General features: G+C 47.2%; 74 protein-coding genes and 1 non-coding gene across 75 annotated transcripts; 34 read left to right on the forward strand and 41 right to left on the reverse strand.

The window, feature by feature from the left end:
• Positions 1 to 329: 329 nt before the first annotated feature.
• F4812DRAFT_266627 (nagb/rpia/CoA transferase-like protein) lies at positions 330 to 2028 on the forward strand. Its single transcript, XM_047930852.1, has 4 exons — positions 330 to 377; positions 438 to 608; positions 718 to 1594; positions 1680 to 2028. The coding sequence occupies exons 2-4, from the start codon at positions 538 to 540 to the stop codon at positions 1767 to 1769; spliced, it is 1038 nt and encodes a 345-aa protein (XP_047792761.1). The 5' UTR covers positions 330 to 377; positions 438 to 537; the 3' UTR covers positions 1770 to 2028.
• A 662-nt stretch (positions 2029 to 2690) lies between these two features.
• On the reverse strand, positions 2691 to 6307 carry F4812DRAFT_456457 (C-type lectin protein; the record flags this gene model as incomplete). Its single annotated transcript, XM_047936993.1, has 13 exons — positions 2691 to 2757; positions 2877 to 2958; positions 3031 to 3296; positions 3357 to 3751; positions 3798 to 3873; positions 3926 to 4619; positions 4896 to 5185; positions 5248 to 5269; positions 5328 to 5341; positions 5411 to 5525; positions 5598 to 5836; positions 5896 to 6014; positions 6065 to 6307. The coding sequence occupies 13 exons, from the start codon at positions 6305 to 6307 to the stop codon at positions 2691 to 2693; spliced, it is 2622 nt and encodes an 873-aa protein (XP_047792762.1).
• Positions 6308 to 10836: 4529 nt separating this feature from the next.
• Positions 10837 to 12359, reverse strand: F4812DRAFT_469069 (aromatic compound dioxygenase). The gene is made up of 4 exons (XM_047938840.1): positions 12062 to 12359; positions 11483 to 12005; positions 11132 to 11400; positions 10837 to 11042 (listed from the first exon to the last, which is right to left on the reverse strand). The coding sequence occupies exons 1-4, from the start codon at positions 12306 to 12308 to the stop codon at positions 10891 to 10893; spliced, it is 1191 nt and encodes a 396-aa protein (XP_047792763.1). The 5' UTR covers positions 12309 to 12359; the 3' UTR covers positions 10837 to 10890.
• Positions 12360 to 13291: 932 nt separating this feature from the next.
• F4812DRAFT_417639 (taurine catabolism dioxygenase TauD, TfdA family protein) lies at positions 13292 to 15153 on the reverse strand. The gene is made up of 4 exons (XM_047933182.1): positions 14643 to 15153; positions 14480 to 14586; positions 13920 to 14398; positions 13292 to 13807 (listed from the first exon to the last, which is right to left on the reverse strand). Exons 1-4 carry the CDS (start codon positions 15008 to 15010, stop codon positions 13685 to 13687), a joined length of 1077 nt encoding a protein of 358 aa, XP_047792764.1. The 5' UTR covers positions 15011 to 15153; the 3' UTR covers positions 13292 to 13684.
• A 47-nt stretch (positions 15154 to 15200) lies between these two features.
• F4812DRAFT_417643 (general substrate transporter) lies at positions 15201 to 17753 on the forward strand. Its single transcript, XM_047933183.1, has 7 exons — positions 15201 to 15297; positions 15399 to 15931; positions 15990 to 16472; positions 16533 to 16543; positions 16597 to 16876; positions 16935 to 17097; positions 17156 to 17753. Exons 2-7 carry the CDS (start codon positions 15412 to 15414, stop codon positions 17364 to 17366), a joined length of 1668 nt encoding a protein of 555 aa, XP_047792765.1. The 5' UTR covers positions 15201 to 15297; positions 15399 to 15411; the 3' UTR covers positions 17367 to 17753.
• Positions 17754 to 20233: 2480 nt separating this feature from the next.
• F4812DRAFT_266835 (glutathione S-transferase) lies at positions 20234 to 22309 on the reverse strand. Its single transcript, XM_047930853.1, has 5 exons — positions 21962 to 22309; positions 21713 to 21874; positions 21550 to 21637; positions 20929 to 21412; positions 20234 to 20759 (listed from the first exon to the last, which is right to left on the reverse strand). The coding sequence occupies exons 1-5, from the start codon at positions 22166 to 22168 to the stop codon at positions 20474 to 20476; spliced, it is 1227 nt and encodes a 408-aa protein (XP_047792766.1). The 5' UTR covers positions 22169 to 22309; the 3' UTR covers positions 20234 to 20473.
• A 343-nt stretch (positions 22310 to 22652) lies between these two features.
• Positions 22653 to 26819, reverse strand: F4812DRAFT_417652 (uncharacterized protein). The gene is made up of 4 exons (XM_047933184.1): positions 26560 to 26819; positions 25846 to 26234; positions 23803 to 25789; positions 22653 to 23736 (listed from the first exon to the last, which is right to left on the reverse strand). Exons 2-4 carry the CDS (start codon positions 26223 to 26225, stop codon positions 22999 to 23001), a joined length of 3105 nt encoding a protein of 1034 aa, XP_047792767.1. The 5' UTR covers positions 26226 to 26234; positions 26560 to 26819; the 3' UTR covers positions 22653 to 22998.
• Positions 26820 to 27992: 1173 nt separating this feature from the next.
• On the reverse strand, positions 27993 to 30733 carry F4812DRAFT_267026 (uncharacterized protein). Its single transcript, XM_047930854.1, has 2 exons — positions 30329 to 30733; positions 27993 to 30271 (listed from the first exon to the last, which is right to left on the reverse strand). The coding sequence occupies exons 1-2, from the start codon at positions 30508 to 30510 to the stop codon at positions 28141 to 28143; spliced, it is 2313 nt and encodes a 770-aa protein (XP_047792768.1). The 5' UTR covers positions 30511 to 30733; the 3' UTR covers positions 27993 to 28140.
• A 3481-nt stretch (positions 30734 to 34214) lies between these two features.
• On the forward strand, positions 34215 to 38201 carry F4812DRAFT_267096 (uncharacterized protein). The gene is made up of 5 exons (XM_047930855.1): positions 34215 to 34849; positions 34924 to 35019; positions 35090 to 35754; positions 35808 to 36810; positions 36871 to 38201. Exons 1-5 carry the CDS (start codon positions 34720 to 34722, stop codon positions 37560 to 37562), a joined length of 2586 nt encoding a protein of 861 aa, XP_047792769.1. The 5' UTR covers positions 34215 to 34719; the 3' UTR covers positions 37563 to 38201.
• A 324-nt stretch (positions 38202 to 38525) lies between these two features.
• F4812DRAFT_267100 (CT20-domain-containing protein) lies at positions 38526 to 40212 on the reverse strand. Its single transcript, XM_047930856.1, has 2 exons — positions 39765 to 40212; positions 38526 to 39680 (listed from the first exon to the last, which is right to left on the reverse strand). Exons 1-2 carry the CDS (start codon positions 40015 to 40017, stop codon positions 38929 to 38931), a joined length of 1005 nt encoding a protein of 334 aa, XP_047792770.1. The 5' UTR covers positions 40018 to 40212; the 3' UTR covers positions 38526 to 38928.
• A 197-nt stretch (positions 40213 to 40409) lies between these two features.
• Positions 40410 to 43690, forward strand: F4812DRAFT_417674 (Spc98 family-domain-containing protein). The gene has a single exon (XM_047933185.1). The coding sequence runs from the start codon at positions 40582 to 40584 to the stop codon at positions 43459 to 43461; it is 2880 nt and encodes a 959-aa protein (XP_047792771.1). The 5' UTR covers positions 40410 to 40581; the 3' UTR covers positions 43462 to 43690.
• Positions 43691 to 43759: 69 nt separating this feature from the next.
• F4812DRAFT_267147 (DASH complex subunit Ask1-domain-containing protein) lies at positions 43760 to 45498 on the forward strand. The gene is made up of 3 exons (XM_047930857.1): positions 43760 to 44025; positions 44124 to 45126; positions 45205 to 45498. The coding sequence occupies exons 1-3, from the start codon at positions 43828 to 43830 to the stop codon at positions 45330 to 45332; spliced, it is 1329 nt and encodes a 442-aa protein (XP_047792772.1). The 5' UTR covers positions 43760 to 43827; the 3' UTR covers positions 45333 to 45498.
• Positions 45499 to 45631: 133 nt separating this feature from the next.
• F4812DRAFT_456468 (uncharacterized protein) lies at positions 45632 to 45937 on the reverse strand (the record flags this gene model as incomplete). The annotated part of the gene is made up of 2 exons (XM_047936994.1): positions 45632 to 45687; positions 45760 to 45937. 2 exons carry the CDS (start codon positions 45935 to 45937, stop codon positions 45632 to 45634), a joined length of 234 nt encoding a protein of 77 aa, XP_047792773.1.
• A 4064-nt stretch (positions 45938 to 50001) lies between these two features.
• On the forward strand, positions 50002 to 51789 carry F4812DRAFT_449945 (cytochrome P450 61; the record flags this gene model as incomplete). The annotated part of the gene is made up of 4 exons (XM_047936034.1): positions 50002 to 50158; positions 50231 to 50381; positions 50445 to 51696; positions 51751 to 51789. The coding sequence occupies 4 exons, from the start codon at positions 50002 to 50004 to the stop codon at positions 51787 to 51789; spliced, it is 1599 nt and encodes a 532-aa protein (XP_047792774.1).
• Positions 51790 to 52395: 606 nt separating this feature from the next.
• On the forward strand, positions 52396 to 53673 carry F4812DRAFT_417682 (Rhodanese-like protein). The gene is made up of 2 exons (XM_047933186.1): positions 52396 to 52949; positions 53034 to 53673. Exons 1-2 carry the CDS (start codon positions 52644 to 52646, stop codon positions 53382 to 53384), a joined length of 657 nt encoding a protein of 218 aa, XP_047792775.1. The 5' UTR covers positions 52396 to 52643; the 3' UTR covers positions 53385 to 53673.
• Positions 53674 to 55505, reverse strand: F4812DRAFT_417684 (Yip1-domain-containing protein). Its single transcript, XM_047933187.1, has 3 exons — positions 55152 to 55505; positions 54584 to 55019; positions 53674 to 54402 (listed from the first exon to the last, which is right to left on the reverse strand). Exons 1-3 carry the CDS (start codon positions 55194 to 55196, stop codon positions 53954 to 53956), a joined length of 930 nt encoding a protein of 309 aa, XP_047792776.1. The 5' UTR covers positions 55197 to 55505; the 3' UTR covers positions 53674 to 53953.
• A 313-nt stretch (positions 55506 to 55818) lies between these two features.
• Positions 55819 to 56901, reverse strand: F4812DRAFT_417689 (uncharacterized protein). The gene is made up of 4 exons (XM_047933188.1): positions 56841 to 56901; positions 56770 to 56776; positions 56345 to 56636; positions 55819 to 56265 (listed from the first exon to the last, which is right to left on the reverse strand). Coding segments are annotated over exons 1-4 (387 nt in total). The 5' UTR covers positions 56842 to 56901; the 3' UTR covers positions 55819 to 56178.
• Positions 56902 to 57124: 223 nt separating this feature from the next.
• On the reverse strand, positions 57125 to 59221 carry F4812DRAFT_417691 (uncharacterized protein). Its single transcript, XM_047933189.1, has 4 exons — positions 58508 to 59221; positions 58217 to 58424; positions 57781 to 58161; positions 57125 to 57707 (listed from the first exon to the last, which is right to left on the reverse strand). Exons 1-4 carry the CDS (start codon positions 59180 to 59182, stop codon positions 57286 to 57288), a joined length of 1686 nt encoding a protein of 561 aa, XP_047792778.1. The 5' UTR covers positions 59183 to 59221; the 3' UTR covers positions 57125 to 57285.
• Positions 59222 to 59657: 436 nt separating this feature from the next.
• On the reverse strand, positions 59658 to 61214 carry F4812DRAFT_417700 (translation initiation factor eIF5A). Its single transcript, XM_047933190.1, has 3 exons — positions 60418 to 61214; positions 60215 to 60344; positions 59658 to 60156 (listed from the first exon to the last, which is right to left on the reverse strand). The coding sequence occupies exons 1-3, from the start codon at positions 60631 to 60633 to the stop codon at positions 60086 to 60088; spliced, it is 417 nt and encodes a 138-aa protein (XP_047792779.1). The 5' UTR covers positions 60634 to 61214; the 3' UTR covers positions 59658 to 60085.
• A 1162-nt stretch (positions 61215 to 62376) lies between these two features.
• F4812DRAFT_449947 (Vps52-domain-containing protein) lies at positions 62377 to 64467 on the forward strand (the record flags this gene model as incomplete). The annotated part of the gene is made up of 2 exons (XM_047936035.1): positions 62377 to 62851; positions 62921 to 64467. 2 exons carry the CDS (start codon positions 62377 to 62379, stop codon positions 64465 to 64467), a joined length of 2022 nt encoding a protein of 673 aa, XP_047792780.1.
• A 290-nt stretch (positions 64468 to 64757) lies between these two features.
• Positions 64758 to 66524, reverse strand: F4812DRAFT_267372 (rab-GTPase-TBC domain-containing protein). Its single transcript, XM_047930858.1, has 3 exons — positions 66198 to 66524; positions 65975 to 66115; positions 64758 to 65895 (listed from the first exon to the last, which is right to left on the reverse strand). The coding sequence occupies exons 1-3, from the start codon at positions 66385 to 66387 to the stop codon at positions 65048 to 65050; spliced, it is 1179 nt and encodes a 392-aa protein (XP_047792781.1). The 5' UTR covers positions 66388 to 66524; the 3' UTR covers positions 64758 to 65047.
• Positions 66525 to 69555: 3031 nt separating this feature from the next.
• F4812DRAFT_267414 (mono-functional DNA-alkylating methyl methanesulfonate N-term-domain-containing protein) lies at positions 69556 to 74143 on the forward strand. Its single transcript, XM_047930859.1, has 4 exons — positions 69556 to 70702; positions 70764 to 71278; positions 71344 to 71669; positions 71723 to 74143. The coding sequence occupies exons 1-4, from the start codon at positions 69671 to 69673 to the stop codon at positions 73549 to 73551; spliced, it is 3702 nt and encodes a 1233-aa protein (XP_047792782.1). The 5' UTR covers positions 69556 to 69670; the 3' UTR covers positions 73552 to 74143.
• Positions 74144 to 74238: 95 nt separating this feature from the next.
• On the forward strand, positions 74239 to 78785 carry F4812DRAFT_417707 (uncharacterized protein). The gene is made up of 4 exons (XM_047933191.1): positions 74239 to 75257; positions 75317 to 75823; positions 75893 to 77886; positions 77943 to 78785. Exons 1-4 carry the CDS (start codon positions 74766 to 74768, stop codon positions 78187 to 78189), a joined length of 3240 nt encoding a protein of 1079 aa, XP_047792783.1. The 5' UTR covers positions 74239 to 74765; the 3' UTR covers positions 78190 to 78785.
• A 315-nt stretch (positions 78786 to 79100) lies between these two features.
• Positions 79101 to 80249, reverse strand: F4812DRAFT_417709 (uncharacterized protein). Its single transcript, XM_047933192.1, has 3 exons — positions 79782 to 80249; positions 79595 to 79692; positions 79101 to 79514 (listed from the first exon to the last, which is right to left on the reverse strand). The coding sequence occupies exons 1-3, from the start codon at positions 79974 to 79976 to the stop codon at positions 79346 to 79348; spliced, it is 462 nt and encodes a 153-aa protein (XP_047792784.1). The 5' UTR covers positions 79977 to 80249; the 3' UTR covers positions 79101 to 79345.
• A 3358-nt stretch (positions 80250 to 83607) lies between these two features.
• F4812DRAFT_417711 (NAD(P)-binding protein) lies at positions 83608 to 85036 on the forward strand. Its single transcript, XM_047933193.1, has one exon. It carries the CDS (start codon positions 83837 to 83839, stop codon positions 84926 to 84928), a length of 1092 nt encoding a protein of 363 aa, XP_047792785.1. The 5' UTR covers positions 83608 to 83836; the 3' UTR covers positions 84929 to 85036.
• Positions 85037 to 86557, reverse strand: F4812DRAFT_417712 (uncharacterized protein). The gene has a single exon (XM_047933194.1). It carries the CDS (start codon positions 86002 to 86004, stop codon positions 85114 to 85116), a length of 891 nt encoding a protein of 296 aa, XP_047792786.1. The 5' UTR covers positions 86005 to 86557; the 3' UTR covers positions 85037 to 85113.
• A 1077-nt stretch (positions 86558 to 87634) lies between these two features.
• On the forward strand, positions 87635 to 89568 carry F4812DRAFT_417715 (indoleamine 2,3-dioxygenase family protein). Its single transcript, XM_047933195.1, has 3 exons — positions 87635 to 88255; positions 88310 to 88824; positions 88933 to 89568. Exons 1-3 carry the CDS (start codon positions 87813 to 87815, stop codon positions 89451 to 89453), a joined length of 1479 nt encoding a protein of 492 aa, XP_047792787.1. The 5' UTR covers positions 87635 to 87812; the 3' UTR covers positions 89454 to 89568.
• On the reverse strand, positions 89389 to 90821 carry F4812DRAFT_267471 (putative glutathione S-transferase). Its single transcript, XM_047930860.1, has 4 exons — positions 90244 to 90821; positions 89963 to 90164; positions 89736 to 89862; positions 89389 to 89673 (listed from the first exon to the last, which is right to left on the reverse strand). Exons 1-4 carry the CDS (start codon positions 90637 to 90639, stop codon positions 89568 to 89570), a joined length of 831 nt encoding a protein of 276 aa, XP_047792788.1. The 5' UTR covers positions 90640 to 90821; the 3' UTR covers positions 89389 to 89567.
• Positions 90822 to 91245: 424 nt separating this feature from the next.
• Positions 91246 to 94149, forward strand: F4812DRAFT_267491 (uncharacterized protein). The gene is made up of 2 exons (XM_047930861.1): positions 91246 to 92073; positions 92129 to 94149. Exons 1-2 carry the CDS (start codon positions 91444 to 91446, stop codon positions 93773 to 93775), a joined length of 2277 nt encoding a protein of 758 aa, XP_047792789.1. The 5' UTR covers positions 91246 to 91443; the 3' UTR covers positions 93776 to 94149.
• Positions 94150 to 94519: 370 nt separating this feature from the next.
• Positions 94520 to 95813, reverse strand: F4812DRAFT_456484 (acid protease; the record flags this gene model as incomplete). Its single annotated transcript, XM_047936995.1, has 2 exons — positions 94520 to 95016; positions 95078 to 95813. The coding sequence occupies 2 exons, from the start codon at positions 95811 to 95813 to the stop codon at positions 94520 to 94522; spliced, it is 1233 nt and encodes a 410-aa protein (XP_047792790.1).
• Positions 95814 to 96488: 675 nt separating this feature from the next.
• On the reverse strand, positions 96489 to 97981 carry F4812DRAFT_267494 (uncharacterized protein). Its single transcript, XM_047930862.1, has 4 exons — positions 97909 to 97981; positions 97337 to 97855; positions 96914 to 97274; positions 96489 to 96835 (listed from the first exon to the last, which is right to left on the reverse strand). Exons 2-4 carry the CDS (start codon positions 97451 to 97453, stop codon positions 96726 to 96728), a joined length of 588 nt encoding a protein of 195 aa, XP_047792791.1. The 5' UTR covers positions 97454 to 97855; positions 97909 to 97981; the 3' UTR covers positions 96489 to 96725.
• A 1133-nt stretch (positions 97982 to 99114) lies between these two features.
• F4812DRAFT_469071 (uncharacterized protein) lies at positions 99115 to 101537 on the forward strand (the record flags this gene model as incomplete). The annotated part of the gene is made up of 5 exons (XM_047938841.1): positions 99115 to 99315; positions 99382 to 99596; positions 99667 to 99752; positions 99809 to 100207; positions 100341 to 101537. The coding sequence occupies exons 1-5, from the start codon at positions 99161 to 99163 to the stop codon at positions 101535 to 101537; spliced, it is 2052 nt and encodes a 683-aa protein (XP_047792792.1). The 5' UTR covers positions 99115 to 99160.
• A 2336-nt stretch (positions 101538 to 103873) lies between these two features.
• Positions 103874 to 106921, reverse strand: F4812DRAFT_267541 (heat shock protein Hsp88). The gene is made up of 6 exons (XM_047930863.1): positions 106582 to 106921; positions 106442 to 106503; positions 106312 to 106343; positions 104786 to 106241; positions 104380 to 104688; positions 103874 to 104320 (listed from the first exon to the last, which is right to left on the reverse strand). The coding sequence occupies exons 1-6, from the start codon at positions 106592 to 106594 to the stop codon at positions 104042 to 104044; spliced, it is 2151 nt and encodes a 716-aa protein (XP_047792793.1). The 5' UTR covers positions 106595 to 106921; the 3' UTR covers positions 103874 to 104041.
• A 1017-nt stretch (positions 106922 to 107938) lies between these two features.
• F4812DRAFT_267573 (N-acetylglutamate synthase) lies at positions 107939 to 110655 on the reverse strand. The gene is made up of 3 exons (XM_047930864.1): positions 110349 to 110655; positions 110016 to 110177; positions 107939 to 109962 (listed from the first exon to the last, which is right to left on the reverse strand). Exons 1-3 carry the CDS (start codon positions 110388 to 110390, stop codon positions 108163 to 108165), a joined length of 2004 nt encoding a protein of 667 aa, XP_047792794.1. The 5' UTR covers positions 110391 to 110655; the 3' UTR covers positions 107939 to 108162.
• A 1463-nt stretch (positions 110656 to 112118) lies between these two features.
• F4812DRAFT_469075 (putative GMC oxidoreductase) lies at positions 112119 to 114876 on the forward strand (the record flags this gene model as incomplete). Its single annotated transcript, XM_047938842.1, has 10 exons — positions 112119 to 112299; positions 112361 to 112391; positions 112476 to 112737; positions 112814 to 112949; positions 112999 to 113282; positions 113361 to 113574; positions 113627 to 113713; positions 113767 to 114253; positions 114341 to 114440; positions 114502 to 114876. 10 exons carry the CDS (start codon positions 112119 to 112121, stop codon positions 114682 to 114684), a joined length of 1965 nt encoding a protein of 654 aa, XP_047792795.1. The 3' UTR covers positions 114685 to 114876.
• A 4413-nt stretch (positions 114877 to 119289) lies between these two features.
• Positions 119290 to 122583, forward strand: F4812DRAFT_267761 (uncharacterized protein). Its single transcript, XM_047930866.1, has one exon. The coding sequence runs from the start codon at positions 119682 to 119684 to the stop codon at positions 122481 to 122483; it is 2802 nt and encodes a 933-aa protein (XP_047792796.1). The 5' UTR covers positions 119290 to 119681; the 3' UTR covers positions 122484 to 122583.
• Positions 122584 to 123843: 1260 nt separating this feature from the next.
• F4812DRAFT_417732 (glycosyl transferase family 4-domain-containing protein) lies at positions 123844 to 125939 on the reverse strand. Its single transcript, XM_047933196.1, has 2 exons — positions 125418 to 125939; positions 123844 to 125342 (listed from the first exon to the last, which is right to left on the reverse strand). Exons 1-2 carry the CDS (start codon positions 125847 to 125849, stop codon positions 124359 to 124361), a joined length of 1416 nt encoding a protein of 471 aa, XP_047792797.1. The 5' UTR covers positions 125850 to 125939; the 3' UTR covers positions 123844 to 124358.
• A 1986-nt stretch (positions 125940 to 127925) lies between these two features.
• Positions 127926 to 129365, forward strand: F4812DRAFT_449955 (MFS general substrate transporter; the record flags this gene model as incomplete). Its single annotated transcript, XM_047936036.1, has 1 exon — positions 127926 to 129365. One exon carries the CDS (start codon positions 127926 to 127928, stop codon positions 129363 to 129365), a length of 1440 nt encoding a protein of 479 aa, XP_047792798.1.
• Positions 129366 to 129709: 344 nt separating this feature from the next.
• On the reverse strand, positions 129710 to 131611 carry F4812DRAFT_469077 (putative MFS transporter; the record flags this gene model as incomplete). Its single annotated transcript, XM_047938843.1, has 2 exons — positions 129710 to 131265; positions 131392 to 131611. The coding sequence occupies 2 exons, from the start codon at positions 131609 to 131611 to the stop codon at positions 129710 to 129712; spliced, it is 1776 nt and encodes a 591-aa protein (XP_047792799.1).
• Positions 131612 to 133288: 1677 nt separating this feature from the next.
• Positions 133289 to 134612, forward strand: F4812DRAFT_456495 (uncharacterized protein; the record flags this gene model as incomplete). Its single annotated transcript, XM_047936996.1, has 5 exons — positions 133289 to 133456; positions 133529 to 133895; positions 134001 to 134118; positions 134186 to 134250; positions 134326 to 134612. The coding sequence occupies 5 exons, from the start codon at positions 133289 to 133291 to the stop codon at positions 134610 to 134612; spliced, it is 1005 nt and encodes a 334-aa protein (XP_047792800.1).
• A 416-nt stretch (positions 134613 to 135028) lies between these two features.
• Positions 135029 to 136420, reverse strand: F4812DRAFT_456496 (WD40 repeat-like protein; the record flags this gene model as incomplete). The annotated part of the gene is made up of 2 exons (XM_047936997.1): positions 135029 to 136084; positions 136190 to 136420. The coding sequence occupies 2 exons, from the start codon at positions 136418 to 136420 to the stop codon at positions 135029 to 135031; spliced, it is 1287 nt and encodes a 428-aa protein (XP_047792801.1).
• A 239-nt stretch (positions 136421 to 136659) lies between these two features.
• F4812DRAFT_417750 (lytic polysaccharide monooxygenase) lies at positions 136660 to 138053 on the reverse strand. The gene has a single exon (XM_047933197.1). It carries the CDS (start codon positions 137907 to 137909, stop codon positions 136899 to 136901), a length of 1011 nt encoding a protein of 336 aa, XP_047792802.1. The 5' UTR covers positions 137910 to 138053; the 3' UTR covers positions 136660 to 136898.
• A 795-nt stretch (positions 138054 to 138848) lies between these two features.
• Positions 138849 to 139933, reverse strand: F4812DRAFT_417793 (uncharacterized protein). The gene is made up of 2 exons (XM_047933198.1): positions 139318 to 139933; positions 138849 to 139250 (listed from the first exon to the last, which is right to left on the reverse strand). Exons 1-2 carry the CDS (start codon positions 139481 to 139483, stop codon positions 139138 to 139140), a joined length of 279 nt encoding a protein of 92 aa, XP_047792803.1. The 5' UTR covers positions 139484 to 139933; the 3' UTR covers positions 138849 to 139137.
• Positions 139934 to 141721: 1788 nt separating this feature from the next.
• On the forward strand, positions 141722 to 143471 carry F4812DRAFT_417796 (alpha/beta-hydrolase). Its single transcript, XM_047933199.1, has 3 exons — positions 141722 to 142348; positions 142420 to 143061; positions 143121 to 143471. The coding sequence occupies exons 1-2, from the start codon at positions 141935 to 141937 to the stop codon at positions 142762 to 142764; spliced, it is 759 nt and encodes a 252-aa protein (XP_047792804.1). The 5' UTR covers positions 141722 to 141934; the 3' UTR covers positions 142765 to 143061; positions 143121 to 143471.
• A 77-nt stretch (positions 143472 to 143548) lies between these two features.
• F4812DRAFT_469078 (uncharacterized protein) lies at positions 143549 to 144517 on the reverse strand (the record flags this gene model as incomplete). Its single annotated transcript, XM_047938844.1, has 1 exon — positions 143549 to 144517. The coding sequence occupies one exon, from the start codon at positions 144515 to 144517 to the stop codon at positions 143561 to 143563; it is 957 nt and encodes a 318-aa protein (XP_047792805.1). The 3' UTR covers positions 143549 to 143560.
• Positions 144518 to 144718: 201 nt separating this feature from the next.
• On the reverse strand, positions 144719 to 147535 carry F4812DRAFT_417805 (uncharacterized protein; the record flags this gene model as incomplete). Its single annotated transcript, XM_047933200.1, has 7 exons — positions 146742 to 147535; positions 146631 to 146690; positions 146515 to 146570; positions 146204 to 146448; positions 145532 to 146139; positions 145319 to 145471; positions 144719 to 145247 (listed from the first exon to the last, which is right to left on the reverse strand). Coding segments are annotated over exons 1-7 (1393 nt in total), but the record flags the coding sequence as incomplete, so codon positions are not given.
• Positions 147536 to 147692: 157 nt separating this feature from the next.
• F4812DRAFT_417807 (L domain-like protein) lies at positions 147693 to 149020 on the forward strand. Its single transcript, XM_047933201.1, has 4 exons — positions 147693 to 147953; positions 148040 to 148080; positions 148157 to 148417; positions 148496 to 149020. Exons 1-4 carry the CDS (start codon positions 147875 to 147877, stop codon positions 148868 to 148870), a joined length of 756 nt encoding a protein of 251 aa, XP_047792807.1. The 5' UTR covers positions 147693 to 147874; the 3' UTR covers positions 148871 to 149020.
• F4812DRAFT_417811 (histone-fold-containing protein) lies at positions 149021 to 150529 on the reverse strand. Its single transcript, XM_047933202.1, has 4 exons — positions 150234 to 150529; positions 149941 to 150083; positions 149782 to 149867; positions 149021 to 149699 (listed from the first exon to the last, which is right to left on the reverse strand). The coding sequence occupies exons 2-4, from the start codon at positions 150002 to 150004 to the stop codon at positions 149208 to 149210; spliced, it is 642 nt and encodes a 213-aa protein (XP_047792808.1). The 5' UTR covers positions 150005 to 150083; positions 150234 to 150529; the 3' UTR covers positions 149021 to 149207.
• Positions 150530 to 150795: 266 nt separating this feature from the next.
• F4812DRAFT_267951 (chloride channel protein) lies at positions 150796 to 153835 on the forward strand. Its single transcript, XM_047930868.1, has 4 exons — positions 150796 to 151157; positions 151238 to 151253; positions 151319 to 151659; positions 151712 to 153835. The coding sequence occupies exons 1-4, from the start codon at positions 150981 to 150983 to the stop codon at positions 153671 to 153673; spliced, it is 2496 nt and encodes an 831-aa protein (XP_047792809.1). The 5' UTR covers positions 150796 to 150980; the 3' UTR covers positions 153674 to 153835.
• Positions 153764 to 155898, forward strand: F4812DRAFT_417823 (uncharacterized protein). The gene is made up of 4 exons (XM_047933203.1): positions 153764 to 154755; positions 154982 to 155078; positions 155164 to 155199; positions 155295 to 155898. The coding sequence occupies exons 1-4, from the start codon at positions 154379 to 154381 to the stop codon at positions 155730 to 155732; spliced, it is 948 nt and encodes a 315-aa protein (XP_047792810.1). The 5' UTR covers positions 153764 to 154378; the 3' UTR covers positions 155733 to 155898.
• F4812DRAFT_417827 (transcription initiation factor IIA gamma chain) lies at positions 155886 to 157036 on the reverse strand. Its single transcript, XM_047933204.1, has 3 exons — positions 156837 to 157036; positions 156611 to 156758; positions 155886 to 156531 (listed from the first exon to the last, which is right to left on the reverse strand). The coding sequence occupies exons 1-3, from the start codon at positions 156881 to 156883 to the stop codon at positions 156379 to 156381; spliced, it is 348 nt and encodes a 115-aa protein (XP_047792811.1). The 5' UTR covers positions 156884 to 157036; the 3' UTR covers positions 155886 to 156378.
• A 501-nt stretch (positions 157037 to 157537) lies between these two features.
• On the forward strand, positions 157538 to 160914 carry F4812DRAFT_417833 (SNF2 family N-terminal domain-containing protein). The gene is made up of 6 exons (XM_047933205.1): positions 157538 to 158218; positions 158276 to 158592; positions 158646 to 159564; positions 159618 to 160044; positions 160102 to 160422; positions 160492 to 160914. The coding sequence occupies exons 1-6, from the start codon at positions 157699 to 157701 to the stop codon at positions 160595 to 160597; spliced, it is 2610 nt and encodes an 869-aa protein (XP_047792812.1). The 5' UTR covers positions 157538 to 157698; the 3' UTR covers positions 160598 to 160914.
• Positions 160915 to 161295: 381 nt separating this feature from the next.
• F4812DRAFT_417834 (uncharacterized protein) lies at positions 161296 to 162876 on the forward strand. Its single transcript, XM_047933206.1, has 3 exons — positions 161296 to 161838; positions 161916 to 162053; positions 162125 to 162876. Exons 1-3 carry the CDS (start codon positions 161465 to 161467, stop codon positions 162723 to 162725), a joined length of 1113 nt encoding a protein of 370 aa, XP_047792813.1. The 5' UTR covers positions 161296 to 161464; the 3' UTR covers positions 162726 to 162876.
• Positions 162877 to 163945: 1069 nt separating this feature from the next.
• On the forward strand, positions 163946 to 166361 carry F4812DRAFT_469087 (putative MFS transporter; the record flags this gene model as incomplete). The annotated part of the gene is made up of 7 exons (XM_047938845.1): positions 163946 to 164077; positions 164187 to 164602; positions 164674 to 164752; positions 164822 to 164848; positions 164932 to 165696; positions 165816 to 165875; positions 165949 to 166361. 7 exons carry the CDS (start codon positions 163946 to 163948, stop codon positions 166120 to 166122), a joined length of 1653 nt encoding a protein of 550 aa, XP_047792814.1. The 3' UTR covers positions 166123 to 166361.
• F4812DRAFT_268079 (glycoside hydrolase family 43 protein) lies at positions 166362 to 168064 on the reverse strand. Its single transcript, XM_047930869.1, has 2 exons — positions 167344 to 168064; positions 166362 to 167275 (listed from the first exon to the last, which is right to left on the reverse strand). The coding sequence occupies exons 1-2, from the start codon at positions 167719 to 167721 to the stop codon at positions 166601 to 166603; spliced, it is 1053 nt and encodes a 350-aa protein (XP_047792815.1). The 5' UTR covers positions 167722 to 168064; the 3' UTR covers positions 166362 to 166600.
• Positions 168065 to 168821: 757 nt separating this feature from the next.
• On the reverse strand, positions 168822 to 171578 carry F4812DRAFT_417839 (glycosyltransferase family 22 protein). The gene is made up of 4 exons (XM_047933207.1): positions 171348 to 171578; positions 171033 to 171291; positions 170555 to 170974; positions 168822 to 170507 (listed from the first exon to the last, which is right to left on the reverse strand). The coding sequence occupies exons 1-4, from the start codon at positions 171425 to 171427 to the stop codon at positions 169419 to 169421; spliced, it is 1848 nt and encodes a 615-aa protein (XP_047792816.1). The 5' UTR covers positions 171428 to 171578; the 3' UTR covers positions 168822 to 169418.
• Positions 171579 to 171777: 199 nt separating this feature from the next.
• Positions 171778 to 174127, forward strand: F4812DRAFT_268098 (NAF1-domain-containing protein). The gene is made up of 2 exons (XM_047930870.1): positions 171778 to 172000; positions 172092 to 174127. The coding sequence occupies exon 2, from the start codon at positions 172101 to 172103 to the stop codon at positions 173811 to 173813; it is 1713 nt and encodes a 570-aa protein (XP_047792817.1). The 5' UTR covers positions 171778 to 172000; positions 172092 to 172100; the 3' UTR covers positions 173814 to 174127.
• Positions 173838 to 174117, forward strand: F4812DRAFT_456514 (uncharacterized protein; the record flags this gene model as incomplete). Its single annotated transcript, XM_047936998.1, has 2 exons — positions 173838 to 173912; positions 173968 to 174117. 2 exons carry the CDS (start codon positions 173838 to 173840, stop codon positions 174115 to 174117), a joined length of 225 nt encoding a protein of 74 aa, XP_047792818.1.
• A 3964-nt stretch (positions 174128 to 178091) lies between the features above and the next one.
• Positions 178092 to 180684, forward strand: F4812DRAFT_268128 (uncharacterized protein). Its single transcript, XM_047930871.1, has 2 exons — positions 178092 to 179670; positions 179722 to 180684. The coding sequence occupies exons 1-2, from the start codon at positions 178225 to 178227 to the stop codon at positions 180163 to 180165; spliced, it is 1890 nt and encodes a 629-aa protein (XP_047792819.1). The 5' UTR covers positions 178092 to 178224; the 3' UTR covers positions 180166 to 180684.
• A 792-nt stretch (positions 180685 to 181476) lies between these two features.
• F4812DRAFT_456516 (uncharacterized protein) lies at positions 181477 to 182573 on the reverse strand (the record flags this gene model as incomplete). Its single annotated transcript, XM_047936999.1, has 3 exons — positions 181477 to 181987; positions 182042 to 182085; positions 182142 to 182573. 3 exons carry the CDS (start codon positions 182571 to 182573, stop codon positions 181477 to 181479), a joined length of 987 nt encoding a protein of 328 aa, XP_047792820.1.
• Positions 182574 to 185736: 3163 nt separating this feature from the next.
• F4812DRAFT_456517 (glutathione S-transferase GstA) lies at positions 185737 to 186797 on the forward strand (the record flags this gene model as incomplete). The annotated part of the gene is made up of 3 exons (XM_047937000.1): positions 185737 to 185840; positions 185911 to 186187; positions 186468 to 186797. 3 exons carry the CDS (start codon positions 185737 to 185739, stop codon positions 186795 to 186797), a joined length of 711 nt encoding a protein of 236 aa, XP_047792821.1.
• A 70-nt stretch (positions 186798 to 186867) lies between these two features.
• F4812DRAFT_268271 (uncharacterized protein) lies at positions 186868 to 188764 on the reverse strand. The gene is made up of 5 exons (XM_047930872.1): positions 188440 to 188764; positions 188282 to 188377; positions 188190 to 188233; positions 187749 to 188131; positions 186868 to 187534 (listed from the first exon to the last, which is right to left on the reverse strand). The coding sequence occupies exons 1-5, from the start codon at positions 188585 to 188587 to the stop codon at positions 187246 to 187248; spliced, it is 960 nt and encodes a 319-aa protein (XP_047792822.1). The 5' UTR covers positions 188588 to 188764; the 3' UTR covers positions 186868 to 187245.
• Positions 188765 to 189118: 354 nt separating this feature from the next.
• On the reverse strand, positions 189119 to 191457 carry F4812DRAFT_268343 (HET-domain-containing protein). The gene has a single exon (XM_047930873.1). The coding sequence runs from the start codon at positions 191229 to 191231 to the stop codon at positions 189150 to 189152; it is 2082 nt and encodes a 693-aa protein (XP_047792823.1). The 5' UTR covers positions 191232 to 191457; the 3' UTR covers positions 189119 to 189149.
• A 253-nt stretch (positions 191458 to 191710) lies between these two features.
• Positions 191711 to 193309, reverse strand: F4812DRAFT_417888 (enoyl-CoA hydratase/carnithine racemase). The gene has a single exon (XM_047933208.1). It carries the CDS (start codon positions 192814 to 192816, stop codon positions 191869 to 191871), a length of 948 nt encoding a protein of 315 aa, XP_047792824.1. The 5' UTR covers positions 192817 to 193309; the 3' UTR covers positions 191711 to 191868.
• F4812DRAFT_417892 (uncharacterized protein) lies at positions 193112 to 196344 on the reverse strand. Its single transcript, XM_047933209.1, has 4 exons — positions 196114 to 196344; positions 195894 to 195977; positions 193735 to 195824; positions 193112 to 193676 (listed from the first exon to the last, which is right to left on the reverse strand). Exons 1-4 carry the CDS (start codon positions 196136 to 196138, stop codon positions 193584 to 193586), a joined length of 2292 nt encoding a protein of 763 aa, XP_047792825.1. The 5' UTR covers positions 196139 to 196344; the 3' UTR covers positions 193112 to 193583.
• Positions 196345 to 196568: 224 nt separating this feature from the next.
• Positions 196569 to 197821, forward strand: F4812DRAFT_417894 (uncharacterized protein). Its single transcript, XM_047933210.1, has 2 exons — positions 196569 to 196687; positions 196763 to 197821. Coding segments are annotated over exons 1-2 (621 nt in total). The 5' UTR covers positions 196569 to 196685; the 3' UTR covers positions 197382 to 197821.
• A 770-nt stretch (positions 197822 to 198591) lies between these two features.
• F4812DRAFT_456523 (P-loop containing nucleoside triphosphate hydrolase protein) lies at positions 198592 to 199976 on the forward strand (the record flags this gene model as incomplete). Its single annotated transcript, XM_047937001.1, has 2 exons — positions 198592 to 199797; positions 199890 to 199976. The coding sequence occupies 2 exons, from the start codon at positions 198592 to 198594 to the stop codon at positions 199974 to 199976; spliced, it is 1293 nt and encodes a 430-aa protein (XP_047792827.1).
• Positions 199977 to 203911: 3935 nt separating this feature from the next.
• On the reverse strand, positions 203912 to 204901 carry F4812DRAFT_456524 (lipase; the record flags this gene model as incomplete). Its single annotated transcript, XM_047937002.1, has 1 exon — positions 203912 to 204901. One exon carries the CDS (start codon positions 204899 to 204901, stop codon positions 203912 to 203914), a length of 990 nt encoding a protein of 329 aa, XP_047792828.1.
• Positions 204902 to 205980: 1079 nt separating this feature from the next.
• On the forward strand, positions 205981 to 206904 carry F4812DRAFT_268449 (uncharacterized protein). The gene has a single exon (XM_047930875.1). It carries the CDS (start codon positions 206088 to 206090, stop codon positions 206703 to 206705), a length of 618 nt encoding a protein of 205 aa, XP_047792829.1. The 5' UTR covers positions 205981 to 206087; the 3' UTR covers positions 206706 to 206904.
• F4812DRAFT_268446 (FAD/NAD(P)-binding domain-containing protein) lies at positions 206842 to 208751 on the forward strand. Its single transcript, XM_047930874.1, has 2 exons — positions 206842 to 207593; positions 207648 to 208751. The coding sequence occupies exons 1-2, from the start codon at positions 207103 to 207105 to the stop codon at positions 208573 to 208575; spliced, it is 1419 nt and encodes a 472-aa protein (XP_047792830.1). The 5' UTR covers positions 206842 to 207102; the 3' UTR covers positions 208576 to 208751.
• A 534-nt stretch (positions 208752 to 209285) lies between these two features.
• F4812DRAFT_t50 lies at positions 209286 to 209393 on the reverse strand. The gene has a single exon. It is a non-coding gene; the product is annotated as a tRNA-Thr (tRNA).
• Positions 209394 to 212392: 2999 nt separating this feature from the next.
• On the forward strand, positions 212393 to 213332 carry F4812DRAFT_417923 (uncharacterized protein). The gene is made up of 2 exons (XM_047933211.1): positions 212393 to 212977; positions 213047 to 213332. The coding sequence occupies exons 1-2, from the start codon at positions 212795 to 212797 to the stop codon at positions 213110 to 213112; spliced, it is 249 nt and encodes an 82-aa protein (XP_047792831.1). The 5' UTR covers positions 212393 to 212794; the 3' UTR covers positions 213113 to 213332.
• Positions 213333 to 214537: 1205 nt separating this feature from the next.
• F4812DRAFT_268536 (uncharacterized protein) lies at positions 214538 to 215550 on the reverse strand. The gene is made up of 2 exons (XM_047930877.1): positions 214679 to 215550; positions 214538 to 214586 (listed from the first exon to the last, which is right to left on the reverse strand). The coding sequence occupies exon 1, from the start codon at positions 215348 to 215350 to the stop codon at positions 214712 to 214714; it is 639 nt and encodes a 212-aa protein (XP_047792832.1). The 5' UTR covers positions 215351 to 215550; the 3' UTR covers positions 214538 to 214586; positions 214679 to 214711.
• Position 215551: 1 nt separating this feature from the next.
• On the reverse strand, positions 215552 to 218190 carry F4812DRAFT_268517 (MFS general substrate transporter). Its single transcript, XM_047930876.1, has 2 exons — positions 216925 to 218190; positions 215552 to 216855 (listed from the first exon to the last, which is right to left on the reverse strand). Exons 1-2 carry the CDS (start codon positions 217765 to 217767, stop codon positions 215728 to 215730), a joined length of 1971 nt encoding a protein of 656 aa, XP_047792833.1. The 5' UTR covers positions 217768 to 218190; the 3' UTR covers positions 215552 to 215727.
• Positions 218191 to 219619: 1429 nt separating this feature from the next.
• F4812DRAFT_417934 (uncharacterized protein) lies at positions 219620 to 222060 on the reverse strand. Its single transcript, XM_047933212.1, has 4 exons — positions 221390 to 222060; positions 220648 to 221317; positions 220508 to 220579; positions 219620 to 220105 (listed from the first exon to the last, which is right to left on the reverse strand). Exons 1-4 carry the CDS (start codon positions 221429 to 221431, stop codon positions 219990 to 219992), a joined length of 900 nt encoding a protein of 299 aa, XP_047792834.1. The 5' UTR covers positions 221432 to 222060; the 3' UTR covers positions 219620 to 219989.
• Positions 222061 to 224220: the final 2160 nt, after the last annotated feature.

The following is a 224220-nucleotide window of genomic DNA, read 5'->3' on the forward strand; positions in this document are numbered from 1 at the left end:
TGATCTACGTTATAATATAATAATTTGATTTTATCACTTTTGTGTTTTTAAAAACACTTTGGTACTTTTTATAAAAAACTGTACTCGAGTGTCGAAAGCCCCCCCCCCCCCCCCCTGAATAGATGTATAGACTGCAGTACCTAGTACGTACAATAGGTACAATATGTACTATGGACCTGCCATCGGGGTAAATGTGGGGCAGTAACCATGCAATTAGCCGCACTTGCAGATAGAGTTTCGTGGAGGGTGAAGATAGCTTGCGATATGCCCCGCGATTTGACTCACACTTTGAACTTTAAGCAAAAAAAAAAAAAAAAAAAGTTGAAGATCGTAACTTATTACTACCGTTTAGCTACCAGGTACCTTAGATACCTTAGGTAAGGTAGGTACCTACTCTTACATAACAACATCCATCATTTAACTTTCAACATTGCTAGACAACAAACATTCCATCTTCTTTAGATTCTTCCTTTTTCCTTTTTCTTTGTCTTGGTGTAAATATTCGCACTATTCGTAGTGCGCCCGAATATTGCGACAATGGCAACAGCTATTAGCCAAAATGAGCGCGAGATACCCATTCGCGACAATCCAGATCTCGAGTCCTTCGAGTAAGCTATATACTTGCTCTCTTCCACCCCCACGCGTATACCGCGTATATCCCCAGTCCATGCAGCGTAAGTCTGACAATACTCTAAACTAACCCCTCACCGTCACCAGTATAGTTAGCACCTACGAGAAGCTCCTCGCCGATGACCCGGAACTCACGATGCCCGTGGCGGCCATCGAGGCCTTGATCGAGGCCCTCAGCCAGTCGTCGGCCAAGACGGTCTTTGAGACTATGGATCTCATCAAGACCCAGTCGGCGAAGCTCCGCGGCGCCGTGCGCAACCCCGTCGCCCTCACCCACGGCACCGACCTCTTCCAGCAGTACCTCGTCCTATCGCTTAAGCAGCCGGGCCCGGACGGCAAGGAGACTAGCAGTCACGAGAACTTCGAGGTCGTGCGCCAGCACCTCATGAAGAACGGCCGCCTTTTCGCCCAGCGCGCCAAGCAGGCCCGCGAGCAGATCGCTACCGTCGGCCGCCCGTACGTCCGCGACGGCTACACCATATTGACGCACGGTGGATCCCGCGTCGTCGGCACGCTGTTGGGGCGCGCGGCGGAGCGCATCGCGGGAGACGCAAGAAGGAGATTCAAAGTTATCCACGTGGTGAACGAGGCCCGTCGGACCGAGAGTCTGAGGGTGGTAGCTGCCCTCAGAGCGAAGGGCGTCCAGGTTGCGACGATACCCGAGTCGGCGGCCGCGTACACGATGGGCAAGGTCAATATGATCATAGTCGGCGCCGAGGCGGTGACGGCCAACGGCGGGGTTATCTCGCGTATGGGAACGTACCAGCTCGCCTTAATAGCCAAGGCTCGCAAGAAGGACTTCTACGTCGCGGCCGAACAGCACAAGTTTGGCAGGACCTTCCCCCTGGACCAGTTCGACCTCGGCTTTGAGCAGGGAATACTAGACTTCGACGCAAGAGAAGACCAGGATAATGGTGGCGATGGGAAACATCCGCAGACGAACCCCGACCCCGTAGATTATACCGTACGCTGAGTAATCTCTCTCTTTTATCTTAGGTACTTCCGTCTAGAGAAGTGCGTCCACTTGCTAACATCCGACTACTACGCAGCCACCGGAATTCATCACATCGTTCCTTTCGGATTACGGCGTCCTCACACCAACAGCTGTAGCCAAGCAGATTATAGATCTGTTGTATTGAGGTTCAGCCAAAGTCGCGGTATAAACGATATTATACGGACCTGGTTTTGTAACACTTGGCTTCAGAGGCATGTGCAATTATATAGGGACTATTACGGCGTTGGCATTTGGCAGTTAGTTACCTAGGTACCTAGTATATGGAGGACGATGGACTATTATTATTGACGTTGGACGAGAGGGTAGATATCATGCCATTGCCGTGCACCAAGAGCTTAGGTTAGGTATAGGTACCTTTAGATGATGTGCCCGCGCATACCAAAGCTATGATGGGAAAGCCATCATGTCACGATGTATGAATAGCATTAACAATGCTTATGGCCGTATATGAATGAGAAAGAAAAAAATCACATACGTTTATGACAGCTAAGGAACGGGACGGATAATTATGTAATTGCAACTGAAGTGTGTATTGATAAGTGAGTGAGTAGATTTATTGCCACTTTAGATACACCGATCAAATGCAAGGCCTTTTTCTTTTTTTTTCGGGAGACACACTGGAAATTGCCCATGTACGACTTATCACCACCTCTTTTCCTTCGCGAAAGCAGTTTTCCTTTTCTTAACCCTATCGTGATTCCGAAGGAAGTGTGTGTATTGGGGGTGGGTGGTAGGAGGGGATGTTGTTATTACTATTGATAGATATTGTCTTGTCCTGTCCTGTCCTGTACCGTACTGTACTGTACTACCAAGATAGGTAGTGAGCAGGCAGACGGATGTTGAATCCGTCCTGGTCTCTGTGGGAGATAGGTCAACCATGAGTAGATGCACCAAAATGGTGCACGACTGAGTGGACTGTGGTTGGCTTCGCTAGTTGTTGGAACTGAGCTTGTGTCCTGGCTCACTGCCGGGGCTAAGCTGTAGAAAGGCTTGCCTCGTGATAGCTCCGCGGATTGGTAGTACAGGTGGGTGTGGTATTGTTAGCTCATAGGTCGCGGACAAGCCTCGCGCCGACCCAGGCGTAGAGGTAGTTGCGCTGGTACCAGTTTACACTACGTGCACGATGTTAGTTTATCAGTTCCGTTTCGGAAATTTGAAGGTATTATGTATGTGCGAAGACAAGTCTACACAGCGATAGGAACGGAGAAGAGTTAAGGGGGAGTAGGCATACAATGTCTTCCTTCCTGCAATGCGAGGGTGCGTAGCCCACGAGCCGCCGAGCACGATATTGTGCTTCTCATCGAAGAAGTCGGCTAAGTGTCTAGGATTAGTATACGTATTCATAAAATAAGGAAGAAGTGTATATCTAAGGGAACTTATCATACCGGTATACCCCGGATAGAGGGCTAGCGGCTTGAAGCCTTCATGTGGCCTAAGTGGGGAGCTGGTCCATTCCCATACGCCACCCATCTGAGCCTGGCCCGCTAGACGGTTGCCGTGGGGAGTCACGGCTACTGGATGCCAATGGCGGAAGCCAACATTGGCATCACTGAGGTCGATAAACGGCTCATCATTTGTGGAGGAGCTGCCACCGACTTCTTGGACAGTACTTGACGGTGGCGTTTCCTCGACGCCATCGTTGACTAAGTGACTATGTACACCGTAGTTAGTTGGTGAACACCATCCGTTTGGTATGGGGGATAAAACTTACGCATTAACTGCTGGGACTGTCCTGCCTAACTGGCGCTCGGCTTCCTTCCTCTTCATGCTGTCAACATGAGAATAGATGCTTCGAGCTTCCTCAAACGTAGGAATTCGACCTCCCAACCAGGCCGCACACGCTGAAAGCTCATCATACGATGCGAATACCGGCCAGTCGAGCGCATATTTAAGCGGTACTGGCCCGTAGACAGTACGCACACTCTTGCCGTCCAAGAAAGATAGAGGAAGAGCTTGTTGGCCATTAGCCCCATTGGTGTGGCCGTTTGTATTACCATTTGTTTCCTTGGCTTGGTGACCATTAGTGTCTTCGTTGCGGCTTGAGCCTTCGTCAATCCAAGAGGCGGGGGCCTTTTCTTTCTTGGTATTGTACATGTATAGCGCGTACTGGATGAGTTAGAACCGTATCTTCTTCGATCTCAACTAAGCTCACCTCTTCATTGGTAATGGGCCTCCCCTTAGCTTGAAAGCTATGCACTTTTACACGCCTGGGAGGTTTCTCATTATCCCTACGAACTAGTCAGCATATTAATGTGCTTAAGCAATGCTGTCGTCACTAACCATCCAAAATGATTCGTCGAGTTTTGCACATCGTCGGGGTCATCGAGTCCTATTGTGAGCTCCTGCTCAGGTATGTCAAACCAATCGTTGCTGACCCTTGCAGCATATGCATCTTGAGCTAGAGCCTCGAAATTAGGTCGCTTTACGTGGGGTGGAGGTAGAGTCTTGCCACTCTGCAGCATCATATAGAGCAACGTTTCCAAGTGCATGATCTCATGCTCGAAGCCCACCCATATGGCCCTTCCGACGTGTCTGGGAATGTTCTCCAGACCAACGGAGTATATGCTCTTCAACCTGTCCCGTACTCGCCCCTGGTACTCTATAATATCTTCGACAGGCGGCCATTCGTCTGGAATTTCTGAGTGCTGATGACATATTTCGGGGTTGTCCACATCTGGGTCTATTCCTCTTTCGAAGATTGACGAATAGAAAGCCGGCTCTGTAAGAGGATTCTTGGTGGTCTTGGTCAATTGGATATCAAGGAATGTTGGGATGTGACCAAGGTAAAAAATGCAGGCATTCCGAAGTTTGATGGGTTTGTCTAACAACTCCTCATTAGGTAACATACGCCTAGTGACGATGTCCCATGTAGCCCATAGACCCTCGAAGTCCCTCAAAGATGGGACAGGGGAGCGTGCATATTCTGAAGGGTTAGGACTGAGAGTCATGTTTGGCTTGGTTAGAAGGTGAAGACCTAGCAGACTATCAGTTAAACCTGGTTCGACATCTACTCAAGAACTCACGGGGGCCAGGGCCGCCCCGCGTTTAAAAGCCACGATTGATGTACGCAGGGACCTTTTAGGCATGCCTCGAAGACGGCAAGGTCTCCTGACTGGTCTCACGTGGACTACGTGCTGCATGGTATTCCAAAACGTGGAGCAGACCCTGTTTATTCGTGGGATAGGATGTGATAGAAGTAGGACGAACCCGTTACTCCCGGGGTTGGACAAGGAATTCGTGGTCCACTCACCATAGTCTTCATCTTCGGTCATCCAACGATCAGCCTCGATCATACCGGCTGACCGCCATAGATTACTGCAGCCCTCTTCCGAGTACTTTAGACTCTGCTCGACTTGAATACGCTCCTGGGCCTTGATCGTTTCTCCCAAGACCACTGTATCGTGCAGTGGCGAATAGAATGCTCGATGGCGTCCTCCCTCGATGTCATAGACGTATTCACCAATGGCTTGCCAGTCATTAAGGTCAAATGCCTCATGCCCAAGCACTTTGTTTGCATGAGAGAGCCCATTCAAGAGGAATCTTGGCTAGTTAGCACAAGGGGAAGCCGGAAGGATGTGTGCATTGCGTCACTCTTAACTGACCTATGCGTGATGCCGTGTCTGTCTTCAGAGTAGCATATAGGGTTCAGCATAGTTCAATGCGGATTTTCAATAATACTAACCGTTGTATGCGTGACTATTGTTGGGCGTCAGAAGCCTGATAGTCCTTCAAGGGAGGATTGGTATGGGACGTTCCGGGACTTACTAGACCTTGGAAGGATCTGTGCAGGAATCCAATCCAATCAAAAAGCTATCCGCCGGCTGGAGAACATCGGCGAAACCTCTCAGGAACGAGGCTGCTTCGTCGCGGTGGAAGTTACCTAATTAGGCTGGTCAATTGCAAGGGATTTTGATGGTGTCTATATGTATACGGAGTATACTTGAGTTCGTACCAATGCTAGATCCGAGAGATAAAATACACTTTCGCTTGGAGGCGATCTGCGGCCTCTTTAACCATTCACGGCCGTCATCGTACGTTCCCAACAGTCCGTGACACCGTACGTGACGAAAATTTGGGACTTGAGCCAGAGTCCTTGACAACTCATCCTCTGACAAATCAAGAGCATAGTAGTCGATCTTCTTGCCGGCGTCCTCAAGAGCTCGAAGCAAAAGAGTCACCTTCCTCAAGTTGCTAGTCAAGGAGGTCAATCAACTGCTATTGTGTTACGGGGACGGCTATATAACACTCACCCGCTGCCTAACTCAAGCAATAGAGATCCAGACGGAATTGACCTAGCAATTGCAGCAGCCGAACGCCGCAGGACTTGGATCTCATAATTCGTTAAATAGTACTCTTCTAAATACGTGATCTGAAGTCTTGGTTAGAGTCGGATGATAAGTATAAGCATGTTTGGCTAACCTGTTCAAACAGCTGTAGACCTTTCTCATCATAGAGGAGTAAGGTGGGTAATTTTCGGGGTCCCTCTTGAGGACGTAGTAAGTTATGGATCTCCTCTTTTAGGTTAATTTCAACGGCGGCTTGCCGTATGTCGGTGATATCAATATTGGGACGTCGTCCCGGGGTTAGACTAGCACCCTTTTCTAACATGTGCTGCTGGTTGGGCAGCTGAGGCTTATAGGGGGACTCGACAACAGATGGCATAGCTGCTGATGATTGATCGAAATGCCTATCACACAAAAGAGATGGTGGTTGCTAAGCTTAGAGTGTAATTATTTTCACGATTCTGCAGGGGTGAGGATATCGCAGGTAATATATAAGGTATATATAAACTTCAAAAGGAACGGTTGCAAAGTCTGAAAGGTGTAACAGGAGAGTTACAATACGGAAATGTGTACCAACTTAGACCTAGTGCAAAGCATATTGTAGATGATGAGAAGCCGGACAAACCTTAGCTGCGAGGCCATATTCTCTGCCGCTAACAATGGGAGTACCTACCTAAAGGAAGCAAGGGTGATTGATAATGGTGATGTCAGTTGGGGACCAATCTCTTAGTCCCCAGCCCCAGTTAGATGTGTGGTTGGTTCAGCGAATAATTTATCGGGGACGTCAGCCCTAAGGCGTTCAAACAAGATGCATTCCATGCTGGCCATCGTGGATATACACTGTCATTTGGCTATCATAACACATACACAGTACATAGTAGGGTAATAAGTGCTTGATGTATTTAGAATCCGAAGTAAACCGTGGAAACGCGGACGGGGCACGTACATAGTATCTATCGACGCCTCTGCTTACGGCACAATGGTACGGTAGTTCGGATTGCCAAGAAGGGTTTGGCGAGGTACGCAAAGTAAAGTGTCCCGGAACTTGGATAGCTTAGACTTGTTGAGAATTGAGGAGTCAGAATTAATTCTGTCATAAATTGCTGCAAGTTAAACCAGGCTATGACTTGGAGAGTGGGATGTTGTAGAAGAATAAACAAATCACGGGGCAGAACAGGGTCAGCAAGTAAGGGCCACGGCTGTTCCGGCCCCGCAGGAAGAAGTGGCCGGGTGCATGTACCCACGTATCGTATGGTATTGTACAATACACCTGCCGTGTCCCATCGTTAGCGCACTTGACTAAGCTTAGGGTCTAAAGTACCTACATACCGTATCCTGCTGTGTGACAAAGAACGCTGCAGGTTCCTTCTCGCCGTCCCTTACCTACCCTAACCTAGAGGTAAGCGACCACGGGTGTACCTTGACTTGGTTCCGGTTCCCGGTAAAGACGCTTTCGAACGGTGGGAACCCTTATTTTTACGAAGTAGGTACCTATTTACCTGTCATATTATTAGTCAGATACATGTACCGAATGTTCGATTCCGGGAATATCAATGCATTAGTTAGTATATTGGGCATCGGGCCTTTATTTTTTTTATTTCTTATTTTTTTACAGTATCTTTTAAAGGCGTTTATATTTGTGGCCCTTGTGTCTACTTAATATTAATATTTTTCTATACATGAATTATGTAAAAAGGTAAAGTGATGACGCGCATTTAATCATTATTGCATTGGAAAAACGCAAACCAAAGCCTTGCCGTCCCAATAGTATTATGCTGTATCACCTAAGAGAAGCTCGCTATAGGAGACTGGACGTGACTTACCTAATGTATACCTACCTAATTCTTATACCTCATCGTTTTCAAAAAGGTCCGTTTCCGTCTGTAGCATTAGGTACTTACATAGTATGGGAGGTACCTAACTAAGGTAATTTGGTACTTGAATGAATTATAGAAGATTTAGGGCTAGGGTAAGTACTGTCGATAACTACCTAAGGTACTACCTATGTACCTAGAAACACGCCGAGAGTTTCCTCTCTCTACGTCACTTGTATGTGATCATGGCCTGACGATCTTTACCGAAACCCCCCCTCCCTTCCCCCCCCAACTTTACCCCTCAACAACCGAAAGAGCCTCCCGCACACGTGTAAGTCTATATTTGGCGATAAGCGAAAGATGATTCAAACGGCGTCATTTTACAGCACCGTCTGAAGCAGATGCGGTGACGCACGAATAAAAATGAAAATATAAATATAAAAAATCAAAAAATCATAATGCAGTATTATATATTAGGGAGGTAGTATTGATAGACGGCCGGACAGCTGATCATGGGGTACGGGCTACAGGCTCACATGATTTCTAAATTGGCCATTACCTAGTTTTTGCCTAACCCAGCGCCCTGCATCTTTTGTGTCGAGCTTTCCGAACTTTCTATTGCATCTTCTTTCTTACTTAACGGTGGGACAGTGCCTGGATGTTACCCCCGACTGCACGTCAATTGTGGGGAAGTCTCTTCCCCCGTGACACCCCCAGAGTACCCTGGAACTACCCTGAGACTACCTGAGTTTAGGTACCTAACTTACCTGTTACCTACCTCCTAGTCTACCACCTTACACAGCTACAGAGCTACAGTAACCTCAATATCCGAGTTGGGCACATCTATTTATTTATTTTATTTCTTTTACTCGGCAGTACCTAAAGTAACTTGACGACTGAAAAGAAAAGTGAATGAACAAACCCCCCCTCCCCCAAATTTATGCTCTGATGGAGCGTCTCATTCCTATCTATTCCAATACCACTTCATCATATTTGACAGGCTTCAGCTTTTCCGCGGCATTCTCGGCCACCAACTCGAAATTTACCGGAACAGCAGAGGTGAACCGTCCAGTCGATTTCCAAACCTTCGGTCTAAATTTTGTCTCTTGTTGGACCACATGAGCGACTTTTACCAGTGGCAACTACCTATATGTGAAGATATATTAAGAGGGGTTGACTTATATGTTAGTGGACGACCCATCAACGCTGAAAAAACATAACCTCGGTCTCAAGACAGCATCAGCTAGCCCAAGATTATACATCGTAGGGACCGTTGGACATTTATCATGGGGTGTCATTGTACGACTTGTAATTCTGAATGCCCACTACCCGCTCATCCAGCAGAGCTGGATGGTTACCTAGCATGCAATTTAATCTAACCTTGTCTCCTTTTAGGTTATCAAATATTACCCTTGGGTTGGGTTAATTAAAAACCTCAGCTTGGACTGATTATGGTGGGATGACTTGGTAGTCTATGAGCTGCTGAAAAGCCTATTATATCGTATTAGGTACCCATAGCCTATTCACCCAGGCGCTGAAGAGACTGTAGATTGGACAAAGAGTAAAATGCTTAGGCATCATAGGTGTCATGTGAGCTAATTAGGAACTACTTAAACTGTTCAAAGATATAGGTACAAGATACCTGTTAGTCCCGTATATCAAAGGGATGATAATAGAAGATCATGAAAATATGCCGTCATCATAAAAGGTTGCCTGTTAGAAATATAATCTAGGTAGCTGTGTAAATCCCATGTGAGATAATACCTAAGAGCAGTTGTGCCTACGATAGAAACTCTTTTCTAGGTAGATGCCTGCCTCTGTTTGAGCTTTGCAAGTTCGGAGGAGCTAAACAGTTGTTAGGGGAAACTAGTGCTTGAATTGTATATTTCTTAAAAGGCATCAATATAAATACGATAAGTAGATTAGTTAGGAACACTTTAAAATCACCTTAAACTGAAGATGTATCTATCTTCACCCGGTAGTATAGCGTCCTCTTACCTACCGTATCATTTGAATAGATGCTTATATCTCACGGAGGCAATGAACACTTATTTAAAAATAAGATTAACCGAGTCTTGATGTGGATTAATGATAACTTGATAGTTAAAGAGTATTCTAAGAGGAGAGTCCTAGAAGTTAACTGTTCTCGGAAAGGTTGCCCGTACGTTAGGTGCCTCTCATATAGGATCTATCCTTGAAATGAGTGGCAACCCAATGTGCCGTGTTAGGTATTTGTCCGTATAGAGATGATATGACTTTTAACATGATTTGATTTGATCTGTAACAATTCCTAGCAGGATCTTACATCAACAAATACAATTGTGCGGTTACTCAACAGCGATATTGTGACACGCGAGGTTGTTGCAATACAGTTGGTGGTACCCCAGCCACACCATCGCCTTGAGCAGGTTTACCTACCAGGTTTACGTGAAAGACCTAGTTATCGGATCTATGGTAAGTTTCATTTTCATCTTAGTGATAGATTGTGACTAGTTGGGATTTGAACACACACCGGTATCTGGTAATATCTACAGATAAATGAGAATAAGTTGAAAATATTGATAGGAGACGTGAGGATCATGCAAATTAAACACATGGCTTGTCAGATGTACGGTAAGAACGAAGATATTATATCCGTCGTTTAGCCTAACACTATAATAAACTGACCATAATTTTCCATTAACTGTATAATTATCCCTTGGATGTAGATCTGCTCCTATGGAAATGATTCTAGGTTTACGGAGAACCGTCTCTCCTAAGCCTTGGAGGGAACCCCTATTATAGGATCCATATAAGAGGTACCTGCCTACCTAGGTAAGCTCCGGTCCATAATTATTTAACCTCCTAACTGTGCCACAAGCCTAGCCGTTTAGTGAGCGCTGAGGTGGCCATGAGGCAAGACCGCTAACAACCAACGAACTCACTTCGGTTTAGCATATAGATTGATAGAATATCACCTGGGACGGTCTACTGGTTTTAGAACTGTTCATTTCACAAATCTTAGGTACCTTATATTAGGTAGGACAATTGACTGTCTAAAGATCTGAATTCTAATCTCCAACTTTGCTATCTAAACGGGAACTTGTAAAGAACGTGGTAACTATGGTGGCTTCGTATGATTAACTGAACGGAATCTTAGCCTGTCTCTTTAAGCACCGGTCTCCGCAGGGGGAGCACCGCTCGGGAATCCACTAGGCATAGTTCCGTTTCCACCGGGGCCGGTTCCGTTACCGCCACCCGGAGCACCGCCTCCGACGCTGTAACCAGTCGAGTGGCCGCCCTCGGCGTCGAGATACGCAGCTGCAATGAATGTATGAATTAGCTTTCCAATATTCTCGTTTTCCTCATATTCTTCATTTAATTTTTCGTGGATCGCGGGACAGACTTACCAACTCCGTAATACTCGTTCTCGGTGTAATCGGCGGAGCCGTTGATGCCGATCTGGATCCAGGCGAACAGGCCGTCCTCGATCGAGTCGCCGAGGTAGACGTACTGCGGGAAGGGGTCGTACGCCTCGTCGGCCTGGAGGACGGACCACATGTCCTCGTCGTTGGTCGTGACTTCCACCGTGTTGGTATTGTACGGGTACGTCTTCTCGACCTCCTGGCGTAAGTCCTCAGGCCAGAAAAGCTGTCCGATGTGGCTGACTGGTGCGTTCCTACGACTGGAGTTAGTTACGGCATATCGATGAAATTGGACTGTTGAGTAAATAGATTGAGCTTCTTCTACCGGAAACTTACCAGACGGAGATAGTACCGTTGGGCATGACCTTAGCATTGGTGTGTGCCAACAAATGTGTGTGGACAGCACGTCCACTATAGTGGCCGGGGAAAATCGTCTCGAAGCTGGCGACACCGTCGGAATCTGTCAACTGGATACCTCGGAGGTAAGTAGAGTTGTATCCGCCGTCGGCGTAGTTTCCGTTGGTAGAGATACCGCTGTAGACACCGGTAGCGTTACAGTTCCAGATGTCGACCGCAACAGAGGGGATGGGGTCGCAGGTGTTTACGTCAATGTACTGGACTTCGAGGAACAAGTCGATACCGTCGCACCACTTGGCCTCCTTAACATTCGACCGCATCTTCTCCCCAACAATATAGTAGGGCCCGTCGGTAATCTCAGGGGCTAGGATACAGCTTGTGTTTCCGCTGAACACCTCCTTGAGCGAGGTGAACATGTTGTAGTCGTAAGTTCCCGTCATGTTGTGGTTGACATTCTCCCAGGCCTGGAGATCTGCGAGTTCTCGCTTGTTCTTTCTCGCAGCTGTGGAGGTTCCCTTTTAGTTGAATACACCTTAGAAATTGATGATCGTTACTTACCGGCCTGGATGCCACGCTTCTGTCGGATTTTGCTGACGGTTTCGGCACGACGCGCGATTGAGCGCGCCTTCAGGGCTTGAGCGGAAGCCGAGTTTGAGCACGAAGCTAGGGATCGAGCGCCAACTTGAGCCGCATAGTCACGGGCTACGAGCTCACGCTTCATCTTCTGCGCGTCGTGTTTCTCGCCGGGGTGGGCGGTGGTGTGGCTAATTAGAGCCGCGAGGACCAACTTGGAGAAAGCAACCATGGTGATGAGGGAATAGGGAATGACTTCGTGAACGACTGACTGTTACAGAACGACTGGATAGAGGGCAAACTGTCTAAGGTTGGATATGAGAGAAGATGTAAAGAAATACAGCGGTACAATGGTCTTCTATTTAATCCTTTTCGCAAAGATTTCACCCAGTTGCGTGGCTCTTCTCTAGTCCCACCAGACAACCATTAAGGAGATCTCTATTCGTAATGCTTGTCGTGTATCCTGGCATTGTAATGTCCTCGGTGAGTTCATTGCATAGTCAAGACCTGTTGGGTTCTCCATCACGATAGATACCATCGATTTCTCTAGTATGCTCTAGTCTTAGCTTCTAAAGATGCCATTACGCGTCCCCTACGCAGAGGCGAATATCGAGATACGGTGAGAAAAAGCTGAGCCTCGTCCGCAAGAGTTATGTTCGCAAGGAATAGGGAAATCCTGGCTATCGAACCAGCCAATGAGAATTACAGTGTTTTTAAATCCATCGGACGATTCGACAATTCAAGCGTCGTCAGATCACTTAAAGCTGAAAAGGCTTGAAACTGGATGTGGATGGTTGACGAATCCGACCCACATAGAGTGATACCCATGTCCTCAATTCGGTAGTTGTAATGCGTAATAGTCTTCTTTAATTGGTTTGAATTAAGTCCGTCTAATAAGATCCATTTCGATGCCTCAATGTTTCGTGATGTAGCTATTTTTACTAAGTCCTGATTTGATTGTGTCAACGACCAACGTGACGATAGGGGGTAGGCAATTTTTTAAGAGTTTTCAAGGTCGTAGGTTTGGGAAACCGGGCATCTAAACAATTCCAACGCTAAGGTTAAGCTGTCGCAAAATTGAAGCAGGTCTGGTCTGTATGTGATCCATCAGGGGTACGGGTGCATTTAACCAATGAATCTCGTCTACTCTACGAAGATGACGAATGAAGACATACGCATTTAATTAACTCATCTAGAGATATTATAGTATTTAGACTATTTTCAATTATATTATATGATTAGTATTATCAAACTTGGAGTTAAAAGCTCTTAATAAAATGTGTTTATCAGATGCTGATACATAGTAACTTGTGGTTAGTTAAGACTTCATAAAAAGGGGCTTTTAAATCCAATTGGTCGAAACAACTGGCATGGTTCCGCAAAGGGTATGCGTAAGGTCCTAATCGAAGTCTGATTGGCCACTTCTTGCGAATCCTGGTTTGGGTTTTTTTTTCTTTACAAGTCAAATTTGGTACAAGAACTTGACCAAGTAAAAAAACCATCAGATACCCGAGTTAATTCCAAAGAAGTATTGATGCTCTCTTAGGAAAATTCTACAGTATTCGAGAACACCTGATATAATCTCTCCCTTCTCCGTTTATAAGATACTCAAAACCGTGGCAATCCCAGCGCCTCTCTCCGTCCCGTACTCGCCGAATCGAGGTACGGCACTTCACCCGTCCCCGAAGCTCTGATTCCTATTCTCACACCTTCTACAAGGTGGGTATCGGGCTGCCATAGCTACATTAGCACCGGAAAGAAACAAGCACATTACTTGCCTAGTACCTAAAGTAGGTACTTGGAGATAAACAGAGATAACTCTAGATAGGTTAAGCAAACTCACAGTAGCAGCATGCAAAGTGCACGCATTGCTCCAGATCGCGCAAGCCCCCCTCGTCCAGTGCATCCTCGCGACGCAGTCGTGGTTGCGCGTGACGAGCCTCAGCACGTAGTCGCGAATGATCTGGTCCTCGTACGCGTGCACCCCGTCGATGCGGCTGACGTGCAGGCCCACGCCCGCGAACAGCGACTTCCACCCCGTCACCGGATGCGTCCGGACCACGGGGTGCGAGGGCGAGAACTCGAACCCTTGGTTCAGGGGCGACCCGCGGGGCGACGTCACGTCGTACCCGCCCGCCCGGCACGCCGACTCGAACACCGGCTGCGCGCACGTCGCCGTCAGCGTCTCGAGGAGCTTCTGGAACGGCGGCGAGAGCCGGTCGTAGAGCTCGTAGCCGGATACCCAGAGGGTGTCGCCGCCGGAGGGAGGGGTGTCTTGCATACGGAGGAAGGAGAAGTCCGATGGACAGTTTTCGAAGAGACCTAGAGGGATATTTATTTGGGTTAGTTAAGGGAATCTCATGGAGATTGAATAGGTTACATAAGGGGTTATTGGTAACGCACTATCGCTGTGCCATTCCCGACCTAGATCTCGGGGCTCGTTGCCTGAGCCGGGCTGGTTCTTCATTGTGGCATATAACTTCTTGGCTGCCTCGGAGTTGATGACATAACTTAACTCCCGTCAGCGTCGGTATATGGAATACCATATTGCTCCAACCTAACCTACATGTGCTTATCGGTGGTTCCGTCCGCCATGGGGAGATTGTTGGGGTCGTTATTTAGGGGGTGCACATGCAACCCATTCGCAGGAGGTCGTCCCGTCAGCTTACCAAGCATATCCGTGATGTGTTTTTGTTCCTCGACGGAAAGATCATCCTGAGGGGCCCTGAAGAAGACAACTCCGCGCTGGCAGATGGTGATTGCAAGGTCGCGCAACTGCTCTTCAGCATTGGGAGCTCTAAGTATATCTTTAAGTTTTGCGGTAGGGTATTCCCGACCGATGATAGGGGTGGTGTCAACATATTCGAGATAATCAATAGACGACCCCTTTTTCAACGGCTCTCGTTTGAGCTTGGTTGTAGACAAAGAACCCATATTTTGGGGCACGTACTATAAAATCTATTTTCGCCTTTTGAAGCTGATAATGACTCTTTGAAATTATTGAGTGACTACTGGGAACGTAGGTAGATTCCGGTAAGCGAAGGAGGAACCGACCACTTATATTAACAAGATTACAGCTTACCGCCCGATGAAACTTGAGACTTCTTAAGCTACTCCAATCTTAGGCCCCCGTAAATCTCTTAACCGTCTGCCGTCTGCCGTCTGGGGTATGCGGGGGTAGCCAGGGGGTTATGTCAATTCTGGATGTCGGCAATGTGAATCTGAGGAAGTTTGGGGTTAGGATGCGGAGATCACGTATCAATAGTTCACCAAAGGAGAACATCAGGTGAAGTTCAGAGAGCCGGGATATAGAGTAGCGCACCTGTTTCGTTGGAATGCGAATTGGCTTTCTGTGTGCTAAGGAATTCTTCAAGAGACAGCCTGTCCGCTGTCTGGAACCTCGTCATTCTCTTTCTCTGCGTCACTGCGTTAGCGAGACATATACCTCCGCAATTATGGTTGCCGCAGCTATCTCAGCAAACCCGCTGCAGCTAGATATCCGCAGCCATACAAAATGTCTTGCAATCTGTTTTATTGTCACAGTTTCAAGTTTTCAATATGGCCTTGACTATGCTCTCGTCGGTGGCTTCATGGCCATGCCTGGTTTCCTAAAGGTCTTTGGCTATTACGATGAATCGGCTGACAAGTGGGCAATCGACCCGACTGTCCAACAGCTTATATCCTCTTTAATGACGATTGGAACGTTCGTGGGTTCGCTTTCGGTTGGCCCGTTCAGCTCCAAGTTCGGGCGACGACAAGGATTATGGACGGCATCTGTTTTGAACTATATCGCTACGGCTATAATGATCGGAACGACAAATCTTGGCGCACTTTATCTTGCCCGTTTCGTTCTCGGTAAGCGTAACCATACACCAAGTTTGGCTGAGGGATCAATATGTCTAATGCCCGATAGGAATCTCGGTAGGCTGGTTCCTCACGTTCGCACAAGTTTACATCAATGAAGCTGCTCCCGCCCATCTCCGAGGTATCGCTTTCGCCGTGTATCAGAGCCAGCTCTCCATAGGATCCATCGTGGGAGCAGCCATAGATTATGGCACGCACACTATGCTCGACAAGGAGGCCTATAGAATACCACTTGCCATTTTCTTCGTTGCTCCGACCATCCAGTCGATCGCCATGCTTTTCTTCCCCGAAAGCCCACGTTGGCTCATGACGCAAGGAAAAGAAGTCGAAGCTGAATCAGCGCTTCGAAGACTTCGAAACAAGAATATTAAAGAGAAGGAATTCCAAGCCGAGTTCGAAGAAATCCGAATCTCCACAGCAGCGCAATCAGGCCAGTTTCAGGGGAAGCACCTGTGGGTCGAGATGTGGAAGGGTACTAATCGGCGTCGATCCCTCCTTTCTATCGCTGTTATTTGCTTTCACTGTGCTAATGGTGAGTGAAATGACACTCTTTCAAGAAATGGAATATCTATGGTTCTAACACTCCGTGTAGGCTCTTCTTGGGTAAGGAAACCTATAACTGTACCAACATCAGATTGCTTTACTAACTCCTCCAGCTAAATATTTATACGACTTACTTTCTCACTGTTGCTGGTGTACAAGAAGCATTTTCATACTCCACCATGATAACATGTATGGGACTTGTCGGCGTCCTGGCTAGCCTCTTTGTTGTCCGTCATATTGACCGTCGTGTCATCCTTCTCATCGGAGTAGCAGCGTGCGGCTTTTGCCAACTTGCATTTGCGGTCGCCTGGACTGTAGCCCCACGGACTGTGGTAACTGCAAAGGCAGTTGTCGCTTTTATCGCACTATTTATATTCTTTTATGTTGCCTACGGTAAGTGTCCCCTTTATGTCCAAGTCGCGGCAAGAATTGAACTTGCTAAGTGGAGAAGCTCCGTATGCTTGGCTCCTAGGAGGTGAATTGCCTAGCAACCACCTCCGAGCCCATACGTACGGCGTAGCTACTGCGCTCAACTTCCTTGGTAACTGGCTTGGTGTCTTTACGGCGCCATATTTCATTAACCCGGCCAGTCTTGGATGGAGTGCCAAATACGGGTTAGTAAGGATAAGTTCGTTGAATTACCTACTCTTTGCTGATAATCTGATATAATAGATATATCTGGTTCGGATCTAACGTTGTGGTGTTTCTTTTTACTTGGGCCTTTATGCCAGAGACACGTGACCGAACCTTGGAAGAAATAAACGAGATATTTGAAGCTAAGGTCCCAGCCCGAAAGTTCAAGAGATATATATGCACAGGCACAGAAGCTGTGAGAACAGCTGTCATCGAGGAGAAGAACAGAAGCACATCTCATGTGGAGTAAGTAACTCGGGAAGTTGTATGGAGTTGATGAGGTTGATTTAGAGAGAATTTACGATATTTGCAATAGTTTGCTTTCTTTGGGGGAAAACGAATAGGGGCTCTATTGGGGCAGCCCGCCTTGGCTTTCAATGACTATCGTATCAAAGCCAAGAGCAAGGAGTTCCGACCACGGTAGCAAACTAGATTCTTTCAAAATTAGCAATGAAGAAGTAAGTACCTGCCCAGGGTAAACATTTTTTGATTCTGATTCTTGTAGGTGCTTTGGGGTTGGCGTTCTGCGTACTGGTTCAAAATCACTTGTGTCATACCTCTTTTGTTCTTCCGGCCCACCAGGTGTAATACTGATTGTAATTTACGGCTTCTATGTCTAAATAGACTCATCACTGAGGGTTTGTAGCTGTTGGTGAGGATATGCGTAAAACCTCTACGACTGTTAAACAAAACATAGACGCTTCTTGATAATAAGACCACTCACCCGTTACTCATAGGACAAAACCTGTAGAGATAACTAAAACCCCAATTACCTATATTGGATTTTTGCCTCTGCTTATCGTAATACGGCATTTACAACAGGTACTAGTTGTTTACCTACCTCTAGTAGGTACCTAACATTAGGTAGAATTTAATTTATTATAAGGTAGTCATGTTGAAGAAAGAAAAGGTACGTACTTAAGTCATGTAGCTTTGCACTTTCCAACGGTGCTTTTAGGTAAGGATACAACTTGCAAGTAACCTGGCAAAAACAGCAGCAGCGGAGATAGCAAAGGCAGTAGCAACGGCAGGAGGGGCTAAGTAGCAGTAACAAAGGTAGCAACGACCTTAGCAACGGGCAGGTGCAGGGTGACTACCTGCCTTTACGTTGCTTCCTTTTTCTACGCGACTTCCTTCCTCTGGGTGAGTTCCTGCTTTTTACAAGCGGCAGAACGACTGTAAGAGTGTCTTAAAAATTCTTTACCGCCCGGCAGACCGCCGACTGAATTATTATTTAAACATGGCGTCCCCCCGCGAAAGTTCATACTTTTTTTTCTTTACTTTCGTCACTCAAACGCACTCAACACAGAACACGCAACCTATTAACCAACGAAGTGTCCATTAACAACAATAACTTGCGGCAAACCTTCATCCACTATTCATTACATATTACACTCAAGTCCTATTAATTTCTCTATTACTTATTGTCATGTACACACTCAAGTCCTTGGATTTCCCTATTTCATATCCAAGCCACCACTCCCCGTCATGGGCAATAATGATACCGTTGCAACTGGACGTCCCATCCCATCTTATCGGGAGGCCGTCTTTCTAAGTCATTTTACGTCGCTATATAGCTTGTTGAGACACAAAACAGCTGTGTTTACCATCATACCTACCATGGTGTGTTGTGATGTGCTATAGATGTGTGTATCACCACACACGTCGTGTGGCTGGGAAAGCATCAAGACAAAGGACGACTGGGTGCTTGCTGCCTCACAATTCACAACACTTTCCGCCAACCTGACGCTCCTCTCATGACGCTCCTCATGACCACTGACAACCACAACAACTCAAGGCAACGAATTCAAGTGCCACTAGACATTCATTAGCTGCACAACCAACTCTGAAAGTTGTGAGATATAACACTTGAACCCCTAGAATATTCTATTGATTCATTGCCCCTAATTATTACTATCGGTCATGTTCGTTGCTCCATATTCACCACCACTGTTATTACTCATATCACCACAGCCCCAACTTTCACCAGCTTCACTCCCCCATTATGGACTTAATCTCACTGCAACAAAACCACCATCAAACTTAAGCTTTGAGCGTTGGGTCCACCCATGACGGACAACGGATCCAGACGTCGCCCAACCATATAAGGCGTGCTGATCGTTCCCTGCTCCGGACAGAGGGCCGAGAAGCAGGTCCGGAAGAGAGAGATCGTAATGATGCCCGAGTATTCCTACCCGGAGTGATGCCTCTCCACACGGAGCCGTGCCGTTGGCAGGGCTGCACTGTCTTCGTGATCGATCAGGCTCATCCGCCATCTTGTTTCCTTGTCCTGGGACGATGATATGGAGTCTCGATAGCTTGTCTGAGTCCTGTCACTCCGGCAATATGACAAACAGATGTACAGCGAATTTACAACAACCTGAAAACCCCAGATGATGTGATGAAGGGGAACATGCATGCCTCTTGTTTCTTATTAGCCAGATTCACTGATTGTCACCTACCTATCTTTGACACCCTGTACGGGCGGATGCCTGAAACCAGTTCAACCCTATGATCGTATCCTTAGCCTCCCGTCTCAACAACGTCAATCTCGGTAATTTCTTGGTGGTGGGCTGGGGCTTGTTCTTATTATTATTGTCTTGCAAACTCACTCGGAAGTCTAAAGGAAATACTTATTTTTGGACCTTTTTGGATTAGCAATACCATTTGGAAGAGTCTCAACGAGTGCTGAAGGATCGTTCTGCTCTATTTTGGATAGTTCCATACCTCCGAAGCATTCCTCAGGCTTATTTGATATGGTGGCCAACCAATGATCCAGTTTGGGAATTGGGCTTGTGTAACTGCTTGTAGTGCGGATATTGGCAACGAGCATACTACATCTGCGCAGCAAACTCGGCCGCCTCTCTTCATGTACGATACCCGTCCTTCCACAGAGCAAAAACAGAGTAACCATGAGGGCATCGCCGATAATATTAGTTTCACGGGAGGATTGAATCCGAGGGTTGAATCAAGGAGCTGAATAACTTGGTCCAGGATCCGGAGGTAGTTAGATGATAGGTACCACCTGATGTTTTTTTTTGGATAACTTCTTAACAATCATAATACTTAATGGTGACACACCTCACACACACATAAGCACATATCACATACAAAACAGAGAGATAGTAATGTAGCATGTCGTCTAACTCATCGAACACTTTATGTATTTAGTTATTTACCAATCAACCTGAGCACAGACCAAAGAGTCACAGGCACATGCCAGTAGCATACAATACAAACCAACCAATCCTATCACATCCCCTATTCCATTCTCTTCCACCCTGTCCCACCCAGTTATAAATTTCTCTCTTCTCTCTTCTCTTCGCTTCTTTTTCATTTTCATCCTTCATCATCCCTCTATTTCTTCCCCAACTTATCCTTCACAGCGTTAACCTCCTCGTCCAGCGGCAGTATATTCGGGACCGGGCCCAGCGGGGTGATGGAGTGCGGGTTGATCTGGGTGTGGCTGCGGGTGTAGTGGTTCTTGATGTGCAAGAAGTTGGTGGTGTCTTTGAACGCGGCGTGATTCCAGTACAGGTTGCGCGTGTAATCGTGCAGCCGCGGGTACCCCGACCGGATGTCCCGCAGGTTGCACTTGAAGTGCTGCACGTAGACCGGGTCGAATCGGATCAGGGTAGGGAAGCTGGACGGGGCCAGTTAGGTTAGAGAATGGATCTTTGATTTAACTCTTTACACCCTCCTTGTACCTAGTAGATGTATGGAATATGTTGACGAGAATGATAGAAAAAAGGGGGGGGGGAGAAAGGGTGGGGGTTAATATTCAGGGGTAACAAGGAGAAAAAAAAACTTACAGTCTAACATCCACCTCCGTCAACTTATCCCCAAAGAAATACGGACCTCCCGTCTCCTCCAAATGCCTCTCCGCCCTATCCAGGGCCTCGAACAGGGCCTTCACATTCCTCTCGTACGCGTCCTGGGTGGTAGCGAACCCGCTCTTGTACACGCCGTTATTAATGCGGTCGTAGGTCCACTCGTGCGCCTCGTCGATGCGGGGGCGCAGCGCCTCGGGGTACAGATCGACGCGTGCGAACTCGGGCGGGAGCTGGTCGTTGAAGACGGTCCCGAACATGCGCAGGATCTCGCTGCTCTCGTTGTTGACGATCGTGTCGGCCTTCTTGTCGAACAGCACGGGCACCGTGAACCGCCCCGAGTACCCCGGGTCCACCGCGAGGTACACGTCCCGCAGGTGCGTGTACTTCTCGTGGCCCGGGACCGGGTCTGGGATCACGTTTTCGCCCTCTGCGTCCTTGTCTTCCGGGGTCGGGAATCGCCATCCTGTGGGGTTTATTGGGTTAGCCGTGTAGTTCGCACACATACAACCCTACTTTAACCTAGAGGTGGGTGGTATGGGGGTTTCAAGGCATCTCCGGAAGAGATAGAATAAGTGAGAGGTAGTGAGAGGTAAAACATACCCTTCTCTCCCATATGCCAATGCACGCTCGAGAAGGAGACGAATTCTTCCAATCCCTTGAGCTTCCTAGCGATCAGGGTCCGTGTAGCCTAACGATAAAGTAGTTAGCCAGTTGATTTATCGTCCTTCGACACACAAGATGATAACCAACAACTTTCACATACCCAAGGACAGGCATAGCTGACGTAGAGGTGATACCGGCCCTTCTCGGGCGGGAACTGCGCGCCGGGCTCCGTGGAGATCCAGTTGCGGAACGTGCTGCTCTGACGCTTGAACTCGCCGCTGGTGTCGCCCGGTTTGACCCATTCGGTAATCTTAGAAGAAGCCTGTTTTTTTTTTCCTCGTGTGTTAGATGAAAAGTATTCAAATTCAAAACCCACCCGGGGCCAAACTTCATAAGTCTCTCATCTTACCATTCTAATTTGTTGTTGTTGCTGCTGCTGCTGTATCTTTCCCCAAGTCGAAACAGTTCTTCTCGCAGTTCTTATATCCGAAGTTGAGTATTTCCCTCCTAATTGATGTATTATCCCAGATCCTTTTGGGACCGAGTACGATCGCGATAGAGACGATAGGTTCGCGACACGAGGAACCGCGAATGCAGGAATACCTCTTATATTCATAGAGATGTGGGGGAATTCCCTCTCTCTACACAACTAACTCACTCCAAAATCTTAGCCACCCTTTATTTGTAACTTCTTAGTATTGAAGTTCTCTCTACCTAGGTAGTTCTCTCTATGTTAGCTAGGTTGCCAATAGTTAATTAGTTGAAATGCAAGGGGTTTCTTAATCAAATGTTGCAGAAATGACGTGCGCTATAATATATGAGGTAAGTACCTATCCTAAGGTACCTAAGCTTTAGGTAGGTACCCAATTGCGAAGCTTTACAATGTATTTTGGCTTTGTCAGAACTCCTCTTTTAAGTCCTCGTGGATTATCCTACGATTACGGATCGTGACGTAAACTGAGTAATCAGCCCTAAGAGGTATGGAAGTGGAGAACTTCCAATGTGTATAACCCGAACCCATGCTAGGTAAGCATGTATTCATTCTAGGTACACCCACAATTGTACAACTTACATGGAAATAGAGTAACGACCTTGTGCAGTAACAAGTAACAGGTATTTGATTAATAAGTCAACCTTGGTATTAGACCGACCAACATGTAAGGTAAGGTATCTAGAGTTAAGTAACTTGGGTAAAAACTAAAGTCTACCTAGGTACCTATAGTTGCAACTAGAATTCCTCTGAGCACTTGCAACAGGAATTGGCAATTAAGCTCGGAAAGCGGAAAGCAGAAAGCAGATGCTGCACTAACCGTGCATGCTAATCCCTACCATACAAGACATCTATCCTCATAATCCCTACCTAAGGTAGAACTGAATAAAATGCAACGCGTAGAGGATACTACACAATGCCTGGTATACACGAGGCAACTAATAAATCAGCCCCGTTCAACGGATCTTCACCTTGATGTACGGCACCTCCACGTCTTCCTCATCCAAGTCCTCCGCTACAATCTCGAAGATAAGCTCCTTCTGGTGTTCCGGGATTGGCTTTCTCGAAACAGTCTCCACCAGCTGACTCAGCTTGAGCGGGTATCGCTCCTTTAACTTTGGAGGCGGGAAGAAGCTGGCGTAAAGCAGGCTTACTCCTGAGCTCAGCATGCTAATGTTCAGACCACGCTTCTCGAAGTCGGCTAGCAGTTCCTTCAAAGTTATATCCTCAATCTCAAATCTGTCCCAAATCTTGTCTAGCGTGACCTTGCCATCCGGTCCCTTGTACACCACCTTGGGGCTGGCGATAGGTTCGCTAAAGCCGAAGAATGGTAACGCAAGGTTGACGAATCCGTTCTTGTACTGTTCGATGTCTTTCTTTCCGTCAATGATCTTGTACAACTCTAGGACGACAAGACCCGTGACCAACGCGGTCGTGGTGGCGATGGCCGGGATGATCTTTCCGGCGATAAACTTTGTTTTATGCCTGTCGGCCTTCTCGATCTTATAGTTGTCAGCTCGCAAGTTGCTTGCTGCCGTGATGAAATCGATGTGATGATTGGTGTCATCATCCTTCTCGAATTCAACAGGTGTCAACTTGAATCCAGCCAATTTGCTGGGTGCCGGGAGGCTGTCAACTAGCTTCTCTATCTCGGTGTTATCGTCAAAAGAAGAACCGTTGTTGGAGTTGGGATCCTGTTAAAATGGTCAACCTAGGGTCCTCGCAGGATAAGAGTTAATATAATAGGAATTTACACTTACAGGGTCGTTATCGTTGGCCTGGATCTTGACGCCCGGATCAGGCGAGAAGTCGGGAACGATCATGTTATCCAGCACCTTTAAGTAGAGATCCTTATCAACACCCTTAGTCTTGATGCCATAGTTGAATGCGTGCAGGTTGGCAGCTGCGACGATAAATTCAAAATGAGTAGGATTCTTCGGGTCAAACTTCAATGGGTCCGGAGCACGTTTGGGACCAGACCAGAAGGGGGTACCGGTAGAGGACACGGCGTCTTTCGGGAAGTTAAAAAGAAGCTGTTGGATTGCGTGGTTGTACTGCTTCTCGAACAACGTTCGCGCCCAGATGATACAGTCTTCAAAGCTAAGAGGCTTATCTGTTACAAGATAGTCACGGATCGTCTCTAGAGTAGGCTTCTCGTTGCCCCCTTGTTTAAGGGTTGTCTCAAGATAGTTGGGCTGGGATAGATATAGGTTGACTGTTTCCGCAGACTTCACGAACGATGTCTCGAAAAGCTCACGAGCCCACGCGATCGTGTGCTCAATCCGGTTCGGGAAACTTCTCAAAGTGCACATAGGGAACGACACCTCGGGCGGGTCTTGGGAAGAGGAGTAAGATTCAGTTAACATGGGGAGGACCACTTGTGTGTTTCCTTTAGTACCGAGAGTGCCGCTCTCAAGAAGCGGTTTACGGAAGAAGACACATCGTCGATCAACGTAAGTTCGCGCCTCTACGTTGTCCAGAGCATTGGTAACCCCATCCAAGGATTCCCAGAATTCTTTGTTGAAAATGTGCTCCGTCTCGGGGCTGACGCGGTCTTTCAAGCACTCGATATGACCCTCAAGCTCGGGGTTCATGGCTTGCACGGCCTTAGCAGCACAGTCACTCTTCATCTGACCAACATCCTTAGGTCGGAAGAGGAATTGACGGTTCAGATTGCTCTTCTCGATCGAGTCCATGTCGGTAACGATAATCTTGCCGTTAGGCCCTACACCCAGACCGATCATGGCCCAGTTCTTGAGCATCTCACAGCCGATCGCGCCTGCACCGACAAGGAATTGCTTAACATTTGCAACCTTGTCCTGGAATTCCTTGCCGAAGACCGCGATTTGACCATCGTATCGAGATCCGATTGGTTTGCAGAGCTCCTCGGTTCGGGCACTGCTAGTAGGAAGAGATTCTAGCGAATCAAAGTAGAACCACTGCTTGATGGGGTGAAACTTGCCAGAGACAGCCTTCAGAACCTCCTGCGCGGTGAGACCACCAAACAAAGCGGCCATAGGGTTAAGGTCTCCTTGAGCCTGGTAACTAAGTTCCTTGATAAGCTTCTCATCGATTTCGACTTCCAGCTTCTCCTTTTCAATGAAGGCCTTGACCGATGCGACGAGAACAGTAGCGTCCTCCTCGTTCATGGGCCGCGGTAGGCGACCCTGGGATTGGACAAAAGCATGGAGCGCCTCAAATCCGACGTGAAGCTGTTGGGGTCTGTCGAACTTGGCGAAGTCGGAGATGACAAACTCAGGATCGCGGATAGCCTTAGAGATTGTCTTAAACTCGAGGAACTTGGGCATCTTGACCTGCTGGAACAGACCTCCGCTCTCATACTGACCAAGTCCGGAGACATTACCAATAGAAAAGGTATACGGACCCTTAACCGTAACTTTTCTGGGCTCGCCACCGTTCAGAGCCTCCATACCCTTGATTTCGGAGAATGTGACGTAGTCACCGTCCTCTAAGCCGTGACGAGTTTCATCCAATGCGGAAACTAGACCTTCCTCATCGATACCAGCCACTATTCCGTTGACAGGATTCTCGCCGGTCGCGTCGAGACAGGTGAATTTGTCACCGAAGTCGCAGAAGATGGAACCGAACAGTCCAAAGGTATCGGCAGCTACGAAGTAAATTCCCTTGGAGTGGCAGTAATCACCGATGGCTAACTGAAGGTGGAGAGGGGTGTTGGTTAAGACGACAACTTGGTACTTATCGAATTGGGAGAAGTTCTCGCCCAGACTGTTCAAGTTATGGTCAGCCCGTAGTACTATCAACAGCATAATTATTCCACATACTTAGAGGATTCATGAATGCCAACGGGTGTGTAAGCATTTAATTCGGCAACACGAGGAGCAGTGGCAGCATCACGTGGCTTTCCAATGTCATCTGGGCGGAGGAAGAACTGAGAGGATAGATCGGCGATAGCAACAGGCGCAGGGTCATAGAGAGTTAAACTCTTTACACCAGCAAGAGCTATGTTCTTGGAGATCTCGACACCAAGGCCTTTCAAACCGACGACTAGCACGTTAGATGCGCCCATACGCTTCATAGCCTCGTGACCCAGAACATAAAGCTGTCGGCTGTAAAGGGACTCGTCGATCTCGGTTTGGCCAACGACGGAGTTGTCGACCTGGACTCGGGTGACCAGGTCGACCTCAGGAATGCCCGAAGCCATTTTTGTATCCTACAATAGCAGTTACACATTAGCACTCAGATATGACTAGGTTGTCAACGCAAACAGATATTCGAGATGGCATGTATGTGCCGGGGTGTGGTCTCTTGTTGTCTACTTACGGTCATAGTTCTCTTGGGGGAGAAAGGTAACTCTCCGTTCTCGTGCTTGCGCTTCCCCAGTTTGGCGATATTAGCTCAACTGGAGCTTGCTTCTATGGTACTTATGAATGAGATGCGACAACGCTGGATGATGGAGAGTGGGGAGAGGGGAGGAGGGAGGAAGAGGTAGGTGAGTGAAGGTTAGACGATGCGGCGACGAGAGGATCAAAATGTACCCAAATGGAAGAAGCCGACAAACCCAACCACCAATACCAACGCCAACGGCAACGGCAATGGCAAGGCCAACGACAACGACAACGACACTAGGCTCTCAGACCAAATCAGGCCAGTAAAATACGAAATGACGTAGTTCCTTAATCGGCCCAAGAAAAGGAGAGAGAAAAGGGAGGTTAGAGTTGGTGAATGATACCGTGAGGAAAAAAAATAAAAGACCAGCTTTAAATAGAAGCAGTTGATGTCTATTTTTTTTTTTTTTGGGGAGAGGGTTTGAGTTCTTGCGTTTTTATGGGAAAAGTTGCGAGGATGAAGTAGAAAGCTCTTGCAAGTTTCAAAGAGCTACTAAGTCAGTAAGTAGCAGTCTGCCCGCCGGGTGCCTGCTTCACTTGAAGCCTTGGGGCATGATTTCTCAGCAAATCATGCGGCGTCATGGCGGGGTTAAATTGTGGCTTAGCAGCTAGCACATTCAGGTACATCGGGTGTGGCGTATCAGTAACTTTCTTCACGCTTCCATTAACTTAGGTACCTCCTAAGGTAGACCGTACGGCGTAACCACGGTTCTTAGTAAGGTACCTCTTATACGTATTTTACAGCTTACATACATAGTACAATGCGTACCGTTAATGCGTCGGTGATAGACGCCTTTCAAATGATAACATATAAGTTGTCCTAAATGTTCTCTTAGGTTAAGAAAAACGAAGGTAAAATAAGAGTAAAAAAAACACACAAAATCAAAAATTGACACGTTCAAGAACTTCAAACCAGCAGAACAACTTGTAAGAATCTAAGTATGACTTCCTACAAAATATCATAACTCGATTATTACCTATCCAAACACTCTATACTACCTGTTAGGTATTCAAGTGCAAACCCAAAGTCTTACCACATTTTACGACTCAGATTGAACTGAAACTTGTTTCATTTGAATTTGCTCTATCTGCCTTAGTTAGGTTAATCAGCCAGAATGACAACTGCATCATCCTCCAGTCAACCCCAACCCCTTCCCCCCTCAGAAAATCACCTGGTATACGCAGTCGGCTCTAGACTCTCACATCATTATTATGTATCCTTAATCCGTATGTTTAAACAGGTTATTCTCCCGGCTTGGCCCCAATATGCATCCATAGAAAACCCATTAAGCCTGCCTCATAAGGCAAAAAAGTCCTCCACTCGTTCTATACTCCTGAAATCATCATTCGTGTATCGTCGTGACAGCTGTCGTGTAATGAGCGTGAAAATGTTCGGGTATCGAATAAATCCGTTTCCTGTACTATGCCAATGTTAACCAAACCCCACCTCCTTCCCCCTCTAGCACCAGATGAAATTGTTATTCCCATACTGCCGTAATGAACGTGAGAATGAGTGAATCTGTCCACGCGCCGTTCCACGAATCTACCGATGTCATACCAATGCCATCAACAGACACAATTATTAAAACAGTACAACAATACGGCTGAGAAATATATAACGGCCTTAAGGATGGATGTGAATCGAATATTTATAAGCGTTTTTTTTTTTTTTTTGTTTTTTTTTTTTTGTTTTCATACTAGAATTAAATAGTAATTACGCCCCTGAGAATATTAAAAGAACAATAGGAGTATGAGGGCGAGGATGGAGCCGGGCGTCGCTCCGTTTAAGGCCCCCGGTGCTCCAGCAGTGGAGACTGGAGTCGGCGTCGTCGTACTACCTGGTACTGTAGCAGGCGATGTTACAGTAGAAGTTTCTGTAGACGTGGCGCTAATGCTCGCTGAAGAAGTAGAGGCAGGTACTGGTGTTGAGTTAGATTCTTCACTGCTGCTGGTGACGGTCGTTCTAGCCGACGTCTCCGTAGAAGTGCTAGCCTCTGAAGACGATGAAATGGCTGTTTCTGAAGAAGTCAGAGAAGAACTGCTTCCCGAAAATCGGGAAGAGATGCTTTCCGAAATGCTAGAAGTAGAAGAAATCGAGCTACCAGAAGAGCCAGTAGCGGAAATTGTTTCTAGGGAGCTAGAAGATATGCTTCTCGATGACGAGCCTAAACTAGAAGACACGCTCCGAGAGGAGCTAGAGGTAGACGAAAACGACGAGATGTTTTCTGAAGAGCTAGAAGTAGACGTACTCTCGGAAGTATAAGACGAGCTTTCAGATGTAGAAGACGGCGTAGCTGAGAAGGTTGGCGGGCTTGAAACCACACCTGTCTCGGTATTTGGCGGCCTTCCAGTACCGGTAGATCCTCCAGGGGTGCTTGTAACCTCTCCCTCTGGAGCACTAGTGCTCGAAGTGACTCGAGTAGGGTCTTGTGAGTCGCAGTATGTGAGCCATTGCGCCCATTGGTCTTTTGCGTAGTTCTTGGTGCTCGGTTTCCATTCCGCCCCGTGCGCCACGGCGCACTCCTGGCAGAGTTGGCGGTCCTGCGAGAATACGGAATCTGGTTCACACAGTTGAGGTATCTTTCCGACTTTCTGCGCCTCCACGACAGCGTTATTACAGAGGGCGTAGCATGTTGCTGGCAGTGTCGCATCACGCTTGTTAAAGGGAAGGTACTTCCTCACTACCGCTGTCGGATAACCTGATTCTGGTGTACTAGAAGGAGGGTACGCGGTGATACTTGTCTGCGATCCGTAATTACCTGAGACCAAGGTGGTGATGGTCGCTCCCGATGCGGTAATCGTGATATTCTTAGGTACGGCAGGGGGATTGAATATATCATAACTCAAACCGAAAGCAGGCGGTGCAAGGTTAAAATATCCTTCCGTAGGAGGGTAGTATCCTGTTTCGTCATCACACCATTCCACTGGTTCATAATCCGGGGCCGGTATACAGTTAACCTGGCTCTCACAGACGTATTCTTTATCCGGAAGAGTAGGCCAGATACTACATCCATCCGGCTTTGGTGGAGAACAAATAGTCCCAGGCGGGCATCCCCAAGTCAAGTCGGATGAGGCGTTGTACGCTGGTACATTGAAGTTTGGGGAGTTGGTCGGCGTGGGGCATACAGACGAAACCGTGCTAGTTGCTGTAGTGATTATATATATTGGTTCGGTAATGGTGATAGACTGCGTCGTAAGAAAGGTTGTAGTACTTACCACCGAATCGGTAACTGAAATTTCCGAGACGGTGAGGAATGTAGTAGTAGATATGACAGTAACAAACGCTGTAGTTTCTTCAGTTGCGGTCACCTCTTCGGTTGCAGTAACTGTCGCGGTGTCTGTAGTTGGCGAAGCTGAAACCGACACAGAAACTGTCGTTAGGGTGTCTGTAAATGTAGTCAGGATGCTTGTTGTGTATGTCGAGATAGTTGTGTAGGTTGATGTGCTGTATACGGTCGTGGTCAATGTACGGTCGGAGATAACTGTGATAGGGATCTCAGTTGTGAAGGTTAGAGTAGCCGTGGTGACAGTAGGGACAAAAGATGTATAAGTCGCAGTCGTGGTCTTTATATCAGTCGTAGTCTTCAGATCAGTTGTAGTTTCTACATCAGTTGTAGTTTCTATATCGGTTGTAGTCTCTATATCGGTTGTAGTCGTTGTCTTTTCGTCGATAAGAGTAATAGTCCGGTTATTAGTATACGTAATAAAGGCGGTGACAGTCTTGACGTCGCTGATAGTCTTGGTCTTGGTCTTCGTTTCTGTCTCCGTCTCTGTTTCTGTCTCTGTCTCTGTGTCCGTATCTGTCACTGTATCCGTGACCGTATAACTATAACTGACGGTATCGAATACAGTAGTAACGTTGCTTGACCGGATGTTAGCTACATACCTCTTGGCTCCGTATGGAACATATATAACTTACTATACTGTAGTAGTTTCCGTTTCGTAGCAGGTCTCTGTAGTCGTTTCAGTGGTCGTTTCGTAACAAGTTTCCGTAACTGTTTTACAGATGGACCAATGTGCCTCGGAGAGAGAAGCTTGCACTCTTGTGAGCCAAGCTAGGGCGACAGCCGACAAGGCCCCGAAGCGGCGGATGGAAACCATCACAGCACGTATAAGAGTTCAAAAATGGGCGTTCGCTCTTCGCAATGTTAAGCGACTCCCTAGTTTTAATATGCGTCTTCGTAGCGAGCGTCCGTCCGTCTATAACGAGCGACTCTTGTGCCAAGAGCGTAACAGAAAGTTGAGGGGGGGAACGACCGATTGGGCGGGTGCTCTCTGGAGCTCTCAGCTCATATCTATAGTAAAGGGAACGCCAGCTTAGGGAGGTAAGCGAGGCGCAAAATCCCCTTCAGCTAAGGCCCAAGCAACCAACGGAGGCACTGCTCTTGTGAGCTGACTATCATGGGGTGTAGTAGCCAATCCCAGATCATTCTCTTATGGCCGAACTTCAACGAACGTCGTAAGCTCAGGAACGAGCAATTAGGGCACGCTTCTTAGCCGAAAGCGAAAGTGTCTCCTAATTACTTGTATATGGAGCTCCTATCTACGAGGGAACAGAAGGAGAATCGTGGCTCCATGAGAAGGGAGCTATCAGGTAGCTCTAAAAGAGGGACAGCAGCATGGATAAGGCTGAGAACTGGGGTGGGCGGGAGTAAGACTGTCAACACAAACCATTGGAATCAACAGGTACCAAGCATGGTTGCATATCAAATACAGAATACGGACCGGGTCTGCATGAGTCAAATCCCCACGGCAGTCGTGTACAACCTAGGATCCCTGCAAAGAAGAAAAAGCCCGTCAGCTCACCAGTTGCACCCCCCGGATGAGATAGTGCGGAGGGTAACGATGTATTGTACATTAGCGTTTGTACTACTACCCCAAGCTGTCATATTCATATTCACCTTCTCTGCTAACCTTTGCGGCGAGCAGGAAGTATCCAGAACGAGCTACTGCCGATACGAGTTATCAACCTTAGGATATTGTAAATGACAGTAGACGATAGAGAATTCAAGTTAGTAAGAAGGCAAATTGCAAGGCTACATACGACCTCGAATAATAGTAATAAAAAAAACTTGGGCAGTACAGAAAGGTGGACAAGCATAAATGTAAGTGACCGAATCCGCAATAGGCGAAGCGGATGCTAGTGCAAGGTATGAGGTATGAGAGACGAGGCTCTTCCGCAACCAACAGAGAGCAGCCGCACAATCATCTGACTAGCTGGGACCTGGGAAAGAGACGATAACGGGTCAAGATGCTGTAGAAGGCATGGGTCAGGATACGAAAGCGGGGCATGTGGTGTATACCATCGTGCATTGCGTATTGTAATTGTATACTACCTATACAACGTAGTGCCAGTACATAGTAGTGGTTTCTGCACTCTTGTTAAGGTAGTTGCCAAGCCCGAGATCGTGCGTGAGGCGGGTCTCTTAGGATATATCTGCAGGGGTCCTCGAAGGATGAGTGGACAAAGACAACGTCCACCGCATCTTGTCACGTCTTCCGTAGCCAACGGCAACGTATCCCGAGGTGAAGAGTGAGCAGAGAATGCGCAGTACCATCGTTCACGTATCTTGGGTAGCATTGCCACTTGTTGATACCTAATAAGAGGCTAACAAGAGGCTTGCTAAAGCAGTATTTGCAGGACCGAAAGAAGACCGACTATCGAATGTAGCCAATAGAGTGGCAACGCCATCATCTTTGCGAAAGCATTAACAAATTTGATAGACGTGTCGCTCGTTACACAAATCGACCATATCGAAGACTTTATGACCCAAGGCCGCTATGTAGGTCGTCGAGAGATTGGGATATTGCGTCTCTTCTCTTTCCTTTTTTTTTTTTGTTTTTTTTTGTTTTCTTGTCTTGGTTCACAAAGCGTGATTGCGATTTCTTCTGCTTGGACTGCTTGGATTGAAATAAGTAACCAGGTAACCATCACGATAAATTATGATTATATAAGCCTCGTCGACTTGCTACAATCGACGTAGGTATACCTCGGCAAAGCGAGAGGAAAGCGTAGCCGTAGTCGTATCTTGATAGAATACCGACTATCAGCAAGGTACTGAGCAGAAATCACCTCACATATACATCTCCAGAGAGGGCGAGATCTGCTCGGACACCTGGAAGGCTATTTCTGAGAGATGCCCAGTCTCGAAGAAACCGGGCGGGGTAGGTTGAAATCTCGTCACCTACATGTAGGTGCGTAGTACCCGTTGTACAGTCCCAGCCATGTGGAATGGGGTCAGACGTTGGGAGGCGCAGGTAAAAGTGTATTGTACACTATACTGCTATGATAAGCTTACCGTGGAGAATGGACTAGGTCGAAGGGAGTTTCTCTTTCGAGCAGTGTAAGTCTTTTTGTAAATGTTGATTATGGGTAAGTCTGTGGAGACAACGAAGCAGCGAAGTCAGATTATGTGAGGAGGAAAAGAATAGAGATGAAAATATGAAAATAAAATAAGAGAAAATTGACATTGTAAAAAGTTTAGCGTGGTGGTACAGAGAACGTGGACTGTCTAAGTTGCGGTAAGCAGCATTATGATTGGACAGCTAGATGAGATAATAGATCCATAGCGGGGTACTTGTAGGCACTGACCTTAGTAAAAAAAAAAAGAATACCTAAAAAAAAAAAAAAAAAAAAAAAGGAATATTTTCTCCACCATCTTCCAGGTTCTCAACAACACTATGTAACCTAGCAAAGTGGAATCTTCGCCAAGGTTACAACTTCACTTTATTTATATTGTCTCAATACAGGATTACTTTAGTCCCAGAAAGTTGGTAATAATATTTATTACCTACCTGATATAGATACTTCTACCTTGGGACAGTTAACGTCTTTCACACAGTCATACGAGTAAGAACTTGAATATTTGTTACTGGTCTTACATCTGACGTGGTTTGCGATATCCTCTTCTCTACTCTATGTAGACAGTTGAGTATAGGATATGGGAATTTGTCAACCTTAAATATGCGTGGGCGAGTGTCCAGAGATCCCCTCACTCTGATTTCAGAGTCGTATCGACAACTCATACCCCCTCGGACTAAACCAATATGGTCCTACCCACCCGGCCTGGCCTGCCACTCATCAAGCTTTCCTGTACCAAGGATAACTTCATCCAATAATAATAATACAATAAGAAAAATTCTCACGTTACTTACATACGAATTGGAAAAGGCTACTCCGTATCTTGCAGGGGTCTTTCTTACAAGTGTGTCTCTCAATTTGTGCTCAAGGCCCCATTGGAAGCCGCCCTGGTCGTCTTGTCCAGCGTTGGAACTATTTCACATACTATGTATTATTGACTCTTACGTACAGATTCTTCGCCGGGTTCGTACTATCCGTACTTGATATTCTCAGCTCCAATTCTTGCATCTTCTATTCGGCTTCGCACAATTGCCGTATTTCCATACCTAATGTACCTGAACTATCACAGCTCAGTTGTGTGCCAGTGTTACATCACATGCCAGGACAAGAAGAGGTATGCTAATATTGATACTAGGCTAGGTAGCTTCTCTCACAGCTCATTCCTGCTGAAAGATAAGTCTTATACTAAGCATTTCCTCATACTACGACGTATTCAATCAAACCAGCAGACCTGTAGCATCAGCGACCAAAGACAAGGCTGAGGACTCGAGTGAGCTGACCTTGCCCGTCTAGTCTGCTTGCCGTCTGCCTGCCCACCTCCACCCGTTAGTAGCCATGTGAATGAGGGAAAGTTGTTCTTGAGCTTCGTTGTGTGGGAGAGGCGAACTCTTAATATTCTTTCTTCTTTGGGCCGTCTATTCAGATTAATACACAACTATTAGTCCTCCAATCATTAGGTACAGACAGAACTTCTCGGAGATCGATCCTGCTTAGCATCACTTGACTCCAGCAAGATTTCAACAAGCTGCCACAAACTCAAGCGGCTTTGAAAGATCTTTTTGTTCTGGCACGTCCTGATTTATCACGTTTTTACTGCAGTGCGAGCCTCCTTTGTTGGCACTTTACACAAAGAATAGCTCTCTTCGATTTTCCCCATTCGTCTTGATCTTTATTTCGTCGACCATCATTTCACCAGACGGATACATTGGCTTTAAGCTCTCGGCAAATTAGACCTATCGTCGTCATTGATTCTCGGCTCCATATCGTACCAAGTATTTCATTGTTGTTGTTGCTTTGCCTCAAGATGGTGTGGTAGATATCCAACCCGCAAATCCAATCCCTATTACGAAATGAACCTCCGCCATATTCCCAATTCTTCCCTCAAATAAACTCTTCGTCGTATTTTTTTTTCTTGTAATAGGCATAGGCATACCGCGACAAGACACACGATGTATTGGTCTAAAATATCCTGTCTAGCATTCACCGCTGGGTGGTTCGCTGCATCTGTCCGTAGCCAATCCTCAGGATGGGCGGACAATCAGTGGAATGCTACCATGTGTCAATGGAATCTATTTCGAGGTGAGATTCTCTATGATGTGTATTATTTTTATCCTATAACGATACGCAGATCTAGATGATTAACATTTGGGTAGCTTCTACAATTGGAGACACAGTCTATTTAGACGGCGGCCAAATATACTGGATCAGAGGCTTAACCGATGGATCATACAGCACGCCGGACATAGACGGTAAGGCATATCATAACGAATCAAGATACCTTACTGAAGTACCCCTTGTATTCTGACTATTCATCCTTAGAAAATTCTCTCAGTCTAATATACACGCTTAACTTCAGCACGCCCTTCAACTCCAGCTCGAATTTCTCAGAAATACTTACCCACAACAGCATATCAAAGGGCCTCAATGGTGGCTCCGCCAATAATCTAGCTCCCAATTATCATAGCGGAGCATTACTCGGCAATGACCACGAGTTCTTTACGTACGGTGGTTTGCTACCACTATCTAGCGTAGATGCTGAGCCAGACGCCGATGATATGGTCGAATATGTGGCGTCGCTATACGGAGCCGAGAAGCCTCAATATCAGGTGGGGGTCCGCTACAGTCGGCTCCCTGAGGGCATTACTCGGTATGTCACCAACGGAGGGGCAGCCAACGCACCGTCCGAGAATAAAGCGTGGTATTTTGGGGGCTATCGTTCGGAATCTGGTGGTCCAATTTACGAAAATTCTTTTAATGACACTACGAATCCGACAACTACCTCCGATTACCTTATCACTTTAGATATGGACACTCAAACACAAGAGACATGGAAGAACGAGACTATTGGGAACATCTCGAGTCGTGCAGATCCTTCCGTTGTCTGGGTTCCTGTTGGCGAACAGGGCATTTTAGTGGTATTGGGTGGTGTCACATATCCCAGTTATCTGGGCAGGAATTTGACATCAGCGAATGAAGCACAGAGTGTAAGTAATTTCTAGTCGATGTTATAAAGATATCATGGTTAACCTTAGAGCAGAAAAAGGACAGCCCGGGCTTCATGTCAAATATTGACATCTATGATGTTGCAAGCAAAAAATGGTATCAACAGCCGGCCCAAGGTACTCCGCCTCAGTCGGCGATGGGATGCGCGGTGGTTGCTCCCGCTCAAGATTACTCAAGCTTCAATATCTACTATTATGGGGGCTACGACGGCCTCCATGACACCACAGATTTCAACAACGATGTGTGGATCCTTTCGCTACCATCATTCATGTGGATGAAAGTGCATTCCGGTAAATCTTCACATGGTCGAGCTGGTCACCATTGCGTTATGCCTTACCCAGACCAGATGATAGTTATTGGGGGTCGCCAGGCAAATAAAGGCACTAGTGTCCCATGTCTTGACGGAGACCCTCCGGGAATTCTCCAAGTCTATAATCTTACAGATAATAGTTGGATGGAGGCGTATGATCCGACCAGCTGGAATTACTACGGGGTGCCTCAGATGATATACGCTATGATAGGAGGAGACTCCTCTGGTGGCGCAACAAAGACCACCCCGGATCCATCGGGCTGGGCGACACCAGATCTTGGGAAAGTCTTCGCAACTGCGTACCCGACGTCAAAGCTAATTTCCCATTACCCATACAGCTCTGTGGGTCCAGGCAATGATACTCGGGGCATCTACGGCGGTGATGGAGGCGGTGGAGGCACTCCTTCTTGGGTAGCGCCTGTGCTGGGTGTGGTTCTCGGCCTTATATTTGTTACGGCAGTTGTTGTCGGTTTCATCTTGTATAGAAGGCGAAAGCTCTGGAAAAAGAATAGCGGCAGCGAGCCTTCGACCGATGAAAACGGCAACAGGATATTGTCCTGGATGCATGGTCAGAGCGACGGGAAGGCACCAACGGTCACCACGGACGACACTCGCACGCAATGTGATGAGTTGGAGAGCCGAGGAGTCACGCCGGCGCGTTTCACGGGCCAGCCGGAAATGGAAGTAGTCCCTGAGATGCCAGACACGCATCTTGTAGAGCTCTGGGGTAAGTTGCAACATCAAGCATAGAAAATAGCTTTCAGTCTGCTAACAGGTGCATTCACAGATACTTCACCTGCAGTCGAATTAGGAGACACGCATGCTGCCATGGGCGTGACACCTACTTCTAACACAAATAAGCAATCACCTTTTGCCTCAAACCCGCAGACCCATCAGACTTCCCATGCCATCTCTACGCCGACTAGCCAAACCGCTCTCGGCTCATCCCACGAGCACCCCTCAAGCATAAGCTCTCAACCCCCTAGTTACACCGCCCAAAGACCCGACTCTCCATCCTTAGGAAACAACGAGGCGCGCTTCGACTCTATCGCCAACGCCATCACTACCGACGTCCCCACAAACGCTACTGCGAATCCCGGCACCCCCGCGACCCGAAAAGCAGTCGTCAGCGGCGTAAGCGGCATTAGCGACCGCGAGATAGCGCACCTACGACAGATCAGCGACACGTCGACAGCCAGCCAAGTCACAGCGCTGGGAACACCGCCGCCGCCGCCGCAAGCGTCGTCGCACCATATCATCGAATCGCCTCTGGAAACGAGCCTTCCGCTGCTACCCGTCAGCCCGCCCAGCGTCACAGGCGTAGACGGGTCCCACGAAGCGTCCGACTACGTCAGCGTGCCGCAGAACCCAGGAGCGACATTGGGGACAGGAGGTAATACGGGCGGCAGCACCAGCCAGCCGCGACGAAGCGTATTCCGCGAGAACGAAGATGGTCTAGAAGAGGGTGGCCAGCGGTGATGATGATTAGCCGGTTTCACTCATAACCACGGCAGTGGCGAGTGGAGAGAAGGTAGGTAGATAACGGCTTCTACCTTCGGCCAGAGTATCATCTATCTAGGTACCTACACAAAGTAAGCGCACGATACATGATGAGGGGGGTTGAAAAGTAACGTCACAAATTAAGCATACAAGGTATCTACGAAAAAAAAACGGAGCAGAAAGAGCGATGATCACGTATTTTCATTGACATTCAAATTGCACTACTATTTGGCTATAGATATCACGACGTGGGAAACACACTCCCCTTCAATGGACGGATTGATGGATGAATGGGACGGACGACATATGTTGGACGGGCGTTTGACGGTCCTCGTATATATACCTTAGGTACCTACCTAACTGCCAGACCTGATCTAGGTACTACTGGATTATAAAAAGCGAGAAGAGGGATTTGTGCGTCGTCATCTGGGATGTGGGATGACTGAAATGCGCAGAGGGGAGAGGATGTGAGTGAGGTATGGTATTCAGGGTTTTAAGGTAAGGGGGGGGGGGGGGGGGTTGGTTCATGGGATGATGCATGATATGAAATTTTACAATAAAGTATAGTATGGTTATAGTATAGTCGCCTCTGTTATAATGGTTGACGGGTCAATCAGTCTCTCAATCGATATTTCTAATGATAAACGTTAATTCAACTGAACACTTCCACATTTCGTGCGGTTTTTTTATTATTATTATACATTATCATTACAGAAGCCAGCATCATAACGTGGACCAGAAGGTGGATGGTTCCAATTAACCTAATTCAGGTGGTTATACTACCTGCCTAACCTAAGGTGTACCTGGGCGTAGTAGAACACATTCGCAGGCTGTACGCCAGTTCCATTGAATAAAAGTTCATGCCTGGGAGGTACCAAGGTAGACTCGTTCGATCACCTTCCCTTTCCATAACGAGGCATCCAGCGGCGCCCTATCGGAAATACCCTCTCCTCCCCTCCAGACCTGTAGGACTTGCTTGCTTATTTGCTTTCAGCTCGGCTATCCATACCTAGCGCACTTGACCAAGCTGAAAAGCCATGGCACACATCTTGACTTCCCAAGCAACAAGCAAGCCAGATATCGATCGGAATAACGTTCGGGATAACGCGTAACTACGAGCCGCGGACCCTTTCCGCACGATTGGGGTCGTGTATTTTGTAACAAAGGCGTATTTGTTTTTGAATCAGACCCTTCCTGTTTCTCCGTGGAGGTTGTAATCCCCACGCCACTCCACGCCGATCTGCTATGATCCAAACATTAAAAAGCCAGGCCTAGCCTGAGCCTCTTTGTTGCGCCTTCGCTTAATATTGCGCAAAGCGGTATTAGCCAATGGGCTTTGTTTCTCTCAGCCCTTCTTTCGTCCTGGCTTCCCTCGGCCTCGTCCGTGGGCTGCCCGACCTCTGGAAGTAGTGCCTCTTCCTCGATTCGATCTAGTGGTCGGGGCAGCGTCCGCTTCTTCTTTCTCGCTTTCGTCCTCGTCTTCCTCTTCCTCACTCTCATTGTCTTCGGCTTCCTCGTCATCCTCGTCTGCTTCTTCCTCGACGTCTGGCTCCGCGCTCTCTGCCTTGGCTTTCGCGGCCGCTCGCTTCTGGCTCCTGGCACCTCTCGCGGTCGGCCGCCCCGCAGGACTACTGGGGAACGGAGTTTCCCGGTCGGTGTCGTCGATCGTGCTAGACCTACGCGTCTTCGTCGTGGTGCTACCGGCAACGCTTGCCCCGTCGGCTGCCGCATCGTGACCGCCTCTTGTGCTGGCTCGCTTGCGCTTCTTCATGTGCTTTTCGTGGCCTTCGGCTTCGACGTCCGACGGGTCGGACTCCTCACCGGGGCCCGGGGCCGCACGGGCCCATATGAGATCGTGGAACTCGTCCGCTGGTAGGTCGAAGTAGTTGTATTTCTGCTCGGGGGGCTCCTCGTCCTGGCCGTCGTTCCTAACATAGTCGAAGGCGTTGTCACGCTCGTCTATGGCGTCCATATTGTAGAAGAGCCGCAGCTTATCCCATATGCAGGGTATGCGCGTGTGCGTCTCGACGTCCGGGTCGAATCCGTGGTTGCGCAGGTGTTCCGAGATGGCGATCATGCGGAAGTGTTTATGTATTCCTACGCAGGTTTGTTAGTATTTGAAAAATAGGAATGAGATTCGGAATATTATGGTGCGTGGCACGGCGAAGTGGGAAGACGTACCCGATGGTTTCCAGCGAATAACTGCTTTAAATAGGGAAGACTCTTGATCGTCGGTCCACAGGTTGTTGAGAATTTCGGATGCCGGAGGCAAACTAGGCTTGGAAGCTGTAGGAGTGTCGGCAGCGCGGGGGGTATCTGCAGCTTGGGGTGTGTCTACGTCCATTGCGTCGTCGTCGCGCGCGGAAGTTGACGATGCTTTTGGCGTTGACACATCTGCCAAGCTGCCGGCCTTGGACTTCCTTTTCGGCGGCATGATTAGTTCTCTGAGGTAGAATTGATTGTAGAAATACTCTTTCAATGAAGTAGTATCATTGGTATATTCTCAAGCCGGGATTAAAAGATACAATGTGCCAGGGACGAAACGGGGTGGGGCGAGTGTAACTTTCTAAAAGATGGTGATTAAATTTAAAGATGCGAAATGAATTCAGAGCTTAACTTTGGAAGTACCTTAGGTTAGGTAGCTTCAATGTTCCGATAAGAAGCCTCCAAGCTGTCAGGTAGGTACTCAGACTAGTGTTGCGCTTGCCGGTGTGGCTTAGCAGATCGCGGGGCAGCGGGGCAGCGGGGCAGTCGCGATACAGAAAGTAGGTGTGGCTTGTACTGAATGACATTCAATTTGAATTTGACGCCGTTTACGCGTTTGATGTTAAGTACCTACCTACTTAACATGTACCTAACTTTACATGAATGCATGATATATTTTATTAATGCTTGACTGTCTCGTGATCCTGGCAGTTGGTATCTAGACAATCTCCACGGGGATACATCTGGGGAAGCAAAATAGCTAAATGAGTTTCATAATTCCCAAGTCGACAGGATGGCGGACGAAGACTTTGCCGACGTATTCGCTTTTCCGGATTACAGCCTATCCTCAAAGCTGTTAACTCTTTCATCAGGATCAGATAGTCAATTCTTCAATACCGACATCCTAAATTCCGATAAATCAGCTGAAGGCCCTGTTACTGTCAAGCCCGCCAACGCAGACACCGATGGATTCTTCAAGCTGCCTGATTCGCTACTCCCTGTAGATCTTAATGAGACTGATGAGATAGACCAACAGCCTGTTCCAGTTCCCGAAACACTTCATGACATAAATCTACATGATCTTGATGTGTTTGATGACACATGGATTCTAAAGAGCAAACCAGCAGAAATCGAATTCGAGTATAAAACGTGGGACGGTTTCTTAGTGCCTGATATTCCCCAGCCGGCGCCATTATTCATTACCGAAGCAGGGCCAGGAACATACGATGCTGCAATTAAGCATCCGGAAGACCCTCTTAAGATAAGGAGTGCAGAGGGCAATGTTATCCAGACCAGCCCATACCTTACGGCCTTGTTAGGCCTCGCCTTTGGGAGAGGCTCGGTCTTTTATACATGGGACGCAAACAAAAGTAGCTTCACTCCCAATCTAGATAAGATGAGACTCTCAGGCTATTCCTTGCAAGTCCTACAAGGCATCCAGCAGTGTTGTCTAGAATGCGGAAATACGACTCGTTTCCTTTCAACCTATGTACAAGCTATATATACTACACGACCAGGCGCAGTCAGAGTAGCTATTGCGAAAGAGGTGGATATGGCTTTATTAACCATTCAGAAAATCCTCGGAACTAGGGCGAGGCAAATACGATCCCTCCTACAACTGAAATCGCTTGTCCAACCTGTTCAGACAGTGCTCACCTATTTCAAAACTTTAATATTGAAAGTTTCGAAAACGAAAACTGATGAGCGTGCATTATCTCTCATCTTTGAGGAGGCTCAGTTGCAAGAACATAGCAATGCGCTTCTGAGTGAAGTTATGCGTGAGGTCTTATCCCGTGTTTCTACGCCTTGGACGCAATTTGCAGAGAAATGGATAGGGGTTCGAACCGAAGGAGGAGTTCACTTAACCAAAGAGGATCCTGGAACTAGCTTTGTTAAAGTCGAAAATATCCAGATTGTTGACGATTCAGGGGTTAAGGCTGATGAGCTTGATTACGCCCTTGACGGAGAGCGTATGCCAACGTTCATCCCAAGCGACATGGCTTTAGTTATATTCGAGACTGGCAAAACTCTGCGACTCCTCCGAGAACATCATCCAGAGCATCCAATATGCCAGACGGAGCTTATCTCTCAAAGTAATCCTCCTCCTTTCAAGTGGTATTTCAATTGGAAATCCATAGAATGTTTCCAAGAGGAAGTAAGAAAATACGAAAGAAGCCTATCTACGAGCCTACAGGGTCGGGTCACAGAGAAAAGTACCACATCTCAACAAACGAGTATGACTAACATTATACCAAATGAGGATCGCATCCTTCAGTTCTTTGGGCGTGGGGAGACCGAACTTGAAGGGCAATTACTGGCATCTATCGCAGCTTTGGATAAGGCACCAGCTACAATTTCCGAGGAAGACGATTTGGCAAGATTGCTCAACGACAACTTGTTCAAAGAAGCAGCCGTTGTCGAACAGGATACCTCTAACTTTTCACCTCATTGGTCGTTAATACCATATTATTCTTTCGGTCCGCTTATCGCAGCACAAGCACGCGTGATTAATCGGGAATATATGAAGCTGCTCTTCAGTGCACATCACCTACGAGATCATCTATCCCTACAAAAGCAATTTCACTTGCTCGGGAACGGTGTATTTTGTAGTCGTCTTTCTCATGCACTATTTGATCCTAACCTCGACACTGCCGAACGACAGACGGGTGTTGCTCTAAGTGGCGGTACAATGGGACTCCGACTAAGTGGAAGAGATACTTGGCCTCCAGCAAGTTCGGAACTTCGACTAACTCTGATGGGCGTTTTGGCAGAAAGCTACCTACCCTCGTCACCTCAAGTTATTCCTTCAAAAGATGGAAAATACGAGTTACCTGGCGACATTAGCTTTGGTGTACGAGACCTTTCAAGCGAGGAAATCGATAAATGCTTAGACCCGGGCTCTCTGGAAGCATTGGATTTCCTTCGACTCTTGTATAAACCTCCCGCTCCTCTCTCGCCGGTGTTTGGTCCGGTCATTCTACTTAAATACGACAAGATATTCAGGTTGCTGCTGAAAGTGCTTCGAATGCTTTACGTTGTAGAACAACTATACCGGGATGCTATTGCAAGAACATCTGGTTGGCACCATATTGACAATACTTCGCTGCGATTTCGCTTTGAAGCACATCATCTTGTTACAAGTATAAGCGCGTATTTCTTCGATACGGGTATTGAGATAGCATGGAAACGATTCGAGCATCGGCTTACAGATATAGAAAACGACCTTTCGAAATCTGACATCGATCCTCGGGAGACACGAATTCTTGGTCCGGACGAGTTACGGGAGGAACACGAGCGACTTCTGGATCATATAATGCATACATTATTGCTCAGAAAACGCCAACAACCAGTCATGAAGTTGTTGGAAGACATTTTCAGTCTCATTCTAAAGTTTTCTAAGATGGCTCGCTTTGAAGCATCAGGTGGCAAGGGAAGCAAAGCTCGGGAAATATCTTGCAGGACCCTTTATGATGCCTTCAAGAAGAAGGTAGATATCTTCATAACTGTATGCCGAGCTCTTCAAGAAAAGGGGGGGCTTAAAGGCAAACTGCTCGCAAGGGATATAATGACGAATGAGGGAAGACGGGATGAAGAAATGAAAGAGGAAAATACCATTGACAGACTCTTAATCAAGCTTGAGATGTCAGGTTATTACGGCCGCTTGAGGAATTGATGGAATAGAAATAACTAATAGATACCCCTAACATGAATAGGTACCTACCCATAGGTACCTCTCAATGATGCTATATAATCAATGCAGGTGTGGTTTAGCATTTATACCCTTTTCTGCCCCTAAACCGCCTTCCTACCTGAGAGGTACCTAGCATGATGTATTTATTGTATTGTACCCTATTAAGTACAAGTACAGTACCATAGCACCCAAGTAACCCCGCATCGCGCTGGAGACGCGACTATAAACCCCACTATCTTAAATCAAAAAGTACCTAGGTACATGTAAATTAGTTTCCAGCGCATAATATTTGGAACCTTCTCTTCGTCATCCAACTTTTCTTTACTCTTTCGCATCGACACAACAACCATGTCTCGACCCGGGCCGTCGTCGGCAAGGAATTTGACCTTAACAGAGGAATTGGAGAAGCTGGAACAGTCAATTACCCTCACGCTACAAGAAATTGACCACAACTTCAGCAAGGCGCATCGAATTGTTACCACCAGCATCCTACCTCTCGTAGAACAATATGGAGAGCATTCAAAAGCCGTCTGGGAGGCGTCCAAAGTATGTACACGCCTCTAAACAGGTTCACATATACCTTCATATACCTTTGGTAGGTACCTAGTATACACTTATTAACTTACCGACTTTCTATTCCTTAGTTCTGGAAGCAATTCTTCGAAGCATCCGCCAACGTGTCTCTTTCCGGTTACGAAGAATTAGCCGGCGATGGCGAAACTACTACGGCAGAAGAAACATCTCTAGAAGACACGACATCCAACTATAACAACACAGCTACCGAAGACGATACAACTGTTGAACAGTCAGCCTACGCCGACCAACAGCAGGAACAACACCACATGCCCGATGACTCTATCCTCGACCATGCCGAGATAACTGGAAGTACACCGCGGGCGCCGTCTACCAAGTCACTACCGCACATGAAGAAGCCACAGTTCGCCGACTTCGAATCGCCTTACGAGAAACTACGGCGCGAACTCAAAGGCGAGAACACTATCTTTAAGGACGATTTACTTGCCGATGACGACGACGACACCTTAGAACTGCCAGCCCATACGAGGACAAGCAACCAATCAAGACTGCCGGATATGTCTATGACACCGCGTTCTTCGTCCTTGTTGGAAGAGCCAGCACCTCAGTCTACAATCAGCAAGAACAAGGATCCGCTACTACATCGTATCCTAGATAAGAATTACCGGCTGCAAGCTACGCCGCACAAGACCGCTGCTCTACCACCACACGCGCGCGCCGTTCGCGGTAGATCCCCTGTCAAAGCCGGCGAGGGAGAAGAAGACAGAACTCGCAGGGCTCTATGGGCCGAGAGTCCGATGAGCTCGCCCGAGATAGCAATGCCGAAGCTGCGGAGCGACTTATACATGTCGCCCATCCGGTTAGCACGAGGTCGCCCGGTTGTAAGCGATACACCGAGGACACCCGGCATCAGCGTACAGACGCCAGGTACGGCAAGGAAGACGAGGGATATATTCGCGGAAGCCAGAGATAAGGGGTTGAGTAAGGGTAAAGGCAAGAGGGATCCCGATGAGATCAACTGGGACAGCGACGACGACGACGATTTTGGCGGGATGAGCCCGCCGAAGACGATTCAGTTTGCGCTGCCCCCAAGTAAACTTATGCAGACGCCCGGTAAGTTAACCTTCTGTTATTGACTCCATCTTTTTTCAGAAGTACCTACTAGCGACGAATGCTAATAATAACGAACAGCACGAGAAGCAAGCAAACGGATCGTCGACGACATTCTAATCACAGCCGGCGCCGCACTAGAAGATTCATCTGAATATAGTCCTACGATGGTCAAGATGAACCAGGATATCCTAGACGATACGTTCTAGCGATTTATGTAACAAATAATGTCCTCGGCAGCACAGCGCATGTTAACGAGATCAAGTCGGATAGAGTGGCAACAATGATACGTTGCTATTGTACCTGTTATGAGTAAATGCCTAACTAGACAAAAAACAGAAGATACCCCCTTATTTATTACTTCCCGTCCCTAGCAAATTACGCCGTCTCTCATCCATAAGCGTACCTAACTGAGATATTGCCGTCAATCATAATAATATCCATCGTACTCATCATCCATGACCCAGAAAACGCCAGATCTTCTCAACGAAACTCCTTTCCCACTAGCCTATCTTCGTCTTCCCCATTTGTCCGCGGAGGTATGAACAGTAGTCATAGCAATGGCTACCTAGAAGTTCATCCTGATTTGGTTCCGCTGCGCGATCCGGTTCAGCTCGGCTTGGGTAGGGCTCGGACTGGAGCCGGTGCCGGTGCTGGAGCTATCGGGCTTGCTGGACTTGCCCGGGATGTGCTTCTTGAGCAAGGCCTTGGCGCTGCCGAACGAACTCGTCGAGAATACCGAGGCTGTGTCGGACGAGGAAGCGGGCTGGGCCTTCTCGACGTCGAGGACGGATTTGTCTTGACTTTGGCTCATGGTATCTTGCTTTTAGGTAGATAGGGGGTAGATATACGACAGCTTTTTTACTCGGAGGAAACGGTAACAAGAGGATAATAGGTTAGGTTAGGTAGATATAGATAGTTCTGTCGATATGGTTGTGAAGGCTAGGTCGGCTGGACTTTGCGAATCCCTTGCAGGACAAGGTCGTTGACGCGATCTGATGCGATTGATTCGTTTGATGATTTGACGGCTTTGTGATATCTATGAAGACACAAAAGAGGTATGATTGCTACCTGGAATCAGGTGGCAAGGGAACGTCTTATATCTTGAATTCAAGTGCTCGGGTCAACATAGCCATCCACATACGCTTATACAAAGTCACGCTCTATATCGCGGCATACTGCCGCTTTAGGCAATGCATATCGCCGTATTGTAAGCAGGCGAAATATGTAGTTTCGGTTTCCATCGATACTTGATACAAGATCATACCGATCCATGTATGGTACATTACACTGTCCCGGATGAGTCAGAAGCTTGGCTCATTGAATAGGGCGATTCCGTGAATACGCTATAGTTTCCAGCGACTATATTCTGGGGATTCGTCACTCGAACATATTCGACAACTAACAAGTGCTGACAAGACGCGTAGGTACGCGCAGGTACGCTATGTTAGGAAGTAAGCTATTGCATGACGATTTACGTATACCCATCTCTATTGTGGATAGTATTGTTTCTTGGCGAGGCTCTCTCCATTGTCCTCATTGCATTTGGCACATCACTCACTGGTAGGTAGTTTACATCTTTCGGCTACCGACGAGCCGCTTCTAGAAACCTCGCCTATCCTATTCGAGGACATATCCGAACACCGAAACCCGATCCCGGGAACCCTTCCATGGGAAAGATAAACCAACCAACCCACCCGGCGCGCGTTGAAACATTGCTGCCTTACGGGATGCCGAAAGTCTATCTCCGAGGCGCATTGAAAAATAACAGTAATCATAAAGGCAGCCTAGATGTCGCGTTCGATGCCCCGCAAAGCATACCTGGCTGTAGTAGCAGGTAGGTACCTAGGTAGGTAGTATATCGTAAGCTGAGCCTCATTCAGACTAGATTCTTTTACCTTGGGTTAGCTAGTAACTTGTCTTCGCATGCATTAGCCTAGGCAGCACGGCCGAAGAGTCTTCCCCGGGGGGAAACGCAACGACCTTTTTTTTCGGCCTTGACTCATCCACGCTACCTAGTGTAGTATGGTATAGTATAGTATGCTGCCGTCACACACCAGGTGCCTAAGGCTAGCATCAAGAAACTGCCGATTGGTATTCCCAGTCTGGGTAGGTATTGGAGTTTAGGTCTTACTTTCTTGCTCTTTTTTTCTTCCCTTGCCAAGACATGCGGAATACGTATGGCGCTGACGACGACGTTCGAGTTTCTATTCGTGATGTCTTCGTGGAGACTGTAAGCCGCTTCTTATGTAGGTAGGTAGGCTAGCATTTTCATTATCGTTATATAATACTGGTGTTCTAATATAGAAGACTAGTTGGTCATACCTAGCCGAACTACTCTTTGCATAGGTAACCTAACGCGAGAAAGAAAGTTACCTTATAAAGAACTGTTGTCACAAGATCGGGATTAAAAGAGACTCGAAGCCGTGTCGACACTATTCTGGAATTCGACATAGCTACACGAATTCATCATTTGAATAGACGGTAGTCCTTGATCTGGGATTGTAGGACTGGATTCCGACAGTCATATACAAGGCTAGGTAGCCGATTGGCATTGTAAAAACGAAGTAGCTTTCAAAGCCGCTTGCTAGACGAGGAGTTTATTGAACTCATCTGTTATCTGATATCTGATATACAACACGATTAGGTTGAGGTTCTGATTAATATACCTAACTTTAGCATTCAGTATCGCAGAAGAGGAAAATGATGTGGTGAACGCTAATGGAATACCTACCTAAATTTACTTGTGAATCGACGAACCGTAAGCCTTGAATCATGTATGCTGAACATCTAGTAAGTTCTTTTTCTTCTACTTGGACCTATACACTACGTCTCCTGACTTATATACAATGTACTGTAGGTTACTTCGGAAGATATTCCAACTCTAGGTTTCCAACAATTCTCGAATATGGAAATGATAGGTATCTTAAGTCACGGTTATTAAAGTATTATGGGTGACGACCAATGCTGTTTCATAATATTTAAATATATATTTCCATTTAATCTAATGAGTTGCCTTGTTGGATTTGAGACTGAGATACAAACTCAACCATACCTAACGCTTGGATAAATACCTAGAGCCGTATATTCACCGATGGTCATCTAAAACAGGCAGTTCACGTCGATAGCTTGATCACATATGTAATCACTTTTCATTTATAATATAACAGGTAACTTACTTTACCTCAAGTTTGTTGCGCAACCAAGTCCACCCAGCATCGGGCTTTCGCTTTCACTATGATGCCTAGAATCCATTCTCGTCGTCGAGGATTACCGAAAGGAGAAGATAGCTAGTATGCTTAGAAGTAAGCCATTCACTGTAGCATCTGTTTCTATTTAATATCAGACCGATGATAGTAACTCCATGTTATCTCTGGGTGGAAATTGGGTTGTTAGTGTTCATTGCCTACGGGAATAATAGTTGGTGGTTTTTACATGCATGTCTTTAATATGTGCATCGGAATATTATGTAGATAACGAAAAGGATCGGCATAACAAATCGTGCATCATCAATTTAACCTTCTAACCTCCGCATTCGGTTCGGCTTCGTATTCGTATTCAAGCTCGCGAGCTTGGACCACGAATCGAGGAGCGGTGAATAGCGGAACGAGGCGTCCAGCTCGGCTGATTGGCCAATTCCAAAAGTAAATTAAACCCGACCTGCCCGAGTTGGGAGCGAGATATGTACCTAACATACCTGGTAGCTCTCTCTCTTCGTCTGAAAGGTGACTTGCATTGCATCACCTCTAGGAACAGGGGTACGGGCCGCCTTTTGTCAATACCTAAGGACTAAAAAACCCCCCAAAAGACCGGACTCGTGGAATCAACCGATATTAGATAGCGACGTATGTGAATGATTCGATTGGCAAGCCATTGCGGATGCGACTATCGTTCTTTAGATAAAATGAAGACGAGACAACGATATGAGCTCGTACGTTTTAGATGTGCGGCACTTGCGCACTGATGTGGGTTCCTAATAGTTTTTTTTATATTTTTTTTTATTTTTTTTTTTTATTGACGAAACAAATTAGTAATGTCTAATATTGAAAAAAAAAGACGTTGAAGAACACGGCGCGAAGAGAAGGGTAGCTCTCCTCATGGGGCCTAGTGTAAGCTAGCGACTAGCAGACCAAAACGGCGTTAATCTACCTAAACAGGTACCTCCTGCATGTGGTAGAGGTAGGTTAGGTAGGTACCTAACTGTCACTGCCCCTGCCTTATTACACTTGTAAGACGTTACCTATTTTTTTTTTTTATGCGGGATTGAAACGGGGAGTAACGGGGAGTAACTTCTGCAACACCTTTAACGTTGGGTAGGAACGAAGAGGTGCATATAGATAGATTCGGATAGGCCAATCAGCGAAGTGATATGGGGTACCTGACGTTATGTCATCAATGTACCGAAGGTGCGGATATCGTACTATCCGTGCATAAGATTGCGGGAGTACCTAATAATGTCAATTAGAATACCAGGTACCCAAGGTATTAGCCTTTCGGCAGGGGTGTCAGGTTGCAGGTTGTTGTGAACCCATAACCCATTCAGTAAAAGAAGGGTTCATGGTTTTTCTGTCCGATAATCAATATTCAATCCTAATCCAACAAATTTTAGTGGGGGGTTTTCCCTGTTCCTGGATTCCTGCAAATATCCACCACCACCTCACACCTCACCCTCCTTTCACCCCTTTCACTTTTTTTTCAACTTTGGTTCAACCTTCTCTCCGTATCGAAGGGGTCGTCGCTGTCCTTTATTTTGACCTCCTCTCCTTCTCTTCTTGGTGGATTTCGGGATATCCTGGGCGCTTCTTTTCCCACCACTCTCTTTCACAGAAGACCGCGGCGCAATAATAATACCCCAACACCAAAGGCAGTCTGGTCGCCATGGCTGCAAACGCGACGAGTTTTACGTCGCCATTGGCCGATTTTTCGGTCGGGGGCATGCCTCCTCAGGTCGATTATATGATCAACACCATCACTAATGCGAGTTTGATGACATGGGTGTTTACCCTCCTTGCTGTAGCTGTCGCGTATGATCAGGGTATGTCTCAGGAGTGGAATATCTGGAGCAAGGCGTAAAGCGAACCGCATTGGCTAATAAAATTCTAAATAGTCAGCTATTTCGTACAAAAAGGTTCCATCGTCGGTCCCGCGTTCAAGTTACCGTTTATGGGCCCTTTTCTCGAATCTCTCAACCCTAAATTCGAAGAATACAAAGCAAAATGGGCCAGTGGTCCCCTTAGCTGCGTCTCTGTCTTCCATAAGTATGCGCCTTTTTTTCTTCTTCAACATTCGCCTTGTTGGAAATCACTAATTTGATTTCCCAGGTTCGTCGTTATCGCTTCCTCCCGCGATTTGTCTCGCAAAGTCTTCAACTCCCCTACGTATGTGAAGCCTTGCGTTGTCGATATTGCCACGAAAATCCTTGGAGAGGACAGCTGGGTATTTTTAGATGGAAAGGCCCACGTCGACTACCGCAAAGGCCTGAACGGTCTCTTCACCCGACGAGCTCTTGAGTGCTACCTGCCCGGCCAGGAGGCTGTTTATAAGCAGTACTTCGCTAGATTCCTCCGATTGACAAAAGAGGCTGGAGGAAAGCCCATCCCTTTCATGCACGAGTTCCGCGAGTTGATGTGTACCGTATCGCTTCGAACTTTCGCCGGATACTACATGCCCGACTCTGCCTGCAAGAAGATCGCTGATGACTACTATCTGGTCACTGCTGCTCTCGACCTTGTCAACTTCCCGATCATAATTCCCTACACCCGAACCTGGTACGGAAAGCGAGCTGCGCGCATGGTCATGGACGAGCTGGCTAAATGTGCCGCTAAGTCTAAGGTCCGCATGGCTGCTGGCGGCGAAATCACCTGTATTATGGATGCTTGGATCAAGGACATACTTGCCTCCAAGAGATGGAATGAAGCTGTCGAAAAGGGTCTCTCAACCGAAGGTATGGTGAAGCCGTCACCTCTATTGCGCGATTTCAGCGACATGGAGATCGCTCGAACCCTCTTCACGTTCTTGTTCGCTTCTCAGGATGCTACTTCGAGCGCAGCCACCAACATGTTCCAGGTGTTGGCCAACCGACCTGACGTTCTAGACCGTGTCCGCGAGGAAAACTACCGCGTGCGAAATGGTGACATCCACGCCCCTGTGAACTTGGATCAACTTGAATCGATGACGTACACCCGCGCAGTCGTCAGGGAGCTTCTCCGATGGCGCCCTCCTGTCATCATGGTTCCCTACAAGGCCAAGAAGCCTTTCCCTGTCACGGAGAACTACACTGTCCCCAAGGGTGCCATGATCATTCCGACCACGTATGTTGCTCTTCGCGATCCTGAGGTATACGAGAACCCTGACGAGTTCGACCCTGAACGATACTACACTGGCGACGCTGAGGAGAAGGGGGCCAAGAACTACCTCGTTTTCGGAACTGGTCCTCACTATTGTCTTGGTCAACATTATGCTCAACTTAACTTGGCCCTCATGATTGGAAAGGCTTCAGTTGAGCTCGACTGGAAGCACCACGCAACTCCCGAGTCGGATGAGATCAAGGTGTTTGCCACCATCTTCCCCAAGGTAAGTTTTCACATGTTGGACTAGTTTAATGTATTCGATGCTAACTGATATCAGGATGACTGCCCTCTTACGTTTGAAGAGAGGAAGTGGTAGTGTCGTCAATTGGGAATGACATGGGTATGGAAAAGGATCATAATAGCCATGTAAATGGCCGTCTAACGAAAGAGATGAAAGTAGAATATAGTAATAGTAATAATGGTCTTGTATATACGCTACTGCTGGAGGATGTTTATATCAACAAGGGTTAAATGTCCATAGCGGTCGAATCAGACCTAAATTTGAACAAACGTGGTGTCCCGTTGTGAATCTACCTAGGTAATAATTGTGACGTTAAGTTGGCTTGGGAGATGGGATGAAGTGGGTTAATGTTGAGGTTGAGAAATAATTCCCTATGCCTTCTAAGAGGTATATAACAAAGTTTGGGTGGAAGAACGTAATAAGAGGTTAAAAACTCGTTATAAGTTAGGTAGGCATAGATCTTACAAAGATGGTGTGTTATTAACGTTGACTCGTGATGGGTGACCTGATCTACGGTAGATTTTAGATCTTATACGTAGGAAGTACATAGGTACCTACCTAGGTAACCCAAGGGGCAGTACCTATTGGTTGGAAATTCCAATCATGCGGTACGGAGCGTTTCTCCGACTTCTGCCGTGACATCACATGGGAGCTAGGTACCTAGTATCTAGCTGGAGCTTTGCAATCGAGTTTACCTAATCGAGAGCAGATTGCAGGCGTTGAATTACATCAATTATTTATACATACAACCTCTATCAAAATATATACAAAAGGTACATCCAAGTTCAGACGAATTGTTTGTAGTGGACGTTGTTTAAATATTGGTACTTACCTTAGGTACCTTATGTATTTACACAAGCACAACAGCTTAAAGGAAACGCATTAGCAAAAACAGAAAAAAAAAAAAAAACATTTACATACATCCCACCATGGCGACACGACGATTTGCGCTCAACGGCGCCGGTGCCGCTCTACGCGGCAGCACCTCCCGGCTAATGGGTTTGCGTTCGGGTTCGAGCTCGGCCAGTATACCCATAGCTACCTCGCATCTACTCCTACGAGATTCCTTCGGCACGACATCGCGAGCAACCAGGAGGAGGGGATGTGGTACACCACCGAGCGCCCTTGCGCCACCACAAGTCCTACCGCGCCTTGCCCCGAGAAGAAGTATCCGGTGGTCCTCCTCCGATTCAGCAGCGTTCGGGGGCCAGAGCAAGATATGGAGTTTCGAACAGGTGCGTTGACGACCTACATACCTATACCTACCCTATCTACCTACCTACTTACTTACTTTTCTCTCTCTCTTCTCCCCCCTCTAGATCCAAGCCGCCACCACCTCCTCCTCCCCCAAAGTCACCATAATCGACGTGCGGGAGCCCACGGAGCTCGTCGCGACGGGGCGTATCCCCGGCGCCCTGAACGTGCCCATCGGCAGCGCGCCAGACAGCTTCCACATCCCGGCGGCCGAGTTCGCCGCGCGCTACGGGTTCGAGCGGCCCCCGTCCGCCGACGGCGCCGCCGGCGCCGGGGAAGTCGTGTTTTATTGCAAGGCTGGCGTGCGCAGTCGCGCGGCCGCCCAGATCGCGCGCGACGCCGGCTGGAAGAACGTCGGCGAGTACCCCGGCAGCTGGCTGGATTGGGTGGCCAAGGGGGGGAAGATCGAGCGGTGATTTGGGAAGAGAGATAGATACCCACGACTGGGCTGGGATAAATAAATACCTAACCTAACCTAAGGTACATAAATAAGGGACCGATGCTCGATACGAAGAGGAGAGAAGTTGGGAATTATATGGCAATAACTAGTTGCGATGACCTAGGGTAGGTTAGGTAGTTAGTCGTTTGTGATGACCCCTACTCCCTACTCTCGCCGTGTTTGTATATAAAAGGGAGCGGGATATCACGAGAAGAGATACAAGGTATATACCTCTAAATGTACCTGACCTAGATAAGAGCTAAAAGGTTCAAAAAAATCTGAATTGGCCTCATGATACATTAGAACTGGAAAATATCAGCTATGTATTGTACATAACACTATCGTGCACCGGTCCTGCCCAACGCCCATAAAAAGCCATACAGTATCAGGTCGAATCTTCGTCACCTCGTTCTTGACCTCCTTACCGTTCGTTTCGGCTCCTTTCTTTTCTCTTTTTTTCCCTTTTTTTTTTCTTTCTCCATACAAATAGGTACCTAAGATACCTAACCTAATAAATCCCTGGTAAAAACCCTCAACTAACTATAACTAAAAGAGGAACATGGCACCTCCCTCGGGCTTATCCCCCCCTCCCGCTGCCGGGGGCGGGGACGGGGCATCCCCCGGCTTGTTTCCGGCGACGGGGCTCCCGGCAGCGAAGAACAGGACCTTGATGGCGATGGCGAGGCCGGCGTGGAGGGCGACGACGAGGATGAGCAGGATCTTGCTGGTCTGGCGGTCGGTGGCGCTGAGAACGGGGTACAGGTTGCGCAGCAGGAAGGCGACGCTGAGGCCGAAGCCCACGCCCACGAACACCCAGTTGAGGATCGTGATGGGGGACCAGCTGATCAGCGCCACGGGGATCCAGATCAGGTTCGCGTACCCGTACAGCGCCCAGCACTCGAGTAGGTTCGCCGACTCGGACCCGAAGTACCGCAGCGCGCCGAACAGGACTACCGGTAGGACGAGCGTGTATCCGTAGATAAGGCCGGCGGCACCTATATAGATATGGCGTTCGTTAGCACAAGCTTCTCCCGCTATCGTTCTCTATACCTCCATCTCCATCTCTATCTCTCACTCTATCCCCTCCCCCTTTCCTCCCCACCTCCCCCTCTCAAAAAGGGAGGAAGGAAAAGAAAAGACAAAAAAAAAAAAACAAGAAAACAAAACCAGACATACCGCTCAACAGCTTAAAATCGTACGCGAACGAGCCCTTCCCTTCGCTCGCCAGGTACGAGCTTATCGTGCCGCCCAGGAACAAGATGAGCACGACGGTGGTCGCGATCCAGAAGGGCCCGTACAGGTCCGGGTTGCCCTCGAGCACGTCGAGGAAGTTGGCGCGCGGGTACAGCGCGGCCCAGCACCGCGCCAGCACGCTCGAGGTGTCCACGTCGAAGAACTGCGCGTAGAACGACAGCGTCCACAGGTACCGCTTCGAGGAGACGGGACCACCGCCGCCCACGCCCGACCCGGCCGTCGCGGGGAGAGGCAGTCCGCTGCCGGCCACGGACGAGGGAGCGCCGCCCCCGCCTTTGCGCGTGCTGCTGCCCGGTTCGTGGAAGTTGGAGTTGTGGAATTCGAGGTCCTCTTGGAGGTCGGTGTGCCCTAGGTCGCCCTGGAGTGATTGGGGGGTTTTGTCAGTTAGTATTTTGTACGCTTGGCTTCTTCGTAGGTACGTGTGGTTGATGGCATAATAGGTACCTAATTTGGTAGGTACCTACCTAAGGTAGGTAGCTGTCAAACATACCTCATCGTCAATATCTACGACGGCGTCGTAGCCCGCGTTCGCCATCTTGATATAATCTTCTTCTTCTTCTTTTTTTTTTCTTTTTTTGCGCCCGCTTCGGAATAGTTGTTGATGTATAAAGGTGGAATGAAGCAAATCAATCTGCTGCTGCTTCGATTATTATTGCGAAGAATAACAACGACGACGATGACGACGATGACGACGATTCATTAACGTGAAGCTGCTGCTGTACGGGCGTGGAACTTGACTAGGTAGTTTGAGGACACGGAAGCACCGCCGATCTTTAGCCGCGTCTAAGTGCCTTGAGCTCTTTCTAAGTTGCAAGGTTTAAAGCTCCAAAAAAAGACGTTTGGTTGGGTGGGACAGGAGGGTTGTACCTAAGTACCATCATATCTTATCACCTATTTGATGTACCTGCATGTAATCGAACGCCTTTGTAAGATCTATGCATGTAAGTCTTCACATTGAAGAAATAATTATATATGAATTTACTCTTGTACAAGTGGTAAATATTTGGTGCTATCTTAGAATATAAATATTTAATTATAATACCGTAAGGCATATTCGAATTAGCGAAGGATATAACTTATAACTGGCTTTAGTAGTCTCTAGGTATCTAGATGCAACTGCTAAATAGTGAATTCTTTACCTATAAGTGAAGAAGTAAGGCCTTAGGATAGGTAACAACTCTGCGCTACAAAGGGCAATATGAAAGATTACGAACTTGAGAGTAATATAAGATATATACTTGGAGTACTTGAAGTAACACATCAATTACTCGCCATAAACACATTCACTGATTTCATACTAATGTTCTCGTCTTTTACTCATGTGCATCGCAACTTCATTGCCACTAAAACTAGCCTAGGCTCAGCTATCTCTTAGTTTTCGCGGAGAAAAAAAAGGAAACAAATATTCCCATCGCAGTGGTTATCGGTAAATATCTATCCACCCTGTCCGTAGCGTGCTCATGATAACACCCCAAACCAAAGACGCCGAAGAGATGGAACATGCTGTGACGAATCGTTTACTTGAGCTTCTTCTTGGGTCGAAGCTGGTTGGTGTGGCCGCACTTGCGCTTGCGGCAGTTGGTGGCACGGGGAGGGAGGCGGGCCTGAGAAGTGCAAGTGTCAGCATTGGTTAGTTATCCTTAAGCCGAATGGATCAGCTTTGGTCATCGTAGGGCGACTCACGTAGCACTTGCGGCAGATCATCTTGTCGCAGTTGAACTTGGAGGCGAGAGCCTTGAGCGAGGGCTCGATAATGCCACCACGGAGACGGAGGACCAGGTGGAGGGTGGACTCCTTCTGGATGTTGTAGTCGGAGAGGGTTCGGCCGTCCTCGAGCTGCTTACCAGCGAAGATCAGGCGCTGTTGGTCCGGGGGGATGCCCTCCTTGTCCTGGATCTTGGACTTGACATTGTCGATGGTGTCGGAAGACTCCACCTCGAGGGTGATGGTCTTGCCCGTCAGGGTCTTCACGAAGCTATATTGTTTCTCGTCAGTTGGCACGTTTTCGGATTAGATATTTTTTTCTTTCTCTTTTTTGGGTAGTGTCGATTCGGGGTCGGGGAATTTTGCGATGCGCGCATTGCGATATGATATCTAGAAAAACTTACATCTGCACTATAGACGCATTTTAATTAGCATGGAATAAATTATGAGTCTCGTAGACGGGGTGTTGACTTACTTTTTGCTGTCTGTCGTGAACGAAATGTGTTGGAGGAGAATTCCAAGATGATGTCGGCTTGGGAAATTCGGTGGGGGTTTGAAATTCCACTGCAAACGAACCCTAGTGGATTGGAAGTCACCTGATCAAATTCTTTTTAAGGTAGCATGGGGATGTCCGAGATTTTTTGACAGCCGAAGCCAGCTGTTTCTGTGGCAGCCCCACTCCTGATTGATTTACAGACTAAAAAGTTAGCGCACTGTGTTTCGAACCCAGACAGCCGGACTGTCACAGCTTTAGGTACGTACCTAATCCATATTACGTTGTATCATGAATTATTCAGTCTACCTAAGCTGATCGATATGACGAGCAAGTGTTCGATGCGCTGATTATAACAATATGGTATATCATCGAGGTTTAATCAAGTTAACTCAACTCAACATTAAATATAACTACCTGTTTTAATTCAAACAGAGTCATCCCCAGTCCAAATCGCCTTGCCTTTCCCCTTGTCCTTCCCCTTTTCTCTATCTCGTTCTTTCGCCCTCTCAATACACCACACCTCCAACCGCCTCTCAACTTGCGTAGCACCTCTAACCAGCGTATGTAGCGGTATAGCCGCAATACTCGCTGCCTTCTCGTAGAAAACTCTCGCGGCGTCCGGGAGCTCTTCCGGGGTCCGCCAAGTAGGGCAGAAATCTTGCCTGAACTGTTTCCCCGAGTCCTCGGGATCGACAGGAACTGGTTCGAGTATTTTTACCGAGTTATTTACAGCTTCGTATCTCCTTCTTATGCGTTCCACGTCCGTGTTTTCTGGTTGTTTACTCGGGTTGCTTGAATTAGAGGGGCGCGTTTGGCCCTGAAAAGGCTCTCGAATCCTCTCAGCAGCTGGGAAAAGGGGGCAGAGTTAGTTAGCTTTGCGGAAACGAACAAAATATAGAATGGAATAAATATAGCATACTCTTTGGTTCGCCGTCTCCAATCCACATCTTCTCGAACCAGTCCATGAAATCGTCCAGCTTCTCCTTGTCCATAGTCAAGGCGTCTTCAGGGGTAACTTTGTATTCTTCACCCCGTACCAAAGAAGACTCTACCGATTTGTCATCTTTCATACTCTCCCGCCACGTTCCCCAGTCAATATTCGTAGCTCGGGGGTCATAATGGCTTCGAGGAGGCCGCTCAACACCGTCTAATGGATAGAGAAGCTTCGCAGATACGACAACTAAGGCGGCCAAGAGTACTTCTGGATTATCCATCGCCCGAATCTTCTTCCCGCCGATAGGATAAGAGTAATCCGCCTTTAGAACCTCCGTAATGCATTTTACCACAAGGTAGACTTCGACTAGTTCGGATTAGTTAAGAGATATCTAAATTCTTACAAGTTCATCCGCGCTTACCTGGGAGAGCCAACTCCGTTATGAGTCTCGCGAGTATAGGTGGATAGTTCAACGGCGGGAAGATAGTGTCGAAGTTGGCCTTGAATGATATCACGAGTTCCTGCACGGCTGTCTGCAGTCGGCCTGCTGGGATATGGTCTCTGACTTGCAGAGCACGATGATACTCTGCAGGTAGGCGGTCTCGGACATTACGTGGGATGTTATTGAACTTGAGTAGATAGCTATATTAGTACTTCTCCTGCATGATAGGTATATGAGGTATAGGCGAGAACTGTTAGATAGGGATCGTACCGCCGCGAGAAATTCCAACTCCCCCCTTTGAGCCCAGCCGCAGAAATCTGCCGTCGTAGCCGGAAGTCGTCGCACCAAGCAGCCCAAGTAGCACAGAGCTAGGCTGTCCACGAGTTTCGGCAGTTTCCATCGCCTACGGGCATCTGGGGCCCAAGTAGCCGTTGTGGTATCCGAGAGATCGAAATCCGACGATTCGGCACCCGTCCCTTCGCTCTGCGAACTGAACAGCGCCGCGCTCGAAGCGTACCCATCCGATTCTTCGCTCGCGTCCCCTTTCCGCTTGCGGTTTCCTTGTCCGCTTTCTCTCAGCGGCAAGTTCCTCACCCTCAGCGCCCAGAGGGCCCTCACGATCTCCTCGAAATCTTCGGGGAAGCCCTTCTCCCGGACGAGCCACCAGACCTGCCTCAGCAATATGAGCTGCAGGACCTCGAGATACAGCTCTCTCCCCTCGTCGCCGGCGAGCTTGACGGCGATCTTTTTCTTGGGCTCCTTCTTCTTCCGCGACACTTTGCCCTGGGTCCCAAAGGCGTCCTCGTCGCCCTCGTGCTCCGCAAACCCTTCGAGACGGTGCCCGTTTCGGCAGTACCGAATCGCGTCCTGCGCGTACCACTGTCGCGCGCCGCACTCGTCGCACCGCTCGCCGCCGCGAAAGCGATGGTATTTGGTGGCCGCCATCACCCGTTATGTGGACTTCCTACTATTTGCTGAAATAGATGTTGAAGAGTGGAAAAAAGTGCTTAATAGTGGGGGTGTCCGAGGAAACGGCTTTTATGTTTTTAATATAGTTAACTATTGAAGAAGCAACCAATACTACTACGAAATACGTACGTTTTTAAACAGTAATTATACCTTTTTTTTTTTCCTATGAGAGGATATGCTCTTTGATACTACCCACCTAAGATTCTCAATTACGATATTTACCACTATTTTAAGACACTTATTTTACAGGTTTAAATAATATCTTTGTTAGCCCCTGAAGTTCTTTTGGAAAGTTTAGGTTTGCACTACCATTCACACGCTCCCTGTTATATATTTTGAACAGTTATTAGACAAACCCAACTTTTTGTGTCTGGGATTCAATGATCATCTAATAATTATAATTATTAATTCCATTTAAACTTGCAAGCACATACATAATAGAATCAAAACGTTAATTTTCATACAAGTCAATTTCGACTACATAGCTTCTAAGTCACACATGCAAGATCGCCGATATCACCAGGTACAAAAAAAAGATTATAGGGAGACCTTGTAGATTCTGTAAGACAAGTCAAGTGCTAATAAAAAACAGGAGACCTGTTTTGCTAAAAATCCTCAAAATGCACATCATTTTTGTTCCTCAAAGAGATGGAAATAGATGTCAAGTTCGAGGACTATCATACCATATGTTTGATTCCTCCACAATGGATAGCACAGTTGTACGCAAAACCCCGCGGGTCAGCGCCCAATACGAACCTAGCTACTTGTTTGCTAGTTAAACAATCCTTCCCTTCTGATGTCCAAGTTGGCCGAGGCTCATGCGTAACGCTCGATCCAGTGACATCCTCTTCCTAAGTCCCAACTACCCTAATTGGAAATTTAGTCCTTCTGGCTGGGCTCGTCGGCCTTGATGGCAGCCTCCTCGCCCATGGCGGACTGGATGGTAATGACTAGATAACGTTCGTTAGTTATTTTGCGACTAATCGAAGAGACAAGTAGTAGGCTTACTGAGGGGAGTTCCGTTCTCGTCGGCCTCCTCGATCTTCTTGCCGATCTCACCCTCGGGGACCTTGATGTCGCTGCGCTCCTCGCTGGTGTTGATGTCGTGAAGAACGATGAAACCGTCCTCAAGGTGGGACTAATGGTACATGTCTGTTAGCGTAATCCGGTCCCCAAACTCTAGTAATGCGCGTAGAACGAGTTGTACTCACGAAGTTGTATTGCTTAGTCTTAACAACGGGGACCTCCATGTTGTGGGTGGAGGGGCAAAGTTCTTCGAGCTTCTTGCCAGTGAAAATATCGATGCCGACGAGATGGACCTTGGCGTGACCGTGCTTGCCGGTCTTGGAGGTGGACATGTCCACGATCTTGCAGGGACGGCCCTTGATGACGACGGCGCCGTTCTTGCGCAGAGCAGAGCACTGCATGGGGAAGGTGGCAGACGCACCAGCATCTCCCTGGTTATCGATCTCGAACTGTAAGAAATTTTGTTAGGACTACTACCCAAGAATCGGAACCTGAAAATTGCCGCCACGAATATTGGGCAGATAAAAAAAAACAGGTGTGTTTAATGACGAAGGCAGCAGCATCTAGCATCGCATCTGATATCACGAGGTTCATTGGCGATGCGTGCCAGATGCGTGCTATGTAATTGCGTAGTGATGCGGATGCGGGGTGGTTAGGTGCCAGCCCGCCATTGCCCGCCTTTGCGATCGCCAGTGTAAAAAAAAAGAGGGACGTGTTGGATAATGTTGCTTCTTTTTCTTTTAAAAAAACGTACCTCGTCCGCCATTTTGAAGGATTGACCGAAGTGAAAGTGTTAAGAGGGTAGAGAGAAGGGAAGATGCGCAAATGGCCTAACTAAGATGTCCAAGATCGAGTATGAGTTGGTGGACTTTTTGTAGAGGGGGGAGGACTGGGAAGATATGTGAAAGATTGAGGGAGGGGGGTTGAAAAAAAATGTAGGAGTGGAGGAACCGTAAATGGCAAAAAGACGGATTTTTTTTTTCTTCCCAGAAAATTGATTTGGGCGCGCGCTTTGTACCGTTTCTGATTGGCTGTTTAGGTCCGTGTTTAGGATAGAGCCCCAGTGGTTTTTGTATTTTTATATATATATTTTTTTCTCTCTCTAGCACTTTGGCGGGGAGAGTTTTGTGGGCTTTCGTGGGTTTTTATAGGTAGCCTAGGCCAGTCTAGGCGGCTAGGTTCGCACAAAGCCGATCACTAATTTTCTCAACTCACAGGGCGTTTCTGGCCTAAGTATTTAACAGCGCTCTGTTTTAAAAACTTTAGTGAGAGTTTTAAGGTTTTTTGGGCGAATGTGCCCCTCTTCTCTCAGCTGCAAATACACTCACTACCTGTACGGTTAGGTTACTGGACTCATCTGAAGGGGCGAAAAGCTTTGGTCTTTTACATTACCTAGGTTAGGTACTTATCCTTGGGATGGAAGTTATAAGTAGGTAAATTTCTATGATAATACTTAGGTGCCTATGCTCTGCATCAGTGCAGCCACCTAAACATGTAAACATTGAAATTCATCCTGTGCCATTGTCATGCGTCACTATTCCATGAAAAGTATCGGCACCTGTACGAGGACCAAGTGTTTTTTCAATCTTTCTAGGCTGTTTCATCCCTTTGGAACACCGTCACCTAGGAGGTAGGCTTACCTTGTACATTGGCTGACCCGCTTTTGAATCTTATCAAATTTGTGGATTAGGTACGGATAAAACATGATAAACTTAGGTACCTAGGTACCTTATGCAGCATAATGCTGGTCTAAACCCGATAGGGTATTGATACTTCGCCATGACATGTGTCTGAATGTTGCTGAATGTGTCTCAAGCTTCAATCAATCATTAGCTTTCAATCCGAGACTCGGCCGGAGGCTGTTACACGGCCTCATCTGCTTTCTTTAGGAGCTCACCACCTGGGCAAGTAACTACCTAGCCTAACTTCCGACTTTGATGTATTATCGTGACTAATTTTTGTCTTTCCATTCTTCACACTCCTTTTTTAATTCGCAAATTTCTTGTTGTAATCGCAATTTATTTGTTATTTATTTTCATTTTTAGCTTGACGGCACGGTCTATACCTAACCTAACCTAATACATAGCGAGAGTCATGACGCGACTCGACTCATAGCTCATCTCATCTCCGTTCGCATTTAGAATATGTGGCTCGATCGGCTTGCCGGACAGTCATCGTCTCCCGCTCCCTCCCAGCCCGGCAGCCGCTCGTATTCTCCCGCGCCTCGTCGAACTCCGAGCGGATCAGGTCCGTATATTACATCCCAACGACTCGGTGCCACCACCCCTAGATCATCAACCCTATCCTTAGCATCGACCGAATCTTCAGCTTCTTCCCTCTTGGTATCTTCCCGAAGAGCCAATGGCTCGACATTAAAGGAGTCGAGAACGGTATACACCGGGCCCGATCCCGTAGATATTTTAAATAACCTCTTGGGCGACGACAAGCAACATGCAGCCTCCGATACAAAGACGGCGACCAGCTCGGTCAGTTCGATATCGCCCGAGGACCTCCAATTGGATTTTGATTTTTCCGGGTTGTCCCTTCGAGAGCTAGCATTGTCAGAGGAGGAAGCGCTAGACGATACCGTTGTGTATAGACCTCAGGCAGCCGAAAAGTGTACGCACTTGTTTCTTCTTTCTATGACTTTTACTCCCACCGTGTTATGCTAACTGCTCTACCTAACAGATGACCGAGATAAGGCCAAGTTCGAGGAACTACATCGATCAATACGAGCCTGTGACGAGGTACTAAGCTCGGTAGAAACCAATCTCACAAGCTTTCGAAATGACCTTGCGACTGTATCCGCAGACATCGAAACATTACAAGCGCGGTCTACGGCTCTTAATGTACGGCTAGAAAACCGAAAGGCGGTAGAGAAGGGCTTAGGACCGGTGGTTGAAGAGATCAGCGTATCACCTACAGTAGTATCCAAGATCGCCGATGGTCATATCGACGAAGGATGGGTGAAGGTTGTCGCGGAGATTGATAAGAGAGCTACGGCTCATAAGAAGAATGCCTCGACTGAGCAAGGTGCTAAGGGCCTGCAAGACCTTGGCCCTCTATTAGAGAAGCTGGTATTAAAAGCTACCGAACGAATAAGAGATTTCCTCGTCGCCCAGATTAAAGCTTTACGATCACCACATATCAACGCCCAAATCATCCAACAGCAAAATTTCCTGAAATTCAGAGATCTATACTCCTTCCTCCATAAACATCATGCCACATTGGGCGATGAAATATGCCAGGCGTATATGAACACCATGCGGTGGTACTACGCCAACCAATTTACGCGCTACGAAAATGCTCTTCGAAAAATTAAGTTACACTCTTTGGACAGGACGGATGTACTAGGTAACGAGGACACCTCTAGGAAAGGCACCGTCCTCTCTAGTTCCAAAATTGCTGGACCACCCCACGACGCCTTCAACTTAGGTCGGCGGATCGACCTTTTGCGCACTCATAACCAAAGCGCGCTCTCATCCTACCTAGCCGAAGAAGACCAATCTACCCATTACCTCGAGGTTCCCTTCCGGAATTTTAACCTCGCCTTGATCGACAACGCAACGGCCGAATATACGTTCTTAGCATCATTTTTCTCACCCGCTCTGAGCTATTCCACTATCTCACGCCACTTCACTTACATATTCGAACCCACCTTCCAGCTCGGCCAGGCTCTGACCAAGTCCCTCGTGGGCGACACGTACGACGCCATCGGCGTCCTCCTGGCCGTCCGTCTGAACCAACACTTCCAGTTCGAGCTGCAGCGCCGCAAAGTCCCCGCCGCGGACGGGTACCTCAACGGCACGGCCATGCTGCTGTGGCCGCGCCTCCAGGCCATCATGAACGCGCATTGCGAGTCCGTCCGCGCCCTCACCACGGCGCTGCCCACGCGCCCGCTCGCCTCCAAGGCCGAGCAGAGCAAGCTCTCCGCCGCCCCGCACGTCTGCACCCAGCGCTTCGGCCAGCTGCTCCACGGCATCCTGGCGCTCAGCGCCGAGGGCGGCGACGACGAACCTGTCGTCACCAGCCTCCGCAGGCTGCGCAGCGAGATCGAGGCCTTCCTGACCAAGTACAGCGCCGCCTTCGGCACCGACAAGAGGAAGAGGGAGCGCTTCCTGTATAATAATTACAGCCTCATATTGACTATCATCAGCGATACGCAGGGCAAGTTGGCGGACGAGGAGCAGGATCATTTTGAGGGGTTGAAGACGGCTTTTCAGGAGGCTGCCTAGGTACCTTACATATATAGGTACCTAAGGTATAGGTGGGACTTTTGCCGCTGTGGGATTTGGGAGTAGAGCGCTTGGGATGGTGGATTACTACTACTACCAGGTAGAGATAAACTACCTAGGTAGGTACCTTATGTACTATTGTGATAACGTCTATGGAAACTGCATTAACATGATACGATTGAATGGGACTGTATCTTGAGACGGGGCTTCCCTAGTTACTTGATAAGAGCTAGCCAGCCGTCTATTTGACCTTTTGAGAATACCTTCGGCTGTTCTTATCCCATTACTGCAGTATGTTCTTTTCGTATCACAATTACCACCCGCCCTTCCGTCTTGTCCTAAAACCCGATCGTAACAATGTCTGTCTTCAGAGTATATATGTTGTTCTATAATTGTGCCTACCAGTGTGATCCAAAACCTCGAGTTGCGCGCAAGTATATCATAAACCCAAACCCAAGCCCTTTACCCTACCTTAACCTAACCTAACCTAACCTGCTGTCATACACTTTCTCACGTACTCTCGTAAAAAGTAGAAAACATCCTGACATCCCACGAACCGTCGATCGACCATCCTGGTATCCTAGAAATAATGGTCTGGTACCGACCAAGCGAGATTCGACCAGATAGGCGCCTTCCGGAAGTACACGGCGCCGGCGCCGACAACCACGGCCAGGATCAATGCCCTGTTGGCCCATGCCGTCCGGAGCACCTTGTCCCGCCGTTGTGCCCATATGAGCTCGCGGTGATGTTTCTCGAAGAATCTATGTCCATCCTCGAGGGTTTGCGCCGCGCATGCACTCACGTCGCGAACGGTCTTCAGGGTGCTGGAACTTGATACCGAGCGCCAGCTGCGTAGGGACTCGGGCGGGAAGCGTTCAAAAAGAGCGGCTGTATTAACGATAAGGGCGTCGAGGTCTAGATCCTGGGGGAGCTTAGAGAGGGTAAAGTGCAGCATATCGGGCTCGTCCTGCAGGAAAAGTTCGTCCCGGCGACGTAGGACGATCTGGGCGAAGACGTAAAGCGTAAAAGCCTGTTCGCGGGCCAGCAGGGCGTCAAACAACCGCGCGATATCGCTGTACCGTCGCACGTTGTGAGCAAACATGGTCAGCGTGTCTGGCAGCGCGAAGAAGGGCTCCGTTCGTGATACATGGGCGTACAGCGTCGGGTCTGCAGCCCGAAGAATGTCTGGGATCAGCCTTAGTTGCGCAACAGACGGGTTCAGGCTTGGTAGCATAAAGTCCCTGATGCGCAGCGCGGATAGGCGGGCGACAGCCGCGGCACGCGTGGCTGGTGGAAGAACTAGTAAGAAGACCTGGCATATGTCGTGATAGCCTTGGAAGTAACAGAGGTATGGCTGCCGTCGGAGCACCTCGGTGATAAGGTCTGAGAGCTGCGACTTCTTCTCGTCGAGCTGCGCCTGGGTATCATCTGGCCAAACCTCGGTCAGCTTAACTAAGGGCGTGGGCGGGGGCGGGGGGTGCTTCGTGGGGGGTAATGCATCTTGTACCATTTGGGTAGTAAACGAAACTCCGATTGACGTCCAGCTTGACCTGGCCCTCGTCTCGATGCTTCTTTAGCGTTGTCCATGAATCGGAGATTCCATCCTGCTCCCCGCGCTGGTCGACGTGAACGCCCAGTAATATCGGCCCTGTTGAAGAACCTTGAGCCTCATGATCCCGATTTGATGGGCGTGAGTGGTATTGACAGGGCGCGGCGCGCGGGACACTCACATGCTTGGCAACGGATGGCGTCGGTGAGAAATCCACCCCTCGATATAGCTAAGGCTTGGAGATCGTCGATGTCTCTCCGCTTGCATGCATCTAGGATGCGGGTACGCTTGTGGTTTAATGCGGGCTCATCACGAAAACCCAGGTCGGTTTTCTCCTCGCTGCCGTCGATGACCTTATAATCCCAGGCCATAGGATCGATTACACCTCGGTCTCGCCCGTTTCCTGCTGCGCGTCAAGTTGCCTTACTTGGTGCTTTGTGCGTCTATATGGGCAAATGACATGCTGCTGCCCTATGAGGGTCACAACTTTGGCATTTGGCACCATGCAGCGAAGAAGGTCCCAAGATATACCACTTTTCAATCCCCCTCTACAACGCTGTTTAAGATAGAAAATTCGCTAGGTGCAGCCTGAGTTCCTAGGAACTGCTTTTCCACGGATTAGGCAGGCCTGCCTGGATGTCTGTTTCTAGATAGGTGTCCTCTTATACGGGCCCACGTAACGCTCGAAACCAAATACGCGCGTTGAAAAGGAACGATATAGATCACCGTAATTCTTAACAAAGTAGGAATCCGACAGGCGCAGTGCGTAATGTTTGATATTGGGCTTGAACCGAGGGAGTTGAAAAGAATAAGTAAAATAAGAGTAAATAAAGTTTAAAAAAGATTCAAAAAGATTCAACATTTCGAATGCTGGCAGCTGCTGGGAAGTCGAGTGGGTCGTACCGTCCGGTGAGCTACCCTTGCGGCGCCATGTGCAGGTGCCAGGGGGTGATCCCGGAAACTACTGCGCTAAAGCCGCTTACCTAAACTCTAAAGGACTTGGTGCAGACAAGGACCTGAAAGTACCTATTGTACACAACACAACCACAACTGGAGGTACCCACGGGGTGCACTGTTGCATTCACATGTCCCGACTTTAGGTAATAGGTAGTGGATGGGGTAGGTATAAGCAATTTTAGGGTTGTATTGCTTCATTCGGGTACATTTATATCTTAATTCCGATAATCTAACCGAAAGAGTAGAAGAGAGTTGCTGCTTAGAAACGCAATTAAACAGGTACCTGTAGCTTAGCTTGCTCTGTGCTGAAGTAGCAGGTAAAAGAAATGCCGGACAAGGCTATTGTGTTCCCACCAGCTTCTATAATTATCATCTAGATAAGGGTTTCGATATTGCGGGCGCCTCTTTGTCCCGAGACGACGTCTTATATATATTTTTTTTTTCTTGGTAGAAGAACCTTACCATATATCCGTCGATATCTTCAGGAACTGTTTACCTCCTTCATGCAACAAATCCCCATAGTTCTAACTAAAATTAAGGCGTACTGTACCGTACGATAGCCATTGGAAAAGAATACATGTAGGTATTATGTTGGTTGACCACACATGCATGCTAGGTACCTAATACTAAGGAATACCTTAAGGAAGTAGTAATACTGCAAAGTGTAAGCTGGGTTTTACATTTGATACTGCGGTACTACCTCATTGGATACATGTATTTAATGCAGGAAATATACCTTAGGTTAGGTACCTAGGTATATACCTATGTTGAAACAACCTTACCTTATTACCTGCATTTCCACCTAAATTACTTGTATCTCTCTATGTAATTAAAAGTACATAGTATATGCTTTTTTTCCTACGTCATACTTACCTATATTAAATCATGTATAAGCCAAGCTGGGTTGGGTAGTGAATTACTTGGTTCAACCTTTTTTTTTTCTATTTTATAAGCACTTTTAATCGTCCTGCATGGAAGGCGTCACGGAAATATGGAAGTTGATGGATATAATACAGGTAGCTGCCTTAGCTAAGTGCCCGGTTAGGTAGAATTGAAAGCTTTAGCCCCGCAACGCCGTCCAGATTCCACCTTCTCTCAGAGTTTAGGATAATGCTATGCAGACCGTCTTGTACGACCCAAATAAAAAAAATAACATAAAATAAAATAAAAGAGGTAAGTACTACTTGTCTACATGCGAACAGGCAAAGAACCTTAGTACTGTTACTTGGCGTGAGGAAAGACCCAAACACCATTTTAACGCACCTGCAAGGTCAAGGACACACGACCAAGCGCTTCCCCGCATCGTTTTTTTAAAAAGGGTACTGCAGCTTTCCAAGACCGCTGAGTCAAAGTTGTAGGTTTACAAAGTTCCCATATTACTGTACTAACGACACCTGGACGCCTGGACTTCTGAACAAATCCTTTAGCCCCTGGCACGCTGGCACCAAAGACTACCTACTAAACGAACTAGGTTCATGTCTAACTGTGTCTAGTGTCTAGTGTCTAGTGAACAGACACAGACACATGCAATACAGTAAATCCCAAGCACCACTTACTTGCCTTCTATCCACCATCTGAAATCGTGTCCCGCCCACCTTTTAGGGGTTTGGGGGGGGAACCAAACAAACTTCCAAACGGTTCCTATGCGAGATTAGATATATACCTGTGGTTGGTCTACATATATCTATTTTTCTTTTTTTTTCTAGGCATAACCGCCTTCTCAGATACACAGGAACCTTGGTTGAGCATAACATTACCTTTGAAGACCTTTCATATCTCAAGCCCTTACCCTATAACATCTTCTAATTCTAATTCAACGAATCCGAACTTCTATTTGTCTCAAGTCTGGGACGTTATTACTACAGATCACCTATCAACATTTCATGGTCTTCTCCGGATCTCCGATTCTAGATTTGAGAATTATCAAAGTGCTATTCGAGCCGACTGCGGATCCCTCCTGACTAGATATTAATGAACATCCTTCCGTCAACATCGCCGAAAGCTTCAGCCTGATTATACCTTGGCTCTAGCATCTGGCCATTTTGGTTCACAGTTACAGCTCGATATACAGCCTTATTGCGTTGTTTCCAGGACCAGCAGTACGTTTTAACAACTTAAAATGTCGCTACAAACTTACGTTCTGGAAAATGATGAATGGGTGGCGCGTACGATCACTGCCGACGAGCTTATGAGGGAAAATACCACACCTCATCGTAAGACGGGGAGGCAGTCATTCTCGAAGCCGCCAACTTGTGGCCTACTCACCAGAACTGTTGTTGAGAGCCCTGTTACGAGATGGGTGTTGCCTGTGCAGCTTCGTTCAGCCCGGTACAATGATGTTGCATTAATTGGTGTAAGTTCTTTTTCTCTCTAGCATTTCATTTACCTTATTTTATTGTGAAGGCATTCATTAGAGGCCCAAACAATCATTGATCTAAATGACCTCTGCCAACTTTGTTTGCAGTAGGATTAATGTCTAGATAACCTTCAGGAACAAGTGCTATACGACTTGGTTTAAGGAGTGGTTGTTATATGCTGATTTGCTTCACTATGCTATATCCTTTCTCACTTATCTAAGGTATTCTGACTTTTGATTAGGATAATTGTGTTCAAATATGTGAGCTTGGCCGCGATAGACAGCTCCATGATGTCGTCAGAAAGAATGACTTCGGCTCCAGGATACGAAATGCTGTGGTCATGGGCTCGCCTCAGTATTACCGGAAAGCCAGCGAGATTCACGAGGACAATACACACGTTAAAGTCGAGGAAGGTGATTCGGAAACGGCTGCCATGGGAACCACGTTTCGAGGATCTCGAGATGTCAACACCAGACTTCCTCCTCAAATTCTAATCTTGGTGCTTGAAAGGGGCGACTTGGTATTTCTGTTCTTGCAGCAGGGCCCAGCCGACAGCTGGGTCTTCTTTACATCCACCCATACAATTCCTGCGCAACGTCTCATTTGCCCTGGATTCCACATGGCTATCGACCCTTCTTCCAACTTTTTAGTTGTTGCATGTTCTGAGACCCTATTTATCATGTTTCAACTTCATTCGATAGAACACCTGCAAGCCCAATACGCTCTCAAGCAGCCTTTCCAGCCCATCAAGAACAAGGCAGCGCGATCGGTCAGGGGTATAATCCACAAGATTGAATTCCTACATCCAACTCACGGGAATGAAATACAAGTAATCATGATGGTTATTTTGGTCCAGCCTGAAATCTCAAGACTAGCAATATATGAATGGGATAGTAGGTTTGACATCCCAGAGACCTTTATGGATGAGCAGTTTGGTTATCGTCTTGACAACGATTACCGTATGCCTTTACTAGTTGTACCTCTGAAAGTGCGGAATGCATTCTTGGTAATCACGGAGAAGATTACAGCAACTTGTTCAAATATATTGAGTGGATCCCCGGTATTTGTCCAATTTGAACTGGTAAATCGGGAAGATACTTCATTACACCATGGCACCCGCGAACCGCTATGGACAGCATGGACTAGACCTATACGCCACCCCCCATACCACGACAGCAAGGACGTTATATACTTGGCAAGAGAAGACGGTTTCATCAATTTCCTTGAATGCGGTGATGAATTTGAAATTGAAACCAGCGTGAGCATGGGATCTGTGGACTGCAACATTGACACCGCCTTCGCCTCTCTATTCCATCCATTTGGAGATATTCTGGTCACTGGCGGGGACTCCGGCCCAGGTGCGGTTTGGAATGTAGGTTCCCCTTTCTTAATATGGGTATAATCGCCTTGGCTAATATTATTATCACGCACAGGTTCAAGCAAGGCAGTCTCCGCAGAGAATTGGCTCCATTCAGAATTGGTCTCCAATAGTAGACTTCACTTTGACTAACTCAGCAAGAGGAATTGTCGAAGAGAATAATGAGGATCCAAGCTCTTCCTCCTTGGCAAGCAATGGAAGTATAGTCCTATCACAGCAAGACAAGATATTTGCTTGCAGTGGTAGAGGCATGAGTGGTGCTATTACGGAATTTCGATATGGGTTTCAGGCCAGAATTGGCTTGGACCTCACGTATTCCTCTAACATTAGACAGTGCTGGGCTATCTCTGAATTGAGCGGCGCCGCGGAAGATGGCTTCTACCTTATTTTAGCCCTTCCTAATGAATCTGCTGTTCTGCACTTAACCCGGGATCTCGCCGAGGCATCAGAGAAAGACCACGAGGCCACACCGTACGACCTTTCTTCGACTACATTAGCTGTCTATGAAGCTGATGGCGGTGTGATACAAATCACGACGAACTATATCACAATTGCCACCCCAACAGGCTGGTAAGTCCTCCACTAACTCCTGGTACGAGGGTCGTGATAATTATTAACAAAAATCTAAATATTAGCTCCCAAAGCTTGATAAGCGATGTGATCAGAGACCACAGCAGTGTTGTTGCATATGCAACTGTAAGGTCAGACGTGATCGCCCTGGCTGTTTACTCTGGATCAAGGTTCAGTATTGTCCTGCTTGGAATTATCGGCCTTGAAGTTTCCCTACGGAAAGTATTCGATGTTGAAGGTGAAGTTACTTGCCTTGCGGCTGAAGACTTTGGAAATAGTCTTGTAGTCTTGGCAGGCCTTCAACAAAGTGGGAATCAAATCCTTGCAATATATCCCACTGAAGTAGACAGACAAGCGTCAGTAACACCCATTCTACTGAAATTGCGTTCTGGTAGGTCCTATTCAAAAAGCTCGGAGAGGTTTTATACTGATATATATCTTAAGCTACAACAAATCCGAGCCTGAATATCAGCACAGCGAATATCATAGGAAACAATGCGCTTGGGGCCTTGACAAGTATAGTCAGCCTTGGCGAACGCTCTGGCAAATCAGTTATTGTGACTGGGACAAGAAATGGAGATGTGCTTACCATTCGATTTGACCAGTCGCAACCGGAAAACTATGAGATTTATAAGGATAGACTTGGTGTGTCACCTTCTCAAATTTTTCCCGGTAGCATTGTTGGAGACCCTGACTCGGTATTGGTGTGCACTGACGCTGAGCTTACGCTCATGACAAGCTACGTAACGGGACGCCAAGGAGGTCATTTTGAGCAAATCAATCGTGTTTGGCCGACTGACGGTGATCGGCCCTCTATGCCCTCTCCGCCGATAAATTCCGTGGCATCGTTATTTGAACAGCTTCCGGAATACGGAAAGTCGACGATGGTGATGATTACTGGCCCACGGATAATGGTTACCGAATTGCAATTTCGCCCAAAATTGGTTCCACGATATTTCCCTGTCCATGGGACACCGGTCAAAGTTCTCTACTACAAAAGATTGGAGGCACTGGTTACTGTGGTTTCGAAAGACGGGCTTCTTTCGTTGCATTTTCTGGATCCCGTGACGGGGTGTGATTTGTCACGACCCCTGGAAAGAGCAAAACTGAGCGAAGGCTACACTTACTACGGCGCGGATTACATCACGGGGCTTGGGAACCCAGACACAAGAGCTATGTCTCTCACGACGTGGTCTTATAGAGCTGGAAATTTCCACGGAGACTGGATCGTCCTTGCTATGCGTAGGAGAGATAATGAGGGCCTCCTACTAATCATTTCAGCCGATCTTGAAGATATTCCGACTCGAGCTGATTCACCCCGGCGTATACGTTTCTGGACCAAATTTGACCGGAAGATACGGGACGGTCCAATATGGTCGGTTGCCACAGATGAACATGGAGTATTCCTATGCGTCGGAAATTGCGTTCAGTATCACGTAATTGAACATAACAAGTTCAAAGTTATTAGACAACACGAGCTGCCATCCCCAGCCTCATGGATGCAGGTCGTAAATGGACGGCTGCATGCACTTACTACCAAACACTCACTGGTAATCCTCGACTATCAAAGTGAACCGCTTAGCGACAGCGGTCCGATGGTCCGGCTGCATACGGATGACACCTGTAGGATCGGGCTGCACTCAATCGAAGTACGTACACCTCTGAGCGCTATAACTATGTTATCCGATCCGATGTGTGGGATTCATGGTTTGTGGGCTCCTGTTGAGAATGAGCGGCCATTGAGCTTGGTATTTCAAGCAGAGCTCCAAGGCTCTGTGAGGAGGTTTGCTCAAGGATATATAAGGGCTCCTTGGAACTCGCCTAAGAAGCGAGCGCGCTACGGTTGCCTTCAGAGCAGCCCTTCCGGATCGGATATCGTAGGACTTACTATTGATGGCTCACTTCAGCACTTTTGCCTCTTGGGAGAAGACGCTTGGCGATTCCTTAGATTCATCCAAAACCTCGCCATGGCGTCTCCTGCAATTTGTCCACATACCTCGCCGGATAGAGTTGATGATCCTGACCTTGAGCCCAAAGCTGATCCTAAGTCGAATATGCAAGTAGACGGGGACATTCTGCAGCGATGCCTTGAGAAACGTGCCTTGGAAGAGCTTGTTTCAGAGCCGCAGCACTTACGACGGTTTCAAGAGCTTCTGGAACCCCTAGACGAGGATGATTCCATATCGTCGTCACAACAAGACCTTGATAGCAACACGGCGTGCTATGAATTGGGTTACAGTATCCTGAAGTATTATCTTTCTCCCGTCCTTTGATTTCGATTTGATTGCAATTAGGTTAGGAGCTTTGAACTGACGTGAATCCGAATCCAAATACATTTCTTACGATGTTAATTGGAATTGATGCAGATCGGCATAGTTGAATGTTAGTGGTTGGCTATCGTGGAAGAAAAGAGAATGGCCCAGGTAGATTTAAAATCTCAACACTTGCGGTGTACCTCTTATTCCCAGTCAGGATCTTGTTTTGCGGCGGGCAAGGAGGGAGGAAAGACTTCTTAGAGTAGACCATACTCTCTAGAATATCAGATCAGAAACCGTTGAGAAGTTTTCAAGTGGAAGCATTTTGACTATGCTATCGCTTGAGTAAAGTTAAGTCAGACTTTCCCATGGTGGAATACGCATGAAAAAATTATTATTACTTGGTAAATTTCAAAGTGAGTGTAGTGTCACTGCTTGCTATGTTTGATATTAGAGAATCAAGTTCATACCTATGATGAGTCCTGAGAAAAGGGGTAAAACGGTTGCCGATAATGGTTATCTAATCGGCAGTTATCGATAAGCTACCTTAGCAGCTTAGGTACAGGTAGGTAGGTACTCAGGTACCCTGGCTACCAAGTTTGGAACTTGCCTGCTCGCTAAACTTTTTGTTTTTAGTAAGCTAGTTCTTTGTAATTGTGCAGCCTTAATTCACAGAAATATTTGCATTTCAGTACAGCGCTTGGCGTCATCACTGCCTCCATCTGCTTAGCCTGCTACCCCGCCATAAAGAAGGCAATAACGGCCCTAACCCTTCTTACATCTTACGTCCGACAATTGGAAATCACGTTGCAAGGAAATAAAGATTTCCTTCCATTTGACTTTTATAAAAATAAGTCAACATTGGTGAAACGGCGAAAAAGTGATTTGCTTGTTGCCGCTAGTGATTGCATTCTTCCGACTAGGTCTTGCTAGTTTGATATTGTGCCTCCGGCATCTCTATGTTAAGGCCCTGCCGACTTAAAATTTGCCCCTCGCCGTGGGTTTTGCACCGTTTTGCAGCGGCCAACTCCACCATCTTTAATTAACTTCCAGTCATATTGTGAAGCACACACACATCTTCATACCTTCATATTCATATTCTCTCGTACAACTTCGCCGATTGTAACGAGGGATTATTAGTGTCTAATAATTATCTAGGTATTAGACAATTATTTTATTAAATATTTATATTCCTCTAATATCAACAAGCCGCGACATACCCAACCGCAAACATGCCGCCTAAGAAGAAGGGAAATAAAAAAGCAGCTGATGACTGGGAAGCGGAATTGGGCGAGTCGATAGCACCTGCAAATGGAGACGGCACCGCTCCTGCTGCTGGAACCCCCGAGGAGAATAATGAGGAGGGCGATGCACCTGTTGGTGGCCTGATGGCCATGATGAAGAAGAACAGGGAAAAGAGAAAGAAGAAGGGCCTGTCGGAGGACTTCGTTGACGGCGGCGACGCTTCCACCACCGAACCCACACCTGATGTGGCAGCCAAAGCCCCCGAAGAAGCAAACATAGAAGATGAGTTCGCACTACCTGAAAAGAAAGGAAAGGGTGGAAAGCAAAATAAACAACCAGCTGCTAAGGCTGCTGCGGCTGCGGCTGCGGCTGCGGCTGCGGCAGATGGCGAAGAGACGGGAGAAGGCGGAAGGATACTAACTAAGGCCGAGAAGGAAAAGTTGAAGAAGGAAAGAGAAAAGCAGAGGAAAAAGGAACAGGTGAGCAAAATTTTCAAGAGTCTTAAGTTGACCTTATTGTCTAACTTGCGATTCCTTAGGCCGCGAAGAAGAAGACACCTACACCCGCCCCTGCCCCTAAGGCTGCTGAGGCCACGAAGCCTGTCGTGGAAGAGAAGAAAGATACCCCTGAACCAGCGCCAGCAGCCGAGCCAGCTGGAGGCAAGAAGGGGAAAAAACTCCCCCCACACCTGTTAGCTCTTCAGAAACAGCAGGAAGAGTTACGACGGCAGCGAGAGGAGGCCGAGCGTCTTGCGGTTGAAGAAAAAGCCAGATTAGAAGCTCTCGAGCGGGAAGAAGCTGAAGCGGCCAAGCGAAAAGAGGAAGAGAAAGCTCGGAAGAAGCAAAAAGAGAAGGAAAAGATTGAACAGCTAAAGAAGGAAGGAAAATTCCTTACCAAGGCACAAAAGGAAGAGAAGGCAAGAAATGAGAGAAAGCTTCAGCAGATGCTTGCTGCTGGTATTAAGGTTGGTCCTTCTGGAGACGGCGAGGAGAAAAAGAAGAAGGTCGTCTACGACAAGAAGCGTGGAAAGAAGAATGATCAAAAGGTATTTATTAGTGCCATTGCGTCCGTCCTGTGTCTGCACCTCTAGCAGTTTCTAACCTATGTTTATTAGGTCGACGAGGAAAAGGCCTTAGCCGAAGCTGCTGAACGAGCTAAACAACAGGCTGAAGCTGCAGCAAGGGAGGCTGAGAAAAAGGCCGCTGAAGAAGCTGCCAAGGCCGAGGCAGCCGCCAAAGCTGCCAAACAAAAACAAGCCGAAGAAGAAGATATTGAAGAGGATTGGGAAGCCGCCGCTGCTGCTGAGGAGACGGAGAAGGTAAAGGATAGCTGGGATGCTGAAACAGACGAGGAAGGGGAGACGCCAGCAGCACAAGCCGAACAAGGAAAGGCTATACCTTCTCGACCCAAACCTGGATCTGAAGAATCTGAATCTGAGGATGAATCCTCTGAGGACGAAGTACAGACTGCGGCACAGGCTGCAGAAGCTCAGCGAAAGAAAGAGGCTGCTGAGCGACGGGAGAAGGCCCATCAAGCCGCTTTGGCTGCAAGGTCCAAGGATAACCTCCGTTCTCCAATTTGTTGTATTCTTGGACACGTCGATACAGGAAAGACGAAGTTGCTGGACAAGATCAGACAGACCAACGTCCAAGAAGGCGAAGCTGGTGGTATTACACAACAGATTGGTGCCACATATTTCCCTGTCGATGCCATCAAGCAGAAGACAGCTGTGGTCAATCCGGATGGTAAATTCGAATTCAAGGTCCCGGGTCTATTGATTATTGATACGCCTGGTCACGAGTCCTTCTCTAACCTTCGATCCCGAGGTTCCTCGCTCTGTAACATTGCCATCTTGGTTGTTGACATCATGCACGGTCTCGAGCCTCAGACACTTGAATCTATGAAACTACTCCGGGATCGAAAGACCCCTTTCATCGTCGCACTCAACAAAATCGATCGACTCTATGGATGGAAGAAGGTTGATAACAACGGCTTCCAAGAAAGTTTGGCACTTCAGAACAAGGGTGTTCAGAATGAATTCAGAAACCGATTAGAGCAGACAAAGCTTGCTTTTGCCGAGCAGGGTTTCAATGCTGAACTCTACTACGAGAACAAGTCCATGGCCAGATATGTGTCGCTAGTACCAACCTCAGCTCACACCGGAGAGGGTATTCCCGACATGCTGAAGCTAATCATCCAACTAACTCAAGAGAGGATGGTGGGATCCCTCATGTACCTATCCGAAGTTCAGGCAACTGTTCTTGAAGTCAAGGCTATCGAAGGATTTGGTATGACTATTGATGTTATTCTATCCAACGGTATTCTTCGGGAAGGCGATCGGATAGTAGTGTGCGGTGTGGAGGGAGCCATTGTAACCAACATCCGCGCACTATTGACGCCAGCTGTCATGAAGGAATTGCGCGTCAAGTCTCAATATGTCCACAACAAAGAAGTTAAGGCAGCCATGGGTGTGAAGATCAGTGCACCCGGTCTCGAGGGTGCTATCGCCGGTTCGCGACTGCTTGTAGTTGGCCCTGACGACGACGAGGACGATCTTGCGGAGGAGGTTGAGTCCGATCTTAACAAGCTATTCAGTCGCGTTGCCACAACTGGCCGCGGTGTCAGCGTGCAAGCTTCGACACTAGGTTCTCTTGAAGCGTTACTTGATTTCTTAAAAGACTGCAAGATCCCAGTGGCAAACGTTGGAATCGGTCCTGTTTTCAAACGAGACGTTGTTCAATGTGCAACTATGCTTGAGAAGAACCCGGATTATGCCGTTATGCTTTGCTTCGATGTGAAGATCGACAAGGAAGCACAAGCGTATGCAGATGAGAACGGTATCAAGGTTTTCACTGCCGACATCATTTACCATCTCTTTGATGCTTTCACGAAGCATATGGAGGAGCAGCTGGAGAAGAAAAAGGAAGAATCCAAGATGCTTGCAGTCTTCCCTTGTGTCCTCAACACTGTGGCTGTCTTCAACAAGACAAGCCCTATTGTTATTGGTGTTGACGTGGTGGATGGGAACCTCAAGGTTAATACGCCAATTGCTACCGTGAAACAAAACCCAACAACTGGCGCCAAGGAGGTCATTAGCCTAGGCAGAGTGTGAGTGACATCACGATACAGCGAATTCTCTATTGACCCAACTAACAATTTCTTAGGACATCAATCGAGAGAGACCACAAACAGATACCGGTTTGCAAGAAAGGTCAACCCTCAGTAGCTATCAAGATCGAAATGGGCGGTCACCAACCCACATATGGCCGACAACTAGAGGAGAAAGATGTCCTCTACAGTTTAATTTCCCGAGCCAGTATCGACACACTCAAGGAGTTCTACCGCAAGGAAGTGTCGAACGAGGAATGGCAACTTATTATCAAGCTCAAGCCTCTGTTTGATATCAACTAGAGCAAGTCGAGTGTGGTGTTAATAGGAGAGATTAGGACTGAGATACGAATGTGCATTTAAGACGGCTCATGAACACATGGGAGCGTAGCATTTTTCTGCTTGTATTTTTGAAGTCGACGCCAGAGAGGGCACAAAACGGTGCGGTATATGGACTGGGTTCTCAAGCATTCTAGAATGAAGCACGATGGCTCGATCTCGACTTACCGGGATTTATCGTCTCATATGCGATGTACTTCGTAGGTACTGGGGAAAATTCAACCGAGTTTGCGGATGCTTTTACGTCTGCGTTAAGTGATAGCTATTTCGACATTGCTTTATTGCTAGCAACCTTCGCAAGGAACTCCCTACAGGGCGCCTCGTAATGTCTTATCAGCCTTTAGCGTTTGGCCTTTAACCAGTTTATAGGGGTCTTCCGTATCTCAAGCACTTAGCAAATGGGTAAGCTTCGTGTATCCTCTGGAGTTATGCTAGTTTTAAAAAAGTGGCCCTCGAACGTAGGAGCTGCCTAACCTAAGATATAATAACATGGATGTTGTACGTATCACTTAAGAAGCCGTTTCTTTTAATAATATATGTCTAAGACACGGTAGTGTTGCATCTTAACCCCATCGACTCTAGTTGTCCTATATTCGGATAACCGTAGAGCTCCCACGGCTAGGGTACGTAAGCTAGAGTTATTCGTGGGCCAAGAAAAATGTTTCTATGCTGTTTGATTTCACTCGGTAACGAATAATCCTGTTACTACCTTGTATAAGATATCAAACCGGTTCTCTGTGACAGACAAACAAAACCTGGTATTACGCTTCTGCCAATACAAGTTCAACAGAGGTCTACTACGGGCTCGGCTTCGCTTAAAAATAGACGAAGAGGAGTAACTAGGCGGACGGCACGGGAAACAAGAGAACATCTGGTATTGATATTTTTTTTATTATTAAAAAATATTCTACCACGCGTTGCACACTTTCTTATGTACTCCAAAGACGCAACGCATAAGCTTCAGCAGTCGCTTATAGGGATATCTAATTCCATCGGATCATCTCTCACCCGCTTACTCGAGAGAGCGAGAAGCTCAAACAGATAAGGGGCCAAGCGTTTCCGCCTAGTTGCCGCTATCTGGTTTGAGAGGAAGGGCATCGTCGCCTCGTCGTCAAACTTCTCAGACGCAGAGGTCGGCCTCCAGGTCGACGGGCTGGGGGCAGCCGTAGACGATCTTGTGCGCCGTGGTGCTGTAGCAGGTGGCCTGGTTCGCGGCGCAGTTGAACTGCTCGCAGCCATCGCCGGGGGTGAGGACGTTGTGGGAGTCGGCGAAGGGGTTGCCCCATTCGCTACAGGGCTTTATGTTAGTATGGGATTTTTTAAGATTAGGTACCTAACCTATCTGCTTGGCATCAAAGGCGAAACTTACGTGCTGAACTCGTAGTAGGCGCGGTCGGGGTTGCCCGAGAAGGAGTAGCCGAAGAAGAGAGGTCCATCGAGGTTCTTGTTTGTGGCGATCTTGACGGTCTGCGTGGATGGGTTAGCTCTGCAATTGGTTTCTATAGGTAGGTACCTATTATAACTGGTATCAAGGAGGTAGGTAATGTGAAACTTACGGAACCGGCGGCACGGAAGTCCTCGGAGAAAGACTCTCCCGTCTTGACGGTGGTCAAGGGGCCAGGGGCGCTACCGTCGTAGGGGTACGACTGGACGTAGACGGTCTTCTGGCAGTTGTTCTTGACGATGGCCCTGCCGGCGGAGACGCCGGAGGCGAGGAGGGCAGCACCCATGACGGCAGCGGAGAACTTCATCTTGGCGGTTTTGGGGAGGGAGAATTAGTAAAGAATTACTACTTATTAGGATAGTAAGATAGTTCTTTGAAGATTAGATATTATCGAGATAGGCGATGTGCTGATGATGATGAGACAAGAATAAGACCGACGGACGAGGAAGCTGAGTTTATATACAGATCTCATCTCTGGCGACGTGACGCCTAAATTGACCGGTTCAATGCGGCCGCTCGCCGTCACGACCGCCCGTCAGAACGTTGCTCCATATGAGGTAGCAAATACGAATGCCAATTCTCGTATTACATTGACACGAGGTCGGGGTCGTGATCTTAGATCCAATCAATAACCGGTTCTGGGTCTGGGGTCCCGTCTCCGCAAAAAAAAAAAAAAAAAAAAAAAAAAATAAGAGTTCCGAGCCGGTTCCGGCTGATATATACCGAATTCGCCTTGTTAGGTATGGGTTTGCTGCTACTACGCTACATGGCATGCAATGCTAGGTGGTACCTGCGTCTACGACGGGAAGGGTGACATGATGCGACAGTGGCAGGAGAGTACATAAATTCTTTGTTTCATGAATACCTAGATACCTACCTAGGTCAGCTATAGAGTTAGATATCTGAGACACAGTCACTAATAACCTATTGATAATAACACTTATGATGATGACATGATTATCTTACAAGAGCCTCTTTGTTTAAGGTGTCTCGGCAATCTCGGGTCAGCATTTCGCATAGACTGACCATCTCGATACGTAGAGCTAGCTCATCGAGTAGCAAGAGCCCTCCCCATCATCTCAACACCATCCACCAATCAACTCTTCGAGTAACCACAGCTGCAGCCTCACCGCTAATCACGCCGGTGCAGCTGAAAGATCTATTATGCAAAGACTTCTTGGCAGAAGGGTCAGAAGGGTAGAAAATTTGGGACACTGGGGCTTTAGTGTAGACGCTACTGCTTGACACTTCTGTCGGCATTTATGCTTAACCAGCCCTATTCCGATGGAAGGTTACATCAGTTTCGTAGGGTATGTAACTATCTAGAATGGAACTAATACGGGGAGTTACGAAGCTCTCGCAGGTGATCGAGATCAGAGGTTAGATGTCTCTTTACCTTAGGTACCTATAAGCTATGACGATAAGGAAAGGCTGCTCCGATTCTAACCAAGTCTCCTTGGAGAACGAACATATACGGCAAAAGAAGAGTCAACGAATCCGAGAGTGTTGCGGCTCGTTCAGGACCCACGCAATGAGAAGATGTAAATTTACCGACATCCGACGTTCCATTAAGACGTGAATATGGCCTGGGACTGGTGCATGTAAAGACAACAAATCGCTCGATCCACTGGAGCTCATCGTGATCCCGTTGCTTAATTGTTTGGGACTTTTCGATGTGGCATACGGTTGTCGCGTATTCGTTGTCACCGCTAATTACAACAAGTTAAAACGAGAGGTTCGGAATGCTCTGCGATACGACATTTACGCGGAAGAAATTGTTTCGCTCATGAGAGCGGCTTTACGATTTAGCAGTGGGTTAAAGCTCCACTTCTCGTATATGGATCTTGTTGAGGTCTATTGTAATCAGACAACCAAAATCAACCCACCGAAAAAGAGGTTTTATGATGGGTGTACATTCAGACATGTGTTGTAAAGACAGAACAGTTCATACCATAATTAACTAGATGTTTTTAAAAACGTACCTAGGTAGTCGTGAGACAAAGGCGGATAACTTGAACGACCTGCGAATTATTCGTTGGCAGAACCTCCGCTGAACAGCTCCATATACTACTGCGTTAGGTCCTAACAAGACTTCCGAAACTTATTAGGGTTGGGCTTGAATCTTAGAGGTTTCATGTGCCAAGACTACCTAAGGTACCTAGGTAGGCTATTAAGCACAAAGACTATGGACTCGACCAATTAGATTTAATGTCTCTCTATGGCTCCTATTGCAACATCCAGAAACTACTAGACAAATGGGTCAGGAAGAACTTAAGTTAGTAGCATAACACTTAATCGAATGTTCTAATTGAGAAGAGTTTGTTGGCAAAATATAGCTATCGAGACTTGGTAGGTAGGCAATCGTCTATTGAGACCATAGAGGAATTGATTAGAATTATTTGGAATGAAATCTCTTGAGTCCCCTAATGAGTTGGATATTCTCTATATCTTAATAGTAGGTAGCAATAATATCTCTAAAAAGTTAATCCAGCAACTTTCGATTGAAACTATCAGGTAAGAGGATTTCACGAAGCTTGTTTATACTATACCGGTGTACGGGTTTGACTTAATTGGAACCTAGCCTCTAGTAGCTAATCAAAGCTGTTACCGAGACTTGCAAAATATTGGCACTAGGTAATAGAAAGTGATACAGATACAGCAAGTGTGATGTGGCAGTCTTACCAACATATGAATATTGCCTGATACTGTGCAACGCATATCGAAGATTCAATGGTTATGTCCTCGTCGTAATGTAAGAACATAAGACATAGAAAAAACCACCTACCTTACCTAGTAGACCGTTGCATGAGAGACTGTTACCTGTACCCGTGGGAACTAAATTCATTATGTAAAACGCACTATTTTTCAGATGAGGTACCTTTATCGAAGTTTACAATATAGTTACCATCGTAGTATAATTTGCTAAGTAGATACTTATGTACCTTCATATTAGGGAACGTCAAAATGTTCCCTTAGGGTCGCCGGTATGTATCTAAGGTATTACTTACGTTAGAAGACAAACAATATGAGTTACCTATAGAGTAGCTGTAAAGCACCATGTCTATAAGGTCCGGAGAACATTCATCAACTTACCTCAGAAGGGGTGATGACCACTAGAAGTTCCTATTATTTGACTTACTAGACTTGTGTCCCCCTCTGCACTTATATTGTATCTTGACTATAAATACTAAATAGAATTATGAAGTAACATGAGACAGATATAATTCTCAGCTTAGGTAGGTAGTTAACGAGAAAACTCTGCCCTTTTATATATCACCAAGCGAGATTTGAAAGTCAGAGTATTTGTAGAGAAGTAGTATAACTTGCCAAGGGCGGGAGTGGGCTTGGGAGCGGAAAAAAGTGGATCTTAACTCCTAACTCCTCTTAAACTCCTTACAATTATTGGCATTTATTCATTCACCTTCTGGGTTAAGTAGGCAGGTATCTAAGTATCGACTAGATTTGAGAATCATATTCGATAACAGGTATGCCAAAGTAATATAAGGAGGGTACTTTCTTAAGTTCAAAAGGCTATAAAATTGGCCCGTTCGGTGTGCACTAGTAGGCGAGCTAGTTGGAAGCTAAAATAGTAAAAGAGACCGGACAGTAACCTCTAAGATGTTTTGGATAAGGGTCAAATCCTAGTAAGATGTTGAATTTTAAAGAGACAACTATAAATGGATATTTACTCGCTCCCCTACTACCTAGACAAGCAGTTTAATTTCTCTTTACTTGTGTGCTAACATGATAGGTAGATAAGCCTACGAAGACTTCTGTTTGTACTATGTAGATGAGATACAAAACAAGTCGTTTTGAAAAACCGCTTAACTCACCGGTAACTTTAATGAGAGTCGGGGTAATTTTGCGCCGCTTTTGGTTGCTTTGTAATATCTCTATCCATTTAATGAGTCCGCTATCACCGGGACCTGCGCCCGCAATATACGCAATCTTGGGTAATATGTTGTGCTAGTAGTATTACAAATATTCCTGAAACTACAAGGTGGTAATAAAGTCGTATATATAGGTACCTATATAGGAGGTAGGTAACGGTATATAAGTCTTCTTTGTGTTCCTATTGTTGATGATTCGAGAGATCATACTACCCTACCCTACCATCTTAAGCCATTAAGTCCATATTCATATTCATAATCGTTACTTATTAAAAACATGGCATCCTCTACGACTCCCCAGATTTTACTTACTGGAGCTACCGGGTTCATCGGTGGTACCATCTTAGACCACTTCATTAACTCCAAGTCTCCAGCTCTTAGCGGTGCTAGTATCTCCGTGCTATTGCGAGGTGAGGACAGGGTCGCCAAAATCACATCAGCTTACGGCTCCCGCGTGAAGCCCATTCTCTACAAGGATATCGACGATATCGACGCTATAGTTGCCTCTGCGGCGCAGCATGACGTCGTTATCAACACCACCGTGGGGTTCCATCCCGCTTCCATCCAGGCCGCAGTCCGCGGCCTTGCTCAGCGCAAGGCGGCGACGGGGCGCGACGTGTGGCTGGTTTCCACCTCCGGCACTTCCAACTTCAGCGACACCCCGATCTCGAAGAAATGGGTAGAGCCCGAGAACCAAGAGTTTGACGATGCTAAGGATGATATATACGGCTACGAGAAGGACCGCGAGGTGCGGGAGGGCCCGTACCACCAGCGTACGGCCGAGCTTGGTGCGATTGACCTGGCCATCGAGCTTGGCGTTAAATCCATAATTATCAACAGCCCAACTATCTACGGCCGCGGAACGGGCCTTTTCAACAAAACGAGTGTTCAGGTACCCGCACTCGTTCGCGCCGTGCTAGAGCTGAAGAAGGGTGTCGTACTGGGAGACGGCAAGGGCGTATGGGACCACGTGCACGTCGAGGACCTAGCGGACCTCTACCTCCTAGTGGTAGAGCGTATTATAGCCCAGGGCGGCGAGGGCGTGCCGTCGGGTAAGAAGGGCATCATCTTCAGCGGCAACGGCCGACACCAATGGCTCGATGTGGCGCAGGGGGTGGCTGATGCGGCCTTCGCCGAGGGTCTGATCCCGAGCAACAAGGTCGAGAGTATTACGCTCGCGGAGGGAAGAAAGTATATGATGGACGGCCAGGCTCCGGAGGAAATTATCGAGAAGGCTTTCATAAGCAACTCGCGGACTGTGTCGTCTGTGGCGAGGAGCTTAGGCTGGAAGCCGACGAGGGGAGAGGAGGCGTGGAAGCAAGGATTTGTCGAGGAGGTCAAGGCCGAATTGGAAAAGAACAAATCGTAGGTGTCGGTATCAAGTAATACATAATACTTAGTACCGCGGTAATTTCATACAGCTGGTATTAAATCAAAATAAGTACAGGGTGAATCAAATAACTGTATCAAAGATCTGAGCGTATTGATGCATGGGTACTTCCTAAATCAATCAATTATATTAGACAGTGATAGATGCTACAAGTAACTATCACCTCATGCGACAAGTATATAAGCAACGCTAGCAGACATAAACACTTTCAGCCAAGTCGCTGTTCCGGCTAAAAATGGCCCTCCTATGCCCCTCACGGCGCTGCTCGGCTTTTCGGGCGGGCAGCTCAATTCTGGATCGGGAAACCAAGCACACGCCGTCGCAGTGATAGCGGCTGAAATGCTGGACGCTGCCGACGCGTCTATCTCGGGACCACAAGTCCTTGTAGGAGGTGGTGCGGTGATATTGGACGGCGGCGCAAGGACGGCACACGTATCTATGTCGTCGTATTTGTACGCATCACGGGTATCCAAAACTCCCGTCACGTTGAAAGAGACGCGTGTGTCCGTAACATTTCCACAGGTGTCATCGCCAGGCCTGTTAACGGTGGCGAGATCGAACTGCGTCGAGCCGTTTTTGGTGGTAAATTCAACAACATTCACCTTGCGGTTAAAGCTGAAATTAGGGTGGTTGGTCTCAGACTGGGAGCAGTTTCCCCAGGACAATTCCCATCGTAACCACCAGGAGGTTTCGACATTGAGCTTGTAGGTGTATGCGTATACGAAGAAAGGGTCGGTCGCGTTAGGGTTAGTCGCCCATATGAGACGCTTAGTTCCATCGGACCATGGGCCGTCGCCGACGGGACGATCGTTCCTATAGATGGCCCAGTCAAGATTTAGGTCAAGAGGAGCGGCAAGCTGGGGGTTCCGGATCGTGAATACGATGGGCGTGAGTAGTGTGGGTGCGAATGTACCGTTGCGCGGATATACGATGTCTACATCCAGAGTTGCCGGAAAGTCAATCGCCCTCACCGTGGACACCCATGATATTATCGTGGCTGCGATGCACCACGACGCCAAAAGGCGACTCAGCCGAAAATGGTAAAAGTTAACCATTTTGAGGCGACAAACAAGATCTGGAGATTTTCTACCTTGTGAGGATAGAAAACGAATTACCAAAAGAGTAGAAGAGAAGACGATACGGCTTCGACTTTAGAGAAAGCTGAAAGGTTTTAAGGCGAAAAGTGTAGCAGGGTTCATCACCTGGACCAATAGAAGGTGGTTACCTCGAAATTGAAGCTTATGGAATTATACAAATACGGTTGAGCTTTAACGTGATCCCTGGAGTTGAAAAGAATCGGATTGGTCTATATACCGAGTGGAACCTGCCTTTGAAGGAAGGCCAAGCTTTTCTATAACGCACTATTATGGACTTTTGTGTTAGCGAATGGTCACATAATCCATCTATAAAGTTAGCGTAAGGGGTGTTATACTGGAGTCATAATAGTATTAGCCTGTTTAGGCACCTTATAAAGCTTGTAAGACGATGCTCACGTTGGATTATAGGTAACAAACCAGATTTTGGGATATGCGAAGTTGAGATGGTACCATATCAATGTATTACTTATCAAATCAAATGATAGACCAAGTGAAACATGTCCATGGAGAATGACTTCTAAAGTGCGGTTAATAAAGCGACATTTCTATTCCTACAACTTATCATAGCTTTACGCACTAAGTAACATTGACAGAAGAAGTGTAGCGCCGTTCCGATAATTATTGATCCATCATATATTCTGTTCAAGCGGAAATAGGAGAGAGATTGCATCGGCTAGTTGGTTGATTATCTACCTAAGATAAGTAGCATTCAAACCCGGAGCCGTAGAACGAAAAGAAAGTTAATTGAATTGACCTGAGATGACAGCTCTTATATCATGTCTTTTCGGATTACTTAAAAGCTGAGGAAATAAGTAGAGACATAAAATAGACTTGGTTCAAGCTTAGTACGAAAGCTTTGTGCAATTTAGCTGATGAAACCTGTGGGATGGACCTCCGTAGTGATTATGTCAAAGGCCGGAATCATTCCGGCCATGGCCGGTTTTCACCGGGCTTGGTGGCTCCACTTTTCCCACTACCAACCGGGGATAAGGTTAGGCTTCATCCTCCTAATAAATTTCAGTTACGTAACCCAAACAATCGGATGAGAACTATTCTTTGCTGTATGATATATATCATTATACCAAGTAATGGATGGGTTACTCCATGATCGTGATCACTAACGATTCAATGTTGACCGCTTATTGAGAAAACAAAGGCATAACTCATATAGTAATACGTTGGCTAATACTATATACTGCTCGTCATAATGTAGATGATTGGTGAGATCCTCTTATCTCGTCCTGTTGAACAACATTACCTGTTTGTAATCAACTCATCAAGGGTGGAGGGGTTGTAGAAACTGTTAGTGGGTTTAAGAGATAGATAAGTCGAAACTTTAATTTGCTCACTCACTTTGGTGAGATAGAGATAAGAAGGAATTGCACCAGCGTTACGAAATGTGTCAAGTACAAGACCCGACTTCGCTCTTAGCATTATGGCCGGAACTGTTCCGGCCATGAGGTTAAAGGGAATGAGGATCGGTGGGTTGGGTGTTGAAATCCGGTCTCGCTTGAGGCCGGAATCGTTCCGGCCACACACGTGTAAACAGGGCCCCGGAGGTCCTAGAACTTAGTCGATCGCCAACTCCGCATCCTGCTGTTGAGGCCGGAACTGTTCCGGCCACCGTCTATATTAGCACGCGAATCTGACCGCTACTCAAATCAAAGGCCTCATCTCCCATACCTCAAGCTTTCTTTGGAGTCCACAAACTTGCTTACACAACGCCTATAAATCGTTCAAGTCATATCACTTCAAAATCCCCCAACATGTTCATTCCCAAGTCATCCTTCGAAGTCCTAGAAGACACCAAACCTAATGATGTCTCTCTTCCTGCCTTCATGGTCTCAACAACTCGGGGTTTCTTGGCACGAATGGATCCTATCGTGACACTCCCTCCCGAGTTCGAGTCGATCGAGACTCTACTCCAAGCAATGCCCGTACGGACTCAGTCAGGCAATCCTGGGCTACTTGCTACTGGCCAGCTAGGTGATGCTGTACTGCAAGACCTCCCAGATCTGACTGAGCAGGTCGAGAAATACCGTGATAACCTCCCCATGATGAACGCTTTATATCGCGACTACTCTTTTCTTGCGTCGGCGTTCTTGCTGGAGCCTTGTCACATGAGGTTCGTCAAGGGTGAGCCATATGGATTAGGGAGACCCTTCCTTCCAGCCCAACTCTCGCGGCCTATTGTCCGCTGTGCCGAGCTGTAAGTATTTATAACTATGGCCGTACCACTTGGAACTTTACTAACTCCGTATAGTGCTGGCTTTAAACCCTTCATGGAGTACGCAGGCTCATATGCCCTGTTCAACTATCGTCTCCAAGATCCAGAAGCCGGTCTCGAGTACTCCAACTTGCGTCTCATTCGGGCTTTCGAGCATGGTCTAGACTCTAGCTCGTCCGAAGCTGGCTTTGTACTAGTACACATCGACATGGTGAAGAACTCGGGTCCCTTAGTTAGCGGTACAATGTCATGCCTGCGCGCTCTCGACAACGCGGAGACTGTCTCAGCCCAGCAGCAGAGAATTGCATTCAATGAGGGCCTGCGCACCATCGTAGACGCTATGAAAAAGGTCAACGGCGTCATGGAAACAATGTGGATGAAATCCAAGCCGCGATCGTATACCAGTTTTCGCACCTTCATCTTCGGCATCACATCTCAGTCCATGTTCCCCAATGGCGTCGTTTACGAGGACGTTAATGACGGTAAACCCATGAGCTTCAGGGGTGAAAGTGGGGCAAACGACACCATGATTCCGTTGATGGACAATTTTCGTACGTATCAAGAAACTTCCCACTTCTGTTAAAGACATCTTATCTTAACCAAAGATAAAAAAATAACTTCATATTTGATGGGCGACGTTTACTAACTCCTAGATATAGTTCAGGTCGAAATGCCAGACACGCCTCTCACAGAAATCCTTAAGGACTTCAGGGATTACCGACCGAGCAATCACCGCCAGTTCCTTGCTGAAGTGAAGAAGTGCGCAGAAGAGTTACATGTGAAGGATTTTGCCCTAGCTCTTGGTATCGAGCATAAACCAGAAACAGAGAAAGAGGACCTGGAACTAGTAAAGGAGTCCCGACGACTTTGGATCGACGCTCTAAACCAGGTTCGTGACTTCAGGTGGCGACACTGGTGTTTTGCTCGCGAGTACATCCTGAAACAGACTTCGCACCCCACGGCCACGGGAGGCAGTCCGATAGTAACCTGGCTTCCGAATCAGCTCCAGGCTGTCATGGAGGAGATGACGGAGATTGCTGACAATGTCGGTGGGCGAACTGGTCCTATGGAACTTGGACCTGAGCATCGGGATATTATGGACCTGGTTGACAGGCAGAAGCAAAGCCTGCAGAAGGAAGTAGAAAAGTACTGCAAAGAACGCGGTATAAGCACTTATTAATATGTGTATACCTCGCATGTATTCTTGGCCCTTGAGTGCGTATAATATTAACTGTAGCTAGCTTTTATAGTGGTGCGAAAGAAAGAAAGAATTTACATAAGTCACATATCTCCATCACTCGGCCCATTTCTCGTAGTCTGGGAAATACCGCTCGTGGATACGTCCAGCATAGTCTAGAAGCACGGGAAACTCTTTAATGTCCTGGCGAGACTTGGGTCCGCTGAAACAAAGTATCGCGGTTAGCACAGGTCATACTAAGGATAAGGGGTATTGTACACTTACGCAGTGGAGATCCAAGCAGCCACGATGAAGCCAAAGAGGCACGCGTCCGCTTCCGTCGGTTGTTCTCCCCCGAGTATCCAGAACGGCTCCTTGTCACCACCTTTACTACTAGATCGCGACGTTACGACTATACCATACCAGTCAGTTTTTGTACTAGGTACCAAGCGTCGAGAATGAAGTCTTCAATCAAAGTAGCAAGGGGTTATGTTTTTCTGAAAGTTACTCACGCTGCGCACCGATTGTCTCCCAAATCTCGTGCCTAAACTCTTCAATCTCCTTTGCGGTAAACCGGCCGGTGCCCTGGCCGTGTAACGTGGCGGCGATGGAGCGATAAAGTAAAAAGCCCACAATGATGCGCATGGGATACGGGACTGACCATAGGATAGTGTCTCTTTTGTCGTAGTAGTGCTGGATCCAATGCTCCCAATTCTATTGCACACGGTCAGTACGATATTGGAAAGTCATAGGAGCCACGCAGATAGACATGAGGGAAAAGAGGCTAACATACTTCGAAAAAGTATAACTTCTCCTCCAGCAAGGCTTTCACCGCTAGGTCTTGTAACTTTTTCGACGGGTCTAGCCCGGCGCTCAGATCCGGGAGCACACCCCACTCGGTCAGGGTCTTAGCGATGAGGGTGCTGTCGCCGAGTTGAACTTTTTGCTCCGAACTGTTCCTTTTCCCACCTTGCAAAGGCGATGCGGATAGATCACGGCATTCTATATACGGGATCTTGCCTTTGGGCCCTACCCTAGGCGAGCCAACATCTGTCTTGTAGCGCACGCCCCCGAAGCGCAATCGCGCTTCTAATTTGATAACAAACGGCGACCATATGTACTTCCCGGTTTCTTTGAATCCGCGGAAGACGGTTATATCCAGGTTTGCGTCGGTTTCCTGGGTAGCCATGATGACGAAGTGGAATAAATTTGAGATAACAGGTACCTAAGCTAGAAATAACGGTGCTGTGTTGGTCTAATGAATAATAGTAATTATTGTACCAAGGTGTCGAGAAACAATGGGACAAGCGACATTGATCTTCAAAGCCATAGGCATGTACGTGTATTTAAAGAAGTCATCCAAATTCATTTTGTAATAGTCTTTAATATTCATAGTATGGGCAAGATGGCGAAATCATACCAAAAGGATGATTTGATATGCCGGTCTGGACTCGTACATTAGTCAGAAGCGGACAAACGCACATTTCGGACAAGGCCACGATGCCGGCTGAGAAATACTGCTTATAAAATCAAGATGTTTCTACCTTTGGCGCATGGGTACAGCTTATATCCCTACTAGCGTACTACAAGAGTATTATGATATCTTGAATACACTTGACGTTTTTTCTAATGCGGCAGCGTCCATATCAGCGTCCAACTCACCAGCGCCAGGTAGGTTGTGTTATTTGTTATTAGACACATTTGGCTAACACCGAAAGAGTATGGAATAACGGAGATAAGCGGCATTTGAAACCAGATATTGGCCAATAACAAGCGATGTCTCTATTCCATCTGTGGGCCCTCGGCCGTAAGCACTTCGGCATTTTCCCCAGGTATTCGAACAGAACGGATCTAACCCAAGGCTTTACAACTTCCAGGGACAATATCTTAAAAAATCTTATACTACTTGTGTATATCTCCTTCTAGGAGTAACACGCTAGGAGGTATCTACACGGTAAATTGTATTGATACGTCCGAAATATCTTATCCCCTAATGTTATCAGACCGACAACCCCGCCGACGTCGAAGGCCGGCTTTGTCTTGCATCGAGTGCCGCCGCCGCAAGATCAAGTGCAATCGGACTGAACCATGTAGACATTGTGTATCTGCCAAGCTAAAATGCATCTACAAAGTCTATAATGATGAACCTGTTAACCAATTTCCGCTCAGACCCGGAGTTTCTCCTCTAGAGTCGTCAAGTTCTTCAAGTCATGCACCTTCGCCCTCCACAAGCCAAGCACAGGAGCTTGGTGCCACTAGGCCAACATCGGAACATGACGCAAACGCCGCGGGATTTCAGGTAGTAGAGCCATGGGCTGGCGCCGTACTTGGATGTTCCTCTAAGGGAAGCCAGAATGACGGGCCAAACACCATCATCCTCGGTCTTGACCGTAGCAGCATCCAACCACATATACCTACGCCAGAAGCGGATTCAGGTGCTGCGGATACGCCTCAGCGGGGCCAGAATGCCTCTAATAAGTCTTCGGTACCTAGTTCCATTACTGGCTTATCAGAAAATGGACGTGATATACTTGCGCGTCAGCTTGGGTTAAAGGACTCGCAGATAATTCTCAATAAAACGAGAGTCTTGGGCTGGACTTTAAGACTAGGCATAACCCAAGAGGTAGAGGCCATATTCCTATAATATTTCTTTTCTCTTTCACTAATCACATCCCAAGTTTACGCCTATAGTTTCCTGCTATGTTGCAGCTGCCAATGCCGCCAAGGGAACTATGCCCCAAGATACTGAGAAAGGGGCCCTGTATGCCCAGATATGGGCTCTGCTCCAGAAATGTAAAAACATAGGAAGAAGTATCAAACTAGGGCGACCTAGTAGGTGGCTCTCCTACCCTAATTTCGATCTTGCACCACCACCGCGGGAGGTTGCGGATGCTATGGCAACATTATACTTTCAATCATTTGAGTCCACACACAGGATAATTCATCCACCCACCTTTTGGGAAGAATATCAGAGATTTTGGGACCACCCAGAGACTGTGACGACTAGCCTACGCCTGAAAACCCTTCTTGTAATTGGCATAGGATCAAGTGTCTCTGACCATACAGAAAGCAATCCGGGATTTCGAAATACAGTTCATCAGTGGGTATATGCTGCCCAGATGTGGCTCTCTGGCCCCCTCGAAAAAGATCGTTTAAATGTCACCGGGATACAAATTTTTTGTCTAGTTATTCTGGCGCGGCAAGTCTTCTCGATCGGTGGCGATTTAGTCTGGGTGTCCTCAGGGTCACTCATGAATATGGCAATGCAAATAGGCTTGCATCGCGACCCCAAGCATCTGCCAAGAATGTCCATCTTGCAAGCCGAACTACGCAGAAGATTGTGGGCCACTATACTTGAGATAACTGTGCAGTCGTCTCTAGACTCCGCGATGCTGCCTAGAATATCGTTAGATGATTTTGACACGGAAGCGCCCTCAAACGTCAATGATGATGAACTAAAAGAGACGACTATGGCCTCGCCGCCTCATGCGAAAAGTATTTACACGTCAACGTCACTACAACTTATTCTACTCGACTTACTACCGATACGTCTTAGGATCTTACAGCTTCTGAACGGCTTGCATTCCGAACTTTCTTACGTGGACACTCTAGCTTTGAGTTCAGAGCTCACTGATAAATATCGCTCGTATAGAACATTTATACGAGATAGCGAAAAGGCTGGCGTGACACCATTTCATCGAAACCTACTGGACAACCTAGTACGGCGATTCTTAATACCCCTCCATTGCCCCTTCGCTGGGGAGGCGCGAACGAATCCCTTATTTTACTACTCGTTGAAAGTTACGGTAGATTCAGCGATGACTCTTATTTCACCCGAGCCTGACGAAGGGTTCTCCCGTCTTATGTCAACTGGCGGAGGTATGTTTAGAGAGGCATTCAGATCTGCCATGATCGTCATTACTCGTGAGCTTTTGACCCAAATAGAGGCCCAACGTAGCGAAGGGATCGGCCATCGCAATTCCCAGGATGTTGAAACCTTCAAGAAAGCAGTGAAAGAAATGACTGCTTTATCAATAGAACGGATCCGACAAGGCGAGACCAACGTCAAGGGGCCGATGTTTCTCAGCATGATCATGGCTCAGGTAGAAGCCATAGAAGAAGGAATCCCTTGCGATCTTAGAGTGGCACAAAGTGCGAAAGAGAGCCTGGAATTGTGCGTTAGCTTGCTAGAAGAACGAGCAGGCACCGTGTCCTCGCCGTGCCCTAGCAACATCGGACTAACGCCGAATAGTCTGGACCCTGGATACGGCATGGATTTAGATTTTGACTTCGAGTCTTTGATGACAGATTCGATATTTACTTGATGGTTTGACTTGCTTAGATGTATACCCAGCATATCTCTATTTTTTCATATCTAATAAAATTCATTGGTGGTTTGCCCTCTAAACCATCGTATAGCATGGTCCTGGATTAACTCTTCGCTTCCCATCTTCCACCTTCGAATGAACAAGAGGGTCTCGGTTTAGACCCCGCCCCCAGCCTTGGGTAGAAATGTCATAGGCAGATCCAAATGGAGAACTGCAGGAGAAGCGCTGTCGCTAATAACTCCTGTGATGCCCTCCGGGTGGAAAATATGAGAAATACTGAAAGAGAAACAACTACACTACCGTACCTATATCGGCACAATCCATACTTGCAGTTCTTACTTGCAGTTCTCACCTACGGCATTTTAGGCGTTTGCGCAAGTATCAGCTGTTTACAACTATGCAGCAGTGACTTTCGCCTCATGGCTCGCGTTTACGATATGTTTTAAAGATCAATCAAGAAAAAAAAGTCATTATCGGGATCACACTGGCTGTTGCGTTGGTATAATATACCATAAAGCTTTAGGCAGGCATTCATAAGCGTAGCAATTATCTACCTCTAACTAGGTAGTTCATAACGACTAATAAGCGACCGCTAAGTTGCTAGAATAGAATAGAAGGGAGTTCTGGGTACACACTGACCAGCTCGGCCTGCCTATAATTATCTGACAACTACCCTTACGAAATGACACTGACGATCTCCAATCCTCAAATTATCCGATATCCTCGGCTCCCCCCAACTATCTAATGCTTGGTTGCGAAACCAACCTTCGGAGCATGATCAGTGTCATCAAAGACAACAAAGGCGCTGTTGAGAGTAACGACGCCAAGGATAGAGAAGTCAAATGTGTCGTCCGGCTGTATGCCGCTGAGACAGTAGTTGTCTACCTTGAGAACATCGCCAAGGTTCAAATACTTGGGCGGAATAGTGAGGGTGGCATCACCAATGCCGATGACGAACGGGGGAAGCTTTGCATCGCATGCGACTAAACTTATTCCGAAGTAGACCTTGCTTCCTGAAACCATGCTGATCCACGCATCAAACAAATGCCGCTGCACCAGGTTCAGCGAAGTGCCAGTATCGACAACAGCATTCCACTTGGTCGAGTTGAATTTCCCATCGCCAATCGAGTACCCGCTCGGCGTGATCATCCAATATCCCCGGCTGGAGTCGACATCGGCGTAGATAAGATTACCGGTATACATGCTCTTGTTGACGTAGCCAAAGTTGTACACACCCTCTATCTCCAATGTTAGCTCATGACTAGGACGGTGTCTTTAGATGGAATGGAAGGGACTTACTCCCGCCTGGTTGTAGATCGGCTGTAAAAAGGGGGGCGTCAAGGGACGGCTTCATGTTTTCGAACCAGGTCTTCTGCTGTTTAGGCTCGATCGAGTTGCCATTACCAAAGCTTAAGCCTACAATTCCGTCGAGATTTAGGGTTTCCATGTCGTCCAACCAGTTCTGAAGACCAACGGCTTGTTCCTTCACCGTAAAGCCACCGATTGTGACATTGTCGGTGTAGACGGGGCCGGAACAGTGGGTTTGATCGCCATAGGTAACATTAAACGTATAACCGTCTAACTTCTTGGCGGTTTTGCTCTTCTCGGGCCGGTAGCAGTGGTGAGCCTTGCAGTTGGACCCCGTTGAGTCATTCCCAAAGAACCAGAAGTCAGAGGAGCCAGTGTCGAAAATTACGCCAATCTCTTGCACCGGGCTGCCTATTGACACGGAAACTTGGTAATCCCATGAATTACCACCCGGGTGGGAGTTGGAGTTGGCAGTGACACTGCCCTTTGCACGCTTCGTCAAAGCGGTGACTTCTCGCACACCCTCTTGCAACTCCAGAGGTAGGGGTTTGCCGTATTTCAGGTAGGTTCTGGCAACTGCAAGCACGGGATGCTCAGCCTTGATGATTTGTTCGACGGAAAAGTGGCCAGTGCTAACGTTGGCAGTAGCTGGGTCGAGGCCAGGTACAAGTGCAGCGACAGCAAAGCTGACGCCCGCTGCCAGAGCCAGAATTGCGCGACCAGACATCTTGGAAATGCGAAACGAGGCTGTTATTGGATAATAAATATCGATTTTGGGGATTCAAATGACCGAACGACCGAGAGAGAAGTCTGCGAAAGGTGGAAACGAAGTGACTTGTGCAGAACGTAGAGGTAATTATGAACGGAGAAGGTAGGTTAGGTACCTATTAAATATTTTATGCCTGGACGGTGTTCTTTCCACATAAATTTCTTTACGCCTTGTGCGTTGAAAAGATGGATGCCTGGGTGGTTGCCGGATTCCCTAACAGTGACTTGAAATTCCTAACGTTAAGCTAGGTACAAGTAGGTAGGTACCTAACGACAAACAAAGAATATGACAACCAAATCTGAGAAGGCAATAACTGGCAGCAGGCAGTGGAAGAAATGGAATGTGCTCACACATTAACGGCAGGTAGCTAAATAATTCAAGACGACCTATTTAGTAACTCCTAAAACCAGACCCCTTGAATATTAAGCCAGTTCATAGGCGAATATCAACTGCATATTCCTGCACCTGCCGTGCAAGGAGCTCTGAGGCAGGTCTAGATAAGGGAATGCACGTCGACATGCAGGCCCCTCTAAGGCAGATACAATTTTGCATTGAAGATGAGAAGCGATGCTACTATCAAGGTACTTAGGTACCAACCTTCTAGACACTTAGTAGTGCAACATCTAAACAGTCCACGAGCTTAACGTAGATAAATTAGCTTAATTACTTCTCTACATCCGTGGCCAGCTCAGGGTAACAAAAACCTTCCGATCGTAATGAGCACATTGGAAAAGGGGGGTTCACGAGGGCTCCGTACACCAGTACACCACCGGTGGGGAAAAATTGTTCGAATGAGCTGGCATAACGACATTACTCCTCAACAATCCGCCGATAACTCTGTTTAAAAGCAACTCAAGTGATTTCAGGTTATTATTCCCAGTTGTTATTAATAACATCAACGATAACCCCATGATCCTCGTGCTGCTTCAAGCCGGACACCACAACAACGCCAACAACGCCCTCAACCCCTTTAACTCGAACTGCAGCAATATGGGTCAACAACTTGATTCGCCAGGGAGCATTTAAAATCGATCGAAATTCATTAGAAGTTTGCTTACTAGGTACCCCGCCGCCATGGATTGCGTACTTTTCCGCCTGCTCGGGACTCATTCCGAACTTAAGCCTGAAAGCCTCCTCGTCGGCCGCATACTTGCAGTGTTGGAACCACGTGCTCGCACCAAATCTAAGCACGGTGTTCCGCTTCCTCTGCACCCAGATCTCATTGTCCGGCGCCGTGCCGGAGCCCACGGCGGCCTGAAACAAGACCTGCCCGCTTGCTAGCGAGATAGAGATCAACGTGGGTTTCTGGGAAGAGAACGGAAGCAGTCGTGCGTAGAGCAGATGCCCGAGTTCCCAGGCGTCTTCTGCGGTGAATGACTCCAGGACGAAAGAGTCGCAGGTGGCTTTTACTTCTTCTGCCTATGGAAATAGGTAAATTAGCAGGTTAACCAGTCTATTGCTCGTGATAGGTGTGATCTTACGTTATTAGGCGGGCTGGGAATTGGTGAAGGTGAAGCAAGGTTTTCCTGAGCAGAAAGGACTGCTCGGAGTCCACTGCCGACGGCTTGGTCACGGCGACGGAGGGCTTTTTGTGCCATGATATATACCAAGATTGGTTGCGGAGTAAATTGAGAGTTGGTAGAGGTAGGTAAGTAATAACCTATACTAAAACCTCCTGAAGTTGATGAATTTATATTGGTCTAGTTACCTACCAAGGTAGGTACTTGGTCTATATAAATCAACAAGACACTACCTTTAGCGTGAGAAGACGATCTTTTAGAATGGAGTTACTCCGCCTCTAGCTTAGCCGGAGCCGTTATTGGACGATGTTACTACGTAAAGACATAGCACGTTTTCGGTCCGATGAGCACATACTAGCCAATCAGGTCAATAATAAGCTTTTCTACATCCCAGAAAGGCAATATTAACAGTTACGGCTTATGATTGGCCTCTTATAGACGTCGTGATCTTCATCTTAAAACTCCCTATGTATTTCCTAACTTTGTGCATAATTAGGATCGTATTCCATATATAGCAGCAAAGTGATACTTACCGTGAGGTAATTCAACTTTCATCCTTGGCGTGGGGTTATGCTAGAAATCTATGACGATGGCGGCGGAGTTACCGAAATGGATCAACCCCTAGGAACCAAGAGTTTATCAAGAAGTTATTCTGTCAGAATACATTCAGTAGAGCTGGGGGAAGTTACCTAGGTACTTAAGGTACTCGACAGTAACGCAAAGGAAAAAGAAGAAAAAAATGGCGTCGTTAAGGCCGGCTTGTCACATTTCCCTCACAGTGCCGCGCCAGATTCCTATGAGTGGTAATACCACTCATGTCAGATAGACTGTAATAGCAATTGTGCTATTAAGAAATACACTTTTGGCTCAGCGATGTGTCTGTCAATTTCCGTCTCGACCCTAAACTAGGTAGCGCCGGTGCTGAACTAACCCCAGAAGAAGGACGTCAGGGCTGGCAGGGCTAGTCACGACTCAGGGTACGCCCCTGTCGATACCCACAAAAGCTTTGCTGCATGGATTTATTTACCAAGATCTTCTTTAAGCCGCAAGGAGATTTGATAGAGAGGGTATGTTGAATCTTAGATAAGTACCTAGAACCTATCTGATGTCACCCAGGAGCATTGGGCCTCACTCTCCAGAAGTTGGCGCAAACGCGCACTGATGTGTAAACTTTGATCCCGAAGCAACAAGCAATTTCTCCATTTACCTCTTACTCCTCGAGGCTGCGAGCGTTGTCAGCTGCCGGGTGCCTAACCCGCGGGTCGATGCAGTGAGGCGTTCTGCAACTAGGTAGCTTAGTCGACGCCAGAAGACAATGAAATCCAAGCACAAGCCTCCCCATGCCATGCCATGCATGTAGAATGTTAAATTAGGGTGATGGCTGATTGGATGATTACTCTTCACATTATGTTAACAGCCAATGAGGTCTGCAGTAGTCAATATGGTCCCGGCTGATTTGTTTTAACATTTTGCTATTGACCAATTCTGTGGCAGAATTTACGCCTTGTTTCAACGCATAGGGCCATGAGGGCGACTGAACTTTGAGGATGAAAATGATAAGCAAATGATTTGGCTTAGGAAGAGATGGCTATATACCTACCTAGGTATACAACTAAAACTTCCACCATCTTCAACTTATAACTTTCTTTTCTACATCATCAGCATTTATAGCTTCATCATAAATATTCAACTGAAGACCCTTACTCATGCGACACATAGCCTGCTCAACAAGCCTTCTTGATTATACTTGCTAGCCTTTCGCGTCCAGCTCCCATCTTGTAGGTCATGGAGTCCGAACATCTCATAAGTCAAAGGGAGACTCCCGTTTCTGAGCAATTATGGCTCGAATGGAAGGATTTCATATACGAGGAATATATTGTCAATGATCGTGGAATACAGGAAGTATTCGACATTCTAAAGGAACGAAACCCTCAAATAACGTGTGTATATTACTTTGCATTTAGGCGCTGTCATCTCTATTGATTCAATCCGCTAATTTATCCTAGAATGAGTCAATATCGCGCCAAACTTAAGGACTGGGCCTTTTGCAAAAACTTATGTGCTGAAGACTGGCGGTACGTTAGCCGTTCGATCCAAAACAGAGCATCCCAAGCCAAGGGCACTACTGTAATACTCTCTGGGAAACGGCTTCCTCAAAGCAAAGTGAGAAAACAAACAAACCGCCATAAGGTTGTAACCCTTCAAGGGAAATTCGGACCCCGTAAGTTATTTTCCATACATACCTACCTAAGTTATCTACCTATTATGGACATATTCTGACAAGCTACTAGCTCCGAGTCCAGAACCTCCCAATGAAGACGTCCCCCTTTTTTCCTCTGCACTCCTCGGGCTGCTTCCCCTGTTATGGCCGTGGATTGTGCATGGCCAAGGAATCTTCCGTGGTTCCAATTCTGCGAAACTATATTGCCACAGCTCATTTCTATATTGGCGACTACAGGAAATGAAACAGGAGAGGAGATTAAATCGAGGTCTCGGAAAAAAAGAGGGCGCGAAATACGTCAACTCAATAGACATATGGTTTGGGCTACCTTCGAGGTGCTCATCCGACAAAACATGAATATTGTGATAGGCTCTGATGAGCTCTTTCAAACTCTCTTACTAAACAAGAGCGTCGACCGTATCGCAGGCTATTTTGACGACCTCATTCCCCCTACTTTTCCCGACGAAAACGTGAGGCGAGCGGTCATCTTAACAAGTGGGACGCGCCACGAGATACAAAAAGTATTGAGAATTATTATGTTCTTGACATCAAACAATTTGATTCTCGACGATCTTAGGCCTACCTTTGTTCTCAAGGATGCTCAGGCGCTTGTGGATATATTTCGGATGTCTGGGCTGATTGAAAAGCACGCACTCTAATCTAGCAGACTGGAATCATTGGCATGATCTAGACAAATGGCTTGTCTCGCCCTTATTTCTCTCAATAAAAAGCGGCAATGAATAGACGATAAAAGCGCTTCTAGATCTGGGATTCAAGTCCGACGGACACTCTCTCAAGGCCGCCATCTCAAGAGGCCTATCATATAGTTTGATTACTAGGCTTGCAGAACACTGCACGGATGTCAACGCCTTAGAAGCTGTCGATATGAAACTACACGACCCACCAATCTATCTAGCTGCTGAGCGTGGAAGATTAGACTTGGTGAAATACTTATTAGATGCGGGAGCAGAATTGAATGTTGGTGGAAGCTGGGTTGTACGCGAAAGAACACTCGGGAAACTGATAGTATCCAAAAATCATGACATTCTCTATCTCTTACTTCACCATGGGATCGACATGAAAAGCACGCCAGAATTTACGGGACATGTGACCACAGCTTTGTGTTTAGCTGTTATGCAAGGCTATATTGGAATTGTTCGTCGTCTTCTCGCATGCGGTGCTGACCCCAACGTTAGGGAAGGATTCCCTACGCAAAGCTTTACTATCACCGCCATTGATACAGCTGTATTAAATGGACGTCTTGATATCATAGGGCTTCTACTTGGGTCCGGAGTTGTTACAGAAGGCCCGCGACAGTTCCTGTATATTTCAGCAGTTCATTTTTGGGGGCATCGAGGCTATTCAGCGACATTAGGCTTTATAATGTCACAAATGACACAAATAAAGTGGACTGCAGAAGACTTTTTGATATTAACGGATGTCGAAGACAGGAAATACCATACCAATAAAATTTCGAACATCTCTTCGTTTGAGTTTGATCCATTTAGAATCGAACCGTTACGTCGCAGTTACCTCCTTTTTCTTCAAGTAGCTTATCGCGAAATGTTAAGAGCAATACGAGGAATGCAAGAAATGTTATTGAATATTAGCAAGCCCATTGAGGATGGACAGCCCCCCATTCCACCTACGTCCATTAGACCTCAGGTCGCAGCCCAAGATCTTCACCTATCTCAGACACAAATCGACCCTATGGAAGAAGCAAACTTGTCTGGCATAGAGATGTTGCAAAGTGTTGAAGCGGCCGAGGACACGTCGAATACTCCTCTGCCTAGCATTGATTTTCCGGAGAGCAATTCCGCCGGTGTTCAGTTGGGACCACATGATATAGATGAAGAGGAAAGGGACAGAAATCAGCTGATTTTAGACGACATGCTAGGCGTCAGGGAAGCGCCATTCGAACCAATAGAGTGGATATGGTAGAGCTTAGGGATCAAGACATATCAGACTGGATGATAGTAAACACGATATGATGGGTTTCATTCAATGCAAAGCTTTTCCACTTACATCTCTATCTTGGGGTTCTAAGTTGTAACGTCTTTCAGTTTCCAGGTTATCTTGGAATGCCTATGTGTTTGAAGTTATTTTACACTTATTTTGACATATAATATTCACAAAAACGTTTCTTCAAGTTAGGAGCACTATGTCCGAACTCTGAACAGGCTGACAGGTCGTCGTCCGAATAGGAGGGTGATCGATACTAGCATTTGGGCATTATTATTGGATGCATCCTCAAAATATGTAGGCCCTTGGAGTTCCCCCTATTTCATGACCAACGAGGCATCCAAACCACAACCACCCCTTTTTCGTAAGCTACAGATCTATTCCACTACAAAAAGGATGATAGTAAAAACATCCCATATAAATATATTCTCACGACTCCAGCCTCTACACTTTTTCGTAAACTCTAGGATAATTAAACAAAACATAGGTACCTTAGGCACATTTTGCCGGTATGATACTTAGGTAGCCATGCCACCATTCTTTGGTAAGAAAATGAGATTGGAAACTCCCCAGAAGTGGCAAACTTCAAAGCATTATTTTATAAGGCCGACCACATCTCAGGAAATGCTATGGCAAGAGTTTATTCGACGCCGCTAATTTTCCTGGATTACGTAGCTGAGGCAATCAAGGAGGTGCGAGACTCTGAAAACCTTCCACCCTTCTACGATGCAGAGGCAAATGAATATATGGCGGTTTTGATCGACGAGGCATCAGATCAAGGCGGGGACAGTATGTAAACTGAGGGAGATGGCTTCTTCTTCTTCTTTACATACCATACTGTACAAGGGGCTATTACCAGGCAGTTTTGGCTGAAAGATGCCGTGTTACTTATCCGCAAGGTTACAGACTTCGACGAGTGCGAATGCTGCCAGGAGTGGGTTCCTTCATTGCGCAAACAACATAAACATGCCTTCTTTATCACCAGACGTGCCGATGACGAGGAATATCTCCGGTTCTACCTGTCCCATGACGTGCCATTCAAATACTGGTTCTAAGGGGAGGCGGTATACAATGGTGCTTGAGAAGTGGTTCGAGAGTTCTTATGACCTTGTGGGAGAGTCGATCCACTCGCGAGCCTGCGTCCAGTTCCAATATGGCTTGGCGCAATACTGTGCTGTTTGCCGATGAGGATGGCCAGAACCTCGTGCACCCCAATACGGGGATTAGGCCCCCCGAAACTTGAGGAACCGTTTGACGAATGGAATAGGTTACATCACAACTATGCCGGACGAAGATTAGCGAGAGATAGGTACGTGACTCTCTACTCCTATGGATCTGCTATGGCAGAACGATGGCTTTCCCAGAGCTTGCCAATCCCTTAGATCCCCCCTTGGCGACATGCGGCGGGCTCGGCTTCTGCTACCAGGGCACTAATTATTGCCTAGAAGCGGAGGCTTAATATGAGCATGGCGAGATTTATAACGAGCTAGTAGCCGTCATGTCATTTCGCCAATATACTGTGCAACTCAGCGCGACGGGTAGTACCCGTCGCGCATCTGTCGAAGAATTGCGCATGCTTGTGTCTGCGCCACAGCATCGCCGTTTCTCGTTAGAAGTCGCTAGAGAGGTTACTTTACCTATGTAATTTAACAATAAGTTAGGGGGCTTAACAGTGCAGCACCAGGACAAGGCGTGGGCTTCAGGACAAAGTATGAAAACGTATGTATATTCGGATAGGGACCTCCGTGATAGAAGACCTGCGGAATACGATAAGGGGTAGTCAAGAATGACGAGACTACGACGAAAGCCCCGAAAATGAGAAGTACGTCATCGACCACAGCCTGAATCATTGGGGCGGAGACCTCCCAGACCTTCCGAAGCACATTGAGAAGGGGGTATGAGTCATGACAATGATCGTAGTTGGTACGGAAATAGTATCATCGACGATATTGACGATGATAGCCCGCGCCGGGACAATGCCATAGTAGAGACTACGGGAAATTGACATTAAAAGTGGCAGTGTCGAGAGCGATTCTAGTAGCGATCCTAGTAGTTATAGTCGAAGAAATGGCACGCATAATCTGCCTTGCTATTAAGTAGGTACCTGTACCTGACTTGCCGTATACTTGGTATTTTACGTATCGCATTAGAGCAGAATGAAAAGGTATGTTAAGGACGCAATGCAAACCTATCAAGTAACCCTCGTTATCTGGTCTATCTAAAGTCTGCGTGCTAAAACCATCTCCCCTCCGCCCGCAAAATGAAAAATTCTATTCCTCGTGAAGCACCGCGGAGTTAACAATAGAACCCCACCCCCCTGAACGATGCCCAAGTCCAGTATCCGTCAAACCGCCCTTACCATGCAGTCATTAAAAATCTTTTCTTTTTGGTCCTCGTCATTTCCACGTCATCCGCTCATTAAGACGTCGGCTTCGTTTATTGCGCCTTCGCCTAGAGGAAAGTTTCTTGTGTCGACTCTACGACTAGGCCTCTTCAGTCTCGGCCTTAGGCGCCTCGGCATCAGTCATTTCCTCATCCTTCGGAGCCTCGCCCTTCTCTGCCTCAGCTGCTTTTCGAGCCTCCTCCTCGGCGGCCTTCTTGGCAGCAGCTTCAGCATCAAGCTTGGCCTGCAGGGCTTGACGGTCTGCTTCTACCTTATCGAAATAGCGTTGTATGATAGGACCAGCCATGGCTCGGATCTCATCCATCTTGGCGATGTAAACTGCCTTGGTGGCATCCTCACCCTCTTCGTATAACCAGTCCTAAATAGTGTTAGCTTCTACTATCAAAATTCAGAACGAATTAACCACAAGATGCTTACCTCAGTCTCCGTCAGCTTGGCTCTCAACTTGTCCTTCTCCTCTTCGCTGGCAAAGTCGGCGTACTGATCATCCAGCTTGTTCCGCAGGTCGTAGATGTACGTCTCAAGCTCGTTCTTCTTCTCTTCTGTGTCGGCAACAAGCTTGTCCTCCATCGCCATCGCGGCCTCCTTCTCTGCTAGAGAGTTCTTGGTGCTCTCATCCAGCGACGTAGTACCAGCCACAATGGGCAGATCACCCTTGCGAACCTGCTTCTTAACCTTTCGGATCTTGGGCTTTTCGTCTCCCTTCTTGTCGTCGGTTTCCATAGCCTACGATATATGTTAGTTAACAATGCTCTGTAAGGACGCCATTTATATGCGGACGGATAAAGTTGAGTCCGCTAGAGAATAATTCAATTTTACTTACGTCAGGGTCTTTCTTGTCTCCTTCGTCCTTCTCATCCTTGACCTCTTCTTCAACCTCTTGTTCCTCAACATAGTATCCATTTTCCACGTTAAGAACACCATGGATGTTGACTCTGGCCTTGAGCTTGCAAATCATGAATTCGGTCTTAGGATCCGCCTTGACACCCTTCACGGAGAATCGGCCAATGAAAGGAGACATCTTTCCGGGTAAAAGTTCAGGGTTGGCGTATCGAGCCTCCAGGTCGAATGGCTGCTTTCGGTAGAAGGTCAAGATCTTCGTAGAAGGAAGAACGTTGCCCCTGTTGAAGACGGTAAGGCTCGTGTCCTCGTCAGGAATATCAACGTCCTTCTCCCAAGAAAACTCGATGGGATAGTTTACGATATCCAGAACGGAGAAATCACGGACCTTGAAGACCGGCGAGAGAATAGCGCAGCTGAAGGCGCAGCCTCGAGCGACGGCTTCGTCCTGGTTGAGAGTGAACGAGAGCTGCTTTCCGAAGAAGGCCTGGATTCGCTCTTTGATAGCGGGGACACGCGTGCAACCGCCAACTAGCTCGATAACATCGATATCCTCCTTGGTAAGCTTAGCTTCAGCAAGGGCCTGCTCTAATGGTACTGTGGCCCTGTTTAATAGCGGCTCTACCAATGCTTCGAACTCTTGTCGTGTGATCATGGAGGTTACATCGACGTCATTCATTAGCGACTCAATGTTGATAGGTGCCTGTTGGTTGGCAGACAAGATCTTCTTTAACTTTTCGCAAGCAGCCTCGACGCGGACCATAGCCTTGGGGTTGGTCGCGATATCAATCTTGTATTTTCCCTTGAACTCCTTCTGGAAATGGTTGACCAATGCTAAGTTGAAGTCTCGTCCTCCAAAGTGACGGTCGTAGGCTGTAGACTTGACGCTCAGTTCGCCCTTTTTGAACTCGACAATAGAGCAAGAATAGTCGGCGTGACCGACATCGACGAACGCCACGCGGCGAGGCTTCTCGTCGCCTGAAGGTAAGTCTAGCTTTGTGATACCGTAGCCGAGGGCAGCAGCAGTAGTGTCGTTCATTACACGAAGTACCTTAAGGCTAGCAATTTCGGCCGCGTCGAGGAGGCTCCTTCGCTGGGCGTCCGTGAACCAGGCAGGCACACTGATGACGAGGTCAGAAACGGGTAACTTTAGTTCATTCTGTGCTGTCTGCTTGATCTTGCTTAAGAACATAGCTGTCAGCTGAGTAGCTGAGAACTTCTCCTTCTTGCCGAGGTACGTTACTTCGGCGCCAACTTGGCCGTTCACGTCGACGAGGGGAGCTGAAACATATTGCTGCTCGATCTGAACGTCGGGATCACTGATGCTTCGGCCGCACAAGCGCTTTAGAGAGCTGACGGTGTTCTTGAGGTTGGAAATCTCTTGGGTCTTTGCCGGTTCGCCAATGTATCGAGATTTAGGGCCAAATCCAACTAATGAACTAAAAGGCGAGTAATGTTAACGACTGATGTGCACACATATGTGGCGCAAGATAGTGATGCTCTACTTACGGAGTAGCTCGGTTTGAAACCTCGTTGGTGATCTAGATATATTATTAGTCTTTATGATCACTAACAGATGACGCATCCAAGTTGGCAGGTGGTATAGAAAGACAAGGTAAGGTAGGTTGTTGTTACTTACGACATCGACACCTCGATTTCTGGCGACTGCGATAACAGTGTTAAGAGTTCCAAAATCGACACCTGTGATAACCAAGGGTTAGCAATTCTTTATTTAAAAACGTCACCATGCGGTCACGCAGCACTAGGCTTATAACCTACCGACTACGCTCATCTTGCCGGGATGTGTAAAACAAGACTGAGTATAAACAAATAAAAATGATGATATTCGATTGCGGGGAGGTCAGGAAACGTCGCGAGCCGTTTACCTTGTACCGGATTAGAATTACGAGTGAATCTTCGTCAATCGAATACGATACGATACGAAATGATTTTGTCGAATTCGGTCTAAAAGTAAACAAGAAAAAATCAAGTGGATGTTTAGTTTAAAATATCGTGGTTTTGTCCCAGAGGAAAAAAAAGATTCTAGGTAGGAAAAAAAGCTGCCCGAAACTGCGATGTGGGAGGTCGCAAAAGGACTTTCCAACTTTTAGCGTATCCAATACTACCCCTCACTTATCGCACCCCGGGGGGTCAACCGAATTTGTTTATCGCGAAAGTTCTGGACATTTCGACTTCTATCTACGGATCCGTATGCTAACCCATAAATAAGGCTTTCTTCTTGCTTTTCATCCAACGCCACATCATACCAGCCTCGTTTTACTAAACACACCCAGATGAAATACCTATTGAAATCTTTTGGTGACTAAGAAATTCCAAGCATTTCTTATTTTTTATCCTTTGTGTGCGATGTTACACGTAATTCAAGTACCTAATCTGTGTAAGCATTTACTTAAAACACGTAAATTATTATTTTTCGTAAAGGTATACAAAATAGAGCCAAAGCAGCTAGGTGAGAGTTGAGAGGTATACACTTACACATTTTATTGAGCCGTGATGCTTTCATTCCACTCGACTTTACTTCTCTCTCATTACGACTTGAATCTTTTTTCGGGGAGAGGTAAACTAGCAAATCTATATTCTTACCCCGGACATCTTTTAGTTCACCCCTTTTTTTTAAACCCACCTTACTATGTAAGTCCCCTCCCCTCTCCCCCACCATGACTTGATACTATGTAATGCCAACCACGATGGTGGGGTTTCCAAGTAATTGACCGCTTTGCCGCCTTGCCGACAAGACTTCTAGGTACTTACCTAGGTAGGCCAGCCTACACTTGCTTAGATATTGAATTAATATTATTTGTATGCTACGTGTACAGAAATATTATAGCTCATTTCATATAGCGACGCCGGGTATTGATGTTAACGATCATCATCATCAGCAGCAATAAGGAGGACTTGTCGATGAGATCACTCAGGCCCAGGCCTTGATGTGCAAAGGTTGTTCTCGGGGGAAAAAAAAAACATTCTATTTACATGTAACGCAGCCACATCAAGCACGTGAGTTGATCAGGGAATCGGTAGATACCTGTACGTAAACATTGAATATTTGTCCAATACAATGTCATCAACAATAATACGTGACCAAGGCCAACATTAGAAGAATTTTTTTAATTTCTTGACAAATCAGCTGAAGCTGAAGCTACCGTCTATAACGGTTAGGTAATGATACCCATATGATCCTATGTAATAGCCCAAATAATCATAAGGCGTAAATAAATTCTTAGTATTAATACCGATATGACGGGTATACCTCTATCTCCTACGCTCCTAGGTAGACGGTAGTAATTTCTTAAATCTAACTCTTATTATGCTCTATCTATTGTTTTAATCAACAACCTTCTAATCCGCCCACGACGGCTCAATGCCCCGGCATACACTTTCGTAGTCCTTGAATCTTTGCTCATCTAAAGCCAAGTCCGGAGTCGTCCAAAACATGGTCCAATTCATGCCGCTTAAATTCAAAAAGCCCTTCGACCGCTCAAAATACCATTTATTGACAGGGTTGTCTTTCCGGCTCCTCCAACACACCCCGTTGGGAAAGCAGTCTCGAACCATGGCATTGAATATGATATCGCTCACCCCCCCTGCCCCTTGGCTCTTGCGCAGAACCGCAAACTTGTCTAGATAGGGTACGAGGCGGCTTGGATCGTTTGCTCCGGAACCTTCTATTCCTGGGGGCTTCTCCCAAGTTAGCAAAGCTCCACCTTCATACTCCCCTGCAATGATTATGCCAGCTAGATTCCCATGTATCCTCTTCAAGTAATGGTCTATGTCGAGCTTCCTGCCAAAGGAATCCTGGATCAAATTCACCAGCCTAGGCAGATCTATACACGGGTCCGTAAGATTCAGCTGTCTCTGCCCAGGCTGAGGTGGCTTCCATGGAGTAACCCGTGGATCCGGGAATATAGTTAAAGGCACGCCACGTTTAGCCAAAGTTGTCAACGAGCCGATCTGAGCCATGCCAGTTGAAGAGGTGACGGGTCTGAAGCGTTCGGGCGGTAATGATGAGGATTTGACTGGCTTGTCGGTCAGGAGACTATGTATTAGCGGGTTTTGCCCTCGTCTCGTCCCGACAAGTGCCCAGTCAATGCCACTGTCCTCTGGAGTTCGCTCATTTGCTACTTCTTGGGGAGTTGTGATGATTGCAGAGGAAGTGGATGGCAGCAAGGACAAGACGTTCTTTGCCAGCTCGGCATTTTCCAGGTGCTGTGCATTAATTGAACTTGAGATATTTGAGTTTGGAAACGCCGAAGTTGTCAGATCATTCCGAACTTCCTGGAACTCATGCTCCAGGTTTAAAAATAAGTATCTCCCAGTAGCCCGGTTCTTGGCGGGGATGCCTCCGAGAGGGTCCAAGACGATAAGTCGGTATACCTCGGCAGATCTTGATGCCTGTAATGCTTTAGAGCCCTCGACCGGCTGGCCCAGGAATTGAAGACCCGATAATTGTCTCGTCAAAGCCAGAATAGCATCGTTGGCGCTAACAGGCTTAACGGCACAGTCATCGGCTGTGTACCCGAAAGAGGAGATAACGGGGATCACCTCCTCCTGTAACGCAGCCATCAGATAGTGAGCATTACCAACAAAGAGGCCGCGCGAAGTAAACGGAGAAGAATCATCCTCCGGTAACGTTTCGATGGTAAGTGGCGAATCGATAACCCGCGCTCCAGGTGCATCGTAGTTGTCTATCGCCGTGGCGATGCGATTAGCTTGTACAGTAGCCGTTTGTCGTCGACGGGCCTCATCCTCTCCAGCAATACCGGTTTCAACCACGATGATACTGATTAATCCAAGCTTCCGCAGCTGACTTAGAGTCTTCCCTACACCATCTAAAGTAGCATCGCTGACTTCTTGAGGAGCGCGGAATTTAACCAACGCAACATGTGGAGGCACCTGAATTGGAAAGTCCGGTTCAGGTTTGGGTGCGTGAATAAAATTCGTTTGCGCAGGGATGGTCTCAATATTAGGTGCGTCTTTGATGTCTTTGATGACGTCTGGGTTATTTGCTGGCGGATTCAGAGCTGCACGTTGCCTGAAACCCGTCGCCCCTTTCTTTTCTAACAGGGGCACAAATCTATTTATATATGCTTTAGCATCGCGTTTGGTTACTGAAGTCTCGAGGACTGATACGAAGAAGTCCTATCATAGAGTCAAAATAATTTCAAAGGTTTATAAGTGGAGAGATTCAATACCCTGTCGAGGCTTTTCTTCTGTTTTTCCGATTTTGAAAATGAAGTATATGGAGAAGTAAATGTTATCGAGCGCCCACAGAAATTTGGGGGCGTGCTCAGCGTAGAGCGCAACGACAACGGATATGAGCCATTGATCCTACTAAGGACCGTGGTTGACGGCGTCTATTTTACAATTAGCCAGATATTCTTGGTATATGAAGGTGATGACTTTTTTTCTTTTTTTCTTTTTTTCTTTTTTAATTAATATAATAAGAGATTGCGATTCATTTGGTCCTTTTCGAAGCGAACAGCAGAACACACGCAGAATGGCAACATGGCGATATCATCACTCACATTCAAGTTTGAAATTGCCCTCTTCCAGGCCATGAGTCGCATTGTGATAGCGCGCAGAGCATTTTGAACCTTCGAAAATTCAACGAAGGACAAACGCTACCACCACATATCAAGTCTCTCCACTCGGGGAATCCAGAGAGGGAAGGGACATGAATTAATAATAAAAAAAGGGAAGAGACATGAACGAACTTATAATAAATTTAAATTCCAGTGACTCAAGTTAAAGTTATTCAGAGATGTGTACGGCTTACGATAACAGTCCGATAAGGCGCGTACTTAGGTACTTTACGCTAGATTTAGAAGGAAGCATTAAAATCTGTAGCTTCCGGTTACTTGACCGTTATCGGCTGACCCTAAGTAAAGTGCTTGCCCCGACCCGACTGCCCGATCACCCCTGTTACTGGGCACTTCTACCTAGGTACTCCAAACCTCCTTTCGAATCGTGCCTTGCACTAAATCTGGACCCTGCCAATTGCAACATCAAAGTGAAGTTTTTTTTTTTTTTTTTTTTTCTTGCAAGTGACATTCATCGGGTTTCCTTTCTTGTCTTGTTCTCTCGTCATTCAAAAGGTCTTTCCACCGAGTGAGAGGCCTCCCTCTGGATAGTGTCATTTTTATGCAATTACCGCTACTAAAAGAAATGGCTCAGTTCTCGCCGCCCGTAACACCGCATCCTTACCCCGGATTTAATGACAATTCGTACCTAGGTATCACCAATAATCGGATAAGATCTTGCCCGGCATTTTCTCTCTCCTCTTAAATGGATTATTCTCCATCCATTCCATACCATGGTTGAGCGGCTAAGTGAGAAGCAATACCACTCTCACAATTTAAAACCCGCTTCCGCAGTTGCATCTCTCCCAACCGAGTGCCGGTGTGTAATATCAGTACCAGATGAATAACAGCCGTGGCCATTTCATGCAATGGTTATAGGCCTCGTTTAGAGCCTAAGAGTATTTTTATATCTGTATCTGTTTCCTATGATGATAAGAGCATGGCTCGCAAAAAAAGGATAAGGATGCTGCGCCAAAGTTAGGTAGCCGATGGTATGAAAGTGTATAAACATAACCAGTTTTTAGTGACATAGGTAATAGGAAGAAATATTAGGAAAAAGTCATATGCAATAACATTATCTTCACATAGAAGTTGATATCAATATAAATTATAGCAATGCAACTAGATATTCCACTGTTGAACCTCCTACGGTGCACCTAAATCTTACAGATACTAGATGGAATAGGAATTAACAAAACAGGTATATCCTTAGTTCGAAGTACCTGCTCAGTTATCACCAAGTGCTTTAATGCTTTACCTTATTCCTGACAATACCTATGCTATACGTTATATATCCTCTGTAGAACAAAATTGCTCTTCAATGTTCGGGTTTAAATATTGTATAGAGAAGCCATGACATGCCCCTAATCTCTTCGAAAAGGGGTAAGCTTAGGGAACATGAAGAATAATTGATTGCGCATGCTTGACATCCATCTAATAGGTAAAGACAGTGTTGATAATTTCAAAGTGGTAGATAAAATAAAAATCAAGTCCATGATTCAGCCCGGTTGCCATGGTCCATGTACCCGTTCGCGTGTTTGTTTATCAAACCTCCAACACCGCCAACGAGGGTCCAATCTACCATACAGTCAGAAAACACTATTTCGCGTCCCGACGGCCAAAAAAAAAAGGGAAAGAAAACCCCATTTCGACTTCCTGTCTGATTTTACGACACCTCTTTGCTTGCAAAATTCGTTCCCCGACAAATTCTTAACAATGCTGTCGACCAACACCCTTGCTTTTGCATGCAGCTTCTTGCTTTCCTTCGGGTTCGGTGTACGCATCCTTCCAAATGAAAATGGCTCACTGCCTCTCCTAGATAGCTACGACTACATCATCGTCGGCGCAGGGATAGGTGGGCTCGTCGTTGCTAACCGTCTCTCGGAGGACGCGTCGGGTGAGTCCCTCAAACCATTCAGTCCAGGTTGCGAATAGCCATAGAACTAACGTCGCGATAGTATCTGTACTAGTAATTGAGTCTGGAGATCTGTAAGTTGCCAAGTCTCGATTGAGGCTGCTAGACGCATTCTTTAACCCTCTTTTCCTCTCCCTTGGACTAACCACTCGCTTTAGTGATGATCGCGCCGAAGATATTTCAATACCCGGGAACATTGGGCTCGAAGATCCGCGTAGGTATGAAGTGAAGTTAGAAATGGCGCCACAGGAGTTTCTTGATGGGGAGACCCGAGTCTTCACCCAGGGAAAAGCCGTGGGCGGTAGCACGATAGTCAATGGCCTCGTCTGGACAAGGGGCTCGGTAGCAGACTTCGACGCATGGGAGCATCTTGGTAATCCTGGTTGGGGATGGATGGGCCTTTTGCCATACTTTCGAAAAGTGAGTTATTATGTTCTCTAATCTGCTCACTTTCCTCCCAACTTGAACCAGGTGAATTGACGGGTGACATATGTAGTCTGAGAATTACTCTAAACCAATCAGCAATAAATCAATACAAGACGCCTCCATGACCGCCCGTTCAGTTATTAGCGAACACGGCCACCATGGACCGGTCGAAGTGGGCTATCCAAACTATTTCTATAACCAATCTCGTAGGTTATGCCGTGCTCTATCGATTCCTTGTACTAAGTGAAAAGGCAGACAACTTCCTTAACGGTATCCAAAAACTCGGGATACCCCTCAACGAAGACCCAAATAGCGGGAATGCTACGGGTGCCTGCATGGTCCCTAGTAGTATGTCGGCAAAAAACCAATCTCGTTCTGATGCTCGCACTGCGTACCTCGATTCTGCGTTGGAACGTCCAAACCTACACCTGATCACTGGCCACACCGTTACCCATATTCTATATGACAAAGGTGGCGGAAAGCCTTCGAGTTCAACTTACGTTCCTAGTGTGCCCAGCTTAAATATAACTGGTGTTGAGGTGAGTATCTTCATTAGCGCCCAAATTTATATCCATATCGATCGTAGTGTCTTTACTAATCATATGGTGATATTGCAGTTTGCTACCAACGAGACGGTCGATACAATCACGGCCACGTGTAAGAAGGAGGTAATTCTTGCTGCCGGCTCTATCTTCTCTCCAGTATTGCTGCAGATATCCGGTATTGGACCAGCAAAGCTTCTAAGAAGCCTCGGAGTCGACGTAGCCATTGATTTACCAGGGGTAGGAAGTAACTTGCAGGATCATCCTACCCTGGAGCCTGTTTACGACTGTGAGTGCTGCCGGCTTCTGGCATTTTAGGTCGTTTATTAACTATTCAGAAGACGCCTCACCCGATGTGTTTTCGGCGTGGGACATTGTAGGAAGTACACGCGATGGTGTTCGGGAGGAATACCTGGTCAACCGCACAGGTTCGTCGCTTCATCAGAAGTATCTTCGTTAGAAAAAGGCTTACACGCAATAGGACCTTGGACAGCACCTATGGTGAACGCTATTGCCCTTCCTGCTTTAAGTTGGATAACGGATCGTGTTCAAGAAGTATTAGATGACGCGGCCGACGCAAACTGCACGCTGCCCTCTTCGTACGACGCGGCCCTTCGCGAAGGATATGCCGCGCAACAAGCCGAGCTACTATCCCTCCTTGCGCGAACCGACACCCCAGCTTACGAGGTAATGTCGACATCCTGGGGCCAGTTGGCAATCAGTGCCATGCAGCCGTTCTCGCGTGGCACAGTCCTGGCGAATTCTTCATCCATGTTCGAAAATTCTCAGCCTATCATCGACCCACGGTTCTGTTCGCATCCCGTCGATTGTGAGTTATTACTCCTCGGTGTTGAATTCAACAATCGCCTCATCCAAACGCCGCCGATGGCAGCGCTGAAACCAAGGCCGCCACCAGGCTTTAGTGCCGAAGAAGCGCGAAACAAGACGGCACTCGATGAGACGGTGCGGTAGAAGATTACGACTGGATTCCACCTAAGCGGTACGACGTCTATGCTACCACTAGCATATGGCGGAGTAGTAGATCCATCGCTTAGGGTATATGGTACGAGGAACCTAAGAATCGTAGATGCCGGTGTTATACCATTGGTACCAGGCGCCCACATCCAGGCTACAATATACGCCATTGGCGAGAAGGTATTTCTCTACCCCGTTTTCGTATGTGATGTAAGATTGTATACTGATGCCGATGGAACAGGCTGCGGATATAATCAAGAACGAAAGCTGGGGAACTCTTCCCAGGGTAGAGCCATTGCCCGAAGAGTTCCAAGATCGACAACCAGCAGCATCACCTGAGGATTCTTCGAAGTCGGGATTGTTACCGCTACTTAAGCCGGGTCGTCGACACGGTACTACTCATAGCGGTCGCGAGGTTCGTTAGATACAAGAGTCTAAGAACTTCTGATTACTTGGCTTAGGATGTAGAGACTTCAAAGCTTTAATGCGCTAGGTACCTAGGTATTTAATGTTAATAAACCTACAGTTATACAGTATTGAGGTTGGAGGTTGGAGGCTCAAACGTTATGACGAAGGTCCTTCGAGGTTGCTTGTAAAGGTGTGTGTTAGGTACATGTACATATCTGAGATCGACGTAATTACCTAAGGTAGGTACTTTAGGTTAGCTTCAAGATTTGAATCAGCTTAATGAAACTAAGTAATAAAGGGTATAATAACAGTGGGTCTTGTATTCAGAATCGGGCAGTCTGGTGCCGAGGTCGCAATTACCAGCCCGTCCAAGCGGATCCACTGTCGCATACAAAAGGCTCTTCTCTCTTTCTCACCTTAATTAAAATTTTCTTCTTTTCTTCTTCATACTTACCTTGGGAGAAGAGTCCTTGCTCAAGAATAAGGACTCTTAAGGGGGGAAACCTGCATTGCACATCGCGGAGTTGACCCTCTTCTATTATCCTTCGTGGATCGTAGTTCCCGTAATTTTTGTTGTCTTGCATATGTTTTCATTATTGTCGTCGCTTTACGCGGTGCTATGAAGAAAACAGTCTAGGTCTTGACGCCTAGGCGCAAAACTGGCGACCCTGAAACTGACCCAAACCCGGAAACGAAGAACTAAAAACGATCTGTCTTGCTGATATGGTATTACTAGTTTCTAGGAAGACACTTCCATATCTGGTTTGGACAGCAACGTGGCTAAAACGTACTATGTTTTCATATCGTTTTCGATTATTTTCAGCACCAAGGAATCTCAATCATGTCCGTCCTCAACTGACAAGTTTCGGTCATCTCGCCTGTCTCGGTTTAAATAGCGCTACATTCCTAAGTGAATACTTTGACTAGGATCCATATTGTTAGAGTGTGACTTCTAATTAGGGTCCAGTCGGGACAGTAACAATGGCCTGTATTAAAATTATGGAATAGCTACGTCGACAAGATTGCATACTTATGGGAATAAGAGGAACGAGTCGCGAAAGTTCATCGAGTCCCCCGCGTTACACCAGATAGTTCTAACATGCATAGGTATGTTGAAAAAAAAAACGACAATAGATAGGTAGTCTTCGATTATATTGTATCCTAAGACTTGAAAGGTCGATTTGATATTCAGTAACCAGGTAGCTTAGATGCTGTGTTATATAGCATATTAAAGTCTTAAGCTTTCTCGTTCATTTGAGACCAGCAAGGACAGAGGGATCGTGTGTTTCTACTCTTGTGTTTGATAGAAATATGGTTGGAAAGTTGACTGGACCTGTGGATAGGAATGAGAAGAAACTTAGGTAGGACCCAGAGGCCAGTAAGGTAAGCTTCATGATTCCGAGACGTATAAGTCAGACGTATGACAAGACCATCGATACCCAGGTAATTCACGTAGTACTTGCATCAAGATACCTATCACTCCCTGCGGTGTGCGTAGGTGTGTCAAGGTTCTACCTGGCTTATATGTTTTCTGATACGCTGTATTTGCCATCGGAATTGCGAAGTCGTGCTACCACCGCCAGTCTGGATCTGAAAGGCTTGGTTGTGAAGGTGTACCTACTTCTGCCTGATTCTGCAGTCAGAAGAATGAGCATTGTCAAGTATCTGAGGGGGTTCAAATCTATTGATAAGATTTATGCACCGACTGATGATTGGGTATGCAAGATCATACTTGCAAGCATAGCCACGATGTCATGCATTTATAAACCGGGATGCAACCGATGATGGGCCATCGAGAGACCGTCTAGGCCAAGCGTCGGATCTTGGCCGAGACGCTCAACGCATGCTACCGTATCGATTAATATACCATAGTGCAGCCAAACAACTTCGTCTCTCGCACGCAAACAGATGAATGGTAAATGGGAGAGAGACGGCAATCTGGCGGTCAATAATGTACCCAAAGCAGCTATATGTATCATATGTATCATAGTATCTACAAGCAACAACGCCTCTCAAGCGAGGCTCAGCCGGCCTAACCCACGAATCACGGGAGATTTCAGAGCTTATCACACGACCATCTTACAGGAAGAATGCCGCAAGTCCGGGTCAAAACAGCGAAACGGAATGCTTAGTTCTTAGGCCTTGGGCTTTAGGGAACTCTCCTTTCCTGGCAAACAGCCCAATTAGATGCCAGTGGGATACGTATGGCAGCAAAGTAACATAGGTACCCGGAGTCTTTCCCCCGCTTTCACAAGAGCATCATTTTATCTCATGCCGGCTAGATCTCTTTTGCATGTTACAGACCTGGCGCAGTAGGTTATGCAAGTACGTGCGCAGATAAGAGATGAACCTTCGTGATATTCGTGATACTCAATTGGTGAAAGACAGGCAACATGATGCTAGTTGATGTTGATAGAGGTAAGTCGACGACATAAGGATGACGGGATATGATTTCACATGTTCGGCCTACGCGTACGTGTTCCAAGTTGAAAACTTTGTGTTCTTCTTTTTTTACGGTCGGGGCTCAACTTAGGTACCTGGAAGTAACCGTACCTATCCGTTATCTTATTTATAACCGTATCACTGAGCTTTCAACCGTTTCGTAACGCACGGTTTGGAAACCCCGCCCTTTCCTACCATAGTAGGTAGCCCATTTCCAAGTTTCGGCTAGGTTAGTACCTGTTGACCATCAAAACCGGTTACATCGTGGCTAACAATTGGCTACCAGGTACTTCGTACATATATCTTTTTTAAACCCCCTTGCTACATTCGCTACCTATCCTACCCCCTTGCTACGCACTGTGTCAGGGATAGCCTAGACCCGAATTTTCTCAAGACAAAGCTTCCTCCGCTGACTCTTTTGTCATGACATAAATTCCTTTCCCCTCTTATTGCAGGCGTTCTGGCGTTGTACCTGCGAACACATATCATCCACTGCCATGCGTGCTGTCCATCTGTGACCCTTTCCATCAATCACTCTATCTACGACCGAGGTGGATTTCCTTTTTTCCCCCCCAACTCCTTACACTTTACGTATTCTACTATCGTCATATTGATTTGTTCTAGATCATGCCGGAAATATTCTTGCTCATTTAGAATAAATCATTTCGAAAATGGGTTTGGGAATCGAATGGTCGTTTCTGATATGAAATTCAGAAATTACTTGTCGAGCATTGAACCCGACTTTGATCAACTCACTACCAAAAATGAAGGTCCCTTTCCTTTACACGCTATTTTCACCCGGGGCTGCGGTGATGGGAAGCCGGAGTCCATTTCTTTGAGGCCTCGGAGTGCCTGGCTAGAAAAGGTTGCAGTAAGTACAGGCATAAGCGGCTGTTTTGATTGGTCTTAAATTGTGCGCTGTGGTACTATGCCTCTTTCAGATTAGTCTCTGTCTCGAGGATTGCCCAATACGCAATGCAGTGCAGGCTGGCAAGGTGAGTTGCTTCCCTCTCTTCCCCCCCCAGCCCAGCTTCAGCTTCTGTTGCTCTTGTGCACTCTCTCATCTCCCTCAATCCTTTCCTTCTTCTCTAAGCTTTGCTTTTTGCAGCTAAGCGCAAATTTTTACTTGATATTAAAATAGCCCATACCTATCTCTTATCGTTATCTTTATTATTATTCTTTTCTTTAAGGACAGTTCACTCACCCAATGTACACAAGCATTGCATGTTGGTGTGTCTGTCTCAACGCTTTCTATTTGATTCTCTTCTTGCCTCCGCTCTTTAGGAGGTATTCTCCTTTTTTTCCCAATACCTCCCCGGTTTTATAGGTTACAAAGTACCGCAGTTCTCACCATTGTGATGGCTGACCCAAGTGAGTTTCAACGGGGCTTCTTTTCTGGGTAGTTCCAGCACCAAAAATTCAATCTTGCAAAAAGAGAAAAAGTGGCCCCGCATAACCCGTTCTGTGAGCAGCAGCCACACAAGAGCGCGATGGGGCACTACAGCGCTAAAGTACAAGTACATTAGTATGTACTACTCTTTTTTTACTGGCCTTTTTCAAGGCACTAATTTTCCCATTTTCGCTCCTGCGCCAATTGGTACCGGTGCACGCACCACTACTCAAAATTGTCGGTGGAAGCTGCAAGTGCCCTGCAACGCTTCGCGCTACCTCTCCAATCTTGTAGGGCAGGTCAGTCCATAGTAGGTAGCAAGTAGCAGGTAGCAGGTAATAGGCAAGTAGGGTAGGTACCTGTAGGTTAGGTAGGAGGTAGGTAGGAGGTAGGTACATCGGCCTACCAGCTAAGGTAATCACTCTCTTTGCTTGGTGCGCATTCTACTCTCTTTCCCACCCTGTCTCTGCCTATTCTGCCTTCTCCCTTCTCGTACTCCTCAATTCTCTTTCTGTCCCTCATCTTCAATCTTGTCGAACAAGTCAGACACGAGTTACATTCCCCTGGTCCCCAAACGTCGACTCTTTCAATATACTCCCAAACTTAAACTTAATTCCGAACTCGACATTCACCTCCGATCCGTTCCAATTCCACTCATTCTTGAGGCGCATTCTTTCCAAGCCAAAGACAACGGAAAAGCTCGAAATTATCATTTCCTGTCGCCACGTCTTCTTTCGCGACCACTTTCTCGAAATTCTATTCTGCACATTTTATTCAACGCACGCTGTCTAGATAGGACTCTTTCCTGAGTATCTACGATCAGACGATCCGGGTCTTCTCGTCCACCCTACGTCAATACGTCGAGTTTTCTTTTGTTTCCGGGTTTCTTCTTTGTCTGCTCATCTGCGCCTATTTTTCGAGTCTGGACTTGTCAGATCTACCACGGAACGGCAACAACAACATCAATAAATCCCCACAACGCGCCGCGCACTGATCTATATCTCTTCGACACCGGCGTATGATTTCCTTGCAAATCATCTCCGAACATTCGAGTCCCTAGAAGTCGAACACATCCACATCGGACCCGGATTCGCCGTCATGCCATCCGGGCTTCTACGATAAATCTCTAATTCCCTACGTACACTTCGCCGACAATCACCTCGTGGGGTGCATGTTAGATTATGACAGACAGGACCTCATCATTGCCTACGCAATCAGTGACCCCGAGTCAGACGGCCGTTCTTAGCCCCAAATCCACCCCTACCTTGACAAGCTATGTCTCGAACAAGGTCCAGGGAGCGATCGAAGAAGAGCCATACACGATCAAGTGTATCTGCAACTTCACTGACGATGACGGGAACACAATCTATTGCGAAACATGTGATACCTGGCAGCATATCGAATGCTACTACCCCCTTAATATCGACGAGGCCTTGCGGGAAGATTTTGCCCACTCTTGTGTTGAATGCAAACCCAGACCTCTTGACCGCCAAGGGGCCTACGAGAGACAGCGACTGCGACGGAGCAAGCCAAATACAGCGGAAGCATCGGAGCGAAAAGTCAAACGACCACCGACAAAAACTACAAAAAAGAAAACCAAACCAACAGACCCTGGGTCAAGTGGCCAAATTAATCTCGATCTCCATTCTAAATATCCTCAGGACCACCCTCCCATTCATCAACACAAAAAGTCAAAAAGCACACACAGGTCCACTCAATCAATCAGCTTGCAAAATCCGAAACGTAGCCCTTCGTACGTGCAAAAGACTGGGAATCCCCACGGTCATCCGCCTAGTCCTGTCACAACGCCTCCAGATTTTCCCCACGAACTTGAAGCACAATATTCGAACGCCTTCTTAAACCTGTATAAAGACGATCGCGACGTGCTTATTGTTCGGACAAATTCGTTTGCAAGTCTCTTGATATCGAACGTGCTATCTTCATGGCCTCGAGATCACGAAAAATTAAGGGTGGAGACAGGATGTCAATTTGACGATGTCTTCCGACCCTTACCGCCCAATATTGAATCTCTCCAAATAGCGCCCCGGGTCGAATCTAGAAAGTTGTCAGTTGGACCGGATACCGTCGTACAGTGGCAACATCTTAGGATGTCCGAAACAATCGAGAAGGATGTGCCTTTGATGGAATTGAACGGACAAATTGGGATACAAAAGGAATACTGCCAGGACCCCGAAAATAGATGGCAGGAGTTAAGCACGCCACTCCCATTTGTTTTCTTTCATCCCTTACTTCCTATTTACATTGATACTCGAAAAGAAGGCTCATTTGCACGTTACGTGCGCCGAAGTTGTAAGCCAAATGCGGTGCTTGATACTTACTTATCAGATGGCTCCGAGTATCACTTCTGGCTGGTTAGCGATCGACGGATATTGCCTGGTGAACAGGTCACAATCCCATGGGAGTTCAACCTTCAGAAGGATGTAGCAAAGAGATGGGAACAATTACTTGGTCTTGGAGATGAGGAAGCAGGTGCGCAACCAGAGTACGACGAAACAGAGATCGAGACGTACCAGAGTATTGCTTCCTGGGTTCATGCTGTACTGTCAGAATACGGTGGTTGTGCATGCGATTTAGGGGCCGATTGCGCGTTCGCTCGATTTCATCGAACATATATATTCAAGCCACAACAGCAATCAAAAGAAACCAAAGGCACGAAAAAGAAGTCCCGAAAGACCAAAACAAACGCCATTTCTCCAACAAGCACCGGTCATTCAACTAATAGCCGGGCCCCTAGTGAGGGTCACGGTGACGATGGTGTAGATAACGATTCCGGCTCTTCCCGTAGTAAACCTCCTAGCCGAGATATGACACCAGCACCACGGCAAGGTTCCTTCGATACGCTAGGTGTATTGACAGAGCTCACTGACAGAGACAAGCGAAAAGTTCAAATGGTTGAGGATTCATTCCGCCGGATGGAGCAGCAACAACAGCCTCCCCGGAAGAAGAAGCGAACTTCGGATGGTTCTGGCAATTCTAGCACGAAGCCCAAACCAAGAGGTTCGTTCAGTCATCCCGGAGGTCCTCTATATGGGGTTTCAGAACGCTGCTATGTTGATGCAGGTACTTCTAGGAGCATATCTGGCTCCCCATCCAGCGGAGTATCACCCAACACCATTAGCCATTTCAAACACGACGATTCGCGCCATCTTTCTACGCGAACCACTGCCCGGCATTCCTTGCAGGGAATCCGCCCTGAATATCGCGACGCTTCCGTACAAACAGATCCGGTTGATGGTGAATGGTTCAGTGGTGATGGCCAAACCCCCAAGCCGAAGAGAAGAGTTGTGTCCTTGTCAAAGCGTTTACTAGAATCTCGACATCGCCTACGGGCGGATGAGGAACGAAAAAGAAAGACCCAGTCTGCTTCTCCTGTTTCCGTAACGTCCGCGATTGTCAAGATGAACTTGAATTCTCCAGCAGCAGAGCACAATTTGACAACAGCTGTCCCTGAAGTACCCGAAGTAAAAAAGCTTGACAAGCCAACACCACCTCGGGTGGATTCGTCTACTGACATACCAATGGAGGATGCACCAGTATCGCCGACAGACGTGAAAAATTCCGCCGTTGTAACTGCAGCAGTACTCAAGCCGATAAAAAACAAGTCGCCTGAACTACGGGTTCAAATGCCACCTGTTCCCATGTTTAACAGTACGATAGCTCCTAATGTTACAATTCCGCTGTCAGCGTCTGGGCCCCCGACTCAGTCACCATTTTCTGGTAATAATTTACCTAGTCCATTCCCACCGGCGTCAGTTCACGGTGTTGTTGTCCACCCCAGTCCGGTTAAGAAGAAGCTTAGTTTGAGCGATTACACAAAAAGCAGGATGAACAAGGCAGCAGCAGCAAAGCCAGTTGGTGCCTCTTTAAAGCCACCAAGTACGGTGTTGGAGGAGGCTAAATCGCCAACTAGCTCAGATGTTGCTGTTCTAGAGACGCCTGTTACTGACAAGAGCGTCGAATGATCACATCAGCTAGTAGATGTATGCTGAATTGAGCATACTTGTAATATACAAAAGGACATTCCAGATGCTGGACAACACCCTCACGAGACGCATGTTGTGATTATGTTTGAACCTCAGTCTCCGTATAGGACATCGGGGATTGAAGTGGTGGACACGTCAAACGGGTAACATCATTTTCTGTGTCAGGCGTTGGGGCGGGTTTACACGGGGTTATGGTGTGGTCCACAATGGGGCATTGGCATGAAGGTCTTCCTAAAAGATATCAGTTTTGTTTTCTTTATCGTTAGATTCTCTACGAATCGAATTCTTAACGCGTTACGGCTCAAGGGGCTTCGCGGCTTGGTTTGACGGGACCTCATATGAGCAGGACTGAACGTTGATGAGTTGGCCCTCCTGGCTGTTCAAGTAGTGCTGACAGCAGGGTAATGCAGCTCCAAGGCAGCAAGTAGTCATGAGGACTGGGAAGGGTTGGAGTCCAAAAGGCGTAGAGATTCGTATGTCTACCTATATGTACTACTACTACTTAAAGTCGAGAAGTCGGTGGCAGAGAGTAGGAAGGGTGATACCTACAGCTTCACAATTAATGTGAGACTGGTCTAGCTCAGCATGTATATCCCATTTACGGGATATCACTTTGAGCTGGTTGGAATTTATGAAAGAATTGCGTTACGCTTTGTCCAACCCCTTGAACCTCCTTCGTGTTTGCATGCATTGCATTGCATTGTTCTTTTTTCGTTTCTTTTCTTTTCTTTTTTTTTCTTGGTGGGTGATCGCATCTCCTTTCATTGGTTCGTCTAGTCTCTCTTAATGTACAGTGATGGAAATATGGATTGGATGATGGTGGTATGATATGGACTGCTTCGCATATGCATTTTTATGCTGGAACGCCGTTTATACCTGGATGAATAGATGATTGATGAGAAGGCATGAAATGATCAGTAGGAGAAGACGCTTCTTGTCTTTCTAATCCATATCCATAATTGGGTCTACCAACCACATATATGTATGTATTATACATGAGATAGGGGACGTCATATTCATGTTCAACGCGTGGTAATAACGTGGCGTCGTAATTTGTATTTACCCAGTACCTAACCTAGGTACCTCGTTAGGTATATGGTACTTTACTTATTTCAATTAATATGAGCATACTTGTAAATCCGGTATGCTATTTCCCTTCCAAACCAATCGTCTTCCTCGTCTTCGATCCGCGGATGATGTAAGATATTCCTTCGAGTATATGTTGGGAGGTACGTATTGTATAGACAACAGGTACCTAATAACATGTACCTGACTATGTTTTTTCTCTCTTACGTTTGGCCAGAACTTGCCATTGCGACGTTACCTATCCGAGGTACCTAGTATATAGCTCTTGTTATTAAGGTGAGACATGTAGCTGAGACAAGACTTCGTAGGAGGTACCTAAGGCATGTCTTTCTTTGGCTTGGGGGTACAACTCGGCATTATCACGTAGCACCCAAGCATCGAATTGTAACATGGTAATCTAAAGTACCTATTTACCTACCTATATGTATAAATACATGTAGGTCGGGATGATCCTTTGGCCGGGGTCCTGCTAGGACTCTGGCTTTTAGCCTTGGTTATGACGACGTATGAGATTTCGGCCCCTTGTCTGGCTTGTATTGCAAGTCTCAACAGGGTAAAATGATATTCGAGTTTAGCTTAGTTCGGTTTCTACAGATAGGGTCATGGTTACACATTTAGGAATGTGGGATTTGCCATGGAAATCAACGATCTGATTACTACCAGATCTCGCATGAGGTTCTATATACATGGTCTACTTAGGATTCTTTTTTCTTTTGTACGACGATTTGCAATGGGTATCTATAGAAGTTAATCTGGCCAAACTACTGGCTAAACAGCACTTCTTATGTTTAGATTATCCTCTCTAAAGATGAGGAGGGCCAGTTTATGTCTGACGAAAAGGCCGAACAGACCTAGGACTGCTTGCAGGGCCGTTATTTCCTTGGCGAGCCTGTCCTCACGCATAGGGCCTCGCCAGACTAGCCAGAGATTCAGAATCGTCAGATTACTCGTCTCCTCAATTAGACCCTGTTCATCCTCCTTGAGGCGTAATAACCTGAGCTGCGATAATAATCGCAGGGCCATTGCGATGACGGGACGAGGCTGCTTGTCTTTCTCCCACTTGGTCACACTTGGTTCAAGTTGACCAGTTCGCGCATTGAAGTGAGGCAGGCGGTGACGCGGGCATGGGACTAACCCGAACAGTTGAGGCATGCTGTAGACAAAATTGAAGATTTGGGGTACCAGCAACAGAATCAGGGTCTTTGAAAAGTGGCCCAGGATGCTAACTACCACAAATACCATGCCGGCGAAGTAACAGTATGTATCTCCGCAGAAGACGCGGGCAGGATACCAATTATGGATCAGCAGCGCGAAACTCACGCCCAGAAAGGGTAAGAGGAAGTAGAGGGAGAACAAGTGTGAGTCGGTAGCTGGGTGGGGATATGGGGTGAGCAGATAGAGCGCATCATTGAATGCGAGAAGCAGCGCAATTACAATGCTCTGGCTGACCTCGATTCCATTGATTCCCGCGAGAATATTGATACTATTGGGGCTGAAGATGGAAAAGGCTGACATGTATCCGTAGTAGAGAATCCCGAGGTCGAACAACTCTCGGCCGACGTAAGGTTGGAGAAAGGTAGGGAGCACAATCGAAGTGACGCCGAAGTCAATAAAGTAGATAACGAGAAGGGGGATAGAGGCAAAGGCAGGGATGAAGAATTTATGCCGCCAGCGGATATCGAACAGGTCGTCGCCAATTCCAAGAAGAGTGATGGACTGGAGAGAGATGATGGCAGAGAGATAGGAGGCCAGCTGTGTAGTGATAGGAATTGTGTTAGATTAACCGGGTTTCTAAGCTTTCTTAACTTTCTGGAGAATAACTCGTACCTTGCTATGAGGAAACTTGTGAAGCAGTCTTCCCTTCTGGACAAACTCGACATTCATCACCACATCACGGTTTCCACCACCACTAGTAGCGACCACAATGTCCTTGTAGAATGGGAAAGGTATGAAGACAATGATGATCAATAGGTACACCACAGCGCATATGCCACCCATACATTCCGGGATATAATTGTTGTTGTTCACCTTGGAAAGATCGCGACCTTTCAAACCAGCTTTAATGAACGTAGGGCCGAGCCATCGTATCATGGCATATGAAGCAGCGAACGCAATACCGCTTAGGGCTAGAGAGGCGACAAGAGGCTCCCCATCTCCTTCGAATGCTCGTATTAGGACAGCGACGCAAACGAATGAGAGGCCAGAAAGGTATAGGGTTTCGGTGTTTGAGAGATGGGAGGATTGCGCGGTAGTCGGCATCTTTGCGACTTAGACATTACATCACGTTAGGTATACCTGTTATGCTAAGTTCAAGTTTTTCCTTTTTTTTTTTTTTTTTTTTTTCTTCTTCAGGGAATCGGCAAGAAGAGCCCCATTGTCCGACCTTTGGGTTATGGCGTTAAAAGTCGGATGGTGGTAGAAGGTGCGTCGTGGCCTCAAATGGTGGTGTGGTGTTCATGAATAATAGATAAAGCTGGACGATAAGAATAGCTTAAGCAGGCTAGCCTGATGTTAAACTTCGGCGTATTGAAATAAAAAAAGAAGCCACATTACCTTAGGTAGGTTAGGTACCTACATACAGGTATGTACACGCTAATTGCTACGGTACGTATTGTACAGTACAACAGATGTACTGAAACGCACATGGCCCATGGGTCTTGCCGATTTAAATAATTGCCAATCACGCAATTGTGCAAAGAGTTTAAGAAAGCTTCATTTGTGGGTCTTAGATCTGCCTACAGGTAGTTTGCTACCACCGCGGGGCGGATGGTTTCTAACTTTTTTTTTCTTCACACCCAATTATTGGATAAAGTTGTCAAGTAAAGATTAGGTTCACAAAATCAGACCTCATCATTGGGTTTACGCATGAGATCGACCTAAGCCTATGGAATCTTGTTTGTTCACCTTCTCCTGCATAGAACCTATCTAGTATAGCCTTAGTTTGCCCTTATACAACCTTCCCCCCTATTGTCTCTTCCTCTCTTTCAAAATGATTATGAGGATCAATTAATCAACAATTGTCGAACCTCGGAATGGTATGCATCACTACTTCTCAGCAGATGCAGTTCGTCATATCATATCAATTTGATGGCTTATAAATTCCGCTTTCTTTATCAATCGCAAAATTTTCTGCAGTGACATGTGTGAGTGAGTTTGTTTGTAAGCCAGCATCTCAAGTTATACAGCTGATCTCTAGATTCAACACTCAACAACAAACTTTATCCCAACCTTTTGGAGCCTTGGAGTACTACATTAGACCTCCCGAATTTATAATTGACTTCCTTACCGAAAAATACAGAGCATCACCCAGCCGAGCGGCTCCCATTTTCGGTTCTTGTACGTGTGCTAACTCCATTCGAACAGCTGAACTAATTCTATACCTGCCGCAAGAGCGGGTTATCAGACCTCGTGAATGGATACCACTTGAAACGCCGTCCCAATTTCTCGGTTGCGGGGAAGTTTGGGGTTCCGAGAAGCTTTCGATTTAAGCCCTAGACTCATGGTCGATAACCTAGTTTATGTCTCGTGTCGATTGGATGGCCCTCATCTTATTACCTTTGATCTCTTGTCTTAAGTCTGTCTCAAGACCAAAACTGAATTCTTAAGCAACAATGCGTCTCCTTGCTGAAAATAATGTTCTGGTTGAATTGGCTCGTTTCGCTCCCCGCCACAAATACCAGGCCAACTCTTGCTACTATGGCTCAGGATACCGAGAATGGGACAGAGGACACTGATATTCCAACTGCAAATCTTGACGATGAGAAGGAGCCCGATACAAAGGTACCAAAAGAAGAAGAAAAGGAGCCAGAACATAATAGCCCTCCTTCAAAACCTGATGACGAGCAGGAAACTCACCAACAGAACGATGAAATGCAACTAGCGTTAGAGAAGCAAGAAAACGACACAGACAAGAGCAGTCACACTTCGAAGCAAGATGAGGAACAAGCAGATTCAGAAAAGCTTGGGAATGGGGCGGACGATAGCAGTAACAACTCGAAGCCAGATGAGAAACAAGCAGATTCAGAAAAGCTTCAGAATGGGACGGACGATAGCAGTCAGACGTCAAAAACGGACGAAAAGAATATGAACATACCAGCTGACGTGGTGCGGCAGAAGAATCAAGTACGCTCATCTTTAGATGTACTCCGCTTCTCTTTTGTCCTTGATCGGGACCAAATACGATCAGTTTATTCTACAGGAAGACTTATCCTCGATAAAGATCAGATGCGACAGGTTCACGCAACCAGTGGACTAGCAAGAGAGATATCAGGTGGTTTTACACAAGCCGATGATGAAGAGGGACAAGAGAGCCCATCTACCCCAAAAGAGGATGGAATGTCAAACATTATTCTCCCACTTTCCGATTTTGAGAATTCTATCGTCGGGTGGGAGAGTCAAGATGACCCAAAGATGCCCCTGAATTTTTCAGCAACTCGAAAGTGGGTAATAGTTTGGGCGCTGGCGGCTATTACTTTCATGTCACCCTTGTCGTCGTCTGTCCTTGCTCCTGCTGTTGAATATATCAACAAAGACTTCCATAACTCCAACCCCACAAATGGTCCCTTCCCAGTCAGCATCTATCTGTTGGGCTATGCCACGGGTCCCCTATTCTTGGCCCCCCTTTCTGAGATCTTTGGTCGTGCTGGCGTGCTTACTTCAGCTAATACTTTTTTCTGCTTATGGCATATTGGATGTGCTTTATCCCCAAACCTCCGACTGCTCATAGCGTTCCGATTCGCAGCTGGTATCGGAGGTAGCGGCTGCATGACACTAGGAGGTGCCATCATCGGTGACCTATTTCCTATCGAGAAACGCGGTATGGCTCTCTCCATCTGGGCATTAGGTCCGCTCGTAGGACCAACAGTAGGTCCACTAACAGGGGCCTTTATCGCTGGATCTATTGGGTGGCGTTGGTCCTTTTGGATTGTATTGATCCCGTCTGGTATCTTTACTCTCATTTTAGCTTTTTTCCTTCCCGAGACCAATTACCAGGTCCTCCTACAACGGAAGGTCAAACGTTTAAGCAAAGACCTCAAAAAGACCGACCTTAAGACGTGTTACGATGCTGAAGAAATGGGCAAGGTATCTCAGCTGAGCATCCTAAGGACTGGTATGCTACGGCCGTTGAAAATGCTTATATTTGCACCTATGATTTTTATACAGTCACTATATGTGTCCTTCATCTACGGATCCGTCTATTTGATGTATGTCTCTCTTCCTCCGATTTTTGAGACGCGTTACGGGTGGGGTATCGGTCTCTCTGGCTTGGTTTTCATCTCTATCGGCGTTGGCTATATCGTCGGGCTATGGGCCTTTTCAATGCTGTCAGACAAAACGGTAGTGCGTCTGACCAGAGCCAACGGAGGTGTATTCAAGCCAGAGTTTCGTTTGACCATTATGATTTGGTATTCCTTCCTATGCCCGCTCTCATTCTTCTGGTATGGATGGTCAGCACAGGCAAAAACGCACTGGATTGTGCCAGTCTTAGGTCTATTTCCTCTTGGATTGGGTGTGATCAGCGTCTTCATGCCCACCCAAGCTTACATTATTGACGCTTATCCTTCGTACGCTGCGTCGGGGATCGCTGCATTCACTGTCTTGCGCAGTGTTGTTGCTGCTTTTCTTCCTCTATGTGGACCTGTGCTTTTCAATCACCTGGGGGTGGGCTGGGGGAGCTCCGTGCTCGGCTTCGTCGGCGTGGCCATGATCCCTATCCCCATCATCATCTACAAATTTGGGGCACGACTGAGAGAGAAATACCCTCTAAAGTTATAAGCGCTCTCCTTTTTACTTATGCACACGGACAATCCCTGCAAGACGAGGTTAAAATATCAGTTAAATTTTTGAAAGATACAATGCAGGAAGGAAAGTAAACCACTTAGGATACCTTCTAAGGTAATTATGTTGTATTTTGCATCTAGTTAATGCTAATTTTCAAAGACTCAAGACATGATCTAGTTCTGACATTTATATTACCCTTTGGCGTCTCGGTTATATGTATATAGGCATCTTTTATATCTAATCTTAAGTCATTCCTTTTGCCCGTATGCTGATTTCTACATATTACAACCGTAACCTTTTATTCTACCTAATGAGATGGGTCCCGATACATTAAACGATCAATAATGCATAGTGCCGTAGGTTGCTTCTTCCGCTTCCCTCTCCTCGCGAATTAGGTGCAACCGTTCCTGGACCAACCCGGCAGCTTGGGTCTGCCCTAACTTTCTCCTGAAGGCCCGGCTGTGGTAGACAATGTAAGCAGTTAAAGCCGCACCAAGAATCGTGCCGACTGCTGCCATGACGGCGTTGATGGGCGTCGGGTTTCCTTCCAGCGGGCCGTGCACCAGCGCGTCGAGTCCCCATTGTCCAAAGCTAACGAGACCCGACATGGAAGTCATGGTGCCGTAGATGCGGCCGAAAGTCGCGAAGCCGAAGATCTTGTTGGCGAAATCGCTGATCGCGCTGTAATACAGAGGTCGGAACATGACGAAGGCTACTACGGTCGCGTACCCGGCCCATAGCTGGGGAATGCAGTTCAGCACCCCGACCACCACGGTGAACAGTGTTAGTACCGCGGTCGCCGCTGCGACGCTCAGACTGTTGAGCAGCACGCCGATGAAGGGCGTGGCGAAGACGCCGCCTATAGGTAGCGCTATGTCGAAGAAGTGGTTGACGCTCTTGGCCAGCCGCTCCGATCCGAGGAGGTACCGGTACTGGTTGCGGATCGTGGCGATGAAGTAGTTCATGCGCAGCATCTGCACTATCGTGAGCAGCAGCAGCAGCACGAACCACGTCGTCGTCATCTGCCGGTGCGCCGGCAGCTCGTGCAGGGCCCCCCAGATCCCGCTGGCCATCTTCTGCCGCCTCTCCTCGGCCCCGTCGCCGCCCGTCAGCTCCTCGTTCAGCTCCAGCTTGGACAGCCGCCTCTCAGCGCGGGCGCTGCGCACCTGCTCGATCACGCTCGCCCTCGCGCCCGCCAGGTCCGCCGACTCGTGCGCGGGCGCCGCGCGGTACGCATGCGGCGGCATGAGCGCGAACTCGCCGACGAGCAGCAGTACGCCGACGACGGAGTACCCGAAGAAGAAGCGCGGGGGGGTGAAGGTGCGGCCGGAGGCCTCCCAGGCGAGGCGGTAGAAGAGGAAGATGGCGGCGGAGCCGTCGAAGGCGCCGGTGACGAGCGCGACGATCAGCCCGGAGCACCGGGGGAACGCGTTGGCGAGCTGGAAGCTGGGCACGAAGACGAAGGACCCGCCGAGGCTGAGCAGGATGTTGGCGACGAGGTACGCGTCGAACGCGGTGATGCGGAAGGCGAGCCCCATCAGCACGCACCCGGCGATCATGACCGCGCCCGAGATCACGTAGCACACGCGCCGCCCGTACCGGTCGAGGATCCAGCCCGCTGCGAGCGAGGAGACGTTGGTCGTGATGGAGGCGACGATGAAGAAGAGGTTCAGACGCACGTCCTGCTCGGCGCAGGGTACCTTGTCGCTGGTGCCGTCGGCGTCGCCGTCGCGGGTGTTGTTGCTGCTGTTGCTGTTGTTATGGCGGTCGTTAGCGTCCGGTGGGCAGAGGTCTTCGTACACACCCTCCGCGATTAGTATGGGCTTGAGCGATGCGAAGCCGTACACGATGCCGGCGGCAAACCAGCATGCTACGATGGCGAAGGCGACTTGGGCTACAGAAGTGGTTAATTGGGTACTTAAGTTTGGGAATATATATACCCAGGTATACATGTCTACTAGCTAGGAAGGGGTAGGTAATAATAGGAACTCGAGCTTGAGCTTGAGCTTGAGTTTCTTACCTGCTCTTTTTGTGGCGGGGACCTTGTATATCTCGTCGTTAGGTGATGTGCTCTTGTGGGAGACATCCGAGGAGGGATCGTCGTTAGGGCTGGAGGCGTGGTCGCTTCCGGTGCGCGATAGGCCCTCGTCTTCCCCGCCATCATCGTTTTCCGGGGGCACGCTGTCGATGTCCTCGTCCTCGTCCGCGGTGGCGTGCTGGACGAGCGACTTCGCGCTCATCACAGGGGGGTTGCCGAGCTATTTGATAGAGTTAGGTACCGGTACTGCGGAGCTGGGGGACAGGAGCTATATATAATATGGAAGTCTATAAATCTAACGCTAATACTACGTCTTAATAGTGTCTTATGTGAGGTACTGTACAATACTAATCAAGACTTTCGCGATCGAAATAGGGCGTAGGCCGTTAATACACCACACACTTCCTGCTCGGAATGATACAGATGATACATAAGACAGACAGACAGATAGACAGACGGACGGACGGACGGACGGACGAACTGACGTTCCAGTCTGCTTGCTCGTCTTATTATTCCATGGCCTAAGTAATTAGAAGAAGCTACGTATGTAGAGAGAAGTGTAGTTAATCAATTTCCGAGTCAGTGGTCACGGTCTGTTCTAGAATCACGACATATGTATGCGATTATGCTGGGTCTTGACGTCAGGGGATCCACGTGGGTTGCCGGCATTGTAAGCGTGCGAACCCCTACAACGGACAGCTAAATTTAGGTCGTAAATAACTCTTTTAGGTGGCGAGGCTTGTTGTTTCAAAGGCAGATGTTGTTGTTCGTTTTAGCTTGTCGATGAATGGCGATATTGTACAAGGTGCCTACCTACCTAGGTAGGTACGTAGCTTAAGACACCGCGGTCGTTAACAAACGCGAAACCGTGTTGAGGTTTTCGACGACCCTACTACTAATAGGTACTTCTGATATTGTTAACTATCCAGTTATGGTAACAGGTTTAATAGAGATCGACGAGGTGCCTGGGCAGATTAGCTGGTGCACCCGGAAACACGATGTAGCTGTGTAGGAAAAAAAGAAGAAAAAGGCATGTTAGTATAGACCTCCAACGGCTTAACCGATGAGGAAGGAGGGTTTATCGGTTTCTATCTTGTGAAGCCTCACGCGCCGTTTTATCCGGTCTGAACCAAATACCTTACAGGGGGGCTAATGTAGCACGGTCACGCGCAGCAGATACGGAGAATAGGTATGTTTGCGCCTGCGGAGTCCCGTTCTCTTCCAATTAACAGGCCGACATCTTCGAAAATCGTCCGAAGTCCTCCTGGGAGGGTTATACGTGATGGTGTGTGCGTGCGACGGACATCACCTGAGCGTGCGCGAGGAGCGTGGCCTGACTGGTCGGGGGTTTCTACGAGATCGTTACTTGTCTGTGTATGAGTTTTCCTTATGATGAGCGAGTTTCGATCATCATGTGGCGGTTGCGTCGCCTTCGTCCTCTTGTATTTCCCCACGAAATTATGGGCTGTTTACCTTAACCTCCCTGTCACACTTACTGTGATGGACAACCGAGCTGAAGAGGAGATCCGTTGAGGCCTACGATGTTTGTTCGCGCTGTGGTGTTGTCGTGAGCAATTTCCTCATTAGCGTTGGGTATCTACATTCAGGCTCTAGGTTCGATGGAAACGATGGTGATATCCAGCCCGGTAGGCAAGCTTGATGTTTTTACGGCCGGGATGGGTCACAACACATCTGCTATGAACGTACGTAGGTAGAATTGAGACCCCCGGTTTTCTACTCGTCGTTGGATTACGATTCCTATATATCAGATGTACGTATTTCAAAGTCCCCTTGACGATTAGAATCAAGATCCCTAGATTGATGAGAACAGAGCTGACATACTATGCTCATGATTCTCTCACATTCAAATCCCATAGCCATGGATGAATCGCTAAAGCGGGATATACAGAACAACGGGCCGCACGTCAACTACGCCATATGGATTTTCGCCGCCCTCGCAACACTCTTTCTTGGCCTTCGCGTGGCATGTAAATGCAGGTGGAACGCCTATCTCTGGTACGATGACTGGTTCCTAATCGCGTCCTGGGTGAGTCTTGTCGCCTGGTCTTTAGGACTGTGCTAGTTCTTTGCGACGCTTACACCTTAGTACTTTCCCCAGGTCCTCCTAATAGTCTCCTGTGCCATAGTAAGCGCAAACGTGGCCGTCGGATTCGGGAGACACGACAAGGACATTGATCCGGCTGAGTTGGACGGGCTCGGCATACGGAGTGTCCTCGTGGGCTCCTTGTGCACCTTGAGCGCGGCGTGGAGCAAGACCTCGTTTGCTGTGTCCTTGCTCCGCATTGCATCGCCACGCCTATGCATTCTTATATGGACTCTCACCGTCTCTATGAACATATTTATGCACTCCAGTATTGTTCTTAGTTGGGCTTCATGTCAGCCCGTTGCCAAATGGTGGGATCCGTCGCTAAAAGGAGAGTGTTGGCCCCCGGAAATTGTCATACCTATTGGCATATTTTTCTCTGGTAGGCCGTTTCCTTTACTCTGAATCTTATCCGGGCTCGTTTGGGAGTTACATTTAAATTTGGAGCAGGGCGCCTTTATTAATATATAAACTGAATTCTCTTTAGCGTATTCAGGGTTCATGGACTTTGTCCTTGCTCTCCTACCATGGGTTATCTTAAGGCGGTTACGAATGGATCTAAAAGAAAAGATTGGAGTTGCTGTGGCTATGAGTATGGGGGTGTTGTAAGTAATTGTTTGAAGCTTGAGTATAACGCAGGATAGAGTCGGAATATACGCTGACCACTTGTAGCGCCGGTGCCACTGCAATCGTCAAAAGCTACAGTCTACCTGTTATAAGAGAGGACGATTTCAATTGTAAGCATGGTCTATTAAATTCCCTAACTTAATATACATATCAGCGACGCTAACCTAACCACGGATGCTACCCAGACCTCGGTGTTAAGCTAGTAACTCGCAGCGTGGCTGAGATAGCAATCACTATAATAGCTGCATCGATCCCCGTACTCCGTACACTGGTTTGCGACCTGGCCTGCTTAAATGGTAGCACTCGTGGTCATGGAAGCAGGCGTAATAGAGAGCACCACCAACTCAGCTCCTCAGATGAGGATGGAATCATAATTAACAGGATTCCCACGACTAGAACGGGAGGTAGCAATGCCAGAGGATCCGCTGATATGACTGACCAGGTGGAACTGCGCATGGCCACTGAGGTGTGATGGTGGTGACCCTACTGTAAGCATGGAAGAGGCTAAACGGCTGAAGCAATCGGAGCGAATGAGCAAATGAGATAGAGATACTTAATATTGCCGGTAAGTCGTGGGTTCGTGTATTGGTTTATTTATAATTTAGGTGCTTGGTGCTGTAACTTGTTGTAGATTGATAAAAGGTACTTATGTTTTGAGATATCTGGAATGAGCAAATGCGAACCTATAGCTTTTTGCATCACACACCAAAGGAGTAGAGCGCCGAGGTGTTGTGTCTAACTTGTCTGTTTGGTTCCGTAAGAATTAAGGCCTCTCATAAGCACGCGACCCGACATATTCTATGTATACGGTTTAATTACATTCGCTTGTTATGAGAGGTGGGTATCATCATATTATCGAGCTTAGGCGTCTCGAAAATATTAAACCTTTCAACCCATGTGGATGGGCGGGGCAGTCATTTTGGCTTTCATCATGCCTAATTCCGAACTCTTTGCCCAGGACCCGTCGGGGAGTTGCCGGTAGCATACCAGCCTGCCCTCATCTCCAACACTCCCTAGGATCTGGCCATCATCGTCAAAGTCGACTCTCCAGACAGGGGACCGATGGGCACTGAGCTTAGACAGTAGCTTAGCAGTGTGATGAACTTGGCCAGGTAGGTCGGTCGATGGTCTTTCTCCGTGAGTCCCGGACTTGTCAATCTCGGCTCTTATACCGGAAGGAGCTTGAGAACTTCTGCGGAGATGACCGCTTGTAGCGGCAGGTTTTTCATCGGGCTTTGCGCTGCCTAGGATGTCCGCCAGAGCCCAGGATTTGCCATCGTCTTGCGAGAAAGGAGTATCGATTCGGAACACCCGGACAAAGCCATCCTGACATGCGGTAGCGATCATGTCATATCCCCTATAATTCCCGGGAGCCCAGGCGACATCTCGGACTAAGTGATTATGATCTTCGATCTCAATAGCTAGATAAAACTGCCTTTGTCTTGTCGCGGCACCGAAAGAGCTAGTGACGGTGTCGCGAGTTCTAAATATTTTTACCGTGGTCATGCCCGATACTACCAGACTCAATGCATCCGCCGGCACACCGGCTCTAAGAGCGTTATAGCAAGGTTCGGGATTCGGGTCAAAGAGGACCTTAAAGCACGTTTCCTCGCCACGATTGGGCTTTGTGCAAGCCTGGAAATCATCAAGCTTTGCATAATCCGTCAAGGTTTCCGGTTCCTCACACTCGTATACTGTGAGATGGCCGTCGGAGGCAAGAAGGGCGACATATGTAGTCCGGGTAACCTCATCATGCTTGACTGAAAAGGACCTATAGGGATACCGACCAGACCTTAACTCAGAAACATTCTTGCCGTTCCCGTCTCTAGCACTAAAACGTCTCCCCGGGGCAGCCGAGGGGTCTTCAGCCCATAGTCTGAAACGACCCTCAATGCCGAGGGATGCTAGTAAGTTGGGATATATGGTGGGCGGTAGCCATTGAAGCTGAATGGAATGTTAGAGACACATTGCTAGACTAGGTACCTAACCTAATGCCGCCGATAGGTAGGGCAGCGTAGAGAAGAGAGAGGAGAGATGAGAATAACGAACCTCTAGTATCTCGCCAGGATGAGCTTTCCAATTATCGCACAACCGCCAGATGCCATCTTGATGTCGATTGAAGACGCGAATCTTACCGTCCACGCTACCGGTGGCGCATCTGTCGCCGTATGCGTTGAAAGCAATTGCCTGAACCAGATCCTTGTGGCCGTGCTGTACGATATCGAAAGAGGTGCTATTATCAGCTGTATTATTATCTTCTCCAATTGGTGAAGGACCCATTATCACGCCTATGACGCTGTTGTCATCGCGTATATAACAGGTACCTAGTTTGTTTACAACCTGTTGTTGTTATAGTTATAGTTGTAATTGTAGCTGCAGCTTTGGTGGGGGTGAGGAATGAAGCTTAAAATGGGTCTGAGCTGATAATACCGATATATTGTTAATCCTTACGGTTTACATAGGTAACACCTACCTAGTAAGATAACCTCTTTATCTTCATACACCGTGTTTCAATTTCACAAGATATCAATTCATATATCGCAACTATTGAATAAGTAGGAGGGACTTGATCGAACAGAGTTGAGATACTATAAACGTGCGTGTACTTCTTTTAGTATATTCAATATGATCTTTTCTGCAACATGAAATTTCATCACGGCATTTTAACTCTGTAGATACCTAAGACATATATACATTGAATTGAACCTCATCATCCTCCCCCCTTTCCTAACTTATTCCTAGCACAGCTTAATTCCATTTATAGGTTCTTGACCTGGCGGGCGTGGCGTCGAGCGTTGCGCTTCTTGGAGCAAGTCTTCGTCGGCTTAGGGGTAGCGGGCGAGCTAGCAGCGGGGGAGCTGACAGCGGGCTGCTCGGCCACAGAAGTAGACGTGCTGGTCGCAGAAGTAGGTGTGCTGGCCTGAGATGCGGTTGTGGTCGTAGGGGCGGGGGCAGCAGATGAGGAGCCAGTGCTGCCGCTCGACGACGATGAAGATCCATCAAACTTCACCAGAGCAGGTCCGGGAATCTTGTAATCAGCGACGGACGAAAGCTTCTCGTCGTTGTAGATGTTGTGCAGGATTCCGGCGTCAGTAGAGGTATACAGCGATGTTCCGACAACACCCTCCGGAGACTGGGTGCCAGATCCAGAAATCTTGAGGTTGATGCACTGAGGGTACATTTGGGCCTTACCCTCGGTGCCACCCTCGTGAAGGGCGATAAGTTCGTGACGAAGAACGTAGTTTCCGGCCTTGATCGAGCTGGGAATCTTGACCTTCCAGGTAAGGCCGTTCTCGATGATCAAGTCGTCGGCCCACTTGCCGGTTTGGCCGCTACCAGCACCTAGCGCGAGCTGGCCTGCTTCGGCAATCTTGAACCACTTGAGAGTAGTCTTGTCGACAGTCGAACAGTCGCCGCCGCAGTCAGCCAGGTAATCAATAACCGGGCCCTTGTGGGAGTCGGGCCATTGGTTCCAGGTGATTTCGACGTCACCACCGGCGCTGACGGGCGCGGACAGAGCAGCATTGGTAGCGTCCAAGTGGCAGATAATGTCCGGGTCTTGGAGCGCCGATGAGAGCACAAATCCGTTGTCCTTAGCTCCGTTACTCCAAGTGATGCTGTCGGGCTGAGGTCCGTAAGGCGCGGAGGTGGGATCAAATCCCTGGTACGACTTGCCGTCAATGGTTACCTTGGTAACGTGGCCGTGGGCGGAAACAGAAACGGCACCGGCAACGGCGGCCAACAAGCTGGATTTGAGCATAGAAGGCATATTGAAACTGGGACTATTGTATATATAGATACTAGAGTATGTGCTGTGCGTGAAGGCCGGCTTGCGGTAACGAATGTGAATTGACTTCAAGTCGAGAAATGAATGTAAGTAGTTAAAAAAGAACGACTGTGCGAAGAGCGGCTTCAAGGGAATGGAAGAAGACTTGCGTTTGGTCTGACAAACCAAGAGAGGTGGGATGAAGATCGGGACGACTTGCCCTCCTTATAACAACTTTCACGAAACCTTACCCATGCTTACCAAGAGCCGCACGCGGGAAGACGAAGATCACGTCGATCCACCATAGAGTTGGGTCGGCGCTATCCATGAGCAGGGTTCAGATGCGAAGAAGCTCTAGAATTGGTGGAATATCCCTTTTTTTTCCCCTAGAGTATACGCTAGTGTTCTCGGCTAGAAATGAAGGAGTTGATGTAGAGTCTTAGTAGGCGAAATGAAAACCATGCAGATGGCTTCTTAGAAGGTTTCATATGCGGGTGCGGAGCAGGGGGGGTGTACTCCTGAAATTCTGATATCAGCCTTAGGGCGGGCACGCATAGAGGAGATGATGATCATGTATGCACAATTTTCCCCGGGGTAGCCGATCGTTTGAGGCGATCAAATTTTGGTAAAGTTGGTCTTGGCGCACGCATCACCACAGATAAGAAGGGGTTGTTGACCCCTGAAGCTGATCGTGATGCGGGGCTATTTTCAAGGGGCGCTTCTGGGAATCCACTCCACGGACATGAGATAGTCGCGCCACATGCCGAAATTCCTACACGAAAGAACTAACAGAGAAACTTCAAACATGCCAAGTCCTTTCTATGATGGCGTTTCCTCGGGAGGGGTCTTTCAAAAGTGATAAGCAATTTTGAACTATCGTGAAACTCATACGAATAAATCACTCAAAATTCGGGGCAACTAAGGTAATATCCATCTTAAAACCGCCGTCTAATGTTGATATTTGTCAAAAATTTGTAGTTACCTTAGGTAGGTAGATAAACTATAACGTTTCCGGTGTTGATGAGATAACCTATAAAACTCCTCCAAGGTATATTGCTCGTCATCCCCTATACCCCTTTATTGCTACATCTCACTGTGTATTGCACACCGACTTAGAAGATTAGTCCCCCTAAACGCCCGAGCACAATACCCCCCTCGTATAATCATTCAATCATAACTCTTCGCTCGCTTCATAGGACCGATATTCCCAGGCCTAACCCATTTCAACGCGCTAATTTCGTTTGTTTTTAATTGTCCGGCTAACTGGCGTTGTGCCTTGTCTCTGGGAATAGAGGAGGTATGCGAATACAGCGGCAGCCAGCGTTCCCAAAATGAAGAAATTGTCTGCAACAAATTAGTGCCTGATCTAAACTACAAAAAGGAAGATGAGACGAGGCACAGTTAAACTTACGGATTGCGAAGCCCAGGGCACCTTCAATAAAATTGACAAAGGCCTGGAATAGGCCAATGATTGAGTTAAGGATCCATTGGAAGAAGTTGACGACAGCTGCCAAGAGACCTTGGATTACTTCCACGATTGACTGGAAGAAGTGACCAATTCCCGCTGCGATACCCATAATACAGATTTATTAGGTTAGGTTAGGTACTTTTTGAAAGAGTTGTCCTTTTTATAATTGTACCTAAACTAGATAATTTCCTTCGTTGTTGGTTTCGATTTGTGTATTTGGTAATGTTTCGCTGTTGATATGGTGTTGCTCCTTATGGAACTCTATGCGTTTGGCCGAGCTCTTATAACTCTCTTAGAGAACCGCCACAGTCTTCACTACGTCACTAGCTAAAAGGTAAAGGCGCACAAGAACTTCGGAATCCGGACAAAGAAGTTGGAATTGATGGCGTAGTATTAGACACCTGTGACGCTCATCTTCGTCAAGGTTCACGCAGTTGGCTATAAGTCATGACGTCAGTCCACTAAATGGGCAATGGAAGATGTATATAAGCAATCTCATTGGACGGACCTCAAGGTCCAATCATATTTTGCAATTTTTCAGCGACTTCTTGTTTCATAGATACCTAGGTACGAATCAATAAGAGGGTGGCTGAAGAAAACCGATATTACGGCCTCTGACGGGGCCAGTCACGAACAATATACATTCAGGGTGTAATGTGGAAACCAATCTAGGCAACCCATGGTACTACTCCAGCAAGCTCAAAGCTTTTCGTAGCAGGCGAACGGTAAAGTGTCACTTGTACGAAAAACTCCTCGCTCTACGACGCGAGTGTGCACCGTGTTTCTTTATGTCTCGATTCCTGTTGACTAAAAAGCTCAGGAAGCAGGAAGTCGTACTAGATACCTGCTTTGGTACACTTGCTCCGAGGACCGTCGACTGTCTGGGGGGAGACAGCGGCATCAATAAATGTGGTTTCTTCTGGATATCGCGTCGCAGAGCATATGGTAGGGGAAACAACTTCGTTGTTCCAGCAAGGAAACTCTAACTACAGTGATCTACCAATCTTATGCGGACACCCACTATTTTCCCACCAAAACTTAGCAACTTCATTATACTATTACAGCCTTTAGAAAAATGGTAAAAATAAAATTCGTCTTGTCTTATAATATTCAATGATTAGATTTTATAAGAATATAATTTTTGAAGGAAAAGAGCTTGACGTTTACGTTGTATTTTAAGATATATTTGACAAAATTCGTTTTCCACCAAAAAGTGTAACTTTTTGTTAGAAGAGATATTTCTTTCCACTTCAGTACCGTTTTATCGAGTGATAAACTCAAAGAATTAAAAAATAATATAGTAAGGATGATATCTTGAAGAAATCTAATTAATATTAAATAATTTCATATTTTTACCATTTAATTTGACTTTTTTATTACTTTATAAAGTTGATATGTTTTGGTGAGGCTATAGTGGGGTGTCCGCATAAGAATGGTAGGTTATTGTAAGATAGCTCGGAAGCCGGAGCTATATACAAACATCTCCTTTGTTCCTGGCACTGGACCTGTGAATAACTAGGCTATATCTCTTCGTAATTCTTCGATGATAAGGAAATGTTGCCTCGTGCGGTATTTCCATACGTGCCGCAACTTCGTAGCACTCGCTAGTCAAGGGACGGGGAAGTGTTGTAGCCGGTGGAAGAACTTTCGATATATGACTACCTATACTCATGAACAATGAAGTCGCATGTGAGATCACCAGTAAGGAGGCAATCTTAAAGCTAGTTTTGTTATCAACTCCGAGCCGCTGCACGACGAAAAAGACGACGAAGGCTAGGAAAGAGTAGAGTGTAAAGATTGTAGGTGTTTGCATATGTCATTCACCCCCCAATGGCGATCATTAGATGAGAGAAGACTCCCAGTGTCGTGGCCCTTAGGCAAGCATAGCCAGTTGCTAGGGACGGCATTTTGATAGATCGTGACAGGCGAAGGCGTTACAGCTGATGGATGAAGGTGAGAGATGTAGGTAAGGGGGGTATCTTTGTAGAAACTCTGGCAGGTAATGTAAAAGAATGACTAAATTGTAGCTAACAGTCGGGAGGGATACTCCGGTGAATCAAACCCCTACCACTTACGGTTCTATATCGCGGTCAAGTTTCCTGTGCATCAATGACATTTTCAAACCTAGCAGCCTAATGATTTGGGCAGCGAGCCATGCCACCAACGAGCGACTTGATAAAGATCCGTAGTTATGATAGCTTGGCCTCCTATATCAATCACCATAGTAGGCGCTGCTTTTTCTTAGATGTTTCGTATAAAACGGTAAGCACAATACTGTGTTTTGATTTCGGGAATATGATAAAACGGTTGGACTAGTTACTATGTACATCGGGTATCATCTGCAGAAGGATCTAAGAGCGTATCTAATCTGAGTCTTACATATGCGGCTTATGTCGTGACAAGGGTGGGTTGGAGTCGCCATGAACATCGCTCGTTCATGTCGTGGAGTAGCAGCTCAATCATCAAATTCCTTCGCACTCTCGTTCGATACCGTGGACTAAACCAATCCTTACCCCCATAGACTCTCCATATAACCCCCGGTGTTGTTCACCCTTACAAGATGTCTAAGCCAATCTTTGTCCTTCTCCACGGTGCGTGGCACACTCCTCAATGCTGGGATATTCTGATCTATACACTCAACGAGTTAGGCTACTCAGCCGTTGCTCCGGCTCTACCCTCGTCGGGGTCTATACCACCCACGCCTGACTGGTCTAAGGATGTCGAAACGATTAGTAATACGGTCGAGGATCTAGTAAAAGAGAACGATGTAGTAGTAGTCATGCACAGCTTCAGTGGCATGACCGGAGGTATGGCTTTGGGAGGCTTGGGCAAGGAGACACGGGCCGCAAAGGGACTGAAAGGCGGCGTTATACGGTTGATTTACCTTGCGGCTTTCCTTGTGCCGGAGGGCTCCCAACACTCGGCACATGGAACACGCAGTAACATGGTTCCTGAGATGAAAACTGATCTTGATGTAAGACAAACTCGTTGTTATCTACTTTTTTTAATCTATTGATTCGATGCTCTCTAACTCATGTCTACTAGGCTGGCGTTGTTACTGTATCACCAGAAGATGCTAAGGATATGTTCTACCAAGATCTAGATGACGCTACCATCGCTGAACTAGTCAAGGACTTGCGCCCTCAGAGCGTTGGGTCGTTCTGGAGTTCCACGACGTACGCCGCGTGGCGCTATATTCCAACCACCTGTATTATCTGTCTACAGGACAACCCTTCGACCGTGCTAGCTATACGATACCTTGTTGATACGGCGAAAGTGAGTGGACAGCACAAGATCGAGAAGGTTGTCGAGGTTGACGCAGGCCACTCTCCCTTCATTAGCAAGCCGGAGTGGACTGCCGAAGCACTCATATCTGAGATCAGTATGTGAGCTTGGGTATAGGTTTAGGAGTTGCCATAGAAACTATGCCTGGGCCAATTTATACTTCTAGGCGTACGCTATAAAACTCACGTGTTCAATTCGCGAAAAAGAAAACAGTCGGGTAGCTTCTGAACTATATACTTGTAGGGCAAAGTAGCCAATCAAGTCCCGGTTCCTATCCTCATTAGGAAAGATTCATGAAGCCCCGGGTTACGTAACGAGTCGAAGTTGATCAAGTTGGGTTTATCTATCTACCTAGGTACCTGTACCTAACCTACCCTGTGGTTGGAGGGCTGTATTTTCTCTGTACGCTCTCACTCAGTTAACATTTCTATTGTTTCAAGACAAAGCTAATGATATTATAGATGTTTAAGTATACTTCAATTGTGCTGCAAGTATGCCTTAGAGCACGTAGGCTCTGGTATATTAACTATGAAATATAAAGGGGCTTGGGGTGTATTAATTGTGTATTATACGGAATGTGGAGAAGTAGGTTTCTATGTCCGTAAAAGAAAACGAGCTTTAACAAAAACAATAGCTCAAAAAAGAAAAAACTTGCGAATTGATGAAACAAGGATAAACAGTAAAAGGACGTACACGGAAGTTTTCCGTGAGAAGGTAAATAGCAGTTAGAGAGTCGATCCACAAGTACATTAGGGACCTACCGTACATATATCGAGTGCCATGGACCTATTAGAGGATATCTATTTTCCGATCTAAGGTATGAGGCAGTAGGTATCTACTTTACGTACCTACCCTAGCCACGGATTGGCGAATCCGAGCTTATAAAGCGAATGCAATTAAGCTACCAGGCGTTCTTCTCTAGATTGAGATTTTTGAGGTATCCCTGAGGAACACTTTCAAAGAGCTCCCGGGCGACTTCTTCCGCTCGACTGGCATTTCTAGGATCAGCATCCGGAGGAGCTTGCCGGCTTATTCGAACGGCATTCGTAGCAATACCCCACAGTATGTAGGTTTTCCCCCTATTTTCCCGATCCCGACACTCGCGACAGGTCTCGCCTATAGTGCCCCCTCGAGAAAGCGTCTTCGGCAGCCTGGCAATAGTATCGTGTGTTATTAAGGCCGGCTTCAGGGTATGCCCACAGCCGCTATGCTTCATTTCCTTTCTGCAGAAGGGGCAGGTTTTGTTCCTAATAACCCAAGACCATAGACAGGTATGGCAAGCCATGTGACCACACGGGAGAATACCTGGGGTATGCTCATCCGGGGTATGGGCCGAGGTCGCTATTGAAAGAGTCGTTGTTTGGCAAATCTGACACAGAAGATCTCTAGGTTGATCAACGAGGAAAGTAATCATAGGATCTGGGAAGAATGACTGCCCTTCTGCTACAGAGTTACGTCCCCAGTCAGGCGAGTCTTCTGGTATTTCGAGGCTTAGGAAACCTTTAACAAGAGACTTAATGGAGCTCCCACGAAACCAGTACCCTCTTTGCTGGGGAGAATGGTCTGTTCTATCGTGTTCTTGAGTCTCTATGGGTCTCTCGGCCTGACTAGGCTGTTGCTGAAGTGGTTGCGCCACCTCTCCCTGTTCATTATCTTCTGCCAATGCTTCTAGAGTTCGGTTTCGGGTTTCGTCATCCAAGGCTATAGGGCTTATATCACTGTCCGTCGGCCAAGGAGACCTATAGTTAGCGTTATTTCGAGCAACACGGTTGGCTTCGGGTTGGGGTTCTTCGCTCATTCTGACTGGAATTCTTCCAAGAATGCTGCCGTTATTATTGGTGATGACTTTGACGTGCATTTTGATATTGCTACTCAAGCAGGGCCGCGGTGATTTTATTAGCAGTGAACTCAGAAGAATTTCAGTGTCTGTTTCGGTGCTGATCGTGAGCGCAGTTTTTGTTGGAGCACGGAGCAGATGAATCTTGCCTTTTGCGCGGTTTTCCTACTGGATCTGACTCGTAAAAATGCACGATATAAACAATCACTTTACAATACAATGCAACAAGGAATATAAATATCATTTTACAAGACAATCTTATAGCCACGGCGACTCTGATGTTGAAAGCGAAATAATGCATTATGTTTCCCGGCTCTTTGTGAACTTCCCCTTTGTCACTCTACCAGACTGGTTCCAGTAACACAAGAAAACCAATCTACGAAGAAAGTCAAGACTGCGTATGGTACCAACTATAGTGTATGACTGAATATTGAAGTAAGTGAATGAGGCGTGGCTTGTCCTTAAGTATCTCGGTGGTAGCTATGACTTTCTTTGTCGAAGTTCTTTCATAAGATAATAAAGACTATTGTTAAACAACAGCAACCTGTAATATGGAAACACCACATAGAACTAACCAGTGCGCAGGTTACTCTAGGCCATCTTTGCGTCGGTATCGGGGTTTATCCCTCGTTAGGAAATAGAATGAGAAAACCCACAAGGTTACGACGATAAGGGTTAGGGGTATTGTAACGATCCAGTAGAGACTTTGCGAGGGATCTAAGGCCGCTATAGCAGGCGTAGTAAAATACGTCTTTCACAAACAACCGTTGTTAGCATCGTTTCATAGGTTCAGTAACTGTACTGCTAGGTAAATTAGCTTACAGCTGTAAACGTCGCCGGGAGAAATATCATTGTTAAGATCGCTATAGACTTCATAGCCAGACTATCTCGCCTAGTATCATGAGCTATGCTCGTGCTTGACTCGGCCAACCTGCGATTTGTCTCATTGTTGCGTTGAGCTAATAAATTAGCGATCTAGTTGTATACATACGTCAATATTAACACCCGAGCATTAAAATCAAAGAAGGCACCTACAGCAGTTGCTTGCACAGTCGTCCGCTGCTTTAGGTGGTCAATGCGAATAAGAGCGATCTTGAGTGTCCGATTGATAAAATCAAGCTGTTTCAGGAGAAGCGCATTTTGCTCCTGTACACGGCGCTTATCCGTAGATAGAGCCTGTTGCCATGGGAATGCTAATAGTTCGTCTTTGATGAGGTCTACAGTTAACAATTGACCTCTGACATAAGCTTCAACAGCAAGCGAATGTTGGGCAACTCCAAGGACAGTAACTGAGAGATTAGGGTTTTCACAGTTACCCCGTGAAATTGGCGTTCCGTTCTCTCCAATCATCGTGATGCCCGTTTGGCCACTTCCGAACTCTACTTGGTGCAATCGGTCGTAATTATCGTCCACAAAAGAACAAAACGCTTCGGTGAGATGCTGACATACCAAGATGGGGATGAGGAAAGGGTTGTCGGCTAAAGAAGCTAGTTGTTCCAAGTCCTGTTCTAACCAGGCGAATCCATTCTGAGGGCCGCTTCTCATTAACACCGCGTTCGTGACACCCGTAGAAGGACAGTATGACATCGAAATACCAACTTTAACGCCGATAAGCAAGCTAGTAAATGCATTCAAAGTCAAACCTATACAAGCCGGCAAATCAGTTATTATCGAAGACGAATCATGGCATTAACACTAGGTACCTACCGTATATTGAATTTTCTCCTTGACACGGAAGCTGTACCAGTTGAAAATGGCCCACTAACGCGGAGGCTTTTCGCGACGGCAACAGTGATACAATGTTTGGTACCCCAAGCCTTTCGCTTAATAGTTGACAATGTTCTTTAGAGAAAGGGAGTGCAGTCATTGACTCTCTGGTTAAATTTCCATTGGCATACTCGTTACTGGGCATCAAATATTCGTACTTTGCCCCTTGTCCCCCATACCCAAGGCTACGAGAGCGGAATGTTAAGCAAATCCGAACTCCCAGGTCATAATAATAGATGTATGGGGCTTACATGATACGAAACTTAGGTCTCTGGCGGCCGTGGGGATTCCTAATAGTTATTCGGTCCTAAAGACTGTGTTAGCATTTTCAACCCAAGTAAATTTCATCTTAACATGTCATGTTCACCAGCCAGCTTTCAAGTTCGTCTGGGCGGATTATAAACGAACGTATGATGGGCTTCTCTGCCTATAGTCAAGTCAACACACCTTAACATAGCGTTCTATAACGGCGACAGACCTCGAAATCCTCTATTTCAATAACCTTGACACTAACGGGCTTGAATTCAAAAGGTGGCATTAAATGCCTCTCCCGATATTCTTGGATAAGCCCAAGCTTGAGCTTTGCCATAATTGCCGAAATTATTTGTTCAATCGATGAGGAGACACTTTGAACTTTGAAGGAGTAGGTCGAAGAGACTACTGACTGGATATTACTTTGGGTTACAGAGGATAACCAGATATCACCTGAGCTTTTCGTCCATCTTGTGCGGCTGAGTCTGGACGAACATTCCGGAACTCAGGCTTGATCCTTTTGGAGAACGCCACCACGCATGGCGGAGTCATCTGCAGCTCAGCTCTCGTAATTCAAATTTCAAGCAAAAGGACTTCGATTCAACAGGCATCATGCTCGCCCTATGACATGCTGATAAGTTAATGGATGATGATATTGGGGAGGCTATTATTTAACGTGACCTCGTTATACCAGGCGGGGGAACTTTTCCTATGCCCTCCCCCTTTAAACCTTATTACTTGCAGTTCTACTATCAAGTGAAATAATCCAGGTCACGAAGGAAATCCTAGGAGATGATTGTGATGAATTCATTAGATCTATATTGGACAGGTAATGAATCGACTCGATCTCGGCCAGGGTTTTTGATTCTATACGGCGGAAATCCCCATCGGGAAGATAAATACGACGAATCTGATTGGGAGTGTGATATTTGTCAATAAACGAATTAGTTTATCTAGATGTCTGTATAAATAGTTGTTATTAGAGCTGTGAGCCTTTTCTGGCGTGTATTAAGTGATAAGTGTACCTCTACCTAAGGTATAAGTGTACCTCTCAGGTAGCACCGCCTAAGGTACCGGGTACTTAGGTACCGTACCTAAGCTACCTGGTACCAGGTAGGTAATATACAGAGGTACCTACCTAAGGTACCTTACAATACCTCATTCCCCACAGCTCGCATCGTAAATTTTCATTGGCAGAAACCTTCAGCCTTACCTTATTTTTTTGTTACTACGTAAACTGCTGGAAACACGCGGCAACAAATTCCATTACAACATTAAAACATTGAAATAGGTTATTGCCAAATAATATCTGACCCCTCATAATACAACGGTAAAACTTGTCGCTGAAGCTCGCCCAACATGAGGCTCACGGTCGAGCTCCTTCAGAACTCCCCCTCCTGGCTCAACGCGCTGAAAGAACGTGAGCTCGAGCTTCGAGGTACGTCGGAAAAGAACAGATACTACACTTTTATTTTGATCTAGAAGAGCAGAATTGATAGCGATGCCCTTGCCGGCTGTGAACAGGACATCGTATCCCTACCATCGAGAACTTGGGCGTTGCAGGCGTAAGCGATACATACTCCCTTGTTTACTTTTCGTTGTATATAGGAACCAAGTGCTGATAACATGACTGGTATATAGCCGCAAGATGCCATAGACTTCGTCGACAATGATATCCAGGTGCTGGGGAACTTCCCCTTATCGCCGCGAATACGCTCCCTTCTCCTACAGCGAAACCGCATCTCCTCCATACAACCTACCCTCGCGAACTCGATCCCGAACCTCACAATGCTACAGCTGGAGTCGAACAACTTGACCGAGCTGGCAGATCTAGATCCGCTGGGGTATTTCCCAAGACTGACACACTTGGTGCTACGAGATAACCCCGTCACGAAGAAGGAGGTAAGGTCTCACGATTCCCAAGTAGAACATAGAACGCCAGAAAGATTAGGCATGCTCATGCATCATACTGCGCTATAGCACTACCGCTACTGGGTCCTATGGCGTTGCCCGGCGGTCCGATTCCTCGACTTCGAAAAGGTGAAGGACGCAGAACGCAAGCAAGCGGCGACCCTGTTCGGCACCGCGGCAGAGCCCACGGAGCTGGCCTCCAAGATCATGGGCGTCAAGTCCAAGACCTTCGACGCGTCGCTCTCCGCGAACGGCGGCGCTTCTTCCTCCGGCGCCCTGCCGACGCGCATGTCGCGCATCAAGCTCACGGAGAAGGAGAAGAAGCGCCTGCAGGACATGATCAAGAAGGCTACGAGTCTGGACGAGATCACGAGGCTGGAGGCTATGCTGCGAGAGGGCAGGATTCCGGCTGGTGTACATTTGAATGACGAGATGGAGGAATAGAGAGGAAGGCGGGGAGTATATATCTGAGGGTGTGTGGAGCTTAGATTGTGGTTGGTCATTTGGTGTATAATTCATTCATGCATGGTCACAAAATAAAACGTTCGGGTATACCCATGGATATAGGCATTAATGCAATTCTTTCTGAAGATAACCGTGCTATGGGGAACCTATCATCTAGTAACAACCATCTCATCCCCTTATACAACTAGATCCAGGCTCGTAAAGTAACTAAGTAACTTAGAATCGGGTGATTATCCTTCCAGTATCTGAATTAAGCCATTATTCCCGCCAGCTTCAAACCCCAGAGACATGTACATATTATACAACGCCCTCCCATCTACCCGCTCATGTGGACATCCTCCTGCCCTCCGCGAGTCGCCTGCAGCATCTCGTGGCGCAGCTGCTCCGCGGGATCCATCTCGACGCCGCCGTCGTCGTCGCTCATGATCCGAGCACCACTAGCACCCACGAAGTTAGCCCCGTTCAAGCTGGAACGGCTGGTGTTAGGCTTATGCTTCTTAGTCGAGCTACCACCACCACCAGTAGCAGCCCCATTCGTCGTCGTTGCTGCTGCTCCCTCCTTCTGCTGCTGCTTCTCGGCGGCGCGTTCGGCCGCGGAAGTCCCGCTGGTGAGCTGGTTGCGGGTGGCGGCTGCCTGCGCCTTGATCTGCTTGTAGGGGGTCGTCTTGGGGATCACGTCTTCGAGGAACTCGAGGTTGTCGTGGTGCGAGACGGCGGCGGCGAGGTCCTTGTATTGGATGTTGCGGCGGGGCTTGCCGAGCTTGGCCATGGTGAGGCTCTCGTTGGCGAGGTGTTGGATGAACATCTCCTAGAGAGTGGGGTAGGGTGAGGTGTTAGTGGATTGAGGTTGGGAGAGGGGGTTGGAGGGAAAAGGGGGGTGTTAGACGTACTGTTGCGAGGGTGATTACGAACGCGGCGTTGTTGGAACATATGCCGATATCTTGGTCTTGTGCTACGATCTTTTTCACTCGAGATACTGTCAAGGTGGACGGTTAGAACATATTGGTGTATGGAGAATAAGATGTAGTAAGATGTAGTGGTGAACTCACAGGGAAGCTGAGTTTGGCCTGTGACCTCTTTTCGAGGCGGAATTGCCGTTGTATTGTACGGCATTGTGATGAGAGTTGCTTTCAGACAATACGAATGTAGATAACCCGGCCAAGTTCGAGACAGGACGTATAAGAACAAGTAACTGTTAACCCGAAGTGAGTGACTACCTAAGGCAATTGTCTCAGATGCAGATAAATAGAATAATATGCTTTGCGTGGTTGAAGTTTTAGATTATACATATGTGCCTAAGGTAAGGTGTATATACATGTATTCAGTCAGTAGCCAAACTTACCTCAAGTTAGTTGAGTTGAGTATGTCCAAATAGCAGTTGTTATACCAAGAATTTACGTGAAAAAAAAAGTATTATCTTGGAAGGTCGAATTTGGTAATTGTTGTAGCTCATCCAGGCTTCTTTCATGTGCTTGGTGCTTGGTAGATAAGATTATTCAAGGTAGGTACATGTAGGTTAGGTACATAGACCCGTGGACGCGTTTAAGGCTGCGGATACGCGATTCCATTAAACTTTTAAGAGAACTTTTGATAGTACCATAGTACCTACCATACCGGCAGATGGTGGGTTTGTGGAATTATTCTAAATGTGGAAGCACAAACCCACTATCTGCCGGTATGGTACATTATCATTGATAGGTACCGTGCGAAATACGTGTCTAACCACAAATTACACACTGTATTTTTTGTACTTAGGGGTCATAGTCCAGCACACCTACCTGTAGCCAAGGCTGGGAGAAGCTTGGAAGCCCGCTATTATACAGGAACCCTTGCTTCTTAGCCTCATACTAATTACGTATCTTGAACGATCGGTTGGAGCGATCACTTACACTAACATTATTCCCAACTCTACCTAGATCAGATCAGCATTTAGCATTCAACATTCAACATTTAAACATTCAGTATTCAAACATTTAGTCTTGGCCAAACAAATCGATCCAATCTTTACCCTACCTATCTTCTACGTTAGATACCATCTAGTAGTATACTACCCTGCAAATGAATAGCTGAGAATGGTCACGATTTTTCCATGTCTTCCCGTACCACCTCCCTCTCCGTGTCGCGCTCCCAGCTATCCCACCGACCCTCCGTTAGCTCCAGATTGTCCTTTGCGGTATCGAATGCCGAGCAAGGAGAGGGGCTTGGAAGCAATGCGCCGGTGGAGAATCAGATCGACGAAGAAATAGCGGAGATCAAGAGATATGAGGTGTGCTCTCTCTTTTCCGGCGCTGCTTTGAAAAGTGCTACCACTTTTTGCGCCTATAGCTAATACAATACCACTCCTAGGACTTCACTACTATAGGTATGCGCGCCATCGAGACCCGATCCATTTTCATAGCAGGCCGAATGTTAAGACAAAAAACCTAGACTGGGTCCAAGATGCCGCCCAAGAAAGATTTCGCCGGAAAGCTCGCCGTAGGAGGAATCCTGGCAATGGTAGAGTGTCGTGGAGGTACAAGTTATGGGAGTCGTATGACGCCGCGCAGGGCTGGATCGTCGTGACATTGATAGGCGCTGCCATTGGCCTGAATGCCGCCTTCTTAAACATAATAACCGAATGGCTATCCGATATTAAGATGGGCTATTGCACGACGGGCTTCTACCTCAACGAGAACTTCTGCTGCTGGGGCGAAGACAACGGATGCAATGACTGGCACCGCTGGACGGGGTTCGAACCCGTTAATTATTTTCTCTACATCATTTTCGGAGTAAGTCATTCTCCTTTTCACTCATTCGAAAGGTTGAAACTAAACCATTTAGACCGCTTTTGCCTTCACTTCGGCCATTCTTGTCAAGTCCTTTGCGCCGTATGCCGCCGGCTCTGGAATTTCCGAGATCAAATGCATTATTGCGGGATTCGTTATGAAAGGGTTCCTAGGTCTTCGAACTTTAATTATCAAATCTGTAGCCCTACCTTTGGCCATCTCTTCCGGACTTTCAGTCGGTAAGGAAGGCCCTAGCGTTCATTATGCAGTATGCACAGGCAATGTCATCTCGAGAATGTTTGATAAGTATAAGAGAAACGCATCCAAGACACGGGAGATACTTAGCGCCTGTGCAGCGGCCGGAGTCGGAGTCGCTTTTGGCAGTCCTATCGGCGGTGTTTTATTCTCTCTGGAGGAAATGTCCAACTACTTTCCCCTGAAGACTATGTGGAGGAGTTACTTCTGCGCACTTGTCGCAACAGCAGTCTTGGCGGCGATGAACCCCTTCAGGACCGGTCAGCTAGTCATGTTTCAGGTCAAATACGACCGGTCATGGCATTTCTTCGAAATCGTGCCGTATATCTTCATCGGAATATTTGGTGGTCTATACGGCGCGTTCGTAATCAAGTGGAATCTTCGCGCTCAGGCATTCCGAAAGAAGTATCTCGCGAAGTGGGCTGTCCTTGAAGCTACTCTTCTAGCTGCAGGGACCGCCATCATTTGTTATCCTAATGCATTTCTACGGATCGACATGACTGAGAGCATGGAGATTCTGTTCCTCGAGTGCGAAGGCACCGAGGACTATCACGGACTTTGTGACCATGATAAACGATGGGCCAACATCGTATCTCTGGCTATTGCGACAACTGTTCGGATTTTCCTAATAATTATATCGTATGGGTGCAAAGTACCCGCTGGTATTTTTGTGCCATCTATGGCAGTAGGGGCAACATTTGGTCGGACTGTTGGAATTATCATGCAAGCTATCTATCATTCTAACCCGGAGAGCGCTTTCTTTGCAGCTTGCCAGCCGGACGAACCTTGTATTACTCCCGGGACGTACGCCTTTCTTGGGGCGGCTGCTTCACTCAGCGGAATAATGCATATTACCGTGTCGGTTGTGGTTATTATGTTCGAACTCACCGGGGCCTTAACCTACATCTTACCTACTATGATTGTTGTCGGTGTCACGAAGATGGTATCTGACCTATTCGGCAAAGGCGGAATCGCTGACCGGATGATTTGGTTTAGCGGCTTTCCATTCCTGGATAATAAGGAGGAGCATAACTTTGGTGTTCCTGTGTCGGCAGCAATGACCAGCGATGTGATAGTCATACCAGTTCATGGCACGACGCTGCAATCCATCGAAAACATCCTGAAGCAGCCTAAGTACCAGGGATTTCCTATTGTTGAAGATTTAAACAAGAAGATTCTGGTCGGCTACATTGGTCGTACGGAACTACGTTATGCGGTTGATCGACTACGTCGTGAGCGAGCCATTCCTATCAGCCCCGAGGCCAAATGCAACTTTTCGCCTCTCGAGTTAAGTACAGTTGCGCCCATCACGCCAACTGTGACATTCAGCAGTGTGGACTATAGTGCGGCCTCCGCACCTCTTGACTTCAGCCGATACGTGGATCCGACACCTGTTACGGTGCACCCGCGACTACCGCTGGAGACGGTGATGGAGCTGTTCCGCAAGATCGGACCGCGAGTAATTCTAATAGAGTATCACGGGCGCCTGACGGGTCTGGTGACCGCGAAGGACTGTCTGAGATACCAATTCAAGGCGGAGGCGGCCGAAAATCCCCGCGACGATCACGAGATCCGAGAGCTTCACGAGAAGCTTTGGGCCTTCATGAGCAGAGCAGGTACTTGGGTCTCGGCAAAGGTCTCCGGCGCAACTGGCGGCCGAATAAGGCTCGGAGGCGCAGCGGACGAGAGAGTGGGCGGACAGATCATGGACGGCGACGAGGATGTGGCTGCGGATGATGGTGTCGAGTTAGAAAACAGATAGAGATTTGTTGAGTTCATATACCTCATGCGAATTGTCTCTCAGCCACTACCTGTTACTGGTTTATGAGATTGATTCCTTACACGTGAAAATTCATTGAGCCCCTGAAAGACGTGATCGCAACATGGTCAAACTAAAGGGCCTACCTACTTGTCTTATCCCCCCTTTTTATGGGTTTAGCTTCCAAACTACAGCTCTTATTCCCAATCGCGGGGGAATCGTAGAATCCCGTGATCACCAACTAACCATTCAAGTTTTCCCGATAGATGAATTGCGGGGATTACCTATTTTTGTTCTCCGCTGCAGGAACACGAATAAATACCGAACTAAGATCGATCTCTACCGCACGTAATCCGTATGCATGTAGGGTGTGAGTACCAGGCCCCAAGAAGACCCACGACTAGATACACCTTTTTGAATCGTGTCCACATATTATATAAATACAAATAGCCAAGATATAAGGAGGGCAAAAAAAAGCCACTCATTCAGAACAAATTCAGTGATAAGAAACACCTGAATCGGATGCATCCGGAGGACAGCACCTGAGCACTTATCAGATCCTGCAGATCATAGGCTGAGACAGAGCACCAGAACCCGTGGCCCATTCCATTGGGTCTCCAATATTCCTGTGTTTCTATATTTGTGCTACGCAGCTAAAGCCGCCCCCGTACCGACGTATCCGGGACCCCTTAGTAAACCAAACCCACAATGCCCCGACCCGGGAAAACCCAGTCAGCAACTGCGACCGCTGCAGGTGCCACTAATGAAAGTAAATATTCTTCCTCGACTACTTCCGCCTCCGTTCCTGTCCCCACTACTTCCTCCGCTACCGTCAGAGAGAGGAAACCTGCCGTTTCTGCCGCGGAGAAGAGAGGCGGCACTACTACTACTACCACCACCACCACCGCCTCTACCAAGCCCGATAATAGCAGCAGCAGCAGCAGCAGCAGCAGCAGCACCGACGGACCGGCATCTTCGGAAGAATCCACCGCTATGCCGCCTTCCTGGACCGCGAGGAATCGGTGGATCGTATTCGCGGTTGCTAGCGGCGCTTGCGCTGCTTTTAACGGCGTCTTTGCGAAATTGTGAGTTTCAACTTTCCTAGACTACCTACACATATATCCATTCTTCTTACCTTTTGTTCACTATTATCTCATTTATATTCTTTTCATTTTTCCTCCTCTAGCCGTCTCAGAAACGGGAGGTTTACGTATCAGTGGTAGTTACATCAAGTCTTAAAAGAAATTCAGTTTTTTCCCTAAAAGACTATAACCTACATTATATACACTAATAAGATTGACTCGCGAATAGAACCACAAATGAGCTTTCTACTCATATAGCCCGGAGTATCTCGGGGCTATTCGGATTGACGCATCTACAAGGCGTTGTCGAGGTCGTTGTGCGCGCTGTAAGTCCCATCGTTATTTCAACCTTTAACATCTCACATGTGAGATAAGCCAGTTACCTTAGGTACTAACACCATTTTTATACAGACTTTCTTCGGCCTTAATCTAGCCTTCAATGCAGTGGTACGTTCTTCTTCTTCTTCTTTTTCTTTTTTCCCCCGACCCCCTGAACCGAAGTGACATTCAGAAATCGTCTCCATCTAACATAAACCCCAAAGATGTGGACTCTCTTCACGCAGGCCCTCGCCAAGGGCAACTCCACAACGCAGGTCTCCATCATGAACACGTCCACCAACTTCGTCGTCACGGCCCTGCTCGGCCTCGCCATCTTCTCCGAGTCGCTGCCGCCCCTGTGGTGGGTCGGCGCCGCGCTGCTCGTCGCCGGGAACGTCGTCATCGGCCGGGGCGGCAAGCACGACGAAAGCCCCGAGACGGCGGCAGATGCCGTGGATGATGATGATGATGGCGGAGAATACCGCGACTACGACGACGATGATGATTATGGTGATGGTGGTTACAATGATAATGATTTCGACGTTGAATCAGCAGCTGAACTAGGCCGTGCGACTGGTGTGGCCCCGCAAGTCGAGGGTGTCTTGCCCGTGGAGAAGGACGACGAGGATGAAGATTTTGCCCTTCTGGGCGACTTGAGTTGAGCTGAGCTAAGATGAGCTTGGATACCTACGTTCTAGAATAGAGCGATGACTTGGATTAGAAGGGATAGAAAGAGTGTATATCTGCTCTTGGAGAAACTGATACCCAACATCACATACAGTCGACTGGATATACTAGGTAGTCTATCACAAACATCATTACCAATAATTTTGCATTTACCCTATGCGAATACTAAATCGAACTGCAATCTGAATTGCACAATTTGACATGCCTGGTTCTCCTTAAAACGCCGCGAAATCTCGCCATAAACGCAATAACGCAATAACGCCACCACATGCAAATGATCCCAGATGGCCATCTTCAAAAAAGGCATAATCTTACAAAAACTTCACGCCCTGCCGCTACCATATCCCCCCGTTGATTTCATCCCTCAGAGGCCGACTTCCGACTTGAGCTAGTCCGAAAAGTGTGGGCTTTGCATCGTTGTCGTATCGTATATGGCGATGGATGATAGAATGATTCGTTCAGGTCGTTTCAGCGCATAGGTTCAACGACATTACCTCAAAGGGCGTAGAAAGGGGGTCGCGAGCTCCAAAAACAATACGCAATATGCTTCCGGCATCCTCTTTCGTCGACTTTCCGAGGGGAGCTAGAATTCGATCGGTTCGGAAGCACATAGATTGTCACCTACGCGGAGTTGCCGGTCGGTTTCGCAGTGCAAGATACTATCTTAACTTTGTCTGCCGTTACCACTTGTCCGCCGTTTTCCATCTTGAAGGTAACATTCTTCAGCTGGAAAGTCCAGACTTCGTCGCAGAATCGGTAGGTATCTAAGCTTCCCTATATGATTACACAAAATGCGATGATCAACACCGATATCCACGATACTATCGGGTGGGAGTAGAAGATGTTTGTTTACCTTGAAGCTCAGGCGAGCCTTAACTTTCTCCTGTAGTACTTCCGTGATGGCGCGGTCGAAGTTCGCGAGGATCTTCATCGCGAGCTGGGGATCTATCCGGTGCTCGGTGATGAGATCGTCGAGGGTATCCGTCAAGGCGGTCCCGACGCTGCAACAGACCACATTGTCAATGAAGACGTAATTGGCATAGGGTTAAAAAGGCAATTAAATAAAGATGACGCTGTACCTGCTTCGACGATATAGTTCGTAGAAGTTCTGCCCGGTAGCAGCCATCTTGACGATATCTAATCGGTAGATTTAGCGTAGATAATTGTTACGATTATGGGTTATGATATCGCACTATATTATCGAAAAAATCGATCGGCGCGACAAACGTTAAGCGATGAAACCGGGAGATGCTCGTGATGGAAGATGGTTGTTGAAATCGGTAGGATTGCGACAATTGGAATGATAGGTGAGATTACCTGTCAAGGATGGTTCCAGCAAGGGCTCGAGCGGGAGAACTTGCAGCGGGGATTAGCCGGGGCGCTAAGTACCTGTACCTTAGGTACCAATGACGTGCACTGCCCAGTGCCCACCTGTGCTAGAAACAAAGCAAAGCACGATCTAGGTACTAGGAGGTACCTATTAGAGGTACCTATTATGTGGGTTCTTGCTAGAGATTCCCTTACAGTACGGTACCTCCAGTAACTTGGTAGGTAGGACCTCTCACCACAGCTGAAGCAGAGCAGCCTCAAATTCGGATCCCTGTCTTATTACGTCCCTTGCCTGGGACGTTTCCGGGCAGCTCCACAACCACTTAACGCGTGATAACGCAACCTGCTCGCGTCGCTACATCGTTTCCTTAGCGCCTTTGACGCGCTAAGACTTAGGTAACAGTTGACCGGGTTTAAAAGTAAATTGGTAGTTGTAAATTAGCAATTGTACTGTGTAATTCTGTGAATTCATCATCATTCCGCCCTTTGGTGTCTATTAATAAATTTTTACTTTTGCTTTTTGTGATGCTTAAGCCTCCAATATACTTCAATCGTAATAATCTAGCTTGTAATCGTTCACATATAATCCTTAGTTAACCTCCTTTCATCTCAATGTCAGGAATGGCGTCTGCTTCATCCTCAGACGTCGATTCTACTCGCTCTTCCTCTCGTCTCCCTACCAGTGCTCCCTCGTCACCACCCCCCGCCGAGGATCTAGAAACTCCCAAAATGGGACTCACTTCAACCTTTACTGAGCAGCAAATGCTCACCGAGGAAAAGAAAGCCAAGGCTGAAAATACTAGAGCCGAAGCAAAGCGTCTTGCTGCTCGAAGGAAACGCAAGGTCCAGTTATCTCCGCAGGAGAAAGCTCGCAAAGCCAAGGAACTCGACGAACTCCTCCGTAAAAGCAAAGTATTCAGTGATATCTTAACGCAAAAGACGAAAGCCCTTGGTCGTGTTGGTCGCGACTTCGATAACCAAGCATTGACCGATGCCGGTTTAGAATTGAAACAGCAACCGAAAATCATGAGTGGCGGTACTATGCGCGATTACCAGCTTGAAGGTCTTACGTGGATGTACGAGATATGTTTACAGGGTCTGAGTGGTATATTAGCCGATGAGATGGGTTTAGGTTAGTATCTGTTTATCACAACCTCAAATCCGCTTCAAGGTCTGACTTGACAACTAGGAAAAACAATCCAAGTCATCTCACTCGTCGCATTACTACGAGAACAAGAAAACTACTTCGGTCCGCACCTAATAATTGCTCCATTAAGTACCCTATCAAACTGGCAGGACGAGTTTCGAAAATGGACTCCGACGATACCATTCGTTTTATATCACGGTACTCCCCAAGAACGACAACAGATTTTCCGTGATAAGATCATGAGAAACTATCAGAAAGGCCGTCCAACCCAGCGATTCCCTGTAGTCTGTACTAGTTACGAAATGGTTCTCAGAGATCGCGCAAGCCTCTCTAAGATTGACTGGGCTTTCATTGTAGTCGTTAGTATATTATACGTCCATAAATCCGCTTCTAAACCATTAACAGACTGCAGGATGAAGGACATCGCATGAAGAATGCCGACGCCAAGCTGTTTAGAGAGCTACAGCAATTTAAGTCGGCGACTCGTCTTCTCATTACTGGCACACCTTTACAAAACAATCTGAAAGAGTTATGGTCGCTCTTACACTTTCTAATGCCGGAAACATTCCTGGATTGGGAAGCATTCGAAGTATGGTTTGATTTTAGTGACTTACAAGACGAAGAGGGCACTACGCAGTTTATTGAAGATAAGGAGAACCAAGACCTTGTCTCTAAGATCCATAAAGTTTTGCAACCCTTACTTCTTCGCAGGATCAAGGCGGATGTAGCCAGCTACTTGCCAAAGAAGCGAGAATACGTCTTGTTTGCGCCAATGACCAAAGAACAGACAGATCTTTACAATGCGATTAGCGATAAGAAGACAGACACGAGAACTTATTTGGAAAATAAAGTGGTCGAGCAATTGATAGAGACTCGTAACAGCTCAGTCGGTTCCGGAAGATCGAGTCGTCAGTCATCTCGTGCGAACAGCACGCGAGTAAGCCAGGCACCATCTCCGGTAGCAAACAATGCGTTTGCTATGATGATGGGTAAGAAAGGAGGAGCAGCATTGAAGGCGACCCCTAAGAATGGCTCCCCTGCTCCTCAAGCTAAAGGGGCTAGTAAGCGAAAGGTTGCGCCTACTAGCGAAGCATCATCCCCCAAGAGTAGCAAATCGAGCCGACAATCTACTCCAGCTACCAGCACTCGAGGACGACCGCGTAGAGGTCGCTTGTCGTATAAAACTCCGAATGACTCTGATGATGATATGCTAGACGATGATGCATTCGAAGCAAAACTAGCAGCTGAGCTTGCTGCTAGAGATGACGAGTCAGATGAAGACATACGAGATGAAGAGGAGATTGAGCGAGCCGCCACGCTCGACCTTGCCAGTGAGTTAAAAGAGACCCAGCTGTATAATTACCTGTGTTCTAACACAACATAGAGCTCCAGATCGCCGATAAGAAACTTGGCAATCCCTTAATGCAGTTAAGGCTTGTGTGCAATAGTCCTCACAATTTTTACAGTCCATGGACATACGGCGATAATATCCCCGTTGACGAGAGTATTGTGACAGCTTCTGGAAAGATGCTTCTTCTGGACAGATTATTACCGGAACTGTTCAAACGTGGACACAAGGTCCTCATATTTTCGCAGTTTAAAACACAGTTGGACATCCTCCACGATTATTGTGCCGAACTGCGGAAGTGGAATGTATGTCGCATCGACGGAGGTGTCTCCCAAGAAGATAGAAGACAGCAGATTAAGGAGTTCAACGAGGATCCCGAGTTCAAGATATTCTTATTATCGACCAGAGCAGGTGGTCAGGGCATCAATCTTGCGAGTGCAGATACCGTAGTACTCTTTGACAGGTAAGCGTGCATTCTTGTCCGGGTTACCCAGAGAGCTAGCTAACGCATCTAATATAGTGACTGGAACCCGCAGCAAGACTTGCAGGCGCAGGATCGCTGTCACAGAATTGGTCAAACGCGTCCGGTTATCGTGTACCGACTGGCCACGAAGGGAACGGTAGAAGAAGAGCTGCTCCTCAGCGCTGACGCAAAGCGCAGGCTAGAGAAGCTTGTAATCAAAAAAGGGGGATTTAAGACCATGGGCCAAAAGCTCGATAATGCCGAGGTATTAGACAAGGAGATCCTCCAAGCCTTGTTGTTGAAGGATGGTAAAGTATACCAACATTCGGGCGGTGACCGAATCCTAAGTGATGAGGATATCGACACTCTCTGCGATAGGTACGTCTACCCATGGCTTCGTAAACATCTTGCGTTGGAGTTTTCTGTCTTACTAACACCCCATTGTAGAAGTGATGAGGCCTTCGACCGCGCCGCTAGAGGTGCCGGCAATGCCGCCGGTTTCCAAGTCGTGGAGACTGCCACAGACGGTATTACTCAGCTGAAAGGAGAGTAAATATGTCCCGTATTCAGATTTCAACTGGACCGACAAGCATCGGTATTACCTATATCGGTTAGGCGGGTTGGATCAGGCATCTTCACGAACCCTGTACCTCTTATGTACAACGTTTTAGCATACTCGGAATATATACTTGTAGGAGTACCAACAAAGCTATAGGTATATTTGCGTACCTAACATTTGTCAATATTCGGTTAATGTCGCAGCATTCCTTCGCCTTTTAGCTTAAGATGTCAGACTAAAAATGCCTACCTAAGGTACCCATCTCGGATATCTAAAATAAGAACAGTAAATAAGAATAGTGAACATCGATAGTCGTATCAGTGTGCTTTCATGATTCCATCTACATAAAAGTTACTAGTTTTTAGTGAGCTCAGAGTCGCCTATGATGTGGGATCGCCCCTTCTTGGGCTTAATGACATTACGCCATGCTAATTGACAATCACGCTCTACCTGTACTTCAACTGATAAAGTTAAGAGCACATGCTGCGAGTGCTGCAAACTGTTATTGAAGTTGTTTTCGGCAGCCACGAGGTAGAGCTACCTAAGGTATATTAGTCAAAGCTCTCCCTCCTTGGCTGAACAGTAACATCGAGGCGAAAACTCATTGCACATCACACAACTTTTATCACACTAATATGTCGGCTCACTTTCGCTTAGTTCCCTATATATACTGGAAGGGGGTAGTATAATTAATTCAGTTGAATCAAACACTCAGCCAGGCACCTCGACTACCTACCCCTATCTTATAAGGTTGACAAGAAGTAGGAGTTTGACCAATCCCATTCATATACAGCACGACTGCTCGAGATTTGCCACACCTATACTCACACAGGGTCAAAACTCCTACAAACACTAATAGCCATGTTTACCGTCCAAGAAACCGGTGGAGATGCCACATCCCTAAGCAAGGACATTTTATTAGTTTTCTACACTCTCCCGGAGAGAAAGGAACGGATAAAGGAATGGATGGAGCACATCACCAATCGCTTCAAGGGTCTTAAAGTCCGATGGGTTAGCGCGATAAACCCCGACCACACCATCGTAAAGCCTACGGACCTAGCCTCGGATATATGGGACGGCGTGACGATGCTTTCCACATCCACGCCGCCTCCCGCCGAACTGATACCCAACGTCCGCTTCGTCCATGTAAACTCGGCCGGCGTGGATAAGTGGCTGAACCATCCCACTTACCAGAATGGGAACGTCCTGTTTTCTACTTCGAACGGCATTCACGCGTAAGCTAGCTCTTTTGGGTTTTCTCCTTTTTTCCCTTCTTTTTCTAGTAGGTATTAAGAGCTAAAATATTACCAAGCCCACAGATTGCGGAATGGGTTATCGGCGCCTGGCTCTCGCATCAGCATATATTCATGCATTACCTTTCGAATATGAAGACGGGGACCTGGGAAGCGCCCTTCGCAGCGGCCGTCAACGATTCAACAGGACAGCGAATGTGAGTCAAATGAGTTGAATACACCCTCCTAAGGTTAAGTGTGTGACATAACAGTACTAACCCTAATGTAGTGGTATCTTAGGGTACGGTGCGATTGGGAGACAATGTGCTCGCTTGGCTAGCGCCTTGGGTCTGGAGATCTATGCTTATACGCGCCGCAAGCGGGATGCCCCAGAGTCGCGCAAGGACGATAGCTACTGCGTACCGGGCACCGGAGATCCTGATGGGATCCTACCGGCAAAATGGTTCCACGGTGCGCGCAAGGAGGTAATCAACGAGTTCCTCGCGCAGAGCCTCGACCTATTGGTTATCAGCTTGCCGCTGACGCCGGAAACACGACAAATCATCTCCGAGGAGCAGTTCGAGATCCTTAGCAAGAACAAGACGTTCGTGGTGAACGTTGCGAGGGGAGGCCACATCAACCAAGATGCGCTCCAGAAGGCGCTCGAGACAGGCCAGATCCGCGGTGCTGCGATAGATGTCACGGATCCTGAGCCTCTCCCCAGCGAGCATCCTTTATGGAGGGCCCCGAACCTCCTGATCACTCCGCACGTAAGTTGGAAGGCCGACCAGGTCTTAGACAGGCATCTGGATATCCTAGAACTTAATCTTGAGAAGTTGGCCACCGGAAAGCCGCTCCTCAACGTCGTCAACCGCAAATTGCACTACTGAAACGTGATACATAGATAGGTAGGGCGAAGCATGTGCAAAGGGATGGTAAGCTCAATCCGTTGAAGCATTTCAGCTGGGAACGGGACATACCTAAGGTAGCAAGTTGGTAAATAGAAGTTAGATGTGAATAGAACCCCGACATAGTCCTACACAGCACATGTAGAGAATTCTTGCTATTGGCGCCTGGTGTGTGCCGAATTTGCATCTCGAACCTCACGGCCTCCCTTAAATACCTATCATATGACGATTGATATGGCCAAGCCTTGGCTTTCGCTGACGGCTAGACGTTGAGACGTTTCACAAAGATGATATTAGCTATATCTCACACTTTAATCCCACACTTTGATACACAGTTATTACTAGTGCAAAAATTCGTCGTACCGGGATCTGAGCAGCGAGCAAGATTGGAAAATGTTGAGTTATACCCAGGTACCTTGACACTTCTCCGTGACATGTCGCGAGCTGCGCTACAAGAGGCCAGAAGAATGCAGATTCTGTGCTATGATTCAAAGGAACTTTTTTTGGTCCCTGTTTTTTTTTTTTTTTCCTTTTTTTTTTGGCAATGCTTCGAGAAGCATTGGGGGCAACAACTTACCACCGCGTCGGGACATAGTGTTAAATGGCTTGACAGCCCGTAAGCAATCCGCAATCCATAGTCCACAATCCGGACGTCCGGTGCGGGAGGCTACTTGCCGTCCTACTCAACGCTAAATCATCGCTGCACCCAACCGAAATCGCAACGGTAGAAAGCCCAGAATACACTAGACGAGATTATCGTTGCTCTCATAGACCATCGATCCTTCGCTCCGATAGATATGGGAAAGTCCGGGTGAAGCTAAATTTTTATTTTAGGATCTAGCCCATGTCGTTCAGGGGTACAGACGGGTAGGCATCTACTAGCTAGGTAGGTACCTAGGTAAGGTAGGTTATTCTGTTGTTAAGTCTAGATGGTAAAGATGACAGAATAGACTTATTTATGAAACGAAGGCGGGTATCCGAGCACGAAACTTTAAGATATGGCGAGCTAGGCCTCTAGCAAAGGAGGAACAACAAGTATGCTGAGAATTATGGGAAATGGATAAGATGGCTTGTCCCACCCGCTTTGCTCGCAGGAGAAGGCGTCTAGCGGTCTAACGTCGCTTCAAGAAAAAGAAAAGAACGCTCCTTTTATTGCTGTGTTTGGTATGCCCCACGACCACCGGGAGGTCATTATACAAGTCATGGCGCAGAGCGAGAAGCCGGATATCATTCCCGGCACCGACATCATATTCACAGGTCAAGATGCCCGAGAAGCGAGCGCGAGCGAGATCGTTCTCATTCCTCAGCCGTCGTCGAGCCCGGACGATCCACTAGTAAGCTTGCTCTATCTAATTCCTTCTACGTATCTAGCATCTTTGCAAAAGCACCAGTGCGAAAAGCGAAGTAGGAAATGTCTACTGATACTAATGCTGTTGTTTCCAGAACTGGAGTCCAACATGGAAATCCGTCGTCATCGTCAACCAGTTCGTCTTCGTGTTCGTGAGCATCATGACGCCCATGGCCATCGCGCCCATGACGCTCATCTTCGAGGCCGAGTTCGGCAAGACCCTCCCCGAGGTCAACATGCTGTTCGGCGCGGCCGCCATCACGCTCGGCTATGCCAACTTCCTCATCGTGCCTGCTGCCAACATGTTTGGTCGACGCCCCGTTGTTCTGGTCTGTGGAATCATCTGCATCTTCGCCAACGTCTGGCAAGGACTCGTTACCAGCTACCCGAGCTTCTTGGGCGCGCGCGTTATTTCGGGTTTGGGTGCCGCGGCGAACGAGAGCATCATGCCGATGGTTGTTGCGGATATGTTGTTCCAGCATCAACGGGGACGTAGTATGGCATTATACTTGTAAGTGGAACCCATAATCATTTATAAGGTGATATGAGTGCAAGGCAATATGCTTATAATTCCGTATCTAGCTGGGCATACTTCCTAGGCCTCTTTATCGGGCCTATTATCTCGGGGGCCATCGCTTCGCAGATCTCCTGGAGGTGGTTCGTAAGTGACACGACCCCCCTATTCTCAGACCGCCAAGCTTTAATTAACTAACACATGATTTAAATCTAGTTCTGGGTCTGCACTATCTTGCAAAGTGTAAGTTACCTTCCTAACATTCAGGATAATATTGGACTATTGCGAGATTAGATACAGATACAGATATCTAACATGCATTAAAGGCAAGTCTCATGTTCCTCCTGGTCGCCCACCCGGAAACCAAGTACGACCGTCCGACACTACGTATCCCCCCAGCCACGGAAGTCAAAGTGTCAACCGCCACGCGCAAGCCCAACGACGGCATAGTATCCAGCTCCAACTCCTCCGAAGCGCAGATGCACTCCGCCTCCGCCTCCGCCCTCACCGCCGCGGACCACAACGCCACGGGGCGCCCGTCCCGCGCGCAGTTCTCGCTGCTGCCGCTGCGCAGGCGCCTGCGCTTCGGCCACGGGTACGAGCAGCACACGCGGCGCCTGGCCGCCGTGCTGGCGCGGGACGTGGCCGCGCCCGTCCGGATCCTCTTCTGCTACCCGATCGTGCTGTGGGCGTCCCTGTCCATGGGCTTCGCGGCCAACTCGCTGCTCGCGCTCAACCTCACCCAGACCCAGGTGTTCGGCGCGCCGCCGTACCTGTTCACCCCGGACCAGATCGGCTACGTCAACTTCGCGTTCGTGGTCGGCGCCGTCGTCGCCCTGGTCACGGCCGGGCCCTTGTCCGATTGGATCGCGCTGAGGCGCGCCAGGGCCAACGCCGGCGTGTTGGAGGCCGAGATGAGGCTGCCCGCGCTGGTGCCGTATATCTGCGCGAACCTCGTGGGCATGGTTATCACTGCCGTGGGGTACCAGCGCGCGTGGGCGTGGGAGGTCATTGTTGTGTTGGGATACTCGCTTGTTGGGCTGCAGGTTGTGGGGATTCCGGCCGTGGCTATCGCGTATGCGGTTGATTCGGTGAGTATACATTTTTTCTTTCTTCTTTTCAGCTCTATGTAACTACCTACCCCCTGCTTTTGGGATGTGCTTTTTGTAAGCACAGCCGGGCTGACTTTGCTGACATGTCACACAAATAGTATAAAACACTTCCTGGCGAGATTATGATCGCTGCTACGATCGTGAAGAATACCTTCGGTGTAAGTGATCGCCTTACCTGCCTAGATCCTCCCCTTGTCTGTTTTTGATCGATTCTAACGAGAGCACGCACAGTTCGGAATGATTTTCTTTTTCAACGACTGGGCAACACGGTCCGGGTTCATTCCGCCGGTATTGTTGTTAATGGCGCTCACATGTGGCTTCTCAATCCTTGGCCTGGCCGTCTTCATGCCCTGGGGGAAGCAGTTCCGCCGCTGGACTAAGGACTCCAAACTACATTCGCTATAATGGTGTGAGACGGGAGGGATTGGTGGCTTTTCTCTATTAAGTATACCCCAGGATTTTCTTGCGGTCTTGTTAAGAAATTGTTCTCTTCGTGTTGGATAATGTTTCCTATTTTGCTACATTATGCTACATTTTGCCTGCTTCATTGAGATTCCCAAGACTTATAGACACAACAGCCACATCACATCATCTACAAACCCAATGTAATAGTCAAATGTTATAAACACAACCAGTTTCTATATTATTTACATGAAATTTAACTATATACAAGTCTGATATAAAATGAAATCGATATGCATATGCAAGAGAAAATGCAAGTGAGCATGTATATATACAAAACTGCCGATGTCAATATTCACACGGCGGTTCAACTCTCCGGCAGTGAGTAAATCCGCCACTTACGTAGTTGTCACATCGTCATAAATATCTCGTCGCTAGCAAAAAGAAAATCCGACGACAACTGTTTCACGCGTCGATGCTCTTACAGGCCAATTGATCGCCCGTTAATCGTCAGCTCGGCACTATACAACTCGCGTGCAGCATTGCCCTGGTTCGGCTGCAGCCGGCCGTGGAACACGACGGTCTTGCCGTTGGGGTCGATATCCAGGCCTCCGGGGCCGTAGACGCCGCGGTTATCGACGGTGCGGATGAGGATACCGCGGTTGGTGTAGCTCCCGTCAATGGTGCTCGAGAAGGCGTACTCGACGTCGTAGTCGTCGCTCGAGTAGCAGTGGGCGCTGTAGAACAGGACGTAGTTCCCGTCGGCGATCTTGTACAGCGCAGGGGCCTCGACGACGCCGTTGTTGGAGGCGCCCTCGTTGTCGAGGATCGTCTTCGGGCTGTCGAGGAGCGTCAGCGCGTCCCGCGCCACGCGCTGGATCTTGATCGGTGTCGATCGGTAGTCGCCGGACGGCGCTCCGCCTTGGCACGTGGTCGCGCCGCCGAGGCTGTTTCCGTCGACTTTCCATAAGATCCACCGGTTCGCACCGTCGTCGTAACCCGAGGCATCAATAACACCTCCGTTGGCGCCGTCGCATATTAATGGTTGGCTTTGAGGCGTGAAGGGTCCTAATGCCGAGTTTGAGGTTGCAGCGCCGATACAGTGGTTCCCACCGTTTTGGCGAGCGGTATAATACATGACATACACGCCAGCGTCCTACAGTTATTATTATTTTGACTCTTCTGATAGTTCTACATGGTATTATGGCGACTAGGAAAGCTTACATTCTTCTGCACGTCGGGAGCCCAGATTCCCTGGTCGTTAGGGTCAACCCAGGATCCAGGGTTCGGCAGAGCGTCGTTACCAGTGAGCGTCCAGGACCAAGTATCGGATGATTTAGCGACAGGTATCTTCTTGCCGTTCGACGAAGTTCCATACGCTTTCCACGAGCCATCACCCCAGATGATACTCGGGTCGGGGAAATCGACGCCCATGAACGGGCCAGCCAGACGGCGGCCCTTAAGGCCGCCGCCGTTGGCCATGTCAATCTTGGTCACATTGGTCAGGCCAAGGGTTGGTAACTCAGCCGCAGCTCGAGGAGCAGTGCCGGATGGACGGCCGGCAACCAGACCAGCGCTGAATAGAAGGAGAAAGCTCTTCATGGATAATGTTGATCGAAGCTAAGGAGGTGAAATTGGGCTAAGAACTTGATGTGACAGACCACTCCTATACACGAACGTCGCTTGCTCAACGGCCATGATGGTCGGTATTTATAAAACCTACCTCCTTTCGGCGTTACCTATTCGGACCTTCCTAGATCATTACGAAGTAACGGAGCAGCATCTGGGAGACGAATGCGTCTCTGCGCAAAGAGCTATACATCTGAGCTAGGCTAGGGCTGCTAATAGAGAGCCCCTTTGCTTTGGGTACTTTAGGGAGTTGTCTCGGCTGTTCTCGGGGGTAAGCCTCCTAACATCCTGATGGGACAATGGAACGAATTGTCAGCGAGGGTGTTTTCCCAAGCGAGTTGAAACGCCACGAGGGAGGGCTTCTACACCAATAAACGAGAAACACGCTTTAGCCCTTTGGAGACTTAGTCGAGTAAACTGCATCACAGGGAGCGCAGTCGGATGGTGCTACAACGGGATGAAAGAAACCATCTAGAATATTCGTCCAATGGGAATTCGAAAAAAATCCTCCGTAAGCCGGGATCTTTTGCATCGTTTCGGTGGCGGAGATGCAGGTTCTCTAGCGTAAGGGGGCCCCCAAAAATAAGATCGCGATGTACCAGTGCCTGAAGCCCTACCACATAGTTGTCATATGGTGTATAGATCTCGCTAAGCCCATCTCGTAAACTCAATGCGGACCTTTGCGTTTGCAAAGCCCAGTGCCAAGAGGTATGTTTTAACCATAAGGATTAACGTTACATGGCATTAATTCCTCCCATAAAATCAGATTATTTTATACCGAGAATAAAAATAAGGCTCGCCTACCTAATCCGGCCTTACTTGGACCGTTAATCTCTCTCCTGCTATAATTAAGGATCTGATATTTCTAGGCTTCTGGAAAAGATCCCAGTATGCCATGCTTTCGTAGGGCAGCTCATAGGGCAGTTGATCGTTGGTGTAAGTTCCAGGATTCAAACGTGGTTGACATGGGTCGCAACACCAAGCTTGTTAATGATCAACAACGATCATCACTGATCATCTCTTTTTACTGAATACCTGGATAAGGGTTCTTTAAGCTTAAATTGACAACATTGGTGGCAACGATTGAAATACCATTTCACACGTAATAGGTGAAGGACCAAACGTCGAGTTCTTCATAATTTTATTTTTTGGTTTTTTTTCCCCGTACAACAATTCTTACATCAATTCTTCTCGATATAGGAGGGTTACATCTTAAGCAGGTCCGGTATTGCGTTTGACGCGTAATTGAGACTAGTCTGCTGTCACGCATTGCAGCTCAACGAATCCACGCGCAATCGGACCCGACCCGACCAAAGTCTAGACTGCATAATGTATATGCTACCGTAGATGTACCGACGATCCATAGACAACGTCCAATGGCGACGTTTAAAAATCCGGTCATGTCGGAAGGCTGACTGGACTACTACGTTGTCAGCGTCCACCTAAGTTGTATGCAGATCAGAAGTACCAACACAACAATAGCTGTCCCTTGCCGAAATCCGTAACTCGAAATAGACTATTTTCAGCCCCATCGGTATAGACCTCGCCTCTTAGCTCCATAATTTCTCCACAATTGGAGGCTTATTTACGACTAACTACCTGTCTCCGAAGAAAGATTCAAGCTGTAATAGACAACTCATTTATCGTCTTCTATGTTCTATTCAAATCATTCAAGACCCGAACCTGAGAGGGGAGTCCTCTGTGTGGTTTCTTTTCTGCAGCAAGCAGTTCTGTCCCCATTTTCTCCTGTATGTTTCCGGAATAAAGTTCAGATCTGGAATCCACAATACTCTCGCGAGGAGATGTGTATTTGCCGCATCTAGGAACGGCTCACATTTAACGATTTCCCAGTTAGCTTTGTCCGCGATGTAATTTGGCTCGTTAGGCGGCAAGGCGTGGCGATGCTCCGGGTATTGCGTGTCGACTAGGAAATCACAAGTCTTAATATCCACATATTTGGTCATATCCTCTTCGTTGCGGTCATTCATACCCTTCGGTGGTAGCCAGGTACCGCCCCACAGGCCAAATTCATGTCCTGCTTCGGAGAACTCTCCAGGTAACAACCCGCGGAACTCTGAGCGAATGAACTTTGCGTGCATATCGCGAGGTAAGAAGTATGAGCTCGGGAACCGGTACCATTCCTTACCGTAACACACATGATCCTTAGGCTTACCAAGACCTTGTTGGCCTAGTACACCAGCTCCCAATGGTTCGTAGAGTTTCAAAGGTGCGGAGTAAGCAGTGTATATGCCAATGATGCGAGCTAAACCTAGCACGAATGACAGGCTTAAGACGCCCATAACAGTGAAAAGCTTTAAGCGAGCTGGAATCTTGCCGGCCAGGGTCTTCGGATCGGGGTTGCCAAAGGCTGACAAAACAATGTGTAATCCTAAGGCGGCATTTAGAGCAAGGAATGGATACATGGGGTACATGAACCTTTCCTCTTTATGCGGTTGCATGCTAAAGATACCGAGCCACATGTAAAATGGGGAGAGGAATACAACTGTACGCATCCCTGTCTGAAAGCTACCTTGCTTGGAGGAGGTAATCTTTTGAGTGAGGAATAGAGGTAAAGAAAGTAAGGCGAGGATGAACCAAATATTGAAGTTGATGACAAGGTTCCGGAAGTAAAATGTCCATGGTTCCGTTCCGTAGAGGTTAGGGCCGCCTGTTGAAGAGAATATGTTGTACTTGACGATATTCCAAGACACAATCACAATCTTCTTGTAGAAGAAAGTATTAATCATTGTATCGCCGACCTGTCTTGAGTTAGAACTGTGTATATAACTCATGTCTGGTTACTTACAAGTAGCATTAAGGCAGCAACTACACCTCTGCCAAATCGGCGGACTGTATCGTTGAAACTCTGGGGATAGCTTACGGCTGCAAGTATAGCCTCCTCGATCAAGAAAGGGGCGCACAGAGCCGAAGCAAAAGGCCATCCTAGGATACCCCCAACGGCAAACCACCATATGCCCAAGGACGTCTTAAGTCCTCCTCTCCAGTTCATGAATGCGGTAGCCCCAAGCATGGACGTATACATAGCAAAGCTGGAGGGTAGGTAGGCCGTACTAGCATGGAAGTTCCCGGGGGAAATGACGGTCGCTATAAGAAAGAAGAGACCAATCCTAGGATTTAGAGTAAAGCTGATGACCCGGTATAGAAGCACTTGACATAAGGAGCAAACAAATGCCAAGACATAGCGAATGAAGTAAAATTCTGAAAGCTGCCTAGAGTGAGAACAAGATGGTTGGAAAAATGAGAGCACGGGAAATAAGAAATACCTTCGTAGTCTGGGGCAATATTCTCCTGATATTGCCAATTATAGCGTGCAAACCGATATAAGACCAACTTCGGATAGCGTATTCGGGTGAATACTCCCAGGTTTGGAGGCCGTAGCCGTGAGAGAGATAATGGGTCGGTTCCCAATAATTAAAGGTCTCATCGCAATCCTGAATGGGTGCAAATAGGGCAGATATGAGATTTACAATCAAGAAGATATAAAGCGCCTTTATGGGTTCTATCATGAAAGGAGATATGCTTCTATATTTCGTTTCGTTGTTAGTTGCTATTCATCGGTCCAAGGTGGGTTCGCGTACTTCTTTTTCGCATGTTGTGCCTCTGGATGAACAAACTCATGCCGCCGCTGCTGTTGCGGTTGAGCCCGTGTAGGAGGCATGATGTATCAAGTCTGCGTGGTGCAGCTCGTAAAAATTGCAGCTCATGCGGCGGGAGATGAAATTTAAGGTAGAAGGTAACAAGTATTAAAATAATAAATCTGCCCCAAATCTGTCCCAAATGTTGAAAGTTACCTCGTACCTTAACCGAAAGCTTCCCTTGAAGATGACGTTTCTTCAACACTAATGTGCAGACCCCTGCTTTCGGATAATCATTAGCGTCTTGGCGTAAAATTGTTCATGCCGATTGGCCAATGCTGAGTCGTAAGTACCTAATGCTTAGGATATTCCGGGTCCACTTTATTTTTCTAGAACTGGGGCTTGCAGAAGCTTCCCAGCCGTCAACTTGCAGATTTCATCCAAATCTTTAATCGCCTTGTTATCAATCACATTTGACTTGATTTGTTACCAAAACTTTACCAAAAAGAGCCTCGGTTCATCTTTCCGCGGAGTTGGGACTTTATGCGTTTGGATTTCTGGAAAAGAAGTCTCTAAATTATTTATAGTCATCCAACTCGTTTCACACGAATTTCTGTCTTCAGGTGTCTTCAGGCGGTTTACGCCGTCTCGACCTGGTGGGTGATTGATTTCCTAGCAATCGATTATCTAACTCAAGTTTCTATAATGCAAGGAATTTTATGACGACAAGAACTGACAATGCCACAGCCTTTAAAAATGTCTGGGAATTTTGAAATTCCAGGCCTATCCATCTCGAAGGCAATAGATGAGCCCCAATCCCAACGAAGTGCTCCTAATGAGGCCCAGCCCGTGACTTCTCAGCCTACTACTTCTCAGCCTAGTACTGAGATGGACATTGATGCTCCTGCTCCTAAAGAGAATGCGTCATTACCTGAACCTGAGAGCAGCGAGACAAAAGTTGAGGAACCTGAGAGCTCTGATGTTGCTATCAAAGATGCACCACCCAGCCCTCCCTCCTTAACTTCAGCGCTGGAAGCTCTTCTTGGTGGTTTAGATGCCCCGGTACCACAAGAGTCGAATGCGCTATCTGCTGAACCTAATGGCACTGAGCAGGATGGGCAGGCTCAAGAGCAAGATGAGCAAGGTGAACAAGGTGACCCGGAATGGGAAGAGGACTCATCTCCATACGAATCTTCATCCGATTCAAGTAGTTCAGATGATTCGGACGACGAGTCAGAAGATGGGAAAAATTACGAACTTCTCGGCCCCGAGGAGACCGCCCGCATTCTTATGGAGATGGAGGGTGGATCAGACGACGAAGGCGAGGGGAAGGCGAAGGGAAACGGCTCTGGTGCACAGGTTCGCACAAAGAATGAATTGCCTGAAGAAGTAGTTCCTAAGCCAGATGTCGTTATAACGCCCGAAATGGATATCACCGAACTTGGCGTAGTTGAGCACGTTGTCGAGAACACGGTTGTAATCAAGGCGATTACTACAGGAGAGTACCAAGTACTTGACAGCGGCTCAGTCCTCTGTACGGAAGATCGTACTGTTATCGCAGCCATTGCCGATTTAATCGGCAACGTGAGACAGCCATGCTATACCGCGAGGTTTACAAACGAAGAAGAAATCAAATCATACGGCTTAGAAAAAGGGACCAAGGTTTTCTACCCGCCTTCACATGCGATATACGTCTTCACACAACCACTTCGCGAGCAGAAAGGCACAGATGCGAGCAATTGGCATGATGAAGAGGCTGGTGATGATGAAATTGAGTTTTCGGACGACGAAAAAGAAGCCGAACATAAGAGGCAGCTAAAGGCTAAGAAAAGGGGGGGCCGCGGTGGCAAGGGCGGTGCAGGGGGGCGGGGAGGTAACGTGGAAGCCTTATCCCTTCCTCCGATGACTGGTCTAAAGTATGATGATGACGATGAGGACGGGCCTTATCGAAAACTTGCAAGGCCGACGAGCTTTGCACAGGGCCAATCTACCCCTTCAGAAGCTGGATATTCAAACCATCATGCCAACAATAACAGCTCATTCAGAGGAGGCCGAGGCCGAGGCCAGCGTGGGTACGGATATGGTCGTGGTGGGCGGGGCAACCGTGGTGATTCACGAGGAGGTCATTCTTTGCCACCTAGGCCACCACGAGGACAAGATTATCAACCTCAGACTCAGCAATATAACTATCCACCAGCTCCTCCCCCAGTCGCCAACACAACATACCCCCCGCAAACGCTGCCATTCTATGGCACGCCTAATGGCCATCAACAGGCCAATGCACAGTTCGCATTCCCTTGGCCACAGAACGTTCCACAAGGCTTCATTCCGCCTCCACCACCGCAGTTTACTGGGCAGCAACCTGGCGCGTATTATAGCCCGGAGTTCTTCGCTGCCTTACAAAGTCAGATGCAGGGACAATCCAATCAGCAAAACGGCCAGTGGCCCGGACACGGCGGTGCTGGGTAGAATCCTAACGCCATGAATGGACATATGGGCTCGAATATTCCCGGTGTCTATTCGTCTCGCGAATTGAATGCTAATGCTAATGGTTCCGTTGCCGCAGATGTCAGTAGACTTCGACAGTCTGTTGTTGGCCAGATCCATGCTAATAACTCTGTAGACACATCCTGCCCAACGAAGTTCTAGGCAATGGCCTAGCCAAAAGAATATGGCAAAAGAGAAAAATACTGGAGCAGGTGTGCAAAAGCCCCGGAGCAAGACTCGATGGAAAGGCCGCAGGGGTCAAAATGGCAAGAAGAGAAATGCTTAGAAGGCCCTAGTTCAGTGCTCATCAAGCCACTTATATATAATTGGTCTTGCTAATAAGATGCTGTTAGCAGATTAACAGCAGCTTAGTGTCTATACCAGCATGTAAAATAATATGGTAGTTGCAGAGAACGAGGGAATAATCTCTTAATTGATCGTGCTACTATAGGGATCGGAACGTGTTAATAATAGCCTGAAATGAACAAATCCAATTGTTACCTTGCCTATATGATTCTGAATGCCGCCTGCCTGTCTTTATGCTCTGTACCATTCTTTCATCATCTACCTAGGTAGGTACCTAAGGTAGGTATTCCTGCGGCAGCATAGTTATGAGTTCATTCTAATGTCAACTCCACCTAACTTCATAGTCTCCCTCTCTCGTTGTTCTATGCTTCTGGTATGCATTAAGTACCTAGACAAGTGCTTGGTAGGTTTACCTTGAAGCATCATGTATCATCTCGACACGGAGACTTACTGCTGCGTCGTCACAGCCGTGAAAGAATTCGGCATTGGACAGCCATGTTCCACAGTCACAACCGGGCCACGGGCATACACGGATATGTACCTACCTCTAGATACCTAAGCCCTTTGCGGTCTATGTCTACTTGGCAATATTTCCAACCTCACAGAACGACCTCTCGAATGTAGGGTTGTCGGTCGTGAAACCAGGAAAAGAAGAAAATGTGCGCCACCGTTTCCAGCCACCCGTGGATGCAGAAGCGCCATCGACTCTTTTCACCATTCAGCGACGCGGTCACGCTAGTACAAATAATTTTGATATGCATACGGTTTACCCTAGGTAGATTTCTTTTTTGCTCACCTACCGCAAGGAGAATCTCCCCCGATATCCACTAATGCGTGATAATATAGAGTAGAGGTACTTTAGGTATAGCTTCCTCCTCTGACTCAACGAAGTGGACCCTCATAAGCAACGTACCTAGGTAGTTGATACGCAATTCGAGACTAAAATATCTACCTAGGTTATGGGTATTGTTTGAGGTTAAAAATCCGATGTTTATTTTCTTTTCGGCTCATAGAAATAGCAAAAGTTCCGAGGAAGCAAGGAAACTACTGCGACGACTTGACCGAAGGCTGCATGTTTTAGGGCTAGTAAGGCATACCATACCGCCTTACACCGCAGATCCGGTCTGATCGAACTAGCCACGCCGACCACACAAACGATACTGTAGATCGCGGGGTAGGTAGACCTGACCTTTGGTACCGTACTGTGTCCGAGCAACGGGGTCACATTCTCATTCCCTTCTTGGCCGGGCGCGATTGGAGATAACAAATAGCGTGCACGATGTTAAGATGTGACGACAGCTGCAACAAACTATTTATACTCACACACAGGAGATGAAGATTTGGACATTTCCACGATGTGACCAAGAGAGGAACCAGGCTGTTCAACTGCCTAACTGCTTAGTGTAACGGGTCATTCTCCCACCCATACTGACACTGAGGCATATCGATTGGGAAACAAAATAGGGATCGGCCTGTAAGCCAGATAAAAAGGTGACAAGGGTGGTAGGGGCCGGAAGGGCTGATAATGTGAGGGGTGGTAAGAAAATTTGCAATGCGGACGGACGGAGTTGGAAAACAGTCAACGAGGTCGGATGTTTCACACGGCCCCAAATCGATTTAACAATCTTAAATAGGTACCTAAGATAGGTATTTGTTTATTTGTTCATTCAGTTAATACTTCGTAGGATTGAAAAGTTGGGATTCGAGAATAAAGAAGAGAAGGAAAATATAAATGAAAAAGGGGTCATCGACAGCAAGGTACTAAGAGCATCCCAGGAACAAGGTGGTGGAAAACTGGTAGACTGGCTGACCAGTAATACCCAAGTTCTTGGGAATAAATAAAAAAGATCCCTCACCACCACGCGGGAAGAAAACGTGATATCGGCGCAAACATCAAACCACAAAGTTCACCATACTGCCATAGGAAAGGACAAAGACGTCATTTCGGGTTCCACGGCAGAGAGTTATCGTAAGCTTATTGGTGACGAATCGTCTCTTTAGGTAATCATTATTGGAGTCGTTTGTGCGGGTCCACATTCTACATTCTAAATTAGGATATTGATAGACCTGATTCCCCTCAGTGGTTCTCTGCCGATGCTGATATCGGACAAAGTGATTAATAGATACGCCTCTAACATGCATGAGATAAAGGATTGAAAGTTGATGAGCAAATTCCGATCGAGGCACGGTCGGTATTCCTTTCCGTATGGATCTCTTTTTAAGAATTTCTATAACTACATCAATGAGTTGTTTTTTAGTTGCGCGCACTTCTATTACGAGCACCTCGACTTGAAAAGAACTTCTTGCTTCTTGCCAGGTAGCTTCTCAAGTTCGAGGACCAGCCCGTAAAAGTCTCTAGCCGAATTAAGGGGTTTGCGTACGTACCTCCAGCTGTTCCATGCCTGTAGTGCTTGACAGCGGCTTTTATTGCTTTCATGCTAGCCAATCCTAGCCAATGGAGGTTCGATGAAGGATCCTTGGCCCCAGGCAGATCCCTGGCTGCACAAATTTCGCCTAATACGTAGGTGCATATGGTTTACCCAATCAAATTTATCCTGTTCCTGAAAGTGGCGCTTCTGTGCCTGACTACTGCAGGGAAGCTTGGACCCTACGCACTAACGAGAAAGACCGAAAATGATCAACGTTCTCCTCTCATTGGGAGAGATGAGTTGACTGCTCGTTGATCAATCGGGGGGTTATTGCAACTTGCAAGGGTTTTAGGAACGACCCAGAGACCCCCTCCCCCCATTCAGCCGTCTCTCTCGCATGTTTGGGTGGAAGGATGATTCGGTGCTGACTGCAGCCCAACTTTTATAGCTAACTGGGTTTTTGCGCATTTGAATCGGCTACCTGGGGTAGATACGATCTCGCGCGCACAGGACAATACGAGTTGACGACGTTCGTATGTTTGGTATTTCCGTGTACCTGACGTACCTAAGATACAATACATACCAAAGGTCAAACCTTTGAAGTAAACATTACGGGCCTTAGATACCTGTAAATACCACGGGTTTACCGTAGCTTGGGTAGTTAAATAGGAAAAAAAAAAAAAAGGTAGGCTGATAAACGGCCGCCAAATGAATGGACGGATACTAAATTGATATGATGCGACCCCGTTTGCGAGTAGAATGAATGCGACTGTTATGTTCATGCAACCACCCAGGAATAGGTAGCCGACGAAGAAACGCAACAAATATTCTAATATTCTAATGCGACTTGGAGAACTACAGAAGCTCAGTACCTTGTACACTAAGGTACGATTTCAGTTGAACCAGTTGCTTCCAAGGTTACAGGTGATGAGCAACAGTGACTACCGTTTGAGGACTTGAATTACAGGGAAGCAGAGGAAACTAAGGAAACTAAAAGAGACACGGGTAATGCTTTGTCTCTGCCGGGCAGCAGGGCAGTTGCTAGGTACCTTGCTACCTTAGGTATTGTACCTCATAATTCCCTACCTGTTTTATCCGGAGTACCTACTCTCGTACCCTAAAGACAGGAAACGCGCTAGAGGTTTGGCAGCTGGCCAATCCCGGATCACTCCTCCCACTGGCGCTTCAACTCTTTCAATTCATTCTCTCCCGGCCCTCCCTCCATTCTTTTCCCTTCCCTTCCTCACCGTCCTCGCACGTCGCAACCTACGCACACGCGGTCTCCCCCCCTCTCTCTTCACGAGAATTGGGTTTCTTTCGTTGAATCCTTTCTCAATTACATTCATTTCAGCCGTCGCATCTCGATTTTTATCGAGGCTTTACACCTTCGTTGCCCCACGAATCGCGACCTCGACATCCACCTCTACGGTAAACAAAGAAAAAAAGAAATAGTGAAAATTATACCACTACCGCCGATATCGAATCGCATTTCCATTACTAGTCATAGCACTTCTTCCGTGGATTACGTTCATTCCAAAATCCGAGACTAGCACGGTTGCACGACGATTCTTTGATCGTACTGACTATCATTACTTGATTATTCAAGTTTTTGCGGCGCGACATACTTATCTCCCTGCTGCATGTGGCCAACGAAAAGACCTGCCCTTTTATAGGAGTAACATAAAGTGTCTAGTGGTCTTGCAGATTAACTATTCATCATGCCTATCCATTATCATGATCGCCTTCACAGAAGGCAAGGGAACAGCGACTTGGACGACTTCATCCATGGTGCGGAGAGCATTGCCAACGATTCTAACCGGTTCAAGCAGACGCCTACTGTTCAGGTAAGGGCTGCTGAAGCATCGACAGTTATCATGACTGTATACCAGACTTTGCCAAAAACATTTGACGGTCCAGTTGGAGGATATAGGACTCTGGGACAAGATGAGGATGCTTCCGAAACGAAACCTACCGTGACGCCAATCCCGGTTGTGCAGGCGAAGCCGACTGCCTCGCAAGAAAATGAGCAGACCACGCAATTGGCATCGATCGCTAAGGCAGAGACCACGCCCTCGGCTACGAAGGACAATACAAAGGAAGCTACAAAGGATTCTGAGAAGTCGGCTACCGAGGTCTTACCCGCGTCAATTACGCATACTTCCGTCGATATCAGTAATGAATCAGCACTAGCTCTTGCTACTAGCACTCCTACGACACTGCTGACGAAAGCCACTAAGAATGCCGAATCGTCCCAAATTGCCGGTGTGACAGACGCAGCAGCCAACGCAGCAGCAACTACCTCTCCGACATCTACGTCTACCGCGGACTCTTCTGTCCCCGACACTAGCGGCGCAGCGAAAGCGGGTATCGCGATTGGAGTACTTGGTGGTGTATTAGTCGTTGGTTTACTCATCTGGTTTTTGTTTGCCAGGCGCCGAAAGCAGCTTGACCAACAGGAAATCGAAAATGAGAAGGCCGATACCAGCAATCGTCGTGTGTCAATTCTCTCGACCCAGACCAGTGCTACCGCACCCCAGCTAAGTCTACGGCCCGTAACAACCGAAATTATGCCCACTTTTAGTGAACGACGATCAAGCAAAGGAGCCGCTCTCGCACTTGCAATGGGCGGAGCTGCCGTGAAACCTGGAAATGCCAATCAATCTCTTTGGGAACGACCTGGTTCGAGTAACACTAATAGCCCCGAGAATCCCTTTGGAAACAACGCGGAACGTGCCTACACACCTACTGAGCAGCAACCCAATCCGTTTGACAACCCGGAGAATATTGTCGGCGTCGCTAAGACCACGGATTCTCCCCCGGGATCTTCGCCGGCTGCCAGCGCTGCCACTCTAAGCGTAGTCACCGCCGCAGGTACCTCTTTGACTCGAAAGGCATCTACTAGAAAGGAGGCTCCCGCACCTCTGGACCTTACGATGTCTGCCGGACCGCCTAGTCCAGCTGAGACTGAATTCAGCATCCATTCCGTTGCTCCTGGTCAATCCCCTGGTCCTTCCCGAAGCGCAGCAGCTATCGCAGCAGCTGGTGGTCCTTCGGCCACGGCTGTTCATCGTGTTCAGCTAGATTTCAAGCCAACGTTGGAGGATGAGATGGAATTGAGAGCTGGTCAGCTCGTTAGACTTTTGCATGAATATGACGATGGCTGGGTAAGTAACAAATATTGCGTTGCGGAGGAAATAGTAACTAACATGAATTAGTCTCTTTGCATCCGACTCGACCGTTCACAGCAGGGTGTTGTCCCCAGAACCTGCTTGTCCACTCGACCCGTGAAGCCCCGCCCCGCTGGTGGGCCTCCTGGCAGTCGTTCCGGTCCACCAGTCATTCCCAGTCCACGTGGCCCACGCGGTCCTGGCCCGAACTACCCTCCTGGACGCGGACCCATGACGCCTGGCAGCCGCCCACAGTCACCTATGTATCCCATGGCAGGCCGCCCGCAATCTCCCGCCTCTGTGCGACCTCAATCCCCTGCCAATGGCCGGATGAGTCCGGGTCCTCAGTCACCGGGACCGAGACAGCAGCGACGAATGACCCCACCAGGACCTAGCCCGATGAACCCCAACGGTGGTGCTCCTCAGCAGCAATATCAGGGTCCTCCCCAGGCACCCGTGGGCAGGAAGCCCGTTCCGGGTCAAGCATATTAAGGTGTAGTGGATTTTGCACCAAATAAATGATTTAAAATAGGGACAAGTAGTCACCATGGCCTTGATTTTACTGTTCACTTGGACCATATATGGGGGTACTTCTCTCAGACCATGGTTCATCAGTTGCCTCCAACTATAGATCCTCTCGACTTTGACGAACCTTAATGAATTTGGGAATGATTTAATCTTCTCGACACTCGCTTGCGATTCTTTACTTTATACATCTCGAACCTCGGTGTTTTTTTCTGCAATTTTTCTTAGTTTCACTTCTCACTGCTCCTTGTTCCTTTCGTCGTTTTCCGTCGAAAAAAGTTACAGCACTGACCCCGATGGAGCGGTACTCCAGTTTCACCTGGACGGAGTTACTGCATATTACTCAGATCGGGTTAATCTGGTAATTTCTTGTCAATAATTTCTAGTTTTTGGGACGAAGTTCATTCTCCCAATCAGCACTGATTCTGCGAAAGGTCGTCATTTGTCGGCCTTTCGGAGTGCCTTTTGCTATTGCGGCCACAAGATAGATGATGTCACTCTTCTACTGAGTGAAATTTGATTCTTGGCGGTGGCATTTTTTTATCTCTTTCCAACCAGCCTTGGAAAGCAGATAGTTTGACAACTTTGGTACCTTCTCTTCATTTCAGCGGCACAATCCGGGATGATGAGCACCGCCTGGTATCGGCATTAGGGGGAGAGTTGGATCAAGGTTAACGAAGGGGGTTTTGTTGATGTTGAGACGCCTATGACTTAGCCATGGTCTAGCTGGAGGGTTACGAAGACGTACGGCAGAGCTTGGGGATGGGTGATGTGATGTTGATGTTTTCTATGAAGAAAACTATGCCATCACAGAATGAGCCTCTGTGGGGCTAGTTATGCTGAAGAGGCCCGGAGGTTTACGTACCTAGCTAGACTGCCTATTAAGGAAGTTGAATAAAGTGATGATGCACTGAAATGCTTTGTTTATTACTCAAGTAGACCTAGTATGCTCTACGAACGTGTTTTATGATACACGTGTCCAATGGCATTAATTAGTAAGTGCTTATGGTTATGCTGAGTGTCTCCTTTTCCGCTGTTAAGCCGTTGGGTAGCTGTTTCAATCCGCTAGCATTACACTTTGGTGGTACGTTGGGAACAATGCGTCGCTCGGCCCATGTTGAAGCGCCCAGCTGGGAATCTACAGCGGTGGAATGCAAGTTTCTTCAAGGTTCCCAGTCGTGAAGACGGGTGTAGGCTACTTGGCTAAATGAGTGTATTTAGCTGATAAAGCTTAATACTTGGGTACCCGGTATATACTATTCCTTAAAGATTCCGTTACTACTCCAAGCCATCCCCTATCGTCTCAAGCTCATGATCAGCCTCTTGTTCGGTGGGTTCACCTAGCGTGGTAGCAGCAGGGCTTTGTTCAGGAGCCCTTTCACCCTCGCCTACACCCACAATGGAAATCAGGTGCGAAACAATGGTAGTCAACTGCGTCTGGTTGGTCAGCGACCTCGCTAGAGCCTCGGTAACGCTCTTCTGGTACTCCTCCTGGGAGGCCGTCAACTTCTCAAGGGCGGTGGCCATACGCTTCGTCGCCGCCACGGAATCGTCTTCCCACTCGCGCTTTCGCTTCAGTGCAGCAGAAATGACCTTAAGCTGCGACACACTTTCCGTGCGGAGTGAAAGAAGTGACTCGGCACGCTCGTTCGCAGTGACCTTCGCGAGAGACTCAATCTTGACAGCCTTTTCCATTGCCTTCATGTCGGAGGTGCGGGCCTTGGTAAGAGCACGGCGCATTTCTAGCTGCGCCGCCTGAAGGTCAACCTGCCCACTTATTAGCAGCGACCTAGCCGCGTGTACGCACTATCATGCATTAAGAATTCCCTTACTGGCGGCCAACGCATCTTGCAACTTTAAGCCAGCAGCAAGCTGTATCCCTGTAGGCTAGCATAATAAGTCAGCAGTCAGCACGCAACCTACCAAGCATCGAGATCTCATACCGTGATACACTGCTTGCCATGCTTCTTGCATGTGGTGCACTTTGCCGAAGCGCTGTTGTCATTCCCACACCACGGTATCTCCCCCTCGGCCCACTGGCTATAATGAACCAGACACCGTTGGCAGGGTACCTCACGCCGTGAAGTAATAAGTAACTTCTGGCGAGAAGGCTTCGATTTGTTGGAAGGGGGATCGGCATTAGCAGCGGATTCGGGGGCCGGCGATGGAAAGAATAAAGGAGATAAAGGCTTCTCCGGCGGAGCAGATGGCTTAACAATATGACGATTGTTGCCAAGTGTTGCCTGTGACGCCTTTCTAGCAACACTAGATGGAGCCTTTGCAGACACTTCTGCAGCCGCAACTTCTCTCTCAGCTGGCATCTCAGCGATTCGTTCTTCGAACAAAGAGAACAGATCAGTTGGATCATCCGGCATCGCAGCGTGCTTGATACTAACTTTTGTCAATTAAGTTTATTACGGATCTCCGGAAAGAAAGGAATTTTGTTGAAGGATGTTTGGAAAACAAGATTTGTTAAGTTTGAGGACACCTAAAATATAAAAATCCCACAGCTAATAAGCTAAAAGTTTGTTGTAGAGTGAGGAATTAATTAGGTTTATGGACATTTGGAAAACAGGGTTCTAATAGCTCGGTAGTTAGCTATGAGCTTGCTGATAAGTTGTCTATAAAGAGGACGGTTTGATGAAGAAGGGGGGGTAAGCGTTATCATCATTATAATGCGAATAACCTGTACCGAACTTGCTGCGTACGCACGTTCAAAGAACCGATAACTTACTACTATTTCCTCTTCTTCTTGATATTCCTCTCAGGTAGATACTGTAACTCCGACAAATGGGTAATAAGAACACATTTGCTGCATGATACCTCAAAATAGGTAGATTTCTCAATGTCAGGGATCAAGATGCGTATCCAGGGATGAGGCTGTGAGGTGACGACTAGTGAGGCCAGGATGATCAGGAGGAGATAAAGAAGGCTAGGCGTCATCGACGACAACGCGCGGGTAGTATATCGTCATGTCAATCGAAGCTATTCGTCAGACTGGTCACATATTATTATCTTCTCTCTTCTTTGACTTCTTTGATATTGCTCTCTGACACTCAAATACAAATAGAAAGAAATTAATTAATGAGCTTATTTTAATACTATCAGGGACAACCATCTATATGTAGACCCAAGCGCCTTGACGGTCCCCCTTAGACACTGATCCTACGATGTCAACGGGGGGTTAGTTTTACGAGTAACTCGTTGCTTACGGGAATATCTCCTACCTATGTGAGGTACGTAAGCTCGGGCTGTGGTTACGATATACCAATTATCCCTCGTTAGCGAGCTATTGATAGGCTGCATTAGGCACCTACGTAAGGTACTGGGTACTTGTTAAGTTATACAGAGAGGCGATCCTTCTCACCAAGAACTGCTAAAGTATCACATTACATACCATGTTGGTAATGTAGGTAAGGTTCACCAGAGTCTCTTAAGTCGTTACAAAAGGTAAGCATAACAGTTATACGTGTCCAAGTGGGAAACTCAGGTCAAGGTTAAGAGCATGTATTTCATGAATTATGCGACTTGATTTGCATTGCCTATTAGGTAGTTGCCTTCACAAACGCCTAGGTAGGTAGCTAGGTAGGTGGCCTTCGAATATATCCACGTGCACCATTCAGGTCTTGATTGCAATATAAAATGGTATTCCAATATCGTGTCCTTCATGTCGTTGCTCCCGCCGTTTCCGTCCTGCCCATCATGCCCATCGTAAGAATCGTACCCATCGTGCCAACCTTGTCCGTCGTGTTCATCATGTCCCCCGCCTGGCCTTATAGTATAGTACTGTATATGACGTTCGTTTTGAATAGATTCTGCAGGCCCAAGCTCATATGTTGCCCAACCATCAGAAAGCGCGATGCTTCTGTGAATCAAGAGTATCGCGCCATCAACTCTATAATACCTTATCTCGGTGGACCTGCCGCCTATCTCGAGGCAATATCTGCGATGCCATTTCTGCTTGTTAGTTTCAAACTATAGTATAAAGCAAGAACAAGTGCAATTGTATAGGCTTACCTGCCCGGTAAATGCCTATGGCGTAACAATTCCCTCCTTGTCTTTCCTCGTTACCCCCTTTTCACTCGTTTGCAACCTCCTTTTCGCGAAAGGTTTTCGTCGTCGCCTTCCATCTCTTCTTGTTCGCCTCGTACGGTCGTTCGATTCGTGTGTAGACAACGCCTACCCCTGCGTCATCAATCTCGAATACCTGTTTCTTTCGTTGGATTAGTACTCCCACCCAATCCTGTTTTGCTTTTGCTTTTCCTTTTCTTCCCTAACTTCTCAACGCGATAGAAGAAGTAGCTCAAGAATTACTTCTTCTACAGAGGACCACCTTTGCTTCGGCACTCTGGGTTACTCGGTCTTGTTCCCTTGAGGATATGAGACCGTGGAAGCATCGCACAATTTTTGATGGCCACGCTTTTTTTTTCATCGATTTTCTTGCTATAAGCAAGGCTTCAAAGAAGAAAAAGTATGGAGGGGGGGAGAGGTGTATTAGTGTAGTGTCATTTCGTGTAAGTAATTGACGAGTGAAGAAGAAGGGAGGATGGTAATGTGTGTGTGTGTGAATGTGCTAGTGAAGTGAGATGAGAAGGGTTTTCTTCATCGGGCCATCGAAAGGATGACCGCGGTATGCTCTGGGTCCTTTCGAATCCATTTTACCTGCTTTAGATGAAGTATGGGGAAAAAGAAAAAGGGAATCCAGAGGTCTTTGGGGATTGGGCGCCTTTATATATCCGTAGGCAGACTACAATTGTAACGCTATGACGAATGGCCACGTCGCCAGCTGACTTGACGAAACTCCTTTAGTGTGAGTTAGCTACACATTGTCCAAGCATAGAAAATTAATTATAGCGAAGTAATGGCCTATCCTTTAGGTACATGCCTACCTACCTCCTACCTGTAATACCTGTGGCATCAAAACAGGTACTTAGTAAGGTTCATTAAGAGAAACCTAGCATAATGTAGGTTGGGTATTGGACTCTTATATCTAACATTAGGTATCCAAGGTGAGTAATATTATAACCAACTATATTACCAACATTACGTGTACAAAACTATCACCATGATACTTGGCCACTATTAGCTTATAGATGCTCCTTCAAACTTTAGAAGTGAGCCTACCACTCCTGGAGGTACCTATTACCTATAGTGTTGTTGTCGGATGAGTGTATTGTCTACCTGGTATGTAAACAGAACAAGATGTTTTTGTTTTTTTTTGTTTTTTTAGAAAAAAAAAGAACCCCTCCCCACCCCCACCCCCCCCAAAAAAAAGAAAAAAAAACCATCACTCACGTTCAAGACTGGCTCATGAGTGGCACACTCACTGTTGCTCTTCTATATACTTGACGATTCTCTTATCGATAGGGGTGTATATCACCGACCCCTACTCCGTACGTGATCCCTTGCTTTTTGCTTTCCCTACCTAATCTGACCTAACCTAATAACGCCTTTGTCGGACTTACGGCCTAACCTTTTTGTTAAGACTTACGTCCTCTATGTAATATCAGGTAATTGATCACCTGAAACTCTGGTAAAATGGTCACATTTCCGCCTGAAAAAGCCCCTAAGCCGGGCCTAAACATTTACGGCTTTGCGTCGGTAAAACCTTACAAATTGGCTATCGCCGCTGAGGAGCTTGAGTACCTATGTAAACTTTCAGTTGTCTCAATATCATAAGCTACCCAAGTATAATGGCTTATAGGTTGACAGCGTTCCGTACAACTATGTTCACGTGGACATGGGCGCAGATGAGCACCAAAGCGAATGGTACACGTCAATCAACCCGAATGGCCGCGTGCCCGCGCTTGTTCATGTCAAAGAGGATGGTACTTCTGTGAGTGTCTTCGAAAGCGGGGCCTGCTTGCTCTACATTGCTGCCGAGTTTGATAAGGAGTACAAGATCTCTTACCCCTTTGGCACGCCCGAGTATTGGAAACAAGTGTCCTGGGCAAGCACTGTTTCGAATCGTCCATGCAGACACGAAGCAGTCGGTTAATACATCTTGTGCATCCCTAGCTTTCGTGGCAGATCTCTAGTTATGGTCCTATGTTAGGCCAAGCATGCTATTTCAACCGTTATTCGTACGAGCCAGTACCGTATGGTGTTTGGCGTTACACAGCTGAGGCTCGAAGGCTCAACTTAGGTACGTACTAGATAAGGAGCTGGTCAGTCTTACGTCTTACGTTTGCTATTACCCATAAACTAGGATGTAATGGTACTTGAGGTGTAGGTAGTGGCTGCACTTGTATGACTGATTGCTCATATAGTCTATTTCTCCCTTCGTAGGAGGGGATCGCTTAACGATTGCCGATATCGCAATCTTCATCTTCGCTTATTCGGCAAGGTGGTGCGGCGTCAATATAGACGAGTTTTCCAATGTCAAGGCGTGGTGCGACAAGCTTCTTCAGAGACCCGGCTTCCAGAGAGGGCTGGAGGTTCCTAAACCTTATGCGTTCCATGATGAGGCTGTCTCCAATTCCGACGCGCAGGAATTCTATATCAGAATGCGGAAGCTCGGTAGCCGGGCGATAAAAGCAGCGACGGATAAGTGGCACGGCGATATGGTACCTGTCCCGTCTGATCACGCCAACTATTGAGTCGCGCATACTAGATGATCATAGAAGAGAAGAGCTTAGATATCATGTTTCTGCCGGGTAAGTAAAGTTTAAAGACATCTATGAATTACTCGACACGACCCATCAAAATCTTGATAACATTGAATTGTCCGTAGTTTGGGTGCTCAGGGGCAAACTAACGAGTTACCTAGTACCTAGCTAAATGGATTAATGGTGAACGTGCTGCTTGCCATAGCCTCAGGTGAGATATCTACCTAGGAGGATACATTCCGCATATCTAGCTCTAGTTCCTGGAGCTAAGTGGCTACCTAGTCAGAGTTCCTCACGAAACAGCTCCGTTGTTTCGATGTTTCTTGCTCTACCTCGCGATAATGCTCCGGATCACGGCAAGTGTTAAAGCTGTCTTAGGCCATTATCAATCTAAAGATTCTCTGTATTTTGGCGATGACAGGGGGATATTTATGGTGCATTAAACAGCCAACCAGCTTCCAGAGCTCTCAAATCTCATATCGCGAGACTTCTTAGTGGCACTCTCATCGTTGAGCCGGGCGAGGCGATGGCTGTTATTTTCTTCATTGCTGGTGTGTTCTTGAAGGTTCTCACAACTACTCATGGGAGTTTTACTTTTGCGTGCAAGTAGGTTTGATATCGCAGACCGTATTCGTAGATAAAATGTCATTTTTGAGAAATGGTTGGCCCAGAATGGCGGGATGGCGGGTACACAGCTGATCATAATTGCTACACAGCATTCCGCAATACTGAGATGATACGTCAGCTATAAACTTTCTATGTCGCTCGGGAGGCTATTCGCATACGTGCTGGTCATTATAGTATCATACGCGGGTATCAGCCTGTTCTTGAGAGCTAATGCCCTCCAATACAAAGAGACGATACCTATAGCGATTCCACTGAGACATTATATGTGTATTAGCAACTAGAGAATAAAGGAATTTTCTTCTACTCCCAACTTACACAATTCCAGCCATGAACACGATGGCCAGGTTTAGTTTTTTTCGGCGTTGAAGCTGCAGCTTGGTGATGATCGGGAATGGGAGAGCAAAGAGTATTATATCGGTGACCAGTGCGATGGCTCCGTTCCACAGCACAACGTAGAAAATCCAGGTACTACATCGATAGACGCCAAACGGACTTAAAACTTTGCTTCCAGCCGGATTGCAAAATACCCCCAATAGGGACGAACCTATTGTGAATTGCAAAAGTGTGACAGCAATCGAAAAATAGCATGTCATCCGAACCCACTTGATAGATCCAAAGAGGCGGATGTAAAGCATAAATAGGGGTATCTTGGCGAAAAAGGATAGGAAAGCCGCAATAATAGTTTGAGCCATTTCCATCTAAGATGGGCCAGCATCTTAGCAAAAGAGACGAAAGAAATAGTTCAGGGCAACTCACAATTAGGAAAAACGATGTAGATATATTTATGGTCTCTGATGCTGCTATTCAATAGATAAGATTTTGACTTCGATAGAGATATTAAAACTCACAGATTTCTTTTCGTGTTTCTTCCTCGTACGTCCTCTCTACGTATATTTCTAGCGCAAAGACAAGGATTGACAAGGCGATCGCAAGGATGCAAATATCTAACGCGTCTTGCATTATTATATGAACCTCAAGAATCAGTGTCGTCGATGAAAAATCGTACATTCTTCAATCAGGAACTTCTTTTCCTGCCTCCAGGTATTCGATAACCGGATCGCTACAAAACAGATGGAAAGGACAATGGAAGGTATCCCTACACCAATGTATTGGGCTGACGAGACAGTACCCAAAGAGGGGTTTACGCGATCCATCGCAGGAGGAGGTGGTAGAAAATCCGTCGAACGTAAGAGCGATGGAAAGTTGACAGACTCTAAATATTCCCCTCAGCGGGGGCCGGGGAGGCCTTTAACATGGTTTGAGCTGAGCCTCTATTGCTCATAAATTAAAGAGTAGTGGTGGTAGTATTCATATTTCAGGTATTGGCTCCCGTCAGCCTTCGCCTCAAAAGTACATCTGGATGTGTGACATCAATAGTTGGGGTCCTATTCTCTCCCAATTAGGTCGCCCCCTTTACTATGCAATACCACCTAGGTATCTACACAACAGTGACACATTGCGGAATGTCAAACAACGTGTTCCCTTTTACCTAGATGAGCAAACGAAATATTTAGGCAGGTAATTAACTTGTGCAGCGTCTATCGGCGTGGCGCTTCTTGGGCGTGATATATTAATTATCAGCAAGTACAATTTATCACCGAAAGTTGTTTCTGAATTCACCCGACTTATACTTGTCTTTGATTGAGTATTTAGAGTCCTTTCACCACTCATTTAAGCAATAAAAGGGGAAGTTTGAAATCTATATATATTACGTTATTAGATTATCTTCAATGTTTCCAGGTGAAATGTTCTCTTTTGCTTCTCCCACTCAATCTTGTCTCTTTCGAGTTTGAACGAGCGCGTTATATCGAACACGCCTGCTCGAACCCACATGCCTGTATTCGTGTCCTTCATGAGGGTCAATATACAAAAGCCCTTCCCTATGCTCCCCGAAAGCAGTACACATTTCCATGAATCCGTTTCGTTCAAGCCTTCTGCGAGCATCCTCTCGCCGTCACTGCCTTCGGATAGGTAGGCGTTCCCGGCCAACCCCATGAATGTCCAACGGGGTATAGACGCCAACTCAAACTTGAAAAGCTGCAATGGTACCACCACAGCTTCAACCGAGAGGATACGGAAAGCACAGAGAGATTCTTCTAGCATAGATTTGACCACATCCTGTAAGCGGATCCCCTTACCTCTGTCGTCTTCGAGATGGTTTATACGTAGGTGTACCTGCGACTGGCCTTCCCGGGAGATCCAATTCGAATGCACCTTACCCGTCCAGCCAGCCCACGTCCAGGACGGGAACCCATGGCGCCGTCTACGCTTCTCCGGGGTATTGCATGGCACGTCTGGGTCGTCATGCGGCCACGAAAGCGAACGAGCCAATTCGTCGCTAATGTTGGCGTTCCTCATGGATATAGGAAGTCCCCAGATGTGCCACACGGGATCCTGCGCGTTGACGGAGAAGGATCGGATGATACCCGCAAAACCGCGCAGCGCGTCCGAGTCGCAGCTCAGCTCCCGGGCGGAGTACTGCTCCACCGCGTAGCAGAATCCCGCCGCGCCGTTGCGTATGTACGGGTTGGAAAACAAGGCGATTTCGAACGAGGAGGGGCTGTAGCCTTCCACAGGCAAGTGCTCGCTCTCGTGGAATACGCCCTTGCTGCATTCGAAATAGACCTGCTCGTCCAGGAAGATGAGGCGGCGTCGAGATAAATAGCCTTCCTGATACGTCCAGCCCCTGGTGTTCCACTTCGATGCTATTACTTGTTGTTCGGGGCGTCTTGAGGCCCAGGTTATATTCAGCTCCCCGAATCGGACTGTCGGCTGGGCTGTGCGCTGGCGTGTACTAACGCCCGGAAGGCCGTAGTTTTCGTCGTCGCCCGTGGCGGCGATAATCGTGATTTCCGAATTAGCGTATATAGCATCCATTTGTTGGATTTGCTGGCTTCTCTTCACAGGTTCGTCCTGGTCTATGCAATATTTATCTATCCACAGATAACGGAAGCCCATGGATAAGGTCACAGTAATCGCATCGCGCACGACCTGCGGGAGCTGCTCGAGACATAGCGAAAGTCTCCTATTGTGCCACCTAACTCCCCGGATGTCGGATCCCCCCCAAACATAGCTTAACGCTATATAGGGTTGGTCCTCGCGGTGTAATCCTACGGCCAATGTGTGACAGTCTATTAAGCTGATGGCGCCCGTGAAGCTTTGGCGTTGAATGCAAACCAGGCCGTGATAATCTCTGCAGTGTTGAAGCCAGGCTGAAGCTGTTCTGGCATCGAATTGAGGATTATGCTTGGCAACGATTGAGGTGTTGTCCGAGGCTCTCGTTACCAAGCCGTAACCATTTTGAAGGATATGATAGGCCAAGCTGCTGAATGTGTATTGAGTCTTGAAATAGAGGGACTGGTGCCTGATGGCAAGTATAAGCCCGTCAAGGTTGGTATGGGACGCGCGTATTTTGCAGTCTTCGACAAAGAATGGATATGCTACCAAGACGTCGTAATCTGGTTCATCTGTAGAAGCCGAATAGGGTTCGTCGATTCTGCAAGTTGATAATATACCGCACAGGCTGCAATCAGAATCTCGACCGGATCGGAAGCGTCGTCCAACGTTCGCAACGAACTGTGCCCCCTCAATAGGACGTGAAAAGAATCTGGAAAAGCTCAATTGTGAACAGTCCTTACACAACAAGTGATGGGATGAATCGAACTCCGATACTCGAACCACATCTTCTTGTTCTGCTTGTTTGGAACTGGGGTTTGCTTTGCACACCAATCCCAAATCTGTATTGATTGCCTTCAGTATCCTATCGACAAGATGAGAATGAAATAAGTGAAATTTCATAGCTATAGGTACTTCACAGAGTATATTATGATCTCTTATATCTAAATTAAGGGTTTGGAGGTTCTTGATGGACCGGTACTGGAGACTTGTCAGGCGTTCTACAGTAGAGATAAGACTTGTTAAACTCTCAATGGCTCTTTGGTGATGCTTTCGTATAAGTAGTGGTTCATGTCTGTTCTTAGTTACCGCCTAGATCACCATGTGGGCAGGCGTCGGCTGTGTTCCGTCAGCCTACTTCATTAGTACATGTCCAGGTGAAAAACCCCTCTCAATTGGCTCGGAGGCTATATCTGACCCCCCCTTATCTACCCTGTGCTTACTTACCATGTGGGAATTTATTTGCTATTGATTATTCACTATTTTATTCAATTATTGCTATATTGGATTACATTGATCATGAAACTATTATCTTCATATGTTATTAATAGATTCAGGTAGGCACATCTGGGGAAACCCTCAAGAAATACTTATTTTGTAAGAGTTCGTCGATCATGTGGATATTATAAGAGCATAATGAACATTAGAATGGCTATATTAGCATGCCAAGCCTAGGTAATTACTAAAAAGCGAACCCAATAACTTGAGTGATTACAGTAGGTTAGGTTAGGTTAGGTAGAGGTACCTACCTGTATTTAATTTACAATTTACTATTCTTCCAAACCGGTTTCCGTCTCTCAACGAAACTCTTCACGCCCTCGACCGCATTCTCCCCCTTCTCTATCCGCGCAAACCACCCCTTCAGCAGGATAGCCGTCCCCTGCTCCGGCCCGACGCTTTCCCAGCCTAACTTGAGCCCCTCGCGCGACACGATCACCGCGTCGGGGCTGTTCCCCGCGATCCGCTGCGCCCATTCCAGCGCCTTCTCCAGCACAGCCTTGCTACCACCACCACCATCATCATCCTTATCATCCTTGCCGCCCTCCACAACCTCGTTCACCAACCCCCAAGCCAGCATTTCCCTCGCGCCGTACCTCTTCCCGCTCAGCGCCATCTCCGCCGCCCGCTGCCTGCCCACGCTGCGCACGAGCCGCGGCAGCGCGCCCGCCAGCGCGATCACCCCGATCGTCACCTCGGGGAGGCTGAAGCTCGCCGACCCCGCCGCCACCACCAGGTCGCAGTTGATCGCCATCTCCATCCCGCCCCCGAAGCAGATCCCGTTCACCGCCGCCACGATCGGCTTCAGCCCGCCGCGGTTGCTCATGCCGCCGAACCCGCCGGGCGGGAAGCGTTTCGTCTGCGGCTGCTGCTGCTGGTGACTGCTTTCCTCCTCTGCCGAAGATGCTTTTGCATTTTCGGGACTGTCAGGAGAGGAGGAGGAGGAGTTGAGAGTATCCCACTCCTTGAGGTCGGCGCCTGCGCAGAACGCCCTCCCCGAGCCGGTGATCACGGCGCAGCGCAGGGCGGGCTCGGCATCGTACCAATCCCACAGGCGTTCGAGGGCGAAGTGCTGGGGGCGCGGTATCGCGTTGAGCTGTTTTGGGCGGTTGAGCGTCACGAGCAGGACGTGAGGCTGCGGAAATGAGATTATGGTGTCTGGGACGGTGGGTGGTGGTGTTGTGATGGGAGAAGATGGTTGGGAAGACATAGTGGATTGAATGCTGAATTGAATTGTCTCGGGTTAAAAAAAAAGGGGGTGAGTTCCAAATGTCAATTCCTAGTAGAATTTGTAAATTAAATACCTAATAAGACTTTCAAGTTCAACGTCTTATTAAGCCAACTCTCTCACCTTGGAATTAATTTACTTTGACCGGTCAAGTGGGGTTTCATTATGGAGGATTGCCTCGGCATTCCGTTAGATCCACTATACTCCGCAAATCGTAAACCGGGCCCGGGGCCGCGGGTACAACTCCTAACGGTCAAGGTCAGCACGTTGCATTAGGTTAGGTACCTCCTACAGGTATCATGTATCAAAGACGTATCCAAGTTATTTCACTCCACAATAGGGGTTATCGTATAGGAACATTACAGGTAGGATTCAACCACCAAAATATAATTGGTACTACAAAAACGCGTAGCCGCATAGCTCCATTATACTCTGTATTACTAGAATAGCTCTTGTTATCTATCCATAGAGTCCCTATTTCTTTTTGTTTTTTATCACTTTCATCATGAAAGCTGAGATGCCCGTCTGAAAACTACGGCTCATTCCCACCAACCGGATATCCGAAGGGCATTCCACTCCTTCCCTTATGCTCCCTCCCCATACGTAAGATATCTGAAACTATGAGTTGAATTATTAACTATTGCAAGACCAACTTTTAAATTTTCCATTGTACAGTTACTACCGAAGTAGAGTGTATCACAGAAAACGACCAATAAATAAAAATACGAGAGATAAGAGTTACCTCTCATCTATGCAGAAAGCCCGCGTTTTTCACTCTCCGTGAAGAAAATAACCATCCTCCAAAGTTTCTTAACTAGAGCTTCGGCTTCGTCATCCAAGGCCTAGAATATTTTAGTTAGCGTATATAATTCGACGATATCATCATGATCGGTCACATACCTCTGCCAGTTCCTCTACTAGCTCTCTAGGTTTCGCGTGCTTCCGAAGATGCTCTTCCACAACTTCAATAAGAAGTTGCTCCTGGACGCCAAGATACTCCACCAATTTCTTTTCGACGAAAGGCCTGAGCTTTTCGCGAATAACACTCTCGTCCAAGTAATCCCACTTGACATCCCACTCCCAGAGTCCTTCCTTTTCGTTGGGAATTTCTTGCGCCAACGCACGAACGGCCTGGTCACGTTCTTCATCCGACATAGCCGCAGCGGCCGCGGGCTCGAACTGGATAGGTATAAGTTGCCGCCTCGAACTCGCATCCTCGTCTTCGTCCTCGAGAAGACCTTCAACCTCGGCAATGGTCTTCCTCTGTGGCGCGGCACGTTGTGCTTGTGCCTTCTGAGCAGCTGCACCAAGTGACAGCTTAAATGGTTGGGGCGCGGCAATTCCAACCCTATTGGTTTGCCGCTGCTCCATCTCCTGAGCTTGCCTTTCAAGGAACGAGTCGGCCATACCTCTAGCCTGCTCGCGCTCTGCCTCTTCCTTGACGCGTTCTTGCTCTTCAGCTTGTCGATCCGTATCGTCAGCTGCTATTTCCCTAGCCCTAAATGCAGTGCGATTCCTAATCCAAGCGCTTCGATCCTTGTAATATTCCTCAGACTTTCGAGATGCTTCCGCATCGTCATCGAAATGCTTGAGCCGTTGGAGTACTTTCTCTTTATTCTTGACAAAATCTTTTGCGTCTGACTCGTCACGCTCCTTCTCTCGTTCCAAGGCAGCTGTGCGAGATTTCTCCCTATTTAACCATCGGCGTTCAGCGTCCAGATAAAGCTTCTCAGTCTCTGCATTCTGCTTGGCGATACGACGGCGCTCTAGCTCCTCATCGCTAGCTGAGTCATCCTCATCATCCCTATTGTAAGATAAACCACCATTCGTCGTTCCGCCATTAATAAAATTTATTGACCTGTTGTAATCTTTGCCCATATCAGACTTCTGTCCCTTTGGGCCGGATGGCGCATTTGGCACACCGCGAGGTCCGAGAGGAATAGTATTCGAACTGGAAGGCGGAGGAGATGCTAATCTAGAGGGCCTAGATGCGCCGTTCCTTTGACGCTCCATCGCCTCAAGTTCCTCCTCTCTCTTTAGGCGTTCCATATCCCGCTTGATGCTGCGTTCTCTGAAAGCGGCTATTTCGGCAGCAACGGTCTCGCGCATCTCAGCAGGGATATCGGCTAATTCGTCCTCCTGTGCCAAGGGGATATTAACCACCTCAACGCTCTCGCCGTTCTGAGCTGAACTGTCACCCATGGGAACGTCCCCATCTGCGTCTGCACTAGATTGCGAAGGAGGATAAAAGAGAGTTTTTATGATCTGCTTCAACGCACCTCTAGCAGCTTCTCGTCTTGCCTCTGCTCCGGCATCATCAGGTCTACTCTCCTTATAGGCCTCGAGGTATTTCGTCGAATTCTCATCTAGCTTGATTTGAAGAACTGCTTTTTCGAAATTCGCGTAGGTGTCGTCATCGCTCGCGGGCTCGTCCGAGGGTACTTGTTTCTTCACGGGCACTTCGATATCTTTCAAGATTTCGGAGGCAAGCCAGAGGGACTCGGCGTCTTCGAACTGGGCAAAGCCAAACGTCATTTCTTTCCCGCCAGCATCGACAGCTCTATCCCAACGGCGCACTTTGCCCGCGGCACCGAGTATTTTCTCGATGCCCTCATTACCACTAATACCATCCGTAATGCCACTTACGAAGATAGTCCGCACAATTTCTTCTCTGGTAGGCGGCACTAACGCTTGCATGTTCTCACGTATAGCCTGTCGTGTTTGATCTAGACCACGTTCCATCCCTACTCCCGCTCTGGGACCAGCAGAACTAGGGGTCTCGCTATCTTTGCGACCAGGGATTCCTGGGGTAGGAGGCTTCGTCGAGGTGCCGAGACGAATGACGGGGGCGTTGAAGTTTATGTTGGGCATGTTCGGAGGAGCTTGGAAGTTTGATGGCAGACCGCTAGGTCGATTAGCTTGATTGATGTTGTGCTGCTGAACGCCAGGTGGTGGCGCCGTTCCTGGGGCAGACATGCCTGGAGGAGGTCCTATAGTAGATATAAGTATACGGTACCAAGGGGTAGGTGTCGAGAAGTCGGATTGCGACAGCTACTTACCTAGACCAGGAGCAGACGGGACACCTGGAGCACCGCCAGCTCCAGGATACGCACCGTACGTCGGAGGCGGGCCGAAGCCGGGCACTTCAGATGAGTTGTTTTGTTAGCATTGTTCTGGTCCTTATAGACTTCTTTCGAGAACCGGACCGGACACGTCCAGCAGGTCAGATATAGATAGAAATGTAGATATCTATAGATCAAGTAGCTACCTGGTACTTACCTCCTCCGTAAGGATTATATGCCATAATAGAAATGCTGAATACTATCAGATTCTACTAAACGTAGTGGAGTAGGAGTAGGGAGGAGCGCTGAGTAGATTGGCGAAACGAGGTATGCGAATCGCAAGGACTCGAATGAAAGAAAAAAAAAAAAAAAAGACTTGATAAGAGGTAACGAAAATGTTCAGCAGCGCGAAGAGGTTAATTCGCACGAGATTTAGATGTTGACAAGGTTCCGTTTTAATTGGACGAGTTTACTACTGGTGGAAAGGGACCTAGGTATGTACCTAGGTACCTAAAAAGATTAGGCACAGCCACGCGTGGGGCTTATCTTGATAGGTTAGGTACATACTACCTACATGTACCTAAAGTATGTACCTAAGGTACCTGATATGTATGTAAACCGTACGGATGCACATAAAAAAAAAAAACCCGAACCGAACGCAACGCAACGATTGGAAGATTGGAAGCTTCGCTTTTCCTCAATCGCAAAAAAACATCGGAGGAAGCCTTCTGGTTCTTCAAGTCTCTCAATTTAGAGACTTGACCCCAAGTTCCGTCAATCCTTCTTAAGATGTAAGCTCGAATACTCGAAATAGATACCTACTTAAAATACGCATTACCTTTTATACTCTCTCTAATCCTCCATAGGGCCGAGTTTTACCGGGTAGCGCAAGTCGCCGCTCGATCAACGCCACTCCTCCGAAGCTCAGCATCAATAATATCAAACATAAGGCTGATATCCACCTCTCCGATCCTTCGGTCAGTCGATAGCAGCGACACCCCTCCTAAGGACCCTGTTCTCTCTCCTAGGTCACCTCTATCCCGAGCCCGATTTCAGAACTATACTTCACCTAAATGGTCCGATCCGTTCCGAGAACAGGAAGAAGACGATGGAATAAAAAAGCCAGATATCTCTGTATACAATGACGTTCTCGCACCCGAGATCGACTTCGAAATCGGCGAGCTTCACAGAAACAAAATAGTAGAACCACGACCAGCACCTACCCGCCCCCCAGTACGTCTGGTCCCGCGAACTGGCCGTACTGTTCACGTCACCAAAAATTCCGATGTAGCGCGGACGTTCCAGATTTTAAACATCCAAGTATCAGGAAACAGGGTCCGTTATGACGCACAGAAACAGAGGTTTCACGAGCGGCCGGGTCTGAAGCGAAAGAGGCTCAAGAGTGAAAGGTGGCAGAAGAGGTTCCAAAGGGGATTCAAGGCTTGCGTAAAAAGGGTGAGCGAGTTGGTGAAACAGGGTTGGTAGAGTCCAGATCTCGTGTATAATTACCCAGGTCGGCTTGAATCACATCATCCACGTCGCCGATTACATATATGGATATGGATGTCTTAATTTGTATATTATGCGACGGTACCCTCAAGTTTTTGAGCGTATCACTAGGACGTGTGGTGCAGCATCTAACATCAGTGACGAAGTGACGAAGCTGCCACAGAATCAGCACCGACCTTGGTTCCGATCCTAGATCTAAGTAAACAACTAGGTAAAAGGTTAACAGACTACTTACTACCAACATCTGAACAAATATACGCCATCAAGTTAGCAGCATAAACTATAATAAAAGGTATTTCTCCGCCAGGATAAGAGAAGCGTGAAATAGGTACCTCTATGTATTTAACGCATTCCTGGGTTTCTCTGTATTTGACATGATGGTTAGGTAAATAACAAGCCAGGGGATCTACTATAGAAACAACGTTGATAGTCAAATCCGACTTTTCAATAGTTATGTTATAGGATGAATCGTAGCAATGACTTATGCCAAAGCATATAATAGGTACAATGCAGCTTGGGGTGCCGACATAAGTTAGGTGCTTAAGAAGTAGATAGGATTCTAGAGTAGACGTGTAAGACAAAGAACATATTTAGCACATATAGCCATAGAGTCCCGTAGTGGTAGGTTAGGGATGCTTACTGAACAACGGTGTTGTTTCTGCTCTTTAGTTACACCCTGTAGCATTTTCTGCTGGATCCAGATGATGCGCAAAGGTTCATCGTGTACTAAATAGTTGACATCGCTATCTCGAGGAAATTGATGCCAAGCCTAAATAAAAGGTACTAGGTAGATCATTCTATACAGAAAAGGAAAAGAGAAGAGACCAACTATATCAAGATGGCAACACACGGACGCGGCGTAGAAACTACAAGAAGAATATCATCAGATGGGACACAACTAAAACCCAAAGATAAAAGGGCCGAGTCTCTTTTGTTGGGTTATTAAGCCCGTAGAGTTGACATAATTAGTGCAGCCAGGGAGAACTGTCGAAGAAACAATCCTTACGAGCAAAAAGCCCAAATATACGACACCGAAATGTATTCACTGTTAGAGACCATCATCGCTTCGCTCCAATGGAAGAACACTGGGAGTAATTCGCGACATAGCAGCATACAACCCGAATGTACAACGAAAATTCAGGAACTCAATACTAAAGTTGGAAAACTTAAAAACCAGGTCAAAAAAATGCAGGCAATACTCCTTAGACACGAGACTATGTTTCAAAAACAAGACGCAGTGCTACAGCGTACATCAAGAGAAACAGAAGGCTCAGCTAAAGAGATACGGAGTCAGAAATTGCTTCAAGTAAATTTGCAGGAAAAGACGGGTAGCAATGAAAAGCTAAACGACGAAATCGAAACCTTGGTCAGTAAATTAGACTTAGAAAAGAAGCGAAAGCATCTACTTTTCCAGCAAGTCCATGCACCCCAGGGAATTGTGCGCGTAATGTGTCGCATCCGGCCGGATACTTCAGGCCCATTGTTAGAATACACTACGGAGACGGGGTACTTCTATGACCATGCTACCAAGTTAGCAATCCTAGAAGAAGGATTGCGATATGAGTTCGACCGAGTTTACCTCCCTGAGGAGGCAAACGGCAACATCTTTAACGGAATAAGCCATTTAATACAATCGGCTTTGGACGGAAAGAAGGTCTGCATATTCTGCTATGGCCAATCCGGTACTGGCAAGACGTATACAATGAGCAACATAGATGAAGTCGAACATCGGGAAGAGGGGGTCTACTACAAGAACGATGGCATACTTCCCAGGGCGAGTATCATGATATTTAATGAGAAGAAACGCCTTCGTGATCTTGATATTGAATTGATTATCAGCGGATGCTGCTCTGAAATATACGGCAAGAAACTACAACCACTAAAAGCAGGTAGAAAAAGGATAAGACGGGAAACACGTCGTGTTGATGATCTTGAGTTCTATGAGCTCGACACAGCTGATGACTTTAGCGCTTTGATTGACATCGGGATGAAGAACAGACATTTCGGCGCAACCGCCCTGAATAACAGTTCTTCTCGATCCCATTTTATCATTAGTCTTAAGCTTGTTAAGGAACTTAAGAATGAGAGCGGCTTAAAGTACGAAGGTCGACTTAACCTTATAGATCTCGCGGGCTTCGAGAGAACGGAGCAAGCACAAACCGCAGGTACTGCGTTCAAGGAAGGCAACGATATCAACTTGTCACTAATGGAGCTAAGAAACGTATTGACCAGCCTGGCCAAGAATGAACCGCCGACATACAGAAATAATACCCTCACGACGGCTTTGCAGCCCTTTCTTGGCAAGGACTACACGACGCTCATGTTAATCATGATAAGCCCTCTGAAGGAGAATTGGCAAGCGACCAAGCAGACACTTGAATTTGCAAAAATAGTAAGTTTGACATCATAATGGCTACCTAATAGCTCTACTTACTATATTACCTACTTCGATACCTCTAGGATGCTGACCAGTCTTAAACGTAGGCCCGAGTCACGAAGAATCACCACCGGGAAAACAGACAGACGAACGTGCCAGCGAGTGCTGATGGAAAGCGAGGCAGCAGAAAATGATAAAAGTCTTTCTGCTCTTCGCAAAAGGGTCTACGGAGGTTTAGGTCGGAGTCCGGGAAATTTGATATCAGGTACCTACCTACCGACTAATACAATTACAGTTGATGGAGTAGGTATACCTATTAGTAGAAGCTCCACGTATCATGACTTGGTCGAAGTAAAAAGCCCTCCTGATAGTTGATACACCGGTGACCTCGAAATTGTTACTTGTGCATACACCGATTCAGACGCCCCTTCGCTATTGCATCATTCTCAACGGGCTTTTCTTTCTCTTGTGAGACGTGAACGTTGGGGTCGGAACAACTCCGCGCGCCCCAAGCGGCTATTTTTTTATTTATTTCTTTATCTCCTGATTACTCCCATGTCATGAACTTGATCCAACCTCAAAACAAGCCACGAATAGGGGCGGCTTTTTTCTTGTTTCTAGTTGAGTTAGAAACACGTCTATGGATTCTTGCATTAATAAGATCACATACCTAAGGTATAGATAGAGCTTTTGCCTTTACCGGCCCCTAGGAGGTACAGATCAACGTCGAAGCGAGGGCTCCGATGAACAGATAGCTTCCCATTTCTATATCATGTCACATGTTTCACTCGAGGCGTGCCAAGTTCGTGAGAATAATAGTGGTGAATACTGAATACTGAATACTGCAAGCTTATCCCCCCCCCCCCCCCCCTCCCCCCCCTGCCGCGGGGTTACTCCATAGGGGCCACGCCCTTGTTCGCCAACTAGTTGAACACCCCTTGTAGCCGATTTTACGGCGTTGCTTTTTGCATGTACAATACATGCGGACTGAGATTTTATTAGGAGGCTGAGGGAATTTCATCACGTTTGCTCCAACCAGCTGCTTACATTTACGCGGGATGATATACCCGCAAATGCCGCAATGAAAATGAAATTGGTAGGTGATTATTTACCTATGGTTGTGAGTTGTTCTCTCGATTTTAAACTTTCATATATTTGCAGTTGGAGATGTGATAGTTCAAAGCCGAGTTGCTAATATATGAGGTACATTGCTTCTTAGTTCGAATCGACGATGCTAACGGCGGATGTAGGTGCTTGGGTGATGGGCCCCTAAATGCATCCCCGGACGGTCAGCCGACCCCGCTGGGTAAAGATAGACCAGCCAAAGCGTATCGCGACGATGAAGCCCCCCTGGAAGATATTGCTATCGACTGTCACACTGGCCCTTGTGGAATCATGAAGTTGAATACGTGAAGTAATGTGCACTCGTTTCATTGCATAAGGACCGTGAAGTTGTCCTTGATTGAGTGGCTTTAACTGTCGGACAACACGAAATTCGGATGTTGTCCGTGTCTACCCGGATACATGGCTTTTTGAGCTTCCCTTTGCACTATTCACATCGTGATCTTTACATAAGAGGTGACTAGTTCCATACTTACCTGGGGTATATTACACATCGACGGCCCCTTGGTACCCAGGCAAGTACGCAGTATCGTGTTCAGGCTATTATACGATAGAATATGTTCGAATAATAACTTGGCTCGAGGTTTGCTAAGTAAAGAACGTAGCGTTAAAGACCTCCATTAGCATAATCGTGACTGTCTAAAATGTAAATCTGTTCACATTAGAGGTTGAAAGTGACGTGTCATTCTATGTTGAAAAGGAGTTGTAAAGTACTATGCATTTAGCTGGATTGGGACACCGAATCCTAGGACTTGGGGGCTGTTTAGAAGGCGTGGGATGATTAGGTACCTACCTTAGTCAAAAACATACCAGGTACCCGGTACATGTCAATAGAAGTGGGTTAGATGGACACTTTGTGCGGGATGGCTTGAGCTAGACGCCGAGGCTCAATGGGGGGATAAAGGTACGGGTGAAGTATATTTGCTTGGCATGTCTAAGCTGTCTACATGTGCGTCGTAAAGGAAGTTTGAGGTCACTGTATAGGTATTTAAGTTAACGAATAGTTGGTTAATATAGTTGGCATCAGGAGTTCTTTAGCATACCTGTAAGACGGTAAGGACCTAATTATACCTTTATGGTAGTTATTCTAAGATATATATCCAACTAATAGCGTTGCTATATCAAGCCTATCCTCTGATTTATGTAGAAGTATATCCTTAGGTTGGTGAAGTGTGCCCTAAAAGGTATTCTTCCAAAGTTGCTTCAAGGTACCTTTAAGCAACAACATGGATGTGATATACTTTGCAAGACAACTAGGTTGCCTGGTAGGCTTCAATTAGTGGGATAGGCTGATCATATACTATATGCTATACGTCATTGTAATACAAGAAGTACCGCCGAGATTTATTACATTTGGTTTTCTATTAGTGTAAGGTACCATTTTTATCTGACAGTTGGTAACTTGTTGCTTGTCTTCTAGTAGGAAACCTAATAGTATTATCGAGATGGTGTTTTTTCACGTGGAATAGTTTGTATGTTTCTTTAGGCATAAATTCACTTTAGGTACCTTAGGGGTAGCTATCTTGTTTTCGGTGCAGAGAACCCCTTGATAATATTTGGTATATTGCGTCCAGTCTTTCTAGGCGATAATGTCGTGACAGGTATTGTAGGCAGACTAGGAGGTAAGTTAGGTATCTTGGGATCGACTCAGGGCGGTATTCGGACATAACCTAAACAAAAGCCGATAATGAGTTTGGATTTCCTATATGCTAGAATGATCTGATCAATGTGGTGTGATGTTGACGTACGTATTGCAAGTGCCCGTTCTAGATGCTGTCAAGATTGAGTTGTTCATAATTCATGCTTGCTTGAATGCAAAGAGAATGGTGGCTGCATTAGAAGTATCAGGTGGAAGCTGATGCGGTTATTGATTAACTTTTACCGCCTTAGTCGTATACCAGTAAGATAGAAATTCCTAGGTAACGATTTGCTTGCTTTCTACTATTTCAATTGGGGTTATAGACCAAATATTATAGGTATGGCAACGCCACGCACAGGGACGTGAACGGCGACAGGGATAAATCACGTCCATGCGTAATAGATAATATGGAGAACCGCACGCTATTATTTCATCCATGTCAGAGCGCAGTATATTCAATAAAAACTACCTAAGTAAGGTATTGTCTTCGGATGGCGAGAAAGATACACGGTCGTATGAGAGATCTCGATGAAAGCACCATCCCTCGGGGCGGCTGGGCGGGTCCTTGACGCGTGTCCATTCAAGAAAGTATCCTACCTTTACTTGCCCAACTGCTAAACGGAGAATACTTTCCAGAAGGGCTGAATATTTGTTGGTGATTTATTGGATAGGTGATGGTCTGAGCTTCTATGTTAATAACCACCTCCCTAGTCTGTCCCTAGTAAGTAACTGCTACTTTAGCTTCAACTATTTCTCTTGTCTTTGTGGTCTCTTTCGCGTGGCAACAGGGATAATGAAACGAAAAGTGAGGCGGGAGAAATGAGTCTCTATAATCTTTATAAGGTTGGTTGGCCCATAAGGGAAAGAATATGCTTATTTCATGTTCGCGTCGGCTCGACCCGAATAAAAGAATATTAGTTATTACTTTAATCGGTAGATTCGGGCAATCTTTGCCGTTGATACTAATATGGAAGTCAGAATAAGGTCATTTTGTATCAATCTTTTTCGAATCTAACTATGGCAGACAATATTAATACACCCTGAAACACTTGGTAGGGCTGTTTACCAACTAAAAAGATACATCCAACGAAGCTTAGCGAATACTGTACATTCTTGCAATAGTAAAATCTATATAGGTAGCCAATGTAAAATCAAGCCCTGAATTTTCTGTTGTGTACGCACAATCCGGATATATACGTGGGGCGGATAGGAGGCATACCTGCCCCCCATACCCGTATCAGTCCAGACAACCTCCCACAGACCGCTGTATCGTTTGGCCACAGAATTGTTTGACCATGGAGCCACATAATGTGATTACGTAGTAGCTATCATATATAATAGCAATGCCAGTTTTAATAGCCAAGCCCCTTAGGCTGTTTGAAAGAAAGTTCGACGAATCCAGGCCAGCCTGGTCTGCCTCGCCATTTTGGCAAAGGGCGCCGTAGGAACTATTCTTTCGTATCCGTGGGGGCCACCAGGCCACACATGAAGCTCTGCTTGGACCCCCCCTTCCCATAATTTAGAGGCGAAAGCCACGATTTCATCCCGGAAGGGTTCAGCAGACGCACAGTCAAGATATGTCGGTGGTAACCCCGAGAGGTCCTGCCCTCGAGCGGGCGCTTCATACTCGGAGACAGAGCTGCTCCCAACGCGCTCCCCAAGGAGGCAGCGCCAGGCAAACCTGTTTAAAGTCGAGTTGAAAAATGGGCCAGTAGAGAACTGTTGGGACGAGACCTTTTCGTTCCTATCGTCCAGCATGGGACACTCAAGGACAAGGCCACATAGTTTTGGGCCACCTTTATCACGTGCCATCAATGCTGTTGCTGCAGCCAACCCGCCCCCAGCTGACGTGCCGTACAGCAGCAGGCGGCTAGGGTCAATTCTCAATTCCGAGAGGTGCTTACCAGCCCATAATAGCGCCGCGTAGCAGTCTTCTGCAGGCTGTGTTCCGGTATTCTCGGGCGCACGTCCGTACTCCACACTGATGGCGATGGCATTGAATTCCCTGGCCCATACGACACTAGTATCCAATCCCGCGAAGCGATCTGCTGCGACTAAAGCGCCACCATGGATGTAGAATATACATGGATGTTGATCACCCGTTGCCGCCGCTGGTCGTACAACTGACACCGTTAGATCCCTTCGAGGCCCAGGGATTGTGACGTCCTCGATTTTGACACTCTTGTCGGTAAGTAGAGCCTTCGTGAGGGGCTGAATCCTTGCTGCCGTGTCCTTCCTTAGTTTCTCGACCTCATAGAACTCAGGCGTACTATCTAGAGCTTTGAATATCGCGTTTATCTCAGCGTCATAAGGAGGTCTTGGCAAGCGGTCAGCTGGCCCCGCCAAAATCTTGTGCATCCTGAGTGAGGCCGTGATTTGTGTAGATAGTCAGTCCAGCGGGGTAAGGAGTGGTGTAGAGGGCGGGCTTCCGAGTCGAGTTGCAAGGCCCTTGGGAGTTTGGGTGCTAAGCGCTCCCAAGGAGTTGGTGGTCGAGGAGACGGTTGACATTTATATCGGAGCGATACAGGAACAGGGGCTGGTTAAGTCGATGGGTGACAAGCTAACCTAGCGTGTCCATTGCAAGGGATGGAGAGCTAGCTGGAGACTACTTTAACCAATCGTATGAAGTAGAACAAAGAAAATTTCCGGCAGTCGGTGAGGGTCGTAAAGAAGGAGACGAGGCTTTGGAGATCGATTCCGCAAATACAGTTCCCGCCCGAGCGGATAGCGAAATAAGTCGCAAATCTCGAACCAAGGTAAAATATATTTAGGGTTCAAATAACCCAGCTATATCTCTGCTATATTTTCCAATTGTAAACTATCTACGCCTGGAATTGCATCCAGATAAACCCATGCTTCAGTCAAATACGGCTTCATTTTTGCCACATCTCTGACTGTTTATCGTAAGACAGGTTGAAACGATGGTGGTCGGTAATATTTCATGTAAGTGTTAGTGCATACAATCCTTTATATCTCTCCAAAGAAAACGACTCGTCACTTGCATGGTGACGGATCAGGATCTGCGCATCGCGGCAATAAAAAAAATTAAAAATTTGAAGAAACGCGGCCGAAGATGGAAATATGCATAGAATCGCTCCCGATTCTGTCAATTATAAGAACCTAGTCCCGTGACGAAACTTGTATGCATGCTGCATGCAAGCTGCAATCATCCATGGATTAATACTTTTATTTAGAAGGTAAGGTACCTTCACCTTGTTGTTGTAGAGAGGTAGAAGCTAGAAGAACAAATCCCAGAGCCATGGAATTTCAAGGGAGATGTACGAAGTACTTCGTACCTCGCTGGAGCGGAGTGCATTAAAGCGTATATTCGAGTTGACGGGTGTTTGGAATTAGAGGGTATGGAGGAGTGACCCCCTCCCTTATATCGGGGAGGGGCCAAGAGCAACAGAGTAACTTTTCAGACTCGTCATATTTTTATCAAAGTAAAATACCTAGATCTGATCCCAATCTGTTTACCGATCTCAGCACATCCCACATCCCCCATCCCCCATCCCATCCCCAGACGCCACTGCACACCATCACCATGGCGAACCGTGGAGTTCCGAAGACGACCGAGGTAGTTCCAGGTGCAGCAGTGAATATTGTTTTGAAAGCTGACCAGCGCACGGGCCGCCAAGTGAGCGGAACTGTGCGGGATGTTTTAACGCGAGGCGATCACCATCGTGGTATCAAAGTGCGACTTACTGATGGTCGCATCGGACGGGTTCAGAGTATGAGCACAATAAGTACAGTGAGCACAACTCCAACATCAAATACTATCTCCGCGGATGCAGCAGCATCGGGAGGTCCTTCAACACCAACCGGAGGTGAGCCGGTGGATTCGATAGCGATAGGCGGACCAAGTTCACAGCTGCGTGGTGCGCGTCGCCCGCATTATCGAGATGCGAGGCTGGAAGAGCCGCTTGAAATTCCACCTGAGCAGGCTGACTTAAGCGCGTATATAGTTCCCTCAAGGCGTAAGGGCAAGAACAAAAATGGTCCCAAGCAGACTGCTGACCATCCAGATGGGTCCTTAAGGAGTAATACGGTGGCAAATGCTATCCCGGATGTAACATCGGCCACGGCAACATGCCCAGTCTGTGGCGAATTTGAAGGAGATGAGACTGCTGTGGCTCATCACGTCGCCGAACATTTTGAATAAGAGCTCTTGTCTTAATAGCTTCACGATGATACGAAGTTCACCACTCATCAGGGAAAATAACTTTGGCAACTGTGCATGACCATGTACCTTAGGTAGTATCAGACGTCGAACACGAGAAGACAAGCGAGATGTTTCGTATGTATCGCTCTGGCTTCCCGACCTATCTTAGTGGGGTTCCTTGCGAAACAACGAAGTTGCAATGGCGGGAGTGGTCATGGATGTAATGCGCTTAAACGAATAACTTCCAGGAAATAGTCACTTCGGGATCATTCGTCATCGCTGTCAAAGTGGGAGGTGCCATCAGGGTTCTCCTACCTGTACCCTTATAGCCACCAGTTGACCCAGGGGTTATTGAACACTTGCTGTATGTGCATCTCATAAAAACCAGCAAGGAAACATGGCTACCGAAGAGACGAGTGATATTCGGATTCACGATGTTGTGATCGTTGGCGCAGGACCTTGCGGCCTTGCCGTCGCAGCACGATTGTCCGAACGTATGCCGGCAGCCAACTTCTCAGACGACGAACATCAAAGATATCACTGGATACGGAAACACAGAAATCAAGCCAGCATTAAAAATCATAGGAACGGATCCGAGATGCGCCGAAAGTCATCTGTCGCTTCGCCAGGTGGTAGAGAACTGGATCTTCTAGTACTCGACGCTACGGATAATTGTTGGATGGCGCGATGGGATACTCTATTCATGACTTTCGATATTTCCCACCTTCGGAGTCCCATGTTTTTTCACGTCGACCCTGCGGAACGAGATGGTCTATTGGCTTTCACGTATAGAAATGATAGGGGTAATGAGCTAACCGAGCTTCGGGGCTGTGTTGGGAAAGAATTGAGTAAACACCAAAGAAAGAAGAGAGAAAGGGCTGGAAGAATGTAAGCTTTCCTATTCAACCTTCCCATACAGACAGGCGTAGTTAATTATGAAAGACCGCGGACAGAGCCTACTGTTGACGAGCGTGATCGAAACGACTATTTCGTTCCTTCGACGCCACTTTTCGCTTCTCATTGCGGATGTATCATGGATCGTTATGGGCTACGCGGTAATGTTGTAAGCCATGAAGAAGTTGAAGATATTCGATACGACTACCTCGAAGACGTCTCTGAAGTAGACAAAGTTTTTACAGTCCGAACAGGTAGGGGTGTTCATTACGCAAAGACTGTGGTGTTAGCCATAGGTGGTAACCCCCCTCAAATCCCCGACAATCTCACAGAGGGGACGGAGGGGGCAACCCATGCTATGCATATCAAGGAATTTCCGTCTGCTCGCGTCAAACAAAAAATCAAAGCGAGATCCCAAGTTAACGTCGTTATTGTTGGTGGAGGGTTAACATCGGCCCAATTAGCTGACTTGGCTATTCGTCGCGGAGTAAACAAGGTATGGCTATTGATGCGCGGTCCCCTTAAAGTGAAGCCTTTCGATGTAGGACTGGAATGGGTGGGTAAGTTCCGAAACTTCGAGCAGGCTGCCTTCTGGACTTCCGACTCTATTGAGGAGAGATGGGAGAAGATAAAGAATGCTCGGAACGGAGGTAGTATTACGCCGCCGTATAAGAAGCTTCTCGAGCGGCATATCTCTACTGGCCGACTATGTTTACTGCAGAACACCACCATCAAGCGTAAGAGCTGGGATCCATGCACCGAAACTTGGACAGTATCGCTATCGGACGAAAGCCAAGCGCTCCATCAGATCGACCACATCTATTTCGCAACCGGTGTTCAAAGCAACTTTGAGTGCCTTCCCTTTTTGAAGTCGATGTGCTCTGACTATCCGATCGAGAGCTGTGGTGGCCTGCCTTGTATCACAGAGAATATGGCGGTAAGCCTGTCCCGTATTTACTCGTTATTTGCTCCTTGATCCCTTTTCCCGGGGTCCTGATAGTTATCACCAGTATTCCTTAGTCTATCTTAGATGCTTATGTCCCATTTTATTCTCAAGTCACGTAACATAGCTAACTCGATAAACTGCAGTGGAAAGATGACGTTCCCCTATTTATAGCCGGCAGACTTGCTGGGTTGCAACTTGGACCGGGCGCCCCGAATCTGATAGGTGCTAGGATTGGAGCTGAGAGGATTGCCTGGTCAATCCAGGACACTTTAGGTGAAAGAGAATCTAGGAACGACGTCGATGCTAGCAAATGCGAGTTCGATTACCTCACAGGCAGGGGTGGTCGCTTCGACGCTTTGAGCAAATTTTAGTACATATATCATGTCAATATGCTTAGCATTCTTATATTATTATATACTGCAGCTTGTGCCATCAGATTATCAATATAATATCTTCATAATGAATGATGTTTATGGCACATGTTACAATTCCTAGTCAGACATACCTAACTAACCCCAGAGCAAGGAGAGCAAGGTACCTCCCCGATCTGTGAGTATCTATTTACATACACCATAAAATTTGTATGCTAACTACGTGAATATTGACCGTACCGTTCGTTTGTCGTAAGTGTGTATTTAGCTAACTACTAGCTAGGTACACAAGACCTAACACATAACAAGTTAGGAGCTTCAGGGAAAAAAAGAGTTGAGATGTAAAAGAAAAAAAATTCAAAAATTAACTGCCCCCACACCGGATTGAACGATGGACCTCTCCATTTCGTCTCGGCGCAATTCAGATTATGAATCACGTGTTACGAGTGGAACGCTCTACCACTGAGCTATAGGGGCTGATTTGTTGAAAATTCCACTGGCTCTAATGTATTATGTACCCAGCTACGACAAAGAAGCTGAAGCGCTCTAAGTCGGACGTACTTCGGAATATTTCTTCTAAGTGCTGCCTATATCGCAGTTTCCTTAGCGAAGAACGGTGTAAGTGAAACAAGAAAAGCAGCAGTCTATCAACAAGATGCTGCACCATTAACTACAATCCAAGGAATGGGATCTAAATTCTAGAGAGCTGCTGATAACTATGTCAATTCTATACCCCTTCTAAAGATACTTATACGCGCGGAACAACTCATAAAGGCTAGAGACTAGAGTAGAGGACATCGTACTAGGTATATACCTAACGTTAGGTACATACCTCTTACCTTAGGTATGCATGATTTCTGATATATAGTATCTCGTGCCTTCCTCATAGATCGCTACCGTCCCGGGATTTTTAACTCCTACCGGAATGGGATTGTCGGGGCAGTCGTGGATTCAGCTGCGCAGGAGCGCATCTCGTGCCGGTTACTGGATCCGGTTAGTGCCGCGAGGTACGTACCTTGAATATGGCTTCATCCTTCGAACTGGGCAAACATGAAAATCTGGGAGGCTCTATCGATTTCCAAACGCCGAAACAGTGCATACCGCTGATACATATTACTGCAACCTCTACCATTATAGGTTAGTTACCTAGGTAGGTAGATAGGAAGTTACCTAACACCACCATGGCTTCAAACATCATTACCTCATCCAGTATTCGCATGCTTGTCACGGCCCACAACGAAGAGGGCCAACGTACGTCTAGACAATTTAAAACTTGTTGATGAGCAATTATTCGCACTGCTCAATGACAATTCCACTCATAGGTCATCCAAAGGTCCGAATGAAGTTGAATGGCACTTGTCAGGGGCTGTTTTGAAGTTGGGAAAGGGGGCAAGTCGGAGACGCTTAAAGTTCTGTAAGACCATCCGGGCTTCTGCCCCAGCTCACGACCTCCTCATCTAGCTGCATTAGCTCGCGTACTATTTTAAGGGTCTCGGATATTGACGAATTGCCGCTAGTCAAGGCATGCTGTAACGCTCTCGCACGCTCGCACGTCTTACTAATGCGAAGAGAGCCTCTCTCGAGGCGAACAAACGGCATGTCGTCATCTAGTTGACTAAACCAATGCTCCGAGTCATCGAGGGATTTCATATTGAAAGTCAACTGTTGATTTTGCTGTAAGTCGTAAATAAGAGGTATTCCTATTGTCTTATGAAAGAAGGCTGGCCTACAATTCTATGATGAGTATGATGAGCGAGCCAAAATAGACTCCAGCCACGAGGATTGTAGTTCTGATCTGACCCCCGAAGCCTCAAGATCTGTGCCACTTTACACTGGAGTCAATAGCTGTTTCTGACGGGAGATTTACAGGGCTTGGTCATATATTAGGACTCCCAACTTTGCATACTTCCTTGAGCATGAGCTCTTTTCATTGAAGGATTATCGACGAAGTCTAGATTTTTAGCATATGCGGAAGAGCCTTGGATACTATTAATGCATCCAACATAACTGCAGTCATGAGATCATAATCGTCAGGGGTTTTTCCCGTTATTTCCAACGACTTTCCAAGTGTCGAGAGCGATAATCCGTAGCAATGGAAGGCTTTTATTTCTAGTGCATTGTTATTCGCAGCCCTCGACAAGTCGGCATACGCCGCAACTCTAACCGCCCAGCGTAAAGCGAAGCGAGCGACCTTTCACATTCACCTATTTAAATAGACTAGGAAGATGTTCATGGAAACGTGGTGATGATGTCTCGCTGTAAGGGTATAAAACATATTTAACCATCAACTTATTGATAGCATCGTCTTCGGGTTTAGGCCTCAGATGAATCGAAACGGTCTTCGTCCATGGATATTGCATCTGCAACTTTAGTCCGGAAACCTCCTCGGCCGTGAGATTAGAGGGGTTAATAAATTCTGTAGAGGAATGGCTTCAACATGACCCACCATTCGTAGATCGGCTTCTTCGTCTAGAATTTGGCGGGGATATCGCGGCGGGGGATATCGTCATAGCGCTAACACGGTCGATCGCCTTTTTCGTCTCATAACGAAATATCATGCTCGCCTCATTGCGATTCATGTAACGTCGGCAAGCTGGACGTCCTTCATCGCATTTGACTCTCTCCGTTGGCGGCATCTTAAAAACGCACGACTAAACCGACACATTGCACTATTTCTAAATTAAACCGGGATGGAGTCCTAGGACGTACACTGAGATGCCATTTTATCGGCTTGGGTTGAATACCTCTATGCCTCAAATAACGAAATAGGAGTAATAATCTCATGCGGGTCGTCGTCTTATCAGCTATTTAGGTTAGGTACTTGAAGAAATAATTCAATTGCTTACTCGGTAGGGACGTTGGCTAGCAAAGATTGCTTGCGATGAGTAACACAGCTGCTAGCTCTCTTGTATCCAAAGAAAAGGAAAAGAAGAGAAAGAGCTCCGCAAGCTAACAGGCAAATTCGTAAGGTGATAACAATGATCTAGAATCTTGGTCCCTGGAATTATTAGCTATCATGGTGAGAGCAATGCTTCCGCTTGTAGTGGTGTGAATGTGTCGTGAGATTCTTATCGCACAAAGCATTTGTCAGTGACAGGAGATACTGGCGTGCGCGCTGAATAGTTGCGAAGTTCTAGCGTATCCTGGAGCTGTGCCGCGTGACATCGATGGCCTAAACTTGTGAAGAGGTATCGTGTACTATAAGCAATTCGTAGTGAGTGCATCTATTCTTTCCCATCCCAAGGTAAGATGGATTTTCAGCCCTGAAGACCTACAGAGGTACCCTTGTGTCCATCTGCCGAGCTAGAACGTTCTGGCGGAATTTCCGATTTAATGCCATGTTTGCGGAGCCGGGATGGCAGGACTTAATTCAAATTGACAGCACCATCATATACACTAATTAAACTTAATGTTTCTAAATGTTGCATATGACGTGAAGCAGTTGCGTGAACTAGCGCCACGATCGATTTGTTTGTAGATCTAAGGTTATGGCCGGCGATGACGGCGCGTTGGAGATGTGCTCTCCCCCCGCGTTCCTCCGCATTTACCCCAGACGAACGACAGTGGATCGACGGCATATGACGTGACAATGAACAAATGCTCGAATCTTTGCGCGCGTCGATCTCGAGGTTTGCAAATGGGATGCTAGTCTCGCTCGCGCAGCGTCGCACACCTAACATCGAACATGAAGTCATCCGTCACGAGACATCATGAGACAGATGGCCCTTCTAAGAACTCAACGCAATTATATAGATCCCAGCATTTCTTTCAATTGTTGATAATGTTTAGTTTAGTTCTCCATCAACATCAACATCTCAATAGTATTCAGACATATTGAAGCCATTTATCATCACTCAAACAAAAAAAAAAGATTAATTATGCCTTCTGAGGGCCGCGGATTGACAGACGACGCCGTTAGGGGCGCTCACGACATGATACATCATGCTGAACAAGAAGAGCATGAGTACGAAGCTGCGACGAAGCGAGGTATCACAGACGAAGCGGCAGAGGCCGAATACGAGCTGATACATGGAGCTGAGGAGCGAGCTGCGCGGGCCGAGGTGGGTTACTAGTTGCTTATTAGGTATCCGGAACATGTCAAGTCTCGAAAGATGCTAACTATTAAGCAGAGGAGACGTGGCTCTTTCGGAAAAATGAAGAGGACGTTAGAAAAGTTCATTCCCGGGAAGCATTAACATCTGTTTGGGTTGCCGACCCGCTTGCAGCGAGTGAAGTGCATGTATGAGTTTGATATCGTGTATTTGTACCGGCCTTAGGACCTACGTTGGGCTCAATCTCTAGTATTTAGTATTTTCAGTTTTAATACCTCCAATATTACTCCGCCTTCGATATTCGTATACCTTAGGTACTGTTTATATCCCATTTACCTTTTCCGTAGTGATTGTCGCGAGTAACGGTATTTGTTTGTACCTAGAGCTACTATCAGGTTGGGAGTAATATCCGTTAATCTGGGGTTACCATCTAGCATACCTCAGCACCCGACCTTCATGTCTCTATTAAGCGATTTTACCACTACATTAGTATCTAGTGTATATCCAATATTATCAAATGCGGCCCGGACTGCCTAGTTGGAGAAAGACTCGTTTGGTTTAACCAATTTTAATATATTCTGCCTTAGGTACCTATGTCAAATCTTGATATCAACATAGATACCACTAACAAGATGTCTACACAATGAAACATCTTGTTCAAAACCTGTCCCGTCACCGGCGCTTTACGGGGGCTCGGAATGCTATCGCCAAACAGCTTGTTTCTCAGCCCAAATATAACGGATACCATAGCCTATTTGTTGTCCGAGATGCGACAACAGCGGATGCCCTCAAACCTGTATTCACCAAGACATCACATCCTGACGACCTTATTTCTCTGACCTAAGTAACCTCGATAATGCACGACAGACCTCGAAGGTTATCAATAAACGCGTTGAAACGGGAGAAATCCCTTCGATTCAAACGCTGATTCTTAATGCTAGATTTAATGATTCTGGCTAGCAGCTTTGGACCAAGGATGGGTTCGATGTAACATTTAAGGCAAACCACCTTGAGCACTGGCTCTTAACGTTACTGCTCCCGAAGAGCATTGACAAAGATCCAGGCTGCATAGTTGTACCTAAGAGGAAGTCAATCCCATGAGTAAACCCCCCTATATACCTTTAAAATGCCAAGCACTCAACCTCTCATGAACGTACCTTATTCCTGAGCTCTGCAAAGGAGGACCCGTCATGGGGAGGGGGTTTTCACCGCTATGGCGCGTCTAAGCTCTTCCTTATCATGATGATCCACACACGAGCTTCAACACCGAATGAATTCCGATCCTGCTTTGAAGAATGTCTGCAGGCACCATGCTTCTTGGTTATCAGAGTTCTAATATTTCAGATCATTTATCTGATCATCGCCTTCCTTATGCAGAATGGGCCAGTGCGGACTACCCAACAGTCGACGTCACGGGTACTCCATGCCGCATTGGAATCTGACCCGGAACTGGGAAGGGGTTGTTTTTCGTCGAAGGCTCCATTTTGAGACAAATACCTCTAAAGTGCCATTTGTACTGAAACTCTGAAAAGATGGTTTACTCGACCTGGCGTTGCTTATACCTCCAGAGTCATAACACGTACAAACATTCCGATCTTGGGTATAAATATAACATTAACTACCTAGGTTAGGTAGTCAACCGCTCTTTTCATATATCTAAGTATATCTGTGTGGTATGCACCACGTGAATGATTTAAGAGAGACTCTTACTTGTTTAGATATATAGGTACCCTCCGATGCTATCTAAGTAAGCTTCTTCTGAAGGATGCGGTATTCAGTAGGCCCAGCTAGTAACGGTTCTAACTGAGGGTAATCAAGTAAAAAGTCTCGGCTCCCTGTAAGATGATAACCTTTCCTTGTATACCATTCCTGCAGGCGTACTTTGAATGGGTGCTCGAAGTGTGTTGGGAATAGAAGGTGAAGCTCCGCAATCGCAACTCCAGGACCCCCCAAATTGTCGAGGCACCACTGCTCGGCAAACCTGAGCAGATCCCGGCCAAGCCCCTGGCGACGTAGCTCAGCCGCAACAGCGAACAGGCCGAGCTCGGCACGGGAGTCGCTGAGCTTTTGAATAGAAATGCATCCCAGAGGAACACGACCGCCGGAAGGAGTAGTGATTTCTGATGCAGTCGCTAATTGGCCAGATCTTATGAGGGTTCCTATGTCTTGCACAGACGTTCGTACGTAGCCGGGTTTGAAAATGTCAGCTTCGGTCTCGGTGTATGCAGCGTTGATGATTCCCACGAGGGTCGCTACGAAAGCCTCGTCGTCCGCAATAGAAGAGGGAGGTATCTCAATTTCGATATTTCGACTCGACTTCACAGGCGGATCCGACAGTCCGCCGGTAAGTGGTGCCGAAGGGACGCTAACACTTGTATCCATGGTTATAGATTGTTTCAAGATGAAATTTGCGGTGTTCGTATCATGCTAAATCGTAACTCAGCTCTAGTACCAGAAATTAAAAGTGACGCGTAATATAGGTGGGTTAGGTAGGTATTTTGTTATATGTCTTAGCTTTGTGAATCACAGCGCAAGGGACCGCCAGGCGCCTGAGCTTTTAATAAGTGGAGTGTTAAAAGAATTGGAGAGCGAAAGCGCATGTAAGGGATTTATTTACATGGTCACTTGGGTCATCGCGCCTAGTATGGCGTAGTTGTTCCTAAAAATATCTCAAAACTTGACAAATACCTTTTATATGTATCCCTGGAGTCGAGTTTCTACCTCAAAATGGTAAGTCACCCGAGGTAGAAACACCTAACTTAATCTGTCTCAAAAAAGCTAGCATTTTTCTTCAACATAGACAAATCGATAAGACCCATCACCTGGCCGTCGAGCCGTCTCAAATTCTCATCCAAATACCAGTACACCCCACACGCTGCTATCGCTATGATAATCTGCGTAATTCCCATACCTAATGTGGCAGTCCTGAGGTCATCCCACGAGAGGACCGTGTTAGGTAGGCCTAGAATAAGGGTACCCGCGACAAGATTCCGGAAGCTTGTCAGGCCGCCATGCATATCCGCTGTGTTACGAAGGCAAACCGCCAGGCTGGCCGAAGTGAAAGCCGTGGATCGCTGGATGACGGGCCAGAACGTGCTATCTAGAGTAAGAGACCCGGCTGCTAGAAGACCGAGCAGGAATGACGCCACCGGGAGACTGACCCGGTTCAGCCCATAACTCCACGGCATAGTAAAAGGCTCCACATCACTATCTATAGGCGTGTTCATCGAGCCAGAGAGGTAAAGACCAAATCCTAACATCCCAATTGAAGCCAAAGTAGTACCAATAGCAAGGATTGCGAGATGGACAATTCGCGAAAAGCGCTTGAGAAACGAAGGAAAAGCAAGGGCGACAGCGATAGGGGTAGCGAGAAGAAACGGGGCTGTCATTAAGGAACCAATGGATGCGGAGGATAACATGAAAGGGAGGGGTGAAAAGAGCATTGAAAGCGAATGCACTATACTCCAGAAACCGGCATATGGGATAAGTGTGACGGTAAAAAGGAGCACATTTGTAGGGGCCGCTATCGCACGGGGGGCTTGCAATATTAAAGATGAGTTGATTTCGTTCGCTCGGAATGACCAAGGCTTCATCTCAGCCACGTACCGCAAGACGGCCGCCTTTGTGAAGGTTATATTAGGCCAGAGCGCTTGGGAACGTGTAATGGTTGGCACCTGGACGTCTAATATAGCACGATCGTACGCCGTCTCCGGAGCGCCCAGCACAATCAAGAAGATCGAGATCGTTAGGAAAGCGCTCATAATCTCGAATTGCAACTCAAATCCCTTAGAACCAGCTGAAGCAACACCTCCAAGGAGCGGAGAGCCCAGCATAGTCGCGACTGAAATGGCATGATGAAGAATAATCTTGGATTGCCTTTCATGCTCCTGTAAGGTAGGTAGTTAATATAATTAGCATATAAAGCATAGGGAAGATTTTAAGGACCATTTACTGACAAAATATGTATCATGGATCGATCCAAGGACTAGAGTGTCAAAAGCGCCCCAGCCCAATCCCTGAAATACCCTCGCAGTCATATTCTGCGCTATATCTCCGCTCACTCTTGTGTTCCAAGCGGTCCCTATAAATATCAATACCATTGAAATCAAGTATACTGGCCGCTTGCCCCATATCCGCGATATTATTAACGAAGCCAACCCGGTTATCCCAGATAACAGTAAGGGAACGGCGGTTAGGGCAACCGCTGCTGTATATGAGACCCATTCCCCCATCGCGATAACGCTGTTTACACTGATGTAAGCTGTTTTCATCGTCCCCACTAGTGCTACCATGGAAAGTAGCGCTCCTAAGTTTAGATGCTTTTTCCATAATGGCCAATTTAAGGGATCCTCGGGGTCCTCACTAGGCTGCGGAGATAGTTCGACGTTCGCAAATTTTCCCGTGCCGTACTTGATAGTTCGTTGCGATCGTGTAGTCGAGTATGATATCGCAGTTTCTACAGTTGTTGCGGTAGCAGCGGTCTCTGGTCTAAGGTCCTTTGATACTGGTCTCGGAGACCGCTCCACCATCGACGGTATGCCTAATGATAACCTTCCATCGCTTCCACTCCCTCCCAGAACCGTCAGCAATGACTCCAATGTACTCGAGATTGTCGATACTCGGCTGTTATCCGGCCCCTTATTCTTCTCACCGGGATATGAAGGCAAAGGTAATGGCGATGGCGGTGGTAACGGCGGAAGCGTCTTCCGGTAATTAACTGGCGGTTTTGGTCTCGCAGGTAACCCGTTCTTAATATTTGGTATTTTCACCATCGGCTTCGTGGACTCAAGGCTTGCCATGGCGATGATTATTTTATTATGACCCCTCCTTCAGCTAGAAACCCCTCGTTCACGTTTTTTTCAAGAGGTGGCTATCTTGCGACCGTTATCCGATGCGGCCAACTTTATCGTCGGCACACGAAGCGACCAACGACCAAATAGAGCAATTAAAAAAACACACAATTAGTATAAGGGGCGACCAGGCCCACGAAGATCAACTTCGAAGAAACCAAAGCGCAATGGAATGTTAATACGATATTAAAGACGGGCGAACACCACACCACGTTGGAGTTGCGAACGAAGAAAAATCAACGACAAAAAGACGCTCGCAGAACCGAGTTCAATCTCCATTCACCAGCAGGATGGCACGGACGCTCGCTGCGTGAGATCGTCGTAGAGCCTCATGGGTATTGCGGACGCTAGTCAACGCGAACAAGGGTATTATTTGCTGTATCTCACAATGTGGTCCCGGGTTTGGTGAGTCCGGCTCACAAGCGAAACAGCCCAGAGTTCAAGTCAATCCTCAATGATAACTTGATCAAAGCCGAACAGTAACTCATCACCGGCATCTTCTTGATTTCCTCCAAGTCATTTATGTTGTCCTTCGATTACTTGCAAAATCCTAAGGTGAATCGAATGGCCTGTGATAGTTTTAGGACCTATGAAACGAAACAGCAAGTCCCAGCCAGGATGTTGGCGGTGTGAAAGCGATACAAGTGTACAAAGCTAAAAATCCTTCTGTCTGCACAACATCTCACCTACAGTATCATCCTGAGAAAATGAGTTTTTGGTAAGAATCACAGCGTTGTCGCTTATACTAGGTACCTGAAAATAGCTCAGTTATTTCGACATTATTATTGACTCTGTCTAGTGACGGGAATAGGTTAGAGAAGTAGAAATACTTCCTTTTTTTATGCTGTCAGAAGAAAAAGAATAATAATAACACAGACTGATAATAACAGAGTGACTCGGCCTAGTCCGATCAACAACGCTCGGACCAATATGAAACTTGCCTGAGGCAGGAGCACGTCGCGGATCATCCCGCGCTTCACCAACACAGGAGGACACCCACCGCACCATTATGTACTGAATCGGCCACCACCAAACCGATCGAGCCAGCTCATACATACATTAGGTACATACACTACTAAATTGATTTTGCAAGCCGTTAGCTTATTAGTTAGGTCTCTTATCATTATGGATCTCCAATGCCTACCTAATCTAAAGACTAGTAACAGGCGATCCATCGTAAGATAACCTTACCTTACTACATGTGTTAAAGTGCCCGTACCAGGTTATTCAAGTTTCTTCCATGTGAATGTGGCCTAGCCTACGTCCAGGTAGGTGCACGATCGGAGAATTAATGTCCAACGCCTTCGAAGCAGCAACACTAATGTATGCACTTACGGTATAAGTAAATACATACCTCCTATGTGCGTGCGCTAGTGTATGACTCGGCCTAGTCTCGGTATGCGCCTAGGCCGCGATCCATGCAGGAACGACGCAGCCAGGCCCGGACGGCATACGGGCATTACCGGGTAGGGAGGCGAGGGTCGACGACGGTGAGCCTCCGATAGGTGAACCGGACTCCCTGGCTTGAATCGACCATATGTAAGTTGGGTACGAAGTAGGTACCTAACGTAATGTATGTTCATGCACGGCTCATCTATCGTCTCGCGCTCGTCGACGGCCCTCAGGTCATCAGCGGTGAGACATCACCGATAAGCTCGTCGATTTTTATGTATCGTATGGATTTTCGGCATTTTTCCATGATGCCAACCGAATTACGCCCGAGTTATCGTCAACTATCTCGTACGATGGTCCGAACCGCTTTTTGAATGAAAGAAAAAAAAAAAAAAAAAGCCCATCATCGTTTTCAGTTCTACGTTCTACGTTCTACAGAAAAGTCATCCCATCTCTCCACTTAATAACGGATCAGTAGAATGAAGAAAAAAAAAATATGTGAATATCCAAGTTCTAAGGTATTATTATATCCGATCTCTAAATCTATCCAGTCCGTCTTCCAAGAGACACTATCTCTCCATACGCGGTATACTATGTAGGTACCTAACCTATGTAAAAAATTAAAGCCCACCCAGTAATTTTCAACGACGAAAGCCTACCGCCGAATACCACGGTCTTATATGACTAACGCCTCCTGTCCCAATTTTATATCCAGAAAATGAACAAATCATATCTCATTAAGGTCTCCGTAAGTCCGTACCCGACCGCTTCGTGGCGGTTTACATAACGAACGTCGTAGCTATCGACTGGAACAGTCGTTCTGATGGGACAGCGCACTGCAAGAAGTTATAGCATGGCTGGTAAATTGCGCCAGTACCAGGAAAGTAAACGGCTCCTAAAAATAGAAGAACAAAATATGTGAGTCAACCATTCTTCAATCTGAGTCAAAAATAGTAGTGGATCTCCGACCAAGATTGGTCGAAGAATAAATGAGCACGGCCGGGATCAGCCAATGCAGCTCGCGTTGGTTGGTGTCCATTTCGGGTTCGGTTCGGTCCACTGGGCCAATATTATTCCTTTCGCACCGACGGAACAATATGTTCAACAGCTTTGTTGTCTTGTGTCGCATCACGGTTTGATCCGCGAATGTCGCTATCATGGTCTCGTAGCCAAGACCACGAATGGTCTCTTGCTATTCTAGCCTCAGGTTGTATGGGACAACCATCATTCGGTAGCAGGCATCTGAAATAATAACCGAGTCTTGCTCTTCACACGGATGCAATGACGACTGCTTTACCTGCATGCATTTCTTCTTGAGTCTCGGATGACTCGAAGCTGAGAAGTAGCCAGTTTGCTCTTATCAGCAATTCTGTGATGATATCGTAAGCTCATGGTCGGTAACTAAAATATCGAATTCTTCTTGTAAGGTTAACATACCTTGGTACTCTAATGAATACGAAACCGAGGGCTCGTCATCTCGGCCTAAGAGGACGGGTGCTGGTGCGCTCTCATCCTCGACGACTCGGAATCTGATGCCGACGGTCTTGGAAGAATCGGTCCATAAGATGGTCCGATCGTCTGAATCCGAATCTACACGCTGCTGCGTCCTTGCTGCTGCCTTTGCTGCTTCGCTTAACCAGTCACGCCATACACGGATCACGTTGTCGGTGATGTTGGCGAAGCTGGAGAAAAAACCGCGTCTTGGGCCCACCTTTACAAGGTTGGTAATCGTGCATAGTTGTGAGAAGAGCTCGCCGGAATCCAAGGAGATTTCGTGCGACGGCATTTGAATAATCTGCCCAGTTGCCTTTTCGGAGTCGAGGTGTGGGCGAAAGCGTGCGTATATGTTGTTGAGCTCTCCGAGGTTAGCAACTTCGCCAGCCTCGGTGAGGCCGTGCATCCCTTGGAATTCGCAATGAAGCGATGGCGTACTGAGCTTCTCACTCGGGTGAAAGCTTTCTAGGATTACTTCGTGGTCCCGCAGCCTCGAGGTCTCCACAAGACGGGTGTAGTGCACTCGGCCAACAAGTCCATAGAAGCGGCGGCAGACAACAGCAAGGGGCAACAGCGAGCGAGTCGGGAAATTGTTCAGAACATTGATAATGATCTTTGGGTGTTTATGTTAATACTTCCTTTCCTAATATTGACTAGGTCATATTGGATGTAAGGGATCTCATACCTCGTTCGGGAGGGAATCTATCGAGAGATGGGAGTGAGCCATGACGTGCAAATATGAGCAGGAGTAAAGATACGTAGAATAGGGTCAACAGAAACACAAAAGGCACGTCGTCGAGGCTTCAAAGGAAAACCTAGACACGTACTCCTAGGACACAAGGACTATTTATATCAAGTATTCGGGACCCTTCTCTGGGATGTCCCGGGTGTGTGTGGACCGGATGCGGTCACGCCGGCCAATGCAAATGGTGAATTACGGGACTTGGGCCAACGCGACGACAACTCCTTGCTCGTATACCCAGTCGAATTTGAGGCTCTGATAATGTCGGTCTGAGATCTAAGTGCAATCAGATGTTGTACGTAGATCGACAATATTACCGAACGGGGGCCGACGCCTGTATGTAGAGGCTCAGCCGTGACATAACCACGCCAGATCAGGCGAGTTGTCGATTCACTCCCCTAAGCGCGCCCGGTTTGCTCCGAGATAACTTTCCCCTTGCGTAATTTAAGGGAAAAAAAATTTGATACCACGATATGAGCTGGGATTTTTTTAGATTTTTTTTGGGTACCTTTTTTCTTGATGTATTTCAGCTGGTTTATGATTTAATAATTACTTTTGTGGAATAAGAAAACGAAAGCCGGAACGGTTTCTTTAATACACTTGGGACAATGACGACAAAGTTTGTATTTTTGCCACATTTCCACAGTCCATCTTTATCGTTGTTATCGTTGTTATTTCACTGGGCACGGTTTTCACTGGGCACGGTGTATCGAGTGTTAATACTACTAAACAGACTGTACCATCTAGATCCATCTAAAGAGATAGCTGGCTGGGTTGGGCATTGACCCTTATCAATGTATGTACGTACGCGACCCATAATAGATGCCATTCAGGGGCGATCCCCCTTTTTTTGCATATCTGCTTCAATGTTACCATCGCCTTATCTCCGAACAACTGAGATCGGCTATTCTAAAGTATGTTTGATTGGCTCGTGTCTTTTGCCGAATATACCTCTTCTCTTATTATGGCAAGTTTCAATTCTATCAGGGGACAAGATTATCCGGGAGCCGCCAAGATCCGAATTGACGCCTCTTGGGGCCGAACTTATTCCTTCCTTGGAGTCATTCAGCGATCCGCGAGCTTAATTCGACGTAGATGCGTATACGGTACCTAAGGTTAGGTAGCTTTAGTTAATTCGCATTATACTGCCGACCTAGCCCGTCTGCCACGATGACTACCTAGGTACTTATAAGATGTGCTACCCTCCGTCTATTTGTTGCTAAGCCATCGATTCTGGCTGATTTACGATAGACTGTGTTCTAACATCTGCAATATTCTTATTTGTGCAGCTAACGTCCGTCCTTGCAAGAGGTAGGGAAGATGGTAGGGCTGTCACCCATGCGGATATTTTTAACCAGTTACGGTTTTAGCGATCCTTCATCCTGCCAACTCTCTCAGCCACAAATCTGCAAGATATCATACTGGCAAACATAACTTTGAGCATGTCTCGATAACAGATATGATTGACTGCTGATTAGGAGCTAATACGAAATACAATATCGTTGGTGTTCCAGTACTATTTGAAGTCTTGACACGTACCTACATACCTCTAACCTAATATAATCTAACCTACTTGTAAGTTACCTACAGTGCCTAGGTAGCATGCTGCTACCGTATACAAGTACCATGCACCAACCGAGCCTCATATTGCCGTTCAGACAAAACCCAACCAACTTTGGACTTAATATCTAAAGGCGATAATGTTGTCGAACTCATCTGGTATTTTGTACCAGCGACCAAGTTCGTGGTAAAGCTTCCAGATAACTTCATATCCGGCAGCCTGCATCGCCCGCGCTGCAGCTTCACCCTTTTCACATGGTACTTTCTCGTCTGCGTCTCCGTGGCCGAGAAACATTGGTGTGGGATGTGCCGTGTCTGCCTCTGTGGCGTTTGCCAAGGGCGGAAAACAGAGAAGGTCCCTCTCGAACACAGCAGCTTCAAGTCGTGGATCCCGAGCCTATGGCTCAAATTCGCCGACGGGTTCTAAGGTAGCAAACGGATTGTCGTCGCCTATTTCTGCATAGTCGTCTCGAATGGCCTCCTCGTTGTCCTTACGAAACGGCAGATATCCAGACGTCCCGATAAACCTACCCGGCGAATAGTCTAGAGCAAGCAAGTACAGAAAGCGACATGACACAACCTTGGCTCAGCCCCCCACCCCCCGATGATCACGTTCTGTGGTGATACTGTCGAGGCTTCTTGGCGTATAGGCTGCTCTAGTTCTACGGCAGATTCCACTAACCCCTGAATCCGCGTTTCTTTCCGATACTCTGGATCGGGAATACGTGCAAGATCAAACTATTGTGTGAGCACTGTTCTCTTGAATGCGGAAGGGCGACGAGGGTTTTGCGGCAGGAAAGATAAAGCGAACGTTGGGCAGCAACTGTTGGAGTTTCCGGCCACTCGATCCTACACCGGTCTCGAGCAGCTCGCTCCCGAACTTTCTCCCGTTGGAGCTCAATCCGTGGAGGAGAATTATAGTACGACAATGAGTCGTTATAGGTTCGACAACATACGCACCCAAAAGCATTCCAGTTCTTTAGGTTTGGGGGTGATAGATTTTCATGCACCATTTCGTTTAAAATTCTCAGCTGATCTCCAGGGTAGAGACAAAATCCGACTATGATAGCTCCTTTACAAACTACCTGTTATAGACTAATAGAGACGGGAATTCTGAACAGCAAAAAAAAAAAAAAAAAAAAAAAAAAAAAAAAAAAAATTAAAGAAAAAAAAAAAAACGGCCCCGGTACAAGACCGGGGGGGGGGTTGGGTTT

This window comes from Daldinia caldariorum (assembly GCF_022478825.1).
Source record: "Daldinia caldariorum strain CBS 122874 unplaced genomic scaffold F4812scaffold_3, whole genome shotgun sequence".
Classification (NCBI taxonomy): Eukaryota; Fungi; Ascomycota; class Sordariomycetes; order Xylariales; family Hypoxylaceae; genus Daldinia; species Daldinia caldariorum.

What these genes read in the sequence shown, in the direction of transcription:
- F4812DRAFT_266627 (XM_047930852.1), top strand. Translation starts at nt 538, where the DNA reads ATGGCAACAGCTATTAGCCAAAATGAGCGCGAGATACCCATTCGCGAC. An exon ending in CCAGATCTCGAGTCCTTCGA is followed by an intron (nt 609 to 717) that starts GTAAGCTATATA and finishes CACCGTCACCAG; the next exon opens with TATAGTTAGCACCTACGAGA. An exon ending in CCGACCCCGTAGATTATACC is followed by an intron (nt 1,595 to 1,679) that starts GTACGCTGAGTA and finishes ACTACTACGCAG; the next exon opens with CCACCGGAATTCATCACATC.
- F4812DRAFT_469069 (XM_047938840.1), bottom strand. Translation starts at nt 12,308, where the DNA reads ATGGTTGCTTTCTCCAAGTTGGTCCTCGCGGCTCTAATTAGCCACACC. An exon ending in AACGGTACTATCTCCGTCTG is followed by an intron (nt 11,401 to 11,482) that starts GTAAGTTTCCGG and finishes CTCCAGTCGTAG; the next exon opens with GAACGCACCAGTCAGCCACA. An exon ending in GAACGAGTATTACGGAGTTG is followed by an intron (nt 11,043 to 11,131) that starts GTAAGTCTGTCC and finishes CATTCATTGCAG; the next exon opens with CTGCGTATCTCGACGCCGAG.
- F4812DRAFT_417639 (XM_047933182.1), bottom strand. Translation starts at nt 15,010, where the DNA reads ATGGGTTCTTTGTCTACAACCAAGCTCAAACGAGAGCCGTTGAAAAAG. An exon ending in TCGGGAATGGCACAGCGATA is followed by an intron (nt 14,399 to 14,479) that starts GTGCGTTACCAA and finishes ATATCCCTCTAG; the next exon opens with GTCTCTTCGAAAACTGTCCA. An exon ending in GCACTTTGCATGCTGCTACT is followed by an intron (nt 13,808 to 13,919) that starts GTGAGTTTGCTT and finishes TAGCTATGGCAG; the next exon opens with CCCGATACCCACCTTGTAGA.
- F4812DRAFT_417643 (XM_047933183.1), top strand. Translation starts at nt 15,412, where the DNA reads ATGCGAATTGGCTTTCTGTGTGCTAAGGAATTCTTCAAGAGACAGCCT. An exon ending in TCTTGCCCGTTTCGTTCTCG is followed by an intron (nt 15,932 to 15,989) that starts GTAAGCGTAACC and finishes AATGCCCGATAG; the next exon opens with GAATCTCGGTAGGCTGGTTC. An exon ending in ATTCTTTTATGTTGCCTACG is followed by an intron (nt 16,877 to 16,934) that starts GTAAGTGTCCCC and finishes TAAGTGGAGAAG; the next exon opens with CTCCGTATGCTTGGCTCCTA.
- F4812DRAFT_266835 (XM_047930853.1), bottom strand. Translation starts at nt 22,168, where the DNA reads ATGAATATAAGAGGTATTCCTGCATTCGCGGTTCCTCGTGTCGCGAAC. An exon ending in TCAGCTATGCCTGTCCTTGG is followed by an intron (nt 21,638 to 21,712) that starts GTATGTGAAAGT and finishes CTTTATCGTTAG; the next exon opens with GCTACACGGACCCTGATCGC. An exon ending in TTGGCATATGGGAGAGAAGG is followed by an intron (nt 21,413 to 21,549) that starts GTATGTTTTACC and finishes TAAACCCCACAG; the next exon opens with GATGGCGATTCCCGACCCCG.
- F4812DRAFT_417652 (XM_047933184.1), bottom strand. Translation starts at nt 26,225, where the DNA reads ATGGCTTCGGGCATTCCTGAGGTCGACCTGGTCACCCGAGTCCAGGTC. An exon ending in GGCATTCATGAATCCTCTAA is followed by an intron (nt 25,790 to 25,845) that starts GTATGTGGAATA and finishes TAACTTGAACAG; the next exon opens with TCTGGGCGAGAACTTCTCCC. An exon ending in AGGCCAACGATAACGACCCT is followed by an intron (nt 23,737 to 23,802) that starts GTAAGTGTAAAT and finishes CCATTTTAACAG; the next exon opens with GATCCCAACTCCAACAACGG.
- F4812DRAFT_267026 (XM_047930854.1), bottom strand. Translation starts at nt 30,510, where the DNA reads ATGGTTTCCATCCGCCGCTTCGGGGCCTTGTCGGCTGTCGCCCTAGCT. An exon ending in ACGGAAACTACTACAGTATA is followed by an intron (nt 30,272 to 30,328) that starts GTAAGTTATATA and finishes CATCCGGTCAAG; the next exon opens with CAACGTTACTACTGTATTCG.
- F4812DRAFT_267096 (XM_047930855.1), top strand. Translation starts at nt 34,720, where the DNA reads ATGTATTGGTCTAAAATATCCTGTCTAGCATTCACCGCTGGGTGGTTC. An exon ending in TCAATGGAATCTATTTCGAG is followed by an intron (nt 34,850 to 34,923) that starts GTGAGATTCTCT and finishes ACATTTGGGTAG; the next exon opens with CTTCTACAATTGGAGACACA. An exon ending in CAGCGAATGAAGCACAGAGT is followed by an intron (nt 35,755 to 35,807) that starts GTAAGTAATTTC and finishes ACCTTAGAGCAG; the next exon opens with AAAAAGGACAGCCCGGGCTT.
- F4812DRAFT_267100 (XM_047930856.1), bottom strand. Translation starts at nt 40,017, where the DNA reads ATGCCGCCGAAAAGGAAGTCCAAGGCCGGCAGCTTGGCAGATGTGTCA. An exon ending in TATTCGCTGGAAACCATCGG is followed by an intron (nt 39,681 to 39,764) that starts GTACGTCTTCCC and finishes AAACCTGCGTAG; the next exon opens with GAATACATAAACACTTCCGC.
- F4812DRAFT_417674 (XM_047933185.1), top strand. Translation starts at nt 40,582, where the DNA reads ATGGCGGACGAAGACTTTGCCGACGTATTCGCTTTTCCGGATTACAGC.
- F4812DRAFT_267147 (XM_047930857.1), top strand. Translation starts at nt 43,828, where the DNA reads ATGTCTCGACCCGGGCCGTCGTCGGCAAGGAATTTGACCTTAACAGAG. An exon ending in CCGTCTGGGAGGCGTCCAAA is followed by an intron (nt 44,026 to 44,123) that starts GTATGTACACGC and finishes TCTATTCCTTAG; the next exon opens with TTCTGGAAGCAATTCTTCGA. An exon ending in TAAACTTATGCAGACGCCCG is followed by an intron (nt 45,127 to 45,204) that starts GTAAGTTAACCT and finishes AATAACGAACAG; the next exon opens with CACGAGAAGCAAGCAAACGG.
- F4812DRAFT_417682 (XM_047933186.1), top strand. Translation starts at nt 52,644, where the DNA reads ATGGCGACACGACGATTTGCGCTCAACGGCGCCGGTGCCGCTCTACGC. An exon ending in AGATATGGAGTTTCGAACAG is followed by an intron (nt 52,950 to 53,033) that starts GTGCGTTGACGA and finishes TCCCCCCTCTAG; the next exon opens with ATCCAAGCCGCCACCACCTC.
- F4812DRAFT_417684 (XM_047933187.1), bottom strand. Translation starts at nt 55,196, where the DNA reads ATGGCGAACGCGGGCTACGACGCCGTCGTAGATATTGACGATGAG. An exon ending in TCGTAGATATTGACGATGAG is followed by an intron (nt 55,020 to 55,151) that starts GTATGTTTGACA and finishes CAATCACTCCAG; the next exon opens with GGCGACCTAGGGCACACCGA. An exon ending in CGATTTTAAGCTGTTGAGCG is followed by an intron (nt 54,403 to 54,583) that starts GTATGTCTGGTT and finishes ATATCTATATAG; the next exon opens with GTGCCGCCGGCCTTATCTAC.
- F4812DRAFT_417689 (XM_047933188.1), bottom strand. An exon ending in TGATCTGCCGCAAGTGCTAC is followed by an intron (nt 56,266 to 56,344) that starts GTGAGTCGCCCT and finishes TGCACTTCTCAG; the next exon opens with GCCCGCCTCCCTCCCCGTGC.
- F4812DRAFT_417691 (XM_047933189.1), bottom strand. Translation starts at nt 59,182, where the DNA reads ATGGCGGCCACCAAATACCATCGCTTTCGCGGCGGCGAGCGGTGCGAC. An exon ending in AACGGAGTTGGCTCTCCCAG is followed by an intron (nt 58,162 to 58,216) that starts GTAAGCGCGGAT and finishes AATCCGAACTAG; the next exon opens with TCGAAGTCTACCTTGTGGTA. An exon ending in TGGAGACGGCGAACCAAAGA is followed by an intron (nt 57,708 to 57,780) that starts GTATGCTATATT and finishes CCCTTTTCCCAG; the next exon opens with CTGCTGAGAGGATTCGAGAG.
- F4812DRAFT_417700 (XM_047933190.1), bottom strand. Translation starts at nt 60,633, where the DNA reads ATGCAGTGCTCTGCTCTGCGCAAGAACGGCGCCGTCGTCATCAAGGGC. An exon ending in AGACTAAGCAATACAACTTC is followed by an intron (nt 60,345 to 60,417) that starts GTGAGTACAACT and finishes ATGTACCATTAG; the next exon opens with TCCCACCTTGAGGACGGTTT. An exon ending in CGAGAACGGAACTCCCCTCA is followed by an intron (nt 60,157 to 60,214) that starts GTAAGCCTACTA and finishes AACGTTATCTAG; the next exon opens with TCATTACCATCCAGTCCGCC.
- F4812DRAFT_267372 (XM_047930858.1), bottom strand. Translation starts at nt 66,387, where the DNA reads ATGGCCTGGGATTATAAGGTCATCGACGGCAGCGAGGAGAAAACCGAC. An exon ending in CGCCATCCGTTGCCAAGCAT is followed by an intron (nt 66,116 to 66,197) that starts GTGAGTGTCCCG and finishes GTTCTTCAACAG; the next exon opens with GGCCGATATTACTGGGCGTT. An exon ending in TTTCGTTTACTACCCAAATG is followed by an intron (nt 65,896 to 65,974) that starts GTACAAGATGCA and finishes AGGTTTGGCCAG; the next exon opens with ATGATACCCAGGCGCAGCTC.
- F4812DRAFT_267414 (XM_047930859.1), top strand. Translation starts at nt 69,671, where the DNA reads ATGGGCTCGCCTCAGTATTACCGGAAAGCCAGCGAGATTCACGAGGAC. An exon ending in ATTGCCACCCCAACAGGCTG is followed by an intron (nt 71,279 to 71,343) that starts GTAAGTCCTCCA and finishes TCTAAATATTAG; the next exon opens with CTCCCAAAGCTTGATAAGCG. An exon ending in TCTACTGAAATTGCGTTCTG is followed by an intron (nt 71,670 to 71,722) that starts GTAGGTCCTATT and finishes ATATATCTTAAG; the next exon opens with CTACAACAAATCCGAGCCTG.
- F4812DRAFT_417707 (XM_047933191.1), top strand. Translation starts at nt 74,766, where the DNA reads ATGCCGCCTAAGAAGAAGGGAAATAAAAAAGCAGCTGATGACTGGGAA. An exon ending in GAAAGAAGAATGATCAAAAG is followed by an intron (nt 75,824 to 75,892) that starts GTATTTATTAGT and finishes TATGTTTATTAG; the next exon opens with GTCGACGAGGAAAAGGCCTT. An exon ending in GTCATTAGCCTAGGCAGAGT is followed by an intron (nt 77,887 to 77,942) that starts GTGAGTGACATC and finishes ACAATTTCTTAG; the next exon opens with GACATCAATCGAGAGAGACC.
- F4812DRAFT_417709 (XM_047933192.1), bottom strand. Translation starts at nt 79,976, where the DNA reads ATGAAGTTCTCCGCTGCCGTCATGGGTGCTGCCCTCCTCGCCTCCGGC. An exon ending in ACTTCCGTGCCGCCGGTTCC is followed by an intron (nt 79,693 to 79,781) that starts GTAAGTTTCACA and finishes CCATCCACGCAG; the next exon opens with ACCGTCAAGATCGCCACAAA. An exon ending in GCCTACTACGAGTTCAGCAC is followed by an intron (nt 79,515 to 79,594) that starts GTAAGTTTCGCC and finishes AAAGCCCTGTAG; the next exon opens with CGAATGGGGCAACCCCTTCG.
- F4812DRAFT_417711 (XM_047933193.1), top strand. Translation starts at nt 83,837, where the DNA reads ATGGCATCCTCTACGACTCCCCAGATTTTACTTACTGGAGCTACCGGG.
- F4812DRAFT_417712 (XM_047933194.1), bottom strand. Translation starts at nt 86,004, where the DNA reads ATGGTTAACTTTTACCATTTTCGGCTGAGTCGCCTTTTGGCGTCGTGG.
- F4812DRAFT_417715 (XM_047933195.1), top strand. Translation starts at nt 87,813, where the DNA reads ATGTTCATTCCCAAGTCATCCTTCGAAGTCCTAGAAGACACCAAACCT. An exon ending in ATTGTCCGCTGTGCCGAGCT is followed by an intron (nt 88,256 to 88,309) that starts GTAAGTATTTAT and finishes AACTCCGTATAG; the next exon opens with TGCTGGCTTTAAACCCTTCA. An exon ending in TCCGTTGATGGACAATTTTC is followed by an intron (nt 88,825 to 88,932) that starts GTACGTATCAAG and finishes TCCTAGATATAG; the next exon opens with TTCAGGTCGAAATGCCAGAC.
- F4812DRAFT_267471 (XM_047930860.1), bottom strand. Translation starts at nt 90,639, where the DNA reads ATGGCTACCCAGGAAACCGACGCAAACCTGGATATAACCGTCTTCCGC. An exon ending in AGAAGTTATACTTTTTCGAA is followed by an intron (nt 90,165 to 90,243) that starts GTATGTTAGCCT and finishes CGTGTGCAATAG; the next exon opens with AATTGGGAGCATTGGATCCA. An exon ending in GCTGCTTGGATCTCCACTGC is followed by an intron (nt 89,674 to 89,735) that starts GTAAGTGTACAA and finishes ACTTTGTTTCAG; the next exon opens with CGGACCCAAGTCTCGCCAGG.
- F4812DRAFT_267491 (XM_047930861.1), top strand. Translation starts at nt 91,444, where the DNA reads ATGTTATCAGACCGACAACCCCGCCGACGTCGAAGGCCGGCTTTGTCT. An exon ending in GACTAGGCATAACCCAAGAG is followed by an intron (nt 92,074 to 92,128) that starts GTAGAGGCCATA and finishes TCACATCCCAAG; the next exon opens with TTTACGCCTATAGTTTCCTG.
- F4812DRAFT_267494 (XM_047930862.1), bottom strand. Translation starts at nt 97,453, where the DNA reads ATGGCACAAAAAGCCCTCCGTCGCCGTGACCAAGCCGTCGGCAGTGGA. An exon ending in TTCCCAGCCCGCCTAATAAC is followed by an intron (nt 97,275 to 97,336) that starts GTAAGATCACAC and finishes CTATTTCCATAG; the next exon opens with GCAGAAGAAGTAAAAGCCAC. An exon ending in CCATGGCGGCGGGGTACCTA is followed by an intron (nt 96,836 to 96,913) that starts GTAAGCAAACTT and finishes ATATTGCTGCAG; the next exon opens with TTCGAGTTAAAGGGGTTGAG.
- F4812DRAFT_267541 (XM_047930863.1), bottom strand. An exon ending in GAAATCGAGGTGTCGATGTC is followed by an intron (nt 106,344 to 106,441) that starts GTAAGTAACAAC and finishes TAATATATCTAG; the next exon opens with ATCACCAACGAGGTTTCAAA. An exon ending in GTTTCAAACCGAGCTACTCC is followed by an intron (nt 106,242 to 106,311) that starts GTAAGTAGAGCA and finishes CTCGCCTTTTAG; the next exon opens with TTCATTAGTTGGATTTGGCC.
- F4812DRAFT_267573 (XM_047930864.1), bottom strand. Translation starts at nt 110,390, where the DNA reads ATGCGACTCATGGCCTGGAAGAGGGCAATTTCAAACTTGAAT. An exon ending in GGGCAATTTCAAACTTGAAT is followed by an intron (nt 110,178 to 110,348) that starts GTGAGTGATGAT and finishes ATTGTAAAATAG; the next exon opens with ACGCCGTCAACCACGGTCCT. An exon ending in AGAAGAAAAGCCTCGACAGG is followed by an intron (nt 109,963 to 110,015) that starts GTATTGAATCTC and finishes ACTCTATGATAG; the next exon opens with GACTTCTTCGTATCAGTCCT.
- F4812DRAFT_267761 (XM_047930866.1), top strand. Translation starts at nt 119,682, where the DNA reads ATGACAGACAGGACCTCATCATTGCCTACGCAATCAGTGACCCCGAGT.
- F4812DRAFT_417732 (XM_047933196.1), bottom strand. Translation starts at nt 125,849, where the DNA reads ATGCCGACTACCGCGCAATCCTCCCATCTCTCAAACACCGAAACCCTA. An exon ending in ACAAGTTTCCTCATAGCAAG is followed by an intron (nt 125,343 to 125,417) that starts GTACGAGTTATT and finishes ATCACTACACAG; the next exon opens with CTGGCCTCCTATCTCTCTGC.
- F4812DRAFT_417750 (XM_047933197.1), bottom strand. Translation starts at nt 137,909, where the DNA reads ATGCCTTCTATGCTCAAATCCAGCTTGTTGGCCGCCGTTGCCGGTGCC.
- F4812DRAFT_417793 (XM_047933198.1), bottom strand. Translation starts at nt 139,483, where the DNA reads ATGGGTATCGCAGCGGGAATTGGTCACTTCTTCCAGTCAATCGTGGAA. An exon ending in TGCCCTGGGCTTCGCAATCC is followed by an intron (nt 139,251 to 139,317) that starts GTAAGTTTAACT and finishes AATTTGTTGCAG; the next exon opens with ACAATTTCTTCATTTTGGGA.
- F4812DRAFT_417796 (XM_047933199.1), top strand. Translation starts at nt 141,935, where the DNA reads ATGTCTAAGCCAATCTTTGTCCTTCTCCACGGTGCGTGGCACACTCCT. An exon ending in AGATGAAAACTGATCTTGAT is followed by an intron (nt 142,349 to 142,419) that starts GTAAGACAAACT and finishes CATGTCTACTAG; the next exon opens with GCTGGCGTTGTTACTGTATC.
- F4812DRAFT_417807 (XM_047933201.1), top strand. Translation starts at nt 147,875, where the DNA reads ATGAGGCTCACGGTCGAGCTCCTTCAGAACTCCCCCTCCTGGCTCAAC. An exon ending in AGAACTTGGGCGTTGCAGGC is followed by an intron (nt 148,081 to 148,156) that starts GTAAGCGATACA and finishes ACTGGTATATAG; the next exon opens with CCGCAAGATGCCATAGACTT. An exon ending in ACCCCGTCACGAAGAAGGAG is followed by an intron (nt 148,418 to 148,495) that starts GTAAGGTCTCAC and finishes ACTGCGCTATAG; the next exon opens with CACTACCGCTACTGGGTCCT.
- F4812DRAFT_417811 (XM_047933202.1), bottom strand. Translation starts at nt 150,004, where the DNA reads ATGCCGTACAATACAACGGCAATTCCGCCTCGAAAAGAGGTCACAGGC. An exon ending in AGGCCAAACTCAGCTTCCCT is followed by an intron (nt 149,868 to 149,940) that starts GTGAGTTCACCA and finishes CCACCTTGACAG; the next exon opens with TATCTCGAGTGAAAAAGATC. An exon ending in TCGTAATCACCCTCGCAACA is followed by an intron (nt 149,700 to 149,781) that starts GTACGTCTAACA and finishes CCCACTCTCTAG; the next exon opens with GAGATGTTCATCCAACACCT.
- F4812DRAFT_267951 (XM_047930868.1), top strand. Translation starts at nt 150,981, where the DNA reads ATGTCTTCCCGTACCACCTCCCTCTCCGTGTCGCGCTCCCAGCTATCC. An exon ending in TTCTCTACATCATTTTCGGA is followed by an intron (nt 151,660 to 151,711) that starts GTAAGTCATTCT and finishes TAAACCATTTAG; the next exon opens with ACCGCTTTTGCCTTCACTTC.
- F4812DRAFT_417823 (XM_047933203.1), top strand. Translation starts at nt 154,379, where the DNA reads ATGCCCCGACCCGGGAAAACCCAGTCAGCAACTGCGACCGCTGCAGGT. An exon ending in AACGGCGTCTTTGCGAAATT is followed by an intron (nt 154,756 to 154,981) that starts GTGAGTTTCAAC and finishes ACTCGCGAATAG; the next exon opens with AACCACAAATGAGCTTTCTA. An exon ending in ATCTAGCCTTCAATGCAGTG is followed by an intron (nt 155,200 to 155,294) that starts GTACGTTCTTCT and finishes TAAACCCCAAAG; the next exon opens with ATGTGGACTCTCTTCACGCA.
- F4812DRAFT_417827 (XM_047933204.1), bottom strand. Translation starts at nt 156,883, where the DNA reads ATGGCTGCTACCGGGCAGAACTTCTACGAACTATATCGTCGAAGCAG. An exon ending in GAACTATATCGTCGAAGCAG is followed by an intron (nt 156,759 to 156,836) that starts GTACAGCGTCAT and finishes GGTCTGTTGCAG; the next exon opens with CGTCGGGACCGCCTTGACGG. An exon ending in AGGCTCGCCTGAGCTTCAAG is followed by an intron (nt 156,532 to 156,610) that starts GTAAACAAACAT and finishes GTAATCATATAG; the next exon opens with GGAAGCTTAGATACCTACCG.
- F4812DRAFT_417833 (XM_047933205.1), top strand. Translation starts at nt 157,699, where the DNA reads ATGTCAGGAATGGCGTCTGCTTCATCCTCAGACGTCGATTCTACTCGC. An exon ending in CGCCACGCTCGACCTTGCCA is followed by an intron (nt 159,565 to 159,617) that starts GTGAGTTAAAAG and finishes AACACAACATAG; the next exon opens with AGCTCCAGATCGCCGATAAG. An exon ending in ACCGTAGTACTCTTTGACAG is followed by an intron (nt 160,045 to 160,101) that starts GTAAGCGTGCAT and finishes CATCTAATATAG; the next exon opens with TGACTGGAACCCGCAGCAAG.
- F4812DRAFT_417834 (XM_047933206.1), top strand. Translation starts at nt 161,465, where the DNA reads ATGTTTACCGTCCAAGAAACCGGTGGAGATGCCACATCCCTAAGCAAG. An exon ending in ACTTCGAACGGCATTCACGC is followed by an intron (nt 161,839 to 161,915) that starts GTAAGCTAGCTC and finishes AATATTACCAAG; the next exon opens with CCCACAGATTGCGGAATGGG. An exon ending in GATTCAACAGGACAGCGAAT is followed by an intron (nt 162,054 to 162,124) that starts GTGAGTCAAATG and finishes ACCCTAATGTAG; the next exon opens with TGGTATCTTAGGGTACGGTG.
- F4812DRAFT_268079 (XM_047930869.1), bottom strand. Translation starts at nt 167,721, where the DNA reads ATGAAGAGCTTTCTCCTTCTATTCAGCGCTGGTCTGGTTGCCGGCCGT. An exon ending in CTCCCGACGTGCAGAAGAAT is followed by an intron (nt 167,276 to 167,343) that starts GTAAGCTTTCCT and finishes TAATAACTGTAG; the next exon opens with GACGCTGGCGTGTATGTCAT.
- F4812DRAFT_417839 (XM_047933207.1), bottom strand. Translation starts at nt 171,427, where the DNA reads ATGCCTCCTACACGGGCTCAACCGCAACAGCAGCGGCGGCATGAGTTT. An exon ending in GCACAACATGCGAAAAAGAA is followed by an intron (nt 171,292 to 171,347) that starts GTACGCGAACCC and finishes AACGAAATATAG; the next exon opens with AAGCATATCTCCTTTCATGA. An exon ending in TTGCTGCCTTAATGCTACTT is followed by an intron (nt 170,508 to 170,554) that starts GTAAGTAACCAG and finishes AACTCAAGACAG; the next exon opens with GTCGGCGATACAATGATTAA.
- F4812DRAFT_268098 (XM_047930870.1), top strand. Translation starts at nt 172,101, where the DNA reads ATGTCTGGGAATTTTGAAATTCCAGGCCTATCCATCTCGAAGGCAATA.
- F4812DRAFT_268128 (XM_047930871.1), top strand. Translation starts at nt 178,225, where the DNA reads ATGCCTATCCATTATCATGATCGCCTTCACAGAAGGCAAGGGAACAGC. An exon ending in ATGAATATGACGATGGCTGG is followed by an intron (nt 179,671 to 179,721) that starts GTAAGTAACAAA and finishes AACATGAATTAG; the next exon opens with TCTCTTTGCATCCGACTCGA.
- F4812DRAFT_268271 (XM_047930872.1), bottom strand. Translation starts at nt 188,587, where the DNA reads ATGGATCGCGTAAACCCCTCTTTGGGTACTGTCTCGTCAGCCCAATAC. An exon ending in CTACATCGTTTTTCCTAATT is followed by an intron (nt 188,132 to 188,189) that starts GTGAGTTGCCCT and finishes GGCCCATCTTAG; the next exon opens with ATGGAAATGGCTCAAACTAT. An exon ending in GTGTTCATGGCTGGAATTGT is followed by an intron (nt 187,535 to 187,748) that starts GTAAGTTGGGAG and finishes GTATCATCTCAG; the next exon opens with TATTGCGGAATGCTGTGTAG.
- F4812DRAFT_268343 (XM_047930873.1), bottom strand. Translation starts at nt 191,231, where the DNA reads ATGAAATTTCACTTATTTCATTCTCATCTTGTCGATAGGATACTGAAG.
- F4812DRAFT_417888 (XM_047933208.1), bottom strand. Translation starts at nt 192,816, where the DNA reads ATGTCTTCCCAACCATCTTCTCCCATCACAACACCACCACCCACCGTC.
- F4812DRAFT_417892 (XM_047933209.1), bottom strand. Translation starts at nt 196,138, where the DNA reads ATGGCATATAATCCTTACGGAGGAG. An exon ending in ATATAATCCTTACGGAGGAG is followed by an intron (nt 195,978 to 196,113) that starts GTAAGTACCAGG and finishes ACTCATCTGAAG; the next exon opens with TGCCCGGCTTCGGCCCGCCT. An exon ending in TAGTAGAGGAACTGGCAGAG is followed by an intron (nt 193,677 to 193,734) that starts GTATGTGACCGA and finishes AAAATATTCTAG; the next exon opens with GCCTTGGATGACGAAGCCGA.
- F4812DRAFT_268449 (XM_047930875.1), top strand. Translation starts at nt 206,088, where the DNA reads ATGGCGAACCGTGGAGTTCCGAAGACGACCGAGGTAGTTCCAGGTGCA.
- F4812DRAFT_268446 (XM_047930874.1), top strand. Translation starts at nt 207,103, where the DNA reads ATGGCTACCGAAGAGACGAGTGATATTCGGATTCACGATGTTGTGATC. An exon ending in AGAGAAAGGGCTGGAAGAAT is followed by an intron (nt 207,594 to 207,647) that starts GTAAGCTTTCCT and finishes TAATTATGAAAG; the next exon opens with ACCGCGGACAGAGCCTACTG.
- F4812DRAFT_417923 (XM_047933211.1), top strand. Translation starts at nt 212,795, where the DNA reads ATGCCTTCTGAGGGCCGCGGATTGACAGACGACGCCGTTAGGGGCGCT. An exon ending in AGCGAGCTGCGCGGGCCGAG is followed by an intron (nt 212,978 to 213,046) that starts GTGGGTTACTAG and finishes ACTATTAAGCAG; the next exon opens with AGGAGACGTGGCTCTTTCGG.
- F4812DRAFT_268536 (XM_047930877.1), bottom strand. Translation starts at nt 215,350, where the DNA reads ATGGATACAAGTGTTAGCGTCCCTTCGGCACCACTTACCGGCGGACTG.
- F4812DRAFT_268517 (XM_047930876.1), bottom strand. Translation starts at nt 217,767, where the DNA reads ATGGCAAGCCTTGAGTCCACGAAGCCGATGGTGAAAATACCAAATATT. An exon ending in CGATCCATGATACATATTTT is followed by an intron (nt 216,856 to 216,924) that starts GTCAGTAAATGG and finishes CCTACCTTACAG; the next exon opens with GAGCATGAAAGGCAATCCAA.
- F4812DRAFT_417934 (XM_047933212.1), bottom strand. Translation starts at nt 221,431, where the DNA reads ATGGCTCACTCCCATCTCTCGATAGATTCCCTCCCGAACGAG. An exon ending in TAGATTCCCTCCCGAACGAG is followed by an intron (nt 221,318 to 221,389) that starts GTATGAGATCCC and finishes AAACACCCAAAG; the next exon opens with ATCATTATCAATGTTCTGAA. An exon ending in TCAAGAAGAAATGCATGCAG is followed by an intron (nt 220,106 to 220,507) that starts GTAAAGCAGTCG and finishes TTCTATTTTTAG; the next exon opens with GAGCCGTTTACTTTCCTGGT.